General features: G+C 40.8%; 2 protein-coding genes across 5 annotated transcripts; one reads left to right on the forward strand and one right to left on the reverse strand.

Moving 5' to 3' along the window:
• Nucleotides 1-8,944: 8,944 nt before the first annotated feature.
• On the reverse strand, nucleotides 8,945-173,594 carry parn (poly(A)-specific ribonuclease (deadenylation nuclease)). 2 transcript variants are annotated; one of them, XM_063059299.1, is made up of 25 exons: nucleotides 173,438-173,594; nucleotides 169,642-169,719; nucleotides 167,195-167,274; nucleotides 165,986-166,053; nucleotides 162,399-162,480; nucleotides 155,107-155,167; nucleotides 154,616-154,781; nucleotides 152,153-152,215; nucleotides 149,569-149,607; nucleotides 147,195-147,237; nucleotides 145,563-145,643; nucleotides 144,522-144,578; nucleotides 137,727-137,804; nucleotides 136,912-136,955; nucleotides 136,686-136,728; nucleotides 132,788-132,863; nucleotides 131,299-131,409; nucleotides 129,082-129,151; nucleotides 109,522-109,577; nucleotides 108,190-108,276; nucleotides 103,867-103,941; nucleotides 54,938-55,127; nucleotides 24,354-24,553; nucleotides 17,334-17,453; nucleotides 8,945-9,988 (listed from the first exon to the last, which is right to left on the reverse strand). In XM_063059299.1, exons 1-24 carry the CDS (start codon nucleotides 173,454-173,456, stop codon nucleotides 17,335-17,337), a joined length of 1,986 nt encoding a protein of 661 aa, XP_062915369.1. In that variant the 5' UTR covers nucleotides 173,457-173,594; the 3' UTR covers nucleotides 8,945-9,988; nucleotide 17,334. The 2 variants fall into 2 exon arrangements, with proteins under 2 accessions (XP_062915369.1, XP_062915370.1); XM_063059300.1 differs by lacking the exon at nucleotides 17,334-17,453 and having other exon boundaries at nucleotides 8,954-9,988.
• A 4,658-nt stretch (nucleotides 173,595-178,252) lies between these two features.
• LOC134352104 (bifunctional apoptosis regulator-like) lies at nucleotides 178,253-209,856 on the forward strand. Of its 3 annotated transcripts, none has more exons than XM_063059301.1 (8): nucleotides 178,253-178,382; nucleotides 186,885-187,213; nucleotides 196,847-197,045; nucleotides 199,037-199,203; nucleotides 199,966-200,110; nucleotides 200,416-200,592; nucleotides 205,092-205,291; nucleotides 208,930-209,856. In XM_063059301.1, exons 2-8 carry the CDS (start codon nucleotides 186,936-186,938, stop codon nucleotides 209,120-209,122), a joined length of 1,359 nt encoding a protein of 452 aa, XP_062915371.1. In that variant the 5' UTR covers nucleotides 178,253-178,382; nucleotides 186,885-186,935; the 3' UTR covers nucleotides 209,123-209,856. The 3 variants fall into 3 exon arrangements, with proteins under 3 accessions (XP_062915371.1, XP_062915373.1, XP_062915372.1); XM_063059302.1 differs by lacking the exon at nucleotides 178,253-178,382 and having other exon boundaries at nucleotides 186,895-186,998; nucleotides 187,106-187,213; XM_063059303.1 differs by lacking the exons at nucleotides 196,847-197,045; nucleotides 199,037-199,203.
• The last annotated feature ends 6,268 nt before the right edge of the window (nucleotides 209,857-216,124 follow it).

Raw genomic sequence — 216,124 nt, forward strand, 5'->3', positions numbered from 1 at the left:
TCTGAGCTGACACAACATGCCCGCAATGTTCAGCTGAACAATGCAGCAACAACAGAACAAGCTCGTTTTCTCCCTCCCTCCCTCCCCACCCACTCACTGTCTCACACACCCACCGGCCTCAGGCTGCCTCTGGGCATCCAGCCTCCAGTCCCTGGCCAGGAAACACAGATATCAGTCCTCCGACTTCCAGACACACCGACCCAGTGCCCTCGACCATCGGGTCTCAATTCTGGACTCAGCCACTTCAGTCTTCATCGTTTGGTATCCAGACTTCGAACTCTGGGTTTGCACAGACAACCAACCCCAGGACTCACCAATATGGTGGCAGGGAGGAGGCTGTTTTCCCTCCGAGGGTTGTTTGTCTTTGGAACACTTCCTTAAAAGGGCGGTGGAAGCAGGGTCTTAGAATACTTTTAAGGCATGGGGAAATAGTTGATAACCAAGAGATTAAAAGGTTAGTGCAGATAGATTAGTATGAAGTTAATTATGGTCACAATCAGACCAGCCTTGATCTTATTAAATGTTGGAACTGAGGCTTTGAATCCTCTTTATTTTTATGTAAGGGTGGTTATCATACAATATGTGCACTGTAGCAGCGTCACCGACTAATCACAAGTAAAACTAAGAGCTGTTTGACAGCTAACTTTTTTCATATAATTGTTTTACTGCAGAGGAATTGGACCAATATACTTTGAAAGCTTAAAAAATTCACGAGTAGATGGTCAAAAGGAAGAATTCTACGACTACTGGATGAAGTATATATGAAGTAAAAATCAGTAAATATGGGAAATACTCAGCAGGCCAGACCATAAGATATAGGAGCAGAATTAGGCCATTCTGCCCATCAGGTCTTCTCTGCCATTCCATCATTAAGTCACTTGATGGCAAAAGAGATGCTAGTTGTATGTGCTCAGTGTCTGATTATGTTAGCAGCAAAGTGATATAAAAAGGTTGGCACACAAACACGAGAAAATCTGCAGACGCTGGAAATCCGAGCAACACACACAAAATGCTGGAAGAACTCAGCAAGCCAGGCAGCATCTATGGAAGGTAGTAAACATTTGACATTTCGGGCCAAGACTCTTGAAGAAGTGTCTCGGCCCGAAACGTCGACCATTTACTCTTTTCCATAGATGCTGCCTGGCCTGCTGGGTTCCTCCAGCATTTTGTGCGTGCTGCATAAAGAGGTTGAAATGGACAGCTGTACCCTGTTGGAATATCCGGGCGCTGATCCTGTTGTTGTAATCATGGTGATGTGGTTGGACCAGTTAAGTTTTTGATCAGTGGTGAACGTGGAGGCTGTTAATGTCATTAAAAGTTGAGAATAATTGGCTAAACCCTCCGTTGTAGATGGCTACTGTAACACTTTATACCAAAATGCCACCCATCAGCTGTGCCTGATTGTTCCTTGGGTTTTGGTAAGGGTGCTTTCCCTTAATGGAGAGCGCCTGCATGGATCTTTGTCGGGGTCCAGTGGCATGGAATACAAGACACTGGAGACTCTCCGCTGCAGTTGTGATGCGTCATCGTCTTCCTCCTGCTCCTCCATTGAGGCTTTGGTCGGATCACTGTTTGTCTGGAACCTCTCCCTTGACCTTACTGCTGTGGCTGACCCTACCTGAAGCTAAACTGCAGACAGCACTGCCCTCGGGGTCTCACAGACTCATAAGCCCCTCTGCCACAACAAGGTGCAGATCCTCGGCAAAGGGGTCTTGCTGTGTGCAGGCATGGGCTGCTTGCTTTTGACTATGAGTTACTAACAGAAGAGCTGCAGACGGTCCAGCTAGGAGTTTCCCACCAATGGCCAGCATGAGCGGAAGGAATAAAAGAAAAAGTGCTGGAAGCACCAAGCTTAAATAACTTTTTGAGTGACGGTTCAATGCAGGAAAAGGAACCATTAATGGAGGTACTTTGGATCCTTTTACTTTGATAGTAAGTTTACTTTGAACTTTCAGTCAGTATGAAAACATTGTGAGGGCACAGTGATGAAGAACCAGGTTTATTGGATCATAAGACGTAGGAGTAGAATTAGGCCATTTGGCCCATCGAGTCTGCTCTGCCATTTCATCATGGCTGATTGATTTTACCTCTCAGTCCAAATCTCCTGCCTTTACCCCATATCCCTTCATGCCCTGACTAATCTGCCTTAAATATATGTACAGATAGTGTTTACGGACCATTTCATAAATCTGATGGTGGAGGGGAAGAAGCTGTTCCTGAACCGTTCAGTGTAATTCTTCCCTACCAGCAGTAATAAGAAGGGGGCACGTCCCCAGTGATGGACGCTGCTCTCCAACTCCCAGAGTAGCAGGAGTGGTAAGGCAAAATGGTGCATCGTGTGAGATTTTTTTTGATCAGGATCAGTTTGTGCTTGTGAGAACGCCGGAAGGCAGATTAGACGGACATTAGGAAGCCAGAGATGATGTCTTGCAGGTTGGGAAAAATGAAGCGAAAGTCGTGAGGCTCTTGAGCCCTGACTGAGGGTACTCGTTGGAATTTAGAAGATTGAGGGGGGATCTGATTGAAACGTATAAGATCCTAAAGGGATTGGACAGGCTAGATACAGGAAGATTGTTCCCGATGTTGGGGAAGTCCAGAACGAGGGGTCACAGTTTGAGGATAGAGGGGAAGCCTTTTAGGACCGAGATTAGGAAAAACTTCTTCACACAGAGAGTGGTGAATCTGTGGAATTCTCTGCCACAGGAAACAGTTGAGGCCAGTTCATTGGCTATATTTAAGAGGGAGTTAGATATGGCCCTTGTGGCTACGGGGGTCAGGGGGTATGGAGGGAAGGCTGGGGCGGGGTTCTGAGTTGGATGATCAGCCATGATCATAATAAATGGCGGTGCAGGCTCGAAGGGCCGAATGGCCTACTCCTGCACCTATTTTCTATGTTTCTATAACGCAACGGTATTGAAATGGAGGACGGACTCCTGTCACAGTATGTTGACAGGCCAATTAGGGGGAATGCCATACTAGATCTAGTATTAGGTAACAAACCGGGTCAAGTCACAGATCTCTCAGGGGGTGAGCATCTGGGGGACAGTGATCACTACTCCCTGGCCTTTAGCATTATCATGGAAAAGGATAGAATCAGAGAGGACAGGAAAATTTTTAATTGGGGAAGGGCAAATTATGAGGCTATAAGGCTAGGACTTGCGAGTGTGAATTGGGATGATGTTTTTGCAGGGAAATGTACCATGGACATGTGGTCGATGTTTAGGGATCTCTTGCTGGATGTTAGGGATAAATTTGTCCCGGTGAGGAAGATAAAGAATGGTAGGGTGAAGGAACCATGGGTGACTAGTGAGGGGGACAATCTAGTCAGGTGGAAGAAGACAGCATACATGAGGTTTAGGAGGCAAGGATCAGATGGTCTATTGAGGAATGTAAGGTAGCAAGAAAGGAGCTTAAGAAGGGGTTGAGGAGAGCAAGAAGGGGGCATGAGAAGGCCTTGGCAAGTAGGTTAAAGGAAAACCCCAAGGCATTCTTCAATTATGTGAAGAACTAAATGATGACAGGAGTGAAGGTAGGACCAATTAGAGATAAAGATGTGCCTGGAGGCTGTGGAAGTGAGCGAGGTCCTCAATGAATACTTCTCTTCGGTATTCACCAGTGAGAGGGAACTTGATGAAGGTGAGGACAATATGAGTGAGGTTGATGTTCTGGAGCGTGTTGATATTAAGGGAGAGGAGGTGTTGGAGTTGTTGAAGTACATTAGAATGGATAAGTCCCCGGGGCCTGACAAAATATTCCCCAGGCTGCTGTACGAGGTGAGGGAAGAGATTGCTGAGCCTCTGGCTAGGATCTTCATGTCCTCGTTGTCCACGGGAATGGTACCGGAGGATTGGAGGGAGGCGAATGTTGTCCCTTTGTTCAAAAAAGGTAGTAGGGATAGCCGGGTAATTATAGACCAGTGAGCCTTATGTCTGTGGTGGGAAAGCTGTTGGAAAAGATTCTTAGAGATAGGATCTATGGGCATTTAGAGAACCATGGTCTGATCAGGGACAGTCAGCATGGCTTTGTGAAGGGCAGATCGTGTTTAACAAGCCTGACAGAGTTCTTTGAGGAGGAGACCAGGCACTAGATGAGTGTAGTGCAATGGATGTGATCTACATGGATTTTAGTAAGGTTTCACACAGTAGGCTTATTCAGAAAGTCTGAAGGCATGGGAGCCAGGGAAGTTTGGCCAGGTGGATTCAGAATTGGCTTGCCTGCAGAAGGCAGAGGGTGGTGGTGGAGGGAGTACATTCAGATTGGAAGGTTGTGACTAGTGGTGTCCCACAAGGATCGGTTCTGGGACCCCTGCTTTTCGTGATTTTTATTAACAACCTGGATGTTGGGGTAAAAGGGTGGGTTGGCAAGTTTGCAGATGACACAAAGGTTGGTGGTGTTGTGGATAGTGTAGAGGATTGTCAAAGATTGCAGAGAGACATTGGTAGGATGCAGAAGTGGGCTGAGAAGTGGCAGATGGAGTTCAACCCGGAGAAGTGTGAGGTGACGAAGGGTCTCGGCCTGAAACGTTGACTGCACCTCTTCCTACAGATGCTGCTTGGCCTGCTGCGTTCACCAGCAACTTTGATGTATGTTTCTTGAATTACCAGCATCTGCAGAATTCCTGTTGTTTGAAGTGTGAGGTGGTACACTTTGGAAGGACAAACTCCAAGGCAGAGTACAAAGTAAATGACAGGATACTTGGTAGTGTGGAGGAGCAGAGGGATCTGGGGGTACATGTCCACAGATCTCTGAAAGTTGCCTCACAGGTGGATAGGGTAGTTAAGAAAGCTTATGGAGTGTTAGCTTTCATAAGTTGAGGGACAGAGTTTAAGAGTCACGAGGTAATGATGCAGCTCTATAAAACTCTGGTTAGGCCACACTTGGAGTACTGTGTCCAGTTCTGGTCGCCTCACTATAGGAAGGATGTGGAAGCATTGGAAAGGGTACAGAGGAGATTTACCAGGATGCTGCCTGGTTTAGAAAGTATGCATTATGATCAGAGATTAAGGGAGCTAGGGCTTTACTCTTTGGAGGGGAGGATGAGAGGAGACATGATAGAGGTGTACAAGATATTAAGAGGAATAGACAGAGTGGATAGCCAGCACCTCTTCCCCAGGGCACAACTGCTCAATACAAGAGGACATGGCTTTAAGGTAAGGGGTGGGAAGTTCAAGGGGGATATTAGAGGAAGGTTTTTTACTCAGAGAGTGGTTGGTGTGTGGAATGCACTGCCTGAGTCAGTGGTGGAGGCAGATACAGTAGTGAAATTTAAGAGACTGCTATACAGGTATATGGAGGAATTTAAGGTGGGGGGTTATATGGGAGGTAGGGTTTGAGGGTCAGCACAATGTTGTGGGCTGAAGGGCCTGTACTGTGCTGTACTATTCTATGTTCTATAAAAAGAGCACATTCGAGATAAATTCTTGAGTTGTAATATTTCTGGCATGCAGTCCTGGAGCTGATGCCACGATAGGCAGTCCAGATGCAGTTGTGGAATGGCAAGTTTCAGTGAGTGAAAATGCCCTGTGTGAATGACAGGGGAAAACAGTCAATCAGCTGCACTCCAGCAGAGAACATAATTGTTCCTTGACTGGATGTCTTTATTAACCTGTTCTTCCCCATGATTGTCATTTGTTCAAACCTAATGATAGGTAATGAACAAAGTACTGATTAAAATGTCAGACTGTTCCAGGCTCAGAACTGGCAGGTGAAACCAGAACTGTTGTCTATTACCAATTCTGTTTGAGGCTGCATTCACTGTACCTAGACCACGAATTCAGCAAGCAACTTGTAGGCAACTTTGAGAGGTCAGTTTAGGTGTGACAACAGGCCAAAGCTGCAACATTTGTGTAAAATTTAAGTAATAAACTTTGAACTCATTTTCATGCCCTCAATACTGAGAATATGAGTTATAATTTATCTTTTTATTTTTTACATCTTCTTTTGCACACTGGTTGTCAGTCTGTGTGTAGCTTTCCATTCATTTTCTTTCCGCTGTAAATGCCTGTAAGAAAATGAACCTCAAGGAAGTATATGGTGATAAATATGTACTTTGCTAACAAATTTACTTTGAACCTTTGAGCGTGACATGCAAGATTCTTAAATGAAAACTTAAATTTCAAGTAGAAACAGAATAAAAGCTGTAAATGTTTTGAAGGAAGGACCTTTGAGCAGGAAGTGGGAAGCTGTAGTATTATCTGTTTCGATCCAAACCCTGTGTTCAGTCATGTAGTTTAGTAATGATTTCCTGCCACATGGTACTGTTAGCAACACATCAACTATGAATGGCTCCCAACAGCCAAATTCAGAGCCTTCAGTTTGAGACAAATGTTCACATAGCTTGTACCCAGAGGCTCAAGGAATCTGCACTCAGTGGCTATTTATCAGGTACACCTGTACATTAATATAAATATCTAATCAACCAATCATGTGGCAGCAACTCATTGCATAAAAGCATGCAGACATGGTCAAGAGGTTCAGTTGTTGTTCAGACCAAACATCAGAATGAGGAAGAAATGTGATCTAAGTGACTTTTACTGTGGAATGACTGTTGGTGCTAGATTGGGGGGAGGGGGGTTGGTTTGAGTAACTCAGAAACTGCCAATCTCCTGGCATTTTCATGCACAACAGTCTCGGGTGTATAGAGAATGGTGCAAAAAAAAAACCAAAAAAACATCCAGTGATGAATAGGTCCGTGGGCAAAAAACATCTTGTTAATGAGTGAGGTCAGACGAGAATGCCCAGAGTGGTTCAAGCTGACAGTAACTCAAACAATCACACATTACGTAGTGGTGTGCAGAAGGGCATCTCTGAATGCACAACATGTTGAACCTTGAAGTGGATGGGTACAGCAGCAGCAGACTACATTGGGTTCTAAGATGTACCTAACAAAGCAGTCACAGAGTATATTTTGAGGTGTGAAAATATCAAATGTGTCAGAAAGCTACTAATGCCAAGCACTACCTGATGAGCACTGTAAGAAATGATTCTGAAGTGGGTGTGACCACTGGGTTAAAAAAAGGACCAAAAACAAACTTAATTCTTCTCCAATTTGTTATGACAAAAAGAACAATTTAAGTATTTAAAAGCTATTTACGAACACTTGATGGAATGGGGAAGAAAAACTTTCCATCTGATCAACTTCTGTAAGCTGTCCTCCTCATCCAAGCTTCAATTGTTTGAAAGACAAGTTTATGCAAAGACGGTTAAATTTAGAAATAACATGTAAAATGCTTTGGATAACTTACCCAGATGAAATCCCAATACTGATATGGTGTTTTGCCAGCACTTGGGGAAAACTTACATACCCATGATAAATACTTTGATTAAGATTGGATTATCATGGAAGACCATATTCCAAAGATGTAGTTTGTGGAATACTGGATGCAAGAAAGTTTAAAGATTTGCTTAAGGCACAACTACCATAAATATTTCCACTTTATGCTTATACTCACAGGAAGAGGGCTTTGAAAGTCTATCTTCATCAGATTCTGAATTTTATAATTCAGCTTTGCATGTAAAATGTTTTTTTCCCTCTGCAGATGTATGAGGAAAGAAAATAGATTCACACTGAATGTGTCAATGCAATTCAGTATAAATCACAACTGTTAATTAGCAGCCCATGTTTGGGATTCAGTCCAATTAGCTATTTACATTCAGCAAATTCTTTCAGGGTTGAATCCAGTGCATCAAGTAAAGTAGATTTCTGGTATCTGAAAGTGATCAAAATGCCTCCTTAATCTCACTAAATATCAGGAGCATTTTAAGAGTTATTTTGACCTTTCGATTCATTACTTAACACCAATATTATCATTTTCCCTCAAAGTCTACTGAGGTTCCTTAAGGTTGTTGTAGCCGGGGGGGGGGGGGGGGGAGGCAGTTGGTAATGGGGATATGCTCCCACTACCTATTAAATGCTTCCAAGGGCATGCATCTCAAATAACCTCTGACAACCAAGTCTAGCTCCTGGCCTTCATGTCCAGCTTAGCTACAAAACCCGATGGAACTATTTCTACTTACAGGAGAAGTGGCAAAGGTGGGTTGCTGTTGCCTTAAAACCAGTCGCTTTGGGCAGATAGGGTGCATCAGCCATGGTTGGCAGCTCATCTAGGAGAAGAAAAACTCTGAACTCAAACCTCCCCTGCCTTACAGCTATACCCACTCAAGGGAAAGGCTTTGGGACTAAATCCCAAGGAAAGATCTGGAGCTGAGTCCCTAAGGCAGTCCTATGTTGAGTTCAATGCTGACTGGCAACTCCTGCAACTCCACTGGTGCCAAACTATCGGTCTCTGCCATTCCTTTGGATCCATAAAGAGTGGGAGCCTGCTACATGGGCAACAGCTTACTCTCCATATCGTACTACCCTAGCTGGTGTATCACGTAGAGACATCCATAGTCGTCCCTGACCAACAGCGGGCTTCATAAATTTGAACTGAGGGATTCTACAAATGCTGGAAATCCAGAGTAACAGACTGAACCGAGGGGCTTCTCTGCATATAGGCAAAACTAAATATAAATTTCAAACTGTACTTCATTTTTCTTCATTTACAGGTGCAGCTTAAGACTTGTACAAGCTGAACTTGAAGTCTGCCTCCTTATGTTTGGATAGTACAACAGGATAGCCTGTAGCCCCTTTCCCAGACTCGTCTCGTCTAGGGATGATAGTTTCCTTCTCTGCAACAAAATCGACTGAGCTGAAGGCTGAATTAGCAAGGACTGGCAACCTGTGCAGCACCAAGCGACAAATTTAACATAGGTCAGATGTGTTTGACTGACAGTGAATGCTGGATGAAGAAAACAACAGTAAATTTTAAGGTTTTTTTTTCCAATTTATGTAAACCTACAGAACAAAATAAAACAGACTACTCCACCTCCTAGTCATTTCTTTTTTATATCCAACTTCTGCAGTCAGTTCCATTTTCAACCATTCAATGTACAAAAAGGTTTCTCCTGAATTCTCTTTTAAATTATGTATACAGACTTCGATTTTTGGCTTCTAATTTACATTGTGGCTTCAGGCAGAATGATCTGTACATAGAGATATTAAACTCTGGTTTGAAAACCAGATAGACAAGAAATACAGTTGTTTTTGACAAAAGAACACATTGCACATAAAGCACGTGATTTATAGTAAGAAAATTGTCTTTAATTTTCCTTCATGAAATTTTAATTTTCTTCATGATACAAAAACCTTTAAATATGATACAAAACTCACAACTGGCCCCGGGAAGGTATTCTCGTATGCGCACGCACACATACATACACACACACATGCGTATACACACACATACCACTTACAGAAGTCTGGTGTACAATGCAGTTTCTGACATACAAGGCTGGAAGCTCAGTGCAGTCCACACCAGTTAACACAAAGAAAAAGGATCAACATAACATGGTCGCCGTCCTTAACACAAGGAAGATGACAATATTTTGAGCATCCTTTTTTTTTAAAAAAGAAAGAACAAAAACCCAAATATGGTAGTCAGGCCGCATTATTGATAAGTCATTGGATTCACTGACAATACAACTGATGTACACATATATAATAAAAATTACAGCATTGAACAGTGATTACATTGTTTTTCAAACAAACATCCCAGTGGATGGCACAAGGCAACTTCCAAGGTTGGTTGCTAATTCAAGTTATCAGAAGCATATGACTGGCCTTAAATGCAGGTTGTTAAGCTAACGACTAATAGAATATTCAAAATGCAATCAAATCCCACCTGTTTCTCAAAAAAAAAGAGGAAAAAACCCTAAAATATTCAATGCAATGCCAGGTCATATTCATATAGTTAAAATTTCATTTTTATTTTAAAGACTTTTTAAAGTTGTCTTGTACCACATGAAGATTGGAGCTGAAGGGTCAGTAAGGCTTGCAAATTGGATGTCCTTGCATTCGCTGGAAGATACTGCTTTGTAATTCCATGTGCTTCATGTCACCATGTGTCTGGGACTTCAAACAACGCTGTGTGGGCATTTATACTGCTGCCTGTTTAATAGGAAAAAAAAACATACAAAGTAATAAAGTTTGCATGCAGTCCCCAATTTACACGAGGAATCTTGCAGGTTACTAAAGTGTCATACTAAACATCATAGACAAGAACAAGGATGTAATGCTGAGGCTTTCTAAGCATTAGTCAGACCGCGTTTGGAGTGCTGTCAGCAGTTTCGGGCCCCTTATCTAAGAAAGGATGTCCTGATATCAGAAAGGGTCCAGAAGAGGTTCATGAGAGTGATCCCAGGAATGAAAGGGATAATACATGAGAACTGTTTGATGGCTCTGAACCTGTACTCACTGGAGTTTAGAAGAATGGCTGTGGATCTCCTTGAAACCTATTGAATATTGGAGGACGTTTCCTATAGTGGCAGAATCTAGCACCAGAGGGTACAGCCTCTGAATTGGATGTCCCTTTAGAACAGACAGGAGGGGGAATTTCTTTAGCCAGAGGTTGGTGAATCTGTAGAATTCATTGCCATGGATGGCAGTGGAAGCCAAGTCGGTGGTTATATTTAAGGTGCAGGTTGATAGGTTTTTGGTTAGTAAGGGCATCGGGGGTTATGGGGAGAAGGCAGGAGAACGGGGCTGAGAGGGATAACAAGTCAGTCTTGATGGAATGGTGGAGCAGACATGACGAGCTGAATGACCTAATTCTTATGACAGATACTGTCATTGTCTCAGATCACATCACCTTTACAATACACTTTAGAAACTTTTTAGCTTACAGCTCTTTTACAAGATAAATTTTCTAGATAATGGAATACGATTGACCAGTAACAGATTTTTGCTCATTTCAGACTGTCACAAAGCTGCATTACCACAGAAATTTCATTTTAACAGTTCACCCTCATGTAAATTTTGCTAAACACCAAATTGTTTTCATGCAAACAAGACAGAAGGAGTTTTCTCCTGGTTAAACTCACTCACCTATGTCTAATTCCCCCACCAAATGCCCCCTTTAATCTCCAAACCTAACTCACAGCAAAGCATCCTTCCACAAAAAAGGCGAATGGTATGCTGTCATTTATAGCGAGAGGATTCGAGTACAGGAGCAGGGAGGTACTACTGCAGTTGTACAAGGCATTGGTGAGACCACACCTGGAGTATTGTGTGCAGTTTTGGTCCCCTAATCTGAGGAAAGACATCTTTGCCATAGAGGGAGTACAAAGAAGGTTCACCAGATTGATTCCTGGGATGGCAGGACTTTCATATGAAGAAAGACTGGATGAACTGGGCTTGTACTCGTTGGAATTTAGAAGATTGAGGGGGGATCTGATTGAAACATATAAGATCCTAAAGGGATTGGACAGGCTAGATGCAGGAAGATTGTTCCCGATGTTGGGGAAGTCCAGAACGAGGGGTCACAGTTTGAGGATAGAGGGGAAGCCTTTTAGGACCGAGATTAGGAAAAACTTCTTCACACAGAGAGTGGTGAATCTGTGGAATTCTCTGCCACAGGAAACTGTTGATGCCAGTTCATTGGCTATGTTTAAGAGGGAGTTAGATATGGCCCTTGTGGCTACGGGGGTCAGGGGGTATGGAGGGAAGGCTGGGGCGGGGTTCTGAGTTGGATGATCAGCCATGATCATAATAAATGGCGGTGCAGGCTCGAAGGGCCGAATGGCCTACTCCTGCACCTATTTTCTATGTTTCTATGTTTCTAAAACAAAAGCTCTCTAGCCCTGGCCAAAATGGCCATTTTGCAAATGTGGGTCTATAGGCAATGTTGGTATGCTTTGAACCCTCGTTCTAGACAACTGCCAGACTAAGCAAGGAAACATTCAAAATGCTGGAGAAATTCAGATCAGTCAGCATCTATGGAAGGGAATAAAGAGTCAGCACTTCAGGGTATTGACTGTTTATTCCTCTCCACAGATGCCGCCTGACATGCTGAGTTCCTCCAGTATTTTGTGTGTGTTACTCCGAATCTCCAGCACCTGCAGAATCTCTTGTGTATATGAATTACAGCGGGGTTAGGGTACTAATTAGAAGATTTTCCCTTCTCTGATTAAGGAAGTCATCAACACTCTCTGATTTGCTAATTCAGATACATTGGCACCAAAGCTAGAGAACACAATCTGGCTGTGTTAGCTGTGGCCCGAGTTCAGTGCACTCACACATGAGAGAAAAGTCCCAGGTTCATGGCCGTATGACCGGGGCTAATCTCCAGGGCAGTATCAAGGGAGTGCCATACCTAAAAACATTATCTTTAGGAGAGGGTGTCAATCTCAAAAGCGTATGTAAAAAAATACAGGTATCTGTGGAATTCTCTGCCCAATGAAGCAGTGGAGGCTACCTCAGTGAATATATTTAAGATGAGGTTGGACAGATTTTTGTGTAGTAGGGGAATTAAGGGTTATGTGGAAAAGCCAGGTAGGTGGAGATGAGTCCATGGCCAGATCAGCCATGATCCTTACTGAATGGCGGAGTAGACTCAACGGGCCAGATGGCCTACTCCTGCTCTTATTTTTTATGTTCTTATACAATTTAAATCACATGCCATTATTTTGAAGAGCAAGGAAACTCTTCATGACATCCTGATCAGTGCCCAGCTTCCAACCAAAACTGCAAACAAACTTGATATTACTTTACAACTCTTGAGACGTGTTAGAACTTGCTGTCACATTTTCTAATTACAAGTGACTACATATCAAAATACTTCATTACTTGATGGGTGGACATTTGCACATCTTTACTAAATGACTCAGCAGCATTAAAAAAAAAGATTACACAATCACTGAATCATCAAGGCAAAACTTTTTGAAGTTCTAAATTATTCAGTTTGACAACAAAATTAAAAAGCTTGGGAAATAAGATTAACAAAATCTTGGGAAAACTGAATATTAAAAAAAGTGAAGCAAAATTGCTCGTAACAGAAAAAAGTAACTTAGAAGATAATCTTCATTATAGTAATATAACTTTGAAATGTATCCATGAAGAATAAAGGCGGTCACTATCTATCACTGAGAACTATTTAAGATTAATTCAAGGCTAACAAAAAACAAAGAATTTTAGCACAATCGGCTGAAGCTTTTATTTTCTGTCCCCAAAGCATCAGCCCATTCACAAACCCAGAACATGGTCACTAGATCTTCACTTGTGATGACCAACTTTACAGCTACTGCTATAGTGGCCAAAAGAAATAACTATGTCAACTCAAGTTGTGTCAACTATTTCATTCTGCATAGTAAAATGACATTTCTATAGATAGGTGTCTTTTGCACAATATCTAAAGGAGACATCCAAAGGTAGGGTAGTGCAGCTATTTACCAAGAAATGAATAACTTACAATTGTGACTATCTGCATCTAGTGCAAATGTGAACCACAGCACTGATGTGTACATCTGCATGCTGCATTTCAGGTAAGCACATGCACAAAGATTTCAGGACAAGGTGAAGTACTTTAGATTTTTTTAAATGCAAAATTCAATCTTTTTGCATTTTTGGAGAATCCCAGGCTTAGTTACAAACAACAACAACTCTAATGTTGGACTATTTATTTTTGCTGTTTTAACAACAGAATTTCAATACTGCAAAATCTGTTCCATTTAATGAGATGTTTTCTATCCTGTGACTACAACGATAACAGGCAGGCTCTTAACAGGACCTCGGTCCACAGAAGTTGTTGACGAGCTTTGGGAAAGGAATCTAGCACACTGTACCACTCTGAATCTACCACCCTGCTGAAAAAAAATCTGTTGGGTCTCATTGAGCCAAACAATAATTTGGGATTCAAGTGGAAAGGGGGGAGGGGAGTGGTTGGGAACTGGGAATTCTCACCAGCACTGTAGCAATGAGTCAGTGGTTAAGTAAACTGTTAAGAGTCTTGTCAAAGATTTTCTCCTTCCAGCACATTATTTCATCAATTTTAATCTTACCACTGGCTAAATGGTTCTCCTATTGCTATTTATAATAATCATAACAAAATATCACATTGAGCATAATACACTTAAGGGCCTTTTCAAAGCTTATCCTTATCTTTCAAAAGGGACTAGAAACCAAGAAAAACAAATCCCCAAGAGGATAGGCATGTCATATTTTCAGAAAGGCTATACTGGGGCACCATACTAGCGTAGTGGTAAGTGCAATGTCATTACAGCACCGTGCATGGGAGTTCAGAGTTCAGTGATGAAATAATGTGCCGGAGGGGGTAAATCTTTGACCAGACTCTGAACAGTTTACTTAACCACTGACTCATTGCTACAGTGCTGGTGAGAATTCCTGGTTCCCACCCTCCTCTCCACCCCAACATCCCAAATTATTGTTTGCCTCAATAAGACCCAATGGATCTTCTCCCTCCCTGCAGGAATACAGTGTGGTAGATTACTTTCCCAAAGCTGGGCTACAACTTCTGCGGACTTGGCTCCCGTAAGAGCCTGCCTGCCACCTTTGTAGTCACAGAATAGAAAACATTTCATTAAAGGGTTTTAAACTTAACTGATTTTGTGTAAAGAGCTTGTACGATACTACCAGCGGTTTTCTCCCGGTGCTCCGGTTTCCTCCCACATTCCAAAAGACATACTGGTTAGTAGGTTAATTGGTTGTTGTAAATTGTCCTGTGATTAGGCTAAATAGGTGGGTTGCTGGGTAGTGCCAGAAGGGTCTGTTCCATGCTGTACCTCTAAGAATATCCACTTGAGATGACAAGAATGAAAAGCGTATCTCATTGAGCGTACAAAATTCTGACAGTGCTTAACAAGTCGATTTAGGAATGAAGTTTACACTTGGCTCTGGTGTGAACTGGAGATTCTCAAAATAAAGCAGGACTGAGATATAAAGATGTTTCTTCAGCCTGCAAGCAATTAATCTTTGGAATTTTTAACCCTGCGGGACTCTGGAAGCTTGTGGAGAGATAATCTATCCATTTTTATATAATAGGAAACAAGGTGAATGGACTTCATGAGAAAAAGATCAGTTAAAACTTCATTGCATTGAAAAGCAGACACAAGAGATCAAATGTCCTACAATGACATCTCCTCTGCAGATAACCTAGCCACTGATTTGAATGCAGCCTGGTATTTCAGCTTCATTACAAAACCAGATCTAGGCACAGGGTTTCTTGTCAACATTTTATTCAGTAGTTTTACATTGCCAGTGAGTCAGCCGTTATGGGCATTTATTAGGAGTGTTAAATAATTTCATTAAAGTGCACGCAAGAAGAACCATAACAGTTAATTCTCAGTTCGTCAGATACAGTAAATACACTGCTATGGACTTAGCAGTTAAGTTACCAAACAGTACAGACTTAGGCTTTATTCTGGTGTTAAGGTGGTCTACTGAAATAAGGATCAACTTCACTTGCAAATTTCGGGCAAGAAGAGTCCTTTACAAACTAACATTATTACAGTTGTTTTATGTAAAAGTTGAGTATAATCTATGTTTATATTTTTCTTGTGACTGCTGCTTATCTGATGCTCTGTGCCGGTGATGCTGCTGCAAGTGAGTTTTTCACTGCAATCATGGGAGGTTGGATAAACTTGGGTTGTTTCCTCTGGAGTGGCGGAAGCTGAAGAGAGATCTGATAGAGGTTTACAAGATTATAAGAGACATACATAGAGGAGACAGGGAGTATCTTTTCCCCAGGGTAGAAGTATCTAATACCGGAGGGCATACATTGAAGGTGAAAGAGGGTAGGCTCAAGGGGGATATGAGGGGTTAAGTTTTTTTACTCGGAGAGTTGCCGATGCACTGCCTGATATGGAGGTAGAGGCAAATACATTACAGGCTTTTCAGAGACATCTGGATAGGCACATGGATCTAAAGAAGATAGAGGGATATGGACATAACCCCAAGAATCGGGCGAGCAGCTTTAGGAGGGAGATGAGGAGGAACTGCTTTTCCCACAGGGTGGTGAATCTGTGAAATTTTCTGCCCAATGAAGCAGTGGAGACTACCTCAGTAAATATGTTTAAGACAAGGTTGGACAGATAGGGGAATTAACGGTTATGGGGAAAAGGCAGGTAGGTGGAGATGAGTCGATGGCCAGATCAGCCATGATCTTATTACATGGCGGAATAGTCTCGAAGGGCCAGATGGCTACTCCTGCTCCTATTTCTTATATTCTTGTGACGTGGTGTAGGCAAGTTAGATTAGTGTTTGAGTGTTTTTGCTTTGCTTTTTACCTGGTTCGGTACAACACAGTGGGCCAAACAGTCTGTTCCTGTGCAGTACTGTTCCATGTTCTAAACACCTGTGTGTACATGTACTTTATGTATATGACAATAAACTCGTCTTTGACTTAACCTGGCTATGAGAGTATACATTAAACAGAGTGATTATCTCTAATAAAACTAATAACCATGATCTATGAATTCAAGGCATTACATACACTAAGATAATTGATGGGTAAAAGGTTACAGCTGCATTGGCAAGTGATATAGTTAACTTTCACCAAGTTCTCAGTTGGTAGTTGGGAAAAGAGAGGTTGGATAGAGCATTGATTTACCACCACCTCCATTGGTAAAGGATGGGGTCAGCCAAATACCCAAACTTCTTGACTAGTTGAAATTGGAGGTGTAACAAATGAGCAAGTCGAGTCCTAACGAAGGTTCTCAGCCCGTAACATCAACTGTTTATCCTCCTCCACAGGTGCTGCCTGACTTGCTGAGTTCCTCCAGAATTTTGTATTTGTGTGGCTCATGATTTCCAGCAGATGCAGAATCACTGGGGTTTAAAATGAACTGAGATAAGCTTTTCAAAAACATTCAGCATAAAAGCATGCATTACATTAGCGCTATTAATAAGCATAGGCAGCCCCTAACATTTTTAAAATAGGGATCAAGAAATTATTTTAAAATCATTCTGAGATCAATGCATCTTAGTGAGCACAGGGGTTTGAGTGCAAAGTCTCATAGGAGGAGAAGCTGCTTTCTGGATGAGTCTATTGGATCCTTATTAAAATAACCTTAAATGCATAAGAGTGTATAAAGCAAGTTATTTCATTACTGAACAAGACTGTTCCAACAGTAAAGTCTATACAAAGCAATGTAGATAGGTAAACAAGGAACTGAACACAATACAAGAGATCCTGCAGATGCTGGAAATCCAGAGCAACACACACACAAAGTACTGGAGGAACTCAGCAGGTCAGGCAGCATCTATGGAGAGGCATAAAGAGTAGACGTTTCAGGCCCAGACCCTTCTTCAGGACTGCTGATGATCTGAACAAAAGCAGTGTTTTTCTTTCACACAAAAATACAGAGCTTGTTAAAGAATAGCATGTATCGAGAAGAAAGATTCTACCAACAGGTAGATGATATTTCACTGTCACATAAGTGGGGCTTTTTGATTTGCTCAGAATATCTGCATCTAGGACCAACCTGCCAAAATTCAATACCTTAGCTGAAGTATACGCCAACAGCAACACTTGTCACAAGGAGAGACACTGCTGCAAGTGACAGTCTCAAAAAGACTGCCATGGCTCTCGTCAAATTGGCAATGTCAGGAGATCCCTTACCTACAAGATAGCAACAGTGCAAGAGAAGTTTAAAAGTAGTTCAGTACGGAGTACGCTCCATATCCTGGCCGGTGGTAGTTTTCACTTATCTCGCTGAAACAAAGCTACACCAGCTGATTCAAATGTAGTGAATAGCACGGAATAAACGCAAAAGGATAATCATTTCTGGAACATCAAACCAAAAAGCTTTGGCGGTGGAGATTGGGGGAGAGGGGAGGAAAAGGCCACATAGTACAGGATAGATTACTTTGCAAACGTGGAAGCTGGGATATTCTGCAGCTCATCTATGAAAGAAAACATAACAAGAGTGCATATGGAATCTTTCCCTTTGGATTCTCACTGCATCAGACATGGGCTTCCAACATCATTTCAGGCTTCCCACAGTCATCTAAAACAGGGAATTGGATCCTTGTGCAAGGATGGTTTCTGTCACCCATTTCAAGCCTTCCTTAGGAAACAAGATTAGAAACTCTAAGTGCCAATAAGGTGAGAGTTGTATGAAAATTAGGAAATACAGAGCCCAGATCCAGAGGCAGAGTACTACCCAGCCCCCTCATCCCCACCTCCTTCCCTTGCCAAAAAAATCCTTTCCTGCACCCACAAAACACCCACAGTTCAATTTACACTTGCAGTCCAGAATTCAGGGTAATCCAGAACAACAAATACTTATTTCAGCAATTCAATGCACCCCTCAGTCGTTTCTGGGGAATCACAGTCCTCTGAAATCACTAAGTTAATAAAAGTACTCGTTCAACGAATGTTTTTGAGTTCAATTTATCTCTTGGTCAATCTCCTACTAATCAAAAGTTCTTTGAAGTTATGCCAAGGCACTGGCAATTGAAGACATGATGTCTAGCTATTCACACATCTACTTATACACTATCCCTACTACCTACAATGAAGGTATGCCGGCCTGACATAAAGCTTCTCACAACTTAAATCCAAATTTTTGGACTAATACAATTACAATAAAATTGTTAAAATGGTTCCTTTAATGGATCCCATTTATTCTTCTCACATTCACATAAACTCCTCAGGGTTTACTGCTATCTCTCACTTACACACCAGCGGCAATTTACAGTACCCAATGTGCACATCTTTGGGACATGGAAGGAAACCCATGAGGGTAAAAGGTAATATGCATACTCTGCATAAAACAGCAGCAGAGGTCAGGAGTGAACCCAGGTTGGTGAAGCTGCAAAGTGGGAGGTCTGTCAGCTGCACCACTGGGACTACACTTTTTTTAACATGAAAAATCATATAACCCAGAATGTCTTGATTTTGAGAATTTAAACTCATTACTTTAGACCAGGGGGTCCCCTCAGTTGATGGTAGGGATCCATGGCATTAAAAAAAAAGGTTGGGAGCCCCTGCTATAGATTAACCATCACTATGAAAGTTCATTTTCTGATGGCCAATTTTACAAAAAAGGTTCGCTTCATTGGCCTCTCTTTTTAGCAAAACACGAAGTTCTAGAGAGTGGCAGATCCTACGTGATTCAAGTCCCTAAAACGAGACACGTGGCCCACTGTTGCTTGGGTGCACGCTATCTGGCTTGCCCACATAAGGCAAAGGATGGTTGTAGACAGGTCATACTCTGAATGGAGGTCGGTGACCAGTGCTGTGCCTCAGGGATCTGTTCTGGGACATCTACTCTTCGTGATTTTTATAAATGACATGGATGAGTAAGTGGAGGGATAGGTTAGTAAATTTGCTGATGACACAAAGGTTGGGGTGTTGTAGATAGTGTGGAGGACCATCAGAGGTTACAGCGGGACATCGGTAAGATGCAAAACTGGGCTGAGAAGTGGCAGATGAAGTTCAACCCAGGTAAGTGTGAGGTGGTTCATTTTGGTAGGTCAACTATGATGGCAGAATATAGTATTAATGGTAAGACTCTTGGCAGTGTGGAGGATCAGAGGGATCTTGGGGTCCAAGTCCATAGGACACTCAAAGTTGCTATGAAGGTTGACTGTGTGGTTAAGAAGGCATACGGTGCATTGGCCTTCATAAATCGTGGGATTGAGTTTAAGAGCCAAGAGGTAATGTTACAGCTATATAGGACCCTGGTCAGACCCCACTTGGAGTACTGTGCTCAACTCTGGTTGCCTCACTACAGGAAGGACATGGAAACCATAGAAAGGGTGCAGAGGAGATTGCAAGGATGTTGCCTGGATTGGGGAGCATGCCTTATGAGAATAGGTTGAATGAACTTGGCCTTTTCTCCTTGGAGCAATGGAAGATGAGAGGCTACCTGATAGACATGTACAAGATAATGAGAAGCACTGATCGTGTGGATAGACAGCGACTTTTTCCCAGGGCTGAAATGGCTAACACGAGAGGGCACAGTTTTAAGTTGCTTGGAAGCAGGTACAGAGGAGATGTCAGGGGTAAGTTTTTTAATGCAGAGAGTGGTGAGTGCGTGGAATGGGCTGCCGCCAGCAGTGGTGGAAGCGGAAACAGAATTAATAGGGTCTTTTAAGACAGTGGTCCCCAACCTCCGGGCCGCGGACCGATACACTGCCGTGAAGAATGCAGTGGTAGCCAGATCTGGGCTGACATTTACGTGCCGGGTGGCACCTAATTAATTAGCTTGTTTATTTTGGCTTTTTTTCTTAAAGATGTGCTGGGTGTATTCTGGCTACCACTGCACTGCTGCATTCTTCGCGGCAATGTATCGGTCTGCGGCCTGGAGGTTGGGGACCACTGTTTTAAGAGACTCCTGGATAGGTACATGGAGCTTAGAAAAACAGAGGGCTATGGGTAAGCCTAGATAGATCTAAGGTAAGGACATGTTCAGCATAGCTTTGTGGGCCGAAGGGCCTGTATTGTGCTGTAGGTTTTCTATGTTTCTATCTGTTCATTGCTGCTTATACACTTATAATACTGAAACCAAGCTGTTCCAACCCAGTAAGGTTTACCTCCTTGACAAGTGAGTGGTTGGCAGTAAAATTATGCTCTTTGAGATGCTGTCATTAATGATATTGGACTTAATAATGGCTTTTCTGAAGTGAGACCATTAGCCCTTGGAGTCACATTCAGCACAACTTGTCAAAGCTTAATAACGCCTGATGGTTTTCAGCGAGAATCATCAACTCTATTTCTTCTTCCACAGGTATTACCTGACTTGCTGCGTGATTTTCTCATTTTATTTCAGTTTGTAGCTTCTGGCAGTTGTTTATTTAAACGGACAAGTTTTCTCTGCACTCCCAGCCAATTTCACATAATCTTATGCACACCCTCAGTATTTCTAATGTCCCCAACAGTACCCATCACATCCACTCGAGATTAGCTCGTCATAAATCTAGAATAATTTTTTGGAGATGGGAATTTGAGTCTTTTCAGAGAATTAGGGGAAATTGAAATTCAATTAATTAAATCAAATTGAATTAAGAGACCAATCTCAGTAACAATGACCAATAAACCACCAGCTTGTCCTAAAAATCAGTTTCACCAATGATCTAGAATGAACAAAATCTTAATCGCAACTCCAGACCCAAAGCAATATGGTCAACTCTGAAATATTCTTTCAAGAGCAGCCACGTTGCCAGTGAGGGGAGCACAGGGGTGGGGGGGAATCGTCGCTTGCTGCTGCTTATGCTCGGGGGGGGGAGCTGGGGAGACTTTGGGGGTTCTAACATTTAACTGTCAATCATTCTTTGGGGGCACTCCTCTGTTTACGTGGATGGTGGCGAAGAAAAAGCATTTCAGGATGTATATTGTATACATTTCTCTGACATTAAATGTACCTTTGAAACCTTTGAATATAGAATCATAGAATACTACAGCACAGAAATAGGCCCTTTGGTCCATCTAGTCCATGCCGAAGTTTTAATCTGCCTAGTCCCATTGAACTGCACCCGGACCGCAGCCTCCATAGCCCTCTGATCTGAGTACCTGTCTAAATTACTTATGAATGTTGAAATCGACCGTGCATCCATCACTTCCACTGGCATCTTGTTCCACACTCTCACCACCGTGAGTGAAGAAGATTCCCCTCATGTTCCCCTAAAACGGTTCACCTTTCACCATTAACCTCTAAGCTTGACCTCCATTTGTAGTCTCACCTAACCTCCAGCATTTGTGTCTCAACTCTATTTCCTGCATTTTCAGAATCTCTTGTGTTTACGACCTTAAGTGCAGTCTCACCCAACCTCAATGCAAAAAGCCTGCTTGCATTTACCCTATCTTTATCCTTGGTATACCTCTACTAAATCTCCCCTCTGTCTCCTACACTTTAGGGAATAAAGTCCTAGCTTAGTTAACCTTCCCCTATAACGCAGGTCCTCCAGTCCTGGCAACATCCTTGTAAATTTTCTCCGTACTCTTTCAACCTTATTTACATCTTTCCTGTAGGTAGGTGACCAAACTGCACAGAATACACCATATTAGGCCTCACCAACATTGTTACAATTTCAGCAGAACACACCAAGTCAATACATTGATTTATGAAGATCAAAGTGCGAAAAGCTTTCTTTACAACTCTATCACTTCCAAGGAATTTTGAATCTGTATTCCCAGATCCCTCTGTTCCAATGCACTCCTCTTTGCCCTACCGCTCACTGTGCAAGATCAACCCAGGTTTCTCCTCCCAAAGTGCAACAGCTCACGCATGCCTGCATTAAATTCCATCTGCCTTTTTTCCAGCTGGTCCACACTCCGCTGCAATCCATGATGGCCTTCCTTGCTGTCCACTACACCCCCAATCTAGGTATCATCCACAAATTTGCTGATCCAGATCAACTAAATTATCATCCAGATCATTCATGTAGATGACAAACAAAAGCAGACTCCTGGGGCACTCCACTAGTCACAGGCCTCCATTCAGAGAGGCATCCATCTACTACCACTCTCTGACTTCTCCTGTGAAGCCAACGTCTAATCCAATTTACTACCTCATCTTGAATGCTAAGCCACTGAACCTTCTCGACCAACCTCCCATGCAGGACCCTATCTAAGGATTAGCTAAAGTCCACATTCACTGCCCCGCCTTCACCAACTTTCTTGGTAACTTCTTCAAAAATCTCTATACGAGATTGGTCGACATGATCTACCATGCACAAAGCCAGTCTGACTATCCCCAGTCAGTTGCTGTCTATCTAATTTCTTAGAATACTTTGCAATAACTTTCGCTCTACTGATGTCAGGCTATAATTTCCTGGCTTATTCTCAGAGCCTTTCATAAACAACAGAACAACTTTAGATATCTTCCAATTCTTCGACGTCTCACCTGCAGCTATGGATGTTTGAAATATCTTTATCAATACCACTGCCATCAACTTTGACCTGGAAAAGGAGCAACTCTGCTGCATCCAAATTCATAGCCATAGGACCTGGAAGGAATAGTGTTCAAATTCAGAGTGCTGTACTACGGACTGGCTGGATAGGGATATACTGTCACGCTAAAACCTTGCAGCCAACACTGTGACTTCCCCATGAGCACTCCTGAGTATATTCTGACCCAGCAAAGTGGTGGAGGCACAGAAAGAATCAAATTTGGACAGAGCTAAGCAGCCCTGCAAACAATACCTCAGGTGAAAGATCTGCTACCTTATCACATTTGGTTGTGAATGATGATCGGAAATTACATGACAAAAGACTCCAAAGAAATTCTCATTTACTTTGCGGTGAAACACAGTATACAAGTGCTAAAGCCTAAGGCTTCTGCAATCATACCTAGCCAGATGTGTCAGTTGTATGGGCCATCTTGGCTGGCTCTTACGATGTTTGTTATTAGGGCTGCACTGAAGTTATGTTACAGAAACAGAAATGTCCCAAGTCATGTTCTTCCACTACATTTATCATGCAATGTGAAAACTTGTCCAGGTGATGTCTGTCCATGAATTGTAAGACAAATTCATACGGCTAATCACCACCTCAACTTATTTAGTCTCAATCATCAAAGTGCTGGAGCATGCTGGCAACAACGTTATCATGCAGTACTTATGCTCATCAATGCTTACTTTGTAGTTTACATGACACTGTAGCCCTTGGTCTAAACACAGACAAAATAGTTACATTCCAAAGCTGTGAGTCTTCAAGCTTGATGTCAAGGCAACACGAGATGGAGTGTGGAATAAAGCAGACCCACTAAAACCAATGAAGGGGATAACTGACCAATGGCTGGGGTAATACTTCATATAAGAGAAAGATGGCTTGGTAGTTAGAAGTCAAAAATTGAGTCACTGCAGGATGGTGTTCTAGGACTATTTTCAAGGACTTCAATGATTAAATGGGCAGAAAGTGGGTATTCGTTTATGTCTGCAGAATATTGAATAAATTCAACAGAAGATAAAGCAGTACAACCTGATTACACAAACCCTAGATAACATTCAGGCACAGACAGGTAAGAGTCAAGTAACATTTTTCCACACAAGTATCAAGGAAGGATATCTCTATAGAATGGAATTCATCCAAATATCAAGCCATTAGTCTTTCCATTAACATGCTAATCCAAAGATTTTCGTGGATATTAAGCAAATTTACTGTCTTAATTAGAAAGACTTCATGATTTCTAAGGCCTACATAGCAAAAAAAATTAGTTATCCATTCAGTGGACAGCTTATTTCAGAAAAGTTACAGGCAGAGCATGATGTCCGCCTGCTCATGGTTTAAATTTTCAGACTTATTTTTTACAGTTAATGCGAGGGTTAACTGTGTAAATGTTACCTACCACATTTTGCCATTGTTTTGTAACTAGCAAGTAAAAACACCCACTGGTACAACTTACGTTACTTTTATAAGATTAAAGATTACTTTAAAAGTATAATTACTTGAAAAGATCTTAAATACAACAACCAGATTAATGCTTCCATTGATATATTTGACTAGACAGCATTATTGATAATTCTCTCTCCCTTCCCTAGCTTTTCCACATTTCCAGGATGCAAATCAATTTACCAGTCTCTTCTTGCTGCTGCTCCTTTTTCTGCCGTTGTTTCTTGATTTTTCTGGTTTCTGTTATTGAAGAATCTATCCAGGCACTGCCTGAATTATCGCTCTCATCGTCTTTACCAGCGACCGCATTGTCCTCTGTCTCCTCAGATACCACCTCTTCCTCAATAGGACTCATGCTTCGCTTGCTCACCACAGGGTTTGCTCTGAAGTGGAAGAGAGGGAAAGGGCTGGTTTATATACAAATGACAAGTGATCGACCATGAAAAACAATAACAATTCCATCCAACACGACACACAAAACAACTACCAGGAGTGCTGTCACAGGAAAGCATCATCCACTATTAAGGGCCTCCACCATTCAGGCCACGCTCTCTTCTCGCTGCTGCTATCACGAAACAGGAACAGAAGCCTTACATCTCACACCACTGGGTTTAGGAACAGTTATTACCCCTCAACCATTGGGCTCCTGAACCAGAGACGACAACTTCACTTATCCCAACAATGGACTGATTCCACAACGTTATGAACTCACGTTCAAGAACTCTACAACTCATGTTCTCAGTATTAATTTATTTTTTTCTTTTTGTACTTGCACAATTTGTCTTTTGCAGATTGGTTGTTCGTCCATTTTTGTGTATAATTTTTCATTGTTTCTTTGTATCTACTGTGAATGCCTGCAAGAAAATGAATCTCAGGGTAGTATATACTGACATATATATATTTTGATAATAAATTTTTTCGGACCATGTCCACTATAGCCAGAATCATACAGCACAGAAACAGGCCTTTTGGCTCAAGCTGTCCATGCTTAGCCGCCCATCTAAGTTAGTCCCATATTTAAACCATAAGACATAGGAGCAGAAATAGGTCAATCGGCCTATTGAGTATTCCACCATTTGATCATGGTCAATTTGCCCATGGTTGGCCCATATCCCTCTAAAAGCTTTCTGTCAATGTACCCGCCCAAATGTCTTTCAAATGTTCCTACTGTACCTGTCTCAACCATCTCTTCTGGTAGCTCATTCTATATGTGTATCACTTTGTCAAAAAGTAGCCCTTCAGGTTCCTATTATACCTTTCCCTTCTCACCTTTAACCTATATTCTCCATTTCTTGATAGCGCCAACCATAGGAAAAAGATGAGTATGTTAACCCTATCTACACTCAGGGGCCACATTATTAGGTACACCTGCTTGTTAATGCATATATCTTATCAGCCAATCATGTGGCAGCAACGCAATGCATAAAAGCATACAGACATGGTCAAAAAGGTCAGTTGTTGTTCAGACCAAACATCAGACTGGGGAAGAAATGTTATCGAAGTGACTTTAACCCTGTGGTGTGATTGTTGGTGCCAGACAGGGTGGGTTTGACTATCTCAGAAACTGCTGATCTCCTGGGATTTTTACACAAAACCATTTCTGGAGCTTACAGAGGTAGAGGAGGTAAATAATAAAGTGGCCACTGAGAATGACTTCATGACTTCACAAACCACCAGAAGATCACCCTAGAGTTTCCTAAACTGCAAAGAAATGTCCTAGCCTTCTCCTGTAACCCAATCGCTGGAGTCCTGGCAACATCCTTGTAAAACTTTTCTGCACTCTTTCAAGTTGATATAATAGTTTCCATCAACAAGTTCTTGGAAGAACAATATCTGCACATTGATTTTATCTGCAATCAAGTGGTTTATTGGAAAGAATGTTCACAAGTTCAGTGATGCAGCAAGGCAGTTTCACCTCCACCGTTTGAAGAGCCACTGCGAATGGGAAATAATTGCCACTGATGCTATCATCTCATAAAAGAAGAACAACCTGGATTAATTTATTTAGCTATTAATTCATGACATTGACAAACACCAACTCTCCACAGGCTTACGCAGAAACAAGGGCAGCAGTCAAGGTCACCAAAAATCAACACTCAAAAGGGACAACTGATAAGATTTTTTTTGGCACAATATTCAATTCTTGGGTAAATGTTCTGTGCTAAATAAAGATTTGACTTTGCAAGTACCTTTTGCCCACCAGTTATATTCTAGATTGCTACCACATGAAATCTGGATGAGCTGTGTGAGTAACACACAAAATGCTGGAGGAACTCAGCAGGCCAGGCAGCATCTAGGAAAAGAGTACAGTCAACGTTTCAGGTAGAAATCCTTCAGCTGTGTGTGTTGCTTGGATTTCCAGCATCTGCAGATTTTCTCTTGTTTGAGCTGTGTGACTGATTGGTTCCAAAAAGAATGTATTTAAATTAACTAGAAAGTTACACCTGAATAAGTTGTAACGGCTTACAGCAAAATACCAAACCTTTGTTTTACTTTATTTTGGAAAAGGTACATGCATGTCTCAGGATAGTAGGGCATTGAAAGGATTAAATCTTGTAGAATTAAAAGGTATTTTCATTAACCAAACTATCAGATGCAAGTTCCATACAAAATCACTAATATCAAAGGACCTTCATCTGGAATAAACCATTAGCACATGATCTAAAAGCGATTACCTAGCACTCAATGATACAAAGAATAAGAATCAAGCTTTCTGTGACCAGAAGATAAACACAAGAGATTCTGCAGATGCAGGAAACCCAGAGTAACACACACACACACACAAAATGTTGAAGGGACTCAGCAGGACAGGTAGCATGTAAGGAGAGGAATAAACAGCTGATGTTTCAAGCTGAGATCCTTCATCAGGATACATTATCATGTCCCGATGAGGATCTCGGTCTGAAATATCAACTGTTTATTTTGCTCCATAGATGCTGCCTGACCTGTGGAGTTCCTGCAGCAGTTGTACACAACCAAAAGAAAAGCACTGATATTGTATCCTTTCTCTTCCCAACAATTCTGATGACAGAATTTAATTAGAAGGGAACATACACACAGTGTGTTGATCTGAATACTCTAGGGAAAATTTGGAGGCTTTTCTCAATCACTTTGTACGAAGCAATCCTCCTGACACAGAGAATCTTAATTATATTCTTCAATCCTGCGAAATGTTTTGCCTACATTTGAAGGCAGAGAAGTCAGTTTCCTGAACAGTTTGCAGTATGCCTAATTTCCAAACTGCTTGAAAACCATATGCCTTTAAAACGGACAAGTGATGTGATGTGAAAATGGCATATAGATCAGGGAATGTCTCTGGCACTTACAAAGCATGACAAATGTATTTCAGAACTCAATACATTTGTCTAGGAGCTGCTCTGGATACACTGAAATGATGATTGCTTTATTGTGTAATGGTCTCATTAACATTCTCGTATCCAATGCCACAAAAACATGTTCTAAGATCAGTCACACGATTCACAAGCTGCACCAGTTGGCAGGCAAAGCTTCTGGCTGTAGATCAACAGCAGAGTACAAAGCACCATATCCTGCATTACTCCTGAGGACTGTTGGAGTCACACTTAAACTCGATGGATAATTCACATCGTTATTGGCTGTTTCATTTGAGCGACAGGCAAAATGGCAACACACACACAGAGAAACTCAGCAGGCAGGGCAGCATCTATGGAGGGGAATAAACAGTCGACATTTTGGGCTGAGAACCTTCATCAGGACTGGAAAGGGGAGGAGGCCAGTATAGGAAAGCTGGGGGCGCTGGCAGGCGATAGGTGAAACCAGGTGAGGTGGCTGGTGGAGGGAGGGATGAAGTAAGAAGCTAGAAAGTGATAGGTGGAAGAGGTAAAGGACAGAAGGAGGAATCTGATAGGAGTGGATCATGGGGAAGGAGGAAGGGCACCAGAGGGAGGTGGTAGGCAGGCGAGCGAAAGAGAAGGGGTAAGAGGGAAACAGTATGGGGAATGGAAAGAAAGTAGGAGGGGGAGAAATTACCAGAAGTAAGATGAAGTGATGTTCATGTCGTCAGATTGGAGGCTATCCATATGGAATATGAGGTGCTGCTCCTCCAACCTGAGAGTAACCTCATCGTGGCAGTAGACGAGGCCATGGGCTGACATGTTGGAATGGGAATGGGGAATGGCAAATGTCCTCAATGTAGAAATAAACAAACTGAAAAATATGCCCTGGTAAACTTTTTCCCCTTAAGATGGTATTTGTGTCCAACTCCATGCTTAAAGTACTGTGTTAGTCCCTACTCAGTACACAACAGCAAACCGAAAATCTCCACTGCCTTCAATAAGATTGAACTTCTATTCTCTAGTCCTGTATTCATTTAGTAACTGATCTGTTGCAACAAGAATGTGAGGAAGAAAATTTAGTGAAAATGTGTATAATATAAATTCTGCAGTTAATCTTATGTGCATTTGCAATCTCTTGGCTGAGGTGAACCTCCCCTGCAACTTGGAGGAGCTGATTTACCTATGAATTGGATTAATTCCATGGAAGACCTATGAGGAGTATCTGAAGCTCAACATCTGTACTCTGATGAGTTTAGAAGAATGAGGAGGGATCTCATTTTAACCTATGGAATATATTGAAAGGCCTAGATGCAGTGGAAGTGGAAAAGACGTTTTCTACAGTGGGAAGTTTAGGATCAGAGGACACAGCCTCAAAATACATGAATGTCACTTTAGAACAGAGGTGAGGAGGAGTTTCTTTAGCCAGAGGGTTGTGAACCTATGGAATTCGTCTGTGAAGACCTAGACACTGGATATATTTAAAGTGGAGATTGATAGGTTCTTGAAACAGGGAGAAGGCAGGAGATTGGGGCCGAGAGAAAAATTGGATTAGCCATAATGAAATGACAGAGCAGACTTGATGGGCCAAGTGGCCTAATTCCGCTCCTATATGTTATGGTCTCATGGACTAGTATGAGTGTCAAAAGTTACAGGGACAAGGCAGGAGATCGTAGTTAAGAGGGATAACAAATCAGCCATGATGGAATGACAGAGCAGACACGATGGGCCAAATAGCCTAATTCTGCTCCTTTGTCTTATAGCCTAAAACAGTTATACACCTGCAGTATTTTGTTCAATGGGTGCCTTTGGACATCATTCCAATGGCCATCAACACAATTAATTCAATGTGCCATTTTAATATCATTTCATTAAATCTTAAATGGTCGCATTCAGTAATTAATTTATTAACAGGCACCTTGCAACCAATTTTGTTTTATTACTTTAGTAAATTAGGAACTAATTGTCCAGGCAAGGACTTTTTTTTTGTGCACTATACTTGCAATAAAATATCAAGAACACTTGTGAAATCTGTCCATTGTCATAACCCATTCAATGCTGTTAAGATAGGTAATGTTCCACAAAGCAACAACGCAATGAGTAACAGATCATTCTGTTCTTAGATGATACTTCTTGAATGAAGAATGTTGGCTAAAGCACCAGGCCATGTCCGCCTTCCTCTTCTCAAATACTGTCACGGGATAATGGTAACAATCTGAACTGAACAGCAGATGAGAAGACATCTTAATAGCGAGAGGATTCGAGTACAGGAGCAGGGACGTACTACTGCAGTTGTACAAGGCCTTGGTGAGACCACACCTGGAGTATTGTGTGCAGTTTTGGTCCCCTAATCTGAGGAAAGACATCTTTGCCATAGAGGGAGTACAAAGAAGGTTCACCAGATTGATTCCTGGGATGGCGGGACTTTCATATGAAGAAAGACTGGATGAATTGGGCTTGTACTCGTTGGAATTTAGAAGATTGAGGGGGGATCTGATTGAAAAGTATAAGATCCTAAAGGGATTGGACAGGCTAGATGCAGGAAGATTGTTCCCGATGTTGGGGAAGTCCAGAACGAGGGGTCACAGTTTGAGGATAGAGGGGAAGCCTTTTAGGACCGAGATTAGGAAAAACTTCTTCACACAGAGAATGGTGAATCTGTGGAATTCTCTGCCACAGGAAACAGTTGAGGCCAGTTCATTGGCTATATTTAAGAGGGAGTTAGATATGGCCCTTGTGGCTACGGGGGTCAGGGGGTATGGAGGGAAGGCTGGGGCGGGGTTCTGAGTTGGATGATCAGCCATGATCATAATAAATGGCGGTGCAGGCTCGAAGGGCCGAATGGCCTACTCCTGCACCTATTTTCTATGTTTCTATATCTTACCAACAAGGGCTGCACTCTGTACGAGTGCAATACTTCCTCCCTTGTGTGTTAACCTGCTCAAGCCATGTTGGAGTGTGACCAACTATATCCTTGAACAAGTTAAACAGACGCATCTACTTGACACCTACAAGGCTAAATTTAAGGCAGAAATGAGGCTATGAAGCTTTATGAATTTAATCAAAAGAAATGTGTCCCTTGCTGCTTACAGGAGACAATGTGTTAAAATATGCTGCAGTAATGTAGCAAGTCTCAATCAACAGAATGTGTTAAGCCAGACACCAGGACTTTATTTTGAAAGGCGTAGCACTTGAAAGTTTTGCAGAAATACTTAACCCATTATTACCTCAGTTAATCGTATCTGCTGTTTTTTTTCTCCTCAGAATATCACACTGATATTCAAGAATTTTTTTCAGATGACTGCTGTGGCTCAAACATGCAAATTAGGAGCAGAGACAAGGCACTTGGGCCTTTAAGCGTGCTGTGCCATTCAAAAGTTCATGTTGATCTGTTGCACCCTCATTAGAGCAGATCCCTGAAAACCTTTATCCCCTTATCAAGAATTGCCCGTGCCTTAGTACCATTGAAAGACTGTGCTGCCAATACTTTATTATAATTAAATTAACAATTATTTTAAATATTGAGCCCACTTCTCTCAAATTCCTCCTTGCCACATCCATCTTTTCACAATCGCTTAGGAGATGATGTTTCAGTCAAGATACCTCATACTGTTCAAACATCCAACAGATGCAAATCTAACATGCCCAACCTTTCAAAGTTCAAAGTAAATTTATTATCAAAGTACATACATGTCACCATATAAAACCCTGAGGTTCATTTTCTTGCTGGCATACTCAATAAATCGATAATATATTCAATGAAAGACCATACCAACCTGGATGCTCAACTGGTGTACAAAAGACAATAAGTTGTGCAAATACAAAAAAGAAAGAAATAATAAATAAACAAACAAGCAAACCAATATCGAGAACATGAGATGAAGAGACCCCGAAAGTGAGTCCGTAGGTTGTGGGAACAGTTCAATGATAGGGTAAGTGAAGTTATCCTCTTTGGTTCAAGAGCCTGATGGTTGAGGGATAATAACTGTTCCTGAACCTGGTGGTGTGAGTTGTGGGGCTCCTGTACCACATTCTTCATGGCAGCAGCAACCTTTCCACACAAGACAACTGCCAATTTCAGATATCAGCGTCTCTTGGGGGTGCTAAATGGAGTAAGTCGCATCTTGGCTTTGCTCCATTCACTTTTCAATCTTGTTACCACCCTTTTACTATCTATATCAAAGTGTTTACAACACTGTTATATGCTTGATTTTGATTTTTAATCGAAGGAAATGACTACCAGAGGGAAAAAGGCATTAGCCGAAGGCAAGGAAGCCAGTAATGGAAATGGAAAGAAAGAAAGGTGTTTTTGGGTGTTTTTGAACAGCCTATACAGTCTCAACTTACTTTGGAGGCTATCTCAAGCTCCTGGATGATAAATTCGATAAAAGATTTGCTACTTTGGAAGTATTGTTAAAGGAGATCGAAGGTAGATTGGCAGTACTTAAGCGGGAGTGTGAAAAACAACAACAAATTTCCAAACTCGTTGAAGCTGGGAGACAGAGAGATTGCAGACTGGATCTATTGGAAAAGAAATAAACTTCGATCACTCAAACACTGGAACAGTATAAAGTCAAGGCTATTGACTTGGGAGAGTCGTAGTCGGAGACAGAATCTGCGAATAATAGGACAGTGAAGACATTGAGAGCAGTGACCTCACTAAATCTTTTTCTCAATTTTTAATAGAGGTGTTCAGCTCTGATGTTTTTTCTTCTCCCCCTATACTAGATCACGCTCACCGGTGTCTAAGAGCTAAACCCCCTAAGGAGTAGAAACCCCGACTTGTGATACTCCAATTTCACTGTGTGCATACTAAGAAGCATTTAATTCAAATTGCTCGTCGGAAGGGGTTATTGAACACCGAGATTTCAAGTTTCGTCTGGTTGAAGACTACAGTCCTGAGGTAATTCAAGAAAGATTGCTTTTTAAACTGGTGATGTCCAAGTTATATCAAATTTCTGACCAGCTCTGCTATTTCTAGCTCGTCTAAGGGTTGCTCTGCCTGATAAATCTCGTAAATGGTTTAAATCCATGGACGAAGCATGTCAATTTCTTGAGGATCAAAGTTTGAGCTCTGACGTCTAATAAATTTGCTGTTTCTTCATGTTTGTATTCATTTAGCTTATAAACTGGTGATGTCCGAACTCTATCAAAGAAAGTTCCAACCAGTTCTGCTATTTCTAGCTCGCCTAAGGGTTGTTCTGCCTGATAAATCACGTAAATGTTTTAAATCCGTGGACGAAGCTCATCAACTTCTTGAGGATCAACGTTCGATCTTAGCTGTCTAACAAATTCGCTGTTTTTTCATGTCTGTATTCACTTGTTCATAAGTTAATAACCTTTTCATAGACTTGGACTTTTAAAGTTTGAAGAATTTTGCCCTTGGTTTGATAATGCCCTTACTTTGTTTTGGAGTATGGATATTTATCATGCTTTTATGTTTGTTTCTTTTTTTTCCTCTCTCTTTATTATTTTCAATTGTTTGTTTTTGAAAATAATTAAGAATCTGATTTGGCGATTGATTTTTCTTTCTTGAAATATTAATAAGATTGTATTCTGTTTTACTTTCCAAGATCTTGCCTTTCAAAATGTTTTGCAAATGGCTGTTTTTTTTAAACATTCATTTGGTAATTTTTTAATGGCATTCTCTTCTCAATGTTTTGACTGCGGGTGGTGTTTTTCATTTCTTTTTCATTGGAGACTTGCCTTCAAGAGAGATGGGGGTAGGGAAGTGTCTAGATAGCGTTCTGGCTGTCTATTGGCCAGTTTTTGGGCCTTTGTAGGAGGGGTTGGGGCTATTTTTAGTTTAGTTTTTTCCATCTGGGCTGATCTGAAACTACAAATATGTCTGAATTGTCGTAACTTCTGGTTCCTCTTTAAACATTTTTCCCTTTTCCTGATTCATCAGTTTCCTGTGCAGTAAGGTTAACCCTTTACACACCATATGGTTTATTCAAGTACAGTGGAAAATATTATTAACTTTGTTTCATGGAATACAAATGGTTTGAATCATCCCATTAAACGGAAGAAGACTATTAAAGTTCTTCATAGATTGAATGCTCAGATTATCTTTGCCCAGGAGACTCATGTAAGGAAGGAGGATAATCAGCGTGTTTTTTTTTAGGTCTTGGAAGGAACAGAAATTGAACTCTAATTCACAGGTTAAGGTGAAAGCAGTCTCTATCTTTATAGATTCCTTGATTTCATTTGTTCACTATGAAACAATTTCAGACCCGAATGGTAGATTTCTTTTAATTACTGGCTTACTTTATAACCAAAAAGTTGTTATGGTTAATACTTATGAACCAAATACTGATTATCCTGAATTCTTTAAGGACTTACTTGCATCTCCTCCTAATTTAAATGAAGATACATTGATAATGGGCGGAGATTTTAACTGTTGCCTGAATCCCTCGATGGACAGGTCTGCATCTAGTCAGGTACTTCCAAACAAATCTGCTATTTTTATTAATTCCTTTTTAGTTGACTCTGGAATTTTAAAAGTTTGGAGGTTTTTACATCCTAATGATAAAGAGTTCTCATTCTTTTCTCATGTATATCATAACTAGTCCAGAATTGATTACTTTTTCATTGACTCTCGATTAGTTTCATTTGTTACTGCCTGTGAGTATGATGCTATTGCCGTTTCTGATCATGCTCCCTGAAACTATCAATCAAATTAACTGATGTGATTTTCAGTGCTAGACAATGGTGGTTCAATTCTACTCTGCTTCAGGACTTAAATTCTGTTAACTTAGATTGCCTTTTTCTTTTCAATTAATTTTATGTAGGAAATTTGCAGTGGGATATTATGGGACTCTTTTAAAGTATATATTTGTGAGCAAATTATTTCATATTCTGCTGGACTGAAAAAACATATTAATAATGAAATACATACATTGGTTGATAAGATTCAAGAAATTGATAAAAAATATTCTGCTGCTCCAAATTTGGAGCTTTACAAAAACAGAGTTGAACTTCAGATGCAACACAGTTTGTTATTAACATCCCCAATTGAAAATCAATTACTCAAATCTAAGAGTCAATTTTATATACATGGTGACAAATCAGGTAAATTACTGCCCAACCAATTAAAAGCTGCTTCAGCTAAACATCAGATTATTAAAGTTCGTAAACTGGATAAAGTTCTGAGATGCAATGGGACTTGGGACTCCTCAGGCAGGATACCCTTAAGGTTAACCTCCAGGTTGAGTTGGTGGTGAAGGCGGCGAACGCAATGTTGGCATTCATTTCTGCAGGAACAGAGTATAGGAGCAGGGATGTGATGTTGAGGCTCTATAAGGCACTGGTAAGACCTCACTTGGAGTACTGTGGGCAGTTCTGGGCTCCTTATTTAAGAAAGGATGTGCTGACATAGGAGAGGGTTCAGAGAAGATTCACTAGAATGATTCTGGGAATGAGAGGGTTAACATATGAGGAACATTTGTCCGCTCTTGGACTGTATTCCTTGGAGTTTGGAAGAATGAGTGGGAACCTCATATAATCATTTCGAATATTGAAAGGCATGGACAGAGTGGATGTGGCAAAATTGTTTCCCATGGTGGGGGAGTCTAGTACAAGAGGGCATGAATTAAGGATTGAAGGGCACGCATTCAGAACAGACATGCAAAGAAATTTTTTTAGCCAGAGAGTGGTGAATCTATGGAATTTGTTGCCACCGGTGGCAGTGGAGGCCAAGTCATTGGGCGTATTTAAGGCAGAGACCGATAGGTATCTGAGTAGCCAGGGCATCAAAGGTTATGGTGAGAAGGCGGGGGAGTGGGACTAAATGGGAGAATGGATCAGCTCATGATAAAATGGCGGCGCAGACTCGATGGGTCGAGTGGCCGACTTCTGCTCCTTTGTCTTATGGTACTTTGACGGTTGATCATGATGAAATTAATAAATCTTTTCAAGAATTCTATACTTCTTTATACCAATCAGAATTTCCTGATGATTCTACCATAATGCATGAATTTTATAGAAATTTGAATATTCCGAAATTATTACTTAATGAATGTTTAACATTAGATGCACCCATTATGGAAGAAGAAATAAAGAAAGCAATTTCTTTGATAAATTCTGGTAAAGCACCCAGCCTGGGTGGGTATACAGTAGAATTTTTAAAATCTTTTTCAAGTCTATTTTCTCCTTGGTTAAGTAGAATTTTTAAGGATGCCTTATTTGTAGGTAAATTACCACAATCTTTTTATGAAACACCTATTTTTTTAATTCCTAAAAAAGATAAAGACCCCACTGAATGTGCATCATATAGACCTACATCCTTGCTAAATGTGGACACCAAAATTTTTTCCAAAATATTAGAAATTAGATTGGAAAATGTATTGCCACAAATTATTTCTGACAACCAGACAGGATTTATTAAAAATCATTATTCATATTTTAATGCTTGGAGGTCGATGAACATTGTATATACTTCTTCATCTAAAACTCCAGAATGTGTTATTTCGCTTGATGCCGAGAAGGCGTTTGACAGAGTTGAATGGGAATATTTATTTAATATCCTTGAGAAATTTAATTTTAGCCCAAAATCCATATCTTGGATTAAATTAATATATCATACACCTTTGGCTTCTGTACTTACTAATAATCAGAGATCCCCTTTTTTTGGCTTTTTCGAGGTACTAGACAGGGCTGTCCTTTAAGCCCTTTACTATTTGATATTGCCTTGGAGCCCTTGGCAATCGCTCTTCGTGATTCACCCAATATATCTGGCATTATTCGTGGGAATGAGATGCATAAGGTATCATTATATGCAAATGACCTGTTACCATACATCTCTAATCCAGAGAAATCCATCCCTGCAGTAATATTACTACTTGCTCAGTTTAGTAGTTTTTCTGGTTATAAATTGAATCTTAATAAGAATGAGCTTTTTCCATCAAATATGCAAGTTCCAATCTATAGACAATCACCATTTAGACTGGTTACTGATTATTTACATATTTGGGTGTTAAAATTACTAAGAAGCATAAGGATCTATTTAAAGTTGCTGGTGAACGCAGCAGGCCAAGCAGCATCTATAGGAAGAGGTGCAGTCGACGTTTCAGGCCGAGACCCTTCGTCACGAAGGGTCTCGGCCTGAAACGTCGACTGCACCTCTTCCTATAGATGCTGCTTGGCCTGCTGCGTTCACCAGCAACTTTGATGTATGTTGCTTGAATTTCCAGCATCTGCAGAATTCCTGTTGTTTCGGATCTATTTAAAGTTAACTTTTTACCCTTAATTGATTGTGTTAAACAACTGCTTACTAAATGGTCCCCACTGTCCCTATCATTGATTGGCAGAATCAATGCTATTAAGATGATTATTTTACCTAAATTTCTGTATCTATTTCAGGCGGTACCAATCTTCATCTCTAAATCCTTTTTTGATATTATTGATTCTAAAATTTCTTCATCTATATGGCAGAATAAAAATCCTAGATTAAGTAAGAAATATTTACAGAAATCAAAAAAGGATGGCGGTTTGGCATTGCCACACTTTAGATTCTATTATTGGGCAATTAATATTCAATACCCAACTTTCTGGACACAAGATTTGGATGAAATTCAATGTCCACGATGGGTGAACCTCGAGTGTGAGTCTGTACAGGGGTTCTCATTGGCTTCTATTTTAGGGGCTTCGCTTCCCTGTGCATTTACTAAACAAACGATTAATCCAATAATTAAACATACAATTCAAATATGGTTTCAATTTCGTAAATTTTTTGGATTGAATAAATTTATCCTATCAAGCCCTATTATATCTAAGTTTTTCTTCCAACCATCCAGAACTGATTAAGATTTTCTTTTATGGAAAATGAAGGGAATAAAATGTTTTCATGATTTATTCATGGATAATTGTCTCATGTCCTTTGAACAGTTGCCTAATAAATATAATTTTAGGTAGATCAAATTTTTTCAGATATTTACAGATTAGAAACTTTTTGAAGGTTATTTTACCTACTTTTCTGATATCACATCAAACTGAAATTACAAAAAAAATTTTAGGTTTAAACACCTATCAGAACAATTTAATAGCAATTGTTTATGATTTAATTACGAAAATGCGTTTAGGTATGTCTGATAAAATTAAGAATGAATGGGAAAGAGAACTTCAGGTACCTTTACCCATAGAGAAATGGGAGAAGATTCTCCAACTAGTCAACACTTCTTCAATGTGTGCTAGACACACTTTGATACAATTTAAAGTGGTTCATAAGGCCCACAGGTCGAAGGATAAGTTAGCTCGTTTTTATGGTCATATAAATCCTGTCTGTGACAGATGTAATTCTGAGGTAGCTTCCTTGACATACATGTTCTAGTCTTGCCCTCTTTTGGAAAAATATTGGAAAGACATTTTTGATATTATTTCAGTAGTTTTGTGTATTGATTTACAACCTCATCCTATTACTGCATTTTTTGGATTACCAATGATAGACTTTAGTCATTTATCCCCTTCAGCTTGTTGTTTGATTGCATTTGTTACATTGATAGCCAGAAGATCCATTTTATTTAAATGGAAAGATTCTAATCCCCCTACTACATTTCAATGGTTTTCCCAAAATGTTTAAATTTGGAAAAAATTAGGAGTGGTACCACTGATCCTTCGGTTAAATTTGAAGAAACTTGGAGGCCATTTATTCAACATTTTCATATGATGCAAGTTGACCTTTTCCGAATCTTTTTTAATAACTTTTTGTGTGTGTGTATAGAGGAGCGGAGTTAACGACAAATAATGATCTTAACCAATGAAATATGGCAGCCCAGTCTTTGCTTTGTTTTGTATTTTTTTTCAGTGTAGGGGGTAAAAACTTTTTTTTGATTCTTTTTCATGTTCAGTAAAAAAAAATAAGAAAAAAAGTTTTAAAAATTTCAGATATCAGCCTAGTGAACCTTTCCTGAGTTGCTACTGATGCATTAACACCCTTCCTTAAATAACGGCAATTGGAATGGACAGAACACAAGAAGCTACTGAGAGAAGTGGCCTCTGCCCAATACTTCATGGCAGTACCATCCTCACCATTGGTAGTGTCTACAGGAGGCACTGCCTCAAGGCAACATAATCAACAATCCTTCCATCTTCTCACAGCTACCATCAAGCAAGAGGAGCAGAAACCTGAAGCCACAGGCTCAAGAACAGCTACTTCCCTTCAACTAGTGTGACCACTTTGCACGAAACTGGATTTATTTTTGTTCTCATTGTGTGCTTCCTTGTAGAGATTGTGTATAATTTATGACTGTGAATGCCACTTTTATGATGCTATGTTCCTGTGATTTTTCATGGCACCTTGCATGTACTTGTGCAGAAGGCAATAAACTAGACTCTGACTTAATACTGTACACAGTACTCCAGATGTCGTCTCATTAATGCTCAACAGAACTAAAGCATGACAGGATTTTCTTTATTAATGAATTCCACTCATAATTAATAGCACTGTTCACTTTCCCAATTACCTGCTGCATCTCTGCAGTGAGATGTCTGCAGCAAGAAAGCTTAATGAACAGTAAACAGACAATTGACTGCAACTTTTTAAAAACAGACTGTAATCTAGAAAGGAAATTCTTAAGCAGTTTATTTTCTAATTTTTAGAAATACAGCAAGTTTAACAGGTCCTTCCAGCTCAACAAGCCTACGCCAGCCAGTTACACCCATGTCACCAATTAATCTATTAACCGTATGTCTTTGGGAGGTGGGAGGAAACTGAAGCACCTGGAGGAAACCCACTCGGTCACGGGGAGAACATACAAACTCCTTACAGACAGCAGCAGGAATTGAACCCAGGTCACTGGCACTGTCATAGCGTTACACAACCGCTATGATAGTATGCCACCCTACTCATTAGTGGAAAACACAAACTTTTCTTCTGGGCCTGTTATGTGACAATGTCACCAAAGTAACAAGTCATCACATGGATAAGACGAGTCTGCTGTATCAAGCTGTCCTCAAAAAGCATTTGTTAAGAGTACATATCAGGGAAAATATTTGCTGATGAGCTTTAGATAGCTAACTACAAACTTTCCACTTTCAAAGCATCTTCAGCACACAATCATTGGGTATAAAATATTCTTGGACAAAAGGAGCAGAATGGGAATGGAACAATCAAAATGAAGGGTTGCACAAGTCAAATTGTCTCAGCCTAGTTCACAGGTAAAGCCCTCCTCACCATTGAACACTTCTACAAAGAGTGATGTCGCAGGAAAGCAGGGAAGTCCCCCAACCATCCAGGCCATGCTCTCTTCTCACTGCTACCACCAAGAAGGTGGTGCAGGAGCAATCGGTGCCAAACAACTAGGTTCAGGAACAGTCATTATCCTTCAATCATCAGGCTCCGGAACCAGTGTGGATAACTTCACTCAACACTGAACTGATTCCACAACCTATGGAGTCACTTTTAAAGACTTTGTAACTCATGTTACAAAGTGGCTCACCTGAGGACTGGGAGAAATTCAGAGTTCAGCAGAGGAGGACAAAGGGCTTAATTAGGAAGGGGAAAAAAGATTATGAGAGAAAACTGGCAGGGAACATAAAAACGGACTGTAAAAGCTTTTGTAGATATGTAAAAAGGAAAAGACTGGTAAAGACAAATGTAGGTCCCCTGCAGACAGAAACAGGTGAACTGATTATGGGGAGCAAGGACATGGCAGACCAATTGAATAATTACTTTGGTTCTGTCTTCACTAAGGAGGACATAAATAATCTTCCAGAAATAGTAGGGGACAGAGGGTCCAGTGAGATGGCGGAACTGAGCGAAATACATGTTAGTAGGGAAGTGGTGTTAGGTAAATTGAAGGGATTGAAGGCAGATAAATCCCCAGGGCCAGATGGTCTGCATCCCAGAGTGCTTAAGGAAGTAGCCCAAGAAATAGTGGATGCATTAGTGATAATTTTTCAAAACTCGTTAGATTCTGGACTGGTTCCTGAGGATTGGAGGGTGGCTAATGTAACTCCACTTTTTAAAAAAGGAGGGAGAGAGAAACCAGGGAAATATAGACCGGTTAGCCTAACGTCGGTGGTGGGGTAACTGCTGGAGTCAGTTATCAAGGATGTGATAACAGCACATTTGGAAAGCGGTGAAATGATCGGACAAAGTCAGCATGGATTTGTGAAAGGAAAATCATGTCTGACGAATCTCATAGAATTTTTTGAGGATGTAACTAGTAGAGTGGATAGGGGAGAACCAGTGGATGTGGTATATTTGGATTTTCAAAAGGCTTTTGACAAGGTCCCACACAGGAGATTAGTGTGCAAACTTAAAGCACACGTTATTGGGGGTAAGGTATTGGTGTGGGTGGAGAATTGGTTAGCAGACAGGAAGCAAAGAGTGGGAATAAACGGGACCTTTTCAGAATGGCAAGCGGTGACTAGTGGGGTACCGCAAGGCTCAGTGCTGGGACCCCAGTTGTTTACAATATATATTAATGACTTGGATGAGGGAATTAAATGCAGCATCTCCAAGTTTGCGGATGACACGAAGCTGGGTGGCAGTGTTAGCTGTGAGGAGGATGCTAAGAGAATGCAGGGTGACTTGGATAGGTTGGGTGAGTGGGCAAATTCATGGCAGATGCAATTTAATGTGGATAAATGTGAAGTTATCCACTTTGGTGGCAAAAATAGGAAAACAGATTATTATCTGAATGGTGGCCGATTAGGAAAAGGGGAGGTGCAACGAGACCTGGGTGTCATTATACACCAGTCATTGAAAGTGGGCATGCAGGTACAGCAGGCGGTGAAAAAGGCAAATGGTATGCTGGCATTTATAGCAAGAGGATTCAAGTACAGGAGCAGGGAGGTACTACTGCAGTTGTACAAGGCCTTGGTGAGACCACACCTGGAGTATTGTGTGCAGTTTTGGTCCCCTAATCTGAGGAAAGACATCCTTGCCATAGAGGGAGTACAAAGAAGGTTCACCAGATTGATTCCTGGGATGGCAGGACTTTCATATGAAGAAAGACTGGATGAACTGGGCTTGTACTGGTTGGAATTTAGAAGATTGAGGGGGGATCTGATTGAAACGTATAAGATCCTAAAGGGATTGGACAGGCTAGATGCAGGAAGATTGTTCCCGATGTTGGGGAAGTCCAGAACGAGGGGCCACAGTTTGAGGATAGAGGGAAAGCCTTTTAGGACCGAGATTAGGAAAAACTTCTTCACACAGAGAGTGGTGAATCTGTGGAATTCTCTGCCACAGGAAACAGTTGAGGCCAGTTCATTGGATATATTTAAGAGGGAGTTAGATATGGCCCTTGTGGCTACGGAGGTCAGGGGGTATGGAGGGAAGGCTGGGGCAGGGTTCTGAGTTGGAGGATCAGCCATGATCATAATAAATGGCGGTGCAGGCTCGAAGGGCTGAATGGCCTATTCCTGCACCTATTTTCTATGTTTCTATGTTCTCAGTACTATTTATTCACTTATTACTTTTTTTTGTATTTGCAATTTGTCTTTTGCACACGTGCAAACAAATGAATCTCAGGGTAGAATATGATGACATTTAGATACTTAAAAAATAAATTTACTTCGAACTTTGAAGCTGTCCAACTGCTACACCACAAAGCTGTTCAGAATGCAAAGGTCCTACTTTAGCACAAGCATCTAATATTTTAAACAATACTTTTGGTTATTTCCTGAAACGTCCTGCTTCATATTATTTGTTGCTTTTATTCATATTATTGTACCCCTAGTATTAGGTTGGATTTTAATAATTTTTTTCTTAAGAATTCAGAGTTGTGCTGCTCTGTGAGCCCCAGACCGATGATTTTTTCTTTCACCGGGAATGGTTAAGACAGAACTCACGTTTGTCTCCTACCTGATTATTTTGATCTTTTTCCTAGTGTCCTGCACAATAATAACACTGAATGTTTTGCCAACATAGATTCATATTTTCTGTCTTCCTCCCTTTCTGAATTACATTTTGCAGAATTACATCCTGTGTTACATTTATTATTTACCAAGCTAATTGAAACTTCCTCTAATCCAGAGAATTTTGGATAATTAAGCCAAAGTATTATATCTTAATAATCACAACAACAACCAGGCGCTTATCATCAGTAAGACTGAGGACTTTAAGGAGGGGAAGTCAAGGGAACATAAAGCAGTTCTTATAAAGGGGACTGCAATGGAGCAGGTTTAAGTTCCAGGGTGTCAGCATCTCTGAAGATCCATCTTAGTCACAGCATACTACTCAAAGTACAAAGTTGAAAGTAAATTTATTATCAAAGTAAATGTGTGTCAACATGTACTACCCTGAGATTCATTACTTGCAGGTATCCTCAATAAATACAAAAGAAACAATAGAATTAATGAAAAACTGCAAAGATAGACAACCAATATGCAAAAGAACATTGTGCAAATACAAAACACAAAAAAATAATAAATAATGAGAACATCAGTTATAGAGTCTTGAAAGTGAGTGCACAGATTATGAAATTAGTTCAGTGTTGGGGTGAATGAAGTTATCCACTCTGGTTCAGGAGCCTGATGGTTGAGGGGTAATACCTGTTACTGAACTTGGTAGCATGAGTTCTGAGGCTCCCACATCTTCCTGTTGGCAGCAGTGAGAAGAGATAGTGGAATTCCTTGATGACATTGCTCAATGTGTGGATGTGCTCACTGGGGTTTACCTGTGGCGGACTGGGCTGTACCCACTACTTTTAGCAGACCTTTCCATTCATGAGCACTGATGTTCCCATACCGGCCATGATGGAACCAGTCAGTATATCCTACACCACTCATCTATAGAAGTTTGTCGAAGTTTTAGATGTCATGTTGAATCTTCACAAACTTCTGAGAAAGTATGTGCTGGACCCAGGGCACATCCTCGGAAATGATAACAGAGGAATTTAAAGCTGCTGAGCCTCTCCACCTCTGTTCCCCTGATGAGGAACTAGCTCATGGACCTCTTGGCTTCCTTCTTCTGCAGTCAATAATCAGCTTCTTGGTCTTGCTGACATTGAATGAGAAGTTCTTGTTATGGCACCACTTAGCCAGATTCTCAATCTTCCTCTTATTTGCTGATTTACCTCCACCTTTGATTCGGCCTACGACAGTGGTGTCATCAACAAACTTAAATATGGCATTGGAGCTGTGATCAGCCTTGCATTCAGAAGTATAAAGCGAGTAGAGCACCAGCTAAGCACACAGCCTTATGGTGCACCTATGCTGATGGAGATTATGGAGAAGTTGCTGCCAAAATGAATTGACTGGGGTCTACAAGTGAGGAAGTTGAGACTCCAATTGCACAAGGAGGTATCGAGGCCAAGGTCTTGGAGCTTATTGATTAGTTTTGAGGGGATGATAATGTTGAACTGTAGTCAATGAAGAGGATCCTGATGCAACCATCTTCACTGTCCAAATGTTCCATGTTTGATTGAAGAGCCAATGAAAATTGCTGTAGAACTGTTGTGACAGTAGGCAAAATGCAGACTGTTCTTCATGAAGGAGTTAATATACTTCATCAACAGCCCCTCAAAGGACTTCACCATAGTGAATGCAAGTGCTCGTGGACAAATGTCATTGAGGCAGGTTACTAGGCTCTTCTTGGGCATCAGTATAATTGAAGCCTGCATGAAGCCTGTAGGTACTTCAGACTGCTGAAGCAAGAGGTAAAAATATCATTGAATACTCCAGCCAGCTGATTAGCACAGGACTTTAATACTTGGCCAGTACCCCATCAGGGCCGGATACTTTCAGTGTCTTCACCCTTCTAAAGGATGCTTTCACGTCAGCTTCAGAGACTGAAATCACAGGGACATTGCTGGCTGTGGGAGTTCACGAAGGTTCCTCCATGTTTCATTGGTCAAAGTGAGCATAAAAGGCATTGAACTCATCTGGGAGTGAAACCCTGCAGTTGCTTGGTTTTACTGATAATATTCAAGCCCTGCCGTAGCTGTCTAGCATCCCTGTGTGATTTCAGTTTGGTCCGGAATTGCTATTACACATTTGAGAAGCCTTTCTGGTGGTTGCAACTGAACCTCTTGTATTTTACTTGGTTGTCAGACCTGAACACCATTGATCTGGCCCTTAGCTGATTGCGGATCCCTTGGTTCATCCAGGGCTTGTGGTTGGGAAAGACTCGGAATGATTTTGTGGGGATATACTCATCACAAGTGATTTGATAAAGTCTGCGACAATCATAGTATATTTGTTCAGATCTTCTATGAGTCCTTGAACATGATGCATTCCACTGACTCCCACAACCACTGCTTTGTTGTCGTTACTTTTGATGAAATTATGAAGAAGGCAAACTAGCAGCTACATTTCATTAGGAGTTTGAGGAGATTTTGTGCATCACCAACACTTGAGAAAGTTTCTACAGATTCTAACTGGTTGCATCACTGCCTGGTATGGAGAGGCTACTGCACAGGATCAGAGAAAGTTGCATTGAGTTAGAAACTGAGCCAGCTCCATCATAGACTCTAGCCTCCCCCCTATCGAGGCCATCTTCACAAAATGGCAGCATCCATCATTAAGGACCCCCCCAAAACTCAGAACACACCTTTCCATTACTCCCATCAGAGAGGTGGCACTGAAATCTGAAGACACGCACTCAACATTTTAGAAACAGTTTCTTCCCCTCTGCCATCAGGTTTCTGAACAAACAATAAACCCAGACAAAACACCTCATTATTTTTGCTGTTTTTGCACCTACTTATATTTTTAATACATTTCTTATTTATAGCACATGTTACAGTATAAAATATATTTACTACAGTATAATATATACTATAATATGAATATATATATTTTATAGTATATTTTATGTACTGCACTGTTGCCACAAAACAAATCTCACAACACATGTCTGTGATAATAATTCTGATTCTGTAATCTGAGTTAGAAGATTCTAGCCTAAAGTTCTAAACTTAAAAGTGGAAATGTCTCCACACAATACTGTGCAAAAGTCTTCGGCGCACACACACACTCAGTTGCATAAGACTTTTCCAGAACATAGAAAATCTACAACACGTTACAGGCCCTCTGTCTTGTGCCGACCATGTACCCAAATACTGCAGTAATTTTGTATATTGCACTGTACTGCTGCTACAAAATAAAATTTCATGACATGGTGATGATAAACCTGATTCTGATATGGGTCCCTATAATGGACTGATAGTGGGAAGTGGGAGAGAGGGGAGTCATGGTTGGGGATATATATTATTCCTGGTATTCTGGCCAATATATATCCCATAACAGTCACAAAGCCAAAGGACCAGAATACTGAGTACAAATCCAGCCAAGTTCCACCTATCAAATATTGAAAGGCTTACATAGAGTAGACATGGAGAAGATGTAGAGAGGACATGGGGGTGGGGAAGTGGTTAACATAACGCTTTACAGTACCAGCACCCTGGACTCATTTCCTGTCGCTGTCTGTAAGGGCTCTGTTATGCTCTCTCCATGACCATGTAGGTTTCCTCCAGTTGTTCCTCCAGAATGCTTCAGGTCATTTTCCTGCCTTCCCCCATAAACTTGGACACCTTTACCAATCAAGAACCTACCAATCTCCACTCTAAATATAGCCAATGACTTGGCCTCCACAGCCAACTGTGGCAATGAATTCTACAGATTCACCACCCTCTGGCTAAAGAAATCCCTCCTCACCTTCGTTCCAAAGGGATGTCCTTCTATTCTGAGGTAGTGCCCTTTAGTCCTAGACTCCTCCACTACTGGAATCATCCTCTCCACATCCATTCTATGTAGGCCTCTTGGGTCCTCTCTCTACAGCCTTGATCTAAATCCTAGGCTGTGCCACACCCACTCCCTACTTTGGGCTGTTTCAGGAGAAAAAAAGTTTATCTCCATTTTTTCCAGGACCTTTAATTATATTAAACACTTATTAGATCACCATTACACTTTTGTGTTCCAGAAACTAGAAGCTGACACTGTGCACAACCTGTCTTCATTACTTGATGGACATGGACGAGAGCCACGATGAGTGACAAGTCACTGACCCAAAATGTAATTTTCCATCTTCTCTGCAGATATTGCTCGACTTGCTAAAAGTTTTTGGCATTTTATTTTTGTTTTAAAAGAGAAGGACTGTGCTGTTGGCAAGTTAATAATTTGCAGACAGTAGGGATTTCAGAGGACAAACTTCAATTGGTAACTCCAACCTGTTTAAAAGTTAAAGAATGGTAGAAAGAGCAATGTCAGCAAAACCGAAGAGCTGATTATTGACAACGGGAGGAAGAAGCCAGGGGCACATGAGCCAGTCCTCATTAAGGGAACGGAGGTGGAGAAGGTCAGTAGTTTTAAGTCCCTTGGCATTAACACATCAGAGGATCTGTTCTGGGCCCAGCACGCAAGTGTCATCACAAAGGAGGCATGATAATGCCTCTACGTTCTAGAAGTTGGCATAGATCATCATATTATGAAAAACTTCGAGAACTATCTATAGTGAAGAGTATCCTAACTGGCAGCATCAAGGCCTGGCTTGGAAACATCAACACCAGGAATGGGAAAGGTTACAGAAAGTGGTGGACATAGCCCAGTCCATCACTGGCAAAGCCCTCCCAACCATTGTGCACATTTACATGGAACACTGCCACAAGGAAGTGTCCATCATAAAAGACCTCATCACCCAGGCCATGCTCTTCTTTTGCTATTATCATCAGGTAGGAGGTAGAGGAGCACTAGGGTCCACACCATCAGGTTCAGGAATAAGTATTGCCCTATAATCATTAGGCTCCTGAACCGATGTGGACAACTTCAATCACCACTAATCTGAACTGATTCTACGACCGACAGACCTTCAAGGATTCTTTACAACTCACGTTCTCAGTATTTTTTTTATTTGCACAATTCATCTTTTACTCATTGCTTGGTTATTAGTCTTTGTTCATTTAATTTTTCATCAAATTCTATTGCATTTCTTCCTGTAAATATCTGCAAGAATATAAATCTCAAGGTAGCATATGGCAACATACACGTACATTGATAAAATATTTATTTTGAACTTTGAAAGAGCAAAGATACTTACTGAAGCAAAAGATGTAGTTTTAGGCAGTGTAGGAATAATAATACAGATAGTATGGCAGCATCATGCTTTACAGCGTCAGCGATCAGGGTTCAATTCCTGTTGCTATCTGTAGGGGGTTTGTAAGTTCAACCCCAGGAATGCATGGATTTCCTCCGCGGGTGCTCCAGTTTCATCCCACATGGCAAAGATGTGCGAGTTACCGCTAGTAAGTTGTGGATATGCTATGTTGGTGCAGGAAGCATGGTGGCACTTATGAGCTCCCCCCCCAACCCCCAGAACATAATCTGACTGTGGTTGGTCATTGGCACAAACAACGTATTTCACTCTACGTTCCGATGTACATGTGACAAATAAAGTTAATCTTAAAAGATTGTTAACCTTTAACCAAGAATCAGAAGAGGGAGTGTGTGCAGCATCTATGGATTGGAAGCACAAGAAGGTTTAAGAGGGAAATTTGAAAAGTGACAGAAAACAAACAAACTTGGGATAGATTCAAGAGCAAAAGCTTTAGATTCAGATCGTGGTAAAATATATTGTTGCTGTTGCCATCAGGAAGGTGTTACAGGAACCTCAGGACTCACACCACCATGTTCAGAAACAGTTACTACCCCTCAACCATCAGGCTCTTGAATAATTTCACTCAACTTCACTTGCCCCATCATTGAAATGTTCCCACAACCAATAGACTTATTTTTGAGAACTCTTCATTTTATATTCTCGATATTTATTGCTTATTATCATTACTTCATTCTTTTTGTATTGGCAGTTTGTCGTCTTTTGCACTCTGGTTGAACGTCCAAAGTTGGTGTGCTGACTTTGTTATGATCGTTATTCTACAGAATTATTGAATAAGCCCATAAGAAAACAAATCTCGGGATTATATATTGTGACATATATGTACTGTGATAACAAATTTACTTTTACTTTCGAAAAGCAAAAATGCACCTGTTCAGTTCACTCAATGTTTATTATGGAGAAGGCCCTTCGAGTCATGCTGCCTCGATTAACCCTAACCTAATCATGGGCGTGGAGGAAACTGGAGCACCTGGGGAAGACACACGCATTCTACACAAGTTGAAATAACTTGTTTGCTGGAATGTTACTTTTATTTAGTTTACATGCTTAAATAAACAGTGAGCGAACCCTGCAATTCTGTCACGGTTATAAAATGGTCTGTACAAAAATTGCTGCTTGAGATTTACTACTTTGATAATTGGGTGGCATGGGCATGCAATACACAGCCTCTAATAATGCCCATCTCACACCAAGTGCAAAGGTGAAAATCGCCGGAAAATGATAGGACCATTTGAAATTGGGAGTGTGGAATATGGCCCTTCAAGCAGCTTCACCATGTCTAAGAGACAGTGTCCACTGAAGGCCAGAGGCTGGAGACAGCTTGTCCTGGGTTTGGAGGACCATGTTTGCGTGTGCATCGGAGAGAGAAACGGGTCTTGTTTTGCCATTGCAGTTGTTTTGTTGCTTGTTGTGTTCTACGCTGTTCAGCTGCACTTTGTGGACATGCTATGTTGGTGCCAGAATGTGCAGCAACACTTGTAGGCAAGCCTGCTTCACATCTTTAGTTTAGCACTACAGCACAGAAAAAGGTCCTTTGGCCTATCTAGTCTGTGCCAAACTACTATTCGCCCTAGTCCTATACCCTTCCCATCCACGTACTTAACCAAACTTCTCTTCAATGTTGAAATCGAACCTGCATCCACCACTTTTGCCGGCAGATCGTTTCACACTCTCACCACCCTCTTGAGTGAAATTGGGCTGGCTGTTAACACAAATAACGGATTTCATTGTGTGTTTCCATAATAAGACCATATAACCAAAAGATATAGGAGTAGAATTAGGCCATTTGGCCCATCAAGTCTGCCCTGCCATTTCATCATGGCTGATCCAATTTTCCCCTCAGCCCCAATTTCTTGCCTTCTCCCCGTATCCCTTCATGCCCTGACCAATCAAGAGTCAATCAACCTCTGCCTTAAATATACATAAAGACTTGGCTTCCACAGCTGCCTCTGACAAAGAATTCCACAGATTCACCACTCTCTGGCTAAAGAAATTCCTCCTCATCTCCATTCTAAAAGGATGCCTCCCTATTCTGATACCATACTATCCCACTATAGGAAACATCCTCTCCACATCCACTCTGTCAAGGCCTTTCAATAGGTTTCAATGAGATCACCCCTCATTCTTCTGAATTCTAGTGAATACAGCCCCACAACCATCAAACACTCTTCATATGACAAGCCATTCAATCCTGGAATCATTTTTGTGAACCTCCTTTGAATCCTCTCCAGTGACAGTACATCCTTTCTTAGACAAGAGTCCCAAAACTGCTCACAATACTCCAAATGAGGCCTCGCCAGTGTTTAATATTGCGTCTTTGCTTTTATATTCTAATCTTCTTGAAATGAATGCTAACGTTGTGTTTGTGTTCTTCACCATAGACTCACACTACAACTTAACCCTTAGGGAAGCCTGCACAAGGATTCCCAAGTACCTTTGTGCCTCCGGTTTTTGAATTTCCTCTCCATTTAGAAAATAGCCTACCCTTTTATTTTTTCCATATTTCAACATAGATGTGATAAATAAATGAATCTAAATCTGAATCCACCATTTAATAAGATCATCGCTGACTCAGTTCCTCAAATACTCTTTCCTGCTACCTTTCAGTGAATTTGGAATTTGGAAATCTGCATTAAATCTTCTTCAAAAAAGAGAGAACCTTTGATGCTCAAAACAATTCAATTCAGAATTCTGGCGGCTACAACGTAGCCAAAGCTTCAAATCCCAGTAGACAAAGGCAGTGGCTTGGATAGACCACAATTTTGATACCTTGCAGTCATTACATCACACATACAGAAGATACCAACACGTTACTTTGCTATTTTTTAAATTGCCACTTGAATGGGAGGAACTAAAGATAGAACCAGAGGTTTTTACACACCCAAATGACTTCATAGAAACATAGAAAACATACAGCACAATACAGGCCCTTCGGCCGACAAAGCTGTGTCAAACATATCCTTACCTTAGAAATTACCTAGCGTTACCCAAGGCCCTCTATTTTTCTGAGCTCCATGTATCTGTCCAGGAGTCTCTTAAAAGACCCTATCGTATCCGCCTCCAGCATCGCTGCTGGCAGCCCATTCCATGCACTCACCACTCTCTGCGTAAAAAACTTAACCCTGACATCTCCCTTACCTACTTCCAAGCACCTTAAAACTGTGCCCTCTCGTGCTAGCCATTTCAGCCCTGGGAAAAATCCTCTGACTATCCACACAATCAATGCCTCTCATCATCTTATACACCTCTATCAGGTCACCTCTCATCTGCTGTTGCTCCAAGGACAAAATGCCAAGTTCACTCAACCTATTCTCATAAGGCATGCTTCCCAATCCAAGCAACATCCTTGTCAATCTCCTCTGCACCCTTTCTACGGTTTCCACATCCTTCCTGTAGTGAGGAGACCAGAACTGAGCACAGTACTCCAAGTGGGGTCTGACCAGGGTCCTATATAGCTGCAACATTACTTCTCAGCTTCTAAACTCAATCCCACGATTGATGAAGCACCGTATGCACCGTATGCTTTCTTAACCACACAGTCAACCTGCGCAGCAGCTTTGAGTGTCCTGTGGAGTCGGACCCCAAGATCCCTCTGATCTTTCACACTGCCAAGAGTCTTACCATTAATACTATATTCTGCCATCATATTTGACCTACCAAAATAACCACCTCACACTTATTTGGGTTGAACTCCATCTGCCACTTCTCAGCCCAGTATTTGCAATGTCCCGCTGTAACCTCTGACAGCCCTCCAGACTATCCACAACACCCCCAACCATTGTGTCATCAGCAAATTTACTAACCCATCCCTCCACTTCCTCATCCAGATCATTTATAAAAATCATGAAGAGTAGGGGTCCCAGAACAAATCCCCAAAACACACCACTGGTAACCGACCTCCATGCAGAATATGACCTGTCTACAGCCAGCCTTTGCCTTCCGTGGGCAAGCTAGTTCTGGATTCACAAAGCAATGTCCCCTTGGATCCCATGCCTCCTTACTTTCTCAATAAGCCTTGCATGGGGTACCTTATCAAATGCCTTGCTGAAATCCATATACACTACATCTACTGCTCTACCTTCATCAATGTGCTTAGTCACATCCTCAAAAAATTCAAATCAGGCTCGTAAGGCATGACCTGCCTTTGACAAAGCCATGCTGACTATTCCTAGTCATATTATGCCTCTCCAAATGTTCATAAATCCTGCCTCTCAGGACCTTCTCCATCAACTTACCAACCACTGAAGTAAGCCTCACTGGTCTATAATTTCCTGCACTATCTCTACTCCCTTTCTTGAATAATGGAACAACATCTGCAAACCTCCAATCCTTCGGAACCTCTCCCGCCCCCATTGATAATGCAAAGATCATCGCCAGAGGCTCAGCAATCTCCTCCCTCGCCTCCCACAGTAGCCTGGGGTTCATCTCGTTTGGTCCCAGTGACTTATCCAACTTAATGCTTTCCAAAAGCTCCAGCACATCCTCTTCCTTAACATTTACACACTCAAGACTTCTTCCAGTTCATCCACAAAACTGTTTATTCTTCCTTTTTTATTCACATTTCTCTCTAATTTTCAAGGTGGCTGGGGTCCTGTTAGAGTCCGTGAACTTCAGCTGCAGCTCAAACCACGGTTCTCCACAGGTGCAGGTTCTCATTTTTGCACTCGCCATGTCGCCTGGCATTTTCGTTATCTCCAGGTGTGGTTTGGAAGACTTGTGCCTTCGGTATACTGTACGCATTCTCTCATATTAGACTGAATCATGGAACCATTGAATGAATGCTGGACCCTAGTTGATTTAAGAAACAGAGGTTCCAATATGAAGCAACAGTGGAAACTGAATCCTGTAGGTAACTATACACCATTCAATCACCAGTTACTATCTCATACTAGGTCACACACATTATTACATAAATGTGATGGCTTGTGAATTAAAACCAGAAATTATTGAAAATTTGCACTGACATGCAAAAATATGATAAAAAATAAAATACAGCTTGTAGTTATAAGCAAAAGCCCCTAGTTGTACATTGCCAATATGCTAATTTTCCTCACCTAACCTATTAAATTCATACCGACAACTTAAGGATTGTTTATAAAAGAATCCACTTGATAAAATGAGACACAAAATGTTGTCATCTTTGCAAACTGTTGTTTCAAATTATAATACTGGTTAATTTAGGGCATGTTTTTTTAAAATCAGAAGCTACTTCATCAGATTCAGCCCCTGGCCATTTCAGTGAAGTCCCAATTTCTCCAATACAGCTGCTGACAAGTTAACATTTTCCAGACTAAATGTTTAATTAAAAAGCAAGAATGTGTCATAGGAGCCACATTAATCTACATCAGGTTTTCCCTTGCTCTTTTCTCTTGGTGGCTTTTCATTCTACAATTTAGAAATACCATGACCACTAAACAACTCACAATGCATGGGAATGTTCAGAGAACAGAAGTTAATTCTGAAATGTGTTTTTGAGTCTAATGATTCAAATTGGAATATTAAAAGCTTTGACGTTGCAATTTTAATTTACAAATACAAGAGCTGTAATGGAAGGTGTTCATCTCAATTTACAGAAATAGAAAAATTTCTCATGATTCCAGATAATTTATTTACAAGGTGAGGGTGTTGAAAGCTTATGACAGTTACCCACAAGAAAAAAGGTGTACAGCTACTTTCTTAAACTGCTTCAGTTGGTGTACTGAAGGTTTGGAAGAATAAGAGGTAGTCTCACTGGAATCTATGGACTTTTTCTTTAAAAAAGGATTGACACAGTAGATGCAAAGGGGAATTTTCCCTATGGTGGGATGTTTAAAACGAAGGATCACAGATCAAAATGAGCAATTCAAAACTGAGACGACTATTTCTCTAGCCAGATGGTGGTAAATCTTTGGAATTCTACAACTCAGCTCCTCACCAGAATCAAGTTTATTGTCACTGATGTAAGTTGTGACACTTGTTTTGTAGCAGCAGTACCATGCAACACCTAAAAAAAATTACTATGTTATAATAAAGAATATAAAATAATAAATAAATAGTGCAAAAAGAGGAAAATAGAGAGGCAACATTCATGAAGCCATTAAGAAATGTGATGGCAGAGGGGAAGAAGCTTTTCTTAAAATGTTAAGTGTGTAATATATCGTACTCCAATTGGTCAACAGCTGATGGCCAGTTCGTTGTCTCTTCACTCAACCCTGGATCATCTGGACAGTCATCAAGCTCTTCAATTACTACAGCTCAGCATTCAATACTATCATCCCCTCAAAACCAATCAATAAGCTTCCAGACCTCCTTGTGCAGCTGGATCCTTGAATTCCTCACTTGCAGACCAAAGTTAATTCAGATTGGTAAAAACGTCTCCTCTACAGTCACCATCAGCACAGGTGCAGCAACAAGTTGTGTACTTACAACTGTGAGGCTAAGCACAGCTCCAATGCAATATTTAAGTCTGCTGTCATAGGCCAAATCAAAGGTGGTGACATATCAACATATAGGAGGGAGATTGAAAATTTGGCTGAATAGTGACACAACAACAACCTCTCACTCAATGTCAGCAAAACCAAAGAGCTGATTATTGACTTCAGGAGGAGCAAAGCAGAGGACCATGAGTCAGCCCTCATCTGGAGAACAGCAACTTTAAATTCCTTGGTGTTATAATTTCAGAGGATCTGTTGTGGGTCCCACACATAAGTCCCATTTGAAGAAACAGGCACAAACAAGACCACCCAACAAGTGTCAAGGTAAGAGAGTACGTGCAAAAAGTCGACTAGCTTCAAATACTGAATTCAGGAAGGAGGTACAGGAGCTTCAAGACCCACACCACCAGGTTCAGGAACAGTCATCACCCCTCAACCATCACACTTGATGTCACTCAACTTCATGCACTGTTCCCACAACCCATGGTCTCACTTTGATCAGCTCATGTTCTTATTGCTTATTTATTATTAATATTACCTTTTTATTTTTGTATTCACACATTGGTTGTTCACCCATCCTGTTGGACATGATCTTTCATTGATACTATTATGTTTCTTTGTACTTACTGTGAATGCCCACAAGAAAATGAATCTCTGGATTGTATAAGGTGACATGTACAGTACATACTTTGATAATAAATTTACTTTGAACTCCAAGCTTACTGATTATATTCAGAGATAGCAGAGACTAAAGGATATTACAGGAATTCAGGGGGTTTTGGTAGATCGGTCATAATTTTATTGAATAGTGGAGCGAGTTGGATGGTTCAAATAGCCTCCTCCTGCTTCTATTTATGTCCTTATTTCCTCCCAAAGTGCTGTTGTTACATATGAAACTAATTATCCATTGCAAAGAACAGAAGATAGAGTCTACCATTGTTTACGATGCTGTGGACTTTCTTTCAGATATAATCTGGTAACACTCACCTGTTGAAATCAAACATCTGGCTGAGGTAAGGTTGTGGAGTGTATTGGATTTTTAGCCTCTTTCTTTCCACTTCCCGCCAGCTCTCCTCTGTCCACTTCCGCTTGGTTTGCTTCTCTTCTTGTTTCTTTTCTATGTACTCTGCGTACGTCTGGATCCGGTAACTCTCTGCATACCTGCTGGTGTTTACAGCTGCAATGAAGCATAGTGGGAGAATTTGAAGAAACAGGCACCAAATGACTAGCAGACAAGTGTCAAGGCAAGAGAGTGTATGCAAAAAGTCAATTAGCTTTGACCACTAAATTCATGACAGGATATTAGAATAATTCACAGGACCTGATTTTTCTACTTAAACACATTCTTTCTGCCAGTGTGGAAATGAGACTTGATGCCACAGAACAGGCCTTCCTGATTTCTTATACTTTTATTAACCGTATCCAAAGTTGCATGCATTTTGCATTTGCACCTATTGATATAATTTCTATCCCATTTCTATTGGTGTTGGTTGACTATTTTCACATATACTAAGGGACAGTGAAAAGCTTGCCTTGCTCACTGTTTATACAGATCAAATAATTACTCAGTGCATCGAGCTAAAACAAGGTAAAATAATAACAATGCAGAACAAAGTGTAAAAGCTACTGAAAAAGTTCAGTAGATTGCAAAGCCAAGAATTCATCTCACCACGCCAGAGGTCCACTCAAAAATCTGAAGACAGTGGGAAAAAGCTGTCCTTGAACCTGGTGGTATCTGCTTTCAGGTTTTTGTACGTTCTGCCCGATGGGAGAGGGGAGATGAGTGAATATCTGGGGTGGATGGAGTCTTTGATTTTGCTGGCTGCTTTATTGAGGCAGCAAGTATAGACAATGTCCATAGAGGGGAGGCTGGTTGTTGTGATGTGCTGAGCTGTGTCCACTACTCTGCAGTTCTTGTGGTATTAGGCAGAGCAGCTCCTATTGAGTCTTTCTCCTTTTTGCTGCTTCTCTCCCAGATAATTCACAGCCCGAAAATTTGTACTTTAACCCTCCACCATTCTCTTGCTATCATTCAAGTTTCTAATTCTTTGAGTTAACTTGCTGCTTTCCTTTGGGCCCAGCTTATCTTTTTCTTTCCAGAGGGCTCACTGGGACAATTTGGACCAGCAAAAGAAAGCAATCAACTATCTCATTCTCCATTTGCACAGCTTCACAGCTCAGCTCATCTGCTGGAGATGATCTCAATAAGCTGGTGCTGGCAAGTTCACTTCTCCCACTGTTGATAACAGAGACACCGAAGGTGGTTCAATAATCGTTACCTCTTTGGCATCTGCTTCCAGAATGTCCATGGACTTGACCCAAAGCATCAACTCCATTACCCTTGCCACAGATGCAACTCTAATCATTAACTTGCTGTAAATGATTGCAGACTCACCGCAAACTTGGGCCAGGTCATACATCAGGGGATATCCCTTACTTTTCTGAAAACTCGCTGCTTCGTTTATTCTGTTACCCAACTCACTGGAATTGCTGAAGTGGTCATCACCCCCTTTCAACTCTGATTCTGCCCCTCCCCAACCAGCTATTTTCCTTTTATTTAGAACCTTAAACCACTGACTTACTCCTCACCTTACCTCTAATTTCAAAATCTCTTTTCTCACCTGTCCCCCCCAAAAAAACTCATGTCTCACCAAGATACAACTGATGTTACGCTGAAGTTGTACGAGACATTGACCTAAATAAAGATATAAATAAGATTGAAAGCATACAGAGAAAATTTACAAGGATATTGCTGGGACTTGAGGACCCAAATTATAGGGAAAGGTTGAATAAGTTAGGACTTTGTTCCCCAGAGTGTAGGAGAATGAGGGGAGATTTGATAAAAAACATACAAAATTATGAGGGGCATAGATCGGGTAAATGCAAGCAGACTTTTTCCACTGAGGTTGGGTAGGACTGCAAATAGAGGTCATAAATAAGAGCGATTCAGAAAATCCAGAGTAACACACACAGAATGCTGGAGGAAACTCCGCAGGGCAGACAGCATCCACGGAATTACATTCTTTAGCCAAAGGGTGGTGAATTTGTGGAATTTGTTGCCACAGGCAGCTGTGGAGGCCAGGTCATTGGGTATATTTAAGGCAGAGATCGACAGGTTCTTGATTGGACATGGCATCAAAGGTTACTGGGGAGAAGTCTGGGAACTGGGGTTGAGGAGGAGTTAAAAGAAAAAGGATCAGCCATGATTGAATGGCGGAGCAAATTCGATGGGCCAGATGGCCTAATTCTGCTCCTATGTCTTATGGTCTTATGGAGAGGAATAGAGTCAACGTTTTGGACCAAAACTGTTTCTCAGGACTCAGGGTTGTGAGATAAGGGTGAAAGGCGAAATGTTTAAGGGGAACATGAGGGGGAAATTCTTCACTCAGAGGGCGGTGAGAGTGTGGAACAAGCTCCAATGAAAGTGGTGGATTGGAGTTTGATTTCAATATTTAAGGGAAGTTTGGATAACTAAACAGATGGGAGGAGTAGCGAGGGCTATGGGTCCAGGTCGGTAGAACTAGGCTGGATAATGATTTGGCATAGACCAGGTGGGCTGAAGTGCCTGTTCCTGTGCTAGCTTGCCTTATGACTATCTGCTCTCCCTTCCTTCTACAGAATCTGTAACCACAAATGCTCAGAGACTAGGAAGGACTTTACAGTGGTGTTGTACTATGTTGAGGCAATCATCTCAACATAGTGTTAAATACCATAGTTCAGTCTCTTCAGAGCGGACAGTTGACCTCCCTCCCCGAGACACAGACAATGGTCTTATACTTCTGCCAAACTAAATGATAATTGCTACAAAGACTACTATTGCAAGAAGGAACAAGTTCCAAGACATTTCTTTCCTCTTGGCATTTTCAGACAACATGATATGAGATCAGGAAATCAGCATGACTGCATTAGCATGGTTTCACCATGCAGCATCCTTGACAAGAAAATTCCAAGCATTGGTTCTTTGGACAGATGCCAAATAATGCTCACGCAAGGGAGGAGAGAAACAGAAATATAGTGGTGGACATTGCTCAAGACACAAAGTTATACAACACAGCAACAGGCCCTTCGGCCCAACTTTGTCCATGCTGACCAACTTGTCTGGCTAGTCTCAAATCTATTTGGAGATCTGTTTTCTCCTTAATACACGAAAGAAACTGCAGAAGAACGATAAAAGAACCTCCCCCCCAAAAAATATTATACAGCCTTCAAAGATGGAATCACATTTCAGTATTCAGAATTCTAAATGCACAATTTTACCCATATGCTTTGACAAACTAGTAGTATTTCAAGAGGCTAACAGCTGTCAAATCACCGAAGTAAAAAACAGTGGGTCGTTAAAGGCTGGTGAATATATAAAATAAGCTCATACTGGGTCCTGGAGACAGAGGTGGAAAGCTGTTAATCAAAGCAGCTTTAGCTATACTCTACTATTTTAAATTATAATGCCTCTATATAACTGTTGTTCACATCATTCAAACTGATAAAATCCTGAACAAATTTCAGGATGTACAGAATTCTAAATTATACATATTTCTACTGGTTACGACCAACTCAATTCCTACTATAGACTTGGTAAAAAATTCCTTATAATGAACCTGGATCAATAGAATAATCAACGAGTGTAACTTCATGTCAAAGCTAGTTTTCAGCACATTGTCTTTGAGATATATGCCGAGACAGGGTTTGATTGCCAACACTTCAGAAGATGAATAGGCTCATTAGTATACCATGCTCCATTGTCACTCGAACGGTTGAGAACACAATATTCCACTTTGGTAGCATCATTTTCAGCACCAACAATCCACGATCGGGATTCAATTCTACTGCTGTCTGCACATTCTCATGTGTGTTTCTTCTGGGTGCTCTGGTTTCCACCCACATTCCAAAGACATACAAGTTAGGGTTAGTAAGTTGAAAGCATGCTCCGCTGGCCCCAGAAGCGTGGTGACCCAACGCATCCTCAGAATGGATCGGTTATTGATGCAAATGACACATTTCACTGTATGTTTCGATGTATAAGTGACAAATAAAACTGATCTTTAAATCTTTAAATGCAAGAAACATTTCTCCCTCTGCATGACAAAGCTGCTGAATTTAGACAAGAAAATCAAAACAAAACTTATCCAAAGTCACAAAGCCTACAAAAGTGAATCTTTAACCAAAAAGTTGTGCTATTTCTTAACTTTAGAGGTAATGGATTACTTGAAACTACTGCCCGAAGGAGAGAAAATGATGCTGGATACAGTATGTAGAAACAGAAGTTTGTAGTAATAGGTATGTGCACCACTTACGAACAGGTTCAATGTATTATAATAGTCCAGTGTTGTACAGGCACAATATTAAGTTTTTATTAAAATTTAAAATAAAGAATTACTAATTGAGGCATTAAATCTAGTACTGTCCCACACTACCAGGTTCAGGAACCGTTATTACCCCTCAACCATCAGACTCCTGAACCAGGTTGGATAACCTCACTCACCCCAACACCGAACTGATTCCACAACCTATGTACTCACTTCCAAGGACTCGACAACTTGTGTTCTCAATATTATTTATTATAATTATTATCTGTGCTTTTCGTATTTGCACAACTTGTCATCTTTTGCACATTGGCTGTTTGCCCGTCTGTTTGCAGTTTTCATTGATTCTATCACTTTTTCTTTGCATCTGTTGTGAATGCCTGAAAGAAAATGAATCCCAGGGTTGTATATGGCAACGTGTATGCACCTTGATAATAAATTTACCTTGAACTTTGATGTTAACATTGCATTGTACTAGTTTTGGGAATAACAGCACATCAGTAGATAACTGTAAAGGCAATGCAGAAAACGTGCTGCCTCTGGACAGACTGAAATCCAACAAGCGGTTTACCACAAACCAGTTGTCAATAGTAACTTTACCAAAGCACCATATTTCTACCTGAGACAAGCAGCAAAATAATTTTGCACTTGATCAATAGAAACATTTATTTCTCTATTTCAAGTACAAACAAAACAAAAAAATTCTTACGTTCCCCTACAGCCACCAGGAATATGTAGAACAGATGTTCAATAACTTCAGGGTAGCAGTGACAATGCTATCTGGATTTGCTCCTACAGAGTTATTATTACATAACAGTTCGTCTCCAACTATGATTTCCCCATGTTCCTGTAACTGTGTATTCATACTTTACCAATTAGGAATATTTCTGGAATGACGACAAGACTGCTCCAACCACACAGAATAAGAGTTGCACAAAAATCCAGCATAATCATCAGAATGCTTGTCTTTAGAACCAAAGATCCAACAGCCCACATGGAGAGAACAAGCATAAAATACCAGATCTAATGTGGAGACTGGCCCAAACGCTATGTAGGACAGATGGGGAGAAAACTATGCACGAGACTACATGAACATCAGCAGGCTGTAAGAATCCACGATCCTGTCACTCATCTCAGTACATGAAGACCAAGAAGGGCAGAAGTTCACCTGAAAAACTTCAAAAATCCTGGCAGAAGCACAAAACATGAAATCAAAAGAATTCTTATAAGATTAGTTCTCAGTGGAAGACTCTATTAAGAAGCACATTGAACCAGGCACAATTTATGAACCTTTGTGCTTGTGGGATCGGGGCTGAGGGGTGAGCCGTGGACACTCGAGGAACTAACACTCACAACAACCAATAAACCAGGGACATGGGCCGGCGGAGATCATTCAGCTATTTGTTGGCCGGGACCCAGCAGAGACTATGGTCAGCACGACAGCCAATGATTCAGAACAATCAGCCAGACCTATATTAACGACAGCACTTGGCAGAAACAACACAATTGTGCACTGATGTCACCTTGACTAGTGATGAAGTGTTTGAGATTCAACCTCCAGGCTTGGCAAGCAATCCTACAAAGATTAGCTTTATTTGACACATGTACATTAAAACATACAGTGAAATGTGTCGTTTGTGTCAACAACTAACACAGTCTGAGGATGTGCTGGGAATAGCACCCAAGTGTTTCCATGCTTCCGGTACCAACAAAGCATGCCCACAACTTACAAATCCATATCTCTTTAGCACGTGGGAGAAAACTGGAGCACCAGAGGAAACTCACACGGTCATGGGGAAGATGTACAAACTCCCTGCAGAAAGTGGCAAGAATTGAAGCCTGATCACTGGCACTTAACGTCACGCTAACAACTACACCTTAGCGTGAAATTAAGCTGACCAACTCAGCTGTGAACTGGGAACCAAGAGCTCCCAATTTATCTTTGTAACAAAAGTATTTTTTAAAAAAAAGCACAAAGAGCACCAGTTTCTTTGACATATTTTGCCATTCTTGCAACAGCAACTCCTAGAGAAATTAAGAAGAAATTTGCAAATGGTGAAAGATTGCTTCTTTGTGTTGGAGAATCAATAAATGATCATCAATCCAAGAATCACACTACGTGAATGCAAGGAGAAAGACTAGAGGATGTTTTAAGGTGGCCATTGGAAACTGGAAGATTTTGTGTTTACATATTTGTTAAGAAAAAATATAGACAGAACAATGGAAGATTAAAAGGCAACGCAACAGGAATCAGAACAGAACAGCTGGACTACTCACACAAAATACAGCACAGACACAGTGAGATGAATAGTCACTTGCCAAGTTACAAGCCTTAAATGGTTTAAACTGCTTTTTCAAATAATAGAGGTCAGACACCACATAGAATGGGAGAGCAGCATGTTTAGAGATCGTGTGAGCTCTGCTTTTTATACTTCAAAATGTGTACTTTTTATTTATTACCTCTACATTAGAAGTGCAGAGCGGTGCAAAATTGTGATGCCCTCCAGAGTCTCATTCTCCCGAGGTTTTCTTACAAATGTTAAAGATAGCTAAAACAAAAATTTCAATTTCTGCTGGTTAGGTGCATGGAGATTTTCAGTTTTGTGGAATCCACCCCACAATACAGAAGTTAGGCTTTCATTGCAGAATGCCAGGAGTTACAAAGTACAGAATTATGAGGTAACTCTGTAATGGTAATGATTAACAACAATTTTAAAAACAGTGCCTGCTTAAACGAATCAAAGTGGAGAAGCCAAAGGTAGGCATCAAAGATTAGATTTAGGTTGGCACAGCTCAGGGTGGTAGAGTTGAGAGTCCAACTCCGATGCTGTCTGTAAGAAGTTTGTACGTTCTCCCCGTGACTATGCAAGTTTCTTTCAGGTGTTCTGGTTTCCTCCTACAGTTCAACACATAATGGTTAGTGGGCTAATTGGGCATTGTAAAATTGTCCTGTGCTTAGACTAGGGTTAAATAGGTGGGTTGTTGGGTGGTGCAGTTCTTTGAGCTGGAAGGGTCTGCTCTGCACTGCATCTCTGAAACGAATAAAAGGATGGAGGAGCAGAAGCAACGGTAAATAGGTTCCACAATCTGGAAATATCAAGACATTTCCATACTGTACGTTACTTCAAGAAGCTCAACGCCAAATTCAATGATCACTCTTAAGCCATTATAGGTGCCTCTTCTTCGAGGATCATCACTTTGTCATCACGGAGAGGCTTGTGAGTTTCTGAGATTCTGACGACAATGCCAACTGGAGCTTAGTTCCCGGTAAGGTCATCCATAGTGGCAAGGTCAAGGAGGAGGTACCAGACAAAGTGATCCAACCAAGACCTCAACAGTGAAGCTGGCAGAAGATGAAACATCACAGGGGCAGTGAAGGCGGAGGAAGGCTGTAGCAGTGAAAGGTCCCCTGTCGTCTTGAAATGCCACGCCACTGGAACCTGACCCCAGTCTGTCAAGGACCGTGTGGTAACTGCCCGTGCATCAGCCTGTGCAGGTTATATAATGCACAGGCATTTTCTATTAAGGGAATCCACTCTAACATCCTAGATATGTGGATCCTGGATCGGCCTCTATAGCCACCTGAGGTCCCAGCAGTAGACAACTCCTTAGAAGACCATCATAATCGACTCGAGTGATCACACATCTATAGTGGGTGTCAACAGAATAGTACAAGTAACCACCTTTGAAGAAAGCAGACAAGATTGGAGGAATATGGAAAATCTGGCTGAGTGGGGCCACAACAACTCATTCAATGTCAGCAGGACCAAGGAGATGATTACTGAATTCAGGAGGAGGAAATTGGTGGGTCCATAAACCAGTCCTCATTGGGGGATCAGAGGTGGAGTGAGTCAGCAACTTCAAATTTCTTAGGTGTTATCATTTTAGAGGATCTGACTTGGGTCCAGCACAGAAGTGCCATTACAAAGAAAGCACAGTAGTGCCTCTACTTTCTTAGAAATTTGCAAAGATTTGGCATGTCATTTGCCAAATTTCTATAGATGTGTAGTGGAACATACTGATTGGTTGCATCATAGCACCAATGCTCTTGACCAGAAAAGCTACAAAAAGTAGCCCAGACCATCACGGGTAAAACCCTCTCTACCACTGAGCACATCTACACAGAGCATGTTGCAGGAAAGCAGTATCCACCATCAAGGACCTCCACAATCCAGATCATGCTCTCTTTGCATGCTGCCATCAGGAAAGTGGTACAAAAGCCTCAGGACTTACACCACCAGCTTCAGGAACATGCATTACCCCTGAACCATCAGGCTTCTGAACTAGAGGGGATAACTTCACTTGCCCCTTCACTGAATTGCTTCAAAAACGTACAGACTCACTTTCATGTTCATGTTCTCGATATTTATTGCTTCTTGCATTTGCACACTGACTTTTGTCCATCCTTTTGGGTGTCATCCTTCATTAATTGTATTGAGTTTCTTGTAGATCCTGTGATTGCCCATAAGAAATTGAATCTCAGGGGTGTACTTGGTGACATATGTATTTAGATAACAAATCCACTTTGAACTTTGAGATAACGGACATAAAGCCTACAAGTAATTGCACTTAAAAGCATGACTCGGGTGACATGCACATGACTCCATCAAGCCTCAAGAATATCTTTTCAACACACCACACACCAAAACTCCTGCAAAGCAAAAAAAGCCTTTTTCCTCACTGTTACTGCTTATGAATTAGCAGAAAGGAATGTATGAAGGACTGTTCAGTATCTGATTCAACCACACACTTTCAAACACAGATATAAACTCCTGAAGGAAACACATCTATGATCCTGTCTGAAGCATGTCATGATCACTTCCAGTCTATAAGCGAACAATTGGATTTTGACAATAATTATACTTTCTAATCTGCATTGCAATCTCCATGATAAAAATAAAAAGCATTCCAAACTTTTTCAAGTCTGCCATGAATGGTCCCAAGCCTGGTTGGGTAGGGGGCTAGAAACCCCGTTCTGTTACAGCCCCATGCTACAGAAACACCAAGCAAAGCTCCAAGGACCTCATCCCTGGGAGAGGAAGGACATGTTGAAGACAGGCTACTCGTGGGGTCAACTTGAAAGGCCAGCGCAGGACAGAGGATTCTGATAGACTGCTGTCGACAGCCTATGCCCAGTAGCTCTTACTAGCTCTTCCTTCAGTTAGTCCTGACAAAGGGTCTCGGCCCGAAACGTCGACTGTACCTCTTCCTAGAGATGCTGCCTGGCCTGCTGCGTTCATCAGCAACTTTGATGTGGGTTGCTTGAATTTCCAGCATCTGCAGAATTCCTCGTGTTTGCCCAGTAGGGGTGATGGGCTTAGTAAGTAAACTTCTTCCTTCAGTTATGACTACCCACTTAAGAAGTCTCCTGCCAAACATTTCCTGGCAGATTTAGGAAAAGTGATTCCAATCAACCTCATAATGACTTCCAAATGAAAAATTTAAAAGTCAAGCTCAGAACCAACACGCCAATAAATTTGCCTTAATATCATCAAAGTGACTAAAAAGCGAATTTGATGACTTTGTAAAATAAATCTGATTTCTTCATACTTTCAACCCGTTTTCAACTTCTATCTGTTTACGTTGAAAACAGATCAATCAATAATCTGTTAATATTTATAGCCTGTTAATAAGAAAACTATGGCTTATTTAAAGCTCTTAATTCTTTTACCAATGTGCATGCAGTAATTGCATGATGTTAAAACTTTTTTAACAGCTTTAAATAATTTCTTTCGTATTAACACCCACAAACTGCTGGAAGAACCTAGCAGACGCACAGTGTCGATGGAGGGAAATACAGGGTTGATGTTTTGGGCTGAGACCCTTCATCAGGACTGGATGGCAAGGGGAAAGAAGCCGGAATATGGTGGGGCGGGGGGAGGGAATGGAGTACAAGCTGGAAGATGATAGGTGAAGCTAGTGAAGGGGGAAGGTAGGTGGGGTGGGGATGGGAGGATGAAGAGAGTAGCTAGGACGTCATTTTGTGCCAGGTACACCACTGTATGCAGCTCAAACCAAAATACTGGTAGAAAATTTTCACAAATACAACAGGAACTTCAACTACTTCACAAGTTGAACCATATTCTATTTTATAATCCTAATCAACTTAAGTTTCCATTTGAATTTGTAAGTGAAGATATACAAAGAACCTTATTTTTACAGCGCATGATGTAAAGCTTTACAATACTTCAAGTGTGAGCAAAATTATATTTAAATCAAAAGAGACAATCTACTCAGTGATTCGGCTACCTAAACACAGATTGACTGCCGAGATGAAAATATGGCAAACTACCATTACGGATACAAGCCGAAATCACAGCAACCGTCTAATAGTCATTCTGCACTTGAATAGAACACTGTTAGAGAGGACAGATGCATGCTGTGTGGCAGATGATGACTCAGCTCTTATGTGGCAAGAACCTCTCAGAACAATGTCTGCAGCCCAAGGCAGACTCCCCAATAGCTACATTATCACACCTGTCCAGCCATCTGTTTAGGCCGGAGTGATTCATTAATCCCCGGGGTGTGTTCAAGTCAGAAATGAAGCCTCTCCTTGCTGATTAAACCCAGCAATTGCATACAGTCATTCTGAGCTTCAGTAGCTCTCTGGCAGCTCAGTTATAGGGCTCAACTGTTTTTGAAGCTGGTTCTGAACATTTGCCGTTGAACTACCAGCGAAACCACTGTTAACTCTGCCCTGGAAGGTCAGGGGCCTGGTTGTGAAAGGAAGAGGATTGAATTGGGCATAATTGATTGGGCATGGAGCTGACAACTCCATCATGTTAAAAAAAAACACTACTTGAGAAACGCAACAGAAGCTGCCTGGGAGAGGAAGGGTCTTCAAAGTTGGGCTACACCTGGGGACAACATGAAAGACTGTCCCAGGACAGAGGACTCTGGCCAGTTGCTAATGGCAGCCTATGCCCTAGTAGGGGCGATGGGCTTAAGAAGAAATCATTGTTGATACTGAAGTATTTAAAGAGGAAAGAAAGTGGTGGATAAACAAATGGCCTCTAACCCACCAAATTCAAGTCTGTCATTCAATCATACACATGTATACAGCTGAACACCTCTGGGGCCAAGGTGCAAAACACAGCACACAGAGTCAAACAGACATGTAGTTACAAAATAATAGAAACAAAAATCCCAAAGTTCTGAAGACTGATAGGTTGACAAAGTGTGAGGATCTTCTCACAACATTAAGTTCTAGAATGCTTACCAACATGGTGGCTTAACCCCCTGAACAAGTTAAAATACACAGAACTGGCCCAATCACACAGGCACTTCAAGGTCATTTAACCTTGCCCTTTAGAAACACAGAAAAACTACAGCACAATACAGGCCCTTTGGCCCACAATGCTGTGCCAAACATGTACTTACTTTAGAAATTACCTAGTGTTACCCATAGCCCCCTATTTTTCTAAGCTCCATGTACCTATCCAGGAGTTTCTTAAAAGACCTTATCGTATCCGCCTCCACCACCATCGCTGGCAGCCCATTCCACACACTCACCACTCTCTGTGTAAAATACATACCCCTGACAACTCCTCTGTACCTACTTCCAAGCACCTTAAAACTGTGCCCTCTCGTGTTAGCCATTTTAGCCCTGGGAAAAAGCCTCTGACTATCCACACGATCAATGCCTCTCATCATCTTATACACCTCTTTCAGGTCACCTCTCATCCTCCGTAACTCCAAGAAGAAAAGGCGAAGTTCACTCAACCTATTCTCATAAGGCATGCTCCCCAATCCAGACAACATCCTTGTAAATCTCCTCTGCACCCTTTCTATAGTTTCCACATCCTCCCTGTAGTAAGATGACCAGAACTGAGCACAGTACTCCAAGTGGGGTCTGACCAGAGTCCTATATAGCTGTAACATTTTTCTTAAAAAGAGTACAGTGGATTCCAGCTTATTGGGCAGTCAGTTAATCAAAGCAGCCATTTATTTGGGCAACTCTTAAAGAACAAAAACTAATTGGGAGATTTAGTTTACTATTGATGGTTACTGTTACTATTGATGGTGAGGACGTGGATGTGGTGAGGACTTTAAAAGGTCAGTCCAGCAGTGGGTTTCCTTGGCTGCCTTTTACTGTGAGATAGCTTTTTTACTGCTAACGGTAGTAGAATAAGTGCAAAGTTTCTTGTAGTAAAGTGCTTTCACTTGCAGATCTCAAGAAAGGAATAAAAGCGCACATAGCCTTTTTCTAAAATAAATACGTATTATAAACATGTTATTAGAAAGAAAAATTACAGCAGATTCTACAGATTAAAAAAAATATTTCAATCAGTTGGATATTTATACTTCTCTCAATACACTATCCCAGTAGTTACGCAAACTCAACAGGAGTTCAATTTCACACACAAGATGCTGGAGGAACTCAGCAGGTCAGGCAGCATCTATGGAAAGGAATAACAGTCAGCTTTGATGGGTTTTGGTCAGACATGTAGACTCTTTATTTCTCTTCATAGATGCTGTCTGACCTGCTGAGTTCCTGCAGCATCTTGTGTGTGTTGCTTTGGATTTCCAGCATCTGTGGAAACTGTTTTATAAATCTACTGATTCCCATTGCTATCTTGACCTTACCTCTTCTCACTCTGTTTCCTGTAAAAATGCTATTCCTTTTCTCAGTTCCTTCATCTCTGCTGCATCAGTTTCCAGGATGAGGCTTTCCTTTTCAGGTCCTCTTTCTTCAAAGATAGGGTTTCCTTTCCTCCGCCATTGGTGCTGCCCTCACCCATCTCCATTTTCCAGACGTCCGTGCTCAACCATCTTCCTGCCTCCTTCATAGGAGTAGAGTTGTTCCTGTCCTCTCCTACCACCCCATAAGCCTCCACATTCAACAAATAAATTACCACAACTTCCACCATCTGCAAAGGGATCCTACCACCAAGCACATCTTTACTCCCCCACCCCCCACTCTCTGCAGGGATCACTGCCTCTGCTGTTCTCGTCCATTCATCTTTCCCCACTAATTTCCATCCTAGATCTTACAGATTTTGGACAATGGCTGATGTAGGAAGCATCGTAACCAATATGTACTCAGCAAACTCCAGCTACAGCATCATAACAAGCAAATAATATTTTTAGTGATAGCTGCTGAAGAGCAAATATCTGTCAGCTCAAATAATGTTTAGGTATCTACGTAGGAACATCAGTCATTGGAATGGGGCTTGAACCCATAATTTTCTGACTCAGAGTTGGATGAGATTACACTGAACGGACTTGAACAAATGGTCCTTTTAATTGAGCAACATCTGACACTTAATAATTCCAGAGCCAGGACAGTGACTCAGATAAGAACTCAAGAACAGAATGGAATTTTGTAGTGTAATTTAGAAAACCACAAGCACCACCAAACAACAATATTTAGAATCTGATGCAGAGAGTAGTACACTACTAACTGAACTTCTGGAGACCTGGTCATCAGCAGAAAATAGCTGCCACTGGATACTTAGCCAGAATTTATGATGATTATTTAATGGATAGTCTCATTACTACTATCAGGGAATAAGTACAGAAGCCTGAACATGCACACTCAAATTTCAAAGTTCAAAATATATTTATTATCAATGTATACATTATAAAACCTTGAGATTCATCTCCAAACAGGCAGCCACGAAACAAAGAAACTCGAAAGAACTCATGTTTTTAAAAAAACACATAATGCCCATAAAAAAAACCATTAAAAAATAAAAGAACCCATTAAACAAAGACCAAACACCCAACGTGCAGAGTGAAACAAAACACATCATGCAGACAATAACTGCTATCAAATAGTATTCTGAGCTGAAGTCCGCAAAGAGAATCCCACAGTTCAGAGTAGTTCAGTGCAGAGCCAAGCCATGGAGCAGCAAGCTGAACTGGCCTGTCCCTTGGCCCGGAACCCGACACCCTGACCCTCTCAATCTGGCCCGGTGCCTAAATTGACATCCAAACATTGAGTTCAGTTGTCTGGGGCCAGGACCCCACAGCCTTGATTCAGCCTGTATCCGACCTTTCCTTTATGACCCTGCGCTCAAGTCTTGGTCAATGTCTTAGGAGCTTTTTCCCCTCCACCAGATTTTTCTGAATGGGCTATGAACACTACCTCTCTTTTTGCTCTACTTACTTTTGTAACTTATAGTAACATTGGTACATATTGCACTGTACTGCTGCCACAAAACAGCAAGTTTCATGATATATGTCAGTAATAATAAACCTGACTCTGATTCATTGGAAAATACTTGTCTCGACATTCTGGTGCCTTCAGTGTAGTTCACAGAACAATGAAAAGCTCTTAACATCCAAGCAATGGAACACAAGTTCCAACTCAAAGGCATGCAGGGTCAAACAGAGGGGACTAATGTGCTGTGACAAATTGTGATGCTTAGTAACTTCACAACCAAAGAGGATGCACTATACTAAGCCTTTATTGTACCATGGCTTGGATCAGAACCTCACTGAACTGCTACGGAAATATTTAGTGCACTAGTAAATATTGCACTGTCAACCATACCACTGAGTTTCCTAGCATCTAAAGACTTATTAATCCAGCCATTTACTTACACTCTGGAGTCACTGAAGTAAGGATCCTAGCACCAATCCCTGTGAAACAGCATGGTTCACAGGTTCTCAATCGCAAAAGAAATCCTCAGTCATCACCCTTCGTCTCCTTTTACCAAGCAAACTTGGTACTTCAGCTTCATTTTTGTATCTGACCATAGATAGATACCACCAATACAGATGTATTACTAGAGGTTGTCCATTCGGACTTCTAAACAGATGAAGATTCTTCCTGTAAAATCACTCATCTTTCTGGAAAGACTAAAGACCATGTAAGCTTCAAGGCAGAATTCAGTGGCCAATGCAGGAATCTAGCTGTCGACAGAAGTGCAGAAATTTCTTGGAAGGAAAGAAGATTGGCTTGGGAGGTGTTGTATCAGAGCCTGCAAATAATAAAAATGCCACTGGAAAATGAGCGACAGGCAAAAAAACTGACATGAAACAGCAGCGGACTCAGTATCTGCATAGCCAACATTTATGAAACATATTATCCTAAGCAACATCCTTGTAAGTCAGATAATATCGTAGCTGTGGGCTAACCAAACATTTTATAATGTTGTACAGAGACCTCAGTGCTTTATATTCCAGCCCCAGGCTAATGAAGGCCGGCATTCTTCATGCCTTCTTATTTACCTGTGCTGCCACCTTTAGTGATCTATAGACTTGTATACCATGGACCCTCTGTTGCTTAATACTCCCTTGGGTTCTACTGGTTACATATGGTGTACAAATTCCCCTTAACAAACGTCCCAAAACACACCACCTTAGCATGAAATTTCATCTGCTCTGCCTAATTTACCAGACGCATTAGTAAAAGTAATTGTGGACTTCATAGAAACATTATGAATTCTGTTGCTTATTTACTTGTATTCATTGTTTTACTATTAATAAAGTATAACAGAGACAGATTGAAATAAATAAAGCATTTCAGTAAACTTGTTAAAAATATTAATATGGAAAAATAACATTTCTGAACAGTATCGTTATTGCAACCATTATTATCCAAATACTCAAACACAAGGAAATCTGCAGATGCTGGAAATTCAAGCAACACACACAAAATGCTGGTGGAATGCAGTAGGCCAGGCAGCATCCATAGGAAGAAGCACAGTCAACGTTTCAGGCCGAGACCCTTTGTCAGGACTAACTGAAAGAAGAGATAGTAAGAGATTTGAAAGTGGGAGGGGGAGGGGGAGATCCAAATGATAGAAGACAGGAGGGGGAGGGATAGAGCCAGGAGCTGGAAAATTGATTGGCAAAAGGGATACAAGGCTGGAGAAGGGAGAGGATCATGGGATGGGAGGACTAGGGCGAAAGAACGGGGGAGGGGAGCGCCAGAGGAAGATGGAGAGCAGGCAAGGAGTTATTGTGAGAGGGACAGAGAGAGAAAAAAAAGAGGGTGAGGAAAAAAAGGAAAAAATAATAAACAAATAAAGGAATGGGGTGAGAATGGGAAGAGGGGCATTAACGGAAGTCAGAGAAGTTGTCTTCTCTAACTTCCGTTAATGCCCCTCCTCCCGTTCGCTGCCCCATCCCTTATTTATTTATTTCCCTTTTCCCTCTCACTTTTTCCCCACATTTTCTATAACAGCATCTTTTTTTTCTTTAAAAAGAGTACTTCAGAAGTTGCACTTCAAAATACCCTGAAGGGGACTTTATAAATTCATATCTTTCTGCCTTGCTTTAATGCCTATCGCTCACAGTGCAAAAACAGTGAATATAATTTTTTGCAGCTCAACCTTAACATTGCAATTATAGATCAAGTGCTCACAGATTCAAGCTATGCATTCCTTCCAGGACAACTTTTACTCAGCTGCAGATAGCTCAACTGAAAGGCTGCCATTCCAATAGCAAATACATAGCAGGAGGTATAGGAGCCTGAAGACAGTCAATGTTTTAGGAACAGCTTCTTCCCCCTGCCATCAGATTTCTGAATGGACAATGAACCCATGTATACTACCTCACTATGTTTCTCTGTTTGTTCTCTTCTTGCATAACTTATTTATTTTCTATATTTCTTATTGTAATTTATACTTCCTTATCATTAGGTATTGCAATGTACTACTGTCACAAAACAACAAATTTCATGACATATGCCAGTGATATTAAACCTGAATCTGATATTCAGCTGTCTGATGTAACTCGGGAAATAGCTTTGTATTCTCTAGGGTCCAAACTGGGGAAACTCATCCATGAAGAACAGGATTATGTAGTATTATACAGTGGATCTTAACAGTGGCATTCAGCTTTCCATAGATAAGAAAGATTTATTTCCTGCATCGTTCTTGTCTATGATTTGTTAGCATATGAATCACTCCATTTGTTCCTCAGCTTCCGCAGAACAAGCAAGCGCTGTACAATTGCATTTCATTGCCAATTGTGGGCATACTTTTTGTCCTGCAAAACTAGCTGCACACTTTGCTTGGCCAGAGTAAACAGAAAGCAGTAATTCTCAAAACTAGTCTTTTTCAAAACAACGCAGCACTTCCCTTACTCTTATCGTGGTCATTATTTGTGACGCTGGCCACTAAAGAATGTGAGGCAGATCTGATGTTACCACAAGCTTTCCCTGATTCAGCACAGAGCTGAATCATCAGTCGTTCAGTCTGTCTTTTTTTTTAAAAGTCTATAGTGTCTCCGGTTAGGGCAAGTGAACTGTCAGGCAAAATAATTTAGAGTGCGGGCAGCAAACATGTTTGAAAAAAAGAGTACTAGGTTTTGGAATGCTTTCAATATCAGTCAATATGTATGATCTGCAGGCCATTCAGCCCATTTGGGCTTAGTCAGCATTTATGATGCACTTGAACCCCCCTCAAGCTCCTTTCGTTAAACTTGCCACACCCTGCAATAAATGACTTGATAGAAGTGTACAAGATGCATAGTTCAAGTGGATAGCCAGAGAATTTTTCCTCAGGGCAGAAACAGCTAATTCAAAGGGACATAACAGGCAGCAGGGCAGCACAGTGGCTAGCACAACGCTTACAGTACAGGTGACACGGGTTCAATTCCCACCGCTGTCTCCAAGGAGTTTATAGGCTATCCCTGTGACGACATGGGTTTCCTCCCACAGTCCAAAGACGTACTGGTTGGTAGGTTAATTGATCATTGTAAAATGCCCTGTGATTAGGCTACGATTAAACTGGGAGATTGCTGGGTGGCGTGGCTTGATGGGCTTGAAGGGCCTATGCTATGTTGGACCTCAGAAATAAATTTTAAAAATATTACACAGAGAATCTGGTGGCTGCTTGGAACACCCTGCCCGGGGGTGGGGGGGTGGGGAGGAGTCAGATACATTAGGGACACTTGCTATGGACAGCATTCTAACTGCTTGCATCAACATCCGCTATAGATCAGAATTGGGAAAAGCTACAGAGAGTTGCAAGCTCAGCCCCCTCCATCATGGGCTCCAGCCCCCTCAACATTGAAGACATCTTCAAAAGGCAATGCCTCAAAAAGGCAGCATTCATCATCAAGGACCCTCATCGGTCAGGATATGCTCTCTTATTACTACCATCTGAAAGGAGGTACAGGAGCCTGAAGATACACTCAACATTTGAAGAACAGCTTCTCCTCCACCATCAGATTTCTGAATTCTCAGTGAACCTACCCATGAACACTATCTTACTATTTTTGCTTTCTTTTTACGCTAATTTTTTAAAAATATATTTTCTATTGTAATTTATAGTATGTTTATGTATTGTTTTGTACCGTGGCCACAAAGGCAATAAATTTCACGACCATGTCAGGGTTATTAAATCTGATTCTGTTTCTAATTTTGGGTGTCTGAAATTTGTGTTCATAAGATTTTGGACCAACCACCAGCAATTGAATATTCAGTTTCTGCTAGTTGAAACCCTGATGTTCCCATCAGAAATATGTAATTCTACAACATTGCCTGTCTACATTCAAAAAATGTAGAAGTGAATTGAAAGTAGTTAATTGTTTATTGCTGTCTTTGCGTTTAAAAAATACAAAACATTGTGTTTGAGAGGAGAACTGCATTCTCTTCAGAAGATCTGCTGTGTTGAATAAAGATTTTATATTTCCCAGTTCCAGCTTCCACATTGCTCAGTGGCCATGCACAAATAAACTTTCAAGCTATTTCAGAAATACATGAGATTCTGAAGATGCTGAAAATCCAGCGTAGCACATACAAAATGCTGGAGGAACTCTGCAATCAGGCAGCATTAATGGAGAGGAATAAACAGTTGACATTTCAGGCCAAAACCCTACATCGGGACTATTTCAGACTCTTTCAGAAACTATTTCATCAGCAACTGAGGCACTCACTTGTTCCAATGCAGTTAAGTGTTATGAAACAATTGAAGACCTTTCACAAAATTGTCTGCTGTCTCATTGTAGCAATGACCCTCACAAGTAACAAGGGGCAACCTTAACAGAGTACTGTTAAGGAAGCAGAGTAATTCTCAGAATGAATTATGAGCTCAAAGCCCTATATGGAAACACCAATGCCCAAGAATGAAAAAGCCTACACAAAGTGGTGAACTTAGCCCAGTCCATCACAGGAAAGAGACCTTCCCACCATAGTGTACATTGAGTGGTGGTACAAGAAAACAGCATCCATCATCAAAGCCATGGTCTCTTTTGACTGCTACCATTAAGTAGATGGTAGAGGAGCCTTAGTCAGTACACCACCAGATTCAAGAACATTTATTACCCTACAATCATCAGGCTCTTGAACCGGCATGGGCAACTTCACTCACCTCAACTCTGAACGGATTCCAACACTTGAGGAGGTCACTTTCAAACACCCTACAAATCATGCTCTCAGTATTATTAAGTTACTTATTTATTTGTTTTTTTTTGTATTTGCACAGTTTTTTGTCATTCTGTGTAGCTTTAAAAAAAATTGGATTCTATTATATTTCTTTATTCTGTGAATGCCTCTAAGAAAATGAATCTCAGGGTAGCAATCAGAATCAGGTTTATTATCAGCAGCATGTGACTTGAAATTTGTTCACATAAGTGGCGACATATCCATATTTTAATAATAAGGTTATCTTGAAATTCGAAAACCAATGATTTGTGGAGGGAAGGGAACTTAGAGGCACTAGGGAGAAAGATTTCAAGAGGCCAGAACTGGAGATTGCGGGAGTTTAGACACAAGATTTTAAACACATGATTTTGCTGCTTGTCCCTAATCCAAATCACTAATCACAATTGATCACAGAAGCAGCATGGCATTAAGGTTATCATGAAAACCATTAGAGGCTGAGCACAAAGCTAAAACAAAATGAAATAAACCAAAATAAGGGTACTATTTATAACCAATGTAGTAGGAAAGTTAGATTCTGGAGGATATGCGAATGGACCCAAAATCAATATTAAGTAGCCTACAATTCAGTTCACTGCTCAGTTTGTATTTCCCAATTACTGCACTTTGAATGTTAACTCTATTCAACGATATTTAATGAATCATTTTCCAATTAAAGTGTCAACTTTAGATTAAATGTACACTGTGCTACAAATAGTTCAAGTTATCTAATGGCAGAATATAGTTTGATCTAGACAAGCAAGGGGATAAAGGAGACAAATAAAGCACATGCATTACTTAGTGCCCTCATTCCCATATTATGGGTCATCTCTGGTCCATTTGCCTTCCCTTCAATGACTTCAAGCCTATCTACGAATTCATTAGTCCATTGTTTAATCCTTGTGGTGACTCATTCACCAATCGGAAATGGAGGCATTCTAGCCATGAGAAAATTCAAAACATATCTCTGTGTACACTTCAAAAAGATTATCAAAGTGCAGTGAGAAAATCACGTCAGAAAGACTCAAAGGAAGTAGTACATGTATCCAATGGTAGCTGCTTCTTTCACGGTGACTTGCTGACCAAACTTTAAATCTTTCAAATAATAAAAACGTTTTGTGTGTATTTTTTTTAAAGTGGGAAGAGTTGCAGGAAGAGAAAGAGAACACATAAAAGTTACTTTGTGGAAAACGATGCTAGTATAAGCTGGTGTAAAATGTATGGGGAAAGTGAAATGTCAGTGCCGAGATGTGATCAATTCAAATTATTCACATTTTTGAGCATGAAGCTCACAGAGGATAAAAGCTTATTCTATTGCACTTTTCTTTTTAAAAAGTAGCTCAGAATAAATCACTACACTCAATTTCAATAGCAGGAATACTGGAAATGGCTGGTAATGGAGATTAGAACAAAAAAAGATCCTCATTGCTAATGAAAACCAGCAGTTCAGATTTCAAGTTTGGCTGGGCAATATACAGCTTCAATTCTTTCATTCTTTGATTAAATTTGCGGTAAGTTGTATTATCACAAGGTTTAAAGTACAGAAGAGTCAACAGTTAGTCTCCCCTTTCGCTGTGTAATGAGTGACATCTCTCGGCAGAGATAGAAACATGTCAAGCTGTCAGGTAAACAATAGTTTTTATTGACTGCAGATCATGGTTTCTCTTCGGGGGCTTTGCTGTTGTTGGGTGGGTGCTAACACTTTTTGCTGAAATGGGTGGGGGGAGGGGGAGATTGATGCTTTGCTGCTGCTTGTGCATGGGAGGGGAGAGAGGGGAGAGGGGACTTCGGGGTTCTAACTTTATTTGGTCATTCATTCTTTTAGGGTTCTTCTGTTTCTCATTTATATCTGCGAAGACTAAGTATTTCAGGCTGTACATTGTATACATTCTCTGATGATAAACGGGACCATTTGATATGTAAAAGGAATCAAATATTAAAAAATGGCCAAATGAAGACAAAAGAAAGCACATTACTTGGATTCAGTAATTACCTCAGCGGAAGCACACTGTATGATGGTGCACTGGGTTGCAGGTTAGCACTAATTTGAGAGGATCAGCAACCACAAGAACCTGGGACTTTCAAGGGTGATTAGATTACATTAGCTTTATTTGTCAGATGTATATTGAAACATCCAGCAAAATGTGTCATTTGTGTCAACAACCAACACAGTTCAAGGACGCACCAGGGACAGCCCACAAGTGTTGCCATGTGTCTGGAACCAACATAGCATGCTGATAATTTACTAACACTAACCCATACGTCTTTGGAACGTGGAAGCAAACTGGAACACTTGGAGGAAATCCACGCAGTCATGGGGGGGGAAGAAATAAACTTTTTACAGATAGCTGAGGGAAGTGAACCTGGATTGCTGGCTCTGTAAAGCACTATGCTATCCGCTATGCTGCCATGTCACTCAATACCTCATTGAGATAAAGCATGTTTGCCATGTATTTCCAACATTCGTTTGCTGAATAACTCATTGGTCCACTGGATCAAACTAACTGTAACTCACAAAGTTAAATAAAAGTTGCAACACTTGGGATTAAGGTGAGGCTTGGGGAAAAGAGCTAAGGTGTTAAGGGAAATTCTGAAGTACCTCTTAAAGGTGGCAAGCAACCACTGGATCAACCAATCAGGAGCTGGTGGTAGACCTGAGGACAGCCAAGGTACCGGTGACCCGTGTTTCCATCCAGGGGGTCAGTGTGGACATGGTGTAGGATTACAAATACCTGGGGATACGAACTGACAATAAACTGGACTGGTCAAAGAACACTGAGGCTGTCTACAAGAAGGGTCAGAGCTGAGGAGACTGAGGTCCTTTAACATCTGCCTGACGATGCTGAGGATGTTCTACGAATCTGTGGTGGCCAGTGCTATCATGTTTGCTGTTGTGTGCTGGGGCAGCAGGCTGAGGGTAGCAAACACCAACAGAATCAACAAACTCATCCGTAAGGCCAGTGATGTTGTGGGGATGGAACTGGACTCTCTCACGGTGGTGTCTGAAAAGAAGATGCTGTCTAAGTTGCATGCCATCTTGGTCAACGTTTCCCATCCACAACATAATGTACTGGGTGGGCACAGGAGTACATTCAGCCAGAGACTCATTCCTCCAAGATGCAGCACAGAGCGTCATAGGAAGTCATTCCTGCCTGTAGCCATCAAACTTTACAACTCCTCCCTTGGAGGGTCAGACACCCTGAGCCAATAGGCTGGTCCTGGACTTATTCATAATTTACTGGCATAATTTACATACTACTATTTAACTATTTATGGTTCTATTACTATTTATTATTTATGGTGCAACTGTAACGAAAACCAATTTCCCCCGGGATCAATAAAGTATGACTATGACTATCTGTGCTCAAACTTACCATTTCGTGACCCCATTCTCTCACACTCTCAGTAATTATTGTCCTTCAAATGGTTCAATTTAATATCAGAGAATGTATGCAGTATACCTGAAATTCTTATTCTTTGCAGACGAAACAAGAAACATTATAGAATGAATGATAGAAACATCAGAACTCTGACACCCCCCCCCCCCCATCACACAGGCAGCCGGAGAATTGACCCTCTCCCCACTTGCACCACACCAGCACTAGCCACACCCCCCACCCACCCCGTTCATCATGCTAAAGCCTCTAAAGAGATCTTGATCTAGAGTCCATCAATAACTACAGTCCATACCCCAGCACTTCAGCATCTCTGACAGGTTTTCTCCCTCTCCTCCAACCAAGGGAGAGAGGTCGCTCCTACAACAACGAGAATGAAGACCAGCAACTTGCTGTTCTGATATTATAATCTTCCAAGCCTAAGCTTCAGATAGGAATGCAGGAAAAACTTACATTTCACAAACTTAGTACTTCTTACCAGCATCACAGGGTTGCTCAAATGCAGTGGAAAATGGTGGCAGCTAAGGATGTATGGTGCAAAAATAATCCCAAAATGTAAGTATCGCATTATTCAGCACAACTGAACTATATATTCAAAATGTGCTCAATGCTTCCTACCCTTGGTTTATTTATCCTTTGCAAAGTTTAATATTTAATAAGGAATCCCAAGTTGCATAACTCCATTACAAGAGCAGAGAAATAAAATTGTACCTTGTGAGATCTCTCCTGCAGCAAGAAGTGAACGCAGTACATTACTTCTTTAAAAGTTCCAAAAAATACTGGTTAGGTACTGTAGACGGACAGAATGTCCTTTGAAATACAGCTTGGAAACAGAACTGGGTGTTTCTCATCCTTCTTCAGAAGTTTCAGTGTGTTTCAACATGTCTTTTTTTAAAAATTCTGGCTAAACATCTGTGTGCAAGGTGTACTTATTAAAAGCTATCATCATGCCAAATAACTAATTAGGAAGTTTGCACTTAGTTGCCCCAAAGACAAAAGAAAAATCCTCTGACAGGCCTAAACTGTCTACATTGTGAAGTATTAATGCAAAAATCCAGAAGAACTGTAGCAAGTATATAATGCTGATGCTTTATATGACATTGCTCAGACCGCACTTGGAGTACTGTGCAACACATGCAAAATCCTGGAAGAAATCAGCAGGCCAGGCACAATCTATGGAAAAGATTTTCTCTTGTTTGTGCTTGGAGTACTGTGAGCAGTTTTGGGCCCCTTACTTAAGAAAGGATGTGCTGACACTGGAGAGGGTTCAGAGGAGATTCACAAGAATGATTCCAGTAACTAAACGGTTAATGTATGAGCAGTATTTGGTGGCTCTGGGCCTGTACTCGCTGGAGTTTAAATGAATGAAGGAGGATCTCACTGAAACCTATAGAATATTAAAAGGTCTAGATACAGTGGATGTGGAGAGGATGTTTCCTAAAGCGGGGGGAGTCTAGGACCAGAGGGCACAGCCACAGAGTACAAGCATGTCCCTTTAGAACAGAGATGAGGAGGAATTCATTTGGCCAGAGGGCAGTGAATCAATGAAAGTCATTACCACAGACAGCTGTGGAGGCCAAGTCATTGGGTGTATTTAAAATGAAGGTTGATAGGCTCTTGATTAGTAAGGGTGTCAAAGGTTATGGGGAGAAGGCAGGAGAATGGGGTTGAGGGGAATTATAAATCAGCCATGATCGAATGGCAGAACAGACTCAATGAGCTGAATGGCCTAATTCTGGCTCCTGTGTTTAAGGTCCAATTTAAATGGCAGCAAAGGGCTCATTCACATTTCAATTTGGAAAAATGTTTAACACAATTCTGGCATGACAAATGCATGGCAAATTGCTTGAGCAAAAGATGAAAGTAAAATTTCTACTGTAAAACTGAAGATTGAAGAATGAAAATACAAGAACAGTGGACAAAGAACTGCAGTGAATAAGCCAGCACTGATGACCAATCCCTCAAGTATTTAATTCAGAATGCAGTTTCATTGTTTTTAATACTTAAGAGACTACTGAGCAACATTTCCATTCATCATGCAAAAGAATGAGTCAAAACTCAGCAGCAAATTTTTTTTCATACGGAATCCACTTCAAACTACTCATTTGCTCATTTAAAAGGCTCAAATTATCAGCAACTGTGCTGACAACGTGGTTTTGGACTTTTCTAGTAAGTAGGCTCACAAAAGATTCCTGACCATGGGACCACTTTCATTACGCACACCTACATGGTGGAAAGTGGTCTCAGCAAGAGCCCCGAGAGAGGCACAACAAATGACACTAGCGGGATGGCAGGGGAGGGCTGAGGGTACAAATGTGAGCAAAACTGAAAAAAAAAGAAAAAGCTGACATACTGTACTTCAACTGATTTAGTTAACAATGGTCTTCTCGTTCAGTTAAGAGATTGAGCGCTGAAGACCACTGCAGGGCTGTTGTATTAACCGAAGAGATTTCTCACAGTCCACTGTTAAAATAAGGGAATAACTAAATATATATATATATAAAATTTTTTTAATTTCCCTTAATAGCTTTTGATATTAGTGAAGATCATAGATATCTACATGGACAGATATTTATATATGTATGTGTATATAGTGAGGTAAAAAATACACACACACACACTTTTTTAAAAAAATTACTCTATATATATCTGTATAGATATATGACCTTTACCAATATCAAAAGCTATGGAGGGGAATAAACAGTTTGAAATTTTGGGCCGAGACCCATTCTGCCTGACTTGCTGAGTTCCTCCAGCATTTTGTGGGTATTGCTCAAGATTTCCATCATCTGCAGAATCTCACGTGTTTAAACATCCACATCATTACTGCTTGAGACTGCATATAAGACATGGTTCAAACAACCATGGCCACCTGGACTCTCAAAGAATAGCCATCTTGGTTACATGATGTTGACAACTGGACACAAAATGGAATCATAGCTGTGAAAACAAGTGAAAAACAGAATTTGCCCACACACACACTTCACAGTCAAAGTGCATGTCAAAGGGAACCTCCACCAAGCTTCACTGTTGACTGCAGACACTCACCTACGTCACGCTTTTCAAATGGAAAAACTGCCTCCTGTTTGAGCAAAAGTGTCAAACTTTGACTCATCAGTCCAGAGCACTTGCTGCCGTTGTTCAGCACCCCAGTCCTTGGGTTTTGTGCATAGGCGAGTCTCTTGGTTTTGTTTCCACTTTGGAGGGATGGCTTTTTGCAGTGCTTTCTTCATGATTGCACTTATATGCTGGGCCCAGGACAGGTCCTCAGAAATGATAACGCCAAGGAATTTAAATTTGCCGAGCCTCTCCACCTCTGATCCCCCAATGAGGACCAGTTCATGGAGAAGTCAATAATCAGCTCCTTGGTCTAGTCTTGCTGAAATTGAGTCAGAGGTTGTTGTTATGGCACCACTCAGCCAGACTTTCAGTCTCCCTCCTATAGGCTGATTAGTCACCATCTCTGTTTTAGCCAATGATAGTGGTGTCATCAGCAAACTTAAATATGTCACTGGGGCTGTGCTTAGCCTCACAGTCATAAGTGTACAGCATGTGGAGCAGAGGGCTAAGAACACAGCCTTGTGGTGTACCTGTGCTGATGGAGATTGGGGAGGAGGTTTTGCTGCCAATCCAAATTGACTGGGATCCGCAAGTGAGGAAATAGAGGATCCAACTGCACAGAAGTATTAAGGCCAAGGTCTTGAAGCTTATTGGTTAGTTTTGAGGGGCTGATAGTGTTGAATGCTGAGCTGTAGCTTCCTGATGTATACATCTTTGCTATCCAGATGTTCCATGATTGAGTGAAGAGTCAATGAAATGGCACCTGTTGTGATGGTAGGCAAATTGGAATGGATCCTAGTAGTTTCGCAGACAAGAGCTGAAATATTTCATCACCAACATCTCAAAACACTTTGTCATTATGGATGCAATTTCTACTGGATGATAATCATTGAGGCAAGTTACTATATTCTTCTTGGGCACCGGTATAATTGAAAACCTGCTTGAAGCAAATTGGTACTTCAAACTGCTGAAGCGAGGAGGTTAAAGATATCGGTGAACACTCCAGTCAGTTGATCAGCATAGTTCTTTAGTACTCAGCCAGCTACCCCATGTGGGCCAGATGTTTTCTGTGGGTTCACCCTCCTGAAGGATGCTCTCAGATCTCTTCATCCTTTTCTAGGGGTTCATACACATTTCAAACATTTTGACATTTTTGGCTAGTCTTTTTTTCTCCAGGTGCAAGTGTCAAATACTAGAGATGGTAAACTGAGATGAAAAGAAGATTAATATGCTTTTTTTTAAACCTAGGGAATAGTAGGAGCCTGGAATCACTGTCAACTAAGTTATGGAAGCAGATATGATGGCAACATTTAAGAGGAATTTAGACAAGCACATGAGCAGGCAAGGAATAGGAAGGTGACGAGAGGGCATACTGAAGCAAGATATACCAGCTGGTTGAGTGCTGACATAGCAACAACCTTGCAAAACATCGGTAAGACCAAAGAGCTGATTGCAGACTTCAGAAAGGGGAAGATGAGGGATCTCCACAGAGGGATCAGAAATGGAAAGAGTGAACAAGTTCAGGTTCCTGGATGTCAGTATCTAAGGATCTAACTGGTCCCAAAATATCACTTCAGCTGTAAGGACAACAAGACAGCGGCTATATTTTAATCAGGAGTTTGAGGAGATTTGGTTTGTCACCCAAAACACTTGAAAACTACAGATGTACTGCTGGGAGTTTTCTGACTGGCTGCATCACTGTCTGGTATGGGGGGGGGTGGGGGTCTACCGCACAGGATCGAAGTAAGCTGCAGAGAGTTATAAAATCAGTCAAGCTCCATTACTAGCCTCTGTAGTATCCAAGACATCTTCAATGAGCGGTGCCTCAGAAAAGCGACTTCCATCATCAAGGACCCCCACCACTTAGGACATGCCCTCTTCTCATTGTTACCATCAGGAAGGAGCTACAGAGGCCCGACAGCACACACTCAGCAACTCGGAAACAGCTTCTTCCCCTCTGCCATCCAAGCACTGAATGGACAAGGAACTCATGAACTCTACCTTACTACTTTTTTTTCTAATTTGTTTTTGCGCTATTCATCTTAACTATTTAATATACATATTGTATACCTACTGTAATTTGTTTTTTTCTATATTTATCATGTATTGCATTGTACTGCTGCTGCAAAGTTAACAAATTTCATGACATATGTTGATGATATTAAACCTGATTCTTTCTTCATAAGACAAGGAAAATTCTTCACATAAACTACTTGAATCTGAACACTAGCATAGCACATAAACGCACAGTAGCGGTAGACTACAGCAGATGGAGATCAGTATTGGACACCAATTTACTTAATAAAAACAGTCAAATATATTATAGAATATAAATGCTCCAAGTCTTTTTGCAAGACTGTTAAATGCTGCACAAGAACCAGCTGTTTGGATCACAATGCTGTTCTAAGGAGAATATTTCCAACTTCTCCAAGCTTTGAGCACAGCTATACACTCTCATCCCTGGTAACATTCTGGTAAACAACTCCTGCAATCTGTACCTATTGTGAGATTTAATTTCAAGTGCAAACCAATTCAAACTTTCTAATCACATGCAAGCTATGAAAATAAAAATCAGAGAGACGATTGAGAAATCTGTGAAAAGCAAAAGACTTTTTTTTAAAAAACCTGAACTTGAGACATTTTAAAATGAAGTGTCAGGATTGAATTTCTCTTGCCATAATTATAATACATAGAACAGTGCAGGACAAGAACAGGCCCTTCAGCTTCTGTGGCTACCATGCTACCAATTCAAACTAATCTCATTTACCTGCACATGGTCTACATCCCTCCATTCCTCCATTTCCTGTCTGTCTATTGTTCATCTGAATGGTTCTAAAACTTAGCTGCTGTGTCTGTTTCCATCACTTCCCTTCACAGCACACCCCAGAGAACCATTACTCTGTAAAATAAAACTAGACTTGCAAATCTTCTTTAAACTTTCTCCTTTTCACCTTAAAGCTGTGCCCTCGAGTATTTGCCACCTTGGGAAAAAGACCATGACTATCCACCCTGTTGATGTGTCACATAATTTTTATATGTTTCTATCAGGTCACCCCTTAGTCTCCAATGCTCCAGAGAAATTAGTCCAGGTTTGTCCAACCTCTGCTTTTTGCTAATACCTTCTCTAATCCAGATAAACCCCTTCTACACACTCTGCTAAGCTTCTATATGCTTCCTAAAAATGCAGTAACCAGAAATGAACACAGTTCAGGGCATTCTCAAGTTATGGTAGAGTCTATTCCTGAACAGTTTGCAAGACAGAAGGTTGCTGTGAACTCAATTTCTAGGTGACAGAATATGCCCATCAGCCTTTCTCCAAACCACTTGTTCATATTCATAGTCAGTACACGCAGCAATAGAATATACATCCAAGAAGACCACAACCTTAAGACAGGAGGACACAGCGTTAGAGCAGAGAATGGAGATGAGGAGGAATTTCTTTAGCCAGAGAGCAGTGAATCTGTGGAATTTGTCGCCATAGGCAGCTGTAGAGGCCAAGTCTTTATGCACATTTAAGGCAGAGGTTCTTGATTGGTCAGGTTATGAAGGGATATGGGGGCGCGGGGAGAAAGAGAGGCAGGAGATTGGAGCTGAGGAAAAATGGATGAGCCATGATGAAATGGCAGAGCAGATTCAATGGACTAAGTGGCCTAATTCTGCACCTATATCTTTGATTTTGTCATGGCTTGGAGGCCTCAATCACTCAGAGAGCTATCTTGGTTGGAGTCGGGGCCTTTGTGCTTTGGCTTTCAGTAGGGTCATCCATGACAAACAGGTCAAAGGGTAGAGGCCAGACTAAGAGTGGTCCACCAGTCCTCCAGGCTTGAGGGTTCAGCTCAGGGCTAACACCCCATCTGTTCAAAGAAAAATTGTTATGGAAACAGCAATGAAGAATCCTCTATATAGACAGAGATGGAAGATCTTCATTGCTGCCCTGAACGCCAGCAGCAAAACACGCAATAAGCAACATAGACATTTTGGCACAGTGCAGGCACTTTGGCCAACTATGTTGTACTGACCTTTCAACCCAATCCAAAATCAATCTAACCCTTACTCCCACATATCGCTCTATTTTTGTTCGTCCATTGTGCTCAAGTACCTGTTAAACCTCTGTAATGTATCTCTCTCTACCACCACCCCCGGCGGTGCATTCAATGCACTTACCACTCTGTAAAACCCAACTCTGACATCCACCCTGTATTTTCCTCCAATCATCTTAAAATGATACCCTCTCAAATTAGCCATTGCTGCCCCAGGAAAAATGCACAGGCTGTCGACTTTATCTGTCATATGGGGGGCGGGGGGTGGAATTATTAAAAGGGACATTGTGGAGACAAAGAAACAACTGACAGATCAGAATTCAGGAACTACTTCAAAAACAAAGATGCATTAGAGAAATGCTTAAATCTCATGATTTCCCAGAACTTATGACAAATAAACTCTCCTTGGGCTTCTAGCGGGGTACAGGTCTCGATTATAACCGATGTTTCAACAGATATTTCCACCTTCATCAGGCAGAGTCTGTCATCTAAACACAAGCTATAATCGATACCTGCACCTGGCTAGAAGCCAGAAAAGTGTTTATTTGTGCTTAACGCTAGTTTGCCAGAGTAACAAGTATTTGACAAATATTGTTTTAAATAACTGGGTCAGAGTTTAAGATTTTTTTGTGCAAGTCACATTACTAGAATTACAATAGTTCATGTCAGGACTATTAACTTCATATTATTTCTGAAGTGCAACTGACTGCATACATACCATTATTATTTTCAAGCTCAGTAATGTACCTTAGGAATAGTTTGAAACAATCAACAAGAACCACTTGACCTTGTAAGGATTCTCTGAGGAATTATGCTACCTCCCACTCCATAACCTTCACTATGCTCCACATAGTTATTCACTTCACTTGTCAAATGGGTTCAGACAACTGAAGGATGAGCAAGGACACCACTGTAATTTACTGGAGTTAGGCAAAAGGAAGTAGGACATTGTCTATTTAACAGCTTTGATAATTCATACAAGAGGAAACTCTTGCAAAACTACCAAGCCTTTCAGACTCTGACCCAAAAGGGCCGGGAGGGGGGGGGGGGGAAATGGGCAGACATTTTGTCTGAGCTTCTCATTTATAAACAATGTTCCCAAACTAGTGAGTTTCAGACACTACCAACTAAAAAGTGAACATTAGAGTAAAAACTGCATTTAGCTCAGGACATTAAACAGTTGTGGAACTGTTTATGAGAAAGATCTATCAGACATTGCTCAACTTCAGCTGGAATTATATTATAGCAACAGAGTATACAAAGGTCCACACATTTTTGCCACAGAGCACAATTCAAAATTTATGTCACCTGGGAGCAGAGAGAGAATTAGCCAAGCACAAGGATGAGACATTTCCTTTGTGCATGCCACTCCTTTCCTCTGAAACTTATAGCTTGGTTGTTTTCTAATTTTTCCTAGCTTTGCTGAAAGATCAACTCTAAATGTTAGAGATCTCTCTCTCTAGAGATGCAGGCTAATCTGCAATGCATTTCCAACATTATTAGATTTATCACCAGCAACACAGAATTGCTCAAATCAGATAATGATAGCTTAGGACTTTATTGGGTGGAGCACAGCAGAATGAGTGGAGATCCTATATAGGTATACAAAATGAGGGATCTAGATAGAGTGAATGCATGCAGGCTTTTTACCTTAGGTTTGATGAAATTAAAATAGAAGTCATAGATTTAGGGTAAAAGGTGAGATATTTAAGTGGTAGATATAGGGAATCTACTTCATACAAAGTGGTGCGAGTGTGGAATGAGCTGTCAGTAGAAATGGCAGATGCAAGTGCAATTGCAATATGGAAGAGACATTTGGACTAGATGGGCTGAAGGGACTGTTTCTGTGCTATAATGCTCTATGACTCAAACCAACGTACAGCATAAACCAAGAATTCAGTTCCAGAGTTTCCAAATAATAGCACATTTATATGTACTTGCATGACCCTGTAGGGAATGCTGATGGGAGTATGTTTGTTAAAGGTATTCAAGTCCAAAATACAATAGTCAGACAAAGATGAAAACAATTTGGTGCTAATCCTGCAAAAGAGTGTCTACGCAGTGCAATGGCTTGTTCTTATAAAAATTATTTTCTTCATAGAAGCAGAGAGCCAAATCTCCACTTACTTACAAACATAAATAACATCAATTAGATAAAATCAAAGTGTCAACCACAGGCAAGAAAGCAAAAACCAGTGTATGCTGGATATTCAAAAAGTGGAAAACATTGGAGATACTATCTGAACAGGTCATATCCAAGAAAAGGAAATGAAACAGAGAATACTTCTACTGGATGCAAATACTTTCTTCTGTAGAATCACATACCACCAGACTACGGAGACCACATCCTACAGCATCAACTCTATTGGTTAAATTGGTGTATCACTGTGTGTGCATTGAAGTTTAAACTGTCCTATTCCCTGATTTCAACATTCATGCAGATTTAATGGTATTAGGAGGACAATAGAGGAGCTCAAGAAACAAATTTTCACTCAAGTGTTGGAGGTCTGGAACTTGCTGTCAGAAATATAAAAGCCCTCCAGGTTCAGCTCAGGGCAAACATACCAACAGCACATTACAGGCCCTTCAGCCCACAATGTTGTGCCGACCATGTAACCTACTCTAGAAACTGCCTAGAATTTCCCTACCGCATAGCCCTCTTTTCTTTTAAACTCCACGTACCTATCTAAGAGGCTCTTAAAAGACCCTTGTATCCACTTCCACTGCCGCTGCTGGCAGTGCATTCCACGCATCCACCACTCTGTGTGAAAAACTTACCCCTGACATCCCCTCAGTACCCATTTCCAAGCACCTTAAAAACTATGCTCCCTCGTGTTAGCTAATTCAGTCCTGGCAAAAAGTCTCTGGCTATCCACACAATCAATGCCCCTCATCATCTTATACACCTCTATCAGGTCACCTCTCATCCTCTGTCGCTCCAAGAGAAAAGGCCAAGTTCACTCAACCTATTCTCATAAGGTACGCCTTCTAATCCAGGCAACATCCTTGTAAATCTACTCTGCACTCTCTCTATAGTATCCACATCCTTCCTGTAGTGAGGTGACCAGAAATGAACATAGTACTCCAAGTGGGATCTTACCAAGGTCTTATATAGCTGTAACATTACATCGCAGTTCTTGAACTCAATCCCACAGTCGATGACTGCCAACCATATACCTTCTTAACAACACTGTCAACCTGCACAACAGCTTTGAGTGTCCTATGGACACGGACCCCAAGATCTCTCAGATCCTCAACTCTGCCAAGAGTCTTACCATTAATATCAGATTCTGTCTTCAAATTTGACCTACCAAAATGAACCACTTCACACTTGTCTGGGTTGAAGTTCATCTGCCACTTCTCAGCCCAGCTCTGCATCCTATAGATTTCCTGATGTAACTTCTGACAACCCTCCAGACTATCCATATCACTCCTAGTCTTTGTGTCATCAGCAAACTTACTAACCCACCCTTTTACTTCTTCATCCAGGTCAATATATATAATTTTTAAAATTGCAAACAGGAAGGGTCTCAGAACAGATCCCTGCGGAACACCACTGGTCACTGACTTCCAAGGAGAATACAAACAATCTACAACCACCCTTTGCTTTTTGTGGGCAAGCCAATTCTGGATCCACAAAGCAAGGTCTCCTTGGATCCCATTCCTCTTTACTTTCTGAAGGAGCCTTGCATGGGGAATCTTATCAAATGCCCTACTGAAATCCATATACACTACATCCACTACTCAAAAAGATGTTTCAGAAACAGCAATGAAGAATCCTTCTATTTCTCAGTGTGCGACCGTATATGGCCAAGTACAGACAGAAATAGAGGACCTTCATTGCTGCCCTAAACCCCAGTGACACAATGGGCAGTAACCATTGCAATTAAAAGTTACTTGGATGAGCACTTGATCAAAGATATCTACTATGAAGGCCATGGCACCTTTTTGCAGTTACTATCGAGTAAAAGCGACAAAAGCCTATAAGTCCGATACCCACCAGGATCAAGAACTGCTACTTCCCTTCAACCATTCAGTTCTTGAACCAACTGGCAAAACCCTAATCACTACAGTTTAACAACATTATGACCACTTTACATATTTTATTCTGTTTTATTGTGTTTTCTTGTAAAAAAAAAGTACAATTTATGTTTTTCCTTGTGAATGCTCCCAAGGATGCAGCCTGAAAGACAAGCATGCCTTCAGAGTTCCGGGATTTCGTGACTCTGAGGACGTGCTGGTTCTAGGCCGGTGCCTCTGACTGAAGCGTCACGGGAGAACACGGAACATCTGGAGCAGTGGGTTAGCTGCCAGGGGCTGCGTGTCTGGAGAGCTGCGTCTTTTTGGTGCCGACTCTCCGGGCACAGAGCTCAGAAAAAGTGACGCAACAGACTTAACATATCAAATCAGTGAGTGTTTGTTAGGTCTCCCTCTCGCTGTTAAACAGGGACACCTCTCTTTCCATAATTTGGGGGGGGGGGGAGAGAGAAGAAAGGAGAAAGGAGAGAGAAAGGGGGAGAGAGAGAGGGGGAGAGAGAGAGAGAGAGAGAGAAGGGCTGTGGTATGTCAAATTACTGGGTGAATGAGTGGTTTTTGGGGTACTGCAAGTCTGTGTCTTTATTGATGCTTTGCTGCACGCTTGAGTGCTCGGTGGAGGGTGCTGATGATTTTTTGCTAGTGGGGGTGGGGGGGGGATGTTGCCTAGCTGCTGCTTGTGTGTGAGAGGGGAGTGGGAGGGTGCTTTGGGGTTCTAATGTTTTAACTGTCATTCATTCTTTGGGGCACTCCTCTCTTTTTGTGGATGTCTGCAAAGAAAAAGAATTTCAGGATGTATACTGTATACATTTCCCTGACGTTAAATCCACCTGTTGAAACCTATTATATGATGTTAAAGTAGAGGGGCATTCCTTTAGAACGGAGATGAGGAGGAATTTCATTAGCTAGAGAGTGGTGAATCTGTGGAATTCATAGCTGCAGGTGGCTGTGGAGGCCAAGTCTTTATGTATATTAAGGCACTGGTTAATAGATTCTTGATTGGTCAGGGCATGAAAGGATACGGGAAGAAGGCAGGAGACTGGGGCTGAGAGGGAAATGGATCAGCCATGATGAAATGGCAGAGCAGACTCAATGGGCCAAATGGCCTAAGTTAGCTCCTATACAGTGGCATGCAAAGGTTTGGGCACCCTGGTCAAAATTTCTGTTACTGTGAATAGTTAAGCGAGTAAAAGATGACCCGATTTCCAAAAGGCATAAAGCTAAAGATGACACATTTCTTTAATATTTTAAGCAAGATTACTTTTTTATTTCCATCTTTTACAGTTTCAAAATAACAAAAAAGGAAAAGGGCCTGAAGCAAAAGTTTGGGCACCCTGCATGGTCAGTACTTAGTAACATCCCCTTTGACAAGTATCACAGCTTGTAAGCACTTTCTGTAGCCAGCTGAGTCTTTCAATTCTTGTTTGGGGGATTTTCACCCATTCTTCCTTGCAAAAGGCTTCTATTTCTGTGAGATTTTTGGGCCGTCTTGCATGCACTGCTCTTTTGCGGTCTATCCACAGATTTTCCATGATGTTTAGGTCGGGGGACTGTGAGAGTCATGGCAAAACCTTCAGCCTGCGCCGCTTGCAGTAATACATTGTGGATTTGGAGGTGTGTTTAGGATCATTATCCTGTTGTAGAAGCCATCCTCTTTTCATCTTCAGCTATTCTTTTTTTAAACAGATGGTGTGATATTTGCTTCCAAAATTTGCTGGTATTTAATTGAATTCATTCTTCCCTCTGCCAGTGAAATGTTCCCCGTGCCACTGGCTGCAACACAAGCCCGAAGCATGATGGATCCACCCCTGTGCTTAACAGTTGGAGAGCTGTTCTTTTCATGAAATTCTGCACCTTTTTTTCTCCAAACATACCTTTGCTCATTGCGGCCAAAAAGTTCTATTTTAACTTCACCAGTTCACAGGCCTTGTTTCCAAAATGCATCAGGCTTGTTTAGATGTTCCTTTGCAAACTTCTGACGCTGAATTTTGTGGTGAGGACGCAGAAAAGGTTTTCTTCTGATGACTCTTCCATGAAGGTCATATTTGTGCAGGTGTCGCTGCACAGTAGAACAGTGCACCACCACTCCAGAGTCTGCTAAATCTTCCTGAAGGTCTTTTGCAGTCAAATGGGGGGTTTGATTTGCATTTCTAGCAATCCTACGAGCAGTTATCTCGGAAAGTTTTCTTGGTCTTCCAGACCTCAACTTGACCTCCACCGTTCCTCTTAACTGCCATTTCTTAATTACATTACGAACTGAGGAAATGGCTACCTGAAAATGCTTTGCTATCTTCTTATAGCCTTCTAGGGCATCATTTATTTTAATTTTCAGAATGCTAGGCAACTGCTTAGAGGAGCCCATGGCTGCTGATTGTTGGGACAAGGTTTGAGGAGTCAGGGTGTTTATAAAGCTTTGAAATTTGCATCACCTGGCCTTCCTAACGATGACTGTGAACAAGCCATAGCCCTAACAAGCTAATTAAGGTCTGAGACCTTGGTAAAAGTTAGCTCAGAGCTCAAATCTCTTGGGGTGCCCAAACTTTTGCATGGCGCTCCTTTCCTTTTTTCCCCCCACTCTAAAATTGTACAAAACAAAAATAATACACTAATCTTAAAATGTTGAAAAGAATGTTTCATCTTTAACGTTATGACTTTTGGAGATCAGTTCATCTTCTACTCACTTAACTATTCACAGTAACAGAAATTTTGACCGGGGTGCCCAAACTTTTGCATGCCACTGTATGCCTGTGATGCTGCCCCAAGTAATTTTTTCAATACACCTAAGCATACATGTACTTGCATATATGACAATAAACTCGACTTTGACGTGGTCTGTTCTAAAACAGACGGAAAACCAGAACCCTCTGAAACGTTGAATCTCATTGGCTATTGTCAGATAATCCAAATGAGAACTGTTGGCATCATGTTGGGAATAAGCTTCTCAATTCAACACCAGCCACACAAGCTACAAAATCAGAGACACCATTCACTTGATAAGAATTACCGACGGGAAGAAAAAAAAATCTATTTTTTGGGTGGATGCTTACTTCACGCAAGTACAATATAAATAGTTGTATTGCTTTGCCACTTAATAAGATCATGGCCTTGCCTTTTATCTCAGTGCCACTTTCTGGCACTAACCCCATAACCCCCTTTAAATTTAATAATTTATCCACCTTGCATTCACTACCCTGACTGAAGAATTTTTTCTCATCTGTCTCCAATGGCTGACTTCTAATTTTGAGACTACAACCCCGTGTCTTGACTCCAGCAATTCTGCCCCTACCTTTCTACCTCAGAATTTTCTGTTTCAGTGAGATCACCTTTTAGATTATGAGGACACGCAGTCCTCTATTATTGTCATTTAGTAATGCATGCATTAAGAAATGATACAATGTTCCTCCAGTGTGATATCACAGAAACACAAGACAGACCAAGACTGAAAAACTGACAAAAACCACATAATTATAACGTATAGTTACAATAGTGCAACCAATACCATAATTTGATGAAGAACAGACCACGGGCACGGTAAAAAAAAGTCTCAAAGTCTCTTGAAAGTCCCATCATCTCACGCAGACGGTAGAAGGAAGAAAACTCTCCCTGCCATGAGCTTCCAGCACCGCAAGTTTGCCGTCGCAGCATCCTGGAAGCACCCAACCACAGTCCGACTCTCAGTCCATCCAAAAACTTCGAGCCTCTGACCAGCCCTCCGACACCGAGCACCATCTCTGCCGAGCGCTTCAACCCCAGCTCTGGCCGCCAGCAACAGGTGAAGCCGAGGATTTGGGGCCTTCCCCTCCGGAGATTCTCGGTCGCACAGTAGCAGCAGCAGTGAACCGGGCATTTCAGAAGTTTCCTCAGATGTTCCTCTGTGCTTCTCACATCTGTCTCCATCAAATCCGAATTGTGCACAGCATCCTACTTACAAATACGATATCATTTACCGGAGAGGCCATGCGCGCTGCGTCGCGCCGCCATCTTCTCCTCCCTCCCTCCTTTCATTCTTCTGAACTAAAGAGATTAAAAGGTCCTGATGAAGGATCTCGGCCCGAAATGTCGACTGTTTACTCTTTTCCACAGATGCTGCCTGGCCTGCTGAGTTCCTCCAGCATTTTGCATATGTTGCTTGGATTTCCAGCATCTGCAGATTTCCTCATGGTTTTAAAAAGGTCCAGTATGCTTAAGTTCATCTCACATGCCAACCCTAACATCTCAGGTTTGGATGAATCTTCACTGCTCTTTTTCTATTCAAAGTACAGTGGATTCTGGTTAAATGGGACGCATCAGGACCAATGCATTTTGGCTTAATTAAGTGGCTGTCCTAATTAGCCAAAGCTTCATTTTTATAAAGTATAGAAAAGATGAACTACTGCTTAAATGAATAACAAATTATGTATTTAAATAAAATACAGAAATTAGAACATTACCAATACTATTACATAAGATCATAAGACATGGAGCAGAATGAAGCCATTTGGCTCAGCGAGTTTGCAACCCCATTCACTCTGTAAGCTTTGATGCCCGACAAATCAAACTATCAAAACTTAGAAACACAGAAACCCTACAGCACAATACAGGCTCTTCAGTCCACAAAGTTGTGCCGAACATGTCCCTACCTTAGAAATTACTAGGCTTACCCATAGCCCTCTATTTTTCTAAGCTCCATATACCTATCCAAAAGTCCCTTAAAAGACCCTATCGTATCCGCCTCCACCACTGTTGCCGGCAGCCCATTCCATGCACTCACCACTCTCTGAGTAAAAAATGTACCCTTGACATCTCCTCTGTACCTACTCCCCAGCACCTTAAACCTGTTACCTCTTGTGGCAACCATTTCAGCCCTGGGAAAAAGCTTCTGACTATCCACACAATCAATGCATCTCATCAACCTCCACTTTAAATATACCCAATGACTTGGCCTCCATAGCCACCTATGGCAATGAACTCCACAGAAAGTCACAGTATTATAAAACTGTGCATTACTTCCTAATAGTTATTGACGGAGGAATTCAAAGTCTACACTGCGATTTTCATTTGATTGACTGTAAATGAACAAAATCAATGCAGTCACCAAGTGCAAATAATGGACTACCTTCATATCAAAGTTGCTGGTGAACGCAGCAGGCCGGGCAGCATCTCTAGGAAGAGGTACAGTTGATGTTTCGGGCCGAGATCCTTCGTCAGGACTAACTGAAGGAAGAGCTAGTAAGAGATTTGAAAGTGAGAGGGGGAGGGGGAGATCCAAAATGATAGAAGAAGACAGGAGGGGGAGGGATGGAGCCAAGAGCTGGACCGATGATTGGCAAAAGGGACATGAGAGGATCATGGGACAGAAGGCCCAGGGAGAAGGAAAAGAGGAAGGGGGAAAAAAACCCAGAGGATGGGCAAGGGGTATATACAGAGGGAGAAAAAGGAGAGAGAGAGAGAGAAAGAATGTGTGTATATAAATAAATAACGGATGGGGTACGAGGGGGAGGTGGGGCATTAGCAGAAGTTGGAGAAGTCAATGTTCATGCCATCAGATTGGAAGAACAACACCTAATATTCCGTCTGGGTAGCCTCCAACCTGATGGCATGCTCAGGTTGGAGGAACAGCACCTGATATTCCGTCTGGGTAGCCTCCAACCTGATGGCATGAACTTTGACTTCTCTAACTTCTGCTAATGCCCCACCTCCCCCTCGTACCCCATCGGAAATTTATTTATATACACACATCCTTTCTCTCTCTCTCTCCTTTTTCTCCCTCTGACTATACCCCTTGCCCATCCTCTGGGTTTTCCTCCCCCCCCCACTTTTCTTTCTCCCCGGACCTCCTGTCCCACAATCCTCTCATATCCCTTTTGCCAATCACTTGTCCAGCTGTTGGCTCCATCCCTCCCCCTCCTGTCTTCTCCTATCATTTTGGATCTCCCCCTTCCCCTCCCAAATCTCTTACTAGCTCTTCCTTCAGTTAGTCCTGACGAAGGGTCTAGGCCCAAAACGTCAACTGTACCTCTTCCTAGAGATGCTGCCTGGCCTGCTGCGTTCACCAGCAACTTTGATGTGTGTTGCTTGAACTTCCAGCATGTGCAGAATTCCTCCTGTTTACGTGTGACTGCCTTCATATAATGCTTCTGATAATTGCAACCTCCAATTCTTCAGTTTCATTGTAACATTCAAGATGATTGTTAATACCTTTAAATTCTTTGTTACATTTTCACTCAAGGCCGTTTCGAGCATGTCCAAACCTAAATGCTTGAAACTTCAGTGAGCAATACAGTTCTCCCTCTTTCTTACTGCTTATTTCTCGCCAACTATCAGAGACAAAAATCACTGCTTTTTGAACACAAACACATGCAACTGATACAATTTAAAAACTGTTCACTCTAAGCACAGCGGAGTGTTTAACACCTATCCAAGTGCCCACGAGTGATGCTAGTTAGAACCTGTTCAGCAAGTCTACTGCTCCAATTAAATGGCGTAATGTCCCAAATAAGCAGTTGCCCTGATTAACCGACTGCCCAATTAACCTGAATCCACTGCACATTGATCCTTGGTTAGGGCAACCAGAAACGATGCAATAAATCCCAGCTGTAGTCTCACTAGGACTCTACACACCAAGCAGGATTTCTTGCTTCTTGGAGGCAAACTCTCCAGCAGTTAAAAGGAATACAGTCTGCAGTGTTGTTGTACTTTCATTCCCTCTTCCCCACCAACCTGCCTCCCTTCTCCCTCATGTGGCTTCACCTATCACCTTCTAGATTGTAACTTCTTCCCCACCCCACCACCCAAGTTCTTATTCTGGCCACTTACCCCCTTCCTTCCCAGTCTTAAAGCAGGGTCTTGGCCCGAAACGTCGACTGTTTATTCCTCTCCATAGATGCCCTTTGATCTGATGAGTTCCTCTAGCATTTTGTGTCCCCAACTCTGGATTTGAAGCATCTCTTTTGCACTGTTGCATTTGCATAGCAACTCTCTGACTGAACACCTTTAATTTTCACCATTTTGAAAAGGTAATTCTGACTTTCTACTTGAACTTACATTTTTTCCACATGGTATACCATCTGCTATATCACTGCCCTTTCAGTCAAGCTACTTCTATCCCTGCAAATGTCTTCATCTTCCTCACAGCTCGCAGTCACCTAGCTTTGTGCCAGAAGCAAAACTTGGATATACAAACATGTTTCCCTCATGCAAATAGCTAAAGTCCCCATCATTAATTCTATTAACTACAAGCATTAATTATATGGGTACCTCAGATATCAATCCAAAAATAACATTAATTCCTACTGTTTGATAACCCAATTTTTATTCTACATCCCTTGCTCTACTGAACAACAGTGTATAACTGAAAAAATAATGAAAGGTTTTCATATTAATTACAAGATTGGAAAAGAGTCAAAATGGCAACAGTAGCCTTGAGGACGAGATGATGGAATGCATCTTCGATGATTTCTTGGAGAAATATATTGAGGAACCAAGCAATGAGTAGACTATTTTAGATATAGTATTGTGTAATGAAATATTTTTAATGAATATCTCAGAGTATAGAGTCCGTTAGGAAAGAATGATTGAAACATGATAGAATTTCCAATTCAGTTCAAGATTTAGGAACTTGGGCTGAAACTAGTGTTCAAAAATTAACTAAGGAGGATTTAGAATACGGTGGCAAACTGGCAAATAATTAAAATATTATTTGGCAAGAGGTTCGGAAAGAGCATAAAAACTGACGTAGATATTGGGCCCTTGGAGGACAAGACTGAGGAGAAACAGGAAGAAAAGTGGCAGATATCTTAAAAAATTATTTTATGGGGGAAGACACTATAAGCGTCCCTAGAGTATTAAAAAACCAAAGGTCTTAAAAGAGGGAGGATTTTTAAACATTCTTCATTGCTAGAGGAAAAATTAGTAAGCAAACTAATACGGTGATAGGACAGAAAGTGCCTGGGCCAGATGGCCAGCATCCAAGAGACGTAAAGGAAATGACTAGACTAGTGACTAGTGGATGAATTGGTTCCAATCTGCCAAACCTTCCTACATTCTGGGAATGTCCTAGATAATTAGAAAGACACAAATGTCACAACACTATAAAAGGAAAGAAGGAATAGAAAATAGAAGCAGGAAAGCCTGCTGCGTTCCACCAGCATTTTGTGTGTGTTGCTTGAATTTCCAGCATCTGCAGATTTCCTTGTGTTTGCGGCTAAATAACAGAGCAACATACACAAAATGCAGAAGAACTCAGCAGGTCAAGCAGCATCAATCAGTCCTGACGAAGGGTCTCAGCCTGAAACGTCGACTGCACCTCTTCCTACAGATGCTGCCTGGCCTGCTGCATTCACCAGCAACTTTGATGTGTGTTGCTTGAATTTCCAGCATCTGCAGAATTCCTGTTGTTTGACTCGTTATTCTTTTTTGTTTATGGCCAGATAATGACATCTGTCATGAAGAAAATGCTGAAATCCATTATTGAGGTAGCAATGGAAGGACCTTTATGGTCTTACAAATTTTTCCTCAATTAAAGTGAACTTGATTTCATTTTTCATTTAAGTTTTCTAGAGTTCCAAGAGGAAGTAAGAAACATAATGAAGCTGGAGCCAGTAGAAATACTACATTTGGATTTCCACGTGGCTTTCAAAAGGTGCCATGTAAACACCACTCTCTCCTCAGATGCCGCCTGACCTACTTAGTATTCCAGCAATTTTTTTTTTCTTATCATTTAACTTCCTCATTTCCTGAGTTAACATCTAGTCTTGGTTTGTTATTGTCACCTGTACCGAGATACAATGAAAGGCTTTCTTTTGCAAGCCATTCTGACAGGTCATTCCATACCCAAAGACATCAAGGTACTAAAAAGGAAAAGGAAACCAGACTGCAGAATATAGTGCTGATGTTATAGAGAAAATGCAGTGCTCTCTCTACTGCCTTTATTCAATTTTTAATAGAATAAATCATTCAACTTTTAAAAGACAATGAAAAAGTGTTTTCTCACCTTTTTCATTTTGTCTACTCCTTTTAAAAGTTGAATGACTTTTTAAAAATTCAAACAATGGCTTAAACACCATGTAATGATCAAATGGTGTGACTAAATAATTACTTGAAGCCATTTTAAATCTTTTAAAATGAATCAGATTTAATATCACCTGCCCACATCATGAAATTTATTAACTTTGCAGCAGCAGTACAATGTAATGCGAGAGCAAGAAGGTATCTTAGATAAATTAAATGAGTAGTGCAAGAAAATAGTGAGGTCCTGTCATGGGTTCAATGTCCATCCAGAAATTGGATGACAGGGGAATGAAGCTGTTCCTGTATCATTGTGTGCTTTTAGGCTTCTGTACCTCCTTCCTAATGGTAGCAATAAGAAGATGCAGGTCCTTAATGACGGATGCCACCTTCTCAGGCACCGCTCCACGAAGATGACCTGGATACTACGGAGGCTAGTGCCCAGGATGGAGCTGACTGACTTCACAATGTTCTGCAGCTTATTTCAATCCCGTGCAGTAGCCCCTGCCCCCAATACCAGATGATGATGCTACCCACTAGAATGCTCTCTACGGTGTATCTGTAGAAATTTGCAAGTGTTTTTGGTGACATACCAATTCTCCTTAAACGCCTAAAGAAGTATACCTGCCATCTTGCCTTCTTTATAGCTGTCTTGTTGTGTTGGGTCCAGGTCAGGACCTCAAAGAATTGACACCCAGGAACATGAAATTGCTCAATTTTTCCACTTCTGATCCCTCTGTCAGGACTGGTGTGTGTTCCCTTGTATTGTCCTTTCTGAAATCCACAATTAGTTCTTTTGGTCTTACTGATGTTGAGTGCGAGGTTGTTGCTGTGATACCACTCAACCAGCTGGTATATCTTGCTCCTGTACACCCTCTCGTCACCATCTGAGATTCTACCAACAACAGTTGTATTGTCAGTAAATTTATAGATGCTGTTTGAGCTGTGCCTTGCCACACAATCATGGGTGTAGAGAGATGAGAGATGAAGGGGTATAGAGAAAGGTCTCAGATATTCAGAGACACTTAAAAAGCCTCCCAAACTTTGAGACAAGGCGAGTGATTGAGTTTTAGCTCTTAGCAAAGGATACAAGCATGTACTAGGAGAGTCCTTCTTGCCAATGAGACCCTCCTATAGCTTGCCAGCTGATTCCTGAAAGGTGAAGAGTCAGCTCATTCGGACCTTGGCATCTGATCCAGGGAACAAAATGATGAGCACCTCATGACTTAATAGCTGCTGGCAAGCATGGAATCCATGACTCTTTGAGCAAATTGAGTGTGTTGCTTTATACTGCAGACCATGACGAGATCAGATGTTTTTCTCTGAAAATTTGCATTTTATGGAGCCATGCAAAATGCCACTGACAGATTACTTACTTAATGCAAATCAAGTGCTCAAGGAACCCATTAACTTGGAGAATAAACAACAGTTAGCTTTGTTGCAATGACCTGCCATTCAAATCAGTAAGTTATACAGGAAATGGTCAATTTAACCAACAACCACCTGGAACAAAAACAATCTAAATAAATTTTTGGAGGAAGGGCATAAGCAGCAATGCAGAAAAGATGGGCTTATTCCAAAACTGTATCTATACAAAGGAATCAATTCAGAGGGAAAAGAACAGATGAAAAACTTTGAATGTTGTAATGATTCCTTAAAAAAAAACACCAAAATTAATATAGACATCACATTCCAAAGGATCAGCCCAAACATGGAAAAAAATTCCTATTTGAAAAGTATATTAAGAGTTTTGACTGACAAAAGCCTTATGGCCATATCTGACCACCCACCTCATTAATACGAATCTCATCTATAAAAGAATGCAATACTGGCAAGATTTAGGAAGTCAGTTCTTTTGCAAAATATCCCAAGTATTACAATTAACAATGTACTTTAGAAGAGTAGGTACTGTAATTAAGATAATTATTTGTAAATGAAGTTACTAATCAATGTGATAAATCGAGATAATCTATTCTTTGATCTGATTTTGCAATCCACCTCATCATGGCCCTTGTACCTTATTGTCTACCTGCACTGAAATACTCTGAAGCCGTAACATTATGTATTGTGTTCTGTCATTAATTTTCCCTTTATACTACCTCAATGTACTTATGTTTGGAATGATCTGTACCAATGGCATGCAGATCAAGGTTTCTCCACTATCTTAGTACATGTGACAATAAATAAACTAATTACTGTACCAAAATGTTGATCAAGGGACAAATATGTGAAAAGACCAGAGAAAGTATCCCTGCGCTTTTCGGAAAGGTGCCATGGATTTTGTTTTGTACCCACACGAGAAGGAGCCCAAGGTTTAATGCTTTTTTAAATGTAGCAACACACACAAAATTCTAGAGGATCTCAGCAAGTCAGGCAGCATCGATGGGAGGGAATGAGCAGTCAATGTTTCAGGCCGAGACCCTGGGCCGACATGGTACCTTCAATTCCCGCCACTGTCACTAAGGAGTTTATATGTTCTCCACGTGGGTTTCCTCCAATATCCCAAAGATGTACGATTAGGGTGAGTGAGCGAGCTGTGGCCATCCTGTGTTGGCACTGGAAGTGTGGTGACACTCGCTGATTTGATTTGATGGAAACCACGCATCTCACTGTACGTTTCAATGCACAATAAAGCTAATCTTTCATCTCCCTCCAGAAGTTACTGAAACGTCATCCAAGATACTAATTATTTTTCCTTTGAAGCCAGAGCCTTTTAACTCAATGATGAGAGTACAATCAACTGAACCACAGCTAACATCATTTTGAGGATTTTCTATAACTACTATTGTTCTATGGACTGGCAAGAACTGACAAATAGTCCATTGAACAACAGTAGCTTTAAAAAATCCTCAAGAGCTGACTGTTGACCTCAGGAGGAGGAAACCAGGAGTCCATGAGCCAGTGTCCATCGGAGGATCAGAAGTGGAGGGGGTCAGCAACTGTAAATTCCTCAGTGTTACGATTTCAGAGGACCAGTCCTGGGCCCAGCACGCAAGTGGAATTACAAAGAAAGCACGGCAGCGCCTCTACATCCCTTGGAGCTTGTGAAGATTTGGCATGACATCTAAAACTTTGACAAACTTCTGTAGACGTGTGATGGAGAGTATATTGACTAGCTGCATCACAGCCTGATATGGAAACACCAATGCCCTTGAACAGAAAAGTCCACAAAAAGTAATGGGTATTGCCCAGTCCATCACAGGTAAAGTACATCTCCCCACCAGTGGCTACATCTAATGGACCGTTGTTGCAAGAAAGCAGCATTCATCATCAGGGACCTCCACCACCTCTCTTCTCACTGCTGCCATCAGGAAAAAGGTACAGGAGCCTCAGGATTCACACCACCAAATTCAGGAAGTTATTACCCCTCAAACATTGGGCTCTTGAACCAAAGGCTTCACTTGCCCCAGCACTGAAATGTTCTCACACCTATGGACTCACTTTCAAGAATTCTTCATCTCATGTTCCCGTTATTCATTTCTTAATTTATTATTATTTCTTTCTTTCTGTATTTGCACAATTGCTGTCTTTTGGTTAAACATCCAGTTGGTGCGGTCTTGCATCGATTCTATAATGATTACTCTGTTATGGATTTGTCGAGTATGCCTGCAAGAAGATGTATCACAGGGTTGCATGTAGTGACATATATGTACTTTGATAATAAATTTACTTTGAACTTTGAATGAAGAAAGATAGAAGGAAGCATTCTACTGCAGCAAACATCAATCGATCTTGGTGCAGTATCAGAGGACTGGAGGATGGCAAATGCTGTTCTGTTCAACAAAGGTAACAGTGATAATTTCAGGAGTTATAAACCAGTGAGTCTTCTGTCAGTAGTGGGAAAGCTCATGATGAGGATTCTTCGAGACAGGATTTACATCCATCTGGAGAAGCATATTCTGATTAAGGACAGTCAATCTGTCTGGCTTTGTGAGGGGTAGGTCAGGCCTTGAAGGTGGAGTACAATGTTAATGGCAGGATTCTTAGCAATGTGGAGGAAGAGAGGGGTCAAAACCCATGGATCCCTTAAAGCTGCCATGCAAGTTGAAAGGGTGGTTAAGAAGGTACGTGCTATGTTGACCTTCATTAGTTTGGGGATGGGCATCTTTTTACCACTTCCCTCTGCTGCCTACCATCAAGGCAATTTTGATCCAATTCGCCAGCTCACTCCTTGAATTGAACTTCTTTCAAGTACTGACTATATCAGTGGTTAAGTTGCGCTGCTATCCACATTTTCACACTGGATTTGGCCCAGAGAATTAAAATGAAGGATTGCGAAGAGATAGGCAGAAATACCTCAAGTCTCATAGCTTATTTAGCAGCAGCACTGGCGATCATTTGAATGCATCATTTTCAGATGATAAATTGCTAACCTACCGAGACTGATATGACAAGTGATATTACAAAATGATTTTTCAAAAATTAGCCAAGTCTTGGAGCCTGCAAAGGGAAATGGAATAACATTACCCTTGTGCTTATACTTGTGTATTTATTCTGAGTTGAGATTGCTGAATGACTGTCACAAGAGCAAGTTGCCGATGAATCAAAAGAACTGTGTGACTATCACATGTGCTCTATGGGCATCCGTCCAAATTTCTGAACAGCAAAATGTTCTACTTCCCAGAGGTTCTGCTTCTACTTTGTTACCCCAAATTAAACTACACAGATGATTGACCAATATAGTCTTCAGTCACTGACTCACACATCTCAAGATGTCAAGTTCAGTGTTCCTGCTATCATCAAACCAGAAAGTGCTGGAAATATTCAACAGGTCAGGTCACATCTATGACAGAAGAAACAGAATTAATGTTTCTGGGTCCCAAATCCTTCATCACAACCACAAACATTAACTGTTTCTGTTGCCATTGATGAGGCCTGACTTGCTGAGTATTTAAATCATTGTTTTTCTTCTAATTTTTAGATTCGCAACATCCAGTTTTGACCCCTTCCCCCTCCCTCCCCCACTTTCATCTGTTCAAAAGTTCAAAGTAAATTTATTATCAAAGTGTGTCACCATATACTACCCCGAAATTTGTTTTCTTGCAGGCAATCACAGTAGAACAAAGAAATACAACAGATTCAATGAAAAGCCACACACAAAAAGACATTGTGCAAAAGACAAACTATGCAAGTATGAAAACTAACAAATAATAATAAAGTAAATAAATATTACTGAGAACAGGAGTTACACAGTCCCTTGAAAGCGAGTCCATAGGTTGTGGAATCAATTCAGCGTTGAGTGAAGTTGTCCATTGTGGTTCAAGAGCCTGATGGTTGAAGGGTAATAACTGTTCCTGAAACTAGTGTTGGGGATCTTAAGACTCCTGTACCTCCTTCCCGATGGCAACAGTGAGCTCTGCTGGTTTCTGCTGTTCAATTGACTGTGAACAACACAGCAGTACAGGGAGGATTAGCTAGAACAAATCAGGGTGTCACAAGAAGAAAACTGGCCATATTACCCCTTCTTAATCACGTCCTACCATTTCACAACATATGCCACTGATATGAAATCTGATTCTGATTCTGGCTCTGGGAGGTTTACGTTGAAGTTAGGCAAAGGTAGGGTCACACCCACCCGCGAATCTCCTGCAAAGGAGCCTGCCAAAAATCAGTCAAGATAGAAATGAATAATAGTTGGAGTACAGTAAGTAGACATGGATCTTTAAACTGGAAAAAAAAATTATAACAGGGGTGGGGGAGAAAGCTGACAAAGGAGGAACATGATTACACAAGCCTTTGTGCAGAAACACTTGACATTGCAAAAATTTGCAACTGCACTCACCGATCTGTACCTGCTCCCGTTGGCTCAGTGCAACAAATGCTGAAGTATCATCTATCCAAGACACCTGGATGTTACCTAGTATTAGAATGAAATCACAGTCACATACAAATATTTAATAAACTTGTACTTCAAAATGTCACTTGATAGGAAGAGCATGATTTGAAGCCTTTGTTAAATCAAAATAAATTGTTAGCATTTTACTAAACCCAAGTCATATTTTTTGAGCAACACACATCAAAGTTGCTGGTGAACGCGGCAGGCCAGGCAGCATCTATAGGAAGAGGCGCAGTCGACGTTTCAGGCCGAGACCCTTCGTCAGGACTAACTGAAGGAAGAGTTAGTCCTGACGAAGGGTCTCGGCCTGAAACGTCGACTGCGCCTCTTCCTATAGATGCTGCCTGGCCTGCTGCGTTCACCAGCAACTTTGATGTGTGTTGCTTGAATTTCCAGCATCTGCAGAATTCCTGTTGTTCATATTTTTTGATATCTGATTACAATGCATGCCATGCAGTGGTGCATACCTACATCAAAAGCACTTTGTTACTTTCAGACATAAAGATAAAATTCCTTTTTTTAAAAAAAAAAGTACCATCTTCCTAATTTGGTGCAGTAATAAGCTTATTTCAGGGAAGTCCAAAGTTTATTCATTTAATTCATGAAGTCAGTTAAGCCCAAATTCTAGTTCAGTAACATCTTAAAAGTCATCTTTAAGTTTTCTTTTCTCCCAGGCAGTTAATGTGATCACCCATTCTAGTTATCAGCACACCCCTCTATCTGTAAACACTTAAAGCCATTTTTTAAAATAATACCGTTAACATCACATATACATGCTGGTATTTATGTATTAACGCACATTTTATTCCATATCCATACTTTAACATCTAACTTTATATTATATAATTCTTTATAATTGTTGAATGTTATTTTTCGTTGTATGTCACACCAACACACACTCGGCGACTCAGGAACAGCTTCTTCCCCTCTGCCATCGGATTCCTAAATGGACATTGAACCCTTGGACACTACCTCACTTTAATACATATAATTTCTGTTTTTTGCATGATTTTTAATCTATTCAATATACATATATTGTAATTTATTTATTTATTATTATTGTTTTTTTCCTTCTATATTATGCTTGCTTTGAACTTTTGCTGCTAAGTTAACAAATTTCATGACACATGCTGGTAATAATAAATCTGATTCTGACATTGTGAATAAAGTTGATTAATCAGAACTTAACCTTTTTCACCAACTGTCGACTTACAACACTAATTTGAGACCTTCTCTAATTAGCTGTTCTCTACTGGACAATGTAATCACATTGTTTGAATTCTTCCTCGATCTATTAAGGCACGGCAATAAACTACTGAGGAAGGGTCAGCAACATACACTAATGGCTGGAGGAACTCAGCAGGTCAGGCAACATCTATGGAAATGAATAAACATTCAATGTTTCGGGCCAAGACCCTTCATCAGGACTGGTAAGGAAGGGGGAAGACGCCACAATAAAAAGGTGGTGGGAGGGGAAGAAGGCCAGCTAGAAGGTGGCAGGTGAAGCCAGGTGGGTGGGAAAGGGCTGCAGAGGAAGGAATCTGTTAGAAGAGCACAGTAGACCTTAAGAGAAAGGGAAAGAGGAGCAGACACAGGGAAAGGTGCTAGGCAGATGAGAAGAGGTAAAGAGCCAGAGTGGGGAGTGGGGAATAGATGGGGGAGGGGACAGAGTATTTTTTTTTAAACAGAAAGGAGAAATCAATTTTCATGCCATCACACTGGAGGCTACCGAAACAGAATGTAACGTACTGCTCCTCCACCCTGAGGGTGCCCTCATCTTGGCACAAGAGGAGGCCATGGACCGACACGTTGAAACCATTGGGAAGTTCCAGTTTTGGAGGATGGAGCGGAGGTGCTCAACGAAGCGGTCCCCCCAATTACAATGGGTCTCATCAGTGTAGAAGCAGCGTTGGGAGCACCGGATACAAAAGGTGACCCCAGCAGATGGAGCCCTGAATGGAGGTGATGGGAGGAGGTGAATGGGCAGGTGTAGAACTTTGGCCACATGCAGGGATAAGTGTCAGGAGAGAGCTTAGTGGGGAAGGATGAATGGACAAGACAATCATGGAGCGAGTGATCCCTGCGGAAACTGGAGGGAGCAGCATGGAGTTGAAGAAGTGTTAGGTGGCATAGTCCCTTTGGAGATGGCGATTGTTGCAGAGAATGAGATGTTGGATGCGGAGGCTCGTGGGGAGGAAGAGTAACAGATGGAGAAATAATGTTACAACCCTCAACAGAAATGTATTTTGGCAATTAGCTTCCAAGTTTGATAACCCAGGCCATTTTCAAATTCTGCCACAGAACAACTTCTGACATCTTGTCAAATTGACAAGAGTCCATGATATTCCTTAAGTTAACAGCAATTTCTGGACAAGGAGGCTATGAGAAAGTAATTTATGTCATCCAGAGATCAAATTAATGATTTAAGATCTGCAGGCACTTCTCACTTATGTTGAATTGACAAAGCTAATTCTGTATTTCTATCAGAGATAGATGATTCTACTCTATTTAAGCACATGACAGTGGGATTAGTGCATCTGTAGTGATACTGGAGGGATATTCAGCTTGGTGTTTTCCTCCTGCCCTGTCAACACAGAGTTAACCACATAGCCATCATATTTACATTCCGTAAAACTTCACCAAAACAAATACTAATAAACATTGAAAATGCTCATTGGGCCAAACCACTCGATCCATTTTCATTTCAGCTCCACTAGCTCCCATCAGAAAGGTTTCAACCAAGATACCTTGACACTGTTCCTACCTAAAGGTGTTACCTGACCCATTGAACGTTATCAAATAATTTAAAAATTTACCTCGGAACACAAGTTCTTATTGTCGGTCTGTCTGCTTTCTCAAAATATGAGAATCTCAAATCTCACTGAAGCCTCTCTGCATCTTCCTCCCAGTTCTCACTACCACCCAGTTTTGTGCTACCTGTAAATTTGGAGCCATTACATTTAGTTCTCTCATTACATACACCATAAATAGCTGGGGCCCAAGCACTGAATCTTGTTGTGCCTCACTAGTCACAGCCTGCCATCAGAAAAGGATCAGTTTACTCTGAGTGCTTCCTGTATTACAAGTGTTATGTGTTAGTAAACCTACATGCATTAATCTTTATGGAGCCCTGTCAAACTTCATATTCATAAAACATAGAACACTACAGCTCAAAAAATGCCCTTCAGCCCATGATGTACCAACATTTCAACTCTTTTATTTCTTTTACCAATGTGTATGACCATACACTTCCCAACACTATTCCATTTGCCACTTCCTTGCCCATTCTTCTAATATGTCTAAGTCCTTCTGTAGCCTCTCTACTTCTTCAAAACCACTTGCTCCCAACCAATCTTCATATCAGCCACAAAGTTTGCAACAAAGCCATCAATTCTGTCATCCAAGCCATTGACATATAATGTAAAAAGAAGCGGTCCCAACACAGACTCCTGGGGAACACCACTAGTCACCGACAACCAATCAGAAAAGGCTCCCTATGGTAAGGAGGTGTCTTGAGACTACGTCCATTAATTCTAGTCTTACTCACCAGCAGAAACAGATTTCCTGCCTCTATCCTATCTATCCCTTTCATAAGTTTCCATAAGATCTTTTTCTTTCTTTGTTTGTTTCGTGGCTGTTTGTGGGAAAATGAATCTCAGGGTTGTATACTGTATACACACATACTTTGCAAATAAATGTACTTTGAATTATTGAACATCCGCTCCCATTCTTCTGTATTTCAGTGAATATAGTCTAAAGTGACAATCGTTCCTCATAGGTTAACCCTTCATCACCAGAACCAACCTGGTGAACCTCCTCTGCACCACCTCCAAAGCCAATAAATCTTTCCTCAGATTAAATGGCCAGAACTGCACTCAGTACTCCAGGTGTGGCCTCACCAGTACCTGTCCAGATGCAGCACAACCTCCCTGCTCATTCACTGGGAAATCCTGATTATAACCATGTGTCTCATCAGGGGAAATTTAACCTTGTGTACTTCATTTACAAAGTTTGCTCCAAGTGACAATGGACACAGGCATCATAAATAATAAACTGAAATTGGCAAAGCAGCAAAACTTTTTAAAAATCCATAAAATTAGCCATTTTTGGAAGGAGATATATAAGTGTACTTTGGAGGATCTTTAAAAAAGGTTGAGATGCAGCAGTAAATCCTTCAATTTTAAAATGGAAATAGCGTTGACCACATTGCTAGATTTTTATGACATGAAACTTGAAAGTACTCTTGCAAGACAAGGGGAAGGATCCTACCAAAGGCACTGAAAAGTTGGTAGAGGTCACTGGTCTTCCACTCCTTGGGAAAACGAACATGGAGAACATGGTCCCTTTTCGGTTGCACTGAAAGAGAAAAGCAAACGCTGTTGAGGTTGATGATAAAGCTTTGGTGCTTCAGGGATTCAAAACTTGGCCGATGAAAAAAATAAGTACAATTTGTTCTCTCAACACATGAATCAGTTAAAAATAGATGCATATGCAAGTAAGTGCCTGCCAATAAACAGTCATGGTTTAATCCTTGAACAACTGATGGCCTTCATTCTTACAAAAAGCTTTTCATTACTTCCACTGAGCTGTTGTATAGATTCTTCCTTTTCCCTTGAGCTGGTCTAACATTCCTTTCCAAAGGAAATGCTAACACACTTCAGAGAAACAGAAACACATGACCACCATGAATACTGAGCTTGAGTTTTCTCTTTACTAGAATTCTCTGTAATTGTGTCAGTGCCTGTAAATTAATTTATATTTATTTACTTGGAGATACAGCATGGAACAGGCCCTTCCGGCCCAATGAGTTATGCCACCCAGCAACCCACTGATTTAACCACAGCTTAATCACAGGACAATTTACCATGACCAATTGACCTACTAACCGGTGCATTTTGGACTATGGGAGGAAACCAGAGCACCCGGAGAAAACCCACACAGACATGGGGAGAATGTACAAACTTCTTACAGACAGCACTGGAATTAAACTCCAAAGACCAAAGTCCCAGGCTGCAACAGTGTCACACTAATCGCTATGCTACTGTGGCGCCCTTCTTGGAGGAAAAAGTTCTTGGAGGACAGGTCTTCCTTCAAAAGTGCGAACTATTGACATGTCTGCACTTATTTCTGTGGGTCTTATAGGTTTCATTTTGTAGCATTGTAGCAATTTATTAAGCAGTTTCAGCAAAGTCTTAACCCTATTCCTCTATTTCTATAGCATGATCATATTCAGTACCATAAACCACTGACAACTAGCCTGTTCAGAGAACACAGAAATCTGCAGCACATTACAGGCACTTTGGCTCACAATGTTGTACTGACCATGTAACCTACTCTAGAAACTGCCTGGAATTTCCCTAGCGCATAGCCCTCTGTTCAGTTTAAGAAATAAGCACACTTTCCATTCCAATCACATATCAATGTTGTCCTAAAAGTGGAAATAAAGTACAAGTTAAAATATACAGATTATAACATACAAAATTATTTGAATTCAATTTTGGATTTTCAAAGCCCTTAAGGAATTTAACAAGTAGTAGAAAGTTGCTCTATGGGACATACAAACTGATACACATTTATGCACAGTTAAAATAATGTACTTACAATCTGGTCCACTGAGGTTCAGGTAGGGAATATCAATAACTCTCATTAGAAACAGTCTGCAAACAAAATAAAAACAACTCTATAAAGTTCGTTAATGAGAAGTAAAACACAATGAGATAGTTGTCTGGAAATCATCACCTGTTGTCATGTTGGAGAGCTGAACTGGCTAAAGAATGCAATGGTCAGAATCCTTGTTATCTGCTGCAATTTATATTGTTTAAAAACTGACATAGAGATGAATGCACAATCACCCAGAGAGGGGGAATAGGTTACTAAAAAACAGTAGGCTAACTAAAAAGAATTAATAGACATACCACTGCACATCAATAATGTGTAATCAGCTGCATAAACTGCCCCAAGTAAGCAATTTACCCAAGGTATTTTGCATTGTTATTGGAGCCTATTCGTTGAGTTTGGAAGTGCTATTTGCTACTTATCCTGACCAGCGAGACGACTGTCATCAATGTGTATAAAATATGGGATCAGGGGAAAAAAATAAGGCACATCAAAAAGGTATAAAACTTTAGATCACCTAGGAACCCAATGTCCTAATCTTCCACATATATTATTGAGTCCTCTCCATTAGAGTCATAGACAACAGCACAGAAACAGGCCCTTCAACCCATCTAGTCTATGTCAAACCATTTAGCATGCCTAGTCCCATCGACCTGCACCCGGACCACAGTTCTCCGTACCCCTCCCATCCATGTGCCTATCCAAACTTCTCTTAAAAGTCGACATCTATATCGCATGCACCACTTGTGCTGGCAGCTCATTCCACATCCTCCCCACCCTGAGTGAAGAAGTTTCCTCTCAGGTTCCCCTTAAACATTTCACCTTTCACTCTTAACCCATGACTTCAGTCTCACCCAAACTCAGTGGGAAAAAGCCTGCTTGATTTACCCTATCTATATCCCTCTTTTTTTTTTACCTCTAACAAATCACCTCTCAATCTCCTGTGTTGTAGGGAATAATGTTATAACTTATTAAATCTTTGAGTAACTTAGGACCACCAGCATTAGGATGAAAATGAAATTAATTGTCAAATTCAAAATTGCAATCAGACTTTCAAAGTTACTGAATAACTGTAAAACACCTGCATGCAAAATTATTAGGATACTTCATTCTACTGCAAAATATAGCAGATTGATGCTTGCAACATAACAAAAGGCCCTTTGGCCTATGATGTCTCCACTGGCCATTATACCAGATTAAATCAAACTTAAGCACATGATACATACCCCTTAATTCCCTGCATGGTGGTTTGCCTGCCTAAACATTTATTAACCAAACCTGCTTTCAGCGTTCCTCAGCAAAGAGCTACCGGCATGTAACACCCTTTTGTAAGAAAAGTCCTGCACATCTTTAAAGTTTGTTCCCTCACCTTAAAAGCACATCCTCTAGTATTAGTCTAGACATTTCCACCCTGGGAAAAGATGAGAGATATATCTTATCTATACATCTTAATGTTATAAACCACCAAATCTCTGACAAAATGAGCCGTCTAAATCAGTCCAACCTCTGCTTATAATGAACGCTTTCTAATCCAGGCAGCATCCTGGTGAACTGCTTCTACAACCTCTCCAAATTCGCCACATCCTTCCTGTAACTGGACAACTATAACTGCACATAACTGATTTCATTACCTTTGAAGGGCAAGTTCATACTGCTTTGGTAAAATAGTTTAAATGCATCAAACTTATTTATATAGACCTCTGGATGGACCAGGGTTCTACAGCCAATGAAGAGTAGTCAATATTATTATGGAGGGAAAAGGTTTCAGTATAGAACCTCCATCCATGGACCAAAATGAATTGAAATCTAGGTTAATGAAAGAAGCAGCCAATTATATGCAACTTAACCTTGCCAAAACACTATGTAAGTTTGACCAAAAACAAATAAATACAAGAGTAAGAGGAAAATGGGGGATGAGAGAGGCAGGCAACACAGTCATCACACAAACTGAATACAGATATTCCTCAAGTCACCTAATCTGTGTTCAGCTACTCCATCATAACTGAATAGAAAAAGAGCAACATGGAATCCCCTCCTTTTGCATGGGAAAGTGATGCAAAAGCAGTGGTCAATAGAGGTGGAAAAGTAGAGTTGTGAATGAAATACACCCTTCAGAATGCTGAAAGGGGAATAGGGGACTTTTGAAGCTGGAAGAAATTTTGAATGATGATTTATTGAATGCGGATTTTGAAAGGTAAGAACAAAGAAACTCTGTCAAAGGGCCTGTTTACAGACTCTGTGCTTGCTTGCTGCAAAATGGAGTGAGCTCAGGAAGTGCTAGAAACGTGAGCTGCAGTCAAGTGCTCTATCAACTATGGTAAGGGGAGTCATGTCCTCCTTCTTGAAACAGCTCAGTGATTAAGATGGGAAATCAAAAGTTTGGTGCGATAGAAGGCTATAGGTAAGCCTAGTAATTTCTAAGGTAGGGACATGTTCAGCCCAACTTTGTGGGCCGAAGGGCCTGTATTGTGCTGTAGGTTTTCTATGCTTCTATGATAGATCTTGTAAAGCTTCTAAAAGAGTTAAGAGATTTAGGGAGAGAATTCCACAATATGGATCAAAACAGCAGAGGACTTGGCTGTCAATGGTAAAAATATAGTCAAAGATTTCAAAAGCCTGCGGGACTGCAGAGCATATTTGAAACAAATGGAAAACAATAAAACCAAATCCTGTAGACACTGAAAAAGCAAAATAAAAGCCCTAAAAAATAATCAGTAAATTCAGCAATGCTTTCTTCAGAAACTATCCACTTGCACCATTTTCTTCTTCTGCATCCAAACACAGGAATCTGCTCTGAGGAGATCATGACTCTTCAAAGTGCAAGAATTCAAGTCAACTTCAAATTTACGTATTATATTAATTATCTGATTAAACATAATAGGCTGGAGTTTAAATTAAAGCATCTTTCATGCCATGAGTGTTAATTGTGAAACATGTTTTCTCTCTAACAAGATAACTTCTTCCAACGCAGTCAAAAGTTGCAGGCGACGTTTCAGTTCGATTCCAAGTAGTAGTAAAACACTTCAGTGTTTGAGCTATCAGGCAGATTTGACCAAAAGTGGATTTTGATCACTCCAACCCAAGTGATTATCTGAAAACAGGGAGATCCCCCTAACTAGGTTTTAAAAGCTTAACACCATCAACAGTTAAATTTTCAAATGAGTAGATAAAATTTGTAACATTAGAGGCTATCACTATATTTTGGATTTCTTGAACTCCAGTAGCTGGAATAAAATTAAAGATCAAGTACTGAAATAAGCTGTTAAGAATCTTTAAGAAAAAAGATCTCACTTAACATTGATTCAAACAAGATTAAGATCACATGCTCTGGGATGATCCAGCTCTTGTTTAGCCTTGGGTGGTTGTTATCAATTAACGGAATCTGACTTGAGAAGCACGTTTAGCTGCAGAGCTTGGTGAAGGCAGCCGTCATTTCTTGGATCTTTTGAAAAGTATCAAAAAGAGAACTGCTCCCCAACCTGCACCTCCGTTCCTCATTAATTCTAGCAGCAAGGACTGGGGATTGGACTGGAAAATTCTTCCTGACACATTGCCATTATAAACATCAGATAATTTATTAGAATGATATTGCTTATGGATAAATATCAGTCAGTGCCACACAAAGAATTCCAGATATTCTATGAATAATGCCTTGGGATCTGTTATATCTGTCAAAGAGCGAGCAGGATCTTGGTTTCAAAATAGTACTTCAAACACTGCAGCTTTCTTTGCAACACTCCACTAGAATTTTAACTTAAATTTTTATTGGTAGGTTTCTGTGGTAAAATCCAAACAATTTCTAATTCAAACAGCCTTAGTAAAATCTGGGTTTAGTCAACCTCGAATCACAGGCACAAACTTTCACAAGCTGACATATTAAAATACCCCACAATGGACAGAGCAGCCTGTCGGAGGAATCAGGCTTTCATCTGTTGGCAGGTACTGCAGAGGTTTTCTCCGCCTTGTTTTTCCCCCACCCTAGCTGCCTTTTTCTTCTGTGGAGAGCACTTTGACTGGTTGCATCACTGTTTGGGATAGAGGAGCCACTGCACAGGATCGGAAAAAGCTGCAAGGGGTTGCAAATTCAGCCTGCTTCATCATCGGCACTAGCCTCTCCAGCACTGCGGACATGACTCAGAAAGGTAGCATCGATCATTAAGGACCCCCATCACACAGGACATTCTCTCTTCTCAATGCTACCGTTGAGGTGGTGGTACAGGAAGCTGTAGACACACTCAACATTTTAGGAACAGCTTCTCCTCTCTGCCATCAGATTTCTGAATGGACAATAAACCCATGAACACTACCCCACTATTTTTGACTCTCATTTTGCACTACTTAATGTATTATCTTATTGTAATTTATAGTTTATGTATTGTATTGTACTGCTGCTGCAAAACAACAAGATTGATGACATTTGTCAGTAATATTAAAATTGATTCTGATTCCCCACCCCATCCACAAGGTCTTGCTGTCCAGTTAAGCAGATTGGGAGGCCTTTACTGAAAATCTCTACCTCCTTCCTGCCTTGACTGCTACCTTAGTGGTAACAAAGCAACAAAAGCTGGGGTGACTACTCTTACATAGTAGAAGTTATGCCTTCATTGTTGTGTCTTTATATCTCTTAGGTGACAAGCTGACAGTAGGAGGAAGAGGGGCAGACATGGAGCACACAAGGGTTCGGGGACCGTACTTCGGGGAGGCCCCCTTTAGGAATTAAGATTTTATTTCTGAAGAAAACTTAATAAGGTGAACGAGTTTGCCTAAAAGAGCAATTTATCTAATGATGTAAATGAAGAGTGAATATGTACTGTTAATTTCAAGAGGAAAGAAAACAACAGCCCTAGGTACAAAAGCCACACTTTCCTGATATTCGGGGCACATCTTTCACATCCTGCAGCAAGGTAATATACAGCAGTTTTGTGTGCATGATGTATATTAGGATTTTTCTTAAGAATTTTCAGTGCTCTTCTTTAGGAATTTATAGAGTGTGGGAGAAGGGGAACGTGATCTGCAGAAGATACTAAAATGCAAGCTACTTTAGTTTGAGCACCTCTGCAACATCTGCCAGGACTTCCCAGTGGCCAAACATTTTAATTCCCGTTCCAGCATGTCATAAGAACATAAGAAATAGAAGCAGGAGTAGGCTATCTGGCCCATCAAGCCTGCCCCGCCATTCAATAAGATCATGGCTGATCTGTCCGTAAACTCAGCTCCATCTACCTGCCTTTTCCCCATAACTCTTAATTCCCTTACTATGTAAAAACCTACCTAACTGTTTCTTAAATATATTTAGTGAAGAAGCCTTAACTGCTTCCCTGGGCAGAGAATTCCACAGATTCACCACTCTCTGGGAGAAACAGTTTCTCCTCATCTCCGTCCTAAATCTTCTCCCCTGAATCTTGAGGCAATGTCCCCTAGTTCTAGTCTCACCTACCAATGGAAACAACTTTCCTATTTCTATCTTATCTATCCCTTTCAAAAATTTTGTATGTTTCTATAAGATCCCCTCTCATTCTTCTGAACTCCAGACAGTATAATCCCAGGCGACTCAATCTCTCCTCATAGGTTAACCCCTTCAGCCCTGGAATCAACCTGGTGAACCTCCTCTGCACTGCCTCCAAAGTCAGTATATCCTTCCTCAAGTATGGAGACCAGAACTGCACACAGTACTCCAGGTGCGGCCTCACCAGTACCCTGTACAATTGCAGCATGACCTCCCTGTTCTTGAACTCAATCCCTCTAGCAATGAAGGCCAACATTCCGTTTGCCTTCTTAATAACCTGTTGTACCTGCAAGCCAACTTTTTGTGATTCATGCACAAGCACTCCCAAGTCCCTCTGCACAAAAGCATGCTGCAATCTTTCACAATTTAAATAATAATCTGCTCTTCTATTATTCCTTCCCAAGTGTCAATCCATGGCCTCCTCTTGTGCCAAGATGAGACCATCCTCAGTGCGGAGGAGCAACACCTTATATTTCATCTGGGTACCCTCCAAACTGGTGGCAAAAACATCGATTTTTCCTTGTGGTAAACAAATTTCCTCCCCCTACCTCTGCTTCTATTCCCCACTCTGACCTTTTACTTCTTCTCATCTGCTTATTAGTTACCCCTGGATCCCCTCCTTCTCTATCTCCGATGCTCCATTCTGATCAGATTCCTTCCTCTCCAACCCTCGATTCTCCCCGTCCACCTGGCTTCACCCATCACCTTCCAGCCAGCCTCCTTCCCACCCTCCCCATCTTTTCATTCTGACATCTTCCCCCTTCCTTCTCAATCCTGAAGTGTCTCAACCCAAAACGTTGACTGTTTACTCTTTTCCATAGATGCTGCCTGACCAGATGAGTTCCTCCAGCATCCTGTGTGTGTTGTTTTGGATTTCCAGCATCTGCAGACTTTCTTGTGTTTTCAATATTGAACTTGAAGTTCCATTTTCTGGATTTAAAAAAAAATCTTCTTCCAGATGTCTAAGGAATTTATAGATTTACTTTAGTTTCCCAAGGTGTTTTTTTTTTTGCTTTAAAAAAGAACTCTGAATCACAACATGTTAGGAAAACTAGCAGGAACTGGAATGATTAATTTACATCTCCAGAGGTATATAATTAATATTGACGCCATGTCCTGCTGAAATTTGTACATTTTAAACCACCCGATTACAATCCTGTTGCTCAAGAAGAAATAGTTTTGGCCAATACTATGCTGAAGTTCAACTTGACAAACTTTCAGCAGCTTGTTCCAATTACTGGGGAAGCTTTAATACAATAGAAGATAATTTTGGGCTCGGAAATGAACAGTTCTTCAGCTAGTCGACAAATAACAAAACGCAATGGAGGGAAATCCCCAGAAACATGAAACTGATTTCTCCCCCCACAAACGCTTTAGCTCCGATCACAATTGCAAAGAAGTTTTTGTTCTTTAAGAATTCTCCCAAATAAGTGGCTGCCCCGATAAACCAAAAGACGAATTAAGTGAAATCCACTGTATTATACAAATAAACATACACAAAATGCTGGAGCACCTCAGCAGGCCAGGCAGCATCTCTGGAAAAGAATAAACAGTCCACATTTCAGGCCAAGACCCAGACTTGGTCAGAAACATTGACTATTTACTCTTCTCCATATATGCTTCCTGGCCTGCTGCGATCCTCCAGCATTTTGTGTGCATTGCTTTCGATTTCCAGTATCTGCAGATTTTCTCTTGTTTGTGGTATTATACAAATGTTCCATTTTTCAAAACAACATTTTCTCACCTTCATGCACAGGTCATCCTTTATCTAAAAAGACCACAAATTATATTTTCTTTTGTGTGGTGATTCTGAACAAGCCGAACGCATTTCCCAATGGCGATATTGTACATCCATTTCTTTTAAAGTGCTGAAAATATACTTCTATAGCATTTATAGTGTGCAATTTTTCACAAACTATTTTTCCTTAAAAAATAAGTAAGCAAATTAATATAATAGAGAAGCTGAGAAGGTTTGCTCCCCTTTGTCACCATCTTGACTTTAATTGAATGTAAAGCAGTTCTTATTTTGCTTTACGGATGGACATTGACATGTGATTTTTTTTTGAAGGGGGAGGGAAGAATTCCCATTCCTGATATTTTGGATCAAATCTTAGAAACATAGAAAATAGGTGCAGGAGTAGGCCATTCGGCCCTTCGAGCCTGCACCGCCATTTATTATGATCACGGCTGATCATCCAACTCAGAACCCTGCACCAGCCTTCCCTCCATACCCCCTGATCCCCGTAGCCACAAGGGCCATATCTAACTCCCTCTTACATATAGCCAATAAACTGGCCTCAACTGTTTCCTGTGGCAGAGAATTCCACAGATTCACCACTCTCTGTGTGAAGAAGTTTTTCCTAATCTCGGTCCTAAAAGGCTTCCCCTTTATCCTCAAACTGTGACCCCTCGTTCTGGACTTCCCCAACATCGGGAACAATCTTCCTGCATCTAGCCTGTCCAATCCCTTTAGGATTTTATACGTTTCAATCAGATCCCCCCTCAATCTTCTAAATTCCAACGAGTACAAGCCCAGTTCATCCAGTCTTTCTTCATATGAAAGTCCTGCCATCCCAGGAATCAATCTGGTGAACCTTCTTTGTGCTCCCTCTATGGCAAGGATGTCTTTCCTCAGATTAGGGGACCAAAACTGCACACAATACTCCAGGTGTGGTCTCACCAAGGCCTCGTACAACTGCAGTAGTACCTCCCTGCTCCTGTATTCGAATCCTCTCGCTATAAATGCCAGCATACCATTTGCCTTTTTCACCGCCTGCTGTACCTGCATGCCCACTTTCAATGACTGGTGTATAATGACACCCAGGTCCTCCCCTTTTCCTAATCGGCCACCATTCAGATAATAATCTGTTTTCCTATTTTTGCCACCAAAGTGGATAACTTCACATTTATCCACATTAAATTGCATCTGCCATGAATTTGCCCACTCACCCAACCTATTCAAGTCACTCTGCATCCTCTTAGCATCCTCCTCACAGCTAACACTGCCGCCCAGCTTCATGTCATCCGCAAACTTGGAGATGCTGCATTTAATTCCCTCATCCAAGTCATTAATATATATTGTAAACAACTGGGGTCCCAGCACTGAGCCTTGCGGTACCCCACTAGTCACTGCCTGCCATTCTGAAAAGGTCCCATTTATTCCCACTCTTTGCTTCCTGTCTGCTAACCAATTCTCTATCCACATCAATACCTTACTCCCAATACCGTGTGCTTTAAGTTTGCACACTAATCTCCTGAGTGGGACCTTGTCAAAAGCCTTTTGAAAATCCAAATATACCACATCCACTGGTTCTCCCCTATCCACTCTACTAGTTACATCCTCAAAAAATTCTATGTGATTCGTCAGACATGAATTTCCTTTCACAAATCCATGCTGACTTTGTCCAATCATTTCACCGCTTTCCAAATGTGCTGTTATCACATCTTTGATAACTGACTCCAGCAGTTTCCCCACCACCGACGTTAGGCTAACCGGTCTATAATTCCCCGGTTTCTCTCTCCCTCCTTTTTTAAAAAGTGGGGTTACATTAGCCACCCTCCAATCCTCAGGAACTAGTCCAGAACCTAACGAGTTTTGAAAAATTATCACTAATGCATCCACTATTTCTTGGGCTACTTCCTTAAGCACTCTGGGATGCAGATCATCTGGCCCTGGGGATTTATCTGCCTTTAACCCCTTCAATTTACCTAACACCACTTCCCTACTAACATGTACTTCGCTCAGTTCCTCCATCTCACTGGACCCTCTGTCCCCTACTATTTCCGGAAGATTATTTATGTCCTCTTTAGTGAAGACAGAACCAAAGTAATTATTCAATTGGTCTGCCATGTCCTTGCTCCCCATAATCAATTCACCTGTTTCTGTCTGTAGGGACCTACATTTGTCTTTCCCAGTCTTTTCCTTTTTACATATCTATAAAAGCTTTTACAGCCAGTTTTTATGTTCCTTGCCAGTTTTCTCTCATAATCTTTTTCCCCCTTCCTAATTAAGCCCTTTGTCCTCCTCTGCTGAACTCTGAATTTCTCCCAGTCCTCAGGTGAGCCACTTTCTCTGGCTAATTTGTATGCTTCTTCTTTGGAATTGATACTATCCCTAATTTCTCTTGTCAGCCACGGGTGCACTACCTTCCTTGATTTATTCTTTTGCCAAACTGGGATGGGAAAATCTTGCATTTTTGATTCTTCTCTGCTTATTGTATTATAATTTTTTAAAATTCTAAGTTGCACTGGACATTCATTTCAGATGATTTTTCCTCTCAAATAAGCAGTGACCAAACTTGTACTAAGAATGGCTGAATTTGGAAAAATACATCGTCTGGTATCGAGTTCTGTTCACATTTAAAGTATGCTTCCCTCGTGTAGGCCTCTACACATTTCTAAAATAAACAAAATGAACTGATTGACACGAATGGGTACAAGTGATAGCAGGATCCACACAATTTAGCCTGTAATGAAGATATACAATGACAGTAAGAGGCCAGATTGGGATTTGGCAACGCCAAACTGAGCTGGAATTAATATTTCCCTTCTGTTTCATTTTGGAAATGGAAGAGAAACATTTGCATAATTTACGACTTTAATTTACTTGATTCAGAAAAAGGTTCTAAAATAACTTACAAAGTGAAACAGATTTGCCAAATATTTTAATACATTGTGTGTGACTGGATCAAAGATGAATTTCAGTGCAACAAATAAAAACTAAATCTACTTGTACTACATTCTGGCAGCTTTTTCTCGTACTGGTATTAATATTTCTGTAGAGATAGCTGACTGTGTTATCATAAGAACGCACTAATCATTAATATATGAATGTCTGCTCTTAAGTGAGAGACCTGCAAAACCAGTTGACCAGGTTTCATTTAAAAAAAAAATTCCTTCATGGGATGCTGACATTACAGGCAGTTGTGACATTTATTGTTTCTGAACCAAATACACCCTACTGAATCAAATAGGTTTTTAATGAAATCCAATATTAACTTATATTGTGGGCATTAAATTATTTTACCTTAATATTTCCTGACTTCCCGTGTTGCAATTTGAACTTGTGTCACTTGTTTAATGGTCAAAGCCCTGTATGCTAGTCCAATTACTTTGATTTCTATTATAACATCATTTCCATTTGCAAAGTTCCCTTTAATTAGATTGTTTAAAAAATTACCTCAATATTTTGATTTTTCAGAATATTATATTATTCAATATGATTACAAGTGTTGGCAAGTGTTATGTCTTTCCTGATTTGGTTTTGTTATTTTATTTCTAATTATTAGATCTCACTGCTTGCTTGTAAATTCACAGCTGTTGTCGATTACTTATTATTGTGCTGTTAAGCAATTAGCCTTCATCATCAGTTCAGCCATTTTTATGTCATTGTACAATTCATTTAGTCTCTATTAGTTAGAAGCACTTCATTAGAAGTCGAAGGAATTTAATCAATATTTGAATTCATCTCTCACGAGAGGTACGGTCTTTTTATTCAGCTCCTTGCGTTCTGTAATGCGTTGGTGAACAAGAAAACCACCTTTAGACTATAACTACACTGGGACTGGAGTTTATCCATCTGCCTAGCTTAAGAAATGAGGGATCCTTTTGAGTGAGGGCAGAATAGCAAGCTTCATACTTGTGGAAGTAGTCTTTTCTCAACTGCAGTTCAGTAACAGCCAACTGATGAGGAAAAAGATAATTGAGAAGTCCTCACACTTTTAGGTTTTCTTATTATTCTTGCATTTTGCTTAATCTTCAAAGTGAATTATTGCAAGAGTACTTTTAAAAAAATTTTTAAAGGAGTAAAGCTGCTTTTCACGCTCTCTGCTGTCAATACCAAGATTGTTACTTGTATCTGATGGTGAATTATTTCTACCTGCCCGGTAAATCAGCATCCTGTCATATTGTTTTCCAAGATGACTATCCTCGGAGCTTCTTGAACATAATACAGATTGTTAAAAATTTTATCTGCATCAAGATGACTTATTTCAAACTTTTCCCTTCTAACTCTGTGTCTCTACTCATTTTCATATTTACTGCTGAAGCTGCAATATTGGTTCTTGAATATCACTTACTAAGCATTTTCTATGTGGATTGTCTCAAGATAGTGACTGCAGACTATTTAAATACACAAATCATGTTCTGACAAGCCTTTTACAGTGGAACTGCTAAAGAACTACACAGAGTTAGAGCTTACTTTTCCCACCCTCTTGATCTTATTCTGTTATTTCCAGGGGAAGAAGGGCTAGTTATAACTTGGATTTAGAGCTGATACCTCTGGTCTGAATACTTCAGTCAATAGCCCATGCATTTGCTAATTTTGAGACTGTCCAGTTTTGTACTCCTGGAGCCCATCAAATTATCTGCTGTAAGGGGTTTAATCATACAAACATTAAACTGGGCCAACTGTTCGACACTGCCTTCTTACAACTTGGCCTGCAAGTTGCTTGTTTACAGCAGAGTTATAGAGTACAGATAGGGAATGTGGTGTTATCATACTGAAGCACACTGTGAGTATGACACTGTGATGTAAACATTAAAAGGTTCTTTTGTAGCTTGCCAAATGAAGATAAACTTTAGCCCGACCCTAACTTAGAATTCCTTCTGTATGAATAGTCAATTGACATTATCTGTTTCTTCACTGGAACTCCAGAACATGTGCTTTAATGATTTCTGTGACTGCAATAGTATTGAAGCAGTTTTACCTTTTCATGCTCTCTGCTGCCATTTAAAACTAATAGCATCCCTTACTGTTGGACTTTCTTAAAAAAGTATGATGCACATATAAAGTGAAGGAACACTGTGATGTTGTTCATTCCTGTTGGTCACTCTTGGGCTTTGTGGCATCTCTCAGTTTTGAAACTAAACTGCCCCCAAAACCTAGAGTCTCCTTAAAAACCTCTAAATTTATCACGAGTAACACACACAATATGCCAGAGGGACTCAGCAGGTCAGGTAGCATCTATGGAAAGAAATAAAGAGTCAACATTTTGGGCCGAGAGCCTTCATCTGATCAAGCGTCTCGGCCCGAATACTGAAGTGAAATAAGTGACGAGGCAATTCAAATGGTCCAGTTTGACGGATGGGTGCAGGCCCCAGGGAGAACTCTTGTTCTCAAGTAGATGTATTATTCAACTGAGAGGGCAGATAAGAAATTTATTCAATGTCTCAGTCATACAGACAGTGGCAAACTGCATGACCAACAGCCCACAAGTGGCTAAAGTGACTGAGAAGCAAGAAGGTTTGTAGAGTATTGTAGATTTAAAGCTCCAAGGAGATCCAGTTACTGTCTTTTCAGTAGGGTTTCCCTACTTTTTTTGGAACCATTTTCATAGAACTAGAGTAATACAGCACACAAAACAGCCCCTTTGGCCCAACTGGCCCATGCTGACCATAGCATCCCCCTGCTCGTCTCAATTATCCATGTTTGGCCCATAACCCTCCAAACACCTATCCAAATGCCTCTTAAATGCTACAATGGTACATTCCTCAACCATTTCCAATAGCAGTTCATCCCAAGTGCTACTATTTGTGTAAAGAAGGTACCTCAGTTCTCTTTTAACTTTCTCACCTCGCAACTTGTATCTGTGCCCTTCTAGTTTTGAACTAACCAACCCTGGGGAAAAGACTATGACTGTCAAACTTATCCAAACCTGTGATCATTTCTTATGCTCCAAGGAATAAAGATCCAGCTATGAAGATCCTCTCCCTATAAATCAGGCCCTCCCCATTACTCAACCATGTTAAATTATTCCTGGTCTTATCCTTATATTTTTGTGCCTCGGAATCTAGAATGCACTGCCAGAGAGCATGGTGGGAAAAAAATGCCATTGGCAACACTTAGGAAGTGTCCAGAAGAGGACACAAACCACCTCGAGACCAAATGCTGAATAAGGAAGCGGCCCACTGGTCAGCATGGACCACTGGGCCAAATTGTGTTTCTTTGTATTGTGGCTGCCTGCAAGAAGATGAACCTCAAGTTTGTGTATGGTATACATACTTTGATCATAAATTTATTTGGAAATGGACTATTTCCATGATATACTTCAATGACTGATGCTTCAATATGCAAATCTCTAACCTCCAATACCTTCCTCCTACTGAGGAGTATGCTGCTTAAAGAGCAAAACCTCAAATGCCACTGCAAGAAACTATTCTTCCTTCCCAGGTTCTGAAATATTATGAGCTGTGACAATCTGGATCAAATCCACAGGCAATAGTTATTAATGTCATCCCAACCCTTGCAATGGTGTCACCATCTGACACTAGAGCCACAGGTACCAACCCCAGAGCAACTCCCAAACAGAGAAAGTTAGACCATGCTGCCAAAGCCTAGAAAATCTCCTGGGAATTGAAATTGGTTTATTATTGTCATGTGTACTGAGGTACAGTGTAAAGCTCGTCTTGTATACTGCTCACACAGCATTACAAGGTAAAGAATTTCAGAATGCAGAATAAAGTGCAATAGCTTCAGAAAAAGTGCAGTGCAAGTAAACCATAAGCATCTCCCTGCAATTTTAATCATTATTCCACTATAACTGATAGACAGTCATATCTTTCTTGTTCTACTTTATATACGATTACTTTGCACCTACCATATTCCCCTAACCATATCCTCCATGGAAAAGCCAAGTTCTAATTCCACAAAATTAACAATTCCAACCATACATCTCATAATTGATAACTGCATGTTTTAAAATAGAAGACTTCGATTTACAAAGCACCTTGTACGACCCTCCCCGGACATCCAACAATGCTTCACACGGAACATAGTACTTTCATGCAAAAATTACTGTATCACTGTGCAATTTTAACCACATCATGGCTCACGCCAAATTAAAACAAACAGTTTCTGGCTTTTATGGCTTGCAATCACCCAGCCTCATTCACTCTCAGACAAATGAAGAATCTGTTGTATACCCTCAATTTCAATTTTCATCAGACTGAGAACTCAAGGGATACATGCCTGAACAATGAGCAGTGAAAAGGAATCCACTGTCAACAGCCATTCTGTGTGCTATTTTGATTAAGAGCCACAGACTGGGGGAGACCTAAGCTATTAAGTATCTGCTCATAACAACAGGAATTCTGCAGATGCTGGAAATTCAAGCAACATACATCAAAGTTGCTGGTGAACACAGCAGGCCAAGCAGCATCTGTAGGAAGAGGTGCAGTCGACGTTTCAGGCCAAGACCCTTCGTCAGGACTAACTGAAGGAAGAGTGAGTAAGGGATTTGAAAGTTGGAGGGGGAGGGGGAGATCCAAAATGATAGGAGAAGACAGGAGGGGGAGGGATAGAGCCAAGAGCTGGACAGGTGATAGGCAAAGGGGGATACGAGAGGATCATGGGACAGGAGGTCCGGGAAGAAAGACGGGGGGGGGGGTGACCCAGAGGATGGGCAAGAGGTATATTCAGAGGGACAGAGGGAGAAAAAGGAGAGTGAGAGAAAGAATGTGTGCATAAAAATGAGTAACAGATGGGGTACGAGGGGGAGGTGGGGCATAAGCGGAAGTTAGAGAAGTCGATGTTCATGCCATCAGGTTGGAGGTTACCCAGACGGAATATAAGGTGTTGTTCCTCCAACCTGAGTGTGGCTTCATCTTTACAGTAGAGGAGGCCGTGGATAGACATGTCAGAATGGGAATGGGATGTGGAATTAAAATGTGTGGCCACTGGGAGATCCTGCTTTCTCTGGCGGACGGAGCGTAGATGTTCAGCAAAGCGGTCTCCCAGTCTGCGTCGGGTATCGCCAATATATAAAAAGCCACATCGGGAGCACGGGACGCAGTATATCAACCCAGTCGACTCACAGGTGAAGTGATGCCTCACCTGGAAGGACTGTTTGGGGCCCTGAATGGTGGTAAGGGAGGAAGTGTAAGGGCATGTGTAGCACTTGTTCCGCTTACACGGATAAGTGCCAGGAGGGAGATCAGTGGGGAGGGATGGGGGGGACGAATGGACAAGGGAGTTGTGTAGGGAGTGATCCCTGCGGAATGCAGAGAGAGGGGGGGAGGGAAAGATGTGCTTAGTGGTGGGATCCCGTTGGAGGTGGCGGAAGTTACGGAGAATAATATGTTGGACCCGGAGGCTGGTGGGGTGGTAGGTGAGGACCAGGGGAACCCTATTCCTAGTGGGGTGGTGGGAGTATCTGCTCATTTTAGGTCACAGATTTTCTACACTAATAAATACACAAGCAGGTCTTGAAACAGGTCCAGAAACCATCAATCATCAACTTGTCAGCTATTTGCAGATGAGAACTAAAAGAAACAATTGATTATGTAACTAAACAGGGGAGAAAATGTGTATGAAAGGCATACAACTGCATAGCGAAAGTGGTGAAACATCATACAACATCAGCCATCATTTCAGATCAACTCAACTAAGAACATATCCTTCATTCTCATCATCACTGTGGGTCATGTCGTATGATGTGGTTGATCATGGTCTTAGACCATGATTGTTCTTGGCAGTGTTTTCAACAGAAGTGGTTTGACATTGCCTTCTTCTGGGCTGTGTCTTTACAAGACAGGTGACCTCAGCCATTATCAATTCTCTTCAGAGACTGTCTGCCTGACGTCAATGGTCACATAACCAGGACTTGTGATATGCCCCAGCTGCTCATACAACCATCCACCACCTGCTCCCATGGCTTCATCTGACCAGGATTGGAGGACTAAGCAGGTGTTACACTTTGCCCAAGTGTGATCTACAGGCTAGTGGAGGGAAGGCGCACCTTACACCTATTTTGGTAGAGATGTATCCTTACCCCAACACCCACGCTTTCGGTCTATCAAGACAAACTATTGAATTGCATTGAATTGAATTGACTTTATTATATATATCCTTCATATACACGAGTAAAAATCTTCATGTTACGTCTCCATTTAAATGTGCAATTTATAGTAATTTGTAATAAATAGTATGTACAACAAGACAGTCAATATAACATAGAAATACAATTGTATCAGCATGAATTAATCAACCTGATGGCCTGGTGGACGAAGCTGACCCGGAAACTGTTGGTCCTGGCTTTTATAGTGTATTTAATAAATTAAATGCTGGGCAAGTTCCAAGGGATGCAGTTCAATTGATCTCAAACTGACAAACAAATGAATTATAAATAAAACACAAATTTTTGGATAGGCAGAATATAACTATGCTCCCCTCCATTGACGCTACTTGTTCCTCTAACATTTTTGCATGTGTTGCTACAGATTTCCAGCATCTCCTGTGGTTAGCTCAGATTTTTAAAATATACTTATTAAAAATACTTCGACTGTCGTTTTGAAAGTTCCTCTCATTTGGATTATTTGGACTATTGTGTACAGTTCTGGTCACCGAATTATAGGAAAGATGTCAACAAAATTGAGCGAGTACAGAGAAGATTTACTAGAATGTTACCAGGGTTTCATCTCCTAAGTTACAGAGAAAGGTTGAACAAGTTGGGTCTTTATTCTTTGGAGCGTAGAAGGGTGAGGGGGAACTTGATAGAGGTGTTTAAAATTATGAGGGGGATAGATAGAGTTGACGTGGATAGGCTTTTTCCATTGAGAGTGGGGGAGATTCAAACAAGAGGACATGAGTTGAGAGTTAAAGGGCAAAAGTTTAGGGGTAACATGAGGGGGAACTTCTTTACTCAGAGAGTGGTAGCTGTGTGGAACAAGCTTCCAGCAGAAGTGGTTGAAGCAGGTTTGATGTTGTCGTTTAAAGTTAAAATTGGACAGCTATATGGACAGGAAAGAAATGGAGGGTTATGGGCTGAGTGCAGGTCGGTGGGACTACGTGAGAGTAAGAGTTCGGCACGGACTAGAAGGGCCGAGATGGCCTGTTTCTGTGCTGTATTGTTAAATAGTTATATGGTTAAAGATCTAAGAACACTCAGATGAAGAGAAAGTGACAGATGCCATTTATCAACAGGACATTGCCTCTCATCAAGCATCCAGGTTAAGTGGAACTGTTGACTGAAGCATCACAAGCACTGATGATCAATAGCACAGAGCAAGTGGATACTGATCATTCACCATTCACACCAATTATACAAAACAAATGCAATGGGACCATATTAATTCTCTCTCTCAGCCCACTGTTGGCCCTGGCTACTGAGCAATGCTCCCTCCAAGGCGTGTGCATATGCGCACGCACACATCTTTTGCTATTAGAACACAAAGGAGTTTCAATGGCGCAGAAAAAGATTGTCACCCTCTACCTTATTGGCATGTTAAGTATATTTCACGATCATACACAATCACATTTCCTTTTCCGGTTTCTGATGCACACGGTGTTGACAATGTGGAGTTTGTGATGATTTGTCTGCAGATTTTAGAACTAACTTATCTGCACTGATTTTATTGAAGAAATTATTGATTCACTATGTTGAATTCCAAAGAAGCAAAGGATGTGAAGGACAAAAAAACTGTTAGTTCATTATCCTTAGAATAGCTTCAGGTTTACTTCCACTTAAAAATTCAAGTGTGCACACGTTGCTGTCGCTGGGCAAAAAATAGCACAGCACAAGTTTTCTTTGCACACACTGGTTATTACAAATTGTTCCTAAATTCATTCATGCTCTTGAATCCACAACTAATTTTTCTTACTCCAAGCCATCTAAAGTCATCCCACACTCACAACACACTGGAGGAACTCAGCAGGTCGGGCAGCATCCGTGGAAAAGATCGGTCGACGTTTCAGGCTGGAACCCTTCGTCAGGACCAAAGAGGGAAGGGGCAGAGGCCCTATAAAGAAGGTGGGGGGAGGGTGGGAAGGAGAAGGCTCGTAGGTTCCAGGTGAAATACCAGTGAGGGGAAAGATAAAGGGGTGGGGGAGGGGAAGCAGGGAGGTGATAGGCAGAAAAGATGAAGAAAGAATAGGGGAAAACACAATGGGTAGTAGAAGGAGGTGGAACCATGAGGGAGGTGATGGGCAGCTGGGGGAGGGGGCAGAGTGATATAGGGATAGAGGAAGGGAGGGGGAGGGAATTGCCGGAATTCTATGTTCATACCAAGGGGCTGGAGACTACCTAGACAGTATATGAGGTGTTGCTCCTCCAGCCTGAGTTTAGCCTCATCATGGCAGTACAGGAGGCCATGTATGGACATATTTGAATGGGAGTGGGAAGCAGAGTTGAAGTGGGTGGCTACTAGGAGATCCTGTCTGTTTTGGCGGACGGAACGGAGGTGCTCGAGCACACCCACTTCAACTCTGCTTCCCACTCCCATTCTACTACCCATTGTGTTTTCCCCTATTCTATCTACACCTTTCCTGCCTATCACCTCCCTGCCTCCATTCCCCCACCCTTTATCTTTCCCCTTACTGGTTTTTCACTTGGAACCTACCAGCCTTCTCCTTCCCACTCTCCCCCCACCTTCTTTATAGGGCCTCTGCCCCTTCCCTCTTCAGTCCTGACGAAGGATTCCAGCCCGAAATGTCAACTGATCGTTTCCACAGATGCTGCCCGACCTGCTGAGTTCCTCCAGCGTGTCGTGAGTGTTGCTTTGACCCCAGCATCTGCAGATTATTTTGTGTTTAAAGTCATCCCAACAATTAAGATAACTTTCAAGATATGTTTCACTATTTTCCCCACCATAGATACATCAATGACACAGGAGTCGCATTGTAAAAGATCCAGCTGCATCCTGATTGAAGTACTGACAATGTCCCAAACAAAATTGTTGCCTGGTCCACAGGTGAGTCAGATATATTTAATCACATGTACATTGAACCCTACAGTAAAATGTGTCGCTTGCGCAAACAACCCAAGGGTGTGCTGGGTGGAGGTGAAGGCAACCTGCAAGTGTCAGCACACATTCTGGTACCAACATAGTATGGCCACCATGCTCATCAGGCGACCACAGAAATACAAGAAAACAGAACAGAACAAGTGACAAAGCAACAACATCAAAACATATGCAGTTCTCCCTCTCACACACATACACAATCCTCTAAACTCAGGACAGGCTCCAGCAAACCTGTGGAGCTAGCTGGTAACTGAATAAACTGAGTGCTGAAACAGGTACAGATTGATAACAAGGATACTTACTTGTTAATAAAAGGTTCAACCAGTTTGGATTTTGCCGGAACAAAAGCTTTAGGAGGGCTGAGAAATGAACCTAGTGAAAAGGAATAAAAATGTCTTTAAAGAGTATACTCACTGAATTGCACCATGATACTGATCCATATTAAACATATTAAATGTGCAAGTTAAGAGAACTAAAATTGCCAATGTAAATAAATGGATTACTGAGTCACAGGCAGCTTCATGACTAATAAACATTCATTTCCTCTCAGTTGAGGCTGCTCCAATGAAACAATTTAAAGTAAAATACAAATCTGGTAATGGGCAACTTCCTGTAATATGGTACAATTCTTCCCCATATATTCACTTCCTTTTTAAGTTTGACACGGCTGCAGAGGTCACAGATTGCAGGAAATTAGCTCAACTGATAACTCAACTGTTTAGGGTTCCAATAATCTCAGAAGTATTTGCATGTACTTTCTAAGCTATAAATTACATCAGGGCCCAGTGCTTAATGTGCATTCTCTCTTCACGTGCTTTTTAATAAATTTACAACTAAATTCACTTCGTATGGGTTTAAGTCAATTTAAAACAGAGCATAAAAATAAAGACGACCATAAGAGCAGAATTAGGCCATTCAGCCCATCAAGTCTGCCTTCTGATTTATTATTTTTCTCACTTTCCGGCCTTCTCCCCATCACCTTTTACACGCTAATCAAGAATCTATCAACATCCGCCTTAAATATACCCAAAAAATGGCTTCCACAACTATCCGTGGCAATGAATTCCACACATCAAATAACATTAATTTACTGTAACAATGACTACTGGATGTAGTCCATTGCAAGTTTACTACAGTGGTATTTCAAGTGGAATCTAAATATATTGTCACTGTTAGAGTGGATTTCTTTTTGGGTAGATGATTTGTTTACATTTAAATGACTCTGGCCACCAGACTTCTATTTTAACTGTTTGACAAAGGACTGTGGATTGAGTCCACCACAATGGGCTTCCTAAAAGGTGTAAATACCAGATGCTTCTGGTGCCTGATGCTGTAGTTTTGAAGACAGTCTTATCTATACATTATAATTATTAATTGTCTTCTATGTTAGCACGTAAAATGCCAAATAAGTGTATTGTGGATTGAACTAAAGGCTGTGGATACCAACACAGTCATGTTGGCGTCAGAAGGAAAGGATAAAATCCGAAGGTGTGATGTTTGTATGTGACTTCAAAAGGAAGCATTGTCCGTAACTTTTTAAGTAGCGATTGCCTGTGTATTCAGCATATAAATATCGAGCCCACATTTTAGCTAGCAGACCTTTCTACGGAAAGCGTCTCCATCCGTAAGATGCCTGCTGTACCTTGTTGTGTCGAATAAAGAAGCTGCTTTGTATCTACCAGTGACTCTGTCTCTCCGGTAATTTCATCCACACTACAATAATCACAATTAGTCAAGGAGATTAACTGCTAAACAGCATTAATGTAAAATGAAAGTTTAAATTAGTGAGTTAACTATAGATATCACCACATCAACACTCAGAACAATAAGATTCAACTCCACTACTTATGATGGAGAGGTTCAAAGTAGAAAGTAAACTTATTATTGAAGTACAGTACTGTGCAAAAGTCTTATACACACACACCCACCCACCTCTATGGTGCCCACGACTTTGCACAGTACTGCAGTAATTTTATATATTGCACTGTACTACTGTTGTAAAAAAGAAAAAAAAATTCATGACACTGAGTGATGATAAACCCGATTCTGATATGAGTCTTTATTGTGGACTGAGAGTGGGAAGGGAGCAAGGAGAGGAGAATCATGGTTGGGAAAAGGGGAAGGGAGAGGAGAGGGAGCGGAAAGCACCAGAGAGGCGTTCTATAATGATCATTAAGCCAATTGTTTGGAATCAAATAACCTTGTCTGGTGTCTTGGGGCTGGGTGTGCCTGCACCCACACTACCCCTACCTCGGCACCCCTTCTCTGCTACCTGTCCCACACCCCTCCCACGCCGCTCCACCCTCACCATTCCCAACACGCTTTGCTCCTGCCAGATTTACAAACTCTCTCCACTTTGCTGTACCATAAAACCATTGAAGAGTTAATTTTCAAATCACTTTCACTTAACAAATCAAAAACTTGAAAACAAAAAATAATCAGCAAGGAAAAAAATACTCTGGAACTGAAATTTTCAATAAGCTATATTCAATAATCAGACAGCCTGCCCATATCCGTACCTAAATGATTGGCCATGGAGATGAAACACAAGCCAGTTATATATGCATCGTAACCTGCTTCGTGCAGCTGTTCTGAGGCTGTGTTGTAGCTTGGAAATCCCTCCACACTTTCTGCAAGGGAAAAAAAATCAAACTTAGATCTCATGGTCAATATGATCTGGAAAACAGTTTCTGAAAATAAGACTTTGCAAATGAAATGCTAATTTGTTTTATATGCAGATTTTGAATTAGAAACTTTTACTCAACATTGTCTGTGCAGACAGAACCAATTTTTAAAAAATTCAGTGAAAGAATATGGACATTACCGGTTGGACCAGTATTTGCTGCCCATCCTGTAATTTTCCAAGAATGGAGTGACTTGCCAACTTCAGGAGACAAGTTTAGAGTTAATTAGATTGTTGTGGGTCAGGAAATGAACAAAGTCAAAATGGGCAAGCATGGCACAATTCCATCTCCCAACTGTAAGAGTCAAGCTTTGGTTTTTGAACAGCAGTGATATGATTGCACAATTCTGTCCGCACTTCTTATTGCCTCAGTAAAGCAGCCAGTATAATCAAAAACCCCACCCACCCCAAGTGTTCTCTCTTCTCCCCTCTCCCATTGGGCAGAAGATACAAAAAGCACGTACCACCGGGTTCAAGAACAGCTTTACTCAATGTTAATCAGACCCTTGAATGGACCTCGTTTGATAAAATAGACTCTTGACCTTACAATCTACCTCATCATAACTTACTTACTGCCCTTTATGCCACAGGCATTTTGGGCAGCAGTGAAGGGCTTCCATCTCTGTCTGTCCTTGGTCAGTCAGATATAGAAGGATTCCTCACTGCTGTTTCCATCAGTTTTGTTTTACCAGTTAAGTTAGGGCTGTTATCCCTGAGCTGAACCCATGACTGGTGGACCAGCCTGAGTCTAGCCTCTCTCCTTTGACCTGTTTGGCATGGGTGACCTAACAAGAACCAAAGCATAAAGCCCTGACTCCAGTCAACATACATCTCTGGGTCATTGAGGCCTACGAGCCTCCAAACCACAGCAAGATTGTGGTCCTCTTGGAGGACCTCAAGAAGCAAACTACATTTCCCCCCTGCCCTCAAAACAAAGACTATATTCTGTAAGACCACAAGACATAGGAGTAAAATTTGGCCATTCCGCCTATCGGTCTGTTCTGCTATTCCACCTTGGCTGATTTTTCAACTTTCTCAATTCCATTCTCCTGCCTTCTCCCAGTAACCTTTGACACCCTTAGGAAGGGTTGAGAGGGATGATAAATCAACAATGATGGAATGGCAGAGCAGAAGAGTCTTGGCCCAAAACATTGGCTGTTTATTCCTCTCTGTAGATGTTGCCAGGTCTGTTGAGATTCTCCAGCATTCCGTATGTTACACTATATTCCAATTCCTTAAAGTATAAAGTATTAAGATCTTTTGTTTAAAGAACTGGTCTAGAATCAGAAGGGTAACTTTGTGAATACCAAAGAGAGTACACTCACCAACTTTTGGAGGTCTAAAGGGCGCGTCTTTTAACCGTTTTTCCAATTCTGCAAGAGGCGTATTCATAATCAGTTCCTACAAGAAGTAAAAAAACACACCATAATAAAGAAGAAAAACCTAGAAATAAAATAAGATACTGGATATACTCAGCCAGCTAACGGATGAGGAGGGAAGCACAGTCAACATCTAAAGTTGATGAAAAGTCATCAACCTGAAACATCGATTTCTCTCGCTGCAGATCCTGCTTGAGCAGGACAGTCATTTTATGGTTTTACTCAAAAATGTACCTTAATCTTGAAAATAAAACTTATAGTTCTCTTAAATTATAACCACCTCCTTGAGGTTCTTTCCCGGATCTTCAACGCTACAGGAAAAATTCTTAATTTCTATAGTACTAGAGCAGGTGTTGCTAACCTTTTTTTTAAAATGCCATGGACCCTTAAGGCTGATTTATACTTCTATGTCAAATCGATGCTGTAGGTACGGCGTCGCCACGAACCCTACGCAGAGCCTACGCGGATCCCTACGCCATAGCCTGACGCGCACCTCTCCCAAAATGTAGTAACTACGCGTCCCGGCAACACAGACTACAACAACTGTGATTGGTCCGCTTGGTAGCATCGCATTTCCTCCTACACTGCAATAGCTTCCCATTGGGCAACTGAAGGGCAGGGAAGGAACTCTGGCTGCAATGCTTTCCATAAAGCTTTACAGACCTCCAAAATTATGGAGGACAAATTTCGCTTTTACAAAAAAAGAAGCTCGCTTTAAACTTGTTTACCCTGAGAAAGACTACCATGACCATGAAGCCTTGCACAGGCAGATGTGTGTGCATGAGTGACCTGCCCGAATTGCAGAGCGACACAGACACACCAACGCACAAGTATAAATGCTCACAACGCACGTAGGCCACTTGTGTAGGTTACGGTGTCGATTTGACGCATAAGTATAAATCAGCCTTTACCGTTAACCGCAAGGTCCGTGGACCCCAGGAGATAGCAGCCCTAGGTACTGGAGCAATGACAATCAAGTTCTATTCTGTTCTACTTGTTCCCTGCAGGAGGGAGCACATGGACAGCATGCATTAGATTAACCCACAGTACTTAAACACAACATGTGGCCTCAACCTCAGTAATGTTGATACACCAAGTAATGGCAGAAGGGAAGAGAAACACCTATAGGTTGGAGACACTTCCACTGCACCTACTTGGTTGACATATATGGCTGATGAATGAGAGAAATTATTTAACCCTGGGTTCCAAGAATGACAACAAGGATTCACCTGCATTACATAAAAGCTGTGCCTGCACACACACAATTAGGATCAGCTGTTCAAAAGACAAAGCGAATCTCAAGTGCGAGGACACAAGCCAGTTCAGCGTATTGAACAGCAAGCAGCATTTATGGAAGTGAGGCAGGTTAACTATTGTTCACCATTCATCTCAACTGGGAAAATTAATTCCCAAGTAAATAAATTTAGTTCAAAGTAAATGTATTATCAAGGTACATGTATGTCACCATATATTACTGAGATTCATTTCCTTGCATGCATTCACAGTAGAAACACAACAGAATTAATGAAAACCACACACAAAGTCGGAGAACCAATATACAAAAGACAACAAATCATACAAATACAAAAAGAAAAAACAAAATAATAAGAAGTAATAAATAATATTGAGAATACAAGTAGTAGAGCCCTCAGTAAAGCAGCCAGCAAAATCAAAGACCTCACCCATCCCAGACATTCACTCTTCTCTCTTCTCCCATCGGACAAAAGATACAAATGCTTGAAAGCATGTATCTTGAGGCTCAAGAACAAATTCTATCCCACTGCTGTAAAACTGTCCCCAAGTACAATAAGCGAGACCTCACATTCTACCTCGTTAAGACCTTGCATTTTATCGTCCACCTACACTGCATTGTCTGTTTACCTGCACTGCACAGGCAGAGCAGGCTTGATGACCAAATGACTCAATTCTGCCCCTTTGTAGCTGTTACACTTCAATCTGCATTCTTCTGTTGTTTTGCCTTGTACAACCTCAATGCAATTGTCTGGTAAGTATGAACAATATGCAAGACAAGCTTTTGACTGATTTCCTAAAGGTTAATGTGCAGGTTGAATCAGTGGTCAGGAAGGCAAATGAAATGTTCATTTCAAGAGGGCTAGATACAAAAGCAAGGATGAAGCGTCATAAGGCATTGGTCTGACTGCACTTGGAGCACTGTGAGCAGGTTTGGGCCTCTCATCTAAGAAAAGATGTGTTGACATTGGAGAGGGTCCAGAGGTGGTTCACAGGAATGAAGGGTTAACATCTGAGGAGCATTTGAGGGTTCTAGGCCTGTACTCGCCAGAGTTTAAAGAAATGAGGGTTGATATCATTGAAACCTATCACATTAAATGATCTAGATAGAGTGGATATGGAGAGGATGTTTCCCCACTGTGGGGGAGTCTACTACCAGAGGGCACAGCCTCAGGAAAAAGGGACATACACCAAGAACAGAGATGAGGAAAAAATTCTTTTGAGAGGGTGAATCTGTGGAATTCATTGCCACAGAGAGCTGTGCAGGCCAAGTCATTGGGTATTTTCAAGGCGGGGATTGATAGGTTCTTGATTAATCAGGATGTCAGAGGTTATGGGGAGAAGGCAGGAAAATGGGGTTGAGAGGGATAACTCAGCCATGATGGAATAGCTGAGCAGACTCGAAGGGTCGAACAACCCAATTTTGCTCATAAGTCTTATGGTTTTATGTATCGTGGTACATGTGATAATAATAAACTAATTCCATTTCCAAATATATTGGATAAAATGATATGTTCTGGTGATAGTCTTTGGAACCTCCAAGTGTTTCTGATTTAAGTTACATTTGTAACAAACCAACATTTAGAAGCTTAAAACAGTGGTCACATTCTTGAGGTGATACACAATTCCTCCACCCCCAAATAGGAAATCTGTACCGCTCACTACATACAAGGCAAGATAGTGCAAAATGTTGTTGCCTTTCCCAATGTCAAAACTCCATCTAGTGACTAAACTGAGAAATAAGTGTAAAAAAATGAAATTAAGTTCAGAACAGATGCAAGTGGGTGTTTAGCAAAACCATTACACCGCACAACACTGAAGCACTGGCGTGATCAACTATTTTCCTAAACACATTTTGTTTGTATAGTAAAACTACAAAAGGCTAATTTCTGAAGCAAATTTATAAATGAAAAGATAATTTGAAGTTCAAAGTAAATTTATTACCCAAGTGGATACACCATCTACAACTTTGAAATTCATCTTCTTGCAGACACCCACCAAAGAAACCACAAAAAACATACACAAAAACATCTAATTTGCAAAAGATAACAAATTACTCAAATAATTTTTAAAAATTAAACAAATAATACATAGAACTTGAACAGCGGAGTCCCTTAAAGTGAGTCTACAGGCTGTGGAGTCACTTCAGCGCCGAGACGTTGATCTTCACAATCACATGGCTTTGAGATTGCAAGATACTTGCATGCCAAATATTAAACTTCTTTGAAATTAAATTTTAAAAAGCAAACATTATGACTATTTCAAAGATTAACTGCAAAATGTGATTTTTAAGTTTAGAGCATCTCTGCTGACAGTCTGAACTAAAGATAACAACGAGGACGTGATGTGACAGAATGCTTATTGCATCAATTTACTCGCTCACTTCAACATAACCCTGGAAACACGGCCCAACTGCATATCTGGCTTGGCCCAGTTCCAGGCTGGCAGAGGCACCAGAGTAATTCAATAGCACTGACCACATGGGCTTACGTTAGTGGTAGGATGACTAATACCAATAAAAATGGTCTCAGAGTACTTCACCTTTGTCGTTTAAAGAATGGCAAGTATACTTAATAAAATATAACCAATTTACCTTAAAAGGATGTGTGCTTGCCATGAGTTTTGTATCCAGAAGCCTTGGTGCAAAAAAGACACATTACAATGTCAAAAATCAAAGCAAGAAACATCTTACAATCAACAATTACAATGATAATTTCGCAAAAATATCAATAACTTTTCAGCTCTGGACAATCCACATTTCCTCAAGTCAACCGACTGCCTCAATATCACAATTCCCTCCACAGAAGGATGAAACGCACCTGGGAAATACACTCGTTGTTACTTCTTTAAATTCATTTAGCTCCTACATTGGGAAAAACAGAAATATAAAAGTCAGAACAATTGGAGCTTTAAAAGTTTCTCTCATTTATATTCTGAGAGGTTCATCAATGTGTATGGCATATTGTGTGCTAGACAATACAGCTTCTTTGCAGATAAACTTGTGCTCTGTCTCTTAGATGTTTTCTATAGTGAGGGAGTCTAGGACCAGAGGGCACATCCTCAGAATAGGAGATCACTTTAGAACAGAGATGAGGAGGAATTTCTTTAGCCAGAGAGTTGGAAATCTATGGAGTTCATTGCCATAAACAGCTGTGAAGGCCAAGTTATCGGATATAATTAAAGAAGAGGTTGATAGGCTTTTGATTGGTAAGAGTGTCAAAAGTTGCAGGAAGAAAGCAAAAGAATAAGGTCGAAAGGGATAATAAATCAGCTATGATGGAACGGCGGAGCAGTTTCAATGGGCTGAATGGCCTAATTCTGCTGCTATGTCTTGTGGCCTTGCCATAAAGAGCTGCTGTAATCCTGAGAAGGTCTCTCGATGGGAAAGGGATTGAGAGATTACCAAGGCCACAGCATTACTCTGCAAGGTTTTCTCCTTAGCAACAGTCTTGAGCAACACAGATCATCTTCCTGAAGAGACAGCAGGCAGCTGTTCACATTCATCAAAGAGAAAGAATTCATAGCACTGAACTAATTATGAATATTCTTATGACAACCACTCAAAATATTACACAAATAATAACCAAGAGCCATTCCAAAATGAAAGGTCACTTTAAAAAGGATCAATACTTACGTCGGGCAACGGGCAGAAAAACTGGTGAATTGTGTGCATGACATCCAGTAGCATGTTGTGTCCTACAACCAATTTCCCCTAGGAAAAAAAATACTACTACTTTGAAACAATTTCTTGCCTTTACCTTCTCCAAAAACAATGGTCATAACTGCAATCCATATAATACCTTCCATCTACTAGGCTCTTCCCACAGCACATTAAGCCTTTGTTCCCCACCTCTGAAGAACATAACACCTAGTCATTTAAAGAGGAGTTTGCAGGAGCTACTAAAATTATTGTGCAAAGGGCCTCAGAGTTTTTCACTTCTTTAATAGAAATGCTGTTTGCACAGTATAGCTGTGCCAATGCTCTGAATCAAAAAGTATCTTCTACTTTTGCCAATACATCTGCACTCTTAAAAAGATCTTTCCATCCTTACAACAATCTTTTTGACCTTCTGCCGCCTGGAGGTACCCCAGCACAAGAACCAGAACTGTCAGGGTGTTTAACAGCTACTTCCCCCAGGCTGTTTGACTTAACACTCTGCTATCACCCAGCACACATCTACACCCTGTCTGAATCCATCACCCCCTCCCCAACTCAGACACACTGTCATCCTGCACTGGTCACTTCTCATCTTTTATTGTTGCTGTTTCACACATTTATACCACTGCTTGTTTTATTACAATAGTGCCAGTGACATTATACAGTCCTACATAAACATGCACCTCCTCACTTTATTTCAACCCGTCAATCTTTAGGCCTTGTCACTCAGGGACTGGTGCTAATTTTATTTTGTGACTGTAAATGCTGTGTTTTGCACAATTGGCCACAGAGAAACAATGTTTCACTTAGCTGTATACAAGTATGGTTGAATAGACTTGGACTTGAAAAGCTCATAGACATTAGCCTTCATGAGGTAGGGGTGAAGTCCTGAAAATGGAATTGCTGAGAACAACTGCCAACCAACTCAAAAATTACCGATCAACTGCAATGAGTAAAAACTACTTGGATCCTCAGAGATAAAACAAATAAAATTATGGAGGAGCAATGCCTTATATTCCATCTGGGTAACCTCCAACTTAATGGCATGAATATTGATTTCATTCCGGTAAACAATTTCCACACCAGCCCCCATTCCCTACTCTGACCTTTTATTTCTTCTCACCTGCCAATTACTTCCCCCAGGGTTCCCTCCTCCATCCCCTTCTCCTATGGTCCACACTCCTCTCCTATTAGATTCCTTCTTCTCCAGCCATTGACCATTCCTGCCCACCTGGCTTCACCTATCACCTTCCTCTCCCCCTCCCCCCACCTTTTTATTCTGGCATCTTCCCCCTTCCTTTTTCAATCCTGACGAAGGGTCTCTGCCTGAAATGCCAAATGTTTTTTCTCTACCAGAGATGCTGCCTGACCTGCTAAGTTCCTCCAGCAATTCGTGTGTTGCTTAGGATTTGGCATTTTTGTTTCAGAATTTAACACCAGTAAATAATTTACCCTCCCACAGCCTCCACTCTCTGAAAGATGCCCCAGAATAAAAATCGTTCATCTCATGGTCCTTCAAGGCTTCTCTATTTTAGTTTTAAGCTCACTACCACGTACAAATTAGTTGGCATTAGACGTGTTCATTCATTCCCTCGCACTCTTAGAACAGCAAACGGAAAGCTAACAACTGAAAACAACTGATTAGCCCCCAACCCTTGCCTGTAGGAAAACCCAGTGGAGGTAACTGAACAAGAGACATTTCTAGACTGTTTAACATCAAGTTTCATTCAGTTACCCTCAACAGTTCTCTGTGCTGGCTTCCATGTTACAAAAGCAATTAAAAATCTGAGTGAGATTCAAGAATTTTTAATTATAACCTCCCAATTCCTCTATTAGGATTGATGACTACAGGCTCTACTAAACAGAATGCAAAGAGTTGAGCTTTTAAGATAAAGAAAGGAATTCAAGCACAAAACAATCTTTTAAAGTCCAAGATCCCACGTGCAAAATAGGGTAAACAGTAAAAATGCCCAAACTTCAAGACAAAGGAAAAGCGGAGAGCTTTCTAATTCTAGACACCCTCCCCACACCCCCAAGAATGAATGGCAAGAAACATTAGAGATAGTCGAAAGAGCCAACAGAAAACTAATGACCGATATCAAGCATTCAACCTGCAGGAAAGAAGTTGAGATAAATTGAAAAAAGGAAAAAGTATTAGATCAAGTAATTACAAGCCAGTTTGATAACAGCAGCAGCAAACTGTTGAGAAAAAAAAATTGAGGGACAGTACAAATTAGGACTGAGGAACTTAGACCTTTCAATAGTGGTGAAGGAAGGCAGTGGCCAAGTAACTCAAATTATTATTTTTGAGGAGGATACTGCATTCACTGTAGTGAGTGTGAGTTTGACAAAGTCCTTCATGGCAGATTGACAAGGGGCCCCTACGGAAAGTGGCGATTTCATTAAACATTGGCTCAAATGTCAAAAGCAACCTGGGGTTACTCAAAGGCTCAAGGCAGATGAGCATTTGAGTGACCAAAGGTAAAATGTAGTGAACCTCAATTCTGGAATAGTGAAATAAAATAGCCCTTAGGAAACAACACACATAAAAGTTGCTGGTGAACGCAGCAGGCCAGGCAGCATCGCTAGGAAGAGGTGCAGTCGACGTTTCAGGCCGAGACCCTTCGTCAGGACTCAGAAGTAGCTTTGGTGGGCCAGAGCTGGCATTATACATAGGAAGTTTAAATGCCAGCAAAAGGGTGCAGAGGTGGTATAAAAGGCAAGAGTTACATGGTGAGATTTCTTTCCCCAGACTAGAGCACATAGAAAGGAGAAAAAACAAAGGTAATCAAAATTATGAAGGCTTTTGGAGGTCCTTTCGGTAACAGAAGTTTTAGATCTAAACTAGAAATTATTTAAGATATGACCATCTTAAACATACTACCCAGAGGCAGAGGTATATTGGTATAGAAACCTGAAAGAGTGCAATAGACAGTTTGCACAGGAACTTTTAAGAGGTCATCAAGAAAGTTTCAGGTGAGAACTAGTTAGCATTATTAACGTAACACACACAAAATGCTAAGGAGCATCTATGGAAAGAAATAGAGTTGTCATTTCAGGCCAGACCTTTCCCCAGGACTGGAAACGGAGGGGAAAGAAGCCAGATTTAGAAGGTGAGGGGAGAGGAGTACAAGGTAGAAGGTGATAAGTGATGTCAAGTGGTTGGGGGAGGGCTTTGAAATTAAAAGCTGGGAGATCTGACAGGAGAGGAGAGCGGACTGTGGCAGAAAGAGAAGGGGCGGGGGCACCAGAGGGAGGTGATAGGCAGGTGAGAAGAAGAGAAGAGCCACGAAGGGAGCCAGAATAAGGAATGGAAAAAGAGAAAAGGGGGAGAAGGTGAGAAATTACCAGAAGTTAGAAAATAGATGTTCATGCAGATTAAAGCAGAAATTAAAGACTGAATGGTCATTCCATGCCCAATAACCTTTGAGATAAACGTTCTCAGGCACAAGCAAGGCCTAGAGACAAATGATGGGTATTTATGTACTTTGCCTGCACCTGAAATGTAGAATTACAAATCAGAGAAGGAAAAAGGACTGAAAAAAAGCAGCTGATTTTTTCTAACAATTTGATAATCTGATAATCCATCCTCAAAATCCAAAATCAGAAATATTAGATGTTCTCTCCAAATTAAACTGACAATAAAACTGTGCATCAGAATGTGCAGATAGTAAACTGATATGGTATAACAGTTGGCAGCTCAAGGGACCAACATACAACGACCATTGTGGGAGATTTCACTGGCAGCAGTTGGACAGGATTTGGGTTAGAGCCACGGATGTTAAACTAAGCTCAATGCCGCTGAACAGCTAATCTCATTCCTGTACCAAATGTCTACTGGAACAAGACATTAATTAAGAACATTTTGAATCAGAAATCGCTTTGTGGCAATTTCCAACAGAATTTAGCTTTCCATGTCAAACATGGGTCATTCAACCACTTAACCTTGCTTGCCCTTCCACTATAACCAAAGCAAGAACTATGCAGAAGAAATGTCACTAACCATTGTAGCAATGAAACTATGAACAGGAATCTATAAATTGGATCCCAGTCAACAGTACTGACTCTAGCAAATTTCTACAGATGTACTGGGGAGAGCATTCTAACTGGATACATCACTGTCTGGTATAGTGGGGGAGCACTGCACAGGATAGGAAAAAGCTGAAAAGGGTTGCAAAGTCAGCCAGTTCCACCATGGGCACCAGCCTCCCCAGCATCAAAGACATCTTCAAAAGGCAATGCCTCAAAAAGGTAACATCCACTATAAAGGAACCCCATCACCTAGGACAAAGCCTCTTCTCATTAATACCAGAGAGGAGGTGCTTGTGTGGCTGTTATACGATGCTTGGAGTGAACAGTTTTTAAAACAGCATCATTTGCATGTGTGTGTGTTCAAAATGCAGTGATTTTTGTCACTGATAGCCAAGGAATAAGTAGTAGGACAACTTAGAACTGTTTTGCTCACCACAGTTTTAAGTATTCAGGTTAGGAGATACCAGAAACAGTTGGGAGTGAAAATTGAAACGATTTCACTACTTCATCAGTTTTGGAACTGTGAGGAATTTGAAGGTATCAACAATAATCCCGAATGCTACAAAGAAAATGAATTGGAGGATCCAATCATCGAAAGCATTGTATGAAGGCAGTCCATTACCTGCATAAGGTGTCTGTACTGATACTGTTCATTTATAGTCAATCAAAAGAACGCAGCAGTGTACAATAAATTAATTTTTGCATCCTTAATTAGGAACTAATACAATTTATAATACTATAGTAACATTAATAGTGTTCTAATGTCTTCTGTATTTCATTTAAATACACAATTTGCTCTCAGTTTGTCTTATTTTTAGTATATTCTGAACTATTTTCATGAAACTTTGTTGAATTGGGGCAGCTACTGAATAGGGCCAAAATGTACCTGTCCCAGTGATAACTGGAATCCACTTTATTTTTGTTGTAATTTATAAATTTACGTATTACACTGTACTGCTGCCTCAAAACGACAAACTTCATGACATATGCCAGAGATATTAAACCTGGTTCTGAGTTTTCTTTCCGAGAGCTCAAATTCTAGGTGCTGCTGCTTTGCCATCTGTTTCATAGATGTCTTGTGCTCAGACTATGCTGAAAACCTGGCAAGAAATGTTGCAATGCCACTTACATATACTGCAAACAAGACTCCTAAATATTCGCAATCTTGCAAAAATTTTTCAGCCACTGCGTCAATATCATCTGTTCAAAACCAGAAGTGCCCTTATTTCAACTTTCACAAAGCACATCTTGCTTAATCACTCTCAAAACTAGATACCTTGATAAAAATGATTGCAACAATGCAGTAGGAGTGCAAAACCAAACCATGCGCAAAAAAAAAGAACAGCATCAAGTCAAAATACCACAATGCTATTTACAAGAAAGCACATGCACATACACTCAGTAGCCACTTTATTAAGTACATCTGCATATTAATGCAAATATCCAATCAGCCAATCATGTAGCAGCAACTCAATGTACAAAAGCATGCAGACATGGTTTAGAGGTTCAGTTGCTGGTCAGACTAAACATCAGAATGGAAAAGAAATGTGATCTAAGTGACTTTGATTGTGGAATGATGGTAGTTCCAGGTAGGGGGAATGAGTACCTCAGAAACTCCTGATCTCCTGGGATTTTCCACATACAGCACCCTCTACAGTAGGGTTCTTAAGCTGGGGTCCACAGACCCCATAAAAAAGGTTGGAAATTCCTGCTCTGGAGTTTAGAGAATGGTCCGAAAAACAAAAAAACATACAGTGAGCAGCAATCTCTGGGCAAAAACATCATTTTAATGAGAGAGATCAAAGGAGAATGGTCAGAGTGGTTCAACCTAACAGGAAGGCAACAGTAACTCAAATAACCACGTGTTACAACAGTGGTGTGCAGAAGAGCATCTCTAAATGGACAATACACCAAACCTTGAAGTGGATGAGCTACGGCAGCAGAAAATCACACCAGGTTCCACCCCTGTACCTAACATAGTGGCCAGTGAGTGTATACAAAACTCGATGTGGAACACCAGCTTTCCTACAAGTGCAGAGAAAAGCACAGGAACACAGAAATGAAGCAGGATCTCGAGTCCAGATTGTTCAAGTCAAGTCAAGTCACTTTTTATTGTCATTTCAACCATAACTGCTGGTACAGAACATAGTAAAAATGAGACAATGTTTTCCAGGACCATGGTGCTACATGAACCAATACAAAAACTACACTGAACTATGTAAGAAAAAACACAAAAACTACGCTAGACTGCAGACCTATCCAGGACTGCATAAAGTGCACAAAACAGTGCAGGCACTACAATAAATAATAATAAACAACACAGTAGGCACAGTAGAGGTCATATTGTAGACTCTCTTCCCTAGCTCCATTTCTATGAGGTCACCTCATTTCTCAACTTCACTGAATATAGGCCCACCCTACTCAATATCCTTCCACAGAATGACTACTTACCGCAAGAGTTAATGCAATGAATCTGAATTGGACCTCCAAGCTGAGGAGCTCCTTCCCAAGTTTCATCAAAACCTATGCAACTTCTTACTCGTATACTCCAAAGTACTTAAAATAAAGGTGTCTTCCAAACACATCTCAATATTAACATGCTTACTGTGATCTGGAATCATCATGAAGTACAGTAGACCCAAAGGAAAAGATAAGTTACCATTTTAAAGAAACAAATAAATGAGATGAATCATAAAATACTCAGTAAATTACCTTTCAATTATTTTAGAAAAGACTCACCGATTTTGAAATGGCGTATATTACTTTGGAAAATCCCACCGCATCATTCATTTCTTCCTGCAAATAAGACAGCTGGTTACTATACAGCCATTCCAGTAATAATCAGCACCATTACAGCCATTTAGTTTTTAATTACTCTTTCTGGAGAGCTCTGTGTAGCTTAATTTCTCTCCACGTATTAGTCATCCATCTGTATTATCAGCTCACCTTATTTCTTCCCCCAAGCTCCCACCATTTTTTCGTTCTGAGAATGGAGCAAATGCCCAGGCCTGACTTGCTGGGCCGGTCCCCCTACTTTGCATTTCACATCTCCTGCATTCTTTTGTCTGTAGTTTATCTTCTAACTGCCCTCATTCACCCACTGACCAGATAGCCTTCTTACACCTTATCCCCATCCATTAGACATCTCCCTCCCCATAACTTTACATGCTTCTTTTGTCCCCTCCTAAGTTCTTTGCAGGGTTCTCCAACCTGAAACAACTATTTCTTTTCCCATAGATGCTGCCCAGCCTGCTGGGTATTTCTAGTCGTCTGTTTTAGTTGTACTTTACAATATCTTGCATTACATTAGTGTTGTAAATACTCCCTGGTATCATTGGTAAAACATAAAAAGTCAAATCAACTGGCAAGCTTCTGAACAGAGAGATCCTTGAAATGTAAATTCGATTACTAAGTTTTAACAATAAAGTGTGCAATTTTAATGCTTAAAGTATTAAAGCTACTTCAAAAATGTCTATCCAACAAAATAAACTTTGCTATTGCATATATGAGATTTGAAATCCAATAGCTGAAATACTCGGCACGATTTCCATCCCCTACAGCATTTTTAGAAACCAGAATCAGATGTTCTTTCATCCCTTCTTTTAATTAAAAGGTGACTTAAATTAAATTCTTATCCAAAGCACCCAAGACAAGCAGAACATTTTCCAATACCTGCATGACAGACACAGCTCTTCAAACAAGTTCAGCATTTCCAAATTCAGCATCAAATTTTAAGAGGAAACATGCCAAATCATTAGAAAGTGATGAACAAACACACACCTGCTCTTTTGCTCTTTTCTGTTCTTCTCTCTTTCTTCGTTCCTCCTCATCCAGCTTACTGACCACAATATATCTCTCTTTCTGCAAGGCAAAGTGTTTAAAACATTAAGTTTAATTGCTTATTGATATGCATTTCTCCTTAAAATTAAAATAAAACACACTTACTTTCCCAAAGCATCTGAACACATGGGGAGGGAAAAAAATTCCTGGCTCTCACTGATACCCATCGAATATTGAAAGGCCTAAATGGACTGAATGAGGAGAGGATGTTTCCTATAGTGAGAATATCTAGGACAGAAGGACACAGCCTCAGAATAGTGACGCCCATTCAGAACAGGGATGAGTTGATAAGTTCTTGCTTTGTCAGGGCATCAAAGGTTACATGGAGAAGACAGAATGGGGCGAGAGGTATAATAAATCAACAATGATGAAATGGCAGAGCAGACTTGACAGGCCAAATGTCCTAATTCTGCTATGTCTTGTGGTAGAGGAACAAAATTCCGTCTTAGGGAAATGTAAAGGAGAAATAGTTTTGAATGTTTTGCTGGAAAGGGTGCTAGTACAGATTTAACCAGGCATCATTTAAAATACTTGGCTCCAAATTTAAATATCTGACAACATTCTCAAATCTCTTCTTCAGCCTTTTCAGTGCTACCATTTGGTTCCCGGCAACTACGACTTTTCACACGTCTGTGACCTAACTAGATTTATTTTCCTTAATACAGTTGTAATATTAACTCTACTCTAGTATTTCTTGCTCCGCAAATAAGGCACACGTCGAATATTGGATATTAAAGGCCCAGACAGAGTGGATGTGGAGAGGATGTTTCCTATAGTGGGGGAGTCTAGGTCCAGAGGGCACAGCTACAGGATAGAAGGATGTTCCTTCAGAACAGAGATGAAGAGTAATTTCTTTAGCCAGAGAGTGGTGAATCTGTGGAATTTATTGCCACAGATGGCTGTGGAGGCCAAGTCATTGGATATATTTAAAGCGAAGTTTGATTAGTAAGGACAGCTAAGGTTACAGGAAGAAGGCAGAAGAATGGGGTTGAGAGTAATTTTTAAAAAACAGCCATAATGGAAAGGCAGAACAGACACAACGGGCTGAATGCCCTAATTTGCACCTATGTCTTTTGTTGTGGATGCATTATTGATCAACTCATTCTGTACCTCCAGAGACTTATGGACCCATTCTCTACATTTTCCTCTATAATTCTTAGTATTTTATCGTTTAGGCATGTTCTGTTTGGTGTGAGGTCTTTTTAATGATTCTGGGAAGATTTTTCCACTTATACTTTGAGCAGATCACTGCCTGAATAGCTTTGATACATCTTTCTGCTAACAAAGTGTTGAGTAGCCATACCTCTTCTGAAATGATATCTTAGTAAAGTGTTGTTCAAGGAGGACAAAGAGCATAAAGCTGTTGATAAATATATCTCAGTGTTTGAGAGGGCAATTCAAAACAAGGGTAAATTATTAGAACATTTACAGTTAATAAACTTCTCCTTCAGCGATTATACATCAACTCCATTTACTATCCATTAAACTTCTAACAAAATCTCGTCGTTTACGTATTTTTCCTCAGGCAACATTAACATTCCAGCTACATTTATTTGACATTTAATTTATTACCTTTTCATTCTCCAAAGTTTCAACATGAGCCCCTTTTGGAAACCTAAAGCAAGACAGAAAAGGAAAAAATATTGTTTGAGGGGATTCCAACAAACCCCTGAAAACTTCACATTGTTGCTGCTCCAAAGTGTTCTGCAAAGATTCCAAAATCTAAATAAGCTTCCTATTATCTTCCAAATAATTAAAAGATATTTCTGAAATCTTACAAGTTCTGCTCAATTACTGCACCTCCATTTAGAGTGCTCTAATTCATGATCATTTATAAAGTAATTTCAAAAGTACTATACACTCAGTGAAATGACTATAACCCAAAGTATAGTTTTCTCTTATTTCAGCTATTGGAGTGTCACATTTATTTTCATCCACCTCAACATGCTCTCAAGAAAGTGCTGGTATACTCCAGCCGAAAATGGATGTCAAGGCGGAAGATTGGGGATCTTAGTTATAGGAAGGAAATAACTGTCCACTTGATTCCTTTAGCTACAGATAATCACACACACACACACACTTCAGCCTTGCTTTTTTTTCCCCATTCTTGTGCACTGGCTATCTTGCTTGAGGATGGCGATGTTTAGAGCCCTTCACTCGCCATGAGCTGCTCAACTGCACACAATTGTGGATTTTTTTTTCTTTTTATTTAGAGAAACAGCGTAGAACAGGCTCAACTAGCTGTGCCGCTCAGCAACCCATCTATTTATCACAACCCTAATCACTGAACAATTTACAATGACCAACTAACCTATTAACCAGCATATCTTTGGACTGTGGGAGAAAACTAGAGCACCTAGAGGAAATCTACATGGTCATGGGGAGAATATCAAACTCCTTACAGATGGCACTGAACCCTGATGCCCTGGGGTGTAATAGCATCGCACTAACCCCTACACTGCTGTGGCTCAGTTTAGATCTGATCCATTGGTATTGGACCACTCATCTCTGGCCAAGTGTGTTGCTTCTTTTTGAGTACACACCTACCCCGTGTTAGAATTTCAACAATTTGGCACCCAATTTTATTTTCAGTATAACTGGTGATGCAGCTACAATCTGTGACCTTGTATCCTCACAGTATATCTCTACAGTATTTTTCCATCAATATGGCAAGATATTTTGAAGAATGGCAGCAATTAAAATTGGGAAATTGGTTGAACTGTGATAGGCATCTATTGGACTAAACAATGGAATACGTATTCCAAATCTTCACATGTCATCGGATGTTATTAAGGATATTTTGCAAGAGCAGCTGATTTACAAGTCTTTACAATGCCTCAATTGCATGTCTAGATTGGCTATGTAATCTATTGCAATTAATGGTTTTAAAAAAAAGACTCAAATGCATGCAAGTACTACACCAGGCAATTTCAGACAGATACTGAGAGTCAATCACATTGTACAGGTCAGGTTTTATGCACATGCCAAGTTTGATAAGGCCATTTGATTTCCTTCTATAAATGACATCAGTGAACCACATTGGCTTCAAAACAGTATGATCATTGTTTGGTTATCATTTTTATAATTTTTATTTCTGATGTACTTAACTAAATTTAAATTTCCAGCTATCATTTTTACCACAGGTTACTCATTTTATTAGGTACACCTGTACACCTGCTTGTTAATGCAAATATCTAATCAGCCAATCTTGTAGCAGCTACTCAATGCATAAAAGCATGCAGACATGGTCAAGAGGTTCAGTTGCTGTTCAGACCAAACATCAGAATGGGGAAGAAATGTGATCTAAGCGACTTTGACCATGAAATGATTGTCAGAGGCAGATGGGGTGACTTGAGTATCTCAAAAACTGCTGATCTTTGGGATTTTCACACACAACAGTCTCCAGAGTTTACAGAAAATGATGTGAAAAACAAAAAAAGACTCCAGTGAGCGGCTGTTCTGTGGGCGAAAAGCCCTTGTTAATGAAGGGGCCGGAGCAGAATAATTAGATTGGTTCCAACTGACAGGAAGACAACAATCAAATAACAACGCGTTACAGTACTGGTGTGCAGAAGGACATCTCAAAAAGCAATACATGGGCTCCACTCCTGTAACTAATAAAGTGACTACTGAGTTTATATTGTTGTAATTACAAAACTCTTAGTACAACCATTACAGGACAAATTGGTGAAGAATCTTTACTGAGCAAGTTTCATGTTCATGGGAGATTTATTAAACAAAAGATTTCAACTCAATGAATGCCTTAAGCAACTTTTAATAATTCTGAATAAAAACTTATTATTTCACTATTCAGTCAAGACAATAGGAAAATAGATCAGATTTTATAACTTCCACATTTCAACATTATATATTCAATATGTTCTATTAAAAAAACAAAAATTCTGCACAACACTTCAGTACCCTGTACCTTGATACCAGGACTTACTTCCAGTTCAAAGTCTGATAAATGAGCTTTCTCTGGAACCTTTGAAAAGAAAACATTTTTTAAAAAATTTAACAATAAACTAAAGTTCAAAGTAATATTTATTATCAGAGCACATACATGTCACCACGTACAACCCTGAGATTCCTTTTCAGCAGGCATACTTAGCCAATCTATAGAACAGTAACTGTAAACATCAACTATAAACGGTAAACAAATTCTGCAAATGTAGAGCTAAATAAATAGCAATAAATAATGAGCATGAAATAAATGAGTGTAGTTATCCACTTCTGTTCAAGAGCCTGATGCTTATGGGGTGGTAACTGTATTTGAACCTAGTGGTGCAAGTCCTGAGGCACTTGTAACTTCTACCGGATGGCAATAGCGAGAAAAATACACACTTACCACACATATAGATGGCAAAACAAACTTAAAATAAGTTAGATACATTTGACATTATTCACCCATTTGATTTTCATACTTAACACGTGCATCAGTAACTTAACACTGCATATTTATGGATTGGGGTGGGTGGGAAGAGCAAGAAGTCAAGTCAAGTTTATTGACATTTAACCATACATGTATATAATGCACATAACTATATAATATATATAGAAATGAGACAACGTTCCCCCAACCCAGGGTGTAAAGCGCAGTTAGTACACGATAACTTATGAAAGTAAGGATTAAATCTACAGGTTAATCACACATAAATAACAAACTAAAGTACGTTAATATTAAATATTGTAAGGTACGGAACAGGTCAACCAGTGACACTTCGAATACGATGTGGCAGGGAGTTCAGAAGCCCAATGGCCTGGAGGAAGAAACTGTTCCCCATACTAACCGTTCGTGTTTTTATGCATCGCAGTCTCCTGCCTGATGGTGGAATGTCAAAGAGGATACTGGATGGATGGCTGGGATCCTTAATAATACTAATGGTCCTGAGTATGCAGCGCTCCTGATAAATATACCCAATGAAAGGTAGGGAGAAAAAGTGTATTAAGCAAAATCTCTGACCCAAGCACATTTATTCAGTCCATGCCTCTGCCTGTTCTTTGAAACGATAATCCATATTGTTCTATTCTCCTCTTTGCCCATTATTCCCTTAGATTTTAGCCAATTCCCCTTTGGAATTGATCACTGAAATTCCTTTCTTTCATTGGCTTTTGTCTTCTAGATCTCCCTCTCACTGCTGCCAACAGAAGATGTACGGGTCATGGGTCCCATCACGTTGGCGGCTCGTGGCTGTGGTTTAATCCTTAATATCCTCAGTGCTGAGCGCGCTTTATTATTTGCGTGATTTGATCGAAGTACTTCAACATGGAACTGGATCTGCGCTGAACTGACTGACTCCGTGAATGTAGCCACAGCCATCAGCTCCTGGATTGGCTTCACTTGCCTCGGTGGCCCGTAGCTGTGGAGTCATTTTTGGATACTCCACGGTTTGATGAATAATATTCTGTATTATTCATTCGCGGTTTATTGTTTGCGGATCTTTTATTGTGCATTTGACAGTCTTGTTTTCTGGGGTTTTTTTCTTTCAACTGGTCCTTTGTTTTGAGGCTGCCTTCAAAAAGAATCTCAAGGTTGCATATTGTATACTTAACATACTTTGATGATAAATGTACTTTGAACTTTGATCATAACAGCCCTGTGATTGAAAACATTATGAGCTATGATAGCTTAGACCGGTTTTTTTTTAAAAAAATGCACAAGATGTGATGTAGATTAGAGACCAGATTTTAATCTGGACCAAAATGGATGTATAACACATGGTCTCCAAGCCACTTCAGAAAAATTGGGTGAGGGAAATGTCTGCGAGTCTGTGAACCCACTGGGGAAATCGGAGGCCCATGTCTGTGAGTCCCTGGGTCCACTGGAGACTGGAAGCTCAGAGGCAGCCTGTCCTGGGGTTGAAGGACTGTTGGTGTATGAGTGGGAGGGGAGAAAGGGGCTTATTTTTCTGTTATTATTTTGTTGCTGTTGTTGCTTGTTGATTGATTGCATACAATCAATGTATATAAGCTATGTAATGTATTTACACTATATTTTTTATTATTGTGTTCTTTATCATATTGTGCTATTTTCTGTGCTGCAGTGGATCCAGAGCAACAATTATTTAATTCTCCTTTACTCATGTATACTGGAAATTACATTAAACAAACTTGAATCATGTGTTGTTCTGCTGAAATTGTGGATATGCCGTTTTGGCAGCAGAATGTATGGCGACACTTACAGGCTGCTCCAGCACATCCCTTGAGTGTGTTGGTTGTGAATGCAAACAGCGTATTTCACCTTATGTTCCAATGCACACATGTGATAAATAAATTAATCAGAATCCCTACAATAATTGAGTTCCCATGTGAAAATGCATGTTGAATGTATAGATGAGGTTGAGCTGTGATTCCTCCACATGTACACAGGCTTATGGATGACTGCACATCAGTAAACACCATGGTGAATTAAACCACAACTGTTAACAATAAGTTGTAAATAATATAAAGCATTCTGCAGCTTCATACCAGACTCCAAAAGCCCATAAAGTAACCCATTTTCGTAAACTGTTGAATGCATTTCTACTTACCCGGTGCACGGTTCCAACTCTATACTACCTTTGTCATCTTTCAGTAGGTCTTCGACTTTCTCCCTGAAAACAATGACATTGCTCAGTTTTACGTTTCGATTCAGCAGAGCAAGGTGCTTGACCAAGTGTTTGAATGTCTAATAAACATACCACGTTGTTGCAAACAAACATTTTCCAACACAATCCATTTTACTTTCAAATGCTTTTCAAAAACAAATTTATTCCTTGGCAAGGGGACAACACAGACACTCAAAAAACAAATTATATTCTGTGATTGGCGAATTGGGTGGGAGAAAATTTAATATTTTAACACATAAGCTGCTTGAACATTTCTAGCTTTTGGTTTCTTATTTTAAAATTGCCATCATCACCACTACCTTATTTTATTACTAAGAAGCTGAAAGTTGGGTTCCAAGCTGTCACACAATTTTCCCTAAACGAAAATTCAAACCTCAAATTGGCAATAGAAACATTTTCAGTTTCTTTCAAATCTAGGATTTGTACTCCAATTCTGTTTGCCTAAGGTGTGTTGAAGATTGCACAGAAGGTATAATTCCCCTAATCTGAGGAAAGACATCCTTGCCATAGAGGGAGTACAAAGAAGGTTCACCAGATTGATTCCTGGGATGGCAGGACTTTCATATGATGAAAGACTGGATGAACTAGGCTTATACTCACTGGATGAACTAGGCTTATACTCGCTGGAATTTAGAAGATTGAGGGGGGATCTTACTGAAACGTATAAAATCCTAAAGGGATTGGACAGGCTAGATGCAGGAAGATTGTTCCCAATGTTGGGGAAGTCCAGAACGAGGGGTCACAGTTTGAGGATAAAGGGGAAGCCTTTTAGGACCGAGATTAGAAAAAACTTCTTCACACAGAGAGTGGTGAATCTGTGGAATTCTCTGCCACAGGAAACAGTTGAGGCCAGTTCATTGGCTATATTTAAGAGGGAGTTAGATATGGCCCTTGTGGCTAAAGGGAACAGGGGGTATGGAGGGAAGGCTGGTACAGGGTTCTGAGTTGGATGATCAGCCATGATCATATTGAATGGCGGTGCAGGCTCAAAGGGCCGAATGGCCTACTCCTGCACCTATTTTCTATGTTTCTATTAATGATTCCCAAATTTCCAGTAAACATTTTGGTGCTGGAATTTTACCCAACTTTTATTTTTTTAAAAATCCTTATCAGGAACTACTTAGTGAAGAAAACATCCATTGTTTAATATTAACAGCACTCTGAATCCCCACTAGGAATACTACAGAAGGTCATAAAGAATTACATTAAAGTCAGGTAGAAACATGAAACACTTGTGTAATTCAAATAAAACTAAAAATGTATGTTAGACATACAAAATGTAAAGAACATTCGTTTCTTCCAGAGAATTTGCAAATAAAAAAAAATCTACAGATCATTAAATGATTAATAAACTAAACCTGGATTCTGAACCAGAATTTTAACTCTGAATAATAATAAATTCAAAAGACAAACTTTTAATACAGGCCAGATCTTGGCTTCAGTGATGAACAAATAGCTCATCCCTTGCCTGTGCCCATAAACGTCATAAAACAGTGAATCCTCTCATGGGATTAATGAATATACAAACTCCTCAAAAGTCATTAGTAGAGAATTTTCCAACATTGCATCTTCAATAAAAATACATCACTGTAAGTATAACCATACCCTACCACTAGAAAGCCATCTTCCTTGATGCAAATTTTGTTGGAATGCTCAGATCACTGATAGGTGTCAATATTGAAGAAACCCAGGGAACAATGTAATCTTCCCACGTGTTAAAAGGGGATTGTGTTACATTACAGCTCTGGTCTCCCCTGGAGCAGAAAAAGACTATTCAGGTGCTGTGCCTGCATTGGCAGCTCAGGCTCAATAACATTACTTTATGCTGTGGACTATACTTCAGGCATACATTATTACAAAGGCAATGAATAATAGACATACACCTGACCCCAACAAGGAGTTAAAGTCCTCAGAAAAGAACGAAATGGTTGAAAACTGTTGGCTGATCTTAAAATGTGTATAATTATTTTATGCTCCCAAGAAGGTTTAGAAGTTTTGATTAAAATTCAATTGCTCATATATTTTTTCTGTTGCCTGGCCTACGCTTCAACTGTCTCTTACATACAAAAATACTCTGCATAACCCAACTCCAATAGATTTACTTGAAACCTCCTGGCCAATTTTTGACCCTGGAAGGTACTTCAAATATTGGTACCTCAAAAAGGATTTAAACATGAACGTCCTTTATCAGGATCTTCCGCCTCATACCACAGAAATTCATCATTCTACACTTGACATTTTTCCAGAATGGCGTATGGCAGGTGCCGGGCCCCGACTTTTTGTTCGTTGACAACAATTCAGAGGTAAAACTAGATTCAGTAGATAATTGGACAGGCTGCAGTTTAGTCAGGTGGAGAATCTCATAGCACATTAAAATTCACTTACACAATTTTCTCAATAAAACTTCGATGTTCTTCTGGAACGACAACTGGCCCTTTAGTGGAGTTTGGCGACATGAAAGATGGAGTCCCTGTGCCATTAGATTGATGGTGTTTTTCTTCCAATTGCTCTCGAAGCTGCCTTTCCTCTTCCCGGTTTAAGTATGGGATCCCTGCAAATTTGAATTCCAGTAGACAACTGCTAAGAAAGATCAAAATTTTACCATGCCCTCCACAAATTCTCCAAGTAATTGACCAGTATTAAAACACATAAACTCAGAGCTTTCAAAGGCATCACATGAAATATACTGGGATATATATAAAACAGGATAATAATAGAGAAAAATTCTAAACACAAAACTTACTAACTATAGCAACCTGAAGTAACACTACTAGCAGAAAAATCCCTGCCTCTCTAATCTCCCAGATAGAGGAACTTCCTCTCTTATTTACCACAAAATGCAAGCATCATAATTTTCTTCAGAAATGATCACTCACCATCTCGGAAGACTTTATTGAAGTCAAATCCTTGATTTGCTAGAAAATCAATACTTGAACTCTAAAAGATAAAAAAAAAGCACAAGAGCTGTGGTTTGCTGACACAGAATAGTTGATCCAAGATCTGATAAAGTATTAGACATTTTGTTCTGATCACTATCTACGCCACAACCAAGATCCTCAAAAAAAAATACAGTTCATTATCACATTGCAGGTTATGAAATCTACATGTGCAAACTGGTTTCTATGGTTCCTACACTACAGTCGCAACAACATTTCAAGTCAAGTCAAGTTTATTGTCACTTAACTACATACTTGTATACTGTCAAACGAAACAGCATTTCACCAAACCCAGGGTGTAAAGCATAGTAGTACACATAACACACTATAATTTATGAAAGTAAGGATAAAATCTACAGATAAATAAAGTGTATATATTAACTATTGTAAAGGTGCAGAACAGGGTTAACCAGTGACATTTCGAAGGTGATGCGGCAGGAAGTTCAGAATCCTAATGGGCTGAGGGAACAAACTGTTTCCCACCATGACCTTTCTTGTTTTTATTGCATTGGAGTCTCCTGCCTGATGGTAGAAAGATGCTGGATGGATGGGTGGGATCCTTAATGATACCAAGGGCCCTGCACACTGATAAATGTCCCCTGAAGTTCTTCATACATTTTAAAGCTATTCAGAACATTCAGAGGTGGCAGAAATATTAAAAGTTTTCAAGCACTTTTAGTAAGTATACACATTCTACAAAGATAATGAAATAATAAAACCAGATATCAGAGGCCTTTTTCCTATTAATCAAATAATTGGAAGATTGACGACCATGGAAAGCTATATAGCAAGAAAGAGGAAAAGTGAAGTGAAATGGGATGAGGACAAGGTTAACTTCATTGCAACATACAAAATGCTTTAAATGGCTTGACAAGTGAAAATGCTGTTAGGGAGTCCAAGTGTCATAATCAGGATAAAAGACAGATGCACAGAAACATGTTTATTCAAAAGGCATTGAATGCTTTGTTCCAGATGACTGGACTTAATAGCCACACATTAATAAGGACAAATTGGACTTGAATGGAGTACAGCCTTAATTTATCAAAATGATACCCAGTTCCCAATAATTCAATCATGAGGGTTTAAACATGCTCTTCTGGTGCCCTTGGAATGTTCGGAGTTTAACTTCCAGTAAGATGGTAGTGTGCTCAGTCACAGCAGCCTCTCTGGGTCCAAACAAAGTTCAAAGTAAATTTATTATCAAAGTACACATATGTCATCATATACAGCCCCAAGTTCATTTTCTTGCAGGCATACTCAATAAATCCAATAATCAATTAAAGACTGCACCAACAGGGTGGACAACCGGTACACAAAAGCCAACACAAACTGCAAATACAACAACACAGAAAAAGTAAATGAATAAATAAGCAATAAATCATGAGATGAAGAGTCCTTGAAAGCCAGTCAAGGACCAGTTCAGGTGAAGTTAAGTGAAGTTATCCCCTCTGGTTCAAGAGCCCAAAGATCAAGGGGTAATATCTGTTCCTGAATCTAGTGGTGTGAGTCCTGAGGCTCCTGTACCATCTTCCTGGTGACAGAAGAAAGCATGATCTGAGAGGTGGGGGGTTCCTGATGATGAATGCAGCTTTCCTGCATCAAAGCTCCATGTAGATGTGTTCAATAGTGGGGAGGGCCATGAAAGACTGGTCCGTATCCACTACTTTTAGCAGGATTTTATGTTCAAGATGTAATTGTTTGTCCTTTACATTTTTTTTTAAATAATCACAAGACACTGCTAGGTGTTAAGAACCTCAAGTACCGCAGGTCTTCCCCACTATGGTGTTGCTCGATAGCAGTGGAGCTGGACCTGATACTTATTGTGTTGCCAACTGCTACAGACATCCAAGCAGAAAGGCACCAAATGCAGTGCATGGTCCAGCAATCAGTGCAAATGATTTGTCTTGAATGTGTTTCTTGTGATCGCAAGACCCTGGAGCTCATTGGTAACGTAGAATACTGCAAGTCTGGTTCACTGGCAAGACTGACAGCGGGTGAGCTGCGTGGCCTCGGTCGTTGCGCGGACCAGGACCTCTCGCCGTGGGGTTGCCTATTGTAGCTGCCCAGGAGAGGAGACACAGGACACAGTGTGGCAGAGAGCAGAGGTTCAACGTGTGCGCTGGAAGTCTCTGCTGGCCCTGCCCCTTGGTGCTGCCCTCCAGTGTTCACTTGGCGGAAGACAAGCTGGACTGCAGAGCGCTTGTTCTTGCAGAAACGTATCTCCAGGACAACACCCCATGCAACATCCCATCAATCTATAGGCCACGACACTCAGGGACTTAAATCATATTAGTTTTTCTGTGATTGTATGTTTTACTGCTATCAAAATTATATATGCTCTATGTGCCTTGTACTGAGTGTGACTGTTGGTACCGTGTTATACCACGACCCCAGAAGAACGCTGTTTCATTTGGCTATATTCACGTGCATAGCTGAATGGCAATTCAACTTGAGCTTGACCAAAGTTTCCAAATTATAGTTCAGGCATGAAGTTCCCCATAACGTATTATATATGCATGACAGTATTAAGGGCCAAAATCAGCAGTGGAGGCAAAGCCAGAATCAATGAAGGAAGTGGTAAGAGAGCATTTGGAAATAAAATGTAGGACTGGGCAAGGTCAACATGGAATTAGTGCTCTGTGACTGTATGTACTGTGTTTTGTGTCTTGACCCCAGAGGAATGATGTTTCGCTTAGCTGTATACATGTGTATGGTTGAATTATAACAAACTTGAACTGAACTAAATTATATAACAAAATATATAGAAGATTTATTGGGCAAATCAAGGAAAAATAATTATTCCACTCACAGAGCAGTAGGCCACAGAATTCAGTGCCTGAAAGGGTGTTTGAGGCAGTAGTCTTTAAAAAAATACTGGGGAGAGCATTTATGGGTCTCAATCTACATTGCCATAAACTGAGAGCTGGAACACTTAATTCTTTCACAAACGAGAAAAAAAAATCTACAAATGCTGGAAATCCAAAATGCTGGAGGAACTCAGCAGCCCAAGAATCTATGGAAAAGAGCGAACAGTCAATGTTGTGGGTCAGTTCTGATGAAAAAGGAGGACATTTCCTTCGTTCTGGAATGAAAAGCCTCATCCTGAGAGTAGTTGCGGTGGAGACGGAGGAACCGAGAGAAGGGGATGGTATTTTTACAAATAACAGGATGGGAAGAAGTATTGTCCAAGGAGCTGCAAGAGTCTGTGGTGTTACGTACCCCTTAACGGGTGAAGAGAACCAGCAGAAATGGAACACACCTGGAGTCTGTTTTTGCAGTTTACTAACACTATTTTTATTAGTAACTACGCAATACAGTAATATAAAACTAGATAAGTCGAACAGGTTAGCAGAGTTTATGTATATGTAGGTGTGGAAATATAAAATCTAAACTTCTTCAAACTTAGGTGGTAATTGATACAGTCTTACGATGGTAGGTAAACAAAGTCAGTTCAGTTCGTGCTATTGAGTTGAGCAGAACTGAGGAGACAGAGGTGATTTGTTATCCACATAAGCCGATGCCATCGATTCTTCCCGTTGTCCTCCAAAACTTCCAAGTTAGCCAAACTTGACCAATTTAAGAATGCTATCTTCAAGTGATAATCTACCAACCCAGGCAAAGGTTAGGCACACAGGTAGACTCCACAGGGTCACTCTTTCACGCACTAATAATCACAGATTGATTCCTCTTAATCGACCCTCAGTCCCACCTGAGAATGTAGTGGTAATTTCAGCACACCTTAGTGTGTCTGCGTGTCCTTTTCTTCTGGGTGTCCTGTGAAACAAGCAACTACGCTGGTTTAAATACTGTTGTGCTGAACACCAGCTATCCATCATGTAGCTTTTTTTCAACTCAGAACTCAGAACTCAGAACTCAGAACTCAGAACTCAGAACTCAGAACTCAGAACTCAGAACTCAGAACTCAGAACTCAGAACTCAGAACTCAGAACTCAGAACTCAGAACTCAGAACTCAGAACTCAGAACTCAGAACTCAGAACTCAGAACTCAGAACTCAGAACTCAGAACTCAGAACTCAGAACTCAGAACTCAGAACTCAGAACTCAGAACTCAGAACTCAGAACTCAGAACTCAGAACTCAGAACTCAGAACTCAGAACTCAGAACTCAGAACTCAGAACTCAGAACTCAGAACTCAGAACTCAGAACTCAGAACTTGGCAGTGTTTGAGTGGTCTTCGCCTCTCTCTCTATATCTCTCTTTGTAACAAGCTGTTCGTGCTGTATACCTGCACACTCTCTCTCCCCTTTCTGGAGCAGCTCAAACAGTGTCCAAAAGTCAGTCTCATTCTCCCGGCATTTTAAAAGTGACAGTCCACAGAAAATATGAACCCTAGGGGTACATAACACTGGGTTTATAATAGGTATCAGTAGATAAGCTGTCTCCAGAGACAGAGGCAGAAAGATTGAGAAGGGGGATCCTGCCACACTCACGTTGGAGGAACAACACCCTGTATTCTGTCTGGGTAGCCTCCAACCTGATGGCATGAAGATTGACTTCTCCAACTTCTAGTAATGCCCCCCTCTCTTTTACCCCTTTTCTGTCTCTCATCTCATCTCCTTGCCTGCCCATCACCTCCCCCTGCTGCTCCTCCTCCCTTTTCTTTCTTCCATGGCCTTCTGTCCTCTACTATTAGATTCCCCTTCTCCAGCCCTGTATCTTTCACCAATCAACTTCCCAGCTCTTTACTTCATCCCTCCCCCTCCTGGTTTCACCTATCACCTTGTGTTTTCTCCCTCTCCTCCCCTTACCTTTTAAATCTACTCATCTTTTCTCTCCAGTCCTGCTGAAGGGTTTCGGCCCAAAACATCAACTGTACTCTTTTCCATAGATGCTGCCTGGCCTGCTGAGTTCCTCCAGCATTTGCTTTTATCACTTATCTTGTTCATAACTCTTTTCAGTTAGCTGAGTTGCAATGGGCTGAGTTATTACAAATAATGTGAAACTTTATAACTCCACAACACTGCACTGCTGCTGCCATGATAACTTCACGAATAATGTCAGTGATTCTCCCAGAAGACCACAACCTGGTCGTGGTTTGGAGGCTTGTGTGCCTCAGTGACACATAAGCTGTTGACTGGAGTCAAGGCATTGGTAGGGTCCCCATGCCAGACAAGCCAAAGGGTGGAGGCCAAACTAAGACCGGTCCACCATTACAATCCTGTCTGGTAAAACAAAACTGTTATGAAAACAGCAATGAAGGATCTTTCTATACGAGTGCAATGGTATTCCTAAGTCTTCATCAAGGACTTGCATGACTGACAGTGAAAGTAGCAAGGAAGCTCCTGATATGATGAAGGGAGCCTTGAACACCACCAGAGATGTCTGACCTTTGCTACCCTAAACTCCAGCAGCATAACAGGCAGTAACACACAACGTCAATGATAATAAACCCAGTGCTGATTCTGATATGAGAAAAGTGCAGTACCTTTAAATTAATAAACATGAGTCCAAGTAATTGCAACTTAAATACCATCTGTTTTGAGCTCAAGATTACTGATGTTGAATATTCTGCTTCATATTGAATCCAGGTGAGATATTCTAAAACCGATGAATTAGATCTACCCATACACCTATCCTATAAAATCCACTCAATCAAGAAGCGGACGGGAAAGATGGCAGCTCACTTGGTCACAGTGGTTTCTCTGGGTCCAACTAATGGTGCAATTGTTTGTCCTTAACGTCTTTCTTATGATTGCTGGTTATTAAGAACACTGAGTACTGCAGGTCTACCTCACTAGCAAATTCCACAGCACAGGAGTGTTGCATGCCATGTCATCACCCGCGAAAGCCATCCAGGGAAGAATACGTTGGAATTGATGTGTGGAAACAGTGCATACTGCAGTCCGTGCTGCCTTGGGGGCTGGCCCCTCCCATTGGTGCTGCTCTCCAGTGTTCCCTTGGTGAAAAACTTTTTTTAGTTGAGCTGGATTGCGTTCGACTGTGGCTGCAGTACTGTGCAATGAGGAACTGCTGTGTACTTGTTCTTGCAGAAACATGGCTCAAAGACAACATCCCATGCACCATCAATCTTCAAGCCAAGCCACTCAGGAACTTGCGCTAATATTTTTTGTAACTGCATGTGGCGTTGTAACTCTATGTGCTCTGTGCGACTGTATTTGTTGTGTTTTGCACCTTGACCCCAGAGGAACAGTTTTGTTTAACACGCACAGTGCGCTGCTGGAGCTCAGCAGGTCAGACAGCATCTATGGATGGGAATAAACGTTGACGCTTCAGTCCAAGACCTTTCATTTGGACTGGGAGATCCTTCATCATCACCCAGTCCTGATGAAAGGTCTTGACCTGAAATGTCCACTGTTTATTCCCATCCATAGATGTGGCCTGACGTGTTGAGCTCCTCCAGCACACCGTGCACGTTGCCCTAGATTTCCAGCGTCTGCAGAACCTCGTGTCTACTGCTTCATTTAATCTGTATACATGCGTATGACCGAACGACAGTTACCACCCAGAAACTGCCATTTCCCAAAGCCCCCTTCTGGAAAGCACTATTAATACAAAAGTTCATGCCATTTTAAAAACTTCTTCCCCTAGGCAATTAATCTGATCAACCATTTAGTTAGCCACCCCACCCCCACCATCTATTACCTTAGTCACCGCACTGGAAGCATTTTAAATCACTTTTTAAGAATGATGTTTTAATTGTAAATATATGCCGGTATTAATGTATTTATGCACATTTTATTCCATATCTATACTTCTAACTTTATTTTTATGTAGTTCTTTATTCTGTATGATTGTTGCCTTTTTTGTTGCATGTCACAACAATACACCACAGTAATTTCCGAATACATGTAAACATATATGGTGAATAAAGTCGATCTTTGATCATTCACAGTACATTGCTGTTATTAGCACGCTACTTTATCCAATGTCAATTCCCATTCAAAGTAAACAGTTGCAATTTTGGTTCTTTGGAATAGTCTCAAATTTCTATTAAAAGGATTTGATAATGACTGTTTTTTTCCAAAAAGATGTTTGTTCCATTGAATATTTGGAGATGAAGGGTAGAACTGTTATTGAATAAAGAAGAAAACCAAAAATTCCCATCACTCATAGCTTGATACATTTATGTTATGGATAAATTGGCACACAATGACCCAAAGCTTTGGCAAGTAAGCCACCTCAATGAGCCCTCAAGTACAACGAACTTTATCTTAGTAACATTAACATTTCATCAAATGATTTTTTTTTACCTGGCAAACAAACTTAACATCAGGTGAATTTCTAGAAAGTGGCTTTGGAAACACGTAGAAGTTAAATGTCTTCATTATGTGCCTATCAATCAAAGAAGATAGGAATAAAAACATTGTGTTTAGAACTTCAAAAATTAACCTTGCAGGGTGAAGTTACTGGTACTACTGACTTATTACAGCCCTGTGGCAATTTGGGAAATGCAAAAGAATACAAGCAAGCTTAACACAACCGGCCCTCACAATTCAACTTCTTAGGCCTTTAGCAATCTTCAAGAGAACCTGCACTGTGCACCCATTCTTTCTGTTGATGAGAGGTCCTCATAAAAGGCACAAAACCCAGCCCATAAAACCATAAGAAGCAGAATTAGGCCATTTGGCCCATCAGGTATTCTCCACAATTCTATTGTGGCTTATTTATTTTCCTTCTCAACCCCATTCCCCCGCTTTCTCGCTGTAACCTTCGATGCACTTACTAATTAAGAACCTATCAATCTCCATTTTAAGTATACTCAGTGACTTGGCCTTCATAGTTATTTGTGGTAATGATTCACTACCATCTGGCTACAGAAGTCTCACACTTGTTTCCCCAAATTACAATTCACAGAGCAATTTTGTAACCCTTCAAACTGTGCCCCCATTACAATACTCAAATGTCCTTCCTGCAATCTTTAGGTCACTTTATTATTTGTACCATCAGAATGATCGTCCCCACTAAAGAGTAATTTCTGTTTTTACAACTGTTCCTTTAATCCACTAATCACTTAAACTCCAGTGACAATGAATTCATTCACTCCCTTAAAATAGTAAAAGCTTACCCAAAAGCTCAGAAGTGGAAATCAATTTCAACGACTCTCAGTTAAAAATATGAAGATTATGACCCTTTAATGTGCAGAAAAAAAATCTAATAGCATATCGTGTCAGACTCTGACAACACCAAATACAACAGCGAAAGAATTATGAATTCATTCAGCCAGGGGACTTGGGTTTGATGAATAGTTTAAGGCCAAGCAAGCAGGAGATCGACTGGCATGGAATCACACCTGAAACACCAACCAGTCCTGTTCAGACAATGCAAGGACGGACAGTCAGTGCAGATCTCCTGTGGCTATTCCCCTCAGCAACAAATGTACCCCTTTGAATACTCTGGTATAACAGCAGGGGCCAGGCTGGCAGCACCAAAACCAACTCTGAGGCTGAGCAGGTAAGGGAGAAGTCAGGAACTGCAGTAGGGGCCTCAATAGTTAGGGGTCAGACATGGAATTCTGCAACCGCAAAAGTGACAAGATGGTGTGTTGCTTCCCAATTTCCAGAGACAAGGACGTCTTGTAGTGGCTGCAGAACATTCTTAAGGGTGAGGGCAAGCAGCCAAAGATCAGGGTGCATGTTGGTACCAATGACATTGGTATAAAGAAGGATGATGTCTTGAGTAGTGAATTTAGGGAGTCAGGAGAGAATCTAAAAAGCAGGACCCCATTGGTAGTAATCTCCAGATTATTCCCAGTGTCACATGCCAGTGAGGATAGAAATGGGATGGCTCTGATGAATGAAGCAGGGATTGAAGTGCTTGGATCATTGGGAACTCTTTGGGGGTAGGGTTGACTTGTACAAGAGATGGGCTATACCTGAACTAGAGGAGAACAAGTACCTTGGCCTCAGGAGGGTTTAAACTAGAGTGGCTGGACAGGGGTGAGGTGGGGATTTAGTTATCATGAAAAGACAGGAGCACAGTAATGGAGAGTAAAGACTATTGTTTCATCTCAACGTAAAAAAAACTTAACAGGCAAGGCAGATAAACTCAGGGCATTGATTGGTTCTGAGGACTAGGATATCATAACCTCATCAGAAAGGTGGCTGAGCCAAGGGCAGGACTGGCAGCTCAATGTTTCAGGATACATGGGCTACAAGTGCAACACAGAGAGGAAGGCGAGTTGCCTACTTAATGAAAGGCAACAGGAGAATATTCTTGGGAGATTCCCAGTAGTCAGCAGGAATTGAAGGAGCAAAATAAGTGGCATTGCGTTGTACCTTCTACACAAAACCCATCCCCCACCAAATCAAAGTGGTCATTTCAATAGTACTTGTTAAATTAACTTTTATGATGTGCCTACAAACATGGAAACTCAAATCTACCCAACTTCTTCCTATGACAATCTTTGGCTTACTACTTTTGTTGACCTCCTTTGTCGGAGTTGACCATGGATGTTGTGTCCTAGGTGTCAAAGTCGATACGCAAGCCAGGGCAGTATGATAAGAGTAAGCTGTTGCCCATGTAGCAAGCTCCCCCTCTCCATGCAGCTGATGAATCCAAAGGAACGGCAGAGACAAAGACAGTTTGGCATCAGCAGCGCCGCAGGAATTGCCAGTCAATGCAAAACTGCCTTAAGGACTCCAGCCCCAGATTTTTTCCTTTACCTCAGTCTTCTCCATGAATGGGCATAGCCGCAAGGCAGCAGAGGTTTGGAATCAGAGTTTTTCTTCCCCTAGATGAGCTGTCAATCCCTGCTGATGAGCCCTGCCTGCCCAGATTGTCTAAAGGCTGATTTATACTTGTGCGTTGGTGTGACTGCGTTGGTGTGACTGCGTTGCTCTGCAATTCGGGCACGTACACGCATGTGCACGTCACGTATTCGCTCATCACGCAGGCGCACACACCTGCCCGTGCAAGGCTTTATGGTCATGGTAGTCTTTCTCAGGGTAAACAAGTTTAAAGCGAGTGTCTTTTATCGTGAAAGCAAAATGTGTCCTCCATAATTTTGGAGGTCTGTAAAGCTTTATGGAAAGCATTGCAGCCAGAGTTCCTTCCCTGCCCTTCAGTCGCCCAATGGGAAGCTATTGCAGCGTAGGAGGAGATGTGATGCTACCACGCGGATCAATCACAGTTGTTGCAGTCTGCGTTGCCGCAATGCGTAGTTACATTTTGGGAGAGGTGTGCGTCAGGCTACGGCGTAGGGATCTGCGTAGGCACTGCGTAGGGTTCGCGGCTACGCAGTACCTACGGCGTTGATTTGACGCACAAGTATAAATCAGCCTTTACTTGCAATGCTGGTATCTTTTTGCTCATTTAGTAACTGCCTGTTATAATCTCATGTGAACCTTAAGTTGTTGCACATTTCCCTCTGCTGCTTTCCATATACTTATATAATTGTCTTTGAATTTTAACAGCCATTGTGCATTTTCCTCCTCCATATGGCTTTCTGGAACTTCTTATTTTGTATCGCTTGGCCTCCTATGGCTCTCCTTATCCAATAAGCTGCCATTTCCTTTTTAGCCTGACACACTTATTCATCCTCATTTTCTGACAATGGCTTTTAAACACAAGCAGGCACTGGCACAGTAGGTGTTTATGCCGTTATTGTAATTATCAGGTGTAGAGAAAGAATTCATGAGACACATCCTCCATGTCAAAATATCATTGTTAAGATCACACGAAAAACGTACAAATGAATAATTATCCTTGTTAGATATCTTGAGAACTAAAGAAGCCCATAAGTTGTACGCCAACATTACAATGCAATTCGAGGAAGGCAAGATTATTGACGGAAAGTTAATTTTCATTAGAATTGAAGATGTGTGTGAAATAAACAAACCTGCTCTCCGCAGAGTCATACTTAAATGTGCAAAGACCAAACTGAAACAGCAGGAAGTCCATGGAATGCTGTAGAAAGATAAGCAGGGAAAAGTAGCAGTACATGTTATAGGGACAATTTAAGGATACCAAATTGAAGTTTGCCAATACGAGTTAACATCCTGATTTCTTCCACACCACCCCCTACATCTTCATCTTCCACTCAGATCCTGAATAACCTGTCATCAGAGTTCTGTCTCATTCTCCAAGGCCCATCTCAATAAATTCCTCAGAAAACATAACTCTGAGCTCTTCTTCCGCAAAACGCATTTTAAAAAATTACCTATGTGTACACTTATGCATAGTAGCGTAGTGATTAGAACAACACTTTACAGTACCAGCAACCCTAGTACAATCACCGCTACTGCCTGTAAGGAGTTTGTACATTCTCCCTGTGATCGCATGGGCTTCCTCCAGATGCTCCGGTTTCCTCCCACAGTCCAAAAATTGGTCAGCTAATTGGTCATTATAAATTGTTCTAGGGTTAATTCTGTGGATTGCTGGGTGGCGTGGCTCAAAGAGCTGCACTGTACATCAATAAATAAACAAATAGCTTGTAGAGTTTGCAGCTTAGGTTCAAAAGCAAAATTAGAGTGACACACAAAAGGCTGGAAGGACCTCAGCAAGTCACACGGCATCACCTTGTGGAATGAACAGTCAACATGTTGGACTCAGACCCTTCAACAGAATTTGTTGGAAGATCAGGTCTGGTGAAGGCCTGGGCCCAGAACATTGACTGCCTTGCTGAGCTCCTCTGGCATTGTGTGTGTGTTGCTCAGGTTTCCAGCATCAGTAGAATCACTTGTGTTTATAACGCGAATTAGGCTGTGCAGACATATACGAGTGTCAAAGAGCCTCCTTCAGTATAATTTATAGACAATACGAGTCATCTCAGTGTTCTGCCAATAACTTAATCAACATCACCAGAAATAGTTTAGTACTTCATTATCACGTTGCTGAATGTGGGAGTTTTTATGTGCAAATTGACCATCACATTTCCTACAAATTGGCTATGCTTCAGGAGCTCATAATGTACTTCTAAAGTTATCTGCCAAGATTAGATGAGGCACCGGATGTATCTTGAATATAAAGTTTGACTCAAACAACTCTAATTAGGTGAACTGCAAAAAGGGAAGGCAGACAAGAGGGAGCAAGATGGTTCTCTATTTACCTTTTTCAGCTTTTGATATCTTTCTTCTGGTGTGTCTAAGCCATTTGTTAGGGTGCTGACTGAAGGTCCATCACTTATCCCTACACACAAAAAAAAGACACAGCAGTTTTCAATAACTACTATAATAGCCATTGTTGTATATGCATGCTTTGGTATGTTGGCCTTTATTAATCAGAGCATTGAGTATAAGAGTTGGGATGTAATGTTGAAATTGTATAAGGCATTGGTAAGGCCAAATTTGGAGTATTGTGTACAGTTCTGGTCAGCGAATTATAGGAAAGACGTCAATAAAATTGAGAGAGTACAGAGGAGGTTTACTACAATGCTGTCTGGGTTATCTCCTAAGTTACAGAGAAAGGTTGAACAAGTTATTCTTTGGAGCATAGAAAGTTGAGGGGGGACTTGATAGAGGTGTTTAAAATTATGAGGGGGATTGATAGAGTTGACGTGGATAGGCTTTTTCCATTGAGAATGGGGGAGATTGAAACAAGAGGACATGAGTTGAGAGTTAAAGGGCAAAAGTTTAGGGGTAACATGAGGGGGAACTTCTTTACTCAGAGAGTGGTAGCTGTGTGGAACGAGCTTCCAGCAGAAGTGGTTGAGGCAGGTTCGATGTTGTCGTTTAAAGTTAAATTGGATAGATATATGGACAGGAAAAGAATAGAGGGTTATGGGCTGAGTGCAGGTCGGTGGGACTAGGTGAGAGTAAGAGTTCGGCACGGACTAGGAAGGGCCGAGATGGCCTCTTTCCGTGCTGTAATTGTTATATGGTTATATGTACGTGTATTCAAAAAAATCCCATGATCTTTCCACTTCATAAAGTCATGCGCTACATTGGGATACATGCTTAAAATACAGCAATGATACATGAAATACAGCAAAAACTAAACCAGAATTCGACACATTATCCCGAGCGGAAACTGAAGGCTTTTTGTAATTGTTCACAACCCAGTTTACTGGTCCATGATTGCAGATATTACCAAAGAGTTCAGAGCTTCTTCTAGGCATTTACATGTAACACATATCCACACTTATCCTATTCCTCTCATCCATGACCCAGATGAATCCCAGATTAATTTTCGAAGCTTAAGCGTGTAACAGCAGTGCGTTCCGTAGCCGGTGCACACCGTAACCAGGGAGAATCAGTGGTGGGAGTTATGTACGATTAGCAAGTCAGATGCAGGGCCAAGTCTAGCAAACAAAGCAAAAGCTGTACAACAAACTCTTCCTAGACAACTGCGTGGATAACTGAGCAAACATAGGATTGATGGGTTAACTTTGTCTTCAAGTACAGTGGGAAACAGACTACATATATCTCACAACAGTCAAATCAAGGAGTTAAGAAAGGCATGGGTGACCATATCAGCAAATGAAGCGAGGAAGGGTAGCAAAAGTAGTCTTGTATGTGTGAAGAGTCTAGTTTTTCAATGATTCTATTGTATTTCTTTGTCTGCCGCTGTCTGTATGGAGTTTGTACGTTCTCCCTGTGACCGTGGGGGTTTCCTCCCCCAATGTTCAAAGGCGTACTAGGTTGCTATGGTCAAATCGGGGTTTGTTAGGCAGCATGGCACGAACAGCCAGAAGGACCTGTATCGCAATAAATAAAATAAAATAAATACTGCAAATGGGTTCAGGAAAATTAATCTCAGGGAAGTGTGTGGTGTCATATACATACTTTAATAATAAATTTACTTTGGACTTTGAATGATTCTGAGGTGAAAAAAAGCAAGAGGGAATATATGGTCAGCAGACTGTATCAGTTAGGTGTGACAGCAAAGTTGTGAACAGCCTGTAACAGATGACAGAGTTCGTGGCAGGAGTTGAAATAAATAGTTTTGGTCTTCCAGTTTCATCTGGAAGAAACGTTTTGCTCATCCTGCACTTGCTGTCAGATAAGGATAAAGTTGGTGAAGGGTAAGATGGTGAGGTGGAGCAGGATTTCATTTGGGTACGTTTGGAAAATTACATTAGGTTTTCAGATGATGACAACTGACAGAGGAAACAGGGGCTCGGACAAGGTTAAACCTTGGTGAACAAAGAAATGGTGTAACATTGGGAAGAAAGTAGGAAGAGTGCTCCATATCTCTCCTCCAATCTTTACCTCCTTGTAAGCGCTGTTGGCTACAAGTACATTATGAGGAATGATAGTTTCCTGATGACTCAGGGCATGAAAGGATATGGCAAGGCGGCAGGTGTACGGGGTTGAGTGGGATCCGGGATCATCCACGATGGAATGGCAGAGCAAACTCAATGGGCTGAATGGCCTAATTCTGCTCCGATGTCTTATGGTCTTAGAAGAGTAACTGGACTTTTTGTTCCAGGCATCCAAGATGCCCATCTACCCAATAATCCTATTTTCCAACTGTAAGCCCGTATCCCTCAATGCCTTTTTGTTCAAGCATATTGACGGCTTCAATCTGACATATCAGAAAAATGTGAACCAGTACCTGAAAATTCCCCATCAATAGCCAGGAAATCCGCTTCTTCAATGGCTTCATATATTAGGCTTAGGCGCTCTTTAAAATCTAGCAAACAAAAAAAAATGACAAATGAACAGCATTACATTGTGTTTGCAGCATAAAAGCCAGATAACCCATCTAGTCAGACACCTTTTCATTATAACTTCAGTGTCAACTATCCTCAATTCTTCTTCCAGATGCAAAACCACTTTGAAAACTACCTATTCAGATATATTTTCACATTTAGTGTTAACAATTTATTTTCAAGATGCAATGCACTATTCTTTAATAATCAAGATGACAGAACACCCAAGAGTTTTTATAAATTCTATCCCATATTTCGAGAGACTTTGAACTTTTTTTTAAACCATGCCCATGGCCTGTTCTTCATCAAGTTACAGTATTGCTTGCACTGTTGTAACTATATGTTATAATTATGTGGTTTTTGTCAGTTTTTCAGACTTGGTCTGTCTTGTGATATCACACCAGAGAAACATTGTATCATTTCTTAATGCATGCATTACTAAATGACAATAAAAGAGGACTGCATGTCCTCATAATCTAATCTAGTATTTTACTTGAACATAAAAAAAATGAAAAAAATCTAAAAGCCATTGTTCTTATTCTTCAAAGTACAATTAACAACACTGCCGGTACTATTTTCAAAGTCATCAATACTTATTATGTTAGATGGAATTATATACAAATCTTAACAGCATAATCAGAATTTAGACCATAGATATAAGAGCAGAAGTAGGCCATTTGGCCCATCGAGTCTGCTTCACTATATCATGGGGGATTCATTACACTTTCAGCCCCAGTCTCCTGCTTTCTCCCCATATCCCTTCATGCCTTGACTAATCAAGAATATATTAACGTCTGCCTTAAATATACCCAATGACTTGGCCTCCACAGCTGCCTGTGGCCACACTGTGGCTAAAAAAAAATTCCTCATCTCCATTCTAAATGTTCATCCCTCTATTCTGAGGCTATGTCCTCTGGTCTCATACTCCCTCATCATAGGAACCATCCTCTTCACATCCACTATCAAGGCCTTTCAACATTCAATAGGTTTCAATGAGACTCCCCCACCCCCCCCATTCTTCTGAATTCCAGTGAGAACAGCCCTAGAGCCTCATAGGATAACTTTTCCACTCCCGGAAACATTCTTGTGAACTTCCTGAGCCCTCTCCAATGTCAACACGTTCTTTCTTGGATAAGGGGCACAAATCCACTCACATACTCCAAGCAAGGCCATACCAGTGCCTTAAAAAGCCTCAACATTACATCCTTGCTTTTATATTCTAGTCCTCTTGAAATAAACACCAACATCGCATTTGCCCTCCTCATTGTTGACTCAACCTGCGAATTAACCTTTAGGGAATCCTGCACGAGGACTCTCAAGTCCTTCTGCACCTCAGATTTCGAACATTTTCTCCATTTAGAAAACAGTCAAAGCTTTTATTCCTTCTACCAATGTGTGCGACCATACACTTCATGACACTGTATTCCATCTACCCACTCTCCTAATCTAAGTCCTTCTGCAGACTGTTTCCTCAACACTACCTGCCCTCCCACGCACCTTCATATCATTCACAAACTTGGCCACAAGGTCATCAATTCCTTCATCCAAATCATTGGTCTATAACATAAAAAGAACTAGTCCCAACACCGACCCCTGTGGAACAGCACTAGTCACTGGCAGCCAACCAGAAAAGGCTTCCTTTGTTTCCACTCTTTGCCTTCAGCCAATTAGCTTTATCCATGCTCGTATCTTTCCTGGAATGCCATGGAGTCTTAACTTGTTAAGCAGCCCATACAGTTAATTTAAATCAGAAGGAACAAGAAAACTACTAATGCAGGGCAGAAAGAATATTATAACTATGGATAATGAATGCCAAATTAATCTTCTGTCATCTTGGTTTTAACAATTTAAATAAAGCAGAGCCCTGAAAACTAAACTTTTTTTTAAAATGGCAAGAATTTGATGTTGTTTTTTAAGACATGTTGTGGATAACTAAGCTTCAAACAAACATGCATATCCCACTTGCCCATTTTTACCATAATGTTATTTTTCAGGAAGTTAGAATATTAGGAAGTTTTTGACAAGAACAGGCTATTCAGCCCAAAAAAGCTTGCCAAATTCCTATTCACACAGTGTGTTGAAATACCTATTGAGTTTAGATTTGAAAGTCTGAAAGGTGCCACTCTCAACTAAACAACTAGAGAGTTTGTTCCATGTGTCCACAACTCACTGTGTAATGAAATGCTTCCTCATATTGTTCAATATTGAGACGTTACTGGACGACTGAGCATCCTGCCTGTTCTCTCATGCAGGGCCTGATGTTATTTACTTTTATCTTGCACCTAGTCTCATTTCTTCTTGCTTAAAAGTTTCCTTGCAAATATGAATCTGAACATAGAATAAACACAGTGAAGGGGAAACAAAACCTATTCATAAAACCTTGCTGGACCAGCTTAGGCTGTAATAAAACCAAAGAAAGAAACCACTCCTGTTAAATCACCCAAAATATTTTAGTTACGGTTACTGAATCAATAAAACTCACTTCAGTAAAATTAAGATTTAGTCATAGTATTCATAGTCATACTTTATTGATCCCGAGGGAAACTGGTTTTTGTTTCAGGGATTTCAGGGAAGCACTGACCCCCCAGTGAAATTCTGGGGTAAGAGTGCGAAGTCAAAAGCTCAGTTAATTGTCACATGCACAATTATACTTAAAAATCAATGCAATAAAAATGTAGCAACATTACAGGCACACAATATTCACACTACATAAACAGCACACAACACAAAAGCGCACAATTAAAACTAAAATATCCACTGCAATACAATGTGTACAGTATTGTTTTACTTAGGCAACAGTATATTACACTTTAATATTTCAAAAAGCAATGACTGAAACAGCTCATTGGTGAAGCATCTTATTTTAAAGTGAGAGCACGGTTGACCAGATCACCAGGTAGAGGGAGGGAAGCTTTAAATCTGGAATAACAAACTAACTGCTGGAGGAACTCAGTGGGTCGAGCAGCGGGTCGGGTGGGGTGGGGTGGGGTGGGGTGGGGTGGGGGAGCGAGAAGGAAACGGTGGACAGATCGGGTCGAACCCCCGCATCAAGGAGTCGTGCTGAGACACAATAGAGACCTCAGATAGGGGAAATCTGAATAGATGCTGAGTTCCTTCAGCATTTTGTGTTGTCTTACTCGGGACTCGTGCTTAGAACCTGCTTTAAGGAGTGGGTGTCTTGTGTAACGTGAAAGCTTCAGTGCAACCTGAAGGGACCCATGATGGTGGTGACATTTAACGAAGGAATGCCATGTTCTTCTTGCACAACGTGGTGCCAAGAAGGTTTGCCTGGGGAACAAGAGGGGTGAGTCACTGGTGCCCGAGGAGAGGGGACGACCGGTGCCAGGAGGGTTTGACCAGTGCACTGGAAGGGAGCGATGGCTGGGTCCTCTGAGGGTTTAACTTGTACCCGAGGACGGGGGAGGGGAGCGACCGATTATATGAAGGTTTTACAGGTGCCTGAGGAATGGGGTAGGGGGGGAGAAGACCGGTACCCGAGGAGAAGGATGAGGGAAGGTGGGAGTGACCGGTGTCCGAGTATAGACGGGGTGCAGACCGGTGTCCAATGGCCGGGGTACCGCAAGGTTTCGGTTCCCCTGGGCGCCAAGGCCTGCGGATGGGTTCCGTGATCTTCTCCATCCCCACCGCCAGTCTGCCGTCGCCCCCAGGGCCTCAGCGCCGGCACTCTCTCGCACTTACTCTGCCGGGTGATCTCCATGACCGCGGTAGAAAATAAAACCGCCCCGGTAGCCCAAGCACAGGAACAGCGCCAGCCACCTTCGCACCTTGCCCTTTAACCTTCGTCTCTGTCGTCGCTTCCGGCGAACACAACAACACGTGGTCGTTGTCACTTTGGTGAAACTGGGAGTCCGCCACCCTGGTTCTTTCTTCCCTACGGATGCTGCTGGTCTGGTGAACATTTGCAGCAATCTTAAACCTATAACCTTTTGAGTCAGAGCTGATAAATACCAACAGCTGGATCAAGTTCAAGTCTAATTGTCATTCAACCATACTCAGGAATACAGTCAGACAAAATAGTGTTTCCTTGGGGCCAAGGTGCAGTACACAGTATATATAGCACATATAATTCAGAAAGCACACATATACAAAAATATTTTTTTAATATATAGTACAAGTTCCTAAGTGTCATGACCTACAGATCTATGGTCTGTGGATGTTATACATTGTATTGTGCTCCTGTCGCAAAACAACAGATTTCATGACATGCACCAGTGATATTAAACCTGATTCTGATTCCAGTTCACTCTTACCGCTTCTCTTGAGTCTCAGCCTCCCAAGTCCAGGCAACATCCTGTTAAATCTTTTTACTGAACTCTTTCTAAATTAGTAAGATCTTTCCTATAACAGGGTCACCAAATATTCTGAAAACATGTTGCAGATCTCTCAGCAACTTGATGCAGCCAAATGATGTCCTTGATGAATGTTACCTTGACTTGATTCTACAGTCACCTTTTAGCCCAGCCTTGCTGTCATTTCTGACTAACAAAACATAGTTCTTAAACAAGAGAAAATATGCTGCAAAGACATAGTTCTTACTGTGTGTCAACTTCAAGAGCAATAAATACACTCAGTGCCACTATATTAGGCACATCTGTGTACTCGCCCTTTAATGTAAATATCTTATCAGCTGATCATGTGACAGCAACTCAATACATAAAAGCATGCAGACATGGTCAAGAAATTCAGTTGTTGTTCAGACCAAATGTCAGAGTGGGGAAGAAATGTGATCTAAGTGACTTTGACCTGGGAATTATTGTTGGTGACGGATGGGGTGCTTTCAGTATCTCAGAAAATGTTGATCTCCTGGGATTTTCATGCACAGCGGTCTCTAGAATAGTGCAAAGTAATAAAAGAAAACAATGAGTGGCAATTTTGTGGGCAAGAGATATCAGAGGATAATGGCCAGACTGACTCAAGCTGACTGGAAGGCAACAGTAACTCAGATAACCATGTGTTACAACAGTGGTGTGCAGAAGAGCATCTCTGAACACAGAAGATGTCAAACCTCGAAGAGGATGGGCTACAACAGCGGAAGACCATACACATACACTTACTGGCCAGTTATTAGGTACAGGAGGTAACTAATAAAGTGACCACTGAGTGTATACATACGCACCTTTTTACAACTTTGCTAAAGCTTTTGACTCGGTTGACTGGAACAATGGCACACTCCTCAGATTCAGCTGACTACAGAAATACATGTCCATCCTCGGATTATTCATGATCTCACGCAAAACATGGACCAGGTCTATAACAGAGTCAAACTCAGTACAGCTGAGGGTTTAACATTTTCATCCATTTCCCCACGATGCTGCACTTCACAGCTGACTCCCTCAGCTTAGAATTTAGTACTCAAGTCTTTGGAGAGGCATCTTCGGAAAGAGCTGCAGAAAGTTGGAAATTACCATTTCCATCATGGGCCCCAGCCTCCCCAGCATCCAGGACATCTTCAAAAGGTGGCATCCATTATTACTACCATCAAAGAGTAGGTACAGGAGCCTGAAGACTCACACTCAATATTTCAAGAACAGCTTCTTCCCCTCTGACAACAGATTTCTGATTGGAAAATAAACCTATGAACACTACCTCGGTATTTTACCTCTATTTTTGAACTACATATTTAAATTTAATTTTTGATATGTATTTCTTATTGTAATTTAGAGCTTTTTTTTATTATTATGTCTTGCAATGTACTGCTTCCACAAGACAACAAATGACAGGATAGTCCTGCCAAAGGGTTTCGGCCCAAAACGTCGACTGTACTGGATGCTGCCCGGCCTACTGAGCTCCTCCAGCATTTTGTGTGTGCTGCTTGGATTTCCAGCATCTGTAGATTTTCTCTTGTTTGTGGCTTCGATATTAAACCTGAGTCTAACTGTGCCACAAACTCGTTGCAAAAAAGTGCCACTTTTCATTGCCTTCAAAGGTTAGTGTTCCATGTCGTAGACCATTAAACATGACAGTACAGTTACAGCGATGCTGTGCCGACCTTTGAACCTACTGTGAGGTCAATCTAACCCTTCCCTCCACCATAGCCCTCCATTTTTCTATCATCCACGAGCCTATCTAAGAGTCTCCTAGATGCCTCTATTGCAGTGATTCCCAATGGAAGTAATTACCTGTCCTAAGGGGGCATTCAACATCCTTTGGGGGTGCGGTAAACAGCACCCTAACTTGAGGCACGAGACTTGACCAACCGTTAGTAGAGCAGACACTTTCAAAAAAAAAAGGACGGGGCACTGGAACACAGGAAGAATCATAGCTCTGCAGGCAGTGAGCGCTCGTCATCACGACGTGTCTGAACCTCGGCAATCTCACCCAACCTCACCACCCAAACAGACATTATTGGGGATGCATAAATTAGCAACCAGGGTGCCCAACAGTTTCCCTTGACTCGTGGCACAGAACGAGTTCATGCAATTTAACAGCTGGTAAGTCAAATACAACCTCTCAACTTCCTCTACAGATCTACGGGAAACAGGTCACACAACGATACAGCACTGACCAGAACCAAATGGTGAAATAGATCCAATTAGTGAAGCTGCTGACCCAATGATTCCTCTTGAGGTGTTCAAAGTGACCTCGGCTTCATATGTGTGGTCAAGATTTGGTCAATCACGCTAACTGGAATAGTGTAAAATTTGCTTGCTGAACACCATCTCCATCCCGACTAACATTCAGATTCCAATCTGAATCCTTGTCAATGTAATTTTTGCTGTTGTGATTATCTTCATCTTCGCCTCGCTGTTCCTTTGCACGCTGCTACCATCATTCCATCAATGTCAACTTGCTGCCGTCATCAACATCCGATAGGCATTCCCAGTCTGTGTTCATTTTTTATTTTAATTTAGCCCCATTAATGATGGATAAATACATACTGCACAATCTCTATGTGCCTGATGGTGGTGAAGCCTTGAATTCGAATCCTGCTAAGAAACAGAAACTACAGAAAATGCGTCAATACAATGTTACACACCTGGAGTTTGGTTTTATTGTGTTCCCATCAGATCAGTGACGCCCCATGTGTCTTATTTGTAATACTGTACTGTCTAATGAAGCCACGAAACCATCAAGATTGAAGGGTCACTTCCATAAAAGGCAGCCTGAAAAGGTTGCTTATGATATTACTCCATTCCAGAAGATGAAAGAAATACTTGAAAAGTTTTGCACACTTGAGTCATTTACCAAGAAAGCTAAAAAATGACCTTGACCTTGATCTCATTGCTTCTAATACCATTTCCAAAATGATAGCAAAGTGTGGAAAATCTCATACAATTGGCGAAAGATTAATTATGCCTGCTGTATCAGAAGTGCTCACCACTGTTCTCGAAATGGAGACCAGTATTTTAAAATCAATTCCTCTATATAATAACTCTGTAGCTGGTCGTATTGACAATATGAGTGAAGATATTAGTATCAGCTATGCACAGAGTTATGAAAAACAGAATTTGTGATACAACTGGATGAGTCAACTGTACAAGTCAATGGGGTGTTGTTAATGGCATATGTACAGTTTATCAAAAATGGAAAAGTTTATGAAGGGATTCACTTTTGTAAAAAGTTAAAAACAAATATCAACGGAGAATCAATCTACGATGAGCTCAAAATGTATATTAAGAATAAAAGTATTCCAATTAGGAACATGATTTCTTGTGCAACAGAGGGAGCACCATATATGACAGGTCACCATGCTGATTTAGTGGCATTTATGGAAAAGAAATACCAAGTCTACTTGCAATCCATTGTGTAATTCATCATTACAACCAAAAAATCCTCAGCCAGTGACTTCTTTCAAGCATGACTCTTGTAATATCTACTATCAACAAAATTAAAGCTCATCCATTAAATAGCAGAATATTTCACCAGTTATGCCAAGATAACGATGAAGAGTTTGAACGTTTGCTTCTTCACACTGAAGTTCATCGTGTCAAAAGATGCTGCTTAAAATGTTTCTGGGATTTTTTTTGACACTGTGGTTGAATTTTTCTCAAAGTCTAATTAAGGTCCAACGTATCTGCCTCTGCCACCAGACTTGGCAACACGTTCCAACGTTCCGCGCAGCCACCACTCAGTGAATGCTATATATATATAGCCACACACACACACACACATATATCCCAATCTTTCTTATGGTATGGACCAATACCTTTAAGCAAGGGACCAGTAGACCCTAGGTTTCCACTCTGGGAAAAAGTTTATGCATGTCCACTCGATTTATGCCTCTTAACATTTGCAAATGCATCAACTGATTAGTTGCACAGTCGGGACTAGATTTAAAATTTTGAATACATGACAGTATCGAGAGGGGGTAAATGCCAACCCCTGCTTGGGATTACGTCATTGTAGGAAGCCCATCTGAGTCTTCTCGCCTCTGGTGGCGATCAGCGGCAGTCTATTATTTGATTGACGTGAGTTGAAGGCGGGCCTTGATGTCGACGTGAGCACAGATTGGCCACTGAGCGAGACAACCCGCCAATGGGCTGAGTAGTTGACCTGGGAATGACGCGGCACTTTGTTGTCAGGGGAGTTCTTTGGACCAAGTAGTAATGGCGTCCGGGCTCACGTATTGGGAGCTATGAAGTGGGGCGAGTAGTGAGGCGACGAAGGGAAGTTATCTGGAAAGGTATTTATACATTAAAGTCTAAGAGATTCTTGGTGGCCGGGAAAGCTTGTGCCAACCTTCGCGGGGATTGGCCTCTATCGTCCACATTATCTCGGGACCATCCCCTTAAAAATTGCTATGCAGAGAGTAGTTCCGGTCTGGTACAGTATTCAAAGGGGAATATTTAACACTTTTCTAAACTCCTTAAATCTTGCTTCGCGTACTTAACATCCTCAATCTGTTAATATATTACTGGATGTAGTGGGTGTCTATGGTTATGATAAGATGTTTGTACAGAAAACCAGGAACACTTATACCCAGGAGTAATTAGTGAATATTAATGGCTTAGATTTAGGTATAACGACTTGTTGCTACAATTATATGGGGTACTGGAGAGACAGGACCTAAAACATTGTGTAAAGGTTAATAACCTTTTGTATTGATAGAGAATGCATTTCCTTATAGGCACAGAGCATTGTAAAGGACTCTGGCCCAATTAGTAATGCCGACCACAATTTTCATTTAAGTTCTATTTGCCTTCCTTTGTCCATATCCATCTAAACCTATCTGTTTATTTATCAAAGTACCTTTTTATAGCATTTCTCCCTGGAATGAAGGAGGATGAGAGGTGAATTTGAGGCTCTATAAGGTGCTGGTGAGACCTCACTTGGAGTACTGTGGGCAGTTTTGGTCTCCTTATTTAAGAAAGGATGTGCTGACGTTGGAGAGGGTACAGAGAAGATTCACTAGAATGATTCCGGGAATGAGAGGGTTAACATATGAGGAACGTTAGTCCGCTCTTGGACTGTATTCCTTGGAGTTTAGAAGAATGAGGGGAGATCTCATAGAAACATTTCGAATGTTGAAAGGCATGGATAGAGTGGATGTGGCAAAGTTGTTTCCCTTGATGGGGGAGTCTAGTACGAGAGGGCATGACTTAAGGATTGAAGGGCGCCCATTCAGAACAGAAATGCGAAGAAATTTTTTTAGTCAGAGGGTGGTGAATCTATGGAATTTGTTGCCACAGGCAGCAGTGGAGGCCAAGTCATTGGGTGTATTTAAGGCAGAGATTGATAGGTATCTGAGTAGCCAGGGCATCAAAGGTTATGGTGAGAAGGTGGAGGAGTGGGACTAAATAGGAGAATGGATCAGCTCATGATAAAATGGCGGAGCAGACTCGATGGGCCGAATGGCCTACTTCTGCTCCTTTGTGTTATGGTCTTATTGATATATGTGTACAAGGTGATAAGAGGCAGAGATAAAGTGGGCAGCCAGAGACTTTTCTCCCCCAGGGTGTAAATGGCTAATATGCGGGGGCTTAGGTATTTCAAAGAAAACATGGGGGCATGTGAGAGTTAAGTTCTTCACACAGAGAATGGTGGGTGCGTGTAACACGCTGCCAGGTGGTGGCAAGGCAGATACATAAGGCCATTTAAAAAAATCTTGGATGGAATGTGGATGATAGAAAAATGGAGTGTTATGTAGGAGAGAAAAGTTAAATTAGAGGTTTCCGATCTTCTTTATGCCATGGACCAATGGTCTGTGGGGCCCAGGTTGGGAACCCCTGGGTTATATTGATCTTGGGGTAGGTTAAAAAGCTGGCACAACATTGTGGGCCAAGGTGTCTTTATTGTTCTATATTCGAAACGTTGTTTATGTACCTGCCTCAGCTACTTCCTCTGGCAGCTCTTTACCTAAAGTTATTTTATTTGACAGAGGCAATGGCACAAAGATTCACCAGCTGGATTTCCTGGGGTGGGGTGTTTGCCCATGCGGAGCTTGTCGACTTCTTCAACTTTGCCTCCAACTTCCACCCTGCCCTCGAATTACCTGGTCCATTTCTGACACCTCCCTCCCCTTTCTCGATCTCTCTGCCTCTATCTCTGGAGACAGCTTATCTACTGATGTCTATTATAAACCCACAGACTCTCACAGCTACCTGGACTGTACCTCTTCCCATCCTGTTACTTATAAAATTGCCATCCCCCTTCTCTCAATTCCTCCGTCTCCATCACATCTGCTCTCAGATTGAGGTTCTTCATTCCAGAATGAAGAGATGTCCTTTTTCAAAGAAAGGGGCTTCCCTTCCTCTACCATCAATGCTGCCCTCAACCGCATCTCTGTCTGCCCTCGCCCCATCCTCCTGCCCCCCCTACTCGGGATAGTGTTCCTCTTGTCCTCACAGACCACCCCATCATCCTCCACGCCCAGCAGATAATTCTCCGTAATTTCCGTCATCTCCAACAGGACCCCACCACTAAGCACGTCTTCCACCCCCCTTACTTTCTGCTATCCGCAGGGATCGCTTCCTACGCAACTCCCCTGTCCATTCGTCTTGGCATTTATCCTTGCAAGCGGAACAACTGCTACACCTGCCCCTTCACCATGTTCCTCACTACCACTTAGGGCCCTAAACAGTCCTTCCAGGTGAGGCTATATATATCGGTGAGACACGACGTAGATTGGGAGACTACTTCGCCAAGCACTTATACACTGTCCGTCAGAAGAAGTGAAATCTCCCTGTGGCCACCTATTTTAATTCCACTTCCCATTCCTATTCTGATCTGTCAATCCATGGCCTCCTCTACTGTTATGATGAGGCCACACTCAGGTTGGAGGAACAACACCTTACATTCTGTCTGGGTAGTCTCCAACCTGATGGTATGGACATCGATTTCCTGAATTTCCAGTAATGTATTCCTTCTCCCCACCCCCCCCCACTCATTCCCCATGCCCTTTCCTTCTCTCACTTTATCTCCTTGCCTGCCCATCGCCTCCCTCTGGTGCTCCTCCCTGCTTTTCTTTCTTCCATGGCCTCTGACCTCTCCTATTAGATTCCCCCTTCTCCAGTCCTGTATCTCTTTCACCAATCAACTTCCCAGCTCTTTACTTCACCCGTCCCCCTCCCTGTTTCACCTGTCACCGTATGTTTCTCCCTCCCCTTCATCCACCTTTTAAATCTATTCCTCATATTTTTTTCCTCCAGTCCTGCTGAAGTGTTGGCCTGCTGAGCTCGTCCAGCATTTTGTGTCTGTTGCTATGTGTTGCTTCTGAATGTTGGATATCTCACTAATGTTTTGTGCCTTTGATATTGCTATAAGTAAGCTTTTCATTGAACTTTTAATGTGCATAGGGGAATAAACGCAACTTGATTTAGAACCAAGGGTCATGGTCTCAAAGTAAGAAATCAACCATTCAGAGGGAAGAAATTTGTTCACCTAATGGATAATAAGTCTTTGAAATTCTCTACCTAAGAGAGTTTTGGAGGCTCATACTCTGAGTACATTGATATAGAGGCCGAGATATTGAGGGAATTGATTGCAAAGCGATACTGAGGTAAAAGGTGTGCTGTGATCTTACTGAATGGCAAAGCAGTCATGGTAAGGTGGAAATCCACTGGCTTCCATTTCTATTGTACTCCTGTGAGCCAAACAAAGCTACCCAGCGTGATCACTTTTTCCAACACTTGAGGATTGTAGATCTGCAGGTTAAGGCACCCCAAGTAGACAAGTAAGGTTTTTATTAAATGTGGTGAGAGTCTTTGCTTTTCCCATCCTTTTGTGCAGTGATTTCTAGACCTCAGCCACTCATTGGTTTAAAATAGTTTTCTCATATTTTTCCCTTACACCCTTCTTTCATCTACTTATGACGGTAATGATGTGTAACTTGCTGCCTGTAGGGCAGGTGGAAACGGTTGAAACTCATTTTTACCAGGCGTTTCTAGAGATGCGGCTCATTAGCCCCTCGCTAACAGCCACCAGACTCAGACTCCATACATCTAGGGTAGATAGGACTTGGGTCCCGCCAAACCCGTGAGTTTGGAATGTCTCCCCGATTTGTGTGAATACTGTGTAACACACTGCTCCCAGGCAATCACCTGGCGGCAAGAAATAACAGACTATACACTACAAAAGGTTGGAGCTCAAATTTTCCAAAAGCCATCATATCCAATGTACTAACGGTGCTAACCTCCTATTCACTGATCTTGGTAGAATTCCCCCTCTTGGGCTCCATCGAGTTCCGCATTCCCACCGGATTGAATCCTATGGCTGGTTCTCTCGAACCTCTTCACTCTCCATCTCCCGCTGAAAAAGACCCCAACCCACCTCAGTGTCCAACACAAAAACTCACCCCCAGCATTCTCCAGAACCGTCTCCCAGTTCCACCATCCTCATTGGATGACACAACATTCCTAAGCATCCTGTATCTTTAACAGTAACCCAAACTCTACCAGCAGAACACACTGCTTCTATAGAAAACCATTATATGAAATGCCCTACAACATTAGTAAAATATTTACCAAAGCATTACACAGTTAATCAAAGCTTTTAGCTGTTTGAGGGAAAATAACTTGCAGGATTATTGCGGAAAGTGCATGGAAGGACTGAATACTGAAAACTAACGTTTTCTCCAAGTCGAATGTCCTTCTATACTTCACAGCCTGACGCATGGTATGTTATGGTTTTCATGCTGAGGATGTCTATAACTTTATAATACATTGTATAGTATCAATAATTTCCACAAACTAAAATGTACAAACTTAATGTTTTGCGTGGCGATTGTAGAATAATTTATCCATTTAAAAGACTACACTTTAGGTGGTTATTAAAAAATTATATGGAATTGTACCACCACACCATTTAATGGCATACCTTTGAAGTTAGTCAAGATTTGGGATGAGTTACATGGTGGTATCATGTGAAATTGCCTGAAGGAAACATGGATGTGAATGATTGTTTAACAACAGATAAATTCGTTGGAAATGGATCTTTTGGTATTTATTTCTCATTTACAGTTGACCTTGAAGATAATGGTGATGTAAAATTTATTAAGTTTGTATTTAACCTATCTCAAAGGACTTGTGTCTACAAACTATGACTACAATTTTATTAATAAGCATATTAGATCTGAAGTAAGTTGCATCTGGTGCAGGGGTTCACAACCTGGGGTCCATGGACCCCTTGCTTAATGGTATTGGCCCACAGCAAAAGAAGGGTTGGGAACCCCTGATCAAGTGCAAAAAAACAATACTTAACAAAGATAAAAGTTACAATGTATTCTTCAAAATCCTAGAGACCTACCTTCTGAGCAACTGTGGTGCAGATCTCTCCTCCTTACTGTATGTGTTGGCTGAGGGTTATCTTCCTAGTTGTACTTGCTTGTGTGCTCTTGCTCTCTCCCACCCCTCCCCCTTTGCTTTCACCATTTGATCTTTCATTTTAAGGACCAATTTCCTGAGCGTGCTCTCAGAATCAGGTTTTTTATCACTGGCATGTGTAGTGAAATTTGTTAACTTAGCAGCAGCAGTTCAACGCAATACATAATATAGAAGAAGAGGGAAAATATAATACATAAGTAATCAATTTACAGTATATGCATATTGAATAGATTAAAATCATGCAAAAAACAGAAATAATGTATATTTGTAGTGTCCATTTAGGAAATGGATGGCAAATGGGAAGGAGCTGTTTCTGAATCGCTGAGTGTGTGCCTTCAGGCTTCTGTACTTCCTTCCTGATGGTAACAGTGAGAAAAGGGCATGCCCTGGGTGCTGGAGGTCCTTAATAATGGATGCTGTCTTTCTGAGACACTGCTTCTTGAAGAAGTCCTGGGTACTTTGTAGGCTAGTACCCAAGATGGAGTTGACTAAATTCACAACCCTCTGCAGCTTCTTTTGGTCCTGTGCAATAGTCATCTCGTACCAGACAGTATTGCAGCCTGTCAGAATGTTTTCCACGGTATAGTGAAAGAAGTTTTTGAGTGTATTTGTTAACATACCAAATCTCTTCAAACTCCTAATGAAGTATTGCCACTGTCTTGCCTTCTTTATAACTACATTGATATGTTGGGACCAGGTTAGGTCCTCAGAGATCTTGACACCCAGAAACTTGAAACTGCTCACAGTCTCTACTTCTGATCCCATTCCTTTTAAAAGTTCATTTCATACTAGCCCTAACTATTACAGGTGGAGCCATTCCTTATCATGTTTCTCTATTCTCTTGAAGACTGGCCTACTCCTTGAATGGTTTCGTTATGCCAATAGGCTGGAATTTTATCACAAATGTTGCTTGCTTTGGCACTGTGTCCCTTCGAATGTTTCAACCCATCCTTTGTTCTTTCCAAGATGCTGTCCAAGTTGCATGCCATCTTGGACAATGTCTCCCATCCACTACATAATGTACTGGTTGGGCACAGGAGTACATTCAGCCAGAGACTCATTCCACGAGATGCAACACTGAGCGTCATAGGAAGTCATTCCTGCCTGTGGCCATCAAACTTTACAACTCCTCCCTTGGAGAGTCAGACATCCTGAGCAAATAGGCTGGTCCTGGACTTATTTTCATCTGGCATAATTTACATATTATTTAATTATTTATGGTTTTATATTGCTATATTATACTCTATTCTTGGTTGGTGCAACTGTAACGAAACCCAATTTCCCTCGGGATCAATAAAGTCTGTCTGTCTATCTATCTATCTTTGTCCTGACCCAGTTTGTTTCCAGGAGCAATATGTCTGTTGTACCTTCGTAGTGAACTTCATTTACTTATTCTCTCCCAGGATACTTGTCTGCTTCCAATATAACACCACAGGTCTAGTCAAACTAGACTTTCATGTTCTCAAATTTTAAACGTAGTGCTGTTTTAGGTCAGTCTTTGCCTTTAGCATTATCTTTGACTAGTATGTCTATCGTGCTTTTCATTTGAACCTCGTATCATTTTAATAGTTTATGCAACGTTCCCTCTAATTTTTTTTTACAGCTGTGTGAACCCACCATTGCTCTGAGCAGGAAATTTTTACGTGGCTGGAAAACGGTGCGGCACTGTAAATGTTAAGAAAATTCCAGCTGCACAGCAACCAAGGCTATGTGCACGGAAGCATTTCAGTTAATGTGTGGCCGCACAGCTTGAAGGGATCAGTGGTTGTATGTTACATTTACTTTATAACCTTTTAATTACTTATAACCTTTTTAAAACTTTATAGTCTTTCCATTGCAGCAAAAATCAGACAAATCACAAACACTAAAAATGGTGTGTACATCTAAAACACTTGACTAGTTGTTTCAGCTACTTCTTGCATTGAGCTGACATCCTGAGCTCTTGTAGTACATGGATAGCACTGCCACGTAAAGAAGGGCAAGTTTCTGATACTGACCATGAAGTAAAAGAAATATGTTCCTGAATCAGAATGAAATGTGATTTAGATGGTGTGTAAGAATTTCTCCTGAGGGCCTTTGAAACTTGTTCTTTTAGATGGTAAAGTTTTGGCTTTATGTGTTTGTTTAGCAGCCTTAGTGGCTACAGTGCATTTTGTAAAGTATACACTGCAACTATGGTCCACTGCACCAAAGAATATTTGTTCAGGTTCAGATGAGCAAACAAATGTATCCTGGGTGGTGTCAATCTTCTTGCGTTTTTGGAACAATACCAAACCAGCTTTTGGATGCTCCTGATACTCCTGACTTGTGCCTTTGAAGATAGTGGAAATGCTCTGTCTAGGCTTCAGTGGGTGAATCACCTGCCATCGGGCATCTGCTTTTAATGACAGTGTTGTGTAGAAGGTCCAATAAATTTTTTTGGTTATCTGTGATTAACGGAATTTTGGTAATAGTAATTACTGCTGATTGTCAAGATAAGATATTTAGACTGTATTGTTGGAGATGCTCATTTGCTCTGCACTTCTGTGATGTAAATGTTCATCATCTGCCCAGCTTGAATGATGGCATAATCTTCATGATCTGAAGTTTTGCAGATTGAACAGTATGCGGTATAACTGTTAGCAAATAGTTTGTCATCCAACTTCCAGCCAATGTCGCATTGAGGTCTACTTTGATTCTGTTTTTGTTTGATAGCACCTCTGTGAAGTTGCTTTGGACATTTTGACACATTAGAGATGCTATATTAATCCCAAAATATCTGACCCCCATCAAGGAGTTATTTCAGCAGTTCTATTTCAACAGCAACAGAGAGTATCAAATCATCTCTGAAATGGCCACAAACAGATTGGCATATTCCTTGCCCTGTAGAATGAGATGATCTGTGTTTTCACAGTAATCCAGTAGCATTTATATTTACGATTGGCAGCCTGGATATTATTAGATTCATTGAGCATTTCACAGTACACTTGTATTTGCATACTGTCATAATCACTCTACAATTATGTAGAAGGGTTAGTGTAGGAATTTGAAGCATCCATTTGCACTACTATCAAATACAATTTTGCGAGTAGGGATAGTGTGGGTGCTCTTAATCAGCTTCAATCATAATTTTTTACCCTTACTGAAACAATTTTTAATTCTCTGGTCTTTGCGCTGCTGTATCCAGGTGTCATAAGGCAGTGACTCTTGGCTTCATTCATTTCAGGGTGTTCTTTATCCACATGTTGTAATGCTCATGAAAGCTTGGGCACAGTGATTGAAAGTGAATCTTCAAAGATGCAACCCGTCACAAACTCTTTGAATGAAGCACTTAACCTTAGTTGACAATACAGTTAATATATATTCTAAAACACTTCTCCTTACAGATTAATGCTGAAAGAAGAAAATCAAGTTTCCAAAGCCTCAGTTGTAATCAGATGGAGGGTGATGTAGGATTATGTAATGAGCAAAAATACAAGGAACAGAATGAGGACTTGGAGGTCAGCATGTTACCAGAACCATCCTGTTATCTCTCTGCCAATGAATTTTCATGTCACTGTTGCTATGAAGTATTGGTAAACCCAACTACTTTGAACTGTGGACACAGTTTCTGCAGACACTGCCTGGCCCTGTGGTGGGAAGCCTCCAGGAAAACAGAATGCCCGGAATGCAGAGAAAAATGGGAGGGATTTCCTAAAGTCAACATTGTCTTAAGGTACAGTTATATTTCGAGTGAAGCTAGCCTGCATGTCTTTCAGAAGCTGAATTTAAGTTAAATGAACTAATGTTAAAAGGCAAGAAAGCACTGCAATTTTGAAAATATTTTTTGTTATTTATTGTTTGTTGTATGGTACAATGGAACTGGCAATATCCAATTCAATTGGTTCACCATTTTTTCCATGAGTCAGCTTTTGCCTGCAAATTTAATACTGTTCAACAAATTTCATTTTGCTTTGTGTTTCTTAAGTTATCATTGATTTGGTTTAACCATCACATAATAATATTGACATTAGTTTGCCTCCTTTATTTTTGTTTTTGTGACATCGCACGACCGTCCAATTATGAAAACATACTTTGCTGAAACAAGTTGAATCTATAGTACTATGCCAAGGTCTTAGGCACTTGTAAAAAGAATTCTGTAAAGCAAAGATGCTTTCCAAAAAATGAAATGAAAGGTTTCCAAATATCAAAAAAATTACTATAGTAGTAAACAGTAAAAAAACTAAATCAAATCAATATTTGCTGTGACCAGTCTTTGCCTTTAAAACTGCATCAGTTTTCACAGTTTTCTTAGGTATGCTGCCATGCAGTTTTATAAGAAAATTGGCTGGTAGGTTACTTCAGGATCTTGGAGAACTTGCCACCGTTCTTCTGTAGACGTTGGCTGTCTCGCCTGCTTCTGTCTCTCCAGATAATCCCGGACAGCCTCAATTTTGAGATCAGGGCTCTGGAGATCATACCATCTGTTATTCCTTTTTCTTTTCACTGAAGATAGTTCTTTATGATGTTGGCCATGAGTTTGAGGTCATTGTCCTGCTGCAGAATGAAGTTGGGACTAATCAGATGTCTCCCTGATGGTATTGCGTAATGGATGAGAATCTGCTTGTACTTCTCATCATTGAGGATTCCATTAATTCTGAGCAGATCACCATCTCCATTTGCAGAAATGTAGCCCCAGACCTGCAGGGAACCTCCACTGTGCTTCACTATTGGCTGCAGACACTCATCCATGTAGCACTCTCCAACTCGTCTACAGACAAGCTGCCTCCTGTTTGAGCCAAAATTTCAAATTTTGACTCAGCCAGAGCACTTTCTGCCATTGTTCAGCACCCCAGTCCTTGTGTTTTTGTGCATAGGTAAGTCTGTTGGCTTTGATTCCACTTCAGAGGAATGTTTTTTTTTGTCAGCAACCCTCACTTCTGACAAGACTTCTCCAGACTGTCGGGTGGTGTACCTGAGTTTATGGTGTATGTGAGTTCCAAGTTAATAGCAGTGCTGGACAACCTCTGACTTCAGTTTGATGTACCTCTTGTCTGCTACACTCAGTTTCTGTGGCCAACCACTGCAATTCTGGTCCTCAACCTCGCACATTTCTTTGTGCTTTTTTAGAAGAGCTAGGATCACACATCTTGAAACTCCTGTCTGCCGCAAAAGTTCTGCTTGGGAGAAACCTTGCTGATGCAGGATGACCACCTTATGTCTTGTTGCTATGCTGACTCTTGACATGCATAAGAATAGATGATTTGAAGATCAAGCTGTCTCATCTGCCATACCCTCACCTTTTTAGTTTGGTCGTCTTTCGCCCAGTTTGATTCCTTCTGCACCTGTTTCTGTTTCAGTTTACTTCATTTAACTCAATATCATTGATCATTAACATCATGTTTATTATCTTTATTTATATAACTGGGTTATATACCTACAAAGTTATTGCTTTTATTTGAAAAGTGTTCTATTACTTGATGTTACCTTTAACGAAATACAAAAATTTTTCTGTAACATTTAATTTTTTAGAAAATGAATGTTTGGAAATCTAAAATTTGCTCTTTTCTATCAACACAATCATGCAGAAGACTAAAATAAATGTCTGAAACAGAACTTATTTAAAGATCCAAGTTGTCTAAGACTTGCACAGTACTATACATCACAACACAGTTATCATTATCTGTTATTGTAGTACCTGGCCGATGTGGTCAAAAATAATGGACACGACTTAGTGCTGTTGTTCCATGGAAAAGTGCACTTTTCAAACCTGATTACCTGGTACCAATCATCAGTGTGTCAGTTCTGATGGTTCTTACTTTGATCTATTTTATTATCTACCCATAGATCTGGAGATGTATGTGTGGAAGGTATTCAGTTTAATCAATCCATGTCAGAAAGGTGCATCGGCTATGATTTATAATATTATTATGAAACTCAGGAAAGCTCCATTTGATAAGATTAGGGTAGATTGGGAACAGGAATTGGGGCTTACCATTTCTGTGGATGATTGGGGGCAGATTTTACAATTAGTTAATACTTCCTCTATTTGTGCTAAACATTCCCTAATTCAATTTAAAGTGGTGCATAGAGCACATATGTCCAAAGATAAGTTAGCGCGTTTTTACTCGCATATTAATCCTTTCTGTGATAGATGTTCGGGGCAGATAGCCTCTTTAACTCATATGTTTTGGTCTTGCCCTACTTTGGAAACTTTTTGGAGAGATATTTTCAATATTATTTCTAAGGTATTAAATATAGATATCTCTCCTCACCCTATTACTGCTATCTTTGGACTACCTAAAATTTCTAGTAATCTTTCCCCTTCAGCCCGTAGAATGATTGCATTTCTTACTTTAATGGCGAAAAGATGTATTTTACAACATTGGAAAGAGCTTAATGCTCCAACTACCTTTTTTTGGTTTTCTCAGACGATTTTATGTTTGAATCTGGAGAAAATTAGAAGTAACCTTCATGATTCCTCATTTAAATTTGAACAGATTTGGGGACCTTTTATTCGATATTTTCATTTAATGTAATATTTACCCTTCTTGTTTTTTTTTCACTGTTTTAATGGAGGTCGGGATTGAGGACGTGATTTTAAGTTTAACTCTGTTTGGTTTCAAGTTAGCCCATTGCTTTGCTTTGCTTTTAGTTAGTTGCACGGTGGGTTTTTTTTTGGGGTTTTTTTTTTCTTTTTTTCCATTGATATATATAAAATCTAGTATACTATTATGTTATTTTGGTTTCTTATGCTTAAATTACATTGTTTGTAGTATTTTCTTTTTGGTATTGTTATCTTTTGGAATTTTATTATACTTTAACATTGTATTAATGTTTATATGGCTTACCTTTTTTGTATACTTAATAAAAAGATTTAAAAAGAAAGAAAGGAAGGTATTCAGTTTAATCAACATACATTGAAAATCTTGAAGATTTGGCAGTTGTTAAAAACTGACTAACCAATTTTTTTTATATTTGAGTACAAACATATTTATGCTTCATACATGGCACTGTATAAACATGTTTTATTCTGGGTAATAAAAAAAGTAAGTTAGTGTTCATGGGTTCAAAGTCCATTCAGAAATCAGATGGCAGAGGGGAAGAGCTATTCCTGGATCGTTGAGTGTGTCCTGTATCACCTTTCTGATGGTAGCAATGAGAACAGGGCATGCTCTGTGTGATGGGGGTCCTTAATGATAGATACTGCCTTTTTGAGGCATTGTTCCTTGAAGATGTCCTGTATACTTTGGAGGCTAGTGTCCTTCATGGGGGTGACTAAGTTTACAAGTCCCTTCAGCTTATTTTGATCCTGTGCAGTAGCTGCCCCCAGTACCATGATGGTGGTGCAGCCAGTTAGAAAGCTCTCCACCGTACATCTGTGTGACTTTGTAAGTGTCTTGGAGATGCCAAATCTCCTCAAACTCCTAATTAAATATGGCCGCTGCCTTGCCTTCTTGGTAGCTGCATTGATATCTTGGGCCCAGGATAGATCCTCAGAGATGTTGACACCTAGGAACTTGAAATTGCTTCTGATCCCTCTGAGACTGATGTGTGTTCCCTTGTCTTACCATTTCTGAAGTCACCCGTCAATTCTTTGATCTTATTAATGTTCAGTGCAAGGTTATTGCTGCGACACCACTCAACTAGCTTGTGTATCTTTATATATTATAAGATGTCAGCATGTTCAGTAATGTGAGGTGAAACACTTTGATCTGGTCTGCCTAATTGCATTATTAGTCCGTTGGTTGTTTAAGTTATTGATATTGAGACTTTTGGCAGCTGAAATATATTTTCTTATTGATGCTTCTATTTGACAAAAGCTATTAACAACACTGGAACTAAAATATTTCTCCCTTCAAAGTTTGGAATCATAATTTTGTCTTTCCACCTTCATTCTGAGGTTGCCCAGAGCAGTGCGGAGATTAAGTGCTCCCACAAGCTAGTTCGATTGAAAGTCTGTTTTTGGAATAAGCGCCTGTTTTTATCTTACTAAGTTTTAATTTGCTTTTTAAATATCAGATACAGCTCAGTTGACCCGGTTTGATCTGAGTCAAAAGATTGACAATTCCAGTCAGACATTGGAGATTTAGTGTGCAAGTTACACCTATAATTTAAAGTTCAACTGAAGAAATAGTACACTCTATTTTTGTCTAAAGTCTAAAATGCCATTTTTAGAATGAATCAGTAACAGAAACTTGTCTGCCTTTTGAGGTATTTTGAAGAACAAGGAACTTGTCTCTCATTTGTGAACGTATTTAGCAGGAAGTGCCAAATAGACGATCTATTTGGATTCTTCCTGAAATCTACCATGCTAGCATAGTGGTTAGCGCGACTCTATTACAGCTGTAATAGCTCAGGGCGTTGGAGTTTGGAGTTCAGTTCTGTGCCATCTGTAAGGAGTTTGTCCATTTCCCCCATGACCGTGTGGGTTTCCTCTCTCAGTCCAAAGATGTACAAGTTAGTAGGTTAATTGGTCATTGTAAATTGCCCAATGATTAGGCTAGTATTAAATAGGCAGGTTGCTGGGCAGCTTGTTGGGCCAGAAAAGCCTGTTCTGCGCTGTATTTCTAAATAAGTAAAAATAAATAATAAAAACCATTCTAGCCAATTTGACTTGTTTCATTCAAGGCACTGACAACATTTTGACTGTAGTGTGGGAGACCCAAACAAACCAATTTTTGGCAGCAATACAGAAACCTACCCAATAAAGTGGAAAGACTGTCCAGGTATGTTACCTCCATACAGGGGATGGTCCAACAATTTCTGTCCCATGAGTTTTATGGATGTTGTTATTAACGTGGTTAGTAAGCTTTCAACTGACACTAAAATTGGTGGTGTAGTGAACAGTAATGGATTTAGAACAGGATCTAGATGGATTGGAGTAGTGAACTAAGGAGTAGCAGATGGAATCTAACTTGCACAAGTGTGAGGAGTTGCATTTTGGTCAGTTAAACCAGGTTAGTAATTGTAGGGCCCTGGAGAAAGTTGTAGAGTAGCGACACCTAGTTGAAGTACAGTATATAGTTACATGGAAGTGGTTACGCAGGTGGACAGGGTGGTGAAGAAAGCACTTGTCACACTTGCCTTCATCAGTCTGGGCATTGATTATAGGAATTGGGAGATCATTTTGTAGCTGTCGAGACCATATAAATTGTGTGCCATTCTAGTTACCTATCTATAGGAAGAATGTCCTTAAACTGGAAAGGACACAGAAAAGATTCATGAGTATGTTACTGGGTTGAAGTGCTTGAGTTACAAGGAGAGACTGGAGCATAGGAGGCTGAGGTGTAGCTTGGAAAGACCTCTAGGTCTGCATGGACAAGCTGGGCCGAACAGCCTGTTTCTGTGCTGCATTATTCCGTGATTCTCACCTGTTAAAGAAATAGTATGTGTCAACAATGGTGACATGTGGCACTTACCGATCATCTCACTGATAATCCATTTTAGATATCACCATCTACTCCAGACAGGACAAAATAGATGAATTCCAGAGGCAAAGGAAGAGTGACAATTCTTGATACCAAGGTAGCTTTCTGGAGCGAGCTATTGAGCATTCAGGTTAAAAAATAATCAGTGGAATTCAAGGAGAAAATTTTCTACTGGCTCATATAAAAGAGGATGATTGTAACACTTGGAGGTCAATCATCTCAGCGGTCCCTCCTGACTAATCTCAGCTCAGCCAGTGTCAGCTGCATCATCGGTGATTGCTTTGTCCCGAGGTCAAAAATAATGATGTCCACTGATGTTCTAAAGATAATAACTTCCGTTTGCCATTCCTCAGAAAATGAAGCAGTCCATTGGTGCATGCAGGCAAGTGAGGCCATAAACCTGTGAAAAATGATTTAAAGGCAAAACTTCAGGCAATTCCCAGAGTGTTAGATAATGCCAAGCCAGGAAGAAGTTGAGCTATCAGGATTTGGAAGAACTTGTATCTAGAAGAAAAACATTAAGGCATGAACTGATTGGCAAATAATATCTTCAACTAGACAATATATTCATCTGCATTTGAGATTCAATGGCACTACCATCGTTGAGTCTCCCATTATCAACGTCTTCCGAATCCCCATTGATCAGAAAATTAGCAGGACCAGCTTCCGAAAATACCATGCCCACAGGATCAGGTCAGAATCTGGAAACTGCATGTGTTTCCTCCAGGTGCTCTGCGTTCCTCCCACTGCCCAAAGATGAGCTGGTTAATTGTTCCTTGTAAATTGTCCTGTGATTAGGCTAGTGTTAAATGGGTAGATTGCTAGGTGGTGCAGCTCGTTGGGCCGGAAAGGCTGTTCTGCACTGTAGGACCATACATAAGTAAATAAATATCCTATGGCGAATGCCTTGAAGAAAGACTTGGGCAGTGAGGAAGCATATCACCAGGAGTATGTGAAGTAGCCTCCACCTGCCTGGGTGGGTGCGGCTCTTAAAGGCATTCAACACGAGCCAAACAAAACCGTTCTCTTGATTGCCACTCTTTTCAATTGACTTCCTTCGCCAAGCTCCATGCAGTAGCAGCAGTAACTACACTGCAGTGGACAGGAAGGCTCTACAACGGCTCATCAAAACTGCCCAACGCATCAGAGTCCAGCCTACCTGCCATCAAGGACATGTATGCAGATAGATGCCAGAAAATGACCTGTAACATCATGAAGGAACCCACCTACCCTGCTTTAGGGACTGTTTGTCCCACACTCATCAAGGAGGAGGTTACGTAGCATCCATGCCAGGACTACCAGATGGAAAAGAGTTTCTTTTCCCAACACCTCCACCCACTAACCCACTGAAGGGTGTGAGGAAAGAGAAGTGAGTGCAGTTACTATTACAAGGGAGAAGGTGCTCAAAAAGCTAAGGGTACAGAAGTCACCTGGACCAGATAAGCTACACCTTAGGGTTCTGAAAGAGGTAGCTGTAGAGATTGTGGAGGCATTAGTAACGATATTTCAAAAATCATTGGACTCTGACTTGGTGCTAGAGGACTGGAAAATTGTAGATGTTGCTCCACTCTTTAAGAAAGGAGGAAGACAACAGAAAGGAAATTATGGACCAGTTAGCCTGACCTCAGTGGTTGGGAAGATGTTGGAGTCAATTGTTAAGGATGAGGTTATGGAGTACTTGGTGACACAGGACAAGATAGGACGAACTCAGCATGGTTTCCTTAAGGAAAAATCTTCCCCGACGAAGCTGTTGGAATTCTTTGAGGAGATTACAAATAGTATAGATAAAGGGGATGCAGTGGATGTTGTATATTTGGACTTTCAGAAGGCCTTTGACAAGGTGCCACACATGAGGCTGCTTACCAAGTTAAGAGCCCATGGTATTACAGGAAAGTTACTAGCAATGTTAGAGTATTGGCTGTTTGGTAGGAGGCAGTGTGAGTGGGAATAAAAGGACCCTTGCCTGGTTGGCTGCCAGTGACTAGTGGTGTTCCACAGGGGTTGGTGTATATCGTTGATTTAGATGATGGAATAGATGGCTTTGTTGCCAAGTTTGCAGCTGATACGAAGATTGGTGGAGGGGCAGATGGTGTTGAGGAAACAGGTAGGCTACAGAAGGACTTAGATTATGAGACTGGGCAAGAGAGTGGCAAATGAAACACAATGTTGGAAGATGCATGGTCATGCACTTTGGTGGAAGAAATAAATGTGCAGACTATTTTCTATACAGGAAGAAAATCCAAAAATCTGAGATGCAAAGAGACTTGGTCGTTCCTTGTGCAGAACACTCTAAAGGTTAATTTGCAGGTAGAGTTGCTAGTGAAGAAGCCAAATGCAATGTTAGCATTCATTTCAAGAGGTCTAGAATACAAGAGCAGGGATGTGATGCTGAGGTTTATAAGGCACTGGTGAGATGTCATCTTGAGTATTGTGAACAGTTTTGGGCTCCTCCAATAAGAAGATGTGCTGGCATTGGAGAGGGTTCAGAGGAGTTCACAAGGATGATTCCAGGAATGAAAGCGTTATCATACGAAGAACATTTGATAGCTCTGCGTCTGTACTCGCTGGAATTTAGAAGGATGAGAAGAGATTCCATTTAAACCTTTCGAATACTGATAAGTCTAGACAGAGTAGATGTGGAAAGGATGTTTCTCATGAAGCCACACTCAGGTTGGAGGAACAACACCTTATATTCCGTCTGGGTAGCCTCCAACCTGATGGCATGAACATTGACTTCTCTAACTTCCGCTAGGCCCCACCTCCCCCTCGTACCCCATCTGTTACTCATTTTTATGCACACATTCTTTCTCTCACTCTCCTTTTTCTCCCTCTGTCCCTCTGAATATACCTCTTGCCCATCCTCTGGGTCACCCCCCCCCCGTCTTTCTTCCCGGACCTCCTGTCCCATGATCCTCTCGTATCCCCTTTTGCCTATCACCTGTCCAGCTCTTGGCTCTATCCCTCCCCCTCCTGTCTTCTCCTATCATTTTGCATCTCCCCCTCCGCCTCCAGCTTTCAAATCCCTTACTCACTCTTCCTTCAGTTAGTCCTGACGAAGGGTCTCGGCCTGAAACGTCGACTGCGCCTCTTCCTATAGATGCTGCTTGGCCTGCTGCGTTCACCAGCAACTTTGATGTGTGTTGCTTTCTCATGGTGGGGGAGTCTCGGACAAGAGGGCATAACCTCAGGATAGAGGGGCGTACATTTAAAGCAGAGATGCAGAGAAATTTCTTTAGCCAGAGCGTGGTGAATTTGTGGAATTTGTTACCACAGGCAGCTGAGGAGGCAGGTTGTTGAGTGTATTTAAGGTGGAGATTGATAGGTTCTTGACTGGACAGGTCTGAGGAGGGGAGAAAAAGGATCAGCCATGATTGAATGGCAGAGCAGACTCGATGGGCCAAGTGGCCTAATTCTGCTCCTATGTCTTATGGTCTTTTGGTCTCTCCATACCGCACCCCCCCCCCCCCACCACTACTTTATCATTTCCTGTTAGTCACCTTGTGTACAGACACCCTGCCTGGTATCACTTTATGTATATGCAATCAATCTATGTATATATGCTGTCTTACATAGTTATTGTGTTTTATGAAAGTTCTGTTCTGGTATTATTTTAATTGTGTTTTTTTTGTGCTGGATCAGATCTGGAGTAACAAAAGTTTGGTTCTCTCACACTTGTGTACTGGAAATGACATTAAATAATCTTTGATCTAAATAAATCGCGGCCATTCAGCAAGAATACTTTCCAAGCTCGTAACGCCTGCTCGGCAAAAGTGTTTCACAGACCTGTGAATTAAAGTTGCAGCTTTACAAATGTTGTGCTTTTTTGTTAATCTAACATTTTGTGACCTCATTGGCTATCCTTTGGATACATTGAAATAAAACGACCAGTCCTAGATGTTTGAGATGTTTTGGCTGGATTTTCTTTCGTCTCATTTCAGGGATGCTGTTGAAAAGCTGTTCCCTGATGATGTCAGGAGACGTCAGGAGGAGACGCAGAACAACATAAAAATCTCAAAGAGCTTTTTGGCTTTCGAGAAATTTGGCAGTGAGCAATCAAGAGCTGTCAACCAGTCAGTGCCATGGAGACGAGGAGGTGGCTTTTTCTCAGGAGTACTAACTTCTTTAACCTGTGTGGCAGTGAGTGTGTGTTTTGTAATAAATTCATAAGAACACAAGAAAATAACTGGAGTTGGTCATTTGACCCCTCTAGTGAAATTTTGTACTCCAGATAAATCGATGGATAATCATGGAATTGGAGCTGCATTTTCTAAATTAACAACCTAGATTCATACTTCTTTCACAAGTTATTTGTCTGATTACCAAAATTATTACTGCATGAGAGAAATAACCTATTTTGACTAGACTATGTATGGAACATTTCTCCTGCGCTCAGTGGCATGGAGAGTGGTTATTTCTGTTACTGTCACCTTCCGGTCAGTTTGAGCCACTCTGTCCATTCTCCTCTGACCTCTCTCATCCTTTCATTAACAAGGTGTTTTTTCCCCCACAGAACCACTGCTCACTGGATTTTTTTTTTGACTTTCACACCATTCTCTGTGAACTCTAAAGATTGTTGTTTGTGAAAATCCCAGGAGATCAGCAGTTTCCGAGATACTCATACCACTCCGTCTGTCACCAATACTCTTTCCACAGTCAAAGTCACTTTTCTTCCCCATTCTGATGTTTGGTCTGAGCAACAATTGAACCTCTTGACCATGTCTGTACACTTTTATGCATGGAATTGCTGTCACATGATTGGCTGATTAGATATTTGAACTGTTGTAACGTGGTTATTTGAGTTTCTGTTGCCTTCCTGTCAGATTGAATCACTCTGACCATTCTCCTCTGACCTCTCTCATTAAGAAGATATTTTTGCCCAGAGAATTGCCACTTAGTGGATTTTTTTTTGCACCGTCCTATGTAAACTTCAGAGACTGTGTGCGTGAAAATCCCAAGAAATCAGTAGTTTTTGAGATACTCAAACCACCCTGTCTTTCCAACAATCATTCCATAGTCAAAGTTACTTAGATCAGATTTTTTCCCCATTCTGATGTTTGGTCTCAAAAACTAAACCTCTTGACCATGTCTGCATGCTTTCATGCATTGAGTTGCTATCACATTATTGACTGGCTAATTGGATATTTGCGCTAACGAGATGTGCAGGTGTGCCTAATAAACTGGCCACTGAGTATGTATGCAACATTTCTTTTATATGAGCTGAATTTTCTACAAATCTTTTGCCAATCCTTTTATTACTTGACAATATTTTCATGTGTTTTATTTGTTTTTATCTTATAGCATTACAGCTGTTAATGCTATAAAACTGGACATAATTGCATATATTTTTGGGTAAAATGCTTTTGAAAAGACTGTTGTACATTGTGGCAAATAATTCTGAGTCCAGCACTGGAAGAAGTGAATAAGACTCAAATACTTCATTGAATTTTTTTTTACCAGGTCATTTCACACTTGGATAAAAGCTCTTGCTAAAAGAACTTAACATGTGAATTGGCAAAGAAAAGATGTGAGGCTTTGTTGGCCTTTGTTCAGCTTTCAGTTCCAGTGAAGTATTTTTCTCTCTCCCTGAGCGGCTGGCATTTCTGTATTTCTGATTTCCAGCATTATTGCTATTTTGCTTTTAAAATTAATTGTTCACTCAACAACCTCTGGTGGCAAAAAATGAAGAAGGGATTACTGCGTGGAGATTTTATTCCCTTGAATAGCTTTCAAGCTCTCACTTGAGTGGACTTGACTGTGATTATCTTCATTCGTAATCTTTTTTGAGTATAGTTTGATTTCGGTTTTGACTGATTCTAATAAACAGATTTGAAAATGACTACGTAGTCTTTTATGAGAATAGATATGTCGCATATTATCAGTTGTATATGTGGGAGGAGATAATGGGACTGCCTATGTTCACGTAAAAATGATAGGTTTTATTGCATGGCTTAAAATTCCTTGGGTGATATCACAAGTTTAATATTTGCTGTGCCCATGTAGAAAGTAAGAGTTGTCACTTACCTAAAGCCTCTTTTTTGGTTGTTGTTATTTCTAGCATATGTGCATTTAAAAAAAAATTTTAGACCTTTGACTAATTTTCTTTTATACCGATTTTTTTTCTACTGTAGGTAGTATTTTTAGTTTATCTCTGGAGTAGAGAAAGTGAACAAGATCTTCTTGTGCACAAGCCTGTGGCTAAATGGACTGCTAAAGAAGTGACTCTTTGGTTAGAGCAATTGGGTCAATGGGCTACTGTTTACAAAGACAGGTTTCTGGAGGAGGAAGTGAACGGAAGGTGAGGTTCGGTTCAGTTTATCTGAAAGAGGTCATGTTCTTTAGTATAATTGAGGGCTTGGCTCCTCGGCGCTTCTGTAAACTTAACATTTAGAGCTGTTTCAGAGAATTCTTCTGACCGATCCTTCCTACCATATCATACTGTCCCTCTTCACTTTATTGTTCACATCATAGAATTTGAAATACAGCTTCCTTCCCAGTCCAAATAGTGAACTCTTCTAAAACTAGTCAATGGTCTTTTCATCCCATGCTCTTGGCGGGGCTCACAGGAGAAAACGGCTGTGTTACAGTGTACATTGGCAAGGCTACAATCAGAAGAACTTGTACAAAGTTTTATTAATCAAGTCCTGTTTTGTTGATTTTCAATTCTATTTATAGCATTGCCAATTTTCAGAAGATACACCGTCACCCAAAAGTTCGGAACTTTAATGCAATTCATTAGTTGAAGGAAATCATCATTACAAATTTGAATGATTATTAAATGGATTTGATTCTATTCTAATGAAAACAATTTAATAAATGAGTTTTATGTCAGTCTGTTGTACTATTGCAATATAACGGATGCTACATTTGAATGGCAGTGTGAAATTGATTTGGCTGAAAATTTATTCCTATTATGGTTGTGAAGTACCTTGGATTTCCTAAAAGGGATGTTTAAAAGTATTACATAAATGCATATTTTTCTTTTAATTTATATTAGAGTGAAATCTCTAGATTTTTTTTATTGAAAAGCTTTTCTTTCTTTCATTAAATTTATCTTTAGGCTATTGTTGAATCTAGGCGAAGAAGAGTTTTCAAAGCCTCCTTTCAACATTGAGAGAGAACTTCATAGGAAAGCTATTCTAATGGAACTGGACAATATAAAAGCACTTGGAGTTAAACCCCCACAAAATCTCTGGGAATATAAGGTAAATACTTCTGAAATGCAACACCATGTATTGTTGTTTCTTCCCCCCCCCCCCCGTGATGCAATGAATTGTTTGGTTTTATCTTGTGCCTTAATAGTGAAAGATTCAATTTTGCTCATCTAAAACAGCGTCACATGTTTTTTTTTCTCAGAGATGTACAACTGTGCTCCTCTATGCCATTCAGTTGATATCCTTAAGATGCATATTATGACTGATTTTATTTATGATAGTTATTTTTGTTTAAAATTAAGTCAATAATTTTTTCTTTCTTCTTTGCTTGCTTGGGATACAAATTTTTTTTTCAGGCAATGCACATAGGCAAGTCGCTGTTTCTGCTGTATGCTCTGAAGAGCTCCCCACGGTTGACGATGCTGTATCTCTATCTGTTTGATTACTCAGAAATCTTTCTGCCCCTTATCCACACCATTTCTCCTCAGAAGACCGAGACGACAGAGGATGCAGATATTTTTCGCAAGCACTGGGTAAATATTTTGTTACTTGAGTGAAGTAATTAGTTAAGATGTATTAATTTAGTGAATATACTAGATGTGGAATTCATTGTCGCGGACGTTTGTGAAGGCCAAATCATTGGATATACTTAAAGTGGAGGATGATAGGTGTTTGATTAGTAAGGGCATTAAAGGTCACAAGGAAAAGACAAGGGAATGGGGTTGAGAGGAATGGATAAATCAGCCATGATGGAATGTTAGAGACTTGATGGGCCAAATGGCCTAATCTTGATCCTATGTCTGATGCTGTTATTAGTGAGAACAACTGAGAACATTGCACATGTACTAATACTGGTACTCTTATCTGAGAAGCAACTTGGATCTGCTTCACTTTGCTTACTGGCACAACAACAGGTACACAGCAGATGCTATCTCATGACTCTTCACTTATTTCTGGAACATCTGGATAGCAAAGACGCATACATCAGGATGCTTTTTGTCCATGATAGCTCCGCATTCAATACTATTACCTCCTCAAAACTAATCAATAAGCTTCACAACCTTAGCCTCAGTACTTTCTTGTGCAATTGGATCCTCTATTTTCTCACTTGCAGACGAGAATTGGCAGCAATGTCCCCTCCACAATTCTATCAGCTTAAGTGCGCCAGAAGTCTGTGTGCTTAGCGCTATGCTCTACCTGCTTTACACTTGTGACTGTATGGCTAAACATAGCTCCAGTGCCATATTTAAGTTTGTTGATGACGACACTGTCGTTGGCTGAATCAAAGGTGGTGATGAAGTAGCGTACAGGAGGGAGATTGAAAATCTGGGGCACCACAACAACAACCTCTTACTCAATTTTTGTCTATTATTAGATTAGATTAGATTATGAGGACACGCAGTCCTCTTTTATTGTCATTTAGTAATGCATGCATTAAGAAATGATACAATATTCCTCCGGTGTGCTATCACAGAAACACAGGACAGACCAAGACTGAAAAACTGACAAAAACCACATAATTATAACATATAGTTACAACAGTGCAACAATACCATAACTTGATGAAGAACAGACTGTTAGCACGGTAAAAAGTTCAAAGTCTCTGGAAAGTCCCACATCTCACACAGGCGGCAGAAGGAAGAAAACTCTCCTTGCCATACCTGACCACAGTCCGACTCTGAGTCGTCCGAAAACTTCGAGCTCCGACCAGCCCTCTGACACTGAGCACCGAGCACCATCTCTGCTGAGCGCTTCGACTCCAGCCCCGGCGGCCTTCTCTCCGGAGATTCTTGATCGCACAGTAGCAGCGGCAGCGAATTGGGCATTTCAGAAGTTACTCCAGATCTTCCATCAAATTTTTGTCTATTATTAGATTAGATTAGATTATGAGGACATCAAATCACGGCTGTCTCCATCAAATCAGAATTGTGCACGGCCACTGTTTAACGATACGATATCATTTCACCGGAGGGGCTATGCGTGCTGCGTCGCGCCGCCATCTTCTCCTCCCACCTTGTGACTTACATGAAGATCAGAACACATTTTGAGTAATTAATGCAGAAAACCAGATAATTGCAAAGGATTCACAAACTTTTTCTTGCAACTGTATGTCACCATATAGACTCAGGATTGTTTAATGTCATTTCCAGTACACAAGTGTAAGGAGACCAAAGTAATTGTTATTCTGGACTTGATGCAACACAAAAAGAAACAAAAGATAAATAACATAATAATAAGAGCACAGATATAAGTACATAAGATAGTTCATATACATTGACTGTATGTCCATAAAGTGATGCTAGTCTGTATATAAGATGACTGACAGGAAATAATAAAGTAGTGATGGAGTCACTGTATGATGGAGTCACAAATAGAGGCGCTGATCAGCCTAGCTGCTTGGGGAAGGTAACTGTTTTTGAGTCTGGTGGTCCCGGCGTGGGTGACATGTAGCCTCCTCCCCGGTGGGTGCAGGACCAACAGTCCATGAGCAGGGTGTGTGGGATTTTTCATGATTTTACTGGCCCTTTTCCATCACCTTTCTGTATGTATGCCCTTGATGGTGGGTAGGCTGGTGCGTTGGGTAGTTTGACTACACGTTGAATAGAACCTTCCTGTCACAGTGCAGTTTCCATACCAAGCAATGATGTGGTTTCTTAGGGTGCTGTCTACTGCGCATCTGTGGCATGATATGAGTATGGATGTGCAAAGTCTAGCTACTCTGAGATTTATTTTCTTGTGGGCATTCACTGCAGATACATAGCACCACAGAATCGATAAAAAGCTACATACAAAGACAGCCAAACAACCAAAGTGCAAAAATCAACAAATTGCGCAAGTAGAAAACAAAACAAAATAGTAATAATATATAAATAAGTAATGAATAATGTTGACGACATGAGTTGTAGAGTCCTTAAAAGTGAGTCCATAGTGGAATTAGTTTAGTTTTGGTTTGAGCAATGTTATCCACTCTGGTTCAGGAGCCTGATGGTTAAAGGGTAATAACTGTTCCTGAACCTGGTGGTGTGGAACCTGAGGCTCCTGTACCACCACCTTTATGTCAGCAGCGGGAAGAGAGCACAGCCTGTTTGGTGGGAGTAATTTGTACTGGCACGTACGTTCTGGTCCTAGGGCAGATCCTCTGAAATGATAAAGAAGTGGTAGTTGAAACCCCTATAAATTCCTACATTGTTTCAATTCATTACTTAATTAAGAAAAATTAGAACAACCCTGTATCTGTTCTGAAATAATCTGATTGTAGATTGATAGTATGACTCAGGTAGTGGAAAAAACCAGCGTTGATTGTCCCTTGGCATTCTTGTTTCTGGGTTAGAGCAATAAAAGTTTAAATTGCATTGTGGAGATCTTGATACAGAAATGCAGACAGAAATAAACCAATTGTTTGGTATCAAATGACCTAACTGAAAGTCTCAAGGCTGGGTTTGTCTGTACTTGCACCACACCTGCCCTCCCCGATGCTTCTTCTCTGCCCCCGTCCCACACCCCTACCGCCGTGTCCACACTCGCCTTTCCCAACATCCTTTGTTCCCGCCAGATTTATAAACTCTCTCTCTGCTTCACTTGACAGATATAGTACTGTGCAAATGATTAAGGTACCCTAGCTACATATGTCACATGTGTGGACTGTTTTCTAAATGGGGAGAAAATCCAAAAATCTGAGATGCAAAGGGACTTGGACCACTCTAAAGGTTAACTTGCAGGTTGAGTTGGTGGTGAGGAAAGCAAATGCCATGTTGGCATTCATTTCGAGAGGTCCAGAATACAAGAGCAGGGTTGTGATTCTGAGGCTTTATAAGGCACGGGTGAGGCCTCACCTTGACTATTGTGAACAGGTTTGGGTCCCTTATCTGAGAAAAGAAGTGCTGGCTTTGGAAAGGGTCCTGAGGAGGTTCACAAGGATGATTTCAGGAATGAAAGGGTTATCATACAAGGAATGTTTGATGGCTGTGTGTCTATACTCATTGGAATTCAGAAGGATAGGGCGGGGGGGGGGGGATCTCATTGAAACCTTTCGGATGTTGAAAGACCTAGACAGAGTTGATGTGGAAAGGATGTTTCCCAGGAGGGGCGCCCTTTCAAAACAGAGATGCGGAGAAATTTCTTTAGCCACAGGGTGGTGAATTTGTCGAATTTGTTGTCAAATGCAACTGTGGAGGCCAGGTTGTTGGGTGTATTTAAGGTAGAAGATGATAGGTTCTTGATTGGGCATGGCATCAAAGGTTACGGGGAGAAGGCCAGGAAATGGGCTTAAGGAGGAGGAAAAAAAGATCAGCCATGATTGAATGGCGGAGCAGACTCGTTGGGCCAGATGGCCTAATTCTGCTCTTGTATCTTATGGTTTTAATATGATTGCTATGTCCTTTTGAATAATCATCCCAGTATATTCTGTGACATTGTAATGAATTTCACCAGCAAGAATCTGATTGGGAATTTGGCCACCATGGATACTTCTTACAGCCTCATCAGCACAGAAGTTGTATCTTTTAATTTTCATTTATGTTAACAAAAAGAACCTTGAAATAATCAAATCCAGCTTTAAATTGATCATCCAGTAGTGTCTTGCATCTACCTGCTTGCACGCTGATTTTAAACCGTCCCCTTAATGAATTTGAGGACAGCAGTATTTCTGTACATATACAACTTCAACTCTTAATGATCTTCTAAACTGGTAAGCCCCAAGAAGCTTAAATCTCCCATCTACTTGTTCCGTCACTTGCCACAGTCCCATACCCCTGCTCTATACCACTTTGGCTTCCAATAGAAGTACTATCTGCTCTCAGCCGAAGGTAACTAATGAGATTAGCAGTGGGGAGATGCAACTAGATTCTTATTTTGATTGTTTATTGTGATTTGATTGTTAAACTTGTCATTTTGTTTAAAAATGTAAGTGGTTGACAAAGTGTTTTTAAGCTGAATTAATCTCTTATGAAATGTATTTTGAACTTCCACTTGTTATGTAAAATCTTTTTCTCCTGAATATGTGCATTTACTCTGTCAATATTTCTCTTCAAAGTCTGATGACATCAGCTGGAAGCAGTGGGCTGAATTCTTTGTGAAATACTCCTTGATACCATATCAGTTAATTGCAGAATTTGCTTGGGATTGGCTAGACATGCACTACTGGACATCACGCTTCATAATTGTCAATGCAATGCTCCTATCTGTTCTGGAAGGCTTTGCATTCTGGAAGCTTTGGTCAAGAGGAGGACTCAGGTAACTATGGGGTTAACCTTGTTACTGATTTCTTCCTCTGTACCTTGAACATGTAACCAGAACTTGTGTGAAATTTGAGGCTAAAATAACTTTAGTCCTTTATCAAAGCAACACACAAAATGCTGGAGTAACTCAGCAGGTCAGGCAGGAACTATGGAAAGGAGTGAACTGTCAACATTTCGGCCTGAGACCCTTCTTCAGGACAGAGAAGGAAGACTCCCTTGGGGTGGAGAGCACCACCTTATATTCCACCTGGGTACCTCCAACCTGATGGCATGAATATCCATTTCTCCTTCCGATGAACAGATCTCCCCTCCCACCCCCTTCCTCTATTCCCCTCTCTGACCTTTCACTTCTTTTCACCTGCCTATTACTTCCCCTGGTTCCCCCCTCCTTCCCTTTCTCCTATGGTCCACTCTCCTCTCCTATCAGATTCCTTCTTCTCCGGCCCTTGACCTTTCCTACCCACCTGGCTTCACCCATCATCTTCCTCTCCCTCTCCCCCCGCCTTTTAATTCAGGCATCTTCCTGCTCCTCAGTCCTGAAGAAGGGTCTCGGCCTGAACGATCGACTGTTTACTCTTTTCCATAGATGCTGCCTGACCTGCTGAGTTCCTCCAGCATTTTGTGCGTGTTGCTTTGGATCTCCAGCATCTGCAGACTTGGGTGTTTATGATTTAGTCCTATGTATTCTCTAAATAAACTAGGAATTGGATGGATTTCTGCAAATAATTTATCTCATCCACGTATATTGGGGTCTGAGTTACTTTGTTGTGGGAGGGGGAAGAATCATCTCTCTTAGACAGCAAGTGACTGGAGCAATTTAGGATTTATTTTTTAATACTCCAGATTTTCTAATAACTTGGTCTAAATATTTGCCATTAAGGAATATTTCTACCCTCAATTCCCAAACATATTTATTCTGCTTACAACTATTTGTCAAACTGGCTCCCCTTGCCAAAATCACTCTGGCCATTAGCATGATTGAAAACATTTTTGAGCCTTGTTCTATACACTTCTGAATGCTGAAGGAATAAAGAATATGTTACTACAGAAAAGTGAGACCCATGTGATAAGTTAGTGGTGATTGGCAGAGCAGGAACAAGAGGCTATTCGGCCTACAGCTAGTTCTTATCTGATACCTATCCAACTTTATCCTTGAATAAATGGCATTTGGCACTTTTTGAAAACTTTTTGCAATATCCAAGCTTTGCTCCGGACTATTCAAATATAAGAAAGTGTAGAACAGCTAGTCATCTTCCTCCTCCCATGTGAATGTATTATGATGAGTCATCAACTCATTGATGGCCAGGCCAATTTGTGCATTATGGTATCTTCTGTAATCCTGGTATGGTTTTCACTTTGCATTCAGTGGCCACTTTATTAGGTACAGGAAGTGGCCCTCTACTGCTGTTAGCATCCCTTTCAAGGTTCAAGTTGAGCATTCAGAGATGCTCTTTTGCACACCACTGTGGTTATTTGAGTTATTGTCACCTTCATGTCAGTTTGAACAAGTTTAGGGTGGCTAATGTAACCCCACTTTTTAAAAAAAGGAGGCAGAGAGAAACCAGGGAATTATAGACCGGTTAGCCTAACATCGGTGGTGGGGAAACTGCTGGAGTCAGTTATCAAAGACGTGATAGCAGCACATTTGGAAAGCGGTGAAATGATCGGACAAAGTCAGCATGGATTTGTGAAAGGAAAATCATGTCTGACGAATCTCAGAATTTTTTGAGGATGTAACTAGTAGAGTGGATAGGGGAGAACCAGTGGATGTGGTATATTTGGATTTTTAAAAGGCTTTTGACAAGGTCCCACACAGGAGATTAGTGTGCAAACTTAAAGCACACGGTATTAGGGGTAAGGTATTGGTGTGGGTGGAGAATTGGTTGGCAGACAGGAAGCAAAAGTGGGAATAAACGGGACCTTTTCAGAATGGCAGGCAGTGACTAGTGGGGTACCGCAAGGCTCAGTGCTGGGACCCCAGTTGTTTACAATATATATTAATGACTTGGATGAGGGAATTAAATGCAGCATCTCTAAGTTTGCGGATGACATGAAGCTGGGCGGCTGTGTTAGCTGTGAGGAGGATGCTAAGAGGATGCAGGGTGACTTGGATAGGTTAGGTGAGTGGGCAAATTCATGGCAGATGCACTTTAATGTGGATAAATGTGAAGTTATCTACTTTGGTGGCAAAAACAGGAAAACAGATTATTATCTGAATGGTGGCCGATTAGGAAAAGGGGAGGTGCAACGAGACCTGGGTGTCATTATACACCAGTCATTGAAAGTGGGCATGCAGGTACAGCAGGCGGTGAAAAAAGCAAGTGGTATGCTGGCATTTATAGCGAGAGGATTCGAGTACAGGAGCAGGGGGGTACTACTGCAGTTGTACAAGGCCTTGGTGAGACCACACCTGGAGTATTGTGTGCAGTTTTGGTCCCCTAATCTGAGGAAAGACATCCTTGCTGTAGAGGGAATACAAAGGAGGTTCACCAGATTGATTCCTGGGATGGCAGGACTTTCATATGATGAAAGACTGGATGAACTAGGCTTATACTCGTTGGAATTTAGAAGATTGAGGGGGGATCTGATTGAAACGTATAAAATCCTAAAGGGATTGGACAGGCTAGATGCAGGAAGATTGTTCCCGATGTTGGGGAAGTCCAGAACGAGGGGTCACAGTTTGAGGATAAAGGGGAAGCCTTTTAGGACCGAGACTAGAAAAAACTTCTTCACATAGAGGGTGGTGAATCTGTGGAATTCTCTGCCACAGGAAACAGTTGAGGCCAGTTCATTGGCTATATTTAAGAGGGAGTTAGATATGGCCCTTGTGGCTAAAGGGATCAGGGGTTATGGAGAGAAGGCTGGTACAGGGTTCTGAGTTGGATGATCAGCCATGATCATACTGAATGGCGGTGAAGGCTCGGAGGGCCGAATGGCCTACTCCTGCACCTATTTTCTATGTTTCTATTAACAAGTCTGCCCATTTCCCTCTGACCTCTCATTAATAAGGCATTTTTGCTCTCAGAACTTCCACTCTCTGGATTTATTTTGTTGTTTTTCACACTATTCTCTGTAAACTCTAGGGACTGTTGTGCATGAAAATCCTAGGAAATCAGCGGTTCCTGAGAAGCTCCACCAACCCTGTCTGGCATCAACTATCATTGCACAGTCAAAGTCACTTGGGTCACATTTATTTCTCCATTCTGATGTTTGGCCTGAACAACAACTGAACCTCTTCACCATGTCTGCATGCTTTCATGCATTGAGTTGCTGTCACATGATTGGCTAATTGGATATTCAATTAATGGGCAGGTGTACCTAATAAAGTGGCCACTGAGTGTATATGTTAATAGTCTGTTTTGACCCCTTGATTAGTTGTGTTGTAGATGAGATCAAGATTTAAATGATTCGTAATTTCAAACCCTATCAGCTTTTTATCTTGATCTTTATCTCGATCAGATGTTTCTTCTCTGGACTGAACCAAATAATATGTAGCTTTTGTAGTCTTAACCTTAACCTTTGAGTTGAGCTCAATTTTCTAATCTTCAAGTTTGCAACACATTTTAAACAAAGTATTCTAACAGTTTTATTTAAACACATAAAATGTGAGAATAATTTGAAATTTTCTTTTAGGACCATCCCACAGAAAATGTGGAGCCATTTCTGGAAAGTATCAAGCCAAGGAATCCTTGTTGCTATTTTGTGGCCGATAATTCCTCAGTTTGTTTGTGACTGTCTATTTTACTGGGCTTTATACTTCAATCCCATCATAAATATTGACCTGGTGGTCAAGGAAGTGCGCCGTTTGGAAACCGAACATTTGTGACAGAAAAGTTGCTATCACATAACGGGCTAAGGGCAACCAATTACAGTTCTAATATTAATAATGTTCATATTTGTAAGTATACTTTTTTCACAGCTTGCACCCAGATACTGCAGTGAAACATTCAGAAATGATTAAGTTGAAGTTTGAAGAATTAATAATCAATCAATATAAAGAGACAAAACCATTTGCTCCATTTAACTGTGAATAGATTGGGATTCAGTAAATATATTTTTCAGTTCTCATTGCTGCAATTATCACATTGGCATTAAGTACCAATTCGCATGCATTCTTAACCTACACTTCTCCAACTTTTCCCTGCAAGTTTTGGTCAGAAAAGTAATCGTTTGATCATTTGTGACTCAGTAATACTTGTGATTCTACAAAACCCTGTGTGCTAGGTCACATGAATTTTTTAGTCTCGCAAGGGCTAAGTACATCATGTAACACTATCTAAAGTGTGAATAAGGGGAAAATATTGCAACTGATATTTTAACGCCTGTCTTCATAATTTATTTACTGTTGATTCAAATTTTTGAAGTTGTATAAGAAACCTGTGAAATTTTGTAATCACTTTTGCTGAATAAACTCTATTTTTGCATTTGTTTTATTGTTAGTCATACTGGAATAGCATATTGTCAAAGTGGGATATGAAATGTGAATGATGATCCACAATCATGTTTATACCAGTGAATCCATCAGCTTCCAAAAGAGATTAAATTGAGTTTTTATTAATATGTTTGTGTTTTATGAATTATGAATGATCAAAATTAATGTTCAAATTCATCTCCTCGCGTGATTTTAAAAAAACTGGGAGTCTCCAGCTCAACTGAAAGAAGTGTTCGATCGGTCTGTCAGACAAAGTTAATTTTTATCATGATTTTACAGATTCAGATAGAAAGCTGAAACTGATGAGAGATCATTGTTTAGATTGTGTTGCTTCATGAAAGCTATAAAATCTTTCTACATCTGACTCCATCCCCCTCCGCCACCCACCTACCTCTCCCCTCACTCCCCTTTCTTCCCCCCCCCCCACCACCTTTTGGCTTCTGCTCCTTCCTTTCCAGTCCCAATGAAGTGTCTTGGCCCAAACGCAGAACTCTTATGTTTAAAATCTCCACAAAGTCAGTGCAAGGTGTGAGGGTGTGGGATGTATTGTCGCATTGTGTTCACAATAATGCTCTGAAACAAATTTTTGCCCTATTAGTTCCAGAAATTACTTGTTCATTCAGTATTGTGCAAAAATCTTGGGCACGTTTAAAAAAAAACATCTGTAAAGTGAAGATGCTTTCAAAATAATGAGAAGCTTTTTAATATTTAAAAAAAAACTACAAGAGCTTGTAGGTTATTCCAAGCACCTTGGAGAACTTGTCACAGTTCTTCTGCAGACTGTGGTTGTCTCGCTTGCTTCTGTCTCTCCAAGTAATCCCAGACAGCCTCTGATGTGGAGATCAGGGTTCTATAGAAGCCATACCATCTCAAACCATATTAAAAAATTGTAGAGATGTTTTTTGAGGAGGCACAATATATACTTGACAGACATATATAAAATCATAAGAGGAGTAGACAGGGTGAAAGCACATAGCCATTTCCCCTGGGTGGGAGTGCTCAATACAAGAAGGCATAGGTTAAAGATTTAAAAGAGATGCCAGGTGCGAAAACAGAACCTTTGGTCCTGCTTTTCCAGTGTTGTCCAAGTTGATTTCGTCTGTTGAGCTCATTGCCTTCTGAACCTCTCCAATTCCTGTTACTGTTGCTGCCTCAGCCACTATTTCTGGCAGCTCACTCCAAGTATGCACCACTTGACTGTGTGAAGAAACTGCACTTGATGTATCTTTCACTTTGTCTATTCCTCTTCCGATTTTGTACCTCCTAGCAACACCCTGGTTGATCTTTTCTGCACTCTTTCTAGGTTAATGACACCTTTCCCATAACAGTGACCAACATTACACAATACTCCAAGTGCAGCCTCGCCAGTGTTTTATAAAACTACACAACCTCTCAACTCCTTTACTGAATGCTCTAATTGATGAAGGCTGGCATACCAAATCAACACACACAAAAATTCTGGAGGAATACAGCAGATCAAGCAGCATTTATGGAAATGAATTAACAGTTGATGTTTCGGGCCGAGACTGTTCTTCAGGTCTGCATCATTGTAAGCTGACCTTCAGGGAATCCTGCACGTGCACTCCCAGGTCCCTTTGCACCTCTGAGTTTTGAATTTTCCTCCCCATTTTAATAAAATAGTTTATGCCTTTATTCCTTCTACCAAAGTGAATGACCATGTATTTCCTTACACTCTATTCCATCTGCCACTTCTTTGCCCATTCTCCCAATCTGTCTAAGTCTTTCTGCAGTCACTGTGCTTCCTTAACACTACCAACCTCTCCACTGGATTTGAATGAAGAGTATGTTGACCAGTTGTATCATGGCCTGGTATAGCAACATCAATGTCTTTGAATGGAAAAGCCTTCAAAAAGTAGAAGATACAGCCTTCCCCACAATTAAGGACATCTACATGGAACCCTGTTGCTGGAAAGCTGCATCCATCACCGCCCAGGACATGCTCTCTTCTCACTGCTGCCATCAGAAAGGTGGTCAGGAGCCTCATGATCCACACCAACATGTTCAGGAACAGTTTTTACTCCTCAACCGTTAGGTTCTTGAACTAGAGTGAATAACTTCACTCACCCCATCAGTGAACTGTTCCCACAACCTGTTGACTCACTATCAAGGACTTGGACAGCAGATTTTTTTTTTTCACTTACAGGTTTTTTTTAATATTCTGTGTTTTTCACCTGATCTTCCACGTTATTTTTGTGTGTGGGGGAGGGGGATTTGGGGGTTGATGTGCCTGTTCTGTTTTAGTTCATTTTTTTGTGCAGGGGGGAGTGATGATTGTGCTGCTGTTGTTTTCTTTCTTTCATAGCTATCTGGAGAAGAATGATTTCAGTTGTATACTTAGATAATAAATGAACCTTTTGTGAAATTGTTTTGCATCATACAGTCTTGCCATTGGGTTTTAATTTTCCTACTTTTCATGTATTTCTAGATTATAATGTTTGGGTGGGGTAAAAAACAAGTGTATTTTCTTTCCTCTACAGCCCATTTAATACTTTTACCCTTGCAGACACAAGAGTTCTTTTGTGAGGGCACAGAAGTTGAATTGGCTGTATTGTTTTACATAAACTCAGTTGCCACTTTATTCAGTATCTCCTGTACCTAATAAATTGACCACTGAGTGTATGTTCGTGGTCTTCTACTGCTGTAGAGCACCCACTTCAGAGTTTGACATCTTTTGTACACCACTGTTGTAACACTGAGCTACTGGTGCCTTCCTGTCAGCTTGAACCAGTCTGACCGTTCTCCTCTGACCTCTCTCGTTAACTATGTGTTTTCATCCACAGAACTGCTGCTCACTGGATATGTTTTTTTTTTGCACCATTCTCTGTAAACTCTTGAGCCTGCTGTGATCTCAGGAGATCAGCAGTTTCTGAGGTACTCAAACCACCCCCTCTGGTACCAACAATCGTTCGACGGTCAAAATCACTTAGATCATGTTTCTCCCCCATTCAGATGTTTGGTCTGAACAACGACTGAACCTCATGACCGTATCTGCATATATGCATTGAGATGCTGCTACATGATTGGCTGATCAGATATTTACATTAATGAATAGGTGTACCTAATAAAGTAGCCACTAAGTGTAGAGCTTTTATTAATCATGTGTGAAATGGTCCTATTTTATGCCATAATCATTCTGTGATTTTACATGTAGCATTTTGCTTTTACCTTTCTTTTGATGTTTTTAAATGTAAAAAAACATTGGCATTAATTTTAAAAAGTTAGAAAAAACAGTTTAGGCAGGTGTCAATAAGTTCTGGTCTAGTGACAATATGGAAACAAATACAGAGGTGAATAATACTGGATTAAATAGATGCACTAATGTGCAATTTATTAATAGTTCGCAGTGCTAAGAATGTTCATTTTATTTATGAACTTGAAAGAAGTCAAAGTGTACAACGGTTGCTTGTGAGACGTCAGCAGCTATATTCCATTAGGAGTTTGAAAAGAATTGGCATGTCACCAAAGACACTCGCAAGTTTCTACAGATATACTATGGAGAGCAGTCTAACTGGTTGCATCACCATCAGGTATGGAGGGTCCCTGCAGAGGATTGTAACTCGGCTAGCTCGCTCATGGGCACTAGCCTCCCCAGCATCGAGACCACCTTCAAAAGATGATGCCTCAAAAAGGCAACATCCATCATTAAGGACCCCCACCATCCAGGACATGCCCTCGTCTCTTTACTACCATCAGAAATGAGGTAGGAGACTGAAGACACACACTCAACATTTTAGGAACAACTACTTCTCCACCATCAGATTTTTGAACAGACAATGAACCCATGAACATGACCTCACTATGTTAGCTCTTTGCACAACTTATTTAATTTTTAATATATATTTCTTTTATCAATCAATGCAACTGTACCAACAAGAAACACTTGATTTAACCCTAGCCTAATCATGGGATAATTTACAATGACCAATTAACCTATCAACTGGCACATCCTTGGACTGTGGGTGGAAACCAAAGCACCTGGAGCAAATACATGCATTCCTCAGGGTGGACGTGCAGTCTCTTAGCAGATGATGTTGAACTCCGAGCTGTGCTCTGAGTTTGCTTATGGTTTGGAGAATGCCACACGTTTGAGGTAGAAGTAGTCCACCAAAGTCTTCAAAATCAAATTCAATGGGTGCTTGAGGGTACAATAACTAGCAGGGCTATAAAGAAGCCACCAGCATCCCACCGTGCAGGCTATGCTCTCTTTTTGCTGGAGCATTGGGTCTCATACCACCAGGTTCAGAAGCAGTTATTACCCTTCAACCATCAGACTCCTGAACAAGCATGCATAATCACACTCACATCAACACTGAACTGATCCCAAAACCCATGAACTCACCTTCAAGGATCCTACAACTTAGGTTCTCAGTATTTATTTTTGTGTTTGCACAGATTGTCTTCCTTTGCACATTGGTTGTTTGTCAATCCTTGTGTGTAGTTCTTCATTAATTCTATTGTATTTCTCTGTTCCGTTATGAATGCCTGCAAAAAGAAAAATCACAAGGTAGAAGATGGTAATGTATACATACATTGGTAATAAATTTACTTTGAACTTTCAAGAAACCATGGAGAATAGGTCTACAAATTTGATGAGCTACTGTCTTCTGTAATGTGATTATTCTTTGAGATGGCAAATCAACATAGAGTCATAGAAAATTACAGCACAGAAATTGTCCCTTTGGCCCATCTAAAACATGTCAAACCATTTAAACTGCCTAATCCCATCGACCTGCACCTAAACCATAGCCCTCCATGCACCTGCCATCTATGTACCTATCTAAATTTCTCTTAAACGTTGGAATTGAGCTCATATGCACCACTAGCGCTGGCAGCTCATTCCACACTAGCACGACCCTGAGTGAAGAAGCTTCCCCTTGTGCTCCTCTTTCATGTTCACCTTTCACCCTTAACCAATGACCTCCAGTGGTAGTCCCACTTGACCTCAGTGGAAAAAGCCTGCTTGCACTTACCCTACCTATACCCCTCCTAATTTTGTATACCTCTATCAAATCTTCTCTCAATCTTCTATGTTCTAGGGAATAAAGTCCATTTTTCCCATAACTCAGGACCTCCAGTCCTGACTATCATGTCTATTCTTGAGTAGATGCCAAAGATAATCGTGACACAATTTCAACAAGGAACTAATGTTTCCTGACTAATGTCACTGGACAACAAATTTTTTCAAAAGTGTTGCTTCCTCAGAATTTTCTTTGTTTATGATAGACTGCTTGAAGATGAACACAAATATAATTTCAGACTACCTGTATCATGTAGGAATTTGGAGAAACAACAAATGAACTTTTATTGAATATAATGTGTTTAATTGCATAATGGTGCTGATGCTTTGCAATAGTTCAACTGTTAAAAATATTTTCTTAATGATTTTCATTTGTACTCAGTGTCTGAGGCTTCTTGCTCAAGGGTCCAACAATAATTCGCCAGCACTGATGGATTCCAGTTGCCCTGGTATCTTTTCTTCATGACCACAATGTCTTGGTGAAACCTTTCCCCATGCTTGTCACTAACAGCACCAAGATTTGCAGGGAAGAAGTATAAATGGGGTTGTAGGAAATGAATCTTTAGTGACAAGTTGCATTTCATGGTTTTATATGCTTGAAGCATGCTTTCAACCAGCTGCATGTAGTTTGGTGCTCTGTAGATGCTGAGAAAAATTTCAACAACTTCCTTGAATGCCTTCCATGTGATTTTCTCCGGTCCCACTAGAAATTCTTCAAACTGCCTGTCATTGATGACCTGTTTGATTTGTGGACCAACAAAAATGCTTTCCTTAATCTTGCATTAGTTATTCTGGGGAGCATCTGTCTCAAATATCAAAATCCTTCATAGAAATTTTTGTGCCTGGTGATACCAAATTCCATCCTTACAGTCCTGAACCCAATAATTATGACTGAAACCTGTCCTGCCATGCAGCAGCCACACCGCCTAAGCATGCCTGGACAAGATAGGAAACTGTTCAGCTTACGTTGTAGGCAACATTTTCATTGACTTGAATTATGAATTGAAATAATAAACAAAAGATTATTTTAAAAAATGGTGCATGATAAGGAAATTTCATGGTGATTTTCATGATCAGTAGCCCAAAATTAATAAGATGCACCTTATGTATTCAGGAAGCAAAATCTTTGTTGGCCAGTGTATTTATTACTCTATTTTGTAAGTGGATAGTTTGTTAATTCTTGCTAAATTTGCTGTTCCATATTATTCACTGCATCTTTCTCTACTTAATTAACTGTAGATACCTGGGGTGGAAGGAAAAGCTATCTGAGAGCATGTCTTTTTATCTTGAGTAATGCAGAGGCATACATGCCACATTGTGTGGTTCATTCTTAGTTCTGTTACAGGACATGGCATGCA

The sequence above is a fragment of the Mobula hypostoma genome, chromosome 9, assembly GCF_963921235.1.
Source record: "Mobula hypostoma chromosome 9, sMobHyp1.1, whole genome shotgun sequence".
Lineage (NCBI taxonomy): Eukaryota > Metazoa > Chordata > Chondrichthyes > Myliobatiformes > Myliobatidae > Mobula > Mobula hypostoma.

What these genes read in the sequence shown, in the direction of transcription:
- parn (XM_063059299.1), bottom strand. An exon ending in CAATAAAGTCTTCCGAGATG is followed by an intron (nt 154,782 to 155,106) that starts GTGAGTGATCAT and finishes TCAAATTTGCAG; the next exon opens with GGATCCCATACTTAAACCGG. An exon ending in CTTTAGACCTCCAAAAGTTG is followed by an intron (nt 131,410 to 132,787) that starts GTGAGTGTACTC and finishes TTTCCCTTGCAG; the next exon opens with AAAGTGTGGAGGGATTTCCA.
- LOC134352104 (XM_063059301.1), top strand. Translation starts at nt 186,936, where the DNA reads ATGGAGGGTGATGTAGGATTATGTAATGAGCAAAAATACAAGGAACAG. An exon ending in GAGGAGGAAGTGAACGGAAG is followed by an intron (nt 199,204 to 199,965) that starts GTGAGGTTCGGT and finishes ATTTATCTTTAG; the next exon opens with GCTATTGTTGAATCTAGGCG. An exon ending in ATATTTTTCGCAAGCACTGG is followed by an intron (nt 200,593 to 205,091) that starts GTAAATATTTTG and finishes TTCTCTTCAAAG; the next exon opens with TCTGATGACATCAGCTGGAA.